We start from the raw sequence: 288358 nt of genomic DNA, 5'->3' as shown, positions 1-288358 counted from the left end.
AGAAAGCTGGACAGGATATAAGCGTCAGTGTGTGTCTTCTGATTGTTGAAAGGATGGTTGCATTGTCCGACGAAGAAAATATCACATCAGTGTGGAGATTGGATCGGGGAATTTTTATTGGTGAAGGGCAAGGAGGAAATCAAAGTAGGAGCAAGAAGCGTTCCCCATTGCCCCTGAAATTGCCTTATTATGAGGACAAGGATTGGTTTTATTTCTAAAACTTTAATCTGACTTTGCTGGTATTTGCCGTCTCCTGAAGTCCATGTTAAAAAACATTCTGAGGCTGTATTTGGAGTCACTGGGAAGGAGTGCATGAATAAAGAGCAACTTCCCAGACACAGAAATCCAAATCTTGCCCTAAGCCAACAGTGCATGTGAACCTGGTTTAACTGGTTTCAAGTGACCAAATGTTAAGAGCCAGAAAGAATCATCCTTGGTTTTTTCTGCCCTGAAAGTTTCCTGCTTCTTGGACAGACAGAGTGCAAGGACTTAAATTCTGCCTCCGGAGAACTGTGCTCTGGTGTTTCACATCCATGTAACCCACAGGTCATATCCTATTCCTTCACCAAATCATAGAAAATTCCTAGCCCCAATTCCTCATCCTTCCTTTGCTTCGAGACTTCAGATAGCCTCAATGCAAAATTAATCCCCACTAGCACTCCAAGATGCCCCGAGGCACCTCTAGCCCCTACCATAGTGAAGGCTGACCTTCTCTCCAAAGAGCATTCATAGTCGCTTGAACCCTGAAAGACAGAGAAAACTAGTTAAGGACACCTAAGTCATGGAAGATGGAGGCTGGCGTGAAAATAGAGTAGTGATACAAAGAATTTAATCTAGATCCTTTTTTGTTTTCTTGCATTTCCATGTGGGAATGAAAATGATGAACATTGAACTGATATAAAGAAATGCTTCATTAGACATGATTTTACAAATTGGGAACCTAGAAAAGGAAATTTTAAAGATTCTTTATTGCAGTCTCCATATATTATTCATTTTTCTGTGAACTTTAAGTGCCTACTAATCATCAGTCAATGCATTTGACATTGGTGATAAAATTATGAACAAGATGTCATCTCTGACTTCAGAGCAATTAAGGTCTTGCACCTAGTGGGCACACAAGGATTTCTGCTGTTTTTAAGTAAATTAAGGAAAATAATGAGTGTTTTATTTGACTATACATAAGGGGAAATTAATTGTGATCATTATGTAATTGTTTACATATGTTGTGCCTAAAACCTCCCTAGAACAGTAACTGTACTGATCACTAATGTGTCAAAACATCTTAGTCATAAGATGTACTTGATTAGAATATCTAATTAACTTTATTAGATTCCCTTCATAATTATTAGTCACAGTCCAGTATCCCCTATACTTGAAGAAAACAAAGAGAATATTGCTCACATCTTAGTTCTCAATCAATTAAAAGCCAGGCATACCTGCTTATTCCTACCCGCCTCACAACCTCTCCAACAAAAATACTCAATTTGGGAAGAAATGCTAATTTTGACCTGAATTAGGTCAAGGTTTGCCAAAAATATAGTGGCGAGACATTACCACACATTTAGCTGTTCTGTTTTCATATTATTTTTCTTCCTTAAATTGAGTCATTTATGATAGGTTGATGGAGAATTCAGAGGAAAATGGAAGAATTGGTTTGAATGATTCTGTTCAGCAGGAGAAAGACCGGAGGATGGCTAATCCTTAAGGTTTCATTCTCCACGATCAAATGACTTTGAAAAATTAAAGAGTTTGGAAAATGAGACAAGGAGTGTTTAAGCTAAAACAGGGACCTCTCAGAAGTTGGTTGAGCCAGACTAAAAAACAGAAAGAAATACAGGGCAATGTGAAATTCAAAGAAGACTTGCTCTTTGAATCTCGTGCTGTTACACAGGAGCTATGAGGCTTCTGGAGTCCAATAGAGCCTTTCATTTCTCTCTGAGGCAAAATGTTTATATGTAGGTACAAGAGCTCTGTAAATCAACCAAATCAGTGCATCAACTCTCTTTCTGTTGATATACACTAAGCATATGCTTCCTGTGACCACTTCAAAAGAAATATAACTTTCTTGAATATTATTTAAGTGCAGCTTGATGGCTATGAAAGAGAGAAAGTATAACTGACTTTGAATCTTTTACTACATGGGTGGAAAAAGAAGGAAGGAGTGATTGAAATGTTACACTGACCAGTCTAGGAAATGGGTAATAACTTGTGATTAAATGCAGATGTTAACCTGAAAAATTCAGTTAATCACAGATATTAAACATGCCTGGAAGCCGTAAAAAGGCAGAAGGTAAACCAATGAATAACCTTGCGTTGAAATCATGTAGTGACACACAATTCACATAGGAATAAAATAATGGACTAAATTTAAATTACTTCAACTTTTCCATCTTGTAGAAATATTTACGTACAAATGAACAGACCATTACATGGACTGGTAACCAGGGAACACTGGCAACTTGAACATATCAAAATCAAAGTGGAAAGATCCATGAACGACAGGTGTGTAAGTACTCTTGGAAAGGAACAAGCAGAAAAATATTCCATTTGAGTAAGGATAAACCACATTAGAAACAAACATTATAAATAGGCTTTAAAATCTCTAGAATACTTGTTACATCTAGAGATAGTGCACTAATATAAAAAGCAGATCATAATTTGCCATAAGTAGTGCTTGGAAATCACAACTAGGCATTTCATAGCTAATGCTCCACAGTCTAGTACTGGACTTGGGATATAATCGACACTCAATAAATGTTGGTTCTGATTTATTATTAGCAGTTCTCCTCAAAATAAAAAACCAGAATGTTCTATAAATAAGAGGACTTCAAAAACATTCAAATAAGCAAGTGTAATTGCTACTATAATACATATATTCATACATTTTGCCAGCAGTCACCACTCTTTGCCACCTCTAGTTACCAATCTAACATTGATGACAAGCACCTATATTTCACTTTGAGTTCCAATGAGTTTTGCATTCATCATTCTCAGCTGCTGATTTATCACTTTCAGCAGCTGGTTCTTCAAAGCCCACTGTAAATACAGGCAGTAGCTTGGTGATAGAATAGGATAACCACAAGTTGCCAAGTGGCTTTTTCAAACAGAAAATAAAACTATTTCCCACCATTTCTACTTTCCAAGCACCCTCCAAGATGCAGTCTAGCAAAATGTGGGAACCCTCCCTCCTGTATTTCAAAAAAGTTCAGTCTTAAAGGCCACAGTCTTGCTCAAATCACATTAGAGTAATTGAAAGAGGATTTCAAAATTATTAAGTAATGGACAATCAAAATAAAAGGGAGTTTAATGTTGAAGGAAACCAATGAGACTGAAAATTGTGAATTCCTAGTATTATTGATCCAATTCCTTAAGGAGTTGGGTTTTTTTGTTTGTTTGTTTGTTTTGGTAGATTAAAAGATTGAGGCAGTGTTGTTGGTCTATAGAGAGAGTTTTATTGAAAAACAAATGGAAAAGGTAATCAACAGAATCCAATCAGCAAATAGAGATTATAATAATAGTAATAATGAAAACAAAAACCCTAATTATACATGGAATTCTACATAGAATATAAAGGAAATGGGGTCATACAGAGGCTTGTAAGTTGAAATAAAATGACTGAGTGAAAGGATAAGAGCATTTAAAGAGTCAAAGAACAGTGGCCATGCTAGTTAGAGTGTGGCCACACAGATTCTTTCACCCATGAGACACATTGAGTGTGAAGAAGGAGCCTGCAGTCTTTTTGTGACAAGATGGAAGATGGAGAAAAGAAAAGTTGAAAGTCACCTCAAATCTCATACCTGCAGTCCTTTAATAGTAACCAAAGAGAGAAATTTAGTGAATGAGGCACATGGGACTCCATCAAATGTAATTTCTTGCCCATTCAAGCATACATACAGTTCTACATTTTTGGTGGGCCAATGATTGCAAAGTTAGTCATGTTATTACCAGGTTTCTACAAATCAGTCTTCATGATCACAGGAAAAAATGTTCTACAAAACAGAGGCTGAAAAAAAAACTGCAAAACAAATTCCAACTCATTTCCTGTGCTGAACTGGAAAGCTTGATGCCAAAGAACATTGGTCGTCATTGTCACAACTGGAGTCTTCTCTGTAACTTCGTAAGCTACAGTTTCTCATTCAGGATCTACACCTATCAACAAGGAAATATAAATACATTTGTTCAATTAGAGAGAAACTAATTCTTCTGACATTTTTCTTCCCTTTTATTCCCTGGTCACATTCCTGAAATAAAAATAGAATTATTCCCATCATCTTTTATTCAATTTAAGTTTAAACTATAATTGGGTATTTCCAGGGATAAAATAATGAGCATATTTAAGGATAGAAATAGAGTGTGTAACCTCTTAAGAATTTAGTAAAATTCTGTCCCTTGTCAGTTGTGGTTTACCCAGGCAGCTTTGCCAGAAGATCCCTACTCCATGTAGGATGAGGCGAGGCACCTTGTTTATCACAGACTTCTTTGCATGTAAGACTTGGTTCATTAATGCTGGCTCCATTACCAGAGATCTCCCTATATATCTATCACCTTTCTTTGATATATACATGTGATCTACTTAGATATCTTTTATTATTTTTAACACAATTTTATATCAAAGAAATTTCTGCCAGGGGTGAAGGGAGCCTTAAGGAAATGACAAAAATCAGATAATCTACTACTGGATGTGGGTATGAGAGTAAGCACAAAAGTCAAGTTCAGGTAGATTGTCTGCAATAGTATAAATAGAAGGAAATATGAATAGAATAAGATAAAACTTCCCTGGAGCTACACAGATAAATTAGGAGCTGGTAAGAGTCTTATGAAAGAATCATATAAACTGCAGAATATAAGAAAGGATAGGAATTGGAAAATCTGTTAATATGAAAAAGGCAGGACAGATAGATACAAAATCCAGATGTTGGTCAATATGGGGAAAATATCGAGGGAAAGATTTAGGGCAATTAAAGAAGGTGATAGATAATTAGAGAGATTGATTATAGGGATTTTTTTATTTCTTAAAAAAACAAAAAACAGGATACATATGCAAAACGTGAAGGTTTGTTTCATGGGTATACATGTGCAATGATGATTTGCTGAACCTATTGACCTGTCCTCTATGTTCCCTCCTCTCAACCCCCACCTGCCAACAGGTCCTGGTTTGTATTGTTCCCCTCTCTGTGTCCATCCATGTGTTCTCAATCTTCAACTCCCACTTATGAGTGAGAACATGCAGTGTTTGGTTTTCTGTTTGGTGTTTCTATGTTAGTTTGCTGAGGATGACGGTTTCTGGCTTCATCCATGTCCCTGCAAAGGACATAATCTCATTCCTTTTTATGGCTGCATAGTATTACATAGTGTATATGAACCACATTTTCTTTATCCAGTCTATCATTGATGGGCATTTGGGTTTGTTCCATATCTTTGCTATTGTGAACAGTGCTGCAATAAATATATGGGTGCATGTGCCTTTATAGTTGAATGATTTATATTCCTTTGTATATATACCCAGTAATGGGATTGCTGGGTCAAATGGTATTTCTGGTTCTAGATCCTTGAGGAATTGCCATATTGTCTTCCACAATGGTTGAACTAATTTACACTCCCACCAATAGTGGAAAAGCATTCGTCTTTCTCCACAGCCTTGCCAGCATCTCTTGTTTCTTGACTTTTTAATAATTGCTATTCCAAGTGGTATGAGATTATATCTCTTGTGGTTTTGATTTGCATTTCTCTGATGATCAGTGATGTTGAGCATTTTTTCATATGTTCGTTGGTTGTGTAAATGTTTTCTTTTGAGAGGTGTCTGTTCAGATCCTTTGTCCACTTTTTGATAGGGTCGTCTCGTTTTTTTCTTGTAAATTTATTTAAGTTCCTTGTAAATTCTGGATATTAGACCTTTGTCAGATGAGTAAATTGCAAAATTTTTCTCCCATTCTGTAGGTTGTCTGTTCACTCTGATGATAGTTACTTTTGCTGTGCAGAAGCTCTTTAGTTTAATTAGATCCCATTTGTCAGTTTTGGCTTTTGCTGCAGTTGCTTTTGACGTTTTGTCATGAAGTCTTTGCCCACAACTATGTTCTGAATGGTACTGCCTAGGTTTTCTTCTGGGGATTTTATAGTTTTTGGCTTTACAATTAAGTCTTTAATCCATCTTGAATTAATTTTCATATAAGGTATAAGAAAGGGGTCCAGTTTCAGTTTTCTGCCTATGGCTAGCCAGTTTTCCCAGCACCATTTACTGATAGGAGTTCCTCTCCCCATTGCTTGTTTTTTTCAGGTTTGTCGAAGATCAGATAGTTGTAGATGTGTGGTATTATTTCTGAGGTCTCCGTTTTGCTCCATTGGTCTTTATATCTGTTTTTGTACCAGTGCCATGCTGTTTTGATTACTGTGGCCTTGTAGTATAGTTTGAAGTCAGATAGCATGCTGCCTCCCGCTTTGTTCTTTTGTCTTGGCTATATGGGGATCTTCTTTGATTCCATATAAAATTTAAAGTAGCTTTTTTTCTAATTCTGCAAAGAAAGTCAATGGTAGTTTCATAGTAATAACATTGACTCTATTAATTACTTTAGGTAGTATGGCCATTTTCAAGATATTGATTCTTCCTCTCCATGAGCATGGAATGTTTTTCCATTTGTTTGTGTCCTCTCTTATTTCTTTGAGCAGTGGTTTGTAGTTCTCCTTGAAGAGGTTCTTCACATCCCTTGTTAGTTGTATTCCTAGGTATTTTATTCTCTGTAGAAATTGTGAATGGGAGTTCACTCCTAATTTGGCTGTTTGTCTATTACTGGTGTATAGGAATGCTTGCTATTTTTGCACACTGATTTTGTATCCTGAGACTTTGCTGAAGTTGCTTATCATCTTAAGGAGATTTGGGGCTGAGATGATGGTGTTTTCTAAATATAAAATCATGTCATCTGCAAACAGAGACAACTTGATTTCCTCTCTTCCTATTCGAATACTCTTTATTTCTTTCTCTTGCCTGATTGCCCTGGTCAGAACTTCCAATACTATGTTGAATAGGAGTGGCAAGAGGACATACTTTACTTGTACCAGTTTTCAAAGGGAATGCTTCCAGCTTTTGCCCATTCAGTATGATATTGGCTATGGTTTGTCATAAATAGCTCTTATTATTTTGAGATATGTTCCACCAATACTTAATTTAATGAGAGTTTTTAACATGAAGGGATGCTGAATTTTATCAAAGGCCTTTTCTGCATCTATTGAGATAATCATGTGCTTTTCATCTTTGCTTCTCTTTACGTGATGGATTACATTTATCTATTTGTGTACGTTTAACCAGTGCTGCACCCCAAGGATGAAGCTGACTTGATCACGGTTGATAAGATTTTGATGTAATGCTGGATTCTGTTTGCCAGTATTTTATTGAGGATTTTGGCATCTATGTTCATCAGGGATATTGGCCTGAAGTTTTTATTGTTATTGTTGTGTTTCTTCCCAGTTTTGGCATCAGGATGATGCTGGCTTCATAAAAGAGTTAGGGAGTACTCCCTCCTTTTCAATTGTTTGGGATATACTTTCAGAAAGAATGGTACCAGCTCCTCTTTGTATTTCTGATAGAATTCACCTGTGAATCTGTGTGGTCACAGGATTGATGGGCCATTAATTACTGCCTCAATTTCAGAGCTTGTTATTGGTCTATTCAGGGATTGGACTTCTTCCTGGTTTGGTCTTGGGAGGGTGTATGCGTCCAGGGATTCATCTATTTCTTCTAGATTTTCTAGTTTATTTGCATAGAGGTGTGTATAGGATTCTCTGATGGTAGCTTGTAGTTCTGTGGTATCAGTAGTGATATCCCCTTTACCATTTTTTATTTCATCTATTTGATTCTTCTCTCTCTTCTTCTTTATTAGTCTAGCTAGCAGTCTATTATTTTGTTAATTTTTTTTTTCAAGAAAACTGCTCCTGTATTCACTGATGTTTTGGAGGGTTTTCATGTCTCTGTCTCCTTCAATTATGCTCTGATCTTAGTTATTTCTTGTCTTCTGCTAGGTTTTGGATTATTTTGCTCTTGCCTCTCTAGTTCTTTTAATTGTGATGTTAGGGTGTTGAGCTGAGATCTATGTAGCTTTCTGACATGAGCATTTAGTGCTATAAATTTCTTTTCTAATACTGCTTTAGCCATGTCTCAGAGATTATGGTATGTTGTCTCTTTGTTCTCATTAGTTTCAAAAAACTTCTTGATTTCTGCCTTAATTTTATTATTTACCCATGAGTCATTCAGGAACAGGTTGTTCAATTTCCATGAAATTGTGTTTTGTTTTGTTTTGTTTTGTTTTGTTTTGTTTTGTTTTGTTTTGAGACGGAGTTTCGCTCTCGTTACCCAGGCTGGAGTGCAATGGCGCCATCTCAGCTCACCGCAAGGTCCGTCTCCTGGGTTCAGGCAATTCTCCTGCCCCAGCCTCCTGAGTAGCTGGGATTACAGGCACGTGCCACCATGCCCAGCTAATTTTTTGTATTTTTAGTAGAGACAGGGTTTCACCATGTTGACCAGGATGGTGTTGACCTGTTGACCTCGTGATCCACCCTCCTCAGCCTCCCAAAGTGCTGGGATTACAGGCTTGAGCCACCACGCCTGACCGAAATTGTGTGGTTTTGAGTGATTATCTTAACCCTGAGTTCTAATTTGATTGCACTGTGGCCTGAGAGACTCTTTGTCATGATTTCTGTTCTTTTGCATTTGCCAAGGAGTGTTTTGCTTCCAATTATGTTGTCAATTTTAGAATAAGTACCATGTGGCACTGAGAAGAAAGTATATTCTGTTGATTTGGGGTGAGTTCTGTAGATGTCTCCTAGGTCCACTTGATCCAGAGTTGAGTTCAAGTTTTGAATATTCTTGTTAATTTTCTGTCTTATTGATTAGTCTAATACTGACAGAGGGGTGCTGAAGTCTCCCACTATTATTGTGTGGGAATCTAAGTTTCTTTATAGGTCTCTGAGAACTTTTTTTATGAATCTGGGTGCTTCTAGTCAATTTTGATGAGACAACCTGGATATCGTTGTTGCCAGTGAAGGATTCACATACTTACTCTTTTTTTTTAACTTTTCATTTTTTAAGGTTATCATCTCCCTTGTCCCTATAGTCCTATTAGTTTCACACCATATTTATTTTTAAAGACCTAGTCAACAAAACTATTGAGCTTAATAAAATAATAAAGCGTAGCATTTTATAAACTAGACAAGATAGGAGTTACGTCTTTTTAAAGTTTCTTTCACACACACACACTCCCAGATACACACACATTCCACATACACAGACAAACTTGGAACTGATATCTACCCTTTCAAGTAGAAAAATAAACACAACAGGGCAACATTCTAAAATTATTGGTATCTTGTTAATGTTCTTCCTTTCTTTGTGCATATCTGAGAGGTAATAAGACAACTGTTATCGCCCATAAAAAGACTATAAGAACTGGAAAAGTGGTGTGTTTATAGAAAAATACTCTAAAATATAGTGATTTCCCATACTAAATTTGAATCCAAATAGTATTCTGCTTTCTAAATCTCAGCAAAAACAAACATTAAATCTTTTGATCTGTATTTGTATTCTTCACGAAACTGCAGTTTTATCTCTAAAGTTTTGCCTCTGCGGTTGATCACTTAAATTCAGAACCTAAAGCTGTATCATTCCCTAGAGTTTTTGCAATGTTCAGACATTCTGACTTCTAATCAATCTTGCTTACTTGCTATATAAGAATGTTTGGTAGCTTTTCCTGGGCAATCTACTGGCTCTCTGCTTACCCATCAGTTATCTTTTACAGTAACTGATATAAAGAAATTATTAAACATTTTGTTAATTTCTGCATTCTTTTTTCAACTAATATTCTTTTCCTGTTTTATAATAGCCTATCACTTCCCTACTTCTGATCCTCAACCATATTTATAATTAACTGTTCACATTTTTGAGGGATTAGACATACAAATTCTTGGGAAGCCAGTACACGGTGCTCTGTTTATATTCCTAACTGAGCTACAATTAAAAAAATTCTTATAAAAATAAGCTTTGTCCCTAGGTTTAGAAGAAACTAAGATAAAAATGACATTCAGAGTGGATCTACCAAAAACTAATATATTAAGTGTCATCTCGAAAACTTGGGCTTTCCAAATTCTATTTCCAATTCCAAACTGCACCTATATGTATATAACATTAACCTTTAAACAGATAAGTAAAAGAGATATAAGTTGACACTAAAATAAAATGTCACCCTGACAGTGTAGAAAAATGCATAGCAGGCCAAGCACAGTGGCTCACACCTGTAATCCCAGCACTTTGGGAGGCATAGGCGGGTGGATCATCTGAGGACAGGAAATCAAGACCAGCGTGGCCAACATAGCAAAACCCTGTCTCTACTAGAAATAAAAAAATTACCCGGACATGGTGGCACATACCTGTAATCCCAGCTACTCGGGAGGCTGAGACAGGAGACGAGATCATGCCACTGCACTCTAGCCTTGGTAACAAGAGCGAAACTCTGTCTCAAAATATATATATATATATATATTGATTTTTAAAAATACTGGACTCCTGATACAATTAACTCTCCCCTGGGGTTCAAGACAATTGGACATAGGTTTAAAATGGCTTACAGCAGAGTTATTTTAGTACCTTACACACCAAAGCAGTCTACTCAAGCATGGAAGAAGGTGACATGCTCTTACACACTCTTTCTCGTCTGTCGCAAACCCATGAAACAAAGTTTTCAAAAACTTTTAGAAAAAAATGCCACCTACTAGCCTTGCAAAGTAGTAAGAATGCTTACCAAAATTCACAGTAGTAAGAAAGAGAAAAGAATTTAATAAAATATATCAGGACCCCAATCCTATTCTCTGTGTGAATTTAAAATCTAATTCACACCAAGCAAAAACTTATTATAAAAACTATTCTAGAATAGAAACTCATGGAGATCTGCTGTAAGCAGATGGAATCCATCCTTCAGCCCTGAGTGCTGACACTCATGGGTCAATAGCAGCAGAAGTTATAGCTGATACCAAATGACTGGATACAGGGCAACTATGGGAGAGAACCAGTAGCCTCAAAAAGAGGCAAATTTTGTACACAAAGGACAGAAAGTATTCTTTTTAATCAGAGAGAAACTCTAAATAAGTAAATTTAGAATAATTCTAAGAAAGAAAGGAAATGAATAGAGAAATAATAAGGTGTCTCCACAGTTATCGGAAAATGTGAAAAAAGACTAGAAACTGATTAAAATTGAAGGTTTAGAAAAGAGAAATACATACGTGTGTCAGGGGTCCCCAAGACCACCCTCAGGCTTGGCGATTTACTTGAAGGATTTACGGGATTCAGAAAAGCCACTGTGCTTTTGGTTATAGTTTGATACAGCAAAAGAAGACAGATTCCAAGCAGTAAGGGGTAAAGGCACACTGGGTGAAGTCCAGGAGGTACCAGGCACACACTTCTATGTGTCTTTTTCCAGTGGAGCTACACAAACCTGTTTAATTATGCCAACAATAATGTGTAATGACACATGTGAGATGCTGTCAGTCAGGGAAGCTCACCTGAGTCTTGTGCCCAAGGTGTTTATTGGGGGTCAGTGATGTAGGCGCATAGTCACATAAGCACCTCAGCTACTCAGACTCTAGCCCTGCAAAGCAAAAACAGGTGCTGGACATAAACCACAGTGTTAGCATAAACTATCTGATCAAACTGGTCCTGTGTGTCAGTTGCCTCAGGCAAACAAAAACTATCAGGGCAGAATATTCCAAAGATTCAGAATTCATCTCCCAGGAGCTGTCCAAGAGCAGGTTCTGAAGAAAGTCCTTTTTGAAGGTGTAAGGCTTGAGCAGCTCACACCTGCAAAGTTAACCCTTTTCTGCACAGATTTTAAAAAAATTTAAAAAAAAATCCGTGAACAAACAAAATAATAAGACACAAAGAAAATATAAATGGATGGATTGAAAGAGGAATCCTAGGACACCTTCCAGAATTCAGTACAAATTGACAAAGGTAAATAAAGAAACATGAAGGATGGAATGGAAAGTTCCAGTGGCCCACAAGGAAGAGCTGTGAAAAGAGAAAACAGGCAGAATTAGAGAAAGGCTCTCAATGTTCAGAGAGATGTGAAGAGCAAGAATCTCAGTTTACAGAAGAGCACAAAGTCACCAGCAGAGTAAGAGAAACAAATTCAGACCTAGACCCATCTAAATACTCCTGAAGAGTATTACGGAATAATCTTTAAGCTTACCAGAAAGAAGAAACTCATTATCAAAGGGGGCAAGATCATTAGACATTGTATTTTACATCAGTAAATGTCAGCTAAGAATAGAATTTTAGAGGAGATTTTTACCCTTTGAATTATATTATTTCATTGTCTTTGGCATTCACTGTCGGTCACTTTTAAGAGTTTCCCTGTCTGAGAAATTTATTTATCAAATCTGCAACTCAGATCCCTCACTTATAAAATGGAAGTAATAGCTGCAGTCTTACGTATCCAAATCCTAAAATCCAGACATATTCAAACATACATAGACAAAGTGCTATGGTGGGGTAGGCCTTGATTAAAAGAAATACTAAAAAAGGTGTTTCAACAAAAATTGAAACTAAAAGAAAAGAGAAGAATGTTAGAAATAAACATATTTTGAAGCTTGTTGGTAAATATAAGTAAATATTCATTATAAAATATGCTACTAATGAAATGAGTAGGCCATGTTAAAATATGTTGGAATTAAAATATCAGACCATAGTAATATGAGATAAATCAGATTTAAATAGTTGTAAGATGTTTACATTACATGACTATCACATAGGAGACAAAGATTTGAATAACTTCGAACATCGTTCAGTCAAATATACAAGTTCAAATTTAAGATAAACCAGTGTTTAAAGTGTTTAGTGAAATTAGTAACCTCTAATCCAGTGGAAAACAGGAAAAAAGAGAGAGAATAAGAAAATGATGGCAATGAAAAAGAAGCAAGGAGAAGAATAAAATAAAAAGGGAGGAGGAAGAGAAGCATCATACAATTAGGCAATTCAACAAAATGTTTAAAAATGCAAACTTAGCTGCAATCAATCACTAAATATGTCAGTAACTACAAAGAATATTAATGTATTGTCTACCCTAAAAGATAGAATATCACATCTGATTACAAAAAATTCCAGTTATATGCTACTTAGGATGGTCACATTTCCCAGTAACCTGGATTTCTGGATTTCACCTATTGTCCTAGCATTATTATCTTCTTTTTACTCTCAAGAGTTCTGGTTTGGATGATAAATGACACACTAAAAGAAACACTATACAAGAAAGTTGAAAACAAACATATGCACAAATTGATTGACAAAATAGATATTTGCCAAAATAATGCTGGTATGGAAATATTAATAACAAATAAAATGGATTTAAGATTAAAATTTTTAATAAAGATAGAGAAACATTTTATTCAGCTAAAGGAACAAACCACGAGGAGATTAAGCAATCATTAGTTTGCAAGCCTTCTAAACTTAGCCCTAAAATACTGAACGCAGAAGCCAACAAAAGTCCTAATAAATAGGCAAACTCATAATAGGGGAGATTTAAATAGACCTCTCTGAGAAGGTAATGGATGCATTTTTTAAAATAGTAGAGATAAATATATTTGAACAACATGCTTACAAACTTAATTTTCATAGAAAATATCCACCATTGGTCAGGGGCGGTGACTTGCGCCTGTAATCCTAGCACTTTGCCTGAACTCAAGAGTTCGAGACCAGCCTGGGCAATATGGTGATATGGTCTATTATCATGAACGGCATAATTTTCTAAAATTATTAGCCTTTTCTGGTAAAGACCTCAACAAGGTATTGTACAATCATCCCTGAACTTGTACAGCATTAGCATTCTTGGGAAATTGGGTGTACACTCTAAATTTTTATTTCTCAGCATAAATCAGTGGTTCTCAAATGTTAGTGTGCAAGAAGGAGCTTGATAAAACACAGATTGCTTGGTGGGCCACACCCATGAGTTTTTGATTCGGCACATCTGGATTGGAGCCCAAAAATCTGCATGTAAAATACCTTATCAGATGATGCTGATGCCCTTGGTCTGAAGGCCACATTTAAGAACCCCCACATAGAAAATTTTAATGTATGATTTTCACACACATGAATGCTTTATGGTTCATTTGGAGGACATGAGAGCCATTCCCAGTTTTGCAGGACTTCCCCATTGTTGCAGGAAGTCTACCACCCCTGGCACCCTTCCATAAATGCCAGGTGGTTAGCTTTCTCACATCATAGTTCAGTATTCCAACCACAAATGTTCTAAGAGAGAGGACATGGAAGCTCTCAGTCTCCTGCATCCTAAGCCAGAACCTGTGGAGTCAAAGAGGCTGGCAAAGATCTTCAAGAGGAGAAGAAGTAGATCCCACCCCATGGAAATAGCAGAAAATAAACTGCACAGATCTTTAATCTACCACAATCTACCCTCTTACCACAAATTATTCATGTTTTTCCTATATGCAGCATGAATTAACTATGCCTTCTAAAATACCCACTCCTCAAATCTAAAATTTTCTCTCCCTCAGGTTTAGGTGCAGAGGAAGCTCCTTAGATAAGTTTCTCAAGTAAAGCTTTCTGAGTACTATTTCTCTCTATGTGAAATCTGCCTGTCACCCACATCCATCATATGATTGGTGGGACACAGGTAAGATAACATCAAGTTATTATCAATCCAAAAGGAGAGAATAGAAGGTACGCTGCAGCCACTGATTCATAGCAATTCTGAAATCCATTGAACATACATTGCCAATGTACTATGGACGGCAATTAGGATGTTGAAGCCCTGACCCCTAATGTTATATGTATTTGAAAATGTGTTTGGTAGACAATTAGGTCATGAGGGTAAATCCCTGATCATGGCACTAGTGCCTTTATAAGAAAAGACATGAGAGAGATCTTGTTCTCTCTCCCTCCTCCATCTCCACCATGTGAGGACATAGCCAAAAGAGGGCCATCTGCAATCCAGGAAAAGTGCACAGCTGAACTGGCCCATACCTTGAAGTTGTAAGTTAAGGCCTCAGTGCCTCAGTGCCTTAAAACCATTTCTTTTTTTTTTTTTTTTTTTTTGAGACGGAGTTTCGCTCTTGTTACCCAGGCTGGAGTGCAATGGCGCGATCTCGGCTCACCGCAACCTCCGCCCCCTGGGTTCAGGCAATTCTCCTGCCTCAGCCTCCTGAGTAGCTGGGATTACAGGCACGTGCCACCATGCCCAGCTAATTTTTTGTATTTTTAGTAGAGACGGGGTTTCACCATGTTGACCAGGATGATCTCGATCTCTTGACCTTGTGATCCACCCACCTCGGCCTCCCAAAGTGCTGGGATTACAGGCGTGAGCCACCGCGCCTGGCCCAAAACCATTTCTTACTTTGTTAATATTTAGTTAAAAGATAATAGGATGAGAAACATATTTTTTTATGATCACATCTTTTAAAATTATACTTTAAATTTGGGGATACATGTACAGAACGTGCAGGTTTGTTACATAGGTATATACATGCCATGGTGATGTGCTGTATCCATCAACTGGTCATCTACATTAGGTATTTCTCCGAATGCTATTCCTCCCTAGCTCCCCAGCCCCTGACAGACCTGTATGTGTGATGTTACCCTCCCTGTGTCCATGTGTTCTCATTGTTCAACTCACTGAGAAACACCTTTTTTATATATTCACTAAGTCCTGAATCATCTATATAGCTTTTAAAGTCCCCTCAAAATGTTAACAGTTCTATTTATTTCATATGTCTTTTTCCTATCTTATCATATGCAGCTAAAATAAACAGTAGGCACTTTTGACATCCCACTTCAACACTTTATGAGATCCACCAGTTTATCAGATACATATTTTATCTGCCACGACTGCAAGCAACAACTTTACTAAACTTTCTGCCACTCCCACCACAACAGGCATCTTCCTCCAGCTTCCAATAACATTTTCTCCACTGTCCTCGAATCCCCCACCAACAGCCTCTTAAAGTCCCTTCTATTTTGACAAATAGCCTTCTTGAGGCCTTTCCAGTCTCTACTTACTGCCTTGTCAAAAAAACATGTATTTTAGGTTTTTATTACAGTATCACCAGGTGTTGAGTACTAAAATTTGGGCACATTATCTTTTCTGTATAACAAACTACCCGCAAATGTTAGTGGCTCCCTCTCATGCCTGTAACCTTGGCAAGGACAGGCAGAAGCTGAATTCCTTCAGGCCTCTCTTCTCCATACATTCTCGGGGTCTTCCCACATGGTCTCATCAGACTCTGTGTATGTTGAATCAGGGTTCCCCAAGTGAGTGCCCCAAGCGAGAAGAAGGGAAAGTCACTAGTCTCATAAGGCCTGGCTCCAGAAACCAGCACAGCATCTGTTCTGTCACGCACTTATAAAGCTTAATTCTCTCTTAAGGGAGAGAATTTTTTTTTTTTTGGTGAGATGAGGTCGCACTCTTGTTGCCCAGGCTGGAGTGCCATGGCGTTGATTATGGCTCACTGCAGCCTCGACTTCCTGCTCGGACAATAGGCACATGCCACCAAGCTGGTCAATTTTTTGTTTTTTCAGTAGAAGCAAGCTTTCACCACGTCGCCCAGGCTGATCTCCAATTACTGGGCTCAAGTGATCCTCCCTCTTCCGCCTCCCAGAAGTGCTGGGATTACAGTCATGAACCTCTGCGCCAGGCTGGCCTCAACTTTCAATGGAAAAAGTAGCAAAAAATTTGTCTGTACCACACCTCCCATCACTAAGACAAAATGTCTGGGCTATTTCAAAACCCACTCCCAGGGGAAGAGGCACACCCATCAACCTGATTTAAGAATAATTAGCATTCACGAGGACCTGAGTCTTACATTTCCTTTTAGTGCAGGCGCTGTTATCTCTGGGGAGGTGACCACACCCACAATCAGTCCCAAGGTCCTGCTAGGGATGCTTCTACAGTCGAGAAAGGATTTTACAAGACTAACAATCGCTCTTTGCCTCAGGATTAACTTTTACTCTTCTTGAGGCATCTGAAAAGTCTGTAGCATCTGAAGAGTCATGTAGTCTTGAGGCATCTGTAGCATTGAAGGCAAGCGCTACAGTGCTTCTAGGTTGGCTGACAAATACATTCCTGGCTTATCTCAAGGGAATTCCCTAAGTGAGTTTCCTATTTATAAGCTGAATGTCTAATCCTATAAATCTTCTTATATTTCTCAGGGAAAAGGTAGGAGCAGGCTGCTCTGGGCTCTGGGTGGTCCACTATAAACTTCCTTATGGAGGTTATGCTTAAATGTCCTTCTTGTTCTGCTCAGCCCGAGTTAGTTCCCTGAACAATCCTAGGACAAGAGAAAAATTATGAAAAGATTGCAGGGATTTATACAAAAAGAAGGGTACTGGGGTCCTAGGCTTCTGAGGAGCCATATCTAATGCCACAGCCCAGGTCTGGAGATAATCGGCTATCCTCGCTTGTTGATGAAAAAAAAAAAAAACATACTGAAGAAGTATTCCTGTATGACATCTCCTTTAGCAGAAGTCTTTCAAAACTTCTGCTGAAATACAGACTTTTAACCTACACTTCAGTTGCGTTAACTTTTCCTGAAACTAAGTGTGACCACAGACATTCATGTATAACCAGAAACTTCAGAATTTGGGAGTCTCCCAAATTCAGTACCCTTTAGAAAATGCCTGTGACAACACACCTTTCTTTCCTGAGCTACGAGCTGGAAGAATTTCCTCGGTCTTCATGTAGGTGAGTAAGTGCTTTTCATTTTGTGGTTGCACCTCTTTGACTACTTAGAATTTCATTGTTGTGCCCAGTCAGCCATGATTAAATATTGAGGTCAGCTGCCCTCTGGGGACTGGGGTCACTAAGTTTAATCCTGGCCACTTGCTGGAAATGTGCATTTCCTCTCTAGTTACATATAGCTTCTGTTTGTGAGTAGTAAGCACTGAATAAATGTTTCTAAGCTGCTTACTAATCCTGAATTGTATGCTTTTCTGTAGATTTCTTTCTTCTTTTTCAGGCCTACTAATTCCACATTAGTGTCTCAAATCTAAGAGGCCCCTCAGCGATGCAGGGGACTAAGACTCAGGATAATCCAAGGTATTGATATTTTGTGTCACTCTGTGTCATGGCTTCTTTTTCACATTCAGAAGAACACAGCTGAATCATACATGTGATCTACAAAAACAAACAGAGGAAAGCAATTAGCGATTTTAAGTCAGTTAGAGGTGCAGAGAGAAGTTGTCCATTTGTCCCTTTAACAAAGGAAAACCTTTGTTTTCTTTTCTCTAAACTCTTCATCGTGCTCTAAGCTCTCCCAAGCACAAGGTTATCACTCGTGAACACAAACTACAATGGCTGATTTTTCTTAGACTTGATTGGTTCTTGTAAACTAGCCAAGAAACTAACTGCATGAAAAATGACATGTCAAATTATCTCTACTTTTTTGGAAAAAGAGCAGATTGATTTTTTTTTTTTTAAGCCAGGCACAGATGAGGCATTTTCCAGAAAGGCACAAGGTGTAATTATAAATTAATGCGGGGGAACTTTATCTGTGCCAATTTGAGCTTGGAAGAAAATTGTATAGAATTACTTGTCTCTTTGTGCAGGTCATGTTACAATGCTTCTCAAAGACTGATCCAATATTCAGTGTGTGTTGTACAGTAACATCTACAGATGGAAAGGGGAAATAAAAGCTGAGCTGGTCAAATGCAATGTCCTCTTTCATGAGGTCAGCCAATAGGAATTGTAACAGCTAATATTCTAGACAGTGGGAATGCAGTAGAAGGCTTTTTCCCTTCTTTCCCAGGAGAAAAAAATATCAAGGCAGTCATTTTGAAATCCAGAAAAATCACACTTGGAAGCCCAAAATAAACCATCCTCAGCCTTCAGATTCTATCATTTGATGTATTATCTCCTTGAGAGTCCAAATAAAGTGAGACATTAGCTTTACAGGGTTTCATTCTGATTTCTAACCTAGGACCTCAATTTGAGGTAACTTGCTGTTTAGATTAAGGTTTATTGCATAACTTTTAAAGTTCAATATCACTTCTAAATGATTTCTTTCCCCTTATATTATCTTTCAGTAACCTGGCTTTTATCATCCTTTATTCCTATTCAAATAAGCCTTTATGAAGTCAAACCTAGATGCGTTTCTGAATTATAGATTTCTCACCTGACATACTTTGTACATACCTGTCTGGTTTCCATTCTTCCTTCTTTAAAAGTCCAGCTCAGAAATGTAGGGATCTTCAAATTATTTCACTAACAACCAAATTTTTTTTTTTTTTTTATTGAGACAGGATCTTAGTCTGTCACCCAGGCTGGAGTGCAGTGGTGCAATCTTAGCTCACTGCAACCTCCGCCTCCTGGGTTCAAGAAATTCTTCTGCCTCAGCATCCTGAATAGCTGGGACTACATGCTCATACCACCACACCCAGGTGATTTGGGGATTTTTAGTAGAGATGGGGTTTCACCATATTAGCCAGGCCTCCTGATCCACCCGCCTCGGCCTCCCAAAGTGCTGGGATTACAGGCATGAGCCACCGTGCCCGGCCCACAATCAACCAACTTTTCTGCACAAGCTGTGGCCACTGCCCTTGTTGCCTATTCTGCTTGGAAGCAAGAGAACAACAGAAGACACAGGTGACCAAAGAATGAATAACATGCCCAGCCTTTTGTGTTACTCCTGTATCATAAGATATTGTTTATTTTACTCACATGGATCTTGGCCATATATTGAGTACAGTGAGGTTGGCTTCAATGTACAATAGACCAGGCAAAGAACAAATGGTGGCACCAAACCCAACCTTACTGCCCATCCCATGCCCCTTCTGAGCAGCACCAGAAAACCCTCGTTAGCATATTCCTGTACATTCTACCAGGTGGTCAACGCCTGCTAAAAATCTTTCTTTTCTAAATTACTGATGCTTATAGACAATATTATAAGTTCATTTTAATAAAACCACTCTCCCTATAATAGTGGTACCCAATTTTATGGCACTAACCAGGTACCAGGTTCTTCACATACACAAATTCATTTGAACCTCACCACATTGCTGTGAAGTAGGTATGATGACCCTCTCACGTTATGGTACAAATGAGGAAACTGAGGTACACAGGTATGCAATAAACAGAGCTTAGGTTTGAATTCAGGATGTCTTGATTTCAGGTTCATGCTCTTAACAACTATGCTGTGCTGCCTATCTGGCCACCAGAGGTCAGCTTCCTTGAAGGAATCCATATTCGGCTGAGGTGTGGTGCTTTCAGAAGGGAAGCAGAGAAGAGTCTGGGGGAAAATCTCAGTGTTTTTAGCATCAAGGTTATACACAAAAGGAGTACACTAGCAACAGATGAGAGAACACAAATATCCCTTGATTCAGAAAGTTATGGATGGATGCCCAGCTCTGCTGAGGCTTATTCGTACTAGAAAACCACGTAAAACTTTCCTGTGAATATCGAAGATTTAAAGGCACTAAGGGATACTCAGAGAACAAAAGACCAGAGCTCTCCATGTATGAGTCTTCTTCTGTTCATCGAGTTAATTCTCCAAACATTTATTAAGCATCTATTAAGTATAGCATTATTAAGCATCTGTTGTACATAAGACACTAACAGGGGGACGCAAAGCTGAATGCCATTTGTTTGGAGACCGGAGTGGATATGCCTCATTGTTAGATTCATCTTGTAGAGCCATGGTTCTTGAATTCACCATGTATTATAACCACCTGGGGAAGTTCCAATGAAAACTTCCAAAGGAAAACATTCCCAGATCAGTAAATTCAGACTCTCTAGGGTAGAACCAAGGCATAAGGATTCTTTTAAAGCTTCCCAGGGTTTCCAATGTGAAGCCAAGGTTGAAAATGCTGAGAACCACTGTTTAGAGTAACCCACTGTGTCAAAGCCTAAAGGCCCTCAAGTCCACTTTTGCCTTGGCATTTACTTTTTTCTTGAACAGATAGATTCTGGGCTGTAGCTTCCTTATTGCAATTTTTTTTTAACTCATTTAGTATGCCTTTTTCTGGAGCACATACTTGCTTCTAATTCAAAACTGGCAGCAGGGGAGTGGCGTGAGGGGAGGGTGTTCACTGCCAGTGGCTATACATGTCCCAAAGTGGAAGATTCCACTGGGAGGTAGGGTGGGAAGCAGAGGCCTGGGTTCTAAATAGAGATGTATCTCAGTTTTTCTGCTTGACATTATTACCCTGGACAAGTCACTTAACTCTTTGAGTCTTGGTTTCCCTCTTTGTCAAATGGGGTCAGTGATGCCCGTTTATGAGAAGTAAACCAAGTAACTTACGTGAAGTGCGTGGTTCAGAGCAAATGCTCTGTGGAGGTATCTTCTACTGTAATTATCCTGCTAATTCAAGTGAATCCTGCCCTTCTTGAAGACTTCTTTACCAGGTTCTTCTCATAACTGCCATGCTGCCTGGGGAATGAAGCCAAGGGACTACTCTCCCCAGCTCAGACAAAACTTCTTGAAACTCTCCATTTCCTTTAAGAGCAATTTCCCACACTGGACTGCTGAAGTCACATCTTGGCTTCATCCTAACAGTTTTCAATTCTTCAGATTCTTTTGTCTCTTTCATTTTTTTCCCCCATATCCCCAGACTTGCCCTTTAAAAGTGGTTTTTCTTCAAGATCTTTCCATACAGTTCCTTCCTGTGAGCTTCCTCCTCCCTTTCTTCTCTCGCCAGGCTCTCACAGATATAAAATGGACACTAAAACTCTTTTTATTCCAATTTTTTACTTAGGCTTTTACTTTTAAGATTAAAGCTATAAACCCAATGAATATTTCATGTGGAACACTTCTCAACCCTCATTCGCCAAGGTGGATGTAATAACTAGCAGAAAGCCTGTAATAAAATAAACTTGATAAAGCTAACCAGACAGAACATGTTAAAAGACACAAATTTATGACTGCTTGATGAGGCAAAATGTTCCCGAAAAAGATGTGTAGATTTCTTTTTCATTTCACCTTCCTTCATCTCCTTTCTCAGTGCTGTTTGGCATCATCCTCACTCCTCTAACCTCTACTAGCTTTCTTTTTTAAAAAAAATCATTAAGTCCTTATTCTAACTACTTTGCTTTCTCTTTGATTGGTTTTGGAATAGACTGAAAGCCATGATCCACTCTGTCCCTCTTGGATGTCTGCTAATATCACAACCCCGGCCGCATCTTAGGCGGCAGCTCTGCTTCTTTTCATTTCTCATTTTTCCCACAATTCTAGCCTGATGACGGCTGGAAAATCCCAGTAACAGGTAACACATGGCCCCCTTTTCATATATGCAGCAGAGTCTCCTGGAGGAAGTTTAACTTAATCCTGGTGCCCTCCTTTTTTTGCCAACCCACCCATTCACCAAGGAGATGTTAGGGATAAATTTGTGGGGTGCCAAAGTGACTGACATTTAGACAGCAATGAGCTCATATTCACCACTTTAAAGAAAGCGACATCATCAGCCTGCCTAATGCTATTTGGCCCATTAATTTTCTCATTTCTAATTTAGCTATCTTTTCCTGTTTTCTCAATTTCTTAATGTACTTGGTAACCTTTTGAGACTACTAATATCTGTGTCTTTGTCCACTATTGTTTCTGCAAAATTCAGTTTCCATCATAGCTTGTAAAGTCGCATCTTCAATTCTCTTTCTCATAAAGTCAATGAGAGGTTAACCTTTCAGATAACTGTTTTTAAATAATCTGTTTAAACCATTCTATTAATAATTCAAAGACCTTTTGAATTTTTCCCTTTTTGTTTTGGTCTTTGTCTCTTTCATTAGAGGACTGAGCATATATGCTTTTTATACAGCCTAAAAGCAGACAATCTTTTTTTTTGAGATGGAGTTTCGCTCTGTTGCCAGGCAGAGTGCAGAGTGTAGTGGCGCTATCTCAGCTCACTGCAGCCTCTGCCACCCAGGTTCAAGCAATTCTTCTGCCTCTCCTCCCGAGTAGCAGGGACTACAGCCGCACACCACCACACCCAGCTAATTTTTTGTATTTTTAGTAGAGACAGGATTTCGCCATGTTGGCCAGGATGTTTTCTATCTCTTGAACTCATGATCCTCCTGGCTCAGCCTCTCAAAATCCTGGGATTACAGGCATGAGCCACTGTGCCCAGCCAAAGGAGACTATCTTTATGGTAATACCTTTGGATAGCTGAGAGCCATTCAAATAGTTAGGTCCTAGTTCTGGCAATGTTCTCTAAATTCTTCAAGGTTATAAATCTTCACTGGTGTGCAATTTATTATTGGGAAATTCTGGATAATAGTTATAAAATGTAACCTCTAAGAACCAGAGATTAATTAATCTACCCAGGCTTACTTGTTGTCCCCAGAAGTTTTATAAAATGCATTGCTCCTAACACACATAACACTAAGTATATTCTGTACGTCTATGTTGCACCAGAATTGTGGACAGCAGAGAGGACCAGAAAAAGATCTCTGAACAGGAAATTCCAAGGTGTCAAGGAAAAAATTTCAGTTGGGAAATCATAACATCAGCATAATTGCATGTAGTGAAAATACCACCTATTTTATTTTTGTCTCACATACTAAGTAATCAAGCACAGAGCTGGACATACAATAGAATCTCTAAAGAGTATGTAATAACTTGTTTTAATTTGGACAATGATATTTCAGGTAGAATAAATACTGGTGAGAAGGTTGGCCTCTAATCAGTTAAACTGTGAACATAATATAATATCATAGAATTGCTTACAAATAAAAAAATACATTCAATGTCATCAAGTCCACTCAGTGAAAAACTTAAATAAACAAAACAAGAGAACCTTTTATGCTAAAGATAAAAACGGTGTCTCCAGGCTTGAAGAATGAGTGAAAGACAACAAACTCTCAGGCAATAAGCCTACGCCTATCCTCTCCATCCCCATGGAGACTCACTTGAAAATAACTGATCAAGTTCGATATGTTTACTTAGGAATGAGAGCACTAAGGCGTAAACCGTCTGTACACTTCACCCAAGGACACAGACCTTATTAATAGTATAACATAAAAAAGAACTGAAGGCTTTCCATTTCTGCTCCACAGGACTCTTATTACGTCACGTCTCCTCCTCAAAGAGGCCCATTTTGAAAACCAAACTTTTACTACAAAAGAGGCAGTAGTGGAACATCTCGAGATTGTGCTTAAAATTGAGAAGTATGCACTCCAAGAAAACATGTAGACAAGGCCCATCGCTGTGTCTGCATGCATCCTGTGCTGTTTGCACTCCAGCATTTATGTCTTCGATCGCATCATTAACAAATGGGTTGGAAGGCCACCTATAGCTAACTCCCTGGTTTTATATGTATGGGAACCTGTTACTGTGGCTATAATAACAATGATGGAATTATGTAAAGTTGTTATGGGACTATTCAGCTATGTTTAAGTTAGGCAAGCTTTAAAGCGTCTGAAAAAGAATTTTCAGATATATTCTATAACAATTACTGTCCTATAGCTATGACTTAGCCAGTGGTATGAGTCCAACAAATAAATAAACAAATTTCTATAAACTCTAACTTTCCTAAGTGTGAAACTTTATCCCAAAGCCTCAGGAAGACACTAACAGGACAAATCATGTTGAAAAAAAGACTGTGAAAATGTACATGTATCATTCATAATGATTAAAAGAATGACCCAATGAATCTGAACGCCACTGAATTAAAAACCTACAATACTTCTAATTAATAGGCATTGTCTTAGTCAGTTTGGGCTTCCATCATAAAATACCATAGACTGAGAGGTTTAAGCTATAAAAATTTATTTTCTTACAGTTTTGGAGGCTGCAAGTCCAAGATCTGAGTGCCAGAAGGCTTGGGTTCTGGTGAGAGCCCCTTCCTGGCTTACAGATGACTGCCTTCTTGGTGTGTGCTCACATGACAGAGAGAGAGAAGGCGCTCTCTGATGTCTTCTTCTAATCCTATCATATCAAATGGCCATCTTTATGACTTCATTAACCTTAATTGCATCTTTAAAGACTCTATATCAGACAGAATACAGACACATTGACAGTTAGGGCTTCAGCATATGAAGTTTGAGGGCACATATTAATGATTCCTATTGAATAGGAATATGTATTTGGTATACATTTATATTCCTGTTGAATATAAAACTTGGAATAGGCTGGGCACGGTGGCTCATGCCTGTAATCCCAGCACTCTGGGAGGCTGAAATGGGCAGACCTGAGGTCGGGAGTTTGACACCAGCCTGACCAACATGGAGAAACCCCATCTCTACTAAAAATATAAAAAATTAGCTGGGCATGATGGTGCATGCCTGTAATCCCAGCTACCTGGGTGGCTGAGGCAGGAGAATGGCTTGAACCTGGGAGTCAGAGGTTGCAGTGAGCTGAGATCACGCCATTGCACTCCAGCCTGGGCAATAAGAGTGAAACTCTGTCTCAAAAAAAAAAAAAAAAACCTGGAACAAATGCCATAACAAGCCTTTCATATTGACTACACTTATTATAAATTACTGTACGTGTTATATAATTATACTGAAACCCATATCACATCTATATTTACAATATGCATAATACAGGGGGCAAAAAGCCATTTTACAAACATCATGTGGAATAAACTGTTTAATACATGTGAATTTTTCAGGTAAGTAAAAAGTAGCATTATAAAAGTGAATCTTTAATATGATAGACATTTAATAAAATTATTCTAGCATGTTCACAGGTCTTATTTACAAGTTGTAGAGTACATTTTTTAAATTATTTCCTGATAATGCAAGGTCATCATTTGGAAAATCAAGTTTTATATTTTAACAGTAAAGAATGCAAAAAGGGTGTAAAACTGTTTCCCCCTATGGCAAAAGACCCCAGATTTAAGATCTCCACACTCAAAAATAAACCAGAAAAAAACAATTCCCATACCTCAAGATAACAGACCTTCTAATATGTCGTTCTGTACTATTATTTATTGAACAATCTATTGTATTAAGTTGTTATGTTTCCTTTAATATTTAATTACGTATCAGTAAAATGTGGCTAAGGACCTGAAGTTTCATCCCTGGGAAGGGAATATGAACTCTGTAACTTTTAAATTTGTTGCTACATTTAACTTATTTATTTTTACTTTTCAAAAATTTTGTCTCAGAAATTAAAATTACTAAAAGCCTAATTATATCTGAAGAGTCATTTTATTTAAAAGTTATCAAACTGTTTTAAATTTAAAATATTTTTAAATTCAGTCTTTTTACTAAATGTACTGTGTTCATCAGTTTCAGCTGGGTTTAACTTAGCATAAAAAATGAATGGGAAACATTATGTTAACATGATTATTATTGAAATATAATCATGTAAATAACTCTCAGTTCCATTGGGAGTAGACTAAGTACTATTTTTAATGTATGTACTTCCTTTTCTCAGAGGCTCTACATACTTATTCTAAATAAAAGCAAATGTTTTTTGTATAATCACAAGAATTTAACTTAGCTTTTTTATTACAACAATGCCATTGGATATTTTTTCAATCTTTATTTTATTTCTGCTGAGCTAACATGACTTTGTTAACAATTTTAAAGTTATTTTGATTGTTTTTATTATTATAAGCAAAGCTAAGCCTTAAATCGCATTTGGCATATATGATATTCAATAATTTAAATAACATTCAAGTATATAATAAATATATAATATGACTATGTATATTTTTGAATTTAAGAACATACTTTTTTTCCCTTTTGAAATTCAATATGTATAATTCTGAGGAAATATAAATTAAAATAAAAACGATTAGCTATCAATATTTAAGAAGAGATCAGTTTCCACTAAACAAGAATTTATTTTAAAAGAGGTTAGGCACTTATCTCTGTTGGGATTTGACTGAAACTTCTGATTTATTTTCTCTTAAGAATTCTACTAGTGCTTCACTAAAATGTCATTCTTGTTAAGTAAAATTTGGCCTTAATTTTCTCTCCACCAACCCTAACCTGGTGAATCGAAGCACTCATATTTCAATATAATCACAAAGTAAGCTGTCACGTAAACTTTATGGACAGTGATTCAATGAAAAGTTAATTTCTTTAAGATTATTTCACTGTCACATTGTTGGCGGAAGGAATACAGCATAGTAAAAAGGTTTAAACTTAAAAGTTAGAAATTTTGTTTCAACATCATTTGAAAATATGTATCAAGAGATAAAACAATTTATATTTTTGACAATATTTTTCTCTTGAGGCCATTTAAATATGAAAATATTAATATTAAAATTATACATAAGTCTTTTTACACAAAGAATTGGAACACTATGCTATCGATGTCTTCAAAAATTCAACTTATTGGCAGATTATATCTTCATAAAAATGTGGTGTAAAGCCTAAACTTAAGGTCTAATATTATGTCTACCTTAGTATCTGGTGGAATCAGGAAGGCTTCAAATGTCGTAACCGCAAGTCTTCCGCCCCACTCTGCCCCCAATGGTAAAGTTCCAGAGCCAAACCTCTTTATTAATCTGTTTATCAAACCCCTTTTCATGATGGGAGGAGACTGGGTGTCATTTCTGCCTAGCCCTGGGTAACTTTTCCATTTCCTGTCAGCTACAGAATTATTCAAACAAGCAAGTCAATGATATCCTCCTGTGAGAACTAGGGGACACCCTAGTTTGTAGTATCTTTGTAGTATCTCTTGATACTACAAAGGCCATCTCCCACAGTTTCGATTACTTATACTGTCCTTGACGGTAACCTTCATGTGGCCCTGCATGGCGCAGCGTCCTCCTGCTTTGGGCTGTGAGTTTAGGACACCAATAAACTGTCACCAATCTCAACCCTGCAGATTGGGTGCCATGTATTCAGCCATCCATAAGCCGGATTCATCCCCCTCAATGATGTAATTAGCAGGAGATTAAAAAAAACTTTGTACACACACAAAACAATTGTTGTTAAATGTAAAAAAGAAGTTATCATAATAGATCAAAATGCATGGCCTAAAATGTATACCAAATACATACAACTTTATTTTTAAAATATTTTTCAAAGAACTAGAAAGACGCAACTAATGTGTTAATAGTAGTTTCCTCTCCATAGTGGGATCTGTACTTTTCCTTTTATCCTACTTGACTTACTTAACAATAATCTAAAATTTAATATATAAGAACACTTAAAAATAAGAAGTCCATTTTTTTCCCTAGCTAATAACTTGGACTGTTAAACTTGTCCTATTCCTCATTGTATTCTCCAATATGGGGTGTGATAGCACCTTCCAGAATAATGGCTACCTTCACTTCAGGGTACTTTGAGACTATCTTGTGAATTCTAAAAGATAATATAAGTCATTTTTGTTGTTAATTATTACAGTAAAAACCGAGTTCTTCCATTACCACAGCTAAAATTGGCTAGTTGCTTGAAGATAGTTTCCTGTCTTTCTCTGCCAGCTCTACAAAAAACATACCATCGTTATAAGCTGACTTCAGTATTTCACTCCCTCTCAGAAATTCTAGTATTTCACTAGCTAAAATCAGCTGGTTGCGCAAAGATAGTTTCCTGTCTTTCCCTGCCAGCTTTACAAAAAAAATACCATAGTTATAAGCTGACTTCAATATTTCACTGCCCTCTCCCACCAACTCAGTGTCAACCTCTCGATGTTCAGGGCCCCCAGTTTTCTCTCAGACAACCCACAAAGAATCTCACTTCCTGATGCAGGTTTTCCCTTCTTCTTACTACTACTCATCTCTTAAAAAAATGTACTGAATTTTATTCAGGTCTCTCTGGTCCCTAATTTGTGCTTTCCGTGAAAACAATCAGAAAATCACCCAAACCATCTTTATAATACATTAAAATGTGTCAATGGCTTATCCAGCCTGGGCAAGATATGTGTGTTTTAGCAATGCCTTCTTTTAACCTTAACCCAAAGAAGTGACTCAAATGGAAGTAATTTATTTTGTTCTAAAATTATTGTTGTAACTTTTTCCTGATTACCTAATGACAGGGATTTGTGGCACCAAAACTAATCAATGTGACAAACAGTTAAAGGTAGAAGGAACCTTCTATTCCACCTTTGCCCAGTTTATGACCAAGTCCCTCAACGAGAAAGTCATGAAGGAACTGTGAAAGAAGGCGTTCCACAAACTGCCTGAGACAGACTGTGAGGTAAGGGGCTAAAGTGGCCAAACTTCTAAAATTGTTACATGTATTATATTTTCCAAATACATTAATAACACATATTGGGGAGGGGAGTTTAAAAAAATTTGAGTATGTAAATGTAGTCATATACAAAAATGTACAGTATTCTTAAAAGTAAATGTAATTTATATTCTCATGTTCATTTTTTCTTGTTATTTCTTTATTTTGATAAATGTCAGAAAGCTACACTTTCCAGGTAAGTTGCTATTGCTTCAGAACTGGAGCATACACTGTGATTCTACGCTACACAGTTAACAGCTAAAGCACTGAATGGCCATTTATAATGCTATCAGCAATAATCTTCTTCTTTGTGCTCAGAAATTCAGGTGCTTGTATTCTGCCACAGTTATTTCTTGACATTTGCAATGGGCTGAGGTTTGGGTCTTTTGTTTTTTTTTTTTTTTTCAACCACTGATCATCAAAAGACTACACCAATGATAATTTTGAACATCTGAGGAGGTCTGTTTCCATCTTAGTCATTTGATCTCACGTAATTATAGGTTAATACTCTGTGTAGAAAGGCTGTGGAAACTGTGGTTCAGCGCATTCACAGATATACCTGCCGCAACATACTGGACAATGTAGCTCTGGAAAAGCAAGGTTAACAATGATAAATAGTTACCAGAAGATAGTCAAGTGATAATAAGGTGCTGAATCAAAGTAAGTGAAGAAAAGTGGAGTTGAAAGACAAGAACAAAAAACGTATGGGACCTATTTCAAAGCAAGCTACCTACCACCAAATTGTTTCCTTCAATAAAATGAGAGAGATACAAAAAGAAAAAAGCATATCATAACTAAGCAAAATACATGCCATGTGATATGACACCTTCTTGCTTTTCTCTCCTTAATGGGTATTTGCTTTTGTATATAGCTTGCAAATTAATTTCTTTCTGTTAGGAATAAAGGGTAGAAAGAGTCTCTTTTTCCCACATAAATACCATTAATTATCACTTACATAGGCCAGTAGGCCAGTGGCTAGTTTTAATATTGTTTTTGCTGATTTTCTTTTTGTAAAATCTAAAAATTGACGGAATTAACTTGAGAAGGCATGCAAATATTTAGTTCTTTGACTTAAAAAGAGTTCCAAGGGACAAAGTCCATCTCATGAGATGGCCTCTGCCATCTGATTTATAGGGGCCAGGCCTACCTCCTGACTCTTCATTTGCTGCTTCACAGCACCAAATTCACCACTTCGCCTTTCATGAAAACACTTCATAGAATCCAGTGTTCCTGATATTTGGGGCATAAAGCCTTATCTGCAGATACTTTGGGCAGAATTATAGTAGGTGCCTTTAAATAGGACTTTTCACAGGATAGAAGCTCAGGAACAAGGAGCATATCTGGTAAGGGAAAGGATAGAGGCTTAAAAGGCAAAGGATTGATTGTATCAATTACCTTTCACATGTTTCTATAAATGCCTTTGAAACAAGCTCAGAAATAAATGTTAAAGTCACATACACACATTTCTTAGCACTAATTCCACAATTATTTTCTGATCACTAAGATCATATTGATTGGCTCACTTCAACCTCTAATAATAGATTTGCATTAGGAGTCAGCTCTAGGTGTGATATTCATTAAGGCACAAAGACTTGCTATTCTTTCCTAGGTTCAGGAACTGGGACTAATGTTAAAATGTTATCACAGCCGGAAATCAGTCAAACTTATGCTAGAAAAATCAGTGAATAAATCTGAACAATTATTTCCTTGCTATTTTTCTTAGACATGCAATAGCACTGGCATTTGGTATTGCTTTGTTAGGTATACGGAGGTACATCTAGTTGAATATTTTTTGGAACAACTACCAATAATATCCTTTTGCTAGATCAATACCATCCTTCTGTTACATCAATACTACTTTTTACATATTCTTTTAAAAGTTGCCATATATTTTCAAGATAGACAGGCTTTAGAGAAACTTTAAGTCTGTGTACACACATTAAAGGCTTCAATTACATGCTGTATATTTCCATCAATTAACATGACAGAGCAACTAGCAAGGCTAGAGGGGAAGTTCTCGGTGGAACCACAATTTGGGTCTTAATGACAAAGTTCAGAGTTACACAAATCCCAACTCATAATTCCAGTTCATGCTCGTTATGGAAATTCTACATTTTTCTCACACCTCTGCACTTCCAGTTGTCTTTACCACTGAACATGGAAGTGCTCAAATACCACAGGCATGATTCTTTCATGTTATTTATGGCCTGACCATGGCAGGAAGTACCAGAAACCTCATGAGGATTTCCTCCCTTGTTATTTTCAACTTCATGTCCATGCTGTGGAGGTCTAAAGAGTTCAAAAGCCTTTCTCAAAAGCAAATGAGCCTGAATTGTTTTTCAAGAGCAAATCATAGGGCTCTTTTTAGTTGTATTTTCTAAGTCCTGTAAGAAGCTAAGAAGATTGCATCCCAGAAAGTCAATCAAGATTTCCTGACCTATAAACTTAATTCAATAAAAAAGAGGTTTAAGCTTAGATTTTAAAAATCTGAGTCTTACTCAAAGTAAATCATGTAACTCACGTTATCTGTGACCCAGGTACCCAAGCTGATACAGAGTATATAGCTAAGTATACCTATCTTTATTCTTATTTGGCTAGTCAGAGATTTAATTCTATTGAAAATGCCACATCAAAAAGTTTCCACTGAAAGGAGGCAATGTAAGAGTGGAACCAGGTTTCACCATTAGCAATCATAAAGGTACAACAACAAAAACTTGGCAAAATGATAAGAAAGTGCAATAATTCTAACCAAGGCTACTGCTAGTGTTGAAGGGGTGAAATAGAACAGATACGTCCACTTGGAAAGACACGTTGGAGAAAGGATGTCCTTCCTCCAGGTAAAGGCATTGGCACTTGAGGGCATGTGACCTGTGGGGTGGCACGAGCTGCAGAATCTCACCCCCACCTATCCCCTGACTCTGTTTTTGTGCCCAACTACACAATCACAGCACAAGCTCTACATTTTATACACAGCCCAGACCCTTATTGTGCCAGACCCCTTTTAATTCAATAGGGATGGCACCAAGTTCAAGAGGCCAAAAAAGAGACTCAAAAACAGCAAAGGAAACACAGGGCCTGAAACTTACATACAGGAGCAGTCCAGTGGCAGGGCAGTGGAAAGGAGAACTGACTGCAACCGCTTGAAAAAAGCATGCAGTATATACAACACCTTCACTTAGCCCCTTCCCAACAACCTCCACCTGGCAACATTCATTTAACCCAAAACAAAGGGCCTCAATCCTTTGCATGGCTCTCATTTCATGGGAGGGGCTGGGGTGGCAGAGAGCTCAGATGTTTCTAATTGATAAGGAATGACTCTCTAAATTGACTACTCATAGATTCCTTAGCTTAGAACACTACACACGCATTCAGGCGCATCTGCCATACAGGGTCATCCTCAGTTTGCTTAAGTTAAGTTATTGCTGTCAGGTATATTGACCATACAAGGATGTACAGAGATATTTTTCCTCTTATAAATAAAAATTGCTATCCTTAACCTAATAAGCTGTCTCTTGACACAAATATGAATTGCTCAACAAACCCCTCTACACAAACATGCATCCTCTGTGGTTCTCAAATACAGACAAAGTCTGGAGATATTTCCATTTGTTACAGCTGGGTATGAAGGATGTGCTATAATTAGCAGAAGCGAGGAATATGCTCAACAACCTCTACCCACAAACATACATACATACCCATGCACCCCAAAAAATCATCCAGTCCGTATGTCGTCAATCCCAAGCTTGAGAAATCTGATCTAACTGAGGTCATGTAAAAAGTTAAATGTAAAAGAAAGTTTGTAGAAAAATAACCAGTCTGTCACACCTGGGCAATCATCTCAAAATGGACTCAAGGTGACTTAGATTAAATTTTAAATAACTATTCTTTCCCAGTGCTTGTCTTAAAGACACTCATATAACTATGATCAATTAATTCACTCACTAAAACCACTCTTTTTTTTTTTTTTTTTTGAAATGGAGTTCCACTCTTATCCAGGCTGGAGTGTAATGGCGTGATCTTGGCTCACTGCAACCTCTGCCTCCCAGATGCAAGCAATTCTGCCTCAGCCTCCCCAGTAGCTGGGATTACTGGCATGCACCACCACACCAGGCTAATTTTTGTATTTTTAGTAGAAATGGGGCTTCTCCATGTTGGTCAGGCTTGTCTTGAACTCAGTCCTCAGGTGATCCATCCACCTAAGTGCTGGCATTGCAGGCATGAGCCACCACACCCAGCCCTAAAACCCCTCTTTACTGAGTAACTACTATGTGTAAAGCACTGTGATAAACACAGAGGGTAAAACAGTGAGAAAAACAGACACAATTCCTGCACTTATGGAGCTTATAGTACAGCAGGAGACACTATTTATCAATTCAGTGAGTAGAGTTGTTTGCACTTCAAGTTTTTGTTCTTTGCTCTCTGTGTGTTTGCTTTGGCCTCACTGAATCCTAAATACTGGGCTAAATGTGGCTAAGTGAAGTGCAGACGATACACTCTCTACCTCCATAGAACTGATGGATAACTAACATGATATGATGACTGTTACAGGATGCTTTGGTGGTACAAGAAGTTAGCCCCAGGCGTGGGGAATTAGGGGAGGTTGTCCGGAGACTGTGACATCTCATTAAGTCCTGAAAAGTGCATGCAAATTGGCCAGGTGAAAAAGAGGGGGTAATCGGGCAGGTGGAAGAGTTTCAGAGAACTTGTCAGCACTTTGATGTCATTGAAGCATCAAGGGGCAAGCCTGACAGGTCAGCAGGGCCACATGGAAAAAAGGTTATATAATATATGGAGATAACTGACTTTTTCCCAAGGACAATTGGAACTATTGAACATAAATTTCTTTTTTTTTTTTTTTTGCCTTTTTCCATCTGAAACTTCATTTTACAGCAAATAAAATAAAATTACTTTTGTCTACTGTATTCCTACCTTAACCCTAATGCTAGAAATAGACACGGAAAAGAAATTTAGGATTGGTCAGAGTAGGTAAGAGTGACTATTTCTATAATGAAGTGGGAAAATGCCATAAACTAATTTTATTAGCCACAGCACTGAAAACATTAAGTATTTCAAAGGCAAAAGGAAATATGACTTTGTTTTAAAGCTTACTTCTCCCCAAACCATGTACATTTTTGTTGCAGACATAGATGAATTACTGCCAGTCTACTTAAAATGATAAATACACCCAGATAATTGTTGCCTGAGTATTTCAGTGTCATCCCTATGTCAGTAACATTCCTCTCCAGAATGTCAGACATAAATCGTCACTCAGTACTTGGGGGAAAAAAACATTACAGGAAGTTTCAGAGGAACCAGGGCAGACAAAACGGTGATCCACTGCTCTTTAATTTAATTTCCATTCTCATTTTCCCATTTTTAAAAGCAAAACATAAGTGAGCCTTCACGTTTTTCTTTCCAACATTTATTAACTTTTGCACATTAAGAAAAGAAAAACTGCAAAATGTGAGGGCAAATGGCTTACTAAGAAAGATGAACAGAATTATTTACTTATAAAAGCCCATCAAACATTTTGTGGTTTGGGTTTACAGGTGTTAACTTCCTCCCTAAACATAATTTTCTGCTAATATTCATGCATATTCTGTAAAGGAAAATTTTTTTCTCTGAAATAAAAATAAATGCTAAGAATCAAAACATTAATAGAGGTGAACTTTATTTCTTGCTATTTGGTTACTTATTTTTATTCTACTCTCAAGTTAAGTGAAAGATGATCTGGCGTATTAGATTTTCTTGCCTATTTTAAAACAAAAGTTGCAGTTGATGGACCTGTACTTTCTTGGGCTAAGGATGCATACTGTGCATATATGAGGGCACTTTCCATGGTATCCTTTTTATGTGACCATTATTTCTAAAAGAGCCACATAGAAGAATCACATTTATTCAACTTGTAACAGACATATATTGCACAACAGCAAGATGTAAGTAATGGTTATATAGCTTCTGAGTTAGATACAAATGTGAATAAGCCATAATTCCTACCCTCAAGAAGCTCAGATTTTACCAATTTAGGTGATAGGTCTTACTGTCCCATGGTTCCTGTATCTTTTGTTCAACAGATCAGGAATAAAAAGATATTTAAGGTGCAGAAATAAATTTTCTGGACTGAAGTCACATACACATAAAGAAAAAGAACAAAGAAGCACAGGCCCCTTCAAAGCTTTAGAGGTTTCCCACAAAACCCACATTGCTTGACCTAGCAGCAACAATGACTAACGGAGGTAGTTAGTAAAACACTAGACATCCTGTCAGATCTTCCTTGTGGGTAAACTTCACAACAAACTTCAGAGCAAGGCATGCTATTTGTTCAAGAGATCACTGGTGTTTTCCTGGAAGACACCAACGAGCTGGGCTGAAATGTTCATTTCCTCCTGCTGGACTGTCCAGAAGCAGATCACTCGTCCTTCCCACACACTGTTTAGCTGGAAAACAACCGGGAACCTTGGCCTCATGGACCCACACATAATTCCAGGACTGAGCATTGTACTTCTCATTTTTATTTTCTAGTTTTATATGATCCATAACTTTGGGAACCATTAAATATGTATCATAAGGTAAGGTAGCAATGTGCACTGCTCTTAAAGGTTTCTCCAAGATTTTCCAAGAGTGTTCATGCAGAGCAGATGGAAAATTCAAATTCATGGGTTCAAAGGACCTCCACCTCTCAAAGATCTTTCCATGGAATCCCTCCCACCATCCCTATTTAAAGCTGCTCTTCCAATATTTCCTCACCCCTTTTCCTGTTGCATTTCATTTTTCCTTCACTGTATTTGTTGCTTTCTAACAGACTATACAAAATGTCCTTCGTTTTCTTTATTGTATCTCCTGGCTAGAATATAAGCAGGACACAGATTTCTGTGTCAGTTTTGTTCATTGCTGAATCCCCAGCATCTAGATTAGTTCCTGGTCTCTAATAGCACTTAATAAATACTGTTTAATGACTCATAAATAATCTCATACTGAAAATTGTTGTGTCTGTATTCCATACGATCCATTAACCTGAGTAAGTGTATATAACACTGTGAATCTCTTTCATGAACAAATTTGTTTGAGGCAGTGGTATGGTATGATTATTAACTACATGGCCTATAAACTCAGATTGTTAAATTTAAGTTCTAGCTCCACTACTACTTGCTATGTTACCTTGTCAACACCTCTGTTTTCTTTTCTGTGAAATGACTCCCTTGTAGGGTTATTGTGAAGATTAAATGAACTATACATTTTGAGCATGACGTACTTCTGCTTATTTCCAGTCAACAGTGTCCAAGCTCTATTTACAATAGCATCTTTTATTCTGTAATGCAAGTATTTTACTATGTAATTTACTGAGAGTTGCAGTGAGTGACAGCCTTATCTTTAACCTCAACTGACATAAAATCTGGGATCAGTAACCAGGCAGGACATCTCTTTCCTGGTCCCCTTAACAGCTTCAGAAAAGACCATATTCTTTCTAGCAACTACCTTTCCCAAGTACCATGACCCCTTTTTCAAAAAAAAAAATCTAGAGTTATAGATTTTCATGGACAAAACAAATTTCTTTTAGATTTTATCTAGGCCGCTCACACCAACCACTACTCTGCTCACTCCCATCTATAAACTAGATCCCTTTTACAATTTCCCTGTATAAGGCAGCCATGGATACAACCTCTGCTTAGCTCTTGCAGTTGCTTTCCACCCCTTTACAAGGAAGTCTCCCATACATGCACAGTATGCATCATTAGAACATCCTTCCTCAGACTGAATTACATCTAGCCTCTGGCTTAGGTCTGACATGCAGGGCCCAGAGTAATATGGCTGCACTGTCTTTCTCATGTTTATGGGATATTTGAAGACAACTTACAGTTCTCTTCTTCTGATGAAACATTCCTGGTTCCTATGACCATTACTCATACAGCAAATTTTCCAGATCCTTTTTTATTTTGTCTTTCTCCTCCACATTTATTACTCTGAGTGACCTTCTGAATTATGATCCACAGGACATGACCCAAACTCAAACAGTATCATGACCTGGTCTGTGCCCTGGAATTCATCCATGCAGGATTTGAAATGTTAACCTCTTTAAAGACTGTGTGGCCTTGGATAGATATTTCTAGAGATTGCACCATGCTGCTGGCTCAGAGCAAGTGTGTAGACACATAAAATACCCAAATCTGTTTTGTGGAAGGTGCTATTAGGCTGGGTTTTCTAGCTTCTTGGTAAACTTGGGCCAATGCTCTATTTTCTCAGAAGATCAAGAGATGTACTGGATATTCACACATGATTTTCTTTTGACATACTATGCACTATGCTCCAGGAACAAGATTGTTGTATGAGAAGTCAGGCCAGGCGTGGTGGCTCATGCCTGTGATCCCAGCACTTTGGGAGGCCAAGGCGGGTGGATCATGAGGTCAAGAGATAGAGACCATCCTGGCCAACCTGGTGAAACCCCGTCTTTACTACAAATACAAAAATTAGCTGGACGTGGTGGTGTGCACCTGTAGTCCTACCTACTTGGGAGGCTGAGGCGGGATAATTGCTTGAACCTGGGAGGTGGAGGTGGCAGAGAGCCGAGATCAAGCCACTGCACTCCAACCTGGAAAAGAGCAAGACTCCATCTCAAAAAAAAAAAAGAAGAAGAAAAGAAGAAGAAGAAGAAGAAGGAGGAGGAGGAGGAGGAGGAGGAGGAGAAGAAGAGGAAGAAGGAGGAGGAGGAGGAGGAGGAGGAGGAGAAAGAGAAGGAGAAGGAGGAGGAGGAGGAGGAGGAGGAGGAGGAGGAGGAGGAGGAGGAGGAGGAGGAGGAGAAGGAGAAGGAGAAGAGAAGGAGAAGGAGAAGGAGAAGGAGAAGGAGAAGGAGAAGGAGAAGGAGAAGGAGAAGGAGAAGGAGAAGGAGAAAGAAGGAGAAGGAGAAGGAGAAGGAGAAGGAGAAGGAGAAGGAGAAGGAGAAGGAGAAGGAGAAGGAAGGAGAAGCCAGGCCAGAGGTTAAGAAGGAGGAAACAAACCTGAAATTATCAAAAGACACAAAAAGGAAAGGTCTGAGTTAACAAGCTTTTCATGGTTCTGAAATGATTTTGGAAACTCTGTCATATAGAAATACAAGGTTCAAAATTTTTTTCTGTACACTTATTCTTACCCTTAGATCCATATATACTTCAGGAAGTCTATAACCTTCCTCAAAGGCATGCAAAAGTTGTGTAAATATATATTCCTAATATTTTTTTCTGGAGAGAGAATTTATAGCTTTTATCAAACTCATGAGACGGCCAATAACCAAAAGAGAGATTAAGACCACTACCAACTTTCTTACTGAGTAAAGGGCATATTTGGGCTTTCTACATGTTAAGAAAAGTTCCCAGACACACAGCTGATAGGTAATAAAGTCTGAACTATAACCAAGGTTCTCTAAATCCCAGCCCAAGCTCCTTCCACTGCCACATGCAATGGTAGGAAAGCATTACCAAATACAAGAAAAATATATGCGTGTATGTAAATGGATATATATATATATGATATGCACATATCTAACATTGTAAAACTTAGATTAATCAATTTTAGATTTGCATATTCAAATTGTTAATTGAAAAGGCTATTAGGTACTACTAATGGAATACAGACATAGTCAAAAACATGGCAAGTGATACAGTATAGGAAAAAGTGTTTTCTCATCATTGTTATATAATAGCCTTCTTTGTGCTTTATAACTGATGACTTGAATATTGTAAACTTCAAAGTGAAACCTGTACTTCAAAGTTCAAAGGAAGTAATACCAAAAGAGTATTTAAAAACAATCAGCCTTGTTTTATTTGTGTACATGGTATGTAGTGCATAAAAATATAAAGAATCCATACCATGTTGTTTTAAGTAAAGGGTGGGTGCCCTTTCTACTGGGGAAAAGTAAATCATAGTCCTGTGATATTCGCAGTTTATGAATTTAACAAGTGCTATTTAACAAGTAGGAAATTTTATATTTTCTGGTTTATTCTCACACTAGTTTGAGTTTTTAAATAATATATTGTTTTATTGTAAACCTCATGTTTCTGTTACTCACTATGAAAAGCATGCATACTGATATATGTACTTAATGGTAAGTTATTGGACTTTAAAACTCTAAATTACTTAAGAAAATATCTTTGGCAGTAATAGTTCAGACATGCATCATAGATGCATACAATCTTTGATGTGGGAGAGACTGAAAAGATGTTTGACTGTGGCCTCTTGTTTCATAATGGGAAAACTAATACCTGAAGAAATAATGTGACCCATTTTAGCAAACTCACACTAAATGTTAATATCAATGATGAAGTGGAGAGTCAGACTTCAGTCTGGGTTACAATAATTCCAATGATAGTAAACTGTTTAGTCTTTCAAGGTACATTTGAAAAGATAAAACTAATAATGTCATTGGCATTTATCTTATCTTAGTCTCATTATTTTGATGAGGTCAGAAATTATACAAGTCCTCAAAATGGGCTTCATCGCCAAAGGAATATGCACCACAAATACTAAAAATTTCAGTTCTCCTAGATGTTGACCTATATATATATTCAGTTTCTGAAATATAAATAATCTTAGGATAATAGGCAATTATCAATGGAAAAAATGCTGTAGATTGATCATCCAAACCAAAGACTTCATTTTTTAGAGTGCGGCACCTAAAATGGCAGAGTTGCATAAATTCCTTGAAGTTACAGTAGAAGTTGCTCTGCCCACTATCACTCCCAGCAATTCTTTTGGGGAATGTGTGCTTTTTGTTCTCACAAATGTGGACTTCATAGGAAGAGTTCCATCAAATTTTAAGCTACAGCTTCCCATTGGTCACCTTGAACTCAAGGTTTTGAGAGACCAGCAGGCAAGGAAAGGAATAAGCCTCCTCTCAGGGGTATTGGATAGTAGATCATCAAGGGCTGCTCTTAAACAATGAGTGCGGGAAAGGTTTGTCACTGAGCTGACCCACCTGACAATCTCTTAGTACTCACGTGCAATTTTTCAAGACTTTATTTTTAGAGCAGTTTTATGTTCACAGCAAAACAGAGCAAAGTATGGAGATTCTCCATATACGTCCTTCCTCAATACATACATTGCATAATCTAGTATTAATATAACCCATCAGAATGATATATTTGTTGGAAATAATGAAACCATGTCAATATATGCAACCATATGTAAATGTAAACCATATCGAGTATGTGGTTTTAATACTCAAAAACCGTAGTTCACATCAGGGTTTAATATTGGTATCATACATTTTATGGGTTTAGACAAGCATGTAATGACATATATCCATTATTACAGTACAATTAGAGCAGTTTCAATGCCCTAAAAATCCTCTGTGATCTGCTGATTCATCCCGCCCTGCCTGCCAACCCTGACAGCCACTCTAGCAATCTTTTTATTGTCTATATATAGGTTTTGACTTTTCCACAATGCTGTATGGTTGGAATCACACAGTATGCTGCCTTTTAAGATTGGCTTATTTAACTTAGCAATATGCATTTCTGTTTTCCCCAGTACTGTTCATGGCTTGTTAGCTCATTTCTTGTTAGCACTGAATAATATATCATTGTCTAGGTATACCACAGTTTATCCATTCACCTATTGAAGGACATACCAAATCTCGATTCCAAGTTTTGGCAATTACGTATAAAGCTGTCACACGTGTTGGTCTTCTTTGTGTGGACCTAAGTCTTCAATTTGGAAAATACTAAGGAGGCCAATTGCTGGGTCATATGGTAAGAAAACACCCAAGTATCTTCCAAAGTAGTTGTATTCAAAGTAGTTTGAATTTACCAGAAATTAGTAAAACTCCTTGTTGCTCCATATCCTCCTCAGCATTTAGTACTGTCAGTGTTCTTTATCTCGGTCATTCTAATAGGTGTGAAGTGTTATCTCTTGTTGTTTTAATTTATATATCTCTGCTAAGATATGATGTGGAGCATCTTTTGATATGCTTATTTGCCATCCATATGTCTTCCTTGGTGAGATGTCTTTTAATTTTTTAATCAGGTAGTTTGTTTTCTTATTGTTGAGTTTTAAGTGTTCTTTGTATATTTTAGAAAACAGTCCTTCATACGACATGTCTTTTGCAAATATTTTCTTCCAGTCTGAAGCTTTTCTTTCATTCTCTTGACAGTCTTTCACAGAGCAGAAATTCTTTATTTTAATGAAGTCTAGTTTATCAATTCTTTCTTTCATAGATTGTGCCTTTAGTATCATATCTAATATGTCATCTCAATTTTTCTTCTATGTTATCTTCTATCTTCTAGAAGTTTCATAGTTTTGCATTTTATATCTAGTTATGTGATTAATTTTGAGCTAATTTTTATAAAGTGTATAAGATCTGTGTCTAGATTTACTTTTTTGCATTAATTGTAGAGTTTTTCTACATTTTCTTACCTTTGCCCTTTTGTCAAAGATCAGTTGACTATATGTATGTGGATCTATTTCTGTGTGCTATATTTCATTAATTTCTTTATCTATTCTTTTTCTAATACCACACTTCCTTAATTACTGTAACCTTATTGTAAGTCTTGAAATCAGGTAGAGCCAATTTTTCAACTTTGTTCTCTTTCAATATTATATTGTCCATATGGGTCTTTTGTCTCTCTGTATAAACTTTAAAATAAGATTGGCAATGGCCAGGCAAGGTTGCTCAAGCCTGTAATCCCAGCACTTTGGGATGCCAAGGCAGGCAGATCACCCGAGGTCAGGAGTTAGAGACTAGCCTGGCCAGTATGGTGAAACCTCTGTCTTTACTAAAAACACAGAAATTAGCCTGGTGCAGTAGCAGTTGCCTGTAATCCCAGCTACTCAGGAGGGTGAGGCAGGAGAATCACTTGAACCTGGGAGGCAGAGGCTGTAGTAAGCCAAGATCATTCCACTGCACTCTAGTCTGGATAATAGAGTGAGACTCTGTTGCCAAAAAAAAAGAAAAAAAAAAAAAGGTAACTTTGGCAATATCCACAAAGTAATTTGCCAGGATTTTTATTGGGATTGCACTGAATCTACAGATCAAGTTGGGAAGAACTGACATCTTAACAATATTAGATTCTTCTATATGGAATATCTCTCCATCTTTTATTTAGTATTTTCTTGATGTCTTACATCAGAGTTTTGTAGTTTTCCTTATATAGGTCTTGCCAATATTTTGTTAGCTTTATACCTAAGTAGTTTCTTTAGGGGCAGGGTACTAATGTAAGTGTTATTGTGTTTTTAATTTCAAATTCCAATTGTTCATTGCTGGTACCTTGCAACCTTACTATAATCACTTAGTAAATCCAGGAGCCTTTTTGATGATTCTTTAGGATTTTCTACATATATAATTATGTTATCTGAGAATTTATTTCTTTCTTCACAATCAGTATACCTTTTATTTTATTTTCTTGTCTTATTACCTTAGCTAGGGATTCTAGTTTGGTTTTGAAAAGGAGTGGTGAGAGGTGGCATCTTTGTCTTCTTCCAGATCTTAGTGGGAAAGTTTCTAGTTTCTCAGCATTATGAACACTGTTAACTATAGGCTTTTTGTAGATAAATTTTATGAAGTTGAGAAAGTTTACTTCTATTCCAAGTTTACTGAAAGTTTTTATCATGAATAGATGTTGAAATTTTTGCCTACATCTGTTGGTATATCATGTGAGTTTTTTTTTCTTGAGCCTGTTGATGTGATGGATAGCATTGTTTTTTTAATGTTGAACCAGTCATTTGTATCTAGGATATATTATACTTCATCAGGTAGATAATTATTTTTATTCATTGTTGGATTCCATTTGTCAATATTTCTTCAAAGATTTCTGTATCAATGTTTGTGAGAGGTACTGATCTGTATTTTTCTTTTATGTATAGTTTTGGTATTAGGGTAATGCTGGCCTCATAGAAGGTATTGGGAAGTATTCCCTATGCCTCAAACATTTGGAAGAGATTATAGAGAATTGGTACAATTTAAAAAAAAATTTTCTAAAATTAATCAGTGAGTTCATCTGGGCCTAATGCTTCTGGTTTGGAAGGTTTTAACTATTGATTCCATTTATTTCACAGTCATAGCACTCTTAAGATTGTCTATTCTTGTGTGAGTTTTGGCAGATTGTCTTTCATGGAATTGATCTACTTGATCTAGGTTATTAAATTTACGGGCATAGAGTTACTCCTAGTATTCCTTTATTTATTTATTTTTTTAATGTCCATGGGATCTGTGTGATGTCCCATTTTTCATTTTTTATATTAGTCATTTGTTTCCTCTTTCTTTTTTCCTTCACTTTGCTTGACTAGAGGATTTTTAATTTTATTATCTCCTCAAATAGCCAGCTTTTATTTTTATTGATACTGCTCATTTATTTTTGATTTCATTGATTTCTGCTATAATTTTTGCTATTTATTTTTCTTTTACTTTGGAGGTAATTTCTTTTTCTAATTTCTGAAGTTGAAAGCTTAGATTCTTTTTTTCTTTTTCTTTCTTTTTCTTTCTTTCTTTCTTTTCTTTCTTTCTCTCTCTTTCTTTCTTTCTTTCTGATGGATGGATGTTGAAATCTCAAACTTTCTTTTGTTCTTTCGTTCTTTCTTTTTTGAGACAGGGACTCATTTTGTCTCCCAGGCTGGAGTGCAGTGGCACTATCACAGCTCACTGCAGCCTCAAACTCCCAAGCTCAAGCAATCCTCCAACATCAGTCCCCAGAGTAGATGGGACTACAGGTGCATACAGATGCATATCACCATGCCTGGCTAATTTTTTTATTTTTATTGTTTTTGGTATTTTTGTAGAGACAGGGTTTAACCATGTTGCTAGGGTTGATCTCAAACTCCTGGGCTCAAGTGATCTGACTGCCTCAACCACCTAAAATGGTTATTTTGATAAGTTGTATTTTCATTTTTATTTCTTTCAAAATATGTTTTTTAAATTTCTCTTGAGATTTCCTATTTGATTCATAGGCTATTTATTTATTTATTTTGAGACGGAGTCTTGCTCTGTTGCCCAGGCTGGAATGCAGTGGCTTGATCTCAGCTCAGTGCAACTTCTGCCTCCTGAGTTCAAACGATTCCCCTGCCTCAGACTCCTGAGTAGCCGGGATTATAGACACCCACCACCACATCAGCTAATTCTTGTATTTTTAGTAGAGACAGAGTTTCACCGTGTTGGCCAGGCTGGTCTTGAACTTCTGACCTCAAGGTGATCTATCTGCCTTGGCTTTCCAAAGTGCTGGGATTACAGGTGTGAGCCACTGCATTTGGCCTGATTCATAGGGTATTTAGAAGTGTGTTATTTAATCCTCATATATTTAGGAATTTTCCAGCTATCATTCTATTGTTGAATTTTAGTTTAATTCCCTTGTGGTCTGAGATTAAATATTGTATAGAATTATTTTAAATTTGTTAAGGTGTATTCTATGGCCCAGACATAGTCTATCATGGTGAACCTTTATGTGACCTTGAAAAGAAGGTTTTCTGTTGTTGAACGAACTAGTCTATAGATGTCAATTACATCCAGTTAACTGATGGTGTTGAGTCCAACTGTCTCCTTGTTGATTTTCTTTCTGACAAATATGTCTGTTTCTGATAGATGGGTGTTGAAATCTCAAACTATAATGGTAGATTCATGTACTTCTTGCAGATGTGGTAAATATTGCCTCACATATTTTGACAGTCTGTTATATGCATTCACATTAATGATTTTTATGTGATCTCAGAGAATTGACCCCTTTATGATTATGCAATGCCCCTCTCTATCCCTGGTAACTTTCCTTGCTGTGAAGTCTGCTCTGATATTAGTACAGTACTCCTTTCTTTTAGTTAGTGTTAGCATGGTATATTGTTCTCTATCTATTCACTTTTTATCTATAGTCCTTACATTTAAAAGTAGTTTCCTGTAGCAAACATATATTGGATCTTGTTTTTCGATGTACTCTGACAATCTCTATCTTTTCATTGCATTTAGACTATTGATATTCAAAGTGATTATTGATATAGTTGGATTAACATTCACCATATTTATTAGTTTTCTGTTTTTTGCCCTGGTTCTTTGTTCCTATTTTTGTCTTCCTCTTTTTCTGCTTTTTGCAGTTTTAATTGAACATTTTGTATAATTCCATTTTTTTTTTCTTTTCTTAGCATGTCAGTTACTCTTTTTAAATTTTTTAATGGATGCCCTGGAATTGGTAAAATACCTTTATAACCAACCTAAGTCCGCTTTCAGAAAACACTATATTGCTTCACAGATAATGGGAATGCCCTAATAACAAAATAATCCTAATCCCCTCTCTCCTCTCCCTTGTATCATTGCTGTCATTTATTTTACATAAACATATGTAAGCACATATAATTAAAAATACCATCGCTATTATTATTTTGAACAAATGTTAGGTCAACTAAAAATAAGAAAATCACAAACTTTTACTTTACTTTCACTTATTCCTTCTCTGGTGCTCTTTCTTCTTTATGTAGGTCCACATTTCTGACCTATATCATTTTCTTTCTCTTTAAAGAACTTCTTTTAACATTTCTTGCAAGGTAGGTCTACTAGCAACACATTCCTTCAGTTGTTGTTTGTCTGAGAAAGTCTTTATTTCTCCTTCACTTCTGAAAAATAATTTCTCCAGAGACAGAATTCTAGGTTGGCAGGTTTCTGTTTTTCTCAATAATTTAAATATTTTACTCCGTTGTCTTTTTTACATAGTTTCTGGGGAGAAGTTGCATGGTTTCTAAGAAGAAGTTGAATCTTTTCATTTATATAGGTAAGTTGCTTTCCCCACTAGTTTCTTCCAATATTTTTTTCGCTTTGCTTTTCTGTAGTTTAAATATAATTTGCCTGGGTGTAAGTGGGGTTTTTGTTTGTTTGTTTGTTTGTTGTTTGGCATTTATTTTTTGAGGGGTTCTCTGAGATTCCTGAATCTGTTTTGATATCCAACGTTAATTTGAAAAAATTCTTAGTCATTACTGTTTAAACATTTCTTTTGCACTTCTTTTGTTCCTTTCTCACTTTCTTCTCCTTGTGGTATTTCTGTTACGTGTATGTTACACCTTTTGTAGTCAAAGTTTTTGGATACGTTTTACTGTTTTGTTTTTGTATTGTTTTCAATCTTTTTTCTCTTTTCACTTGAGTTTTGAAGGTTTCTACTGAGATATCCTCAAGCTTAAATACTCTTTCCTGAATTGCATTCAGTGTTCTAATGAGCCCATCAAAGACATTTTTTAAAAAATTTTGTCACAGCATTTTTATCTTTAGCATTTTTTTTTGGTTCTTTCCTGGACTTTCCATTTCTGTCCTCACCTTGCTCATCTGTTCTTGCATGCTTTTTGCTTTATATATTGGAACCCTTCATATTTTAATCACAGTTTTTTTTTAAATCTCTAGTCTGATAATTCTAACATCTCTGCCATATCTGAGTCTGGTTCTGATGTTCGATATCTCTTAAGTTGTGTTTTTTGCCTTTTGGTGTGCCTTTTTTTATGGATACCCAGATATTATGTATTGAGTAAAAGAAATTGCTGTGAATAGGCTTTGGGATTGTGGTAAGACATGATGGGAGAAGAAGTGTTCTGAGTCTTTCAGTAATCTTCACTAGTGCATCCCAGTTTTTCTCCTCGTTACTGGGACAGAATGGATAGAGTGAGCTGGAGTATTTCCTTTTACCCAAGTCAGTTAGGCTCTAATAAACCGCATCAGATTGGGCTCTGGTTAAATGGTTTCTCCTGAGAACAGGCCTTGTTAAGAAAAACAGAATGATCTAGTCCATTTCAAATTGGTCTCTTTTTCCCTCCTCCGATGGAAACCTTGAAGAGATTTTTTTCTCTAATATTCACTGTGAGATCCAGGTCAAGCTCCTGGTTATAAAACTCACAAAGGTATGACAGCCACATTATCAATGAGTCCCCCTGGAGTTTATAACTCTCAAAGTTGCCTACATTGAAGCCTTCAGCAATTCATTAATACAGTTGAAGTTTTCCTGCCCTCCCTGTGCATTATGCAATTCTGATGGTAAATGGGAAAAATGCATCAGCAATTTCCTAAAAAGAACATGGTAAACTGAGGCTTGCGCCTCTTAAGAACAAGAGTCTGAGTCACCCTACCAGTTAACCTGGACCAACGGAGTTGCAAGCCAAAGATGAAAAGAATGTAGAATGATGAGGAGAGGAAGGAATAGGTGAGTACCAGTTGAAGCTTCAAGCTCAGTTGCAATAGCAGAGGCATGAACAAGAGTCCCAAAGGAGGTATTCACAGAATTTATATGAACCAAGTCAATCTGAGCAGTTTAAGGGATAGACTACGATGAATCACCTAGGTTATTCTTCAGTACTGAAGAACTCATGTCCCCAGTTCCTGACACTGCAAACTGAGACCCTCTCCAAAGATTTCCCGTGACTGAAGAGACGTACCCTGCCTAATGTGCTTCCCTTTTCTCAAAGGCAGCACACATTCAACGAGTAGTTGATGCAGGGATATAAAGACATGGTCCCCTTTTCCCATGTCAGAACTAACTTGCAAGGCCATTTCATCTCCAGAGCACCCATGGGGATTGGCGGAAGCTTTTGTTGAGACCTCATTGTAATCCAGCTTCTTCCTCTGTCCTACCTCACTTTCTTTATATTACTATTCTGAGTATACTTTTTGAAAACATTACTGGGGAAACTGGCTTTTAACAGTCACCCATGTTTTGTTTTGGTGTGGGAAAAAGACTAAGCACAGGTCTCTTTATGTTCAGACAAGCCAATATAAGGCTGTTTCCATTTTATGATTTCTGTAAATTGAATCTGAAACCCGGAACTTTGTGATCATGCATGCAACAGGAGGATTCTCATAGTATAATTTCATCAGATGTCTGTGTAATCTGAGTACCTCAGACAGATGTTTGTTCAACTTACTGCTGACTGCTCCTGATGAAAAAGGAAAGGCTGGTTTCGAATTCTGGGCATTGCAGATGAAGGTGCCATTAGGAAAGAAGTAGTAAAAAGACTTAGACATCTGGAAGCAGCAAATGATTCTAACCAGACCTAATAACCAACTGCTTCTGAATGACAAAAATTTGATTGAAATCACTAAAGTTGGCCAGGGAGGGTGGCTCATGCCTGTAATTCCAGCACTTTGGGAGTCTGAGGCGGGTGGATCACCTGAGGTCAGGAGGTCGAGACCGGCCTGACCAACATGGCAAAACCCCATCTCTGCTAAAAATACAAAAATTAGCCAGACATGGTGGCTCATGCCTATAATCCCAGCTACTTGGGAGGCTGAGGCAGGAGAATGACTTGAACCCAGATGGTGCATATTGCAGTGATCCGAGATCGCACCATTGCACTCCAGCCTGGGGGACAAGAGCAAAACTTTGTTTCAAAAAAAAAAAAAAAAAAGAAATTACTACCAAAATTAAAGAATCTACTTTCAAATAAATTTATTTAAATATCTTTTGATAAAGTGCTAACTTTCCTAACAAATTCACAAATTCATTTATTCTTATGTTCAGTAAAAACACACACACACATGTATTTATAAATAACAAAATGTCTCAGGAATATCTTGGTAGTGGTATTTTCACTTATTCTGGACAACAAAATATGTCTAAATTTAATACAGAAATCAATGTATCTTCGATGTTAGAAATTCATTTATTTAATCATTTTATTTCATAAAGTTCTTCTAGCTAATACATTAAAGCATGTTACATTTGATGCTTGGCTAAGCAAGGATCTTCAAGAGTTTGGATAATAATAAAGTTATTACTTCGATTAAATAGCTGACCTTGTTTTATTTCTTTAAATGAGTTATAAATACAAGGTAGAATTTTTAAATAAAACAACTTCTATCCAAAATTAATTTTATTATTTATTAAAATATAATTTTAATAAATACAAAATTTATAATTTACTAAAAATCGTTCTTTGATTAAAAATAAAATAATAATTCTTCTTGATACTCAACTGCAACTCTTTCCTCCATCAAGGCCCTGGGTCCACCATACAATTAACAGATATTTCAGAACTTATTTGGAAATGAACAATATTATTTCCTCTTCTTTTTTTTTTCTTTTCGGATAGAGTCTTGCCCAATTACCCAGGCTAGAGTGTATTGGTGTGATCTCAGCTTACTGCAACCTCCCCCTCCCAGGTTCAAGCAATTCTCCTCATCCTCCCGCGTAACTGGGATTACAGGTGCTCACCACCACACCCAACTAATATTTGTATTTTTCATAGAGACAGTGCTTCACCATCGTTGGCCAGGCTGGTCTTGAACTCCTGACCTCAAGTGATATGCCCACCTCTGCCTCCCATAGTGCTGAGGTTACAGGTGTGAGCCAGCACCCCAGGCCCAATATTTCTTCTCCCACATTTTTTTCTTACAAAAAGACCCACTAAATATAGGCAGAAGAACTGGGTGGAATCCAGAGGTGAATATGTTTAAAAATTAAGCTCTTAGTCCTTTTTAACTTAAGATTCAAAAGTAAAACACAGAACTGAAACATGTTTTCTTTGATTCACAGAACAAGTTAGGACTCTGGGGCTCCCAGACACAACACACTGATAGAGACAAGATGTAGCTGACTGAAAAAGCCAAGCATTTCAATCCTATATAAATAACATCTTCGTATAGACATATTTTCATTCTCCTAGGTGAGAAGTCTCTTGCCCCTAACCAAACCACAAAAAACTGTGGGGTTAAACCAGGAGGAGAGATGCTGGTAATATGCGGGAAAGACAGGCAAAGAGATAGAATGAGAGTGGATTCTGTGTTAAAATATAAACATGCAGCTGAACTGTTTTTAAATTTTAATGAATTTTAATGTAAGTCAATGGACCTCATTATCAACCTACATAACATGAATGCCTGAAAGTAATATAACATAAGACTAAGCAGGAAGTTTTCTAACTTAGTGCTGCTTCAGATGGAAGGATAAACAAAGTATCTTTTTTATATATGTGTATGTTTAGGGTACAGGGGTGGTTTATCAGAAGAAATTAGAATAGAGAGGCTGAAGGAAAAAATACAAATGTGGGCAACAGAGCCATTTAAAGAACTGACTGAGGACAGGAAAAAAGGATAAAGAGATGACCCGAAATGGAGGGTCCAAAAGACAAGCGGTAGGGAACCTATCAGAATAAAGGCCAGTAAACTGGTGTTGGATGACAGGCACCCATCAAGCTGGGGAGCAGGCGTACCTGAGCTCACAGGTATATAACCCTACCAAAATCCACGTGGTCCAGGCCCAGAGAGATATTGTCTTTAAATATAGGCAAAATGGGAATTCCAATATTTGTTTGCACCGCTCAGAAATATTTAGAGGGATTCTAGTACATTATGCATTCACATCAGTTCTTAATAATATCTGATCCTCATCTTTCTTTCATCCCCAGCAACTCTCAGATGCTTTGTATTCTTCCTTCCCAGATGAATTCAGCCTATCTTGCTACCTGATTACCTCTCACCTACAAACAGCATCTTCCCCCATTAAATCATCCCCTTAGTTGCTCAACACTTAGAGGTTAATTTTCTTAAAAGAATCTGAACAGGTTGGGCGTGGTGGCTCAGGCCTATAATCCCAGCACTTTGGGAGGCTGAGGCGGGTGGAACACAAGGTCAGGAGATAGAGATCATCCCAGCCAACAAAGTGAAACCCCGTCTCTACTAAAAACACAAAAAAATTAGCTAGGTGTGGTGGCACCTTCCTGTAATCCCAGCTACTCGGGAGGCTGAAGCAAGAGAATCACTTGGAGTCAGAGGTTGCAGTGAGCTGAGAATGCACCACTGCACTCCAGCCTGGATGACAGAGCGAGACTCAATCTCAAAAAAAGAAAAAAAAAAAGAGTCTAAGAATCTGCACACACATAATTGTCCTTTGTCTCTTCAAGGCCAGTTGTCTGTGGTGGAGGAACACTGTTCCTTGTGAATCTCCTACTCATTAATTTTGTCTCCTCGTACTAGTTTTGAGCAAGGCTTTAGCTGGAGATTTTATTTGTTTTACAAGAACCTTATCACCTAGGATTGGCCCTAATAGCCTGAGGCACCGTTTTAAGCAATGAATTAACTTATCTCCTATGCATCTGGAGTGGCATCCACAATCTGCCATTCTTGGAAGAACTGAGAAATAGTCACTCAAACCCTGTCTGCACAGATTAATTCTCTTATGGAACTAGTTGAGAACTAGGGTAGCTATTGTGTACAATCTTCATCTGCTCTCTAAAACAGCCAGATGAAGGTTGTACACAATAGCTACCCTACAAGATCCGTATCTAGGAGTTATGATTATCAAGTTTCTCACAATCCTGAGTGCCTGACCCAGTGAACAGCATTCAATAAAGAACCGAGGCCAGGCACAGTGGCTCACGCCTGTTATCCCAGCACATTGGGAGGCCAAGGCAGGTGGATCACCTGAGGTTAGGAGTTCGAGACCAGCCTGGCCAACATGGTGAAACCCCATCTCTACTAAAAATGTAAAAATTTCCCAAGTTTGGTGGTCCCAGCTACTCGGGTAGCTGAGGCATGAGAATCACTTGAACCTGGGAGGCAGAGATTGCAGTGAGCTGAGATCACGCCACTGTATTCCAGCCTGGGCCACAGAGTGAGGCTCAGTCTCACATACACACAGAAAAAGACTTGAAAGAATAAATAAATGACCCAACACTGGGGATTTTATCTAGACAAACAAGCCATAAAAGTCAGAGTCCTAAAGTAAACGGATAATGAGAATACCTGAAAAAAATTCTCTTGTACTTCAAACTGTGCCAAGAAAGTTTTTAATGAACACCTTCCTTGTATTAAACCATAGCCACAGTGTACTCTATTGTTCCCGTTCTCTGCAGAAAGGTTTGGTTGTGCACCTGGACAGGCTGACTGTATGAGCTGGAACACAGTGTGTGCTATCAGACAAGGGACACGTTCCAGAGAAGAGAGCAGGAGACAACCCCAAACTGAAGTGTTTGCTTTTGAGAGATACTTGTTCTATTTTTACTCTGGAACCTGGCACATGAGGTTAGGGTGAGGTCAATGTCTGGTACCATGACATTTCTAAACTAGTCACTGCTTGCTGTTTCACCTCAGCTATCAACGACTTCCTGTTGTTTCATTTGTCAGATGCAGTCTGATAAGCCCAAGGTGAGCCATGTCCTGTTTGTCATCTCTGATATATAGGAATCCATCTTCATACAGGATGCTGTGGTGTATAAAACAAACCACAGTGAAACAGTTAAGGAGTTGCTGCAGTGTTTCAAGCTTCCGTATTTTGCTGCGTTCTCTCACCACAATTTGGAGTTAAGGCAATGGCTATTTCCTAACCTTCTCCTGCCTCTACTCCCCTATTAGCCTGTGAATTCTTAAACCTTCAGCACAACGGGGACCTGCAGGAGATGCCACACCTGGGCTCTTGATCAGATTCAACAACATCAGTAATTACAGAAGCAGAACGTTAAGTAAAAGGAAGGGCGATAAACAATGGGATCCTGGAAGGAGGCCAGTCCCCCGGCCTTGAGTCTGGGCTTACCACAGTATAACTCTAATAACTGAGCACAGGCGGGGCAAAAAAGGCCCAAGCTGCCCAACAGGGTCTCCAAGCAGCTGCTAGCCTGTAAGGTCAAGTAGGGCAATATGTTCAGACTTTCCGGAAAGTTTTACTTGTGTGTGGGAAAAAAAGTCCCACATACCACACTTTTCAAAAAGTGAAATAGGCTACAACTTAATAAATGAGTTCCAGCTGTTTAAAATTAGACTGCTAAAAGAAATTCCATGTAAGAATATTCTCTGGGACTATCACATTTTCATTAAATTAGAACCTGGATAATTCCTTCACTTAAAGTACTGACCTCTCCAAATTGAAGGTTGAGATAGTTCGATATAGGCATATTGTTATAAATCGATATGCTTATAGTTGATAGGCATATTGGTTGTAGTAATGCCATCCCCATTACTTAAATTGCTTTCATGACTTAGTTTTAAAGATGTATGTTTTTCAAAGTGAAATGCTTGCATTTCCACACAGAAGACAATGACTACACTAAAACCATTTGACTCATGGGAGGTCAACAGAGTGGAAACTGGAAGAATTTTGCACCAGCATTTAGGAATGGGTGATGATTCCCATTTTACTATTTGTCATTTTCATGCACTTGGAAAACTCTCTTCAGCTCCTCTGTTCAAGTATAATATTGAAATCACGTGTATGGAACATCACGGTTGCTCAAGTCCATCCTAGCTCTCAAATTGAGAATGCCGTAACTTTTTGGTATGAACCATATTTTCAATATATGTCTTAATAACAAACATCGACACGCATAACTTGGCCTCTTACACTGGGATAGGGGTTTTCTCTAGATATAGTTCATCTGATATATAGATATAGATATAGATGATATAGATATAGATGATATAGATATAGATATAGATATAGATATAGATATAGATATAGATATAGATTTAGATATAGATATAGATATAGATAGATATAGATATAGATATAGATATAGATATAGATATAGATATAGATATAGATGATATAGATATAGATATAGATATAGATATAGATATAGTTCATCCTTCTTCCAGGACTCTTTCATGTCTATTTAATGCAATAAAGTGACAAGATACTTTCTAGTTTCTATTTCCCTTGTCTTAGAATCTGATCTTATGGTGATATTGGTCTCTTCTAATTACAAAACCCACCACTCTTAAATTGATGCATTCTTTGACACATTGAGAAGTATCTATTCTTTTCCTTTGCCATTTAGGGATACTTCAGTGGGAAAGTTTGAGGGGAATAGATCTAAGAAAATCTGAGCATGTCTCTTCTTTGAAATACAAAATGGCTTACCTAATACAAAATATACATATCTATTTTGCTCAACAACATAGATAACTTGCATTATAAGCTTCTGCCTGAGTATGTATTTTTAAGTCCTTGGAGTTCTCTCTGCCATCAAGCTTTATTGCCTGCTCACTTGTGCTGTTCATCTCTTTGATATCTTCCCTGCTGCACCATCTCAGAGCCTTATAAGGCTATCCTGATCCTGGCAAGAGAGTAAATGTTTCTTTTGCAGTATTTTTCATCCTTGCCAAAGCAATTATCATTAGTTTAGGAAAAGTGTTACCCACATTTTTTCATATACTATCAGCAAGATCAATTAACAGTATTTATAAAGTGTATGATTTACTTCAGTTTAATTTTGTGAAAATACAACTAGCAAGGATTTCAAATCTTTAGCTATAATAATAAAAAAGAAAATGATGTATCTTTGTGCACACACAGTTTCATGCGCAATATAATTCTTAGAACAAACAAAAAAATTATCCTGAGATAAAGAGTTCCTGAAGGGAACAGAATAGGAAGATAAATATCTCCAGGAATTTGGCCTTTCCTTCACTGTCTAATTTCTGGCATACAATAACTTTATCTAAAAATGGCATGCAAGCTTTCTCAAAAAAAAAAAAGTTTCGTTTACAGAATGCCAGAATAGGTCTGGTTTCCCTTTCAATTGTTTCTCCTTCATATCAATGAAGCTTGGGTCACAGATTTCACGTGGCCTCTTCTTTGTTTGGAGAACAACGCTGGCACACTAGGTATGGAGACTAAAGGAGAGAGGAGACTAGAGAACAGAGCCAGCTTCCCTCTGAGTCAGACACTGAAGGGCTGTGGGAAAGGGAGCTGGCCTCCAGGGCCTTCCGATCTGACCACTTTTTCAAGCCACTCCTTTATCTTGCAGGAAGGAGGAGGCCGAGCCCTCTTGCCACCAGAGAAGATCAATCAGGATCCCTCTAAGGAAGGGACAGCCACATATCCTAGCCTGCCAATGACACAGGATGAATTTCAAAGGAACAGATATGGCAAGTCACCAACAAATAGATCCATATGTTGTTGTTGTTTTACAGTGAAAATGGCTTATTTTTTTAATTGAAAAACTACCACATGCTTATTATGCAAAATTCAGACAACACATAAAAAGGCAAGCAGTGGAGGCAAGATTTGAACCTAGGCAGCCAAGCTCCAGTGTTTGAGATCTTTACTCTGTAGTAGTTAGTTACTACTGCTTCTTGGATCTTCCCAGAATTAAACAAGAGCTCCAAGCTACTATTTGAATCACAGTTTGGTGAAACACAGGAAGTGAATTTTTTCGAACCTGGAGATCTGTCAACAAAGAACAGGCTTATAAACAGAGTTATAATAATAATGGCTCACATGCTTATCAGATGAAAGGCATTATACCAAATAATATGTATGTGTATATGCACATACACAGTGTGTGTGTAAGAAATCTCATTTAATCCTCACAATAATTTGTCAGTTACAGTTTACTCTCACCAATCTACAGACATGGCACCTGCAGCTCACAGGTTTTTTTTGTTTGTTTTTTGTTTTGTTTTTTTTTTTTTGAGACGGAGTTTCGCTGTTGTTACCCAGGCTGGAGTGCAATGGCACGATCTCGGCTGACCGCAACCTCCGCCTCCTGGGTTCAGGCAATTCTCCTGCCTCAGCCTCATGAGTAGCTGGGATTACAGGCACGCGCCACCGTGCCCAGCTAATTTTTTGTATTTTTAGTAGAGACGGGGTTTCACCATGTTGACCAGGATAGTCTCGATCTCTTGACCTCGTGATCCACCCCCCTCGGCCTCCCAAAGTGCTGGGATTACAGGCTTGAGCCACCGCGCCCGGCCCACCTCACAGTTTTAAACAATTATCTAGAATTACAAAGCTTACACTCTGTAATAACGAAGTTAGGACTGGGATCTGTCTGACCAGATTCCCAACACTTCATATGAATTTGTTCAGTGTCAAAGGTATGCAGGTATTATGAAAAAGAAAAAAAAATACAGAAAAGAAAAAAAAAATCACAGATCATCTCCCCTACAATGTGCAATAATGACTGAGCACCAGGACACCTGGGTTTCAATCCTAAGGTAGCCAATAATGGACCACATGATGATGGGCAGATAGCTCAGTTTCTGTACTTTGGTTTCCCCTTGAAATTAGCAGGGTGCAATAGGTTAGTGGTTCTTAATTGTTGGTGATCATAAACCATTTCCATGAATTCAATGAACTCTCCCTCCAGAAAAATGTATAAATGAGCACAAGATATACAACTGCATTCAATTCAGTAGTGACATCCTAGTATATATTTATTGTCAGGACTTCCCATTGAAATGCAATGTGATTGAGTACAAAGGACTCTGTTTTTCCTGTCTATATCCCCAGCTACTAGAGCACTACTTGGTACCTCATAGGCTCTGGAGAACTATCAATTGAATGAATATGTAGATGAGGGCTCCTGGTCTCCTTAAAGTTGACCCATCCTCAACCCAGTTAAAAAACCCATAGATGGAATTATTTATGAGATCCCTTTTGGTTCTGAAAGCGCTAAGCTTCAACCAAATGAAATAGCCAAATGACTTATTTTTGGCCAGTAATAACAAAAATTACATGTGTTTCAACCTAATATGTTAATTTGCAATTTTACCAACTTGTCTAATAGTGAGCATGCACATGTGCACTATCATACACAGCACTACTAGTGTTAGTCCTGCTTATCTGTGACAGCTGTTACTTACCTTGCATTTACCACATGATAAAATTCAGGCAAACAGATAAATGTGAAGTATTTCTGTCTTCTTGGAAACTTCCTGTGAATGCAAACAACGTCCCTTTCCGTTTAAGGTACAGTTCAGTTGTACTTTCTTCTTAAATTACATAATTTCAAATTTATCAGGATTTAATAATTTCAAATGTTTTCTTAATGAGTTAGCACCTAAACAGATTACAACTGAATTTAATATAAGGTCAGTGATATGGTTTGGCTCTGTGTCTCCACCCAGATCTCACCTTGAATTGTAATCCCCATAATCCCCACATGTTAGGGCAAAACCAGATAGGGGTGACCAGATCATGGGTCTCACAAGATATGATGATTTTATAAATGTCTGGCATTTCCCCTACTTGCACTCACTCTGTCCTACTGCCCTGTGAAAAAGATGCCTGCTTCTCCTTTGCCTTCCACCATAATTATAAGTTTCCTGAGCACTCTCCAGCAATGTGGAACCATGAGTCAAACACTTTCCTTTATAAATTACCCAACCTCAGGTATTTCTTCATAGCAGTATGAGAACTTACTGATACAGTAAATTGGTACTGGGAGTGGGGTGCCACTGTAAAGATACTTGAAAATGTGACAGCAACTTTGAAACTGAGTAACAGGCAAAGGTTGGAACAGTGTAAAGGGCTCAGAAGAAGACAGGAAAATGTGGGAAAGTTTGGAACTTCCTAGAGACTTGTTGAACAGTTTTGAACAAAATGCTGATAGTGATATAGACAATAAAGTCTAGGCTGAGGGGTTTCAGACGGAGATGAGGAACTTGTCAGGAACTGGAGTAAAGGTCACTCTTGCTATGCCTTAGCAAAGAAATTGGTAGCATTTTGCCTCTGCCCTAGAGATGTGTGGAACTTTGAACTTGAGAGAGATGATTGAGGGTAGCTGGTCGATGAAATTTCTAAGCAGCAAAGCCTTCAAGAGAAAGCAAAGCATAAAAGTTTGGAAAATTCACAGCTTGACAATGTAATAGAAAAGAAAACTCATTTTCTGGAGAGAAATTCAAGCCAGCTGCAAAAATTTGCTTAAGTAACAAGAAGCCAAATGATAATCATCAAGACAATAAGGAAAATATCTCTCCATGAAGGGCATGCTAGAGACCTTAATGGCAGCCCCTCCCATCACAGGCCTGGAGGACTAGAAGGGAAAAATGGTTTTGTGGGCCAGGCCCAGGACTCCCCTGCTCTGTGCAGCCTCAGGACATGGTATCCTGTGTCCCACCTGCTTCAGCTCTACCTAAGGCTAAAAGGGACCAGGATACAGCTTGGGCTGTGGCTTCAGAAGGTTCAGGCCCCAAGTCTTGGCAATATCCTTGTGGTATTGAGCCTGTGAGTGCACAGAAGTCAAGAATAGAAGTTTGGGAACATCTGCCTAGATATCAGAGGATGTATGGAAACACCTGGATGCTCCAAGGCAGAAGTTTACTGCAGGGGTGGAGTCCTCATGGAGAACTTCTGCTAAGGCAGTACAGAAAGGAAATGTGGGGTCTGAATGCCCACACAGAGTCCCCACTGGGGCATTGCCTAGTGGGTTGTGAGAAGGGAGCCACCATCCTCTAGACCCCAGAATGGTAGATCCACTGACAACTTGCACAGTGCATGTGGAAAAGCTGCAGGCACTCAACACCAGCCCATCAAAGCAGCTGAGAGGGGGCTGTACCCTACAAAGCCACAGGGGTGGAGGAGCCTGAGGCCATGGGAGTCCACCTCTGGCATCAGCGTGACCTGGATGTGAGACATGGATTCAAAAGAGGTCATTTTGTAACTTTAAATTTTAATGACTGCCCTATTGGATTTCGGATTTATATGGGGCCTGTAACCCCTTTGTTTTGGCCAGTTTCTCGCTTTGGACCAGGAGCATTTACCCAATGCCTGTACCTCCATTGTATCTAGGAAGTAACTAAGTTGCTTTTGATTTTATAGGCTCACAGGCAGAACGGATTAGCCTTGTCTCACATAAGTCTTTGGACTGTGGACTTTTGAGTTAATGCTGAAATGAGTCAAGACTTTGGGGAAGTGTTGGGAAGGCATGATTTGTTTTGAAATGTGAAAGGACATGAGATGTAGGAGGGGCCAAGAGTGTAATAATATGGTTTGGCTCTGTGTCTCCACTCAAACCTCACCTTGAATTGTAATCCCTGTTATCCCCACATGTCAAGAGTGGGACCAATAGGATTATGGAGGCATTTTATCCTATGCTGTTCTCATGATAGTGAGTGATCTGATGGTTTTATAAGCATCTGGCATTTCCCTGTTTGCACTCACTCCATCCTGCCACCCTGTGAAAAAGGTGTCTTCTTCTCCTTTGCCTTCTACCATGATTGTAAGTTTCCTGAGGCCTTGCCAGCAATGTCTAACTGTGAGTCAATTAAACCTCTTTCCTTTATAAATTACCCAGTCTTGAGTATTTCTTCATAGCTGTGTGAGAAAAGTCTAATACAATTAGACTTCCAAAATAATTGCTAAAATGAGAAAACAGTGTGGTAACCAGAAGCAAAGCTTTTTAAAACACATGCCGAGCATAAACTTTGGGTGAAAGTGTAGAATCACTATCCTATTGTGTGACTTCTGTGTTTGATCATAAACATCAGGTTCAGCATTTATTCAGCATTCCAGGTATTCTGTGACCTCCAGCTCCACTAGTCAAGCATTGCATATTATGATTTTTTTTTTAAACAGAATCTCTTTATGTTGTCCAGGCTGGCCTCAAACTCCTTGGCTCAAGTGATCCTCCTGCCTCAGCCTTCTGAGTATCTGTAACCACAGGTGATGACACCATGCCCAGCTCTTTACAAATTTTTAGAGGCATCAAAAGATATCTACTGTGGAAGATTCTTTGTATTAAAAATTAAAAATTTTTAAATTAAAATTACTGAAACAAATAGTATACACTCTGAGTTAACTTGATGTAGGATAACGATTGTGACAGTATTTCTAAAATATACTATGGAAGATGTTGCATAATTAAGTCTTACTTATTATTTACATACAGCAATGGCAATTTATTTAGATTTGTGAAAAAAATGACAGTATATGAAAGTTCTGACATGTGCTAAGACTACTCCTGCCCCTTCTTAACCATAAAAATTTAATGCATGGTGTTTCAGTGGGACTTCCACTAGCCTCCAGCTAAACTTTCTTCTCTTAAAACCTTATTTTAGAGAAGTGTCTATTAAGATGGGTTGAGGTAGAAGTAAGATTAAAATAGTAAACCAAAAAAACTGTATGCAGAAGCATGTCAATGTTTGCCAAATAAAAGAAGAACAGAAATGTGATATGAATAGTGTAGCCTTTAGCATGTATTCCCCTAAACCATTCCTACTGTCTGCTATATTCATTATCAAGTTCAAAGTGGGGGGAAAAAAGGAAAAGATTTTGTTGTCTTGCTCTATTAGCTGCGTTTTTGAAATAGTTGGCTTGTCCATTGCTACTTGGAAGTGTCCAAAATATGATAGAATTAGATGAAAGAAATGAATATTTGAATCCTAAAGCAATTCACATTCCTGAATGGTGTGTGTGTGTGTGCATGTGTGTGTGTGTGTGTGTGTCTGTGTAAGAGAGAGGGTGCTAAGACAAAAATTAAATATGTTTATTTAATTAATCTAGTAAATAATAAAATTATCAAAAAATACTGAATAAAATGGCACAGGAAAAACAAAGGATTATCTAACCCAGAATTACCAACCTTAGCTGTCTTTCTTTCATTCTTTATAGACGCTCCCCTGTCATTCAGTCATGGAGAGGTAAGTCTGAATTTATTTTCTAGGAAGCTAGATCTTATTAACATACCATGTAACTTTACTTCAAGATAGCTCTTTCTAAAAACAGTATTACTACCATGCAGCCTTAAGTACCCATACTCTGGAAACACTTAGAGGGAATGAGATGATTGGGAGAAAGAAGATGGAGATCAGATCTACTTGAAAGAAATACATCATGAGGAAACTTGAAACTATCGAATACAGAGAAGTTTGAGAATCTTTCTTAATCTTAATTATTTGTTCTATATTTATCTCCTTTTGTCACTGATAATGTGATTTTCTGTACCCAATAAAGGTAAATGTAAGTAATATGTTTAGAATTTAATTGTGTATTTCATCAAGGAAATGCCTTTCTTTCTTTCTTTTTTTTTTTTTTTTGAGACAGAGTCTCACTCTGTCACCCAGGCTAGAGTGCAGTGACACGATCTCGGCCCACTGCAAACTCCACTTCCCGGGTTCAAGCACTTCTCCTGCCTCAACCTCCTGAGTAGCTGGGACTACAGGTACATGCCACCATGCATGGCTAACTTTTGTATTTTTAGTAGAGATGAGGTTTTGTCACGTTGGCCAGGCTGGTCTTTAACTCTTGGCCTCATGTGATCTGCCTGCCTCTTCCTCCCAAAGTGCTAACATAGGCGAGAGCCACCTTGCCCAGCTGCGGTTTAGATTGTAAAATTATTAACTACTTTAATGGGATTTGTGTTACCAAGTGTCTTAAAAACCAGTGGTCTAGAATTCATTTTTAAACTATACTCCTACTTCTGTCTGTTCTTTTTAAGTCATTGAAAATTCTGAAGAAATACAATAAAGTGAATTATTTTTTGGAGTATACCAACGTTATGAAAATATTGAAAGGAGAAGAAAGAGGAAAAATAGAGGAGTAAAATATAGGAGATTTCCTCACCACCCCCACTCCCCACCTTTATTAAAGAGAGCCACAAAAACCATGAAGGTGTGTTTATGAGGTCATATGAGAGAAGGAAGAAAAAGTGTGAGAAAATTTAACATTTGCAAATTGGAAGCAGAAGCTGGAGGCCATCTGGAGCAGCAATGTGCCTCCTCATTACCTTATCTCCCAATACGAAAGGAAGCAGAAACAAAGGCCAGGGTTTCTCCCTGATCGGTAGCCAGACAACCAGCTATAAAGGAGAAAAGATATAACTACCCTGGAGGAACATATAAAAGATTTCTACTACATTGAGAGAGAAAGGTTACTGATCAGTGCACTGTGGTTTACATTTTTTTTAAATATCTCAAACATATCAAAGAAAGCAAGAGGAGAGTAAGGAATGCTAAAACAGAAGTATCGTAGACAAAATACTAAAACTTAAATATATTTGATCCTCATTTGACCTAATGAATAGTAAAATTATAAAGAGGTAATAAATAAAAGGGTAAATTTAAAAAAAAAAAAAAAAAGAAATAAAAGAGGAACGGAAAGCATCATTAAGTATTTTCCTCACCATCAGAAGGTAAAAACTATAAGGAGGAAAATAGAATCTCAGACAATGAAATGACAAAATAATCTTCAATTTGAAACTGCAAAACTCCATTGCAGAAAGCCTCTGATTACATTAGAAGAATGTCTTTGCTGGTTGCCTGCAGTGGTTCCAGGCTCAGATTGCTGTAAAGATTTATAGGAAAAGTTTGTTTCTCTTCCCCAGATCATGGCAGTCAAGATAATACAATGCCTTTGAGATTTTTATCAAAAGTGAACCACAGCAGCCACTAAACTCTCTAATTTAGAGATTAGAATCACCCAAGGAGCTACTAAGGATCTGATTCACATGATCCCTCCTTACCAGGGATGCTATTTCATTATCTGAGAAAGAGGCCCAGGGATTCACATTTTTACTAGTATCTAAGGTGATCCTAGAACAGGGGGCTCCTGAATCTCGCCTTGAGCTGGACTCAAAGTTGCTATAGTAATCTCTTGATTCTTATGCTGCCCTGGGTAGGTTGTGTTGGTGAACCTAAGGAATGTTAGTCTGTTCCCTCAAAAAAAGAGTGAGCACAAGTCTAGTATTTGCGTAAAGGAAAAAATTTAAGGTATTTCTCAGCAACCTGTGCAACTACTAGCAGACCTTCCACCTGCTAAAGCCAGATATTTTGCAAAATTCGCCAGACTACTATTTTCTGAGGTTCAAAGGAATAGTGTGCTTTGAAAGCCATTTTCAGATGACTTCTTAAGATGCTATGAAAACAATCTATGTAAATATATATATTTAAGTACATTGTTTTAAAGGCAAAATATATACTACTAGTTCAAGTCACCACATGAAGCTTTCAGTACCATATACTGGCTTGATTTGAATGAACATTTCTGGAAATATGATCTCAGATTACCTTCAAATAATTAAAATCACAAAGGAAAAAATGGACAGTCCTACCTCTGTTTCAAATTTACTTGTTTCTGATGACACTCGTCTTTCTACATTTCTTGCTGTTTTATGCCCCTGATTTTCTAGTAAGCGCTTCTAAAGCACAGTGGGCTGTCGCAGGCATTTAGGTTTGTGAGAGTATCGGTACATTATCAACTACAGATCAAAACCCCCAGATAGCAGTCTTGCTTTACTGACTTAAAAGGAACTTGTAATAAAAAGCCCCTTTTCAATAGGGGCCTCTGTGTGTTACTTTCTTCCCTTCAGCACTGTTAAGGTATATTATTTGGCCTCAGGTTAATCTACCTTTTTAGAGACCAAAAATGACTTTCTTTCCACTCTGCTGTGTTTTTTTCAATTATGGGATCTTACGGTGTTTGTGTTAGCCCTCCATGTTGTATTAAATGCTCAATGACAGATATTTTCTATAAAATAAAATAAAATATGAAATACCACTAGACTAATTAGGTCTTTGTTTTGCTGTGGCCATGATGGCCCATCCAGACTTTTCAGTCTTGGTTTAATATCAGATGTGTTAATGCATTTCTTATGTTGTTATTCAAACAGTGGATCACAGTCAACACTTTTGGGAGAATCTGAGGTTTATATTTATATGATAATTTTTCATGTTACTTAACATCACTCTTCACTTTTCTTATGTCCCATCCATAGTAACTGCAGCAAGTGTTTAGCCTAGATTTTCTGAGCTAGTCTTAATATTAAATATTTTTCTCCTATTTTCAGACTCTTTATTATAGTGTCAAGACAGCGATGGCAAATTTTTCTTTGGAAAATATAATTACAAAGTCCATACATACTTTAGAAATGACTGACCTAATTTGAGTATTTCTGGGGACAACCTTCTTCTTGCTCCTTCTCCCATTCTTGAGATCTGTTAGGATAGTGACTTGTGGAGATTGGCATTGACCTTAATGCTCAAGGCCTTGGGAAGCTCTTGCTCTGTAAATAACATCATCTGTTTCCTGCCTCTGCAAGAGGATATTTTCCGCTGAATAGACTGTGCTTTGGTTTCAAGGCTCTCTTATCTCTTGGACGTGTGTCTGCTGCTGCTCTCCTGGCAGTTTTTCTAACTGTGACCTGGAATTGACTTTTGTTTTTCTCCTATTCTCTTGCTCCTCTTACTCAGCCACAATCTCCTGGTTTAGATCATCAGGTTTTTTTTTTTTCATCTCCATTACTCTGGCCCTTCTGGTTCAAGCTTTTAGTCTTAAAAACCAGTAGCATCCTGACTTGTGACTCAGCCCAACCCCATCGTCTGCTTTCAAATTCTCCTCCATACTGACTCCCACCCATAGACTTTCTCATGCTCTCTCTAACTACACAAAACCCATTTCCTTCCTTACAGCTTCTGTTTCAATCTTTGGTTTTTCTCTTCTCTGCCACTGCCTGTATGTTTCCCTGATAAGTAACAGAAGCAGAGATCCACTAAGAAATAAGCATTGAAGAAGAAATACATGTAAACCTGAGAAAAATGTTGATATTAAAATTTGAGAATTCAGTTTCAAAGATGGGTGCCATACATTAATACATTTAGCTTTTTTAATACATAAACCAATTTAATTATTTTAATTCATTCATTAGTGAAAAGAAATACCAAGTTAGTAAAAAGACTTGTAAAGTCAACTGACTTGGAAGCTTTTCTAAAGCCAAATTTTGCAGGCAATTTGATCAGAATAGCAAACTTGTTTGAACATATGGCCCAGTCTCAAAAAAATGTATACGTATCATGGCCAAGAGCCTGATATGTTTTTTAAACAATTAAGTGTTAGACAAACTTATTAGCCATCAATAATAACCCAGGTACTTGCCAACTTTTCTAATTATGAATACATTCCTATGTGCATATACTGTTATTTTATAACTTTTTATTTCCCAACAATATCTAGCCTGTCCTATAGTTCATGCCAAAAACACTAATGCCAGCTCCCCTTATTTCACATACCAACATAGTTTTTCCATAGCTGTCTGCCAAAACACAAGGTGACTGTAGAAATAAAGATGCTGTTTCCAATAAGATAAACCACTCGTATCAATAAAGAAGCAAATTGCACTCAGAATTAAGAAAGAAAAAAAACCACCTGGCCTTTTACGTAGTCTGCAGAATACATTGGTTTTATTTGAAATACATGTTTTTGGACTAGGGCTTTCTCTGGAAGGCTAGAGCTCTAAGAAGCTACTAATATGGTAGTTGAAGTTATGGGGTAGATAATATTTCCAAGAGATACTCATTGTTTGGCATTAAAAGTCAGTGTTTAGTTGGGAGGAGATAAATTTAAAACAGGTAGGATCTTTTGCAGTTTCCTAAAATCACATTACTCAATTATCCTAATTGAGGTCAACTCTTGAAGTTGAAACGTCTATATGTAGAGACTTTGCACACATACAAGTGCACATGTATTTATGCACGTGTACATGTGTGCACAAATACACGCAAATTACATTAATCATTTGAATTACTTGTACACATAAAAAGGTATGGCATATATATAAGACTACAGAGCAGAGAGGCAAAGCCAAGCCATCATAAATATGGGTAGAGAAGGGTAAGCATTTGTTGAAATCCCTGTGGTAATCATGCTTGAAATGTTGGGGTAACAGAAGAACCAAAAATAAATAGCCCTAAATATTATGAATCTTTTTATTTGCTCTGTGGATACCAAACACATGTGCACACACACAGATCTACAACTGTGATCTTAGCTGAACATAGATATTTAATGCTATTAGCCCCTATTAAAATTGTAATATGGTTAAAATCTATCCCTGGCACTGCAGAAATATGGAGTTGAAAGTGCCTAGAAGTCATTTAACCTGAATATTAACTTTACAGATAAGAAAACTAACATTCAATAAGATGAAATGATATCTCAAATCTCACACAGGCCATTGCTTCCTCAATCAATGCGACATTTTCCTCCTCATGACAGGGAGCATCTGTCTTTCGGGATTGTCCCTAGGGTGAAAGCTGCATCTGATTTATTTTTGTTCCTCTACCCTAGAGTGTTGGCTAATTTTAAAGTCCAGACTTAGTTTTTGTAATAGAAAAATATCAACAGTTTACATTTTCCTCATGGGTATAGCAGTAGCTTCCACTTATTGAGCATTAAATTTGCCAGGGCTTGTGCTAGACACTTGACTCATCATGTCTCATTTCATCTTTACGACAATCTTGTATACTGGATATTGTATTGCCATTTTACAAATAAGGACAACGAAGCTGAGAAACTAAAAATTATACCTCAGATAGCATATTAGGAAGGTGATAAAATCAAGATTTAAACCCAAGTCCAGCTGATTACTAAGTGTTTTCCAGTGTTTTCCATGCCTTTTTCATCTCTGGATTCTATTACCAGGGTCCAGGGCTAAAAGAAGAGCAACAGAGGGCCCCCAAACAGAATCACATGTATACAGTACATGTGAAGAAGAAACAGAAGAAACACTACAGAAGCTCGCCTGACATAGCTGCATAGCCGGCCAGCTCTTATTTAGGAGAATGATAGCCTATGCTGTTCCAGCACTAACAAACACATACATGATCGGAAGGAGTGGGGAGACACTCCAACAAAGACTCTTCACGATATCACTGGGCTTGGTTTTACCAGAGCAAACTTCAGTGCCCTCCTTTGTCAAATTGACCAGTGGAACAAAATATCCCACTACAAAATTTCAATAATTCTGAAAAAGAATAGATACCAATTTGGAATATTGTATAATTGAAATTATTTACATATTTGAATTTGGGAACCAAATCTAATCCAGCACGGGTTTTTCTGTAATAAAGTCTCAAACTCCCAAAGATGAGGAAATGTTATCCACAAATTGTTGGGGACTACAGAAAAGTAAACATTTTGGGCTTGAGCAACTTCTTTGGCATGCCCTTTCAGGAGCCTAAGAAATAGATTACACCTTAATAAACACCAGCTGTAAATTTCACATGGAATCTGAAAAATAAAGAAGAGTAGGCAAGATCAGATCCAAGGAGTTCTTTGGTAGGAGTTATGAATTTCAGTTTGCCAATATGTAAAGTATACCTCAGAATGTGGCCAAGGAAAAAGATAATGTTTGCCCTCAACCTTTCCACTGAAGATCAAGAATCCAAATCTGTGAGAACATCATGCCAGCTGAAATGGTAAATTCTGTCACCCCTTGATTAAAACCCTTCAATAGTTACTCATGGTTCTTAGAATAAGATCTAAACTCTCCCTTACTGTCTCTCCTTTACTTTGAGCCACGCCATTTATTCTGCCTTCCAATCATAGTCAGCTTCTTTCCTCTCCAATTTCTGTCTCTTCTTCAAGCCTTGTCTTACGATATTCCTTCTTGCTGGGACATTCTCTGCTGCACTGCTCTCCTGCCCTCCATATTCCTTCCATTACCCATACAGCCACCTCTGGCTGGTAAGCCCCATTCATCGTCCAGTTCTCACTTGGACACCACTTTCTGCAATATTTCTTCCCTGACTCCCCAGGTCTGCGTTAAGTGCCTCCCCATGAGGCCCTCATCTCCCTCTGTAATTATCACAGTTCTATATAACTGCTTGTTTTATAGTTTATTTTGCTAGTTAGACTCTAAGTTCTGTAATAGCAAAACTTGTTGCCGGTTTGCAAATATTTGTCAAGTCCACTCTATACTAGACATTTGGGATCCTGTGGTACACTAAATATAAAGTGAGACCAACACTGGTTCTTAAAATGGGGCGTTTCCTCCCAAATGTGGCGCGTTTATGATAGAAGACATACCTAGGGGTATCATGGACCTTTTTCTTCCATGCATATACGTGGGACAGGGCAATTTCTAGATGATGGAATCATGCTCTCCTGGAAGGTGGAATCAGAGTGCCACTATTGGAAACATCCACTGCCTGGGCTAGATAAGGCATTGCCAAGGTGGAATACTTAGGTGGATTTTTGATGTGCTATGTGCCATGCCCTATTCTAGCAACAAGAAAGAGATTGTTCTTGAACTGAAGCCAACAGGTCTCAAAATACTCTGAGCAAGAATCTTAGTGGTCTTTATGGTGACACTGTTTGCTAGTACTAACCCATTATAAGATTACTTTCCTGTATATACTTTTCTGCTAATTTATTTGACAAAAATCCTGATATGTGATATACATGCCAAGCAATTAATGAAATTAGAAAGGAAGTAGTCCAGGTATATAAACTGCAGAAGGAAGCAATTTCCACCCCAGAAGTTTAAATTTTGCTGAAAAGTCACAGTTTAGACCCCATATCTCTGGTCTAATAACACCTGAACTAAAGTAGGCATTTCATTAATTATCCAAATACATTGGCATGTAAATTTGAGCTAGTAGTAAAAATGAAGTGAGATGATGAATTAATCCCTTAGCACTCTTGATTTTAAAAAGCTTTTCTCTTTTTAGTATAATTTGTGCTGCTTTATCATCTCAGAAAATGTTTCATTTGTCACAGGTGAACTGAGATAAGGGAAGTTATTGCCACCTGGGTGCCTCTCTAGTTTTCTAGTATAACAATTTGTATATGTTCACCCAATGAGCAGATTATACAATATTACATCTTTCTCTCAATGTAAGGGCCACTGGGAAAATGGAAAAAGTTGAGACAGAGGGAGAGACAGGCAGAGAGAAGGTATTAAAAAAAAAACAGTAGAATATTATCTTAGATGTTTGACATTAGCTTTAAGGAGTCTATCTCTGTGGTGGCTTGGTGAGAGATGTCTGTTAGCCTTGAGTTCACAAGAGAGAAATTCATGATTATTAAGAGGAGTTTTGGGCCTCTGAACATGCATGTTAACTTCCTTTTCTTTGTTAAATTTCTTTAAAATTATAATGTAGAAAAAGTGGTATTGATAATACAAAATAGATAGGACTGGTTAATGACTGAATAGAGCAAAGGAAGTGACTGCTGAAGTCTCCGCAGGGGAAAGACACCAAAGACAGTGAGTCATTTCCCTCTGCAGATGCCTTGAGGGTCTCAGGGTTTAGGGCCACTAGGGATCAGGATAAGCAAAGTCCTGGGAAGGCACTTAATTGAAAATAGAGTGATTATTCAAAGTCTGTATTGTAAACTGAGGTCTTTTCAAGAAGGCAATGATTAACTGTAGGAAAGACCAAAAGTTGTCTGAGAAATAAACTTGGAAAAGCAATGGATGCTATTTGTGTAATCATAACAATGCTAACATGGCTGTTTAAACAGAATGTGTGGTCTAGCTATACTGGGAGACCGAGGAGAGGGAAAGCCAGGGTGTGGTGATGGCAAGGGAATGCTGGGAAGGGCAACATTTTTCAATGGCTACCAAAGGAAGCTAGGAAATCATACCTAATTATGACATGTGATGACATATCAGGAACATTATCTATAAATATAAGGAAAACGGGTGAAAAATTGAAGAGTTGAAAATTGTTGCTCTGGGGGCTAAGGCTGGAGCATTGGTAGAGTAGATAGAAGGGACCACTGCTTTCTAACAGGGCACTTTTAGCTCTATCTGATTTCTTAAACTCTGTGAATGTCTAAAAACAAATTTTTTTTAATAATTAAAAAGAAGAGAAGTGGGTGGCTTAGGTTGCTGAAGTTGTAGAGATATTAGCCTAGAAGAAATTTTTGATTTCATACCTTTTCTTCATTATCTGTGTATACCCAGAATTTCAGTATCTTCTGTGTCTATAATTAGGTGATATATACTCAAGCCTGAATTGGTACATTACTAAAGTAAAGAAAGCACAAAAATTCAAGCCACAAAAAGTTGCAGTGTAATTTTTCTGTAAACCTCAGCTCAGTGTCAGAGGGCTGTTTCTTTCTTTCTCACAGCTGTATTTCCAGTGCTAGTGCAGTGGCTGGCTCACATGGTGCCTCAGAAGTAATTGATGAAAATGCACAGAGATTACAGAAATGTTAGTTAAGAAAAGATTGATGAATTAATTGGCACGGATTGGGAGGAAGGAAGTTCTAAGGAAGACTCAACTTGCAAAAGGCCAAATATAACTGGGAGTTAGGCCAAATTTTATCCCTTTTAAGGAATCAAAACCAAGGTTAAGCCAGGGTCAAACCATTAATAAAAGAATATGAGAACAAAATAAGTTCAAAGTGGTATATCTGTGAATTTAATTTGCTTGGTAAGCACATTGTGTATGAAGTGGGTGGAGTTTGTGAGCTTAGGATATTCCATATCTCATGTACAGTATTCTGATTGATATTTCAAAATATAGAAAATGATAAAGTTTTTATCATTCAACTTATTTGGATGGTCTTGAAAATATATGAGACTATGTGACATAGCCAATCTAGTTCAGAATGTAAATTGGAAAAGAGGGGTGGTCTTCTGTCTAAGTAGGAATACAAATTTTATGTTTAACGCATGCATTGTTTACTAGATCTGCCTTAAAAAGTATCATACACTGGTTGGCTTAAACAACAGAAATGTATTGCTCTGGAGGTTTAAAGTCTGTATTAGTCCAATTTCATACTGCTATGAAGAAATACCTGAGACTGGGTAATTTATCAAGAAAAATAGGTTTAATAGGCTCACTGTTCCACGTGGCTGGGGAGAAGCTTCACAATCATGGAGGAAGGTGAAAGAGGAGCAAAGGCATGTCTTATATGGTGACAGGCAAGAGAGTGTGTACAGGGGAACCACCCTTTGTAAAACCATCAGATCAGGGGGTGGAGTTTCAGAAAAAAAAACCATCAGATCTCCTGAGACTTACTATCACAAGAACAGCACAGGAAAAACCTGCCCCCATGATTCAATTACCTCCCACCAGGTCCCTTCCACTACACATGGGGATTATGGAGGCTACAATTCAAGATGAGATTTGGGCAAAGACACAGCCAAACCACATCAAAGTCCAGGATCAAGGTGCTGGCAGGTTTGGTTCCTCCTGAGGTCTCTGAGAAAGACTCTGTTCCATGCCTCTCCCCTAGCTTCTAGTGGTTTGATGGAAATCTTTGACATTTCTTGATTTCTAGATGTATCACCTCATCTCTGCCTTGATGTGCACATGGTATTCTCCATGTGTGTATTTATGTGTCTAAATTTCCCTTTTTATAAGGACAGTAGTCATATTGGTTTAGGGGCCAGCCCTAGTGTATTAGTCAAGGTTCTTTATAGGGACAGAACTGATAAGATAGATATATACATAATGGGGAGTTTATTAAGTATTAACTTACATGATCACAAGGTCCCACAATAGGCTGTCTGCAAGCTGAGGAGCAATGAGAGCCAGTCCAAGCCCCAAAACTGAAGAACTTTGAGTCCGATGTCCGATGGCAGGAAGCATTCAGCACAGAAGAAGGATGTAGGCTGGGAAGCTAGGCCAGTCTCGTCTTTTCACACTTTTCTCTCTGCTTTATATTCTAGCCACACTGGTAGCTGATTAGATGGTGCCCACCCAGGTTAAAGGCGGGTCTGCCTTTCCTAGCCCACTGACTCAAATGTTAATCTTTTTTGGCAACACCCTCACAGACACACCCAGGATCAATACTTTGCATCCTTCCATCCAATCAAGTTGACCTCAGTATTAACCATTACACCAAGTCTACTATGACCTCATCATAATGAATTGCATCTTCAGTAAAGTTATATCCAAATAAGGTCACATTCCAAGGTACTGGGGTTAGAACTTCAACCTATAAATTGGGGAAAGCACAATGCAACCTATAATGGAGAAATCATTTTCTCTAGTCTAGGTTTTCTAGGACAATAATCTTTCTTCTTCCTCTTTAGTATCTTAGAAATAGGCAGACTATACAAAAAGGTAGATGATTTGATAAATGGTCTGATTCTGATGGTTAGGCTGGGTCCAGCCCAGAAGATGCTGATGATATGTGTCCTTGGGAACAAAAACTAGTAGAGTAAGTGTCACTTATCTGGAAAAAGCGATAAAAGGGAAAAAATGTAAAAATTTGAATCAAATGAATTGGGAAAGGAAGAAGGTCCAATAGCAGAGGATCCAACTGCCGATCACAAAATCAATGAGGGCCTACAGCTGAGACACAGGACAAAATGAAAAAGCTAAGGGACTGAAGAGCCGGTGACATGAAAACAGAACACAGTGAACCGAGCACACAATTCAGAGAGCTATGGGGAAATACCTTAGGTCAAATGATAACTGCCATCATCCTTTACATGTCTGTGGCATGAGGTGTGAGCAGATTAGGTATATTTAAAAGTCCAGGACCAAGAGATATAATAATGATTTTTCTCTCCAACCATAAGATTCATTTTCATATCAATGTGATATTTGAAAAACTTAGTGTCAAACTGCATCTGAAGTTAATTTGCACCTTGAGTAATAAAAACAACTAAGAGAGAATCACCATTTGTATGCTTTGTGCCCCCAGAAAACCCCTGTGTGGCTACAAGTAGCAGGAAGCCAGACCTAACGCATTACGATCCTTATCTCCAACATCCCTCAAATTGCACCACAGTCTAAATTACGTCTAATTCTGACCTCACATGAACATCAAGCTACTACAGACTAATGATATATAACTGAAAACTCATACCCAAATGGATGTTGCACTTTAAAGTCACCCCCCAAAAAAGTTATTTTATTTCACAAATAGTTCGACATAGTTGCAGAGCTCCTAGTTTGGAATTTATATCAGAACCAGTGTTCCAGGAGTTAATCTCATTCTACAAAGTACTTAAGTAGGCCAGAAGTGTCACATTACTTTGTCTTCTTTAAATTTAATCAAATCTAACAGAACACTTACCAACACGGGGCCAGTGTGACAACCAATGTTGGTTATTACTGGAGGGCTCTCTCATGGTATTCTCTAATACTAATACCAACAACAAGCACATGTAGATCTTAGAAAGGTCATATAGGAAAAACAACTGCAAGCTTTCTCAGGTCTTAGGGAAGTCGTGGAAAGTATAAACATGGTCTTTCTCCAAGCCTTCAAGATCCCTTAATATTCAACATCTCCCTGTTTTCACTAGGCACAGGAATCTTCGCAAAGGCTGGCATTGTAAATACTCAAAACCCATTCTTCACACATATGCTGTGAAACTACCCCTCCTTCTGCTCTCAGGGAACCACTAAAAGCTCCCCAAAGACAAAAGAACAGAAAGAACATGGATACTCTTTAGAAACTGGAAAGGAAAAGATATCCTTAGAACTAAGCACAAATTAATATTTTAATACATGTTTACTATACCAACTCCCAACTCCCAATAAGAAAGTAACCTCAATAAATTATAGTTTACTTATTTTAATAAAATTGGAATGACCTTTAAAAGACACCACAAACATGAGAACATTCCTAAGACCATATCAGGATTTCTGAAGGCAATTCTAAAATAAGAAGTTTGAGAAATTGCTTGAGCAATGGCGATATCATTCATCATTGAATTTAAGTCTCAAGAGTGATTTCGTAAAAAAAGATGGTTGTTGATTAAAGAAAAAGTTTCTTTAAAGTATTGGATGTTGTCATGAATTACTTATGAATGACTTGAATCTTTTTGATTATAAACAAAATTCATTTTCCTGTCTCCTGACTTTTACCAGGAACTTCCTTTTCTTTTCATCATTTTTTCACTCAACCCTTAAATGCCTGCCCCTCTCCTACTACTTCTAGATCTTAGGACTGATGATAGCAACCATCCCCAGCACAGGCAGCAGCAAGTTCTGAAGTTGGACATGTGGACCATGGTAAAGAGAAAACAGCAAAAGAGAAACTACAAAACATTGTTAAAGCTTCTTAAAGAAGATCTATAACATAGAAATCATTTTTGGTTAATGGATTGGAAGACTTTCTATTGCTGTGATAGCAATATTCCCCAAATTGATCTACAAAACTCAATGCAATCCCAATCAAAATTGCAATGGCTTTCTGTTCAGAATGAACAAGTTGATCCTAAAATTCACATGGAAAGGCAGGAACTTCTAAATGGAAAAACCAATCTTGGAAGAGAAAAACACAACTGGAGAAATTTTGAGAAGTTTCCTGATTTCTAAACTTGCTACAAAGCTACAATGATTAAGACAATGAGTGTGGTCATGGCATAAGGACAAACATATAGACCAATGGGATAAAATTGAGTGTTCAGAAATAAACCCACACATTTGTGACCAGTTAATTTTCAACAAGCATTCCAAGACCTTCGCTGAGGGAATAAGTCTTCCTAACACATAGTGCGAGGAGAAGTAGATATCCACATTCAAAAGAATAAAGTTGAACCTTTACTTATACAAAAAGTAACTCAAAATGTCACAAACCTAAATGTAAGAGCTAAAACTATAAAGTTCTTAGAACAATACATAGCTGTAAATCTGCATGAACTTGGATAAGCAGTTTCTTAGATATGACACTAAAGCCCCGAATCCAAAGACAAATAGATAAACTAATCTTCCTCAAAATTGGAAACTTTCGCACTGCAATGAACACTAGCAACAAAATGAAAAGACAGTTCTCAGGATGGGAGAAAATATTTGCAAATCATATACCTGATAAGAATCTAACATCTCCAATATGTAAAGAATTATTATAAATCAACAACAAAAAGACAGCCCAATTAAAAATGAGCAAAGTATTTAAACAGACATTTCACCAAAGAAGATATACAAGTGACCAGTAAGTACATGAAAAGATACTCATCTTTATTAGTCATCAGGGAAATGCAAATGAAAACCACAATGAGATAATTCGTTCACACCTGCAAGGAGAGGATCAAAACAGAAAATAACAAGTATTGGTAAGATGTGGAGAAATTGGAGCCCTTATGCTTTGCTTGTAGGAATGCAAAGTTGTACAGACACTTTGGAAAACAGGCAGTTTTTTCAAATGTTAAACACAGATTTGCCATATAACCCAGGGTTTCACTCTTACATATGTTCTCCAGAAAATTAAAAATGTATTTTCACAGAAAAACATGTGCATAAATGTTCATAGCAGCATTGCTGACCACAGCCAAAAAGTAGAAACAACCCAAATGTCCATCAGCTGATGAATGGACAAACAAGATGTGGTATAACCAAACAATGTAGTATATTCATTCATACAAAGGAATAAAGCACTGTTTCATGCTACAGCCATGGATGAATCTTAAAAGCATTACACTAAACAAATGAAGTCAGACACAAAAAAACCATAGATTCTATATCACTTATATGAACATTCCAAAATAGAAAAATCCATAAAGAAAGAAAATAAGTTAGTGGTTGCCAAAATAGATGAGAGAAGGGGAAAATTAGGACTGGCTGCTGAAGGATAGGTGGTCTTTTTGGAGTATTATGGAAATTCGTGTTTGGAACTGAATAGAAAGATAGTAGTACAATATGGTGGACATACTAATAACTACTAGATTGTGTACTCTAAAATTGTGAACTTATTATGATATGAATTATATCTCAATTTTAAAAAAAAAGAAGTAACAGTTCATTTTGTGTTCCTGCATCATAGTTATTTGCCTACATTTTAAACAATAAAATAGACGTAATATTGTCCATAGGACCTCCATAAGAGTTACCGAAAACCCCAAATGTGGAGGAAAGAAGATATTATACTTACTTAGTATAAATAATATAGGAACACATATGGAATTCAGGCACTATGTGTGTCACTCATACCTGCCTTGAAATATGACAAAGGGTTGCTCTTTTGAGTTTCCCTGAGCTACTGGCTGTCACTTTGCCTGCACCCAGTGGTTTAGGGAGATGTGCTATATTAAAGAGCAACCAATTCAACTCAAGCAAAGAACAAAAGAGATTTTATTCTTTAACTTCAAAAATAACTTGAGAGCAATTCTAGGAATCTGTCTCTCTAGCAAACAGCACTAAGAGACAAATAAGAGAGAACACCATTACTGGCTTTTACCAACACAGTTATAGACAAACCGAGAGAGAGGTACAGAGAATTTTGAAAACAGAATTTAGGGAGTCATAGATTGCAAAGTGCTGTCCCTTTTCTCTATTTCCTTTTACCCTATTTTCTCATAAAATTTAACAATGGTTTGGGCCTTTCTTAGGGAAGGTTCCTCAGAAACAGACTTGGAGATGAAAATTTGCTGCAGGAAGTTTACTGGTAAATACCCATGGATTAATTTCTGTGGGTGCGAAGGAGGCAGGTAAGGATGAAGAGAGCAGCAGTACAGTGCAAGGCAGGCTTCAACCAGTCCCAGGGGAAATGGCTGGGGCTTTATAGGTCCACACCAACCTGCCATTACTCATGAGTGAGCAACCTTGGGGTGAAGGCAATTTTTGGAGAGCAACTCAGCTAAGGGCCATAAGCCACCTAAATTTCTAACAGCTGAAAGAATGAGCTCTGTCATACTGAGGAGAACCTGGATAATGAGCTACAGGATCCACCACAGAGGTGTTTATATACTGGAAAAATGGATACCTCATTCACAAGTTGAATTATGTTATAGAGAAGTATCTGCGGAACACTGCAAAGACATAATAGTGGTAGGATGTTGTTGTAATTTCCTTTCTCCATTTCTTGTGGACCAAACATTGGCATTGTGGTGAGACCAGGGTTTCTTAGAAGCTGAGAGAAAGTTGTAAGGTATAGCCCCCTTGGTGCGAGGGCAAAGGAATGGGGTGAGTCCATTCCCTACAGGAGCCTCAGCCAGCTAGCTACAGTGATACCTATCTGGGTACCCAAAGACCATCCAAAAGGCAACAGGACAGACCACTGTGAATTCCTAGGTTGCAAAGGCTGCAGCAACCAGACCCAGAAGAAAAGGAAATGAGGAAAACCCATATGAATCCCCATTCTCACTGACTGACATGCTCTTCAACCCCCTCAAGAAAGCACACTCCTCTCCTCTTTTGCTAAACTCATTGCAAGACAATGGTATATCTGAGGCTCTTCAGGAGTTTTAAGTCAGAATTTATTAGGTTGGTACCAAAGTAATTGTGGTTTTTGCCACTTTAAAATGACAAACCTAATACAAGAGAGGAAGGATCAGGAATTATTAACATGAACTAATAAAATGATAATAGCAGAATTTGACTTTACATTTACCTATGAGTAACTGACTGTAAACGGAGTGACTGAAAAAGTTATTGGAATGGCCAGTTTACATATTAGAATAAATTTAGTTTTCCTGCTGCCAAGTGGGGATAAGGGATTGCCCAATAAGAGCATGGTTACGTGTGTGTGTGTGTGTGTGTGTGTGTGTGTGTGTGTGTGTCCAGCTTTAGGTTTGTACATACCTGATGTATACTTGATATGTGTCTGGTCATTTATGTCTGTTGCATCCAATGTGGTCCTTACAAATTCCTTCTATGTAGAAAGAAAAATGAAGACATAAAAAATTTTCCTTTGTCAAAATGGCCAGTAAGTGACAGACCTATGATTCAAACCAATTCTGTCTAACTCAAAAGTCTTTCAACTATTCTAAGGTAACTTTTTGGGAGTTTATTGAGATCTTAAGCTGTCCAAGTGTCTTAGTCATTTGTGCTGCTATAACAAAATACCAAAGACTAGGTGATTTATAAATTAATAGAAATTTACTTTTACACTTTTGAAGGCTGAGAAGTCCAAGATCAAGGCCCCAAAAGGTTTAGTGTCTGGTGAGGGTTGCTCTCTGCTTCCGAGATGGTGCCTTGTTACTGCCTTCTCCAGAAGGGATGAATGCTGCGTCCTCATACAGCAGAAGGTGGAAGGGCAAACTTCTCAAAAGGGGGCAAACTCTCTCTGTCAAACCCTTTAATAAAAGAACCTAAATCCCATTCAATCACTTTGTAAAGGCTCACCTCTTCATACAATTGCACTGGGGATTAAGTTTCAACATGCAATTTGAAGGGAACAAAAACATTCAAACCATAGCCCAGGTAAAAATAAGACAGAATAAAAAAGTGTCAGAGGACCTCTGGGCCATCTCTAAATCTTACAGAGACCTCTCAGGACATCCTGAGCCCAGGGCTTTGTGTGAGACATGTAGAAATGGACCATGCACGCTATTAGCCTGCTTGTGTCTGCTACAGGTTCCAGCTCTGGGCTATGCATCTTGCTGAGGGAGCTGTCTAGAGAAGCGTTCAACAGAAGATCATTAAGAGGGAAGAATGAGTCAAAACCCAAAGCACAATTCCTATCTTTGGCCTAGTTTTAGAAGAGGGTAGGGTGGGAATGTATGGAAATAATTTTGGTTGGGTAAAGATTGTTTTTAATGTACTTAATTTCATGTAAAGAAATGAACTATGTATAATCCATACTCTGATCATTTTTATGTTGTAACATTTAAAAATATACAAAATCATAAAAGACTGATTTAACATTTCCATATAATTTTCTTCTTTGTTTCAGAAATGTTTGATCTAGTCGTTTGGCTATTTTTGCTCTCCTCATTACAGTATTCATTTCATCAAGCAGTTGTTCATCACTTTCCATTCTCTGAAAGGCATTAGTGTAGTTTGGGCTCTTGTGCTCTGACCTTTCAAATAATTCATAATTAAGCTAGTGAATGCTGTTCCCTATTTTCCAACCTCAAAGCTAGCAAGCAACTGCTAGAATAGTCTCTGACCTATAAGAAAGAATGTGAAAAAGCTTATAATTATTAGAGAATGGTATTCTTCTGCAAAGCAACTAGACACGGAACTTCTTGTTCTAGAGAAAGTAAATACTAGAATAAAATGTTCTCTGTAAAATTCTGTACAATCTATGATTAAAGTTATACTTTAACTCAATCAGAAAATATTTTCTCATTTATCATATGCCCACTATGTGCCAGATACTCTACTCAAGACAAAGATTCTGAATGAATAAGAACCACCTCACAGTTTAGGGGTAAAGACATATAAACAACTAAATTTAAATTCATTTTAATAATTATAAAAACAGAACCATGCACATAATACTGGATAAGGGGCTGCTTAATTCTGTAGAATATCAAGAATATCTCCACAAGATCACATTTTCTAATTACAGGATTGCATAGCACTCTGATTATCATGACAGCACCAGTCACAGGGGCCTCCCTCCATTTACCCATGGATCATCCAATTAATGTCCATCTCCTCCATTAGTAAGTAAGTTTCATTTGGGCATGAAGCATGTCTGTTGTTGCTCACTATTAAATGCTCAATGCCCAGGATAATGTGTACAGAATCTTTCAGTTAATATATCTTGAACATTGTTGACTATATGTAGGAAACATATCCCTAAAGGAGTACATACCTGACTTAGCTGTTGGAAGAAAATTAGGGGTTTCTCAAGAGAACAAGGCAAAAAGAGGAGGACATAACAGGCAAGGGGTAGAGGCAGTATGTGCAAAGAGGTGGAGGCATGTGGGCTTTGGGTTAAATGTAAGATGGGGTTTGAAGGTGAGTGTAATAGGGAGCAAAAGAAGAAGGAGTGTGCAGAATATGAGAAATCTCATGCTAAGCAGTTTCAGCTTTTATTGCACAGGTGTGTGATGGGGAGTCACTAAAGCACTGTATGCAAGTGAGAAGCATAACTAGACTTTCCTCGAAATGTTAGAAAGACTAGTTTTTTGCAGCACTGTGGTCATTAGGTTTTTAGGTTTGCAAGTAATCAGGGAGGTTACATAAATTACATAAATAAGGGAGGTTTATTATAAGAGTAAGCGTGAAAGTCAGGAGACTGGAAAGAGGAAATAGGGAGAAAAATTGGATGGCTTCTTTGACTTGGAAAGAGAAGTTACATTGATGGGAGCAGATCCCTAATGACAAGTAGAAGTCTTAGTTGGTGGGAAAGAAATGGAGATACTGCAAATAGACTACTTTTTCAAGAAACTTGAAAAAAGTGAAGGAGGGCTCTGGGCCAACAGGATGCTGAGAATGCATGTTTCAAAAAACCTTCTTCCTAACACAGCAACGAATGGTAAATGTTAAACACGCACTCGTGCACGCGCATGTGCACACACACACACACACACACCCCACAGCTGGGCTCAAATATAAGAAAGATATCTATGTGGGTGAGAAACACTTAGAAACAGAGTGGTGAATCAAAGTTTTCTGAGCTTTGTAGTTATGGCAAAGTACTAAGCAATGGTAGCTCCAAGGTCAATAAAACAGTCCTGTTATAACCGGGGAGACTTGAGCTTCACTTACGGCTTAAATAAGGTGAGCTTCCTCCCCTTTCCCCTTTCAAAAGGAAGTGGAAGAACGTGACATCTATTAACTTTCTGAATAGGGAATATCAAAATTGTAGGTCCAAGGAGGCACTGAGAAAAACGACCACAATTTCATTCTCTAAAACTGAGTCAAGCTGTCTTCAAGCTGCAGCCTAGATTTCTCATATTCCTGACCACTCAATAGGGGTGGTAACTGCAAACTGTGATGATAAAACCTAGTCCTATATTGGAGAGTAAAAGTGTACAAAGGCAACCACAGAATGCCTAGACCAGGAAGGGTGAGCAGCATGGAGATGGGGCAGAGGAGGGTGTGTGTGTGTGTGTGTGTGTGTGTGTGAGCAAGAGAGAGAGAGAATAAGAAGAGTTTGACAAAGACTTAAAAATGCTGAATATGTCAAAGAGACAACAGAAAATATAACTTCTATTTAAATAGAATACAAAATTTTTAAACAAAAGTGAACATGAACACAGCAAGATCAGAAATGATAGATAGATGATAGATAGATAGCTAGATAGACTAATTAGAAATCTTGGAAATAAAAAACTGTTATTAAATTTTAAAAAGCAATAGATGAGAAAATTTGTTGATAAAACAAAGTCCAAGAATAAATTAATGAGCTAGAACATAGAACTGAAGAATTCTAGCATGAAAAGACAAAGAGATTAATAGGAAAATATTGTTAAGAAGCTAGATTGAGAGTTTCTAACATTTATAAAAGAGGAGTTCTTGAAGAAAAAAAGTAATAGTGAAGATGTAACATTTAAGGAAATAAGGGAGGTTTATTAGAAGTTTTTAGAATCACAGAAGGACTGAATTCTCAGCTTTAGAGGGATGCAAAGAAACAGGCTATTAAATAAAAAAATAGATCCCTGTAGGAATACATTACAAAAATCAAGAAGATATGATTTCAAAAGTTACCAGAGGAAAAAGAGTGATTACTTATGTATAATTACAGTAAATTTAACAGTACATTATTTATCAGCATAATAGAGGCCAGAAGAAAATAGGTAAAACATTCAAGTAGGCAACGGAAAATAAATGCCAAACCATAATTTCACACTCACTTAAAAATCATTCAAGACTAAGTGCAAAATAAAAAATACCTTTAGATATTTTCACATATACGAAATGTGCATACACACATACACACACACACACTTTCACATAATCCACTCACAGTCACATTCATGTACACTCAAACATACAGATACACTTATGTTCACATTCATATACACACACACAGTACTTATTTAAGATGTGTTTTAGTTGGCAGACAAGTGAAACTGGAAGAAATAATAAAACATTGATAAAATATGTGAATTAGCTGTTGACTATGAAAAAGAATTTCTAAAGTTTAAAATAATGTTTAAACTTTGATAAAAACATAAAATTGAACTTCCAAACAGCAGTAATGAAGTGACAGGGGTGGAAGGCTGTTCACAGAGTAAGTAAACCCTAACAGCTCTTATCACAGTTGAGAGAGGAGAGAATTACTGCACTGCACAGCAATACTTTTTAGATGATTTTGTATTTTATTATGCATATCCAAGTGTAGATGGTAAAAGAAAAAACATCATGAAGCAGAAGAGATTTTGCTGAGATAAGCCATTATCTCCAGGTGGATACAAGTTTTCTTAAGGACAAAGTAGGGGTTGGGTTGATCTTAGAGCAATACTGGATCTTAGAGAATGCAGGCACGGTGACAGTGTTTCTGTTAAAAGACAACAAGCTTCAAGGGAGTGAATTTCTGTCTTCACCAGTGAAGATACCCTTTGAAGTTGGCTCTAGAGTGCTATGATTGACACTGAATGTTTTTGCAATGGTTGCTACCATAGGGTGCTGGAGTGGAATTTGTTACAGTTTCTTTAGGAAAGGGAATTTCCCAACTCAGGCACAGGGCTTTGAAGCCCTTCTTGTCCAGAGTTTGCAGCTTGAGGTGAGCTCTTGGGTTTTCCCTCAAAGCCATGCATCAGGGCATGGGTCTGTCCTCAGAATACTTGGTCAGATTGAATCAGTATCTCCCATCACACTAGGACAGAACTCTCTTGTTTCCTCCCATCTCTTGGAACCATTTTTTCAGTGGAGAGAATCAGGTCAAAATGGGTCTTTCTATGGCGCTCTGACTCCCAGCCTCTCACAGTAACTGTCACTTATTTCCCTTATTGGAGTCTACCCTCCATGGTGCTGGGGTAACATTCTGTTCCTGTCTATGCTGTGATTGGGGGTCATATAGAATGCTACAGAGGACAGAAAAAGCTCAGGCATACCTTGAGCCCTTCTTGATGGCACTGCTGACCGCAGCTGGTTCCGGGCACTGGAGGGGGATGTAGAACACTTTGAGGAAAGCATTTTAAAGTACATGCCTCTCGAGGCACAGGGTCCCTGCTTGCTCAGGCCCAAAGGCAGTACTATGCAATGAGGACAATGCTGCATAATGTTTAGGAATGAATTCGAACCCATTTCTCAATTCTGGCTGGGTTGAATGGCTGCAGGGCTTAGGGCTCAGGTTGGTCTGGGCAGTAATAGAACTGTTCCTCCTGGAGCCCCAGAAGATGAGGAGATGACATACAAGCCTGCAGGTTGGTTATGAAAAGAAAAATAGGACACCTCATCAAATGCATTGTTCTTATTTTGCATTATGACAGGATGTTCATTATTTCAATATTTGTGTTCAAGATTCTGTTGAATATAAAATCATTACTACCACTTCAATAGTTGCTATTTACTTACTTTGCCTTTCAATAAATTTACAGGAAGATTTAATTAAGTGAGAAGGCCTTGACAAGACAATATATTTCTGAGATATTGTAGCATGCTACAAATGGTGACATAAGGTCAAATGCTGATGATTTTATCCTCAAATGAACTATAATAACTTCCCTGAAATGCACTCCCTGGAATCTGCAATTGTTATGAAATGGAATTTATAATTAAAGGAAGAAGCTAATACCATGTGCTGGACTAGAATAAAAATCACAAAACCTCTACTTACTAATATTTTTAAGTGAAAAGGACTACAAAGAAAGAAATAGAAGATAACTAACATTTATTCAGAGCTTATTATAAATCAGAGTGTGCATTAAACAATTTGACTTTTAACACTTAAGTTAAAATTCTCAATAACTCAATTTAGCATGTTCATTAAAAAGGTAGGAAATATCAGATTTAAACACATACCAGCAATGTTCCCCAGTGAATGGATTTGTCAAAGGGGTGTGTGAGGGTAAAGAACAGCAAATACTTTCAACAGCCTGATGGCCAGACATCATTCAAGTTGAAGGACTGTAGTATCATTCAGGATACAGCTACACATGCAAATCTGGCCTCAGGGATGACTAAAACTCCACCAACTATCCTGTTTGCGTATCCAGTTTTGCTCACAGGCACCATTTGCTCCCCTGTTACGATGACTCAGGGAGACCTTGTCTCAGTTTCTACATCTCCTTCTAGAGTTTAAATAATATTTTCTATAGGTCTTAAAATATAAGGAGAAAAGTAAAGTATGATCTATTAAAAAGAAAGCAAACATGAGAGTCAAAAAATTCCATGTGACCCTGCTTGAGGGCATGACTCCAATACACTGAGCTTCAGTTTATTCAGTTCTAGAATGGGTGTATTACTATGTGCAGAGAAGAGTAATTATACCCATTAGATATAACTTTTAAGAAGTGATTGCATAATAATTTATGTAAGTTGAGTTCATAACATATAGTAGCAATTTTGTAATTTAGTTGTAAACTGGTGTTCCTTGTCAAACAAACACCATGCAGTCGAAGGAGCGAGCTCTACAAGCCTAGATACCTCACGGTGTATTCACCAATTTTAGGCCCACTGTAGACCCATCAAAGATAGCTGGAGTAATAGCGTTATGGGTTCCGCTATGCTAGGAATGACTGGCTGAGCAACTTCACAAAGCTCTGGATGTTGTCAGATGCTATCCTATAGTCCGATGGCACTCAGTCATAGCTCTGCTTGCTCACTGCATCATCGCCAAGGGCACAATTGCTTGTGGGCTTCCCCAGCTAAATTATTCCCTATTGAAGAGTCTCAGCAGTGTGTATAGTCCCTAGTTTGCAATTTACATGAGAATGATAATTAAAAATTGAACGTTTTTACTGTAAACTATTCAACACTATCCTTTCTCTTTTTAGAAGAATTTGTTAATGATCTAAGCTCCATAAGTAAAAGATTTCCTGCCAAGTTTGGCACCCACTCTAAACTGACAAATCGGAGCTTTGAAAGCAAAACAAAACATTTGGGATTCTGTGATACTTTAACAGTGACTAAACCTAACTTCCTCTTTTGGATAAGAAATTTAATATAAATCTTGATGTGAAAATCCCCAAAGATTTTCAGACACCGCAAGTCCTCTTCAAACCAAAAGCTGGAAGAACATGTATAAATATACTAAAATCATGTGGGATTTGTTTCCTTTAAAATGAGCATTAATTTTTTTAAGTTCAGGCAAAGGTCATTTGAATAATTCTATGAGTTGTATCAAGCCAAAGCCAAGAGTACCTCATGGCAGTGTGGTGAGAGGCTCTTGATTTCCCCGTGCACATATGCACACAATATTGCCGTCAAGAGATATTTTAAGAAGCAAAGGTAAAGGCCATGTTTGTACAAATATAATAATAATAATAGTAATAGTAATAACAAAGTAACAATAATAATAAAAGCCCTTGGAGATGTAGCATTTTGTCACTGGCATAAGAAATTCCCGAAGATTTCCACATAAGTAAGGAAGGACAACTCCTTTGGTGAAAACTTGTTCATATGAATGGCATGGTGACCCCCTAATTCTCACTTCTTTTCACCTGTAACTAGTAGCTGCACTCTCCCATAGAACTATCTGCAATGATGTAAATATTCCTCATTCTGCAGAGTCCAATACAGTAGCCACTAGCCATGTGTGGCTATGAAGTAATGAACATATGGCTGGGACTAAAGAATTGAATTGTTTAATCTCATTTAGTTTTAAATTAAATAGCTCCATGTGGCCAGTAGCTACTGTAATGAGCAGTATAGCTCTACAGAGCAGGAATAAACCCTTGATTAATCATTACTCTTTGAATATATCTCTATAATTACAACTACGATAATAAATAACATTTATTTAGCACTTGGGGCTTTACCTGCTTATTCCTCACAGAGCCAATTCCAACCATCATTCATGCCCCAGGTACTGGTAAACTTACTCTAAATAAAATCCTATCCTAACAACTGAAGTGAAGATCTCAGCCCTGGATCCAGGGAAACAGAGCATACAAGTTGGTATAAGGAGTGATGTGAATCAGCTCAGTGGTCCAGATGGACAATCACATGTAAGAGTAGCAAAAATCAGAGAGAAATGTACGGACCATATAGGATAGGAGGATGGTGAACTCGTAGGAGTAGATGGTCCCCTTGTAAGTCAACAGGTTGTAGGTGATCTTGATGTGAGTCCCAGTCCTGGCTCTGATCTTAATATCCTCTGAAACCAAGAGGGGACAATGGGCTACTGACAATGAACTCCAAGGAGTGTAATACAATCACATACTTTCACAAGATGTTGAGCTTTACATAGAAATATTTGCAAATAAGAAACAGTTTGCCTTTGGTGACTTTGGAGTCACACTCACCAACTCCCTTTATCTCACCCCCTACAACTGATCTCTTCAAGAAAATAATATTGACTTTATCTTTAAAATATATTCAGAATCTAGCAACTTCTCATCACATTCACCATGTTCTGACCACTATCATGCCATACCAGGATTACTGAAATTGTCTTCTCACTTCTCTTTTTGTGTCCGCCCTTGCCACAGCATAGTATTGTACATGTAGTATATATTTACACCAAGTAAGCAGGTAGAAATGGAAAACCCCAGCAATGGTCATTATTTAACAGCTGGATTTATCACTGATATGATTTGGCTGTGTCCCCACCCAAATCTCATCTTAAATTGTAGCTTCCATAATCCCCATGTATCAAGGAAGGGACCCAGTGGGAGATAATTGACTCATGGGGGTGGGTTTTTCCCTTGTTGTTCTTGTGATAGTGAATAAGTCTCACAAGATCTGATGGTTTTATAAAGGGGAGGTTTTTGCACACACTCTCTTGCATGCCGCTATGTAAGACATGACTTTGCTCCTTCTTTGCCTTCCACCATGATTGTGAGTGAGGCCTCCAGCAATGTGGACCTGTGAGACCATGAAACCTCTTTTGCTTTATAAATTACCCAGTCTTGGGTATTTCTTCATAGCAGTATGAAAATGGATTAATATAATCACACACATGATCAATAGTTGTAATTATATTTTACCTATATCTAATTATATTTTCTATTTATGCAATTTTCCCTACTTTGTCTGAAAAATCAAAAATAGTGATTACATAGCATTCCACTAAAACTGTACATTATCTGGAAAGAGTGCAAAGTGATGCTCTAAGAAATGTGTCAGGCACATTATTACATTATAGCTCACACCTGTAATCCCAACATTTTAAGAGGCTGAAGCAGGAGGATCACTTGAGTGCAGGAGTTTGAAACCAGCCTAGGCAACATAGCAAGGCCATGTCTGTACAAATATAATAATAATAATGATAAAAATCTCTTTAAAAATATATCAACTCATGCTACTTTTCTACCCCAAATCCTCTACTAGCTTAGTGGCCTTTAAGTCCCTATATAATCTGACCTCATCTTTCTTCCACTGTCTGCCTTAATCACTCCTTTCCAAACAGAGTGTTCTCCTGAATTTCCCAGGGATGCTCTTGCCTTAGGGACCTTCTGCTATAAGTTCCTTACCCTACATTCTAGCACGGATCTTCTTATAGACTGAATGCTTGTGTTTCCGTCAAAGTCTTATGTTGAAATCTTAACTTCCAATGTGATGGTATCTGGAGATTGGGCCTTTGGGAGGCAACAAGGTTAGATTAGGTCATGAGGGCAGGGTCCTCATAACATAATTAGTGCCCTTATTAAAAAAAAGAGGGGGGGCAGAGACACAGGATCTCTTTCTCTATGCTCTCTGTTATGTAAAGATTCAGCCAAAAGATAGCCATCTGCAAGCCAGGAAAGAAGGCCTTCACCAGAAATGAGATCTATTGGTACCTTCATCTTGAAAGTTTCAGCCTCCAGAACTATGAGAAATAAATGTTTGTTGTAGAGACACCCAGTTCATGGTAATTTGTTGTAATAGCTAGAACTAAGATAGATCTTCCTCTCACCTTTGTTCAAACACCATTTTTGCAATGAAACCTTTCCTGATTACCCTGTCTTAAATTTGACACGCACACACCTCACATATAATCTTTTCTCTAGTTCTGCTTTGTTTTTCTCCATTAAAGTATTTACTATATAAAATACTATTTTTAAATGTTTTATTGATTTTCTATTTCTCTCCACTAAAATATAAGCTTCATTAAGATGAGATTTTGTTTGTTTTGTTTAGTTCATTGCTTTATCCACAGCATATATGGAATTTCTTAATAGGTAGTAGACACTAAAACAAATAAATAAAATGAAGAATAAAGCTTTCTGAGTGGAGATTTGATTTAAAAGAAGTTTGATAAACCACTAAAAGTTTCTTGTTGGGACAAAGTTTGCATGCATTTAAACTATTCCACTTGTCCTCCAATGTTTCTTCAATTTCAACAACAGAAAGTAGCCCATGGCTATATTTTGTTTGTAAGAGAATTTCTTTCCAACTAAGAAGGCATGAATCTTGTTTGGCCACATTTAACAAATTTAGACACATGGAATGTTACAGCTGGAAGATGCCATAAGAAACACTACTCCAGTGGGCCTCAAAGTATGTTCCCACAATAGCTAGACCAAGGTTTCCCATCATAAAATAAAATAACACAACATTTTATCCAATTTTCAGAAAACATAAAGCTAATAGAAAAAGTTTTCTCAATTTTTTCTCATAAATTTCTCTTAAAATATTGGCACTGCAATCACTTAACTAATGATATGGTTTGGCTGTGTCCCTACCCAAATCTTACCTTGAATTGTAGCTCCATAATTCCCACTTGTTCTGGGAGGGACCAGGTGGGAGATAATTGAATCATGGAGGCAGTTTCCCCCATACTGTTCTCATGGTAGTGAATAAGTCTCATGAGACCTAATGGCTTCATAATGGGTTTTCCCTTTCACTTGGCTCTTAATTCTCTCACGCCTGCTACCATGTAAGACATACTTTTCACCTTCCTCCATGATTGTGAGGCCTAGTTGGCCACATGGAACTGTGAATCAATGAAACCTCTTTTTTTTTTATAAATTACCCAGTCTCAAGTTTGTCTTTATCAGCAGCGTGAAAATGGACTAATACAATTAACAAGCATTTTGAAATGTCAAAAATCAATAAACAAGAAGCAAGAAGATAGAAATAGAAAATGCTAGAAATGTTCATTGTAATAGCTGGACTTATCATAGACATTATCAAATAGTTGTAATTCTATTTTGCCTATATCTAATTACATTTTCTACTAGTTCAGTTTTCCCTCCTTTCTCTTAAAAAATTAAAAATAACGATTACATGACATTCCACTAAAACTGTATAATCTTTGGAAAACAGACTTCTAACTGTAGGTTCTCTAAGTTGAGACAAGTTTGAAAATATCTGATCTAGTCTAGTTCTTAATTTCACAGATGCAGCAACTTACACCCCACAGAGATGGCTGGGTCAAAGCCACATAGTGACAAAAACATATAACTTAACAAATCTTTTCTGCTTATCTCTTTTTTCCTGATTTCAAATCTCAAGAATTCAATCTGTTTTTTTTTTTTAAGATCTCATCATTTATTATATGAGGAATATCTGCTCAAAAATCTGTCTGTTAAATTCAATTTAATTTAACTGGAGTTAAAACTCCTTTTTAATCTCCCAGCAAGCCCATTTTTCTAATCACTATGTGAATTAGGGTTCTCAGAGAAACAGAATGAATAACTTTATGTAAGTATATAAAGGCAAGTCTTTTTCAATCTCCCAACAAACCCATTTTTCTAATCACTATGGGTATTAGGGTTCTCAGAGAAACAGAGTGAATAGCTTTATATAAGCATAAAGTTTGACTGTGTCCTCACCCAAATCTCATCTTGAAGTGTAGCTCCCATAATTCCTACTTGTTGTAGGAGGGACCAGGTGGGAGATAATTGAATCATGGAAGCAGTTTCCCTCATACTGTTCTCATGGTACTGAATAAGTTTCATGAGATCTGATGGTATTATAAGGGGTTTTTTAGATATATAAATATGTATATTTGTATATAAAATATATATAAATCTGTATGTATATGTATATTTATAATATATAAAAATCTCTGTCTCCATATATTTATATATGGAGACATATATATGGAGACAGAGAGATTATGAAAAATTGGTTTATGCAATTGTGAAGGAGGAAAAGTTCCAAGATCTGCAGTTAACAAGCTGGAGATCTAGGAGAGCTGATAATAAAGCTCCAGTCTGAAAACCAGTGGTCTCGAGACTCAAGAAGCATTATTGTTTCTGTTCAAGTCCAAAGGCAGGAGAAAAAACTGATGTTTCACCATGAAGGCAGTCAGGCAGGAGACGTTTCCTCTTATTTAGGCTTTTTGTTATAATCAGCCCTTCAGTGATTGGATGGGACCCACCCACATTAGGGAGGGCAATCTGCTTTACTCAGTCTACCAATTTATGTCATTCTCATTGACAAGTACCTTACAGGCAAGGGATAATGTTTGATCAAACATCCGGCACCCCATGGCCAGTCAAGTTGAACCATAAAATGCACCATCACACTGTGTAGGTAACAAAGTCTTATAAAAAGAGAGAAAGTTATATAACTACTAAAAATATTTTTTAAAAAGGGAGATCTTTAGATCTTCTCCCAGACATGGCTAAAAAGCTAGAAACTCGTGGACAGTTTTCAGCCCCTGAATAGGTTTTCCTTGAACATTTTTCCTGGAGGATTTCACAGGAAGAAAAAAAAACACATAAAAATTAGAAGACTTCTAACTTTAAAACATTTCAAATGTCTTTGTTTTTTAAAACACTGGAAGATCTTGCAATGCAAGCCCACTTTTTAAATGGCAACAATCAATTGGATCAAGTAGCAACTACTCCCTTTATACAGGCCTAGAGTTTCCTGTTCACCCCAGTTCTCGCTGTCTTTTTCACCAGAAAATGTTAGTTTCCAATCAATACTAATTTGATCAGCACTTTTATCTTAATAAAGTAGAATATTATGAGTCTTCATGTCACCATCAAAATTGGGGAAAACAAATAAACTAAGGTGGTAATGAATTTAAAGAATAAGGTGAGAAGAATCACATTTATTTTGTGGAAATTGATTATATTCGTATATTTTAATGTATGTACAATATGTTTCTGTGTAGAAACAACTAAAATCAGTTGTTTTTTTCATATATTAGCCCATGGCCTTACTTGAGTTTGTGATTCCTATGTTATAGTCATGATTATTAACTCATTTCATATATAGTAACCAAAAGCTGTGGGCTTCCTGTTTGCTTTTTCTTCTGAAGAATATTACTAATACTCCTAACTCATAGTAGACACGTGTCATGCCTAATGTCTCTGCAGCTTCCTTGCCCACCACCAACCCATCACACAAACATCCATAAACACCCACCAACTACATGTTCAATGAGACAGCTGTAAGTTGTTCCTTGCAGAGAGGTAATCCTTAATGGTGACATTGCCAGGCACTTGGCCCAAGGCCACTACAACTTGGACCCACTGAGCCAGGGAGTAACCTAGCTTTTCATTATAGCAGTCAGACTTGCTCCCATTTGCATTTTTGTTGTTATAAGATCTTAGTTTTTATATGTTTAAAATTTCAATTTTAATGTAATAAGATTTTCCAGATCATAGAATAGAGGAGACAGCCAGAAACAGAAAATAAGTTGAGACCATGTGGTACATAAAAAAAGCTGGCTGGGTACAGTGGCTCATGCCTGTAATCCCAGCACCTGGAGATTGAGGCAGGAGGATCACTTGAGCCCAGGTGTTCAAGGCTGCAGTGAGCTACGGTTGCACCACTTACTCCAACCTGGGCAACAAAGTGAAACCTCGTCTCTTAAAATGAAACAAAACAGGAATTACTAAGAAATTCATGTTTTTTAAAGCTTCCTCTGTGACCAAGTGATTATTCCCTTTCAGAATATAAATCTTAGCCTAAATTATTCGATTATATAACTAGGCTTTTAAAAAAGTTTACTTTTTTTTTTTTTAACATCTCAAGGAACTGCCTATGCTAAGTGACTCCTAATTGAGTTGGCCTTTTGTTCCAGGTAATTTTCAACAATGACCATGTCTATTAGCTAGTGTTCTCTAGGGGGACAAAACAAATAGGATATATGTATATACGAAATGAAGTTTATGAAGGAGAATTGACTCATACGATCAAGAGGTGAAGTCCCACAATAAGCTGTCTGCAAGTTGATGAGCAAGGGAGCCAGTGGTGGATCAGTCCCAGGCCCCAAACTCAAAAGTAAGGAAGCCAATAGTGCAGCCTTTCGTCTCTGGCTGAAGGCCTGAAAGCCCCTGGCAAACCACTGGTGTAAGTCTAAGAGTCCAAAAGCCAGAGAACGTGGGGTCTGATGTTCAGGGCAGGAAGCAACCAGCACAGGAGAAAGATGAAGACCAGAAGACTCAACAAATCAGACCCTTTCACCTTCTTCTACCTGCTTTTATTCTAGCTATGCTGGCAGCTGATTAGATGGTACCCTCCTAGATTGAGGGTGGATTTGCCTCTCCCAGACAACTGACTCAAATGTCAATCTCCTTTGGCAAGACACTCACAGAGACACACAGGAACAATACTTTGCATGCTTCAATTCAATCAAGTTGACATGACACCCTATATTAACTGTCACATCATGTAACCAGAAATCCACTAGTGTAGGTTGAATCTTCTTCCTAAAATTGGCAAAGAATATTTTCAGGACTCACTCCAATTCTGAATCCAATTTGGTTAACATCACCAAAAAAGACTTTCTGATTTACTTTGGTAAATTCTAGGTGTTTGGCCTTAAGCTGAGTATTTCAATAGTTTCGAAACTGATATACTCATCTCCCAAGTGTCAATAGTATGTCATCTTGTCAAGAAAAGTTCACTTACAGTTTTTCATGTTCGTTTTCTTTTGCTATAACTGAATATCACAAACTGGGCAATTTATGAAGAAAAGAAATGTATTTGTTACAGTTCTGGCAGCTGAGAAGTCCAAGAGCATGGTTCTGGCATCTTGTGAGGGCCCTCTTGCTGCCTTGTAATATGGTGCAGGGCATCATAAGAGGAGGGGCCAAAAGAATGCTAACTCAAGTCTTTCTTCCTCTTCTTACAAAGCTACCAGTCTCATCAGAAGGCCCCACTCTTACGACCTTACCTAATCCTAAATATCTCTGAAAGACCCTATCTCCAAATACCATCAACATAAGATTTGGGGAATTAAGTTTCCAATACATGAAATTTGGGGAATGCATTCAAACCACATAGCACAGTTTCATCAGTTCTTTGCATATTGCGGCTGATAGCCAGATATAAATGTGGTATATCCAGATATACCACATTTTTGTCATTATCTAAAAAAACTTGAGGTTTATTTCCAAATAAATGTCAAACTTTCTGCCGAAACTTAAAGCGTATTTCATATTTCTTGTAACTTGAGAACTTCCTCTATAACAGGACCTCTGTTTACACCAACATATCTAGCAGTCTAGGTATCTAGGCAATCTATATCCCTACTAAATCAGGGAAGGAAACAAATGTGCATTGAGTCAATCCACAAGTTCAGTTTGAAGCTGAATATTTCACTTCCTCAAAAAAAGCAGAGCTATTCTTGTCTAGCTTATATGTCCCTTAATTTTACGTTTAGTCTGTGGCAATTCTCTTCTCACATCAGTAAGAAACAAGAATCATACTGTGAATCCTGTGGGGTCTGACAAGTTGGTTCTTGCAGATTTTCTGAACTCCAAAAATTCCTTAGTATCAATGTGTAGTTTAAATTCTTTTCAACATGCTTTTACCTCCTATCACCTGATAGCACAAAAATTAGCAAATTTTTCAGACTTTGTTTGAAATTCCTGCATAAACTGGTAAGACATGGTCACAGGCAGGAAAAAGCATTTGCAATGTTGACCATTTTCTTTGTCATGTAATGAAATGAACCTAGCTTGGAAAACTCACAGCAAAACTTGTCTGAGGAATTTGGACACTAGGCACACTAACATTCTCTTGGAACATGAATAAACTGTTGAAAGCTTCTTTAGTCTCTTTCATCACAGCGCTCTATCTGAAAAAAGCAAAACTAATTTTTCAAAGTTTGAGCAAACTTCTCAGCTTACGTTTTGGCAGATACTTCATTATTTTGTTCTTTAAAATATTGCTAAAAATGTCAGACTGTCTGCACTGTAAGTCAGGTAGGCAGAGTTTACCTGCTATAGAATATTCTTTACAACCTCTAGCTCTTCTTATTTACCCTGAGCTTTTGTGCACCCATGTCCTGTATGCTGCAGTTTTTGTCTGCCACAATACAATGCCACCCACCTACCCCACCCAAAAGAGGCAACAGACAAAAGTATTGCCTCATATGCCAATAATTTTCTATGATCTAAACAAAACCCATTTATAAAATTCTAGACAACCTAAAATAAGCAAATACTAATACAGTTTTGCCCACATTCCTATTTGATTAATGACTGAACTGACTGTTGGCAGAAACATTGTTTTATTTTATTTTTATTATTATTATATTTTTTTGAGACAATGTCTTGCTCTGTCACCCAGGCTGGAGTGCAATGGCAGAATCTCGACTCACTGCAATCTCCACCTCTTGGGTTCAAGTGATTCTCCTGCCTCAGCCTCCCACCTCCCAGGTTCAAGTGATTCTCCTGCCTCAGCCTCCCAAGTAGCTGGGATTACAGTCATGCACCACCATGCCCAGATAATCTTTGTAATTTTAGTAGAGATGGGATTTTGCCATGTTGGCCAGGCTGGTCTTGAACTCCTGACCTCAGATGATCCACCCACCTCAGCCTCTCAAAGTGCTGGAATTACAGACATGAGCCACTGGGCCCAGCAAGAAATTTTATTTTAAAGCCAGCACTGTTGGTACATCACTATTTGTGATCTAGGAATCCTAATCCCTCACATTGTATTTTCTCTGGCTCATGTCATGATCCCTATTCAGCTGTGTTATAATATGGAAATTTATCTTTCATATGGGTCCTGGCTTAGCCTGTACTTTTTTTTCCTGTATTCAACTTAAGTCATGATGTTTGAGTCTCATCTTGCATGTTTCTTTACTATTTTCTCTTCTGGTCTTTGCAGTTCTTGGGTTTTTCTGGCTACTGGGCCAAGCTTAAGAAACATTAATCCATGATTCATGATCAATCCATGATCACCTTTTGAGGTTCTATAGAGAAGATGACGTTGGAAATGAATTGGTATGGTTAAGATTCTAATGAATATAGATGGGGAAAATGTTGGTTGACTTCCTGTTTTTAGGATCCTGCCGAATAGGCAGGGTTTCTGGGCTATGAGGAAGTGGCCAGATTTATTAACTGTACGGTTGAGCTTGTAAGCCACAAAACAGATATCTAACCAGTTTCTTGGTATGGCTTTGTAGTCCTTGATCTTGTATGTCTGCCTAAGCATAAGCTTTATTTGTTATTGGTGGACATTTTATATCTGACTAAAAGAGGCTGTCCTTAAATATGGCACTCCAAAAGTTTCAAATAATTTGATTGCATAATCAGTTCATTGAATATAGCCAGAAAAGCAGGATAACAAGTTTTATTGCTCCTATGCAAATAACTACATTGTTATCAATATGACAGAGAGGAAGAAAAAGAAAGAAAAGAGTAAAAGGTTGATTTTGGAATTCTGAGTGTCAGTGAGAACATGAAAACATTTAAATATTGTATAAATTAATGATTAAAGAAAGATTATGAATAAACAGAAAGGGGGTTTAGCTTAGGTTCAGAAAGGTGTACAACTTACTTTTCTTCATCATTTATAGATGGGCTTTTCAGATCTCAGCTTTGAGGACTCATCTTGGAGGTTTTGGCTTCTAAGAACCTTCTGCTCACTTCCTTATACTGGTTAAGTGTCCATCACATGTGCTTTAATTGCACTCTGTTTACCTGATTAGGTACATGATTATGTCGATTAAAATATTGTTTGTGATAAGAAAAATTGGAAATGACTTGTGGCCAACAGAAAATAACATAGTAAATCTATGTAATGAAATACTGCAATTAAAAATGATGCTGTCAGTGTATATTCAATGGCATAAAGACGTTCATAATTAAAAACAGATTACATAGTGATATTACATAATAAAATAGACAAGCACATAATATGGTTACATTTTTATAAGTGCACATATATGCACAGAATATTAGAAATTTTTTTTTAATTTTAGAGATAGACTCTCACTCTGTCACCCAGGCTGGAGTGCAGCAGCATGATCATAACTCACTGTAACCTCAAACTATTGTGCTCAAGTAGTCCTCCTGTCTCAGCCTCCCAGGTAACCAGGATTACAGGCATGAGCTGTCACAGTACCTGGCTTTTGCACAGAAAAAGTTCTAAAGCCTATAAATGTTACTAATAGAGGTTATCACTTAATGGCAAAACTGCATTATTTTCATTTTTATTTGCTGTCTAATTTTTGCACTTGTATTAAGTATTGATTTATTTTGTCTCAAAAGGAACAATAAAGGCTATTAAACTTAGCAAAATGTTGGTAATTTGAACAATGAAATGCCATTCATTCAATCTTCACAAAGAAGCTTTACTACTCCTTACTCCAGATGAAGTATAGTGTTTTAAAATGGCGTTTCTCAAGATCTGAGTTGTTTTCCACTTAAAAAAAGGAAATGCCTTTCTTTTCCCTTTTTCTTCTGGGGAAGGCTGGACTACAGGTAATCCTCATAGACATTTAAAATTAAATCCACAGGTTTTCAAAATACTAATGAATTACCCACTCCATTTCTCAAGGCCAGCATGGTTTTTCTGCTTGGACGCTTCGCATAAGTGTTCTGGATTGGCCTAGCCTAGTGCTGACTCTAAACAAGCTCCAAATTCACCTGTTTTTGTTGTTGTTGTTGTTGTTTCGTTTGTAATTTCAGTTCATGTAACACAAACTAGAATTAAAAAACAGGTAGTTCATAGATTTTCCTAGTTAAGTTTTAAGCATTCCAGTTAGTAACCAAATTTATTGCTGTGAGTTTTTTTCTCCAATTGTAAAGAGCTATTGAGAAGTGACTCCGAGTGTACCCTAACAAGCCTCAGCCCACTTGAGGCTCCACATTTAGACTTCTGTGAAAGATAGAGAAACCACAGTGTGAAAGAGAAACTGATATATTCATACCTGTTCACTCATCAAAAGGAAGAGAAGAGAAGACAAAAAGAAAAGAAACAAAAAAGAAAAGAAAAATAAATCTATTGCCATTGTGCAGGAAGAGAGTCAGGAAGCATACAATTGGATTGTTACTCACCTATTTTTGTTGATTAAAAAATGTTGAACTCTAAGACATACATACCCAATTTGATTCTTTAAAGTTACTTTTCACAAGATAGAATACAATTCCAGATTCTAAATGATAAATACAATGGTAACACTAACTGTGGGTGAAAGGGACCTGAATCTCCTAACAGTTTCTTTCTCTCCCTGCATAAATAGCACATGCTGTTTGTTCAAGCCTTGCATTTGCTCATACTTTGCATCTTCAGGTCTGGAGGAGAGAGTGGTGGGAAATAAAAGGGAATCATTGTTTTTCTCATGTTCTTCTTTCTACAACCGCCACATATTCATGCCATGATTCTTTTTTACTTTATACTTGCCTCTACAAATAATTCACCTTCAGGGCGACTTGCTCCTGGAGTTATTTTTTTAAATATCACTTTTACTCAAAATCTATACACATTCACTCGTCTTCTTGAACAAAGGTGCACACAGTTATTAAGGACTGATAAGGGGAAATTTGTGACATAAAACGATTTTGTTTAAATTTACTTTTGTTTTTGCTTTTCAGATTAACATAGAAAATCCTTATGTAATTTTCACAAGGCTAACTTCTTCCCATTCAAAAGACACGTTAAGTGTTATTTTTAGACATGGCTTCTCTGACTATTCAAATGAAAATGTCCACCACTCTATGGTAATTATTTTTGTAATATTACTTCTGTAGAACATGTTTTCTCATTTATTTATTTATTTATATCTTCTCCCAACAACAACAAAAAATTAACTTCATGAGGAGAGGGTCTTGTTTATCTTATTTAATATCTGAGAATGGCTTGGGATATAGCAGATGTTCAATAAATTCTGAAGACTAAATGAATAAGTATGTGTACAAATCCTCTTCTCCCAGAGCAGCAGTCACTTAACTAGCAGAATAGTGTCAAATAAATATAGCACATTAGATAAATCATCTTCATCTCTACCCAATCCTGCCATGCCCTTGTGGACTTAATCAATGCCAACAGGAGAACAAATGTGATTAATTAATCTCTCTTGTTAACTGACGGTCCAAAAACCAGAATTCAGTTATAACAGAGACTGCAGTAGATGTATCCATCAATAGCATGTAAAATCTTGGTTCCAAAACTAAAGCTCAATAATGACAATATAATGTGATTTGAGTAAGCTACTGGGTTAGAATACTCCCACTAAGTCATCAACACAGCAAAAAAAAGTTCTGTTAAGTGACACTTCATTCTGGTAGAAGTTATATCAGAAGGCATGGATTAAGGAAGGCAGGATCTTAGATGTTAATTCTGACTTATAGAAAATTTAGATATGAACCTAAACTATACATGTGGGATTTCCAGAACAAAGCTTTTCTTGGCATATATGAAACTTTAATCTCTATGCCTGAAAAGTTTCATAACAACCTTGTCGTTGTTGTTGTTTTTTAATTTGACATCAGAACATTCTATCTATTAAAGATCATTTGATTTCCTGTAAATGTAGCTCTTTTGAGTGATCCAAATAATAAGTAACACATTCAGTGATCCCCAGTCATTTAGTGTCGCTCTGCATTATAACAAAAGCCATTACATCCTGCGCGACAGGAAAATGGGTGGAGGACCTTGTATATCAAACTTCCAGAAATCCTTGTTTACAAGGCTGAGTTTTTAATGTCACAGTGTGGCAGTCCAGAACTTTTTCAGCAGGTCATGGCTTTTTTCTAGGAAAGTTATCTTTACAAAGCACATTGACAATTGTTTCCTTTTTGCATATGTAACAAAATATCTAGAACACACACATACCAGCATGAAAAACTCTTATTAAATTAAATGAAAAATTTATAATAAGTGATATTTGATGGCAGTTTTGTAATGCTTTGCATATAGTAGGTACTCTGTAAGTATTTATTAGATTAGTGAATAGTTAAAAAATTAAACGACAAGCTTCCCTGATTCTCTCCACTGTTTTAAAGACTCCATGCAGGTTCCTGAATAACAGAAGTGGTAGATCCCAGTGATAAGCAAATGTAAAGGTTTATTGATTATATGAATATATGTTTAGAAGTTTTAAATTACAATTTCAAACAGCATTTAAACAAACTTCTTCTACTCCAGACTCTCTCTGCACAAGGTTGCCTCCGTCCCACCGTCCTTCCCTGCTCTGTGTCCCTGTCCTGGTAGCTCAGCTTTTTATCAGCCTCTCTCAAGTGATATAAAAGCACTGCTTTATTTGTGTTCTCCTTGACCCCAGAGTTTTCACAATTGAAATAAAATTCCGGGTTCCAGAGTCCTGTTCCTGCATGGGAATATTTCATAATCCTCTTGTTCAGCTACTCAGAAAAAAATATTCTTTGTCCCTTCCTTTGTGCCCTCACAGCAGGTTGTGGTGCCTTTAGGTATCACTGGTCTCCAGCTACCTCCTTTGACTTGTCTAGTGAGGCAACCAGCCCTTCCTTAAGGTTTCCCGCCTTTCATCTCTATGCCCCACCCCTATCTCTGCCACAACAATTAAAAGAGGACCTCATTGTTTATCACTGGGTTGATAAACAAAAGACAAGATTTCAGCTGAGATTTTGCCATCTTTCCCTATATACATTTTAACAGACAAGATAATTTTGAGGACACTGAGCCATCAAGCAGTAAAATCTCAAGGGCTGCTCATTCATTCACTCTCAAGCAGAACATTCTAATGTCCTTATTTCCTCTATTTTTGAAGTTTTGAATGTTTTAAGCATTTTCTTATTGAGCTATTTTCTTCTTTAATTTTATCATCAAGCCTGGCCAACATGGCAAAACCCTGTCTCTACTAAAAATACAAAAATTAGCTGCGTGTGGTGGCGGGCTCCTGTAGTCCCAGCTGCTCAGGAGACTGAGCCAAGAGAATTACTTGAACCTGGGAGGTGGAGGTTGTAGTGAGTCAAGATCGCGCTACTGCACTCCAGCCTGGGTGACAGAGTGAGACTCTGTCTCAAAAAAAAAAAATAATCAGTATATTTTTGACTAAGAGAAAAACTACAGAAGGACATCCTGTAGTAGCAGCAATCACAGTACTGATCATAATTTTCTCCGTGTTTTGGAAGTATTTAATTCTGCTCGACAGTAGGACATCGGATCCATAGTGTCATTCGGTAGAAAGTAGCAGGTAATTTCCAGATGTTAGCTACAGTTTTTCCCTGACCTCTTAAAGAAGTGAATCCAATAACCTTCAAACATGGGCAAAATCAGATTTATTGACAATGTTTAATAATATTTAATTATCTTCATTTTAGCCTGTGTTTCCATGATGCCAAACAGATCACATTTTTAAGGACTCTTTCAGCATCTTGAAGCAAAACAGTTTCTTTCTTAAAAAGAGAAACAGAGCAATACACAAAAGTAATACAGTAAAGTTTATTTTATGTATATACATTGAAGAGTGTATAATCTCTAGTGTTAACCAAGATCGAATATTAAGTTTGATATAAGCATTTTTCATTTTATAGAAACATAGTATTTTGGAGTTTTGGACAAGAGCCTTTCTGGCCTGGTGAATTTTTGTCTAACTGGAATATATACACTGATGTTTTGAGCACAGTGTCCTTTAGCACCTCTGGGGAGTTTCTACCAGCTTCGAGGTATAAGCCAATATGATAAACAAAGTCCTTATCTAATCAAAGTTACTAGAGAGGACTGTGGCCTACCCGAGTTAAGGGGTCATTCTGGGAGAATAACTGGTCTCTGGCAAAGTGAATCAATACCTAGTTCTACAAAAGAAGCCCAGGATCTCTCCTTCAAGATGATTACTGCCCTGACTTTGACTCATTCTGGTCAATTAACTCTGGGAGATGGGGAGCCAAACTTCAGAGGGGCCTATTGGAAAACATCCCCTAGCACCAGTACCCATAATATGGGGTCTAGGGCTTGCAAGCCAGGACAGTGGGTGACCTTGCCTGCTTTTGTCTTGTAGCCGCAGGTAAACGAATGGTCACTTATGTAAGCACACAGTCAGAGCTGTGAGAGGTTAGTTTCCCTGGCCAGTAGGCAGACAAACTGAGAAAATGAAGCACTGGAGATGGGGGTTGTTTATTTTCCATTTGCTGCCACTGCTCCCTAGATCCATTTTGGCCCCTTTCCACCCAGCTCTGTGTTGCGGGAGGACTGATCCCTATGTGTGGGATCTCCTTGCCTCCTGGAAGCTTAGGCCAATGGGAGCCACTGGCTGGATATTGGAGGGGGAAAAAAAGATGTCAAATGTTTCTTATACTCTCCCTAGCTCCCCTAACCCTACATACAACCTTACCCTCCCCATCTCAAACCACTGGCTGCCCCATTACCATCATTCCAATGATAATGTTACATCTCATCAATTACTTGGGAGCAAGGGCAAATGTAGCAGCCAAATCTCCCCCCAGTTAGCAAGGCCATCAAGAGCTGGGATCTTCTCCTACATTTTCTGTTTTATCCTGACAGCCACCATGTGAAGTAGACATTGGCTCCATTATGCAATTGAGGAAACTGAGGCTTTAGAGAGGTTAAGAAAGTTGCTTTAAGTCACTGCCAAATAAGTTGCTGGCTCAGGATTTAAGCCAGTTTGTCACACGTTTGCTATCATGTGACAAACTAGATACAAATCCTTATATGTAAAGGTTAATATTTGATATGGATACTGACTGCCAAATATCATTCATTTTTATTTGTGCCATTCTATCACGGCCCCTGCTTGCAAATGAGAATATTGAAGTAAGCACAGGAGCTAGGATTCAAAGGCCAGTGCCCCAAGCCCTCAGTTCAAACTGCCTGCTAACCCCTTTCACAAGGACAGCTACTATTGGACACCCACTCCCTTTCAAGACAAATTCTCACTGGTAATGCTAGCTCCTTCCTTTGCACCTTGAAGTCTAGGGTTGCAAAAAGTTGGTGACTCAATATGCTTTGCTGGTTTCCTCTGATCTGTCTACACCTCAATAAACATCTCCTATATTTATTGTTACCCAAACTCTGGCTGTTGTAACTATTAATATCTGCTGGGGCATGGATGACACAGTGGGAGGTAAATGTATGTATACATGCATACATACATATGGCTATTTGTGTGACCAGAGAGACCTCATTCCTAATGAGGGACCTTTGATTTCTACAAAAAAGGGTCAAAAGCTGCAGAAAGTTTCCCCTGAAGGAGATGAGAAAGGGAAGGAAGAGAGAGGAAAGGAGAGAGAGATAATTTCTTCTTTGCCTCAGTATACTTTTTTTCAGTCCCTAATGTCTGATATGTGTTTAAATATTAATAGATTTCATTTCAAATAAGGTAACGTTAGGCATGTTTTCTCATCTAAAGAATGCTAATTTTCAAGTCCTTAAATTAGATCTTTTAAGGTGTTAAAAAAAACTAAATTAATTTAGATTTCCTAGTTTCTTAATTTAAGCTATCTTAATTTAGCTAGTTGAAATCAAAAGGCAAACTTCAACAAACTTTATTCTAAATCAAAAGTTGTTAACCTACTCATAATGTAAGATTATTTTAAAATGTGCGCCTATTTTTTTTTTTTTTTTTTTTTTTTTTTTTGAGACGGAGTTTCGCTCTTGTTACCCAGGCTGGAGTGCAATGGCGCAATCTCAGCTCACCGCAACCTCCGCCCGCTGGGTTCAGGCAATTCTCCTGCCTCAGCCTCCTGAGTAGCTGGGATTACAGGCACGCGCCACGGTGCCCAGCTAATTTTTTGTAATTTTTAGTAGAGACGGGGTTTCACCATGTTGACCAGGATGGTCTCGATCTGTTGACCTCGTGATCCACCCGCCTCAGCCTCCCAAAGTGCTGGGATTACAGGCTTGAGCCACAAATGTGCACCTATTTAGGAATATGTTCAGGTGCTTTAACCAACTATGTTACCTAAAAGAAAAAATACTGTACGTATATATGTTGCACACACATGGGTGTAAACTTTTGGCAGCATCTTAAAATTAACAAAAACAACCTGGGTAAGTATTTAATAAATGTTTAGCATTTTTAAAAAATTACTGAGTTATTTGTTGAAACTCTGATTTATTACTGGTAACCATATAATTTCAAGGTTTGCTTCCTAACTGAACATATTCAAGGTTTGCTTTATTTTATAAAAGCTTTTGAAATGAATAATCAGTTCCCACTGATTAGAGTGAGAGCTGAAAAACATCATCGCTGCTGCTATTGTCATTTCTTGAGGTTTTCAAATGTCACTTTTCATTCCAAAAGCTTATAACATGATGTGCACAATGAACAGGAAACAGATGTGTCCTAGAGATTTATTTTGATATTTTGTGTATATTTACTATAAACAGACAAGAATTAAAATACAGCTTAGTGTAAATTCTCTAAAAAATGATCTTTTAAATGTTCCCAGATTGTAGGCACACAGATTTTAAAATATATATATATATATACATATATATATATGCATATGCGTGTGTGTGTGTGTGTGTGTGTATATATATATATATATATATATATATATACACAAAAAAATTCCAGATTTGGGTTTCAGTCTTAGCAATTCTATTCATTATGTTACTCTGAATTTCTTAAAACTAGGCTATCTACCTAAGTTTCCTCATGAGAATGCTGAATTCAAATATAACTATAAATGGAACAAATTCAAATTTAATTATAAAATGTAATGCAGATAATACTTATTTTTTTCTGTGAGACTTTATGAAGTTCATAACTTCTTATGAATTTCATAATTTCTTAAATTTGGAACGAGGCTAAGTCTTTTCAAACAATGGTGAAAGATAGTATACTTAGAAGCCTATGAACCTGTAATATAAAGTCACCAAAGGAAGAAGAAGAGTGAAATATTGCAAAGATTCATGCTAAATAGGTGAGCATTTTTAAATAACCTCATCTTGTGTTTCTGCATAGACCATTGCCATATTGCGGGGATTATGTGCTGAAGTATGTGTGTGTGTGTGTGTGTGTGTGTGTGTGTGTGTGTACTACCAGTCATGTGTGTGTGTAAAACGTTAAGACACGACCAAACGGACTTAATTTGCTGACCTGATTGTGTTTTCTTTTAGCTTTGAAATTTAGAAACAAATTTTATTTAAGATCTGAAATACAATCTCTGAAATATTAACTTTTTCAGAAAACCATGGCTATACAATAATGAATTGCCTTTATCATGTTAGAATGTACATTAGTCTCAAATACAAAAACCACCATCCTTCAACAATTAGAGCAAAGATAGAATGCCTAAGGACCAACACAGGTGGACTTGCAGGGGATGGGCTGGTTTACTCAAGAACATTTTTTAAAAAATGAGCAGAAATCATGGGTTTGGGGGTATACTCATTAAGTTGAACCTTTGGCACTAGGAATCAGGGCACTTTGTCACATAGCATTAACGCACATTCGAAAATTGTGTAGTATCGAAGAGATAAAACCACCAGTTTCCAAGCACTGTTGTCAACTAGGCAATAAAATGTTATACTGAATGTTCTCTTCTTTGTTCTAATTACTGCATACGCTGCATAGCAACTTTCAAATGAGAAAAGGAGCTTACACTTCTTTCATTTTCTGTTTCAAACAGCACAGAAAACAAACTGTGTCCTGTTGCACATTAACAATTAGCCCTGTTATACATCAACAATTTTAAAGAACATCAATCTTACAAGAAAAAGGCTAAGAACAAAAAAAATGTTTCCAGATACCAGACAGATAAGAATGAGTGGTCTGTAGACCCTCACAGGGCTTTGCAGTGGTACTCAGCAAAAGCTGCTTTGTGATTACTGGCAGTAAACAGAGATACAGAATTATTTGCCAGATATTTTAGGAAATCATGCAAATAGCCCAACAATGCAAGGCTCTCCTCCTCAGGCCAACGTTCCTCTGATTCTTACAATAACCTCAGTAGGTATAGTGCTCTGTACACCTTCTTTGTTTCCAGGAGTCTTCTGTTTGTTCCTTCTGGTCTTCCTCACATATCCTGAAGAAGTGTTCTCTACAGAGGGATCCCCTCATCTTACTAGGAGAGCTGTCTCAAGATTTTACTGCTGTGGACTAGAGGAGCCCCCTCACATCACATCTTACTTCTCTACATGTTGCTTCTAGTTGGTTTTTTGAAGTCATCTTCTGCAGATTGTTGTCTACAAGTTTGAGAGCCCCGCTTTCCGGAATCCATTTAACCTTGCTTTTATTCCAACCAACAGTCTTCCTTCTTTTCCTTCCAAGATCTCCAAGTGATTTCCCAGATGGAATCTTACAGATCGTCTGGGATGGTCTGGAAAGATAAAGTAGGAGACGCAAACCAATAAAAACCAGTCAAGCATATTTTTGCACTTGTAAGAAAATCGTCAGACCCCTCCTGGAATACGAGGTCACTTCAAGTCTCTCTACTTCATGTTGTCAACTTTGAATTCCATTTAATTGCTTTATAAATAAGGGTTGCAATAATTCTTAAAACAGGAGTTAATTATTAATATGGTTTGGCTCTGTGTACTCACCCAAATCTCATCTCAAATTGTAACCCCCACATGTTGAGGGAGGGAAGTGGTGGGAGGTGATTGGATCATGGGGCGGTTTCCCCCATGCTGTGCTTTTGACAGTGAGGGAGTCCTTATGAGATCTGATGGTTTTAAAAGTGGCAGTTTCCTCTACACTCGCTCTCTCCTGCTATGTTGTGAAGAAGGTGCTTGCTTGTCCTTCACCTTCTGCCATGATTGTAAGTTTCTTGGGGCCTTCCCAATCATGCAGAACTGTGGGTCAATTAAACCTCTTTTATTTATAAATTACCCAGTCTCAGGTAGTATCTTTATAGCAGTGTGAAAAAGGACTAATACAATTACAGACCACTAGGAGTTGCATACTTCTTGGGATTTTACTTCCAGTACTTCTTTCTGTTTTCAGTTTGGGGGCATCTAATTCATTATGATAGCCGTTATTATCCTCCATTAGGATTTCCATTATTATCCTATCCATTAGGATATCCATTATTATCAGCATGGATTCAACCACAGAGCTGAAAGCAAATGGAAAGGGTACTTCTCTGCGTGGCCCACGTTGCCACGGTCTTATTCATATCTAGAACTCGTTCCCATTGAATACACTGTTACTTTCTGGTTTCTTGTCTACTTTAGACAATGCCTTGAAATTTTTGTGATCAATGGAGATATTCTAGCAAAGTTTTATATTCTCTAACACTTTGTTCTAAATAGTAGGTATTATTGAGCCAGTGCATCAACCAAATAGTAAATGAACTACTATCATTTAAATAACCAAAGGCTATTTATCTTGAAGAACTCTAGTAGTTTTTTGTGTTTTATAATCATTGTTAGTCTAGTACCACCTGTTGTCCTCTAGACTTTTTATACGTACCAAGTTGAAAATTGAAAAAGAATATGTTTTAATTCTTCTGCATTTATATGCATAGCAGCCAAATTAATGTAGAATATTTTAGACTATAATTTACAATCAGGCTCTTCTACTCTAAAATTTCTACACATTATTGAAAAGCATGATAGGTAGTGATTGTGAATCACAGATTATTTCTGATATGCCAGTGTAGACACATAAGCTAATCAATGTTACCAAAGGTTTAAAAAGGAATTATTCTTCATTAATTTTACTACTGTTCATGTAGACTAGACCTCTTGATCCTCACCCACCACCAATAGTCACCTACAGTTTATTTTCAGGGTATTTTTTAAATAAAAGATTTATTGGATAACATAAAACTAACCCTTTTAAAGTATATAATTCAGTGTTTTTTAGCATATTCAAAGAGTTGTACCACTATCACAACTATCTAATTTTACAACATTTTCCTAACCCGAAAAAATGTTCTTCACTTATGTAGTGAATTTATTATTTCAGCTACTGTGCTTTTTCTACTTCACAATTCCTAGTTTTTATAACATTTATATCTTTACTGATATTTATATTTGATGAGACATAATTCTCCTATATTTAATTATTTAGAGTATTTTTAGTTCTTTAAACATATTTGTAACAGCTGACAAAGTTTTTTCTAAGAAATCCAACATCTGGGATTTCTAACAAACAGTTTCTATTCCTGCTTTTCCTCCCCGTGTTTAGGTTATTCTTTCCTATTCTTTGTAGTATTTTTTGATTGAACTGGAAATTTAAAATATTATAATATGGAAACCCAAAATCAGATTCTTCACCCTAGAGTTTATTTTTATTTTTGTCTGCTGTCATTGCTGCTGCTGCTGCTGATGATAATGATGATTTGTGTTTCTATGTGACTTTCCTGGACTAATTTTATAAAGTCCTTTTGTGGCTACTGAAGTCTCTCCTTTATTAGCTTAATGATTATTTAACAATTAATAGAGATTTTATTTAATATCTTAAAGAAACTATAAGTCTTCTAGCCTTTGCTGAAGGGCTCTCTGTCTGTGTTGGAGGTACATCTTCAATGTGCCAGTGGGCATTTCACAACTCTACCTTAGCTATCGCTTCCTGATTGCACAAAGCCTTAAGATCAGCCAGAGGCGAGAGATTGGGATCTCAGGTCTTTCCAGGCCATATGCACAGACCCATATAAGTACATGTCCTTCTAGATTCCTGGAATATGTAGAATTTCTTTAAAGCTCCTTATGGACATCTTTCAGACTACTTGATCAGCAAAACCACGACTGGTATTGCTACCTCAGATTGCTGTGGTGTTAAACAATTGCCACAAAGCTATTTTTTTTTTTTGACGAATTTCCTTGAAATACAGCTGCTTTTACAGAGCTAGCTCTAAGTCCAAATAAAGGCAAATCTTGAGAATGGAGCTTTTCAAGATGTTACCTGACATACAGGTCAAATAGCAATAATTTTCCCAGGATGGGGTTTTACAGGAGCTCCAAAAGTGGCTTCTTTGTCACCTCCAGTGGCTGCTAGACAGACTACTATTCTATCACCTCCGATGGCTGCTAGACTGCTGATTTTCATGGTTACAATGCCATTCACCTTCAGAGCTACCACAGAGCTAGGGAGTGAGGGAAAATGGAAATACAACAAATTAAAATGTCACAGAGTTTTCTTTTTTTTCAATATTTGGCTGTATTACTAGATTTCTTCATTAATTTCTGCAAGTCTTTGGATAATTACAGATTTCTGAAAAAGTTAATTTTGATCATTTTTGTCAATATTCTCATTGGTTTTATGGAGGAAAAGACTTTTGAAGGTTCTTTCTCCATAATTCCAGAAATATTTCTATCCTCTTTGTTTGAATTTTGCACAAACATTCCTATTACTATGGTCTATACACGTTTTTCATTAAAATATCATTTCTAGCTGGACGCAGTGGCTCACACCTATAATCCCAGCACTTTGGGAGGCTGAGGTGGGCAGATCACCTGAGTTTGGGAGTTCGAGACCAGCCTGACCAACATGGAGAAACCCCATCTCTATAAAAATAAATAAATAAATAAAATAAAAATAAAAATATCATTTCTATTCATAAGACTTGACTTTGATTAACACAAAGTAGAAAATTTGACTTTATTTCCCTTAACTCCTGCTGATATAAACTGCAAAAGAATCTCAAAACTAAGTATTGTGGCTAAAATCTAAATATTGCTACTCTAGCTAGACTGAATTTATATTAAAATATTCTATACTATTTGGGGTTTTTGTTTTGCTTTTTTTGTTTTTTTTTTAGTGATGGGGACTTGCCCTGTCACCCAGGCTAGAGTGCAGTGGTGTGATCATAGCTTACTGTGACTTCCAACTCCTGGGTTCAAGCAATCCCCTGGTCTCAGCTTCCTGAGTAGCTAAGAATACAGGTGTATGCCACCACATCTGGCTAGTTAAAAAAAATTGTAGAGATGAGTTCCATGTTACCTAGGCTGGTATCACATTCCTGGCTAAAGTGATCCTCCAGACTCAACTTTTTAAAGTGCTTGGATTACAGGGTGAGCCACCATACCTGGACCTGGGTTTGTTTTTTTATGAGAGGTGTGGGCCATAGTAAAAATAAATTATAAAATCTTGTAAAACATTAATATAAACATTCACTTATGATGTAGTCAAATGCCAGATACACATTGTTTATAACTTTCCAAGTCTTTTTTCTAAGCACTTTAATGCCCAATTTTGCTAAGTGCTAATAATCATTCCTAGACTAATTAAATCAAATATATTTTTTATAAATGTATAATAGATGCTTTCACTCTGTCCAAGTCAAATGAAGACTGAGTCTGGTTCCAGTCAGTCTCCTTCAGACACAGGTAGGTTGGGATGCAGTAGTTACTTTCCTCTCTACATCACCACCACTTCTCCAGGTGTCTAGGGCCCTCTCGTACGGTGTTTTAAGTGCTGTATCCTGTTGAGAGTTATGTTATCATCATGGGTGATCATATACAGATTGACTCGGACAATAGCCAGGCCAACACAACAGCTGGCTATGGCTGGTGGTGGACTCTAGGTTACTGAATCTTAAAATAAATGACATATTTTCCTTTTCCTTTTTCAAATAGCAACCGACAGGCCCATGAGTAGCAAGAAGACACTGAATAGGTGTGTCTGAACAGCTGCCAGGAGCTGCCAAATGATGCTGCTGCTTTAAGTACGGATTGCACCACATTTGGATGCTCGTTCCGCCCTTTTGTGCAGTCACTCTAGGTCCAGAACCCCCATTCCAGGATCCACCAATTTCTCTTCATTCTCATCCTTTATGATACTCTTTTTCGGCCCAAAGTGTTCAGTAGCATTCGGTAGCTCCTGAAGACAGGAAAACTCACTCTTTGGCCACGTAATCCTCCATTTTTCTTTTCTTCTCAGCAGGAATTAATTTTGTTTTTAATCAACTCCATTAAAAGGAAAAGAGGAGAGGAGGGGGGAACACTGAATTATCTCTTAATATTAGGAACTTGAGAAAGAAATGTAGTCCTAAAAAATAGTTTCCTGTTTTATACCTCTTCTTTTTATGACCTCGAGATATTCCCTCCTGTATAATTATGTAATTGTTTTAGTAATATTATTCTCATTTTACTATTAGACTTGTGAATATTATAATTACCTATTATATTATTTTTATGCTTCAGATATATTTAGCCCTAATTTCATGGTAGATTCCTAAAACTTTTCCCTCGTTGCTCTGCGGCATATCTCGGCCCACACTGGAGGAAGAAAAAAAAAAAACAACTGAGCAAATCCTGATTTTTACAGCCTTAATTTTAAATTTTCAAAACTTCTGGTCCAAACTTTGCTCTACAGTGCTTCATCTTCAACTCGCACTTGACTCTTCATTCTTGCTTTACCCTGGTGTCTTTAGTGGTTTTTATTCCCAGTCTGCCCCATCCTCTTTGCTGCCTACACTTCCCTTTTCTGGGGAGCAATCAACTAGTCATGGATATTTTTCAGGAAGAGTCCCAGGCTCTCCTCTAACCACAAAGGGCCTTCAAAAGCAGTCCCTACCCCACAAAACAAGACTTGGATGATAATGATTTCATGGTCCCTCCATCCCAATAATTTACTTTGCCTTCTGCTAAAAAGCTTAAAATGGCCAACATTGGTGGCAAACATTTACTAATGTTTAAATACCTATTATATGTTGTTCAACTGAAGTGTCTAAAGTTTTTTTAAGCACCATTACAAGTTGCTTTATTTTTATCTTCTTCAAATTTTTAAAGAATCACCAAAGATGATTCTTCTAGGCTATGCTCTCTCATCAGAGACAAATGTCCAATTTTATAGCTTTATGCTGGTAATGCCTATAATTTTATTTATGGATAATAAATAATAATACATTTCTTTATAGAAGGCATTACATTAAAATTCATGGCATGAAAGTTTCACAGAATACTTCTTGCTTATGATATATTTCATCTCCTCTACTACAAAAATAAGATTAAATCAAGCCACTTCAGAAAACAAAGAGAGAAAAACAAAAGCACCAATTAAAAAAACTTGTTTGCATATGTCAGTCAGAACTGTGAAAATATTCTATGCTTATGAGAAGCCCAAATTCCCTGGTGTCTTTCGATCCTTTCCAATCTGGTCCCAGCTTTACTCACTTTTCTTGACTTCAAGATTTCAGTTTCTTCATCTATTGTCATGTTACTTCTGCATAGAATTCCCATTACCTTTTTCTCCACAAATAAAATCCCCTGCCCACTCCCTGCAGGGTTAAATTTCAGTGCCTTCAACTATTTGAAAGTCTTGACTTTATTTGTTCTCTATTATACGGATCAGATGCAATTAGATCATTCTATGTTTATGTCTCTAAGAAGCCTGTGAATATTCTTGAGGTTAGGGCCTAGCACTTGAGCATCTCTGATTCCACAGGACCTAAGAGACTTCCTCCTGCATAGAAGTCACTTCGTTTAAGTGTTTCAGTGCATTACATGAGTGCAGATGCTGTAGAGAACAAAAATTAGCAACTGACTATCACTGTATAGATTATTGTCGAGTAGAGAAAATAAAAAATGGGCACATTATTGTAAAACAAGCTATTTAAGTGTTATTATTTCAGAGTGAAATAATAGATTCCATTCCCTTGATGCACTTGTTTTGTATTAAAGATAAAGGGTATTTCCCCACACATGTGTTTAGGGAACCAGTCCTACCACAAGAAATGCCAGTCTTCTTGGTTTGAAATATGAATAAATAGGCCGGGCGCGGTGGCTCAAGCCTGTAATCCCAGCACTTTGGGAGGCCGAGGCGGGTGGATCACGAGGTCGAGAGATCGAGACCATCCTGGTCAACATGGTGAAACCCTGTCTCTACTAAAATACAAAAAATTAGCTGGGCATGGTGGCGCGTGCCTGTAATCCCAGTTACTCAGGAGGCTGAGGCAGGAGAATTGCCTGAACCCAGGAGGCGGAGGTTGCGGTGAGCCAAGATCGCGCCATTGCACTCCAGCCTGGGTAACAAGAGCGAAACTCCGTCTCAAAAAAAAAAAAAAAAAAAAAAAAAAAGAAATATGAATAAATAGATTTTGTTGTAATTCTGGGATTTTAGAGTCCACTTGCTTTAACTTTTTACAAATTGGTTAAAAGAAATAATTAAATCAACCTGTTCAAATGATCCTAGTATTGCATAACAGCTAAAAATATAATTAAGTCATATTTCAAATTAAGGGACCTAGCAACACAGCTAAAATGTTACTGCTCATCAGTGGTTGTTATTCTGAGTCACGGAATGCCACGAATTGAACATTCCTGCCAGGGCACCACCCGGTACACCCTCCCCTGCTGCAGCTCTGGTATGTCACTCATGTTGAAGTCTGCCAGTACGTCCCGAGAAGTTTCCTATAGTGTTGAGAACTGTTCCTCACCAGGATTCTGAAGTCAACTTATTATTTTTTTCTTAAGTACCAGCTGCCCAAATGTCTTTGGACAAGGTTTCTGGCACAGGCTTGTTCAGGAAATAGGGAGGGAGAAACACCTATTTTATATTTTAAGTGAAAAAACACACAGGAATATTACGTAATAACAAAAAACAAATGGTTGGCTCATGGTGAAGCTTAAGCTCCATATCACTGTGACTTTATTTTGGTCAGAGAGGAAGCAATCATGGGTCTTCAAGGTACATCAACAACAACTAATAGGATAATTTCACTAAACTGCTTAATTTAATAGGCTTGAAATATGCTAATGTTACAATTGAGGACAAAACTATTTTCTGTTCCTAGTTACAAGTGAAAGAAATTAATGGACAGCAGATTTGCAGTGGAATAACAACTGTTCTATCCATTTTTGCCTCTGCACAACATAGCCCGGGAGCCCAATACATACCAGAAAATTTTAAATTATTGAACTAGACTAAGTTGTCCATGTGAGTCAGCTTTGTGAGTTAGCCCCACTGTTTTGGGATATATTCCCCTGAGTACTTAGAAGGTAAAACTTAAAAATCCAAGTCTTCATAAAAGCTTTGTAAAACTAGACACTTCCACCTACCCTAACACCTGAGAGTGGAGGGGATGGGGTTGGGGTAACATTACACTTTAATGCTACCTTAAAATGTATTTTAAAATTTCATATTCGACTTTAAAGAAAAACCATGGTTTAAAAATCTTTCTAATGCAAATCTGTTATTTAAGCAAACAACAATTTTTAAATTATTTACTATTGAGTAAAATCAGCACCACCCCCCTAACCAGGTGGGAGTAGCTTATTTATCCAGTGGCTTTGAGAACCTATAATCTTACTGCTAGAGAACCCTGGCGTACATGTGACACAGAGTTCTAGAACCTCTTCTATTCCCAATCTTTTAGTGGAATTTTCTTCTCTTGTTAAAAACATTAAAAGAATTAAAAAAAAAAAACCCTTTGACGGCCAGCCAATTTGAAAGGCAAATTCGTGTGAATGTTATCATGGGTTCTGATGTCTTTATGCATACCCATTTTGTAGAAATATCTTCAAGATAATTCCCTAATCCAAGGTAAATATTTTTAAAGTGAGGATTCCAGAAACAATAATAGGAGTTTATGGAGCTATTTTTAGGCAGACATTAAAGTTCCTTTTCTGACGGCCATCAAAATACATCACTTATTACAAGGTCTACCACACACAGAGCCTGCCCTGTTTCCATGGTCTATATAATACCAATGTTTCTATTTACTGAGAATAATGATTCATACTAACTGAGCACTTATTTTAATCCAGGCATTGTGCTAAACGCTCAGAGGTCGAGTTCATTTAATCCCCACAGCAATGCTCAGAGGTAGTACAGTATTTTCATCCCCACTTTACATTTGAGGAAACTGAGGCTTAGTTAAACTTGATGACATTTCCCAAATCACACAGCTACTGTATGTGGTTCCAGGACTGGAGTCCAGGCAGTGCAACTTTAGAACCTTACTCACTCTAGTTACCTTATTCAGTATATTAGATTAACTCCAAGAAGAATACTTTGGTGTTAAGCATGTTTTTCTTTTTGAGATTATTGTTAATAATCTCAATTACTCTTGACTCATTTCATAGACATCCACTTTCCAAATTCTTAGTCTCTAATCTCCTAGTGCAGCCATCCTCAACCTTTTTGGCACCAGAGACTGGTTTCATGGAAGCCAATTTTTCCACAGATGGGGGGGTCGGAGGAATGGTTTCAGGATAATTCAAGCACATTACATCCATTGTGTGCTTTATTTCTATTATAATTACTTTATAATATATAATGAATATATATATTGAATAAAGTGCACAATGGATATGTGCTTGAATTTTATATGAATTTTTAATATATATAATAATATATATTAATTTATATATTTATTATATATAATATATATTCATTATGGTTCGTTATATTTATTATATATTATATACAGAATATATGGTTAGTTATATTCATTATATGTATATATAATATTCATTATATATACATGTATATCACATACACATGAATATTATATTTTCATTATATATATCATTATATATAATATATATGATGAACTTATATATTCATTATATATGTAATATATATGATGAATATAACTAACCATGATGTAGAATGTAGAATCAGTGGGAGCCCTGAGCTTGTTGTTTACCTGCAACTAGATGGTTTCATCTGAGGGTGATGGGAGATGGTGACAGATCATTAAACATTAGATTCTCATAAGAAGTGTGTGCAGTTCACAATAAGGTTCATGCTCCTACTCATGTTTCCAAACCCTAACACAGATCTGATCAAATCAAGCCTCATTTAAAGAGACATACATAGAAAAGTATGTAGCGTAAAGTCTAGAGGTTAAACGTTTGTCATCAAATGTATCAATAACTAGTTTCTGATTCTGGGCAGGTTTTTGTCTTCTCTAAATCCTTACTCAATGACCTGTCCTTACTCAATGACATGTCTTTCTGTGAGTCAGAATAAAATTGGTTAAGAAAATATCTGGCCTGACATTTATTTGTATTTGGGTTTATTGAAGTTCAGAAAATAAGTACTGATTCTGAAATTAATTATCCAACAATAGTTATCTCTCAGCCTCTATATTTGTATTGATTAAACATAAAAAGATACATAAATATTACCGTAATTTGTAACAAGTGAAAATTAATTGTAACGAAATCACTGTTAGTGATGGTTGCCACCAATAATTTGTAAGTCCTAGAAGAAATAAGAATATTAAAATTAAAATTATGTACTAGCCCCCCAAAAAAGGTAAATTTTTCAGTAATTGTAACCTTGAACATATTATATGTTAACCCTACTTTATTTCAATATTTTACAATTTCTTTTTGTTTTTCTAATAAAATATATTGCAATTTGCTAAAATGCCATATTTGTATTAGCGTATGTATATGCTGTACATACATGTACACATACATACACATAGGTTTGTGTATATGTAGACACACTATTATATATTTTTGAAAACTAAGCAATTTGGAGAAATATCATTGGGAAAGTACTTACTATGATTTTTAAATGTCTATGCATTAATCAATATCTATTGGTTACTATTCAAAGCACAGAGGGTCATACTTAGAGGCATAAGACATAACTGATATACCAACAGGGAAATGAGATGTACACAGGAAATGAATTCCTTGGCAAGATATAAGAGCATTGAATACAAACAAAGGAACTTAAGTAAAGTCCAATGGGATTGAACTGTGACCCGACACAATTTTTCTGGAGACTTATTTATGTAAATTTGAAGACAGAACTGAGAAAGGACATTATAAAAACTAAAAACAGGGAGAACAGGATTTTTATGTATCAGTTCAGATACATAATAGAAAAGGAATTTCTTGGCTAAGGGGTCAACACTGTGAGATCTAACGGCCTTCAACTGCCCACCCAATTTTTGACCCTCATTAAACTTTTTCAACTTTTGTCTTCTCTAGCTTTTAGTTGCTGCAATCCTCTATCAGGCAATGTATCCAGTTTTATCTGTGGGCTTCTTCCTTCCTGTCCATCGTGTTACCTGTGCTGGGCTACCTGTGTTGTGTTCTGCTCAAGGTATCCTCCTTTGGGTGGCACTCTTGTCCTGCCTAGCCCTAGTTCTGCCTGCTAGAGATGCTCAATTAGTTGTTGAGTTGAAGTGAAGTGAATTGAACTAGTTTCCTCAGATTTCTCTAAACACAAATCCACTCATCCTTTCTGTTCTTTGAAATTCTCAAAACCGGTAAGACACATCTATTTTAAAAACAGCAAGCATTGGTGGAAGTTAAGGTGAATATGGCTTTTGACTCCACAGGAAAGGGAAGCATTGCAAGTTCCTAAGCACTTCTGGACTCTTAATGCAGTTTTACTCGTAAAAGTTTCAAGTAAGAAAACAAATAGCAGTGCTCCGAGTTCTTTACTAGATTCAATTACCAGAGTACAAACATCTTAATTCAGTTAAGCAAAATAGCCCGCACACATTCCGTTTCCAAGGAGGCTGCTTTTCTTCCTCTCTTCCCTTCTCGCTCTCCCTCTTACTGTTTTTCCTCCGTCTTGTTTCTCCTTGTCTCCCCTTACCATAGTTATCTCAAAGAAAAGCTCATCTGCATCCACCCTTCAACCACGAATTACCATAAACGAAGCAACACCTCCCCCCCCCAACACAGCACCACCACATTAAGCGAGAGCAAAGCCCTCAGTAGAGCCTGTCGGGGTTGTGGGGACGCCCCCTTTCGTGCAAAACGACCTCACGGTGAAGTTCAAGGGTTCGCAGGAGAGGGAAGGAGGGGATTCCAGATCCTCGCGCTTTCACAGACGGCCTAATCCCTCTGCGCAATGGACCTAGGAAAGCTGCCTCCCCTTAAGGGAGCCAAGGCACTGTCAAAGTGCCCTCCCTGCCAGGACCCGGAGAAGTCAGGGGTGTGAAGGCGGAGCCACTGGGCTGGCGACACCCTCCCGAAGGTCCAGCCCTTACCCGCCTTCCTACCACCTAGGGGGTTTGGCCGGGAGAGCAGGATCATCCTCTCAATGAAAGGCAGATGTCCCTTTAAGGTTTGCTTCCACAGCCGGTGGACTTTAGCCTAAACACGGACCCGCGAAGCAGGCTTTATTTGTCCATGTCTCGGACAGAGCCTGGGAAGCTGCCAGCGGGATTTCAGAGACCAAGAGCGCGAAGGGGCGGGCGATGTGGCAATCCGTCTGGGATGTGAAAAGCGTGGAGCGCATTTAGAGGCAGTCGACGAAAACACAGGAAATCACTCCTCTCCCGCTCCTGGGCGCCGCTACCACTGGGACAGAGGACTGGGAACCGCAGCCGCGGGCGGAGTGGCCCAGCCAGAGCGCGCGGCTCCCGCGCCGGGTCCTGCCCTGAGAACCAGCTCGGTCCCCTGGCGCTGCGGCCGCTCCGGCCATGGCCCCCCGGTTCCGCGCCCGTCCAGGGGTCGCTGTCGCCTGCTGCTGGCTCCTCACTGGTGAGCGACTCGCTTTTCTCTGAGCATCTCCTGCTCGTGGGATCGGGGCTTGGAGCGGGGAGGGAGGTCCTCAGAGCCGTGGGCCAGAGAGGAGGAGGGAGCGCCCATCCACTTTCGGGCACTCCAGGTACTCGGGCCAGGCAACGGGGCTGGTAGGAGTTTCGTGTTCTGGTTTTGATGTGAATCAGTTTTGGTGTCTCTCCAAAGTCCTTCACCCTAGGAGGAGTGAGGCAGCGCTGAAAACTTTACAAGGTAGAATTGACTTTTAAAATTAAAGTTGTTTTTACAATACACCTTGTATTTTAGGACTTTGCTTAAAGTCCTCCCGCAACCCCCCTTTTTTATGGCATGGGATGGGAGGGTGGTGCTTATAGGACGCCTGATATATATGCAAAACTACCCTCGGGTTGTTCTAGAGTGGACGTTATTGCATTTTCTTGCTGTCTAATATTCAGGCTTTCTTCCCATGCAGAACAAGAAAAGACAGGGATGCAAGGCGAAACTGCTGCTTGTTACAAAATGATGTTTCTAAGTAGCACCCAAGAGAAGGGATATTTTGAAACGTAGAAAGGAATGGTGAACATTTTCTCTGTCAATATCACAGCGCAGTCTAATTTTAAGACGCAAAATATAGTATTGTTATTTGTATATAAACGTGTACTTTTCAAGAGGGTACTTAAAAACATAGTGGAAATGCAAAGTTGTATCCAATTTAGAAAAAGGTTGAAATACAGCATTTTCTAAGATTTTCCCAATAATTAACCCATGGTCAGATCTTTTTTATCAGTTACTGATAGGGGTTGAGGGTGGGAGTTGAAATGGAGAAAAAAATTGAAGAAGGCGGGAGGCGGGGGAGTGTGTTGATAGAAGTTTTGCGTGAAGGAAAATCACTTTTTTTTTGAGACGTTGGGACGTCGAGACGTTGTCTCACTGTCGCCCAGGCTGGAGTGCAGTGCTGCGATCACGGCTCACTGCAACCTCTGCCTCCTGGGTTCAAGCGATTCTCCTCCCTCGACCTCCCAAGTAGCTGGGGCGACAGGCGCATGCCACCACATCCGGCTATTTTTTTTTTTTGTATTTTTAATAGAAATGGGGTTTCACTTTGTTAGCCAGGATGGCCTCCATCTCCTGACCTTGTGATCCGCGCATTTCGGCCTCCTAAAGTATGGAGATTAAAGGCATGAGCCACAGAGCCCTGCTGAAAATCACTTTATTAATGGGTTAATTAATGGCTTTAACATATCATTGATATTCAATTGTTCAGTGTTTTTACTGCTGGCATGCTTATTAGTACTAGGTAATTTAGCATTTTTACGGTTAAAAATAGGATAGGGCCAGCCAGTTTAGACCTGTCTTAGATGGTCAGGCATTGTTAACTTTTATAAAGATCATTTAGAAGTTGATTATCAGCAAGCAGAGCTTTTCTCATAGTGAGGTGATGTAAAAAGAGTTAATAATGAGCTACTGGCTTTTCATCCAAACATTTCCCACTATTCAGGAAATGTCCAATAATCCAAACAGTGGTAAGTGCTGAACAGCGTTATGGCCAGTGAGTGGTTTAACTTACCAGCTACTGCCACTACTCTTTATACATATTTGACCTATGATTCCTCTCCAACTCAGTTTTTTGTTTGTTTGTATTTTGTTGTTTTTGTGCAAAATCTGAATACAGTAGTTTATTAACTATTCAAGTTGTACCTTTTTCATTTTACCAAATAAGCAGTCTCTAGAGCAGAAATGATGAAATGAGGTTTGCATAACCTCTAAAAAGACAAGAATGAAACTTGAAATAACAGAGAAGTTTCGCAAGTTACAATTTCCTATATATGTTGGTGAAATATACATTGCTGAATCCAGGAAGAGACTTTTAAAAAATGCATAGATATTTCTAAATTATAATATTTAGATCACATGTGTATGCTATATTTATGTCCATTTTGCAACACACAGGAGAGATCTGATATTGGACTGGTTTCCTTTGCTGATTCCTCATCAGTCATTATATTCTCTATGCTCTTCTTACCATTCTCTTTCAGATTTGGAAACGTCTCAATTCAGAGTCCATTTGTAACCTGGGGACTCATCACCATACTTATCCATTCAGCTACTGTAGAGCTTATCTTTCTGTATTCAATCTAAACCCAACTTCCTGTCTACCCTTTTAATATGTCATTTTCATTATTATCTGTTTTTAGTCAAATTCTTTGGTGGTTCTTTGTTGCCTTTAAGATAAAATCCAAAATTCTCAACTGACTGTCCTAATCCAACACCCTCTCTCTATTTCCTGCTACTCCTACGTCAGTTTCTTATTGATGGTGTGACAACTTGCCACAGATTACCAGCTTGAAACAACATAAATGTACTATTGTACAGTTCTGTAGGTCAGAAGTCTCATTGGGCTAGAATTAAGATGTCATCAGAGCTGCATTTCTTCTGGAGGTTGTAGGAAAAAATCAGCTTCCTTGTTTTCACATGCATTCTTGGCCTGTGGCCCCTTTCTCCATCTTCAACCCAACAGGGTAGAATCTTCAGATCTTCCCATAACTCTACTTTATCATCACATCTCTTTCTCTGACTCTGAACCTACTACCTTCCTAAGGATCCTTGTAATTACAATGTGCCTACCAGAATAATCTCCTCATCTCAACATCTTTAATTGCATCTTCCAAGTCTCGTTTACCATCTAGGATAACATATTCACAGGTTCCAGGCATTAGGTCATGGATACCTTTGGGAGACCATTATTCTGTCTACCACAATCTTTAAGCATAAACTGTCCATTATAGCCAATCACTTTTCTTTACTTTCTGTATAATCCTCATGTTCATTCTGCCACTGAAGAATGATCTTGTTTTATGCATCAGGAAAAGAACTCCACCTTTCCTTTCTACCTCCCTCTGACATCTAAACAAACTCTCTACAGCTTTCAAAGCTGAGTTTACATCAGAACAAGAAACCAGCAGCATCCCTATAAACTTCCCATTAGATTTAGAGTTTCTCATATTAGCTCTTTACAATATTTATTAACAATGATTCCTCAAAAAGATGTTCTTCCTATGTCTAAACAAAATATTATTTTATGTATGTTGAAGTCTCAGCATAAACTAATGGCACCTATAAAGGATTTAACTGAAGATAGTTTCATAAAGTGACAGTTTAGAGAGGCTTAAAGGAACAAGAAAAGAGGGTGGAGCATCTAGCAAAAGCCACAGTGGGGAAAAAAAGAACCTGAAGCAAGAGTGAGAAGAAAATCCATGACCATTCCTAGGCCTGAGATGGTGGCAGTGTTAGTTTGATTATGAACTCTAGCTGTGGAGGGTGGCCATTAGACTGGAGTTGCGGTCATAAAAAGAGGAATGCAGTCAGCTAGTGACAAAACTGAAGCCCAGCAGAGAAAGAGTAGGGAAAATAAATATACCCCCTTTCTTCCTACCCTCTGATGTCTTGCTCAGCCCTCCCATTGGCCATATCCAAATGTTTCTAAGATCCAACCTTCCAGAGGACAAAGGGCAAGACAGTCAATAACAGAGTAACTAGCACAACTTAACCCTGAAATGTATTATGTGCAAGATATTGTGCCAAGAGCTTTGCATGTATTATTTCATTTTAATCTAAAAATGAAATTTACTAATTGATCACAACCAGTCACAGATTTTGTTCTTTTTCTACCCCCCACTGCTCTACTTGATTAGCCTTGAAAAAAAGAAAAAAATTAAAAATGTATAACTATTATCCATTTTAGAGACGAAGAATAAAAATACAGTACTAAGAAGTTAATTTCACTTGTCCAAAGTTGAAGAACTAATGACAAATCTATTCCATTCATATCTCTGACCTCAAATTTAATGCTCTAAAATATGCTATATAGGCTGCCTAAAGATAAGTTCATTCACCCTTGCTCATCCCTCTAAATGTGAAATCCAAACATAATTGTTTAAAATACTTGGATAATGACCTCATTAATCATACAAGTCAATCTTTCAATTCCATGATTTTTAGTTGTACTAAAGTAAACTCAAATAAGACTCCTATCTCTGGTTATTAAGAATATAAATATAGAATTACCCCTAATTAAGCTATATGTCCCTTTCCTAGAAATATTTTGGTCAAGAAGCAAGGTCTTCTTTTATGACTTTTCTCACAGGCAAGATTTCCTATTCAAAATAAAGTCCAGTGAGGAGATGGTAGATGGCTGAATATGGGGAGGAAGTCAGCCACCTATTCAAAACAGAGAATGACTCCCAATGGCAGACAATGTATTGTCAGGAATTGCTGAAAATGGTGAAAACTGTCTTACTTACTGTGATGCTTGTAAAGGCAGCAATGAATTCATGGGATTTTTGTTTGTTTAGTAAACAGGCAATGAGAGTAACCACAAAACACATATATATGCTACACTATGTAGCATTTCTCTTCCTTCCTGTCATAACACTTATCCAGCTATTTTGAAGCATGAGCTCTTGGGCCACAGCTTATCACTGATATTCTGACTACAGTAGATGAATGCTCCTCTAACATGTTCCTCCACTTCCAACCCAATAAACTTCTCACTAGATTTAGAACTTGCTGAATTTCCACATCTCTTAACATATTTTAATAAAGTAGCTCATGTTTACAATATATTTAGAAAAGCTGGGGACCAAAATCCTATTCTTTACCTACACTACTCTTCTGTTGTATGAAATACAAAACAGTATACTTGAATTCATGTTAAGAAACTGAGATAAAAGATATTTTGAAACTGTTGCCACAGCGCTAGAGTCAGAATAGACTGCCTATTCAGAGCAGTCTGTGACTGAAGAATTGTATTCGCCTTCAAAGCAAGTACAGTAGAGTATCAAGAGATGCAAATGACTGCATATATTTCTGTCTTCAAGATTATTGAGCTCCTTTCAGCTCCTTAATTGTGCCAGCTACTCTAAAGTCTCCTTGGAGACTTTGCATAAGTAGTCACTACCACTGCTACTGGTCTCAATTCCTGACTAAATGTCATTTCCAAGAGACACCCTGAAGTAGATTGGACCCTCCTTCAGGGCATGTATATCCCAGCACCTTTGCTTCTATTATATAACACACCGTGGTATTATAATTCACTATCTAATTGTCTTTCCAGCTTACTGTATGCTCTGTGAGGGTAGGATCTTTGTTTATTAACCACTGGCACCTAGAAATAATAGGTGCTTTTTAATTGAATGAATCACAAAAGAAGTGACTATTGACCAACTCATAAAATAATTATGGGATCAGATTATCTCCTTTTATTATACCTATGCCTGAAATATTTCTGTCAACCCAAATTTATAAATAATAGAATGGATGGACAGATGCATCATGATTTTATGTACCACTAAGAAAGACAAGCCACTCCCAATCTAATTATAATTGCTAGATTGTTAGATGGTTTCTAGTTTCAGAGATGTTGAAATTGAGAAAATGTGCATCTGAAAATTACAATCAATAATATACAGTGTACCTACATGACAATTTTCTATTATATTTCTTTGGACATTTAAAAATTGTGTCATAAGGTTTCAAAGAGGCTAATATGTAAAACCTCACCTAGATATAAAGATATAACATTGCTCCTCTTAGTCCTCTTCAAGTGCCAAGTTTATATCTGATTTAGGGGATAATTACTCTTCTGGCACCAAAAGCCTCACCAGATCCCAAAAACAGAGTTCCCTCCAAATACTCGATCTTTAGAAGAAAGCTTCAGGGGAAAGGTGACAATAAAGTAATCAAATAATGTTCCAGTTGCACAGGACTAATGATTCTAGCTTCGGCAAACTCTTAACTTTTTGTCATGTTGCTGGTAAGCTCCAGGGCTATGTATATAGGAAGGATTAAAATTTTAATTTTAATCAAAACTTTCCTTTGATTTAAAAGAAAGATAAAAAAGTCAACTAAGTTTTAAAAGGAAATTAAAATGCATATGCTGGTTAGTGTTAAGAATGCACTTTATGTGTTAAAAAGATCAGTTTTATCCAAACAGGAGATCCCTATCAACAAGACAAGTGACAGATCTGAACTGAAAACTCATTGTAATTCAAATATGCAATGGAATGAATATACATACTCTTTTTATATGAATTATGTGAGATCTCCTAAAATAAATGCAAATTCTTACATTTAAGTATAGCACCTAAATCACTTTAAAACATCGATAGTTAAGATGGTTTATATATTTTGTAAATCACATATCCTTATTATACATTAAATGGACTTTCAAAATTACTTTATTAGACTTTTATTTTACCAAATACTAAAATCTAAAAATACATAGGTACTGGCCCATCCTTAAAATATCTGTTATACATTTTACTTGTAATATTTTTGGTGAAATGATCTTATGCTGTATAAGAATACATACAAATAGAACTACACACACACACACACACACACACACACTTCTGTTGATAGGATTTTGTTTATTTAGTAGAAGATTTTGTATTGTTTTGTGACAATTGCAAGTAAGTATTTTCCATCATGGGAAATTCAGATAGTGAGTACAAGTTCCTTAAAACAAAACAAAACAAAAACAAAAAAAACCCACTCACTTTCCCTTTTACCTTTTACCCTTTTGTCTATATTAGCTAACTAATCCTCCCAGTCATCCACTTAGCTTTGCTGGCAGAGGTCACATGGGAACCTTTCTTTGCACAATCTGAGGTTTGCACATTCTCTCTAAATAAATGATTGCATTTATCACTAGATATTCCTAATTGGAGCTCTGGCTTCCTATTTTGTAAAGTTCACTTTCCAAACCATGAATGATAAAACTAATTGCCATTACGTGTTATTTTAAAACAGTTTAAGAACTTTTCCTGCAGAAGATGTATTTTAAATTGCTCTCAAATATTGAAATAGGCTTATATAAACATACCTTAAGAGTAAACTTCTTTATAAATTTTTAGTAACATTATAAAACAAAATATGATTTCCTAATTTTAGGATGTCAGTTACAGGCAAGTTAAAAACTCTGAATTAAAGAAAAATTAATAACCACTAATTTTTGCATACTAAAAATATAAGTATGTGCCACTTGTTATGCTGTGTTCCAGGAACACAAAGACAGATAAAAGGTAGTCAGTCTCTGCCTTTACTGGTGGAATAGCATTTTAAACTACCCATTATTTAGTGAAATACAGTCAGTAACAATATAAGTGCTCTAAGAAGTATCTGGAAATGTCTGTAAAAATGTTAAAATAGCTGCCATACTTTACATTTGACTCACGTAGCTCACTGGTGGAAGAGGTAGTATTCATGGAAAGAAGCAATGGTAGGAGAGGTTCCTAAAGTGCTTTATACAGAGTAACGAAAAGATTAGGCTTGTGTGGCAAGAAAGTAAGCCTTTCAAAATGAAACGCAAGATTAAAACAAGAAAATTTATACAACCCCAACTGTTTAAGGGTCTCATGCTAAGCAGAGGGTATTAAAACAAGATTTCCACCTTTTAGGGGCCCATAATTCCATTTTATGTCATATAAACCATTTCATTCATATTATTGTAATAGGAAAGATAGTAATTCAACTCACCAATGAGGTGCATGAACCATTTCATTCAGTAGAGCTGACCTAAGGTTTCCCTGAAATGGGGGTGAGAAATAAATAAATGTATCCAAAAGACTATCTGTCAGTCAACTCTACCAAACCAGTTATTTTTCCAAGGCTAAATAATCATGATCATGTTAAAATGGCTCTTGTCCCTTGTTTTATCTAATACAGTTTTCTAGCGTCAAGCCAGGCATTTTCAGAGCTCCATCATTTATTAATATTAAGTATCATAATGCCATTAGAACCTCATAAAGATGGTCAAATGAAAGAGCAGAACAAATAATCTTATTTATAATTTAAAATGAAAAAAAATAACTTTATTGAGGTCTGGGACTTATTTCAAGTTGGTAGAATCCAACTAGGAAAGACCGTATCTCAGGTCCGCCAATTCTTGGTCTATAAGCACAAAACTTCAAATCAGTCTTTAGCCACTGAAATGAATCTTAGAATCAAATCTGAAAGATAGCATGCAAAATTGAAAACAAATATGTTAGGGTGAGATTACACATGTTGTTTAAACATTTAAAAAATATTACTGCAGCCTAATTTTTACAGTTGTAAGTTTAATTATTAAATTCAATTCCCTCAAATTTCAGTAAAATAAATTTGGTTTCAAAGAGACTGAGTACTGCCAAAAGTTACAGTAAAAACAATTGAAGAGTAAGAACTACAATCCAGGATGTTTGACTTCTAGCCCAGTTCTCTTTTTGAGACACTGGAAGTGTCTCAAGAGCAACAAATTAAAAACTTTTGGTGGTAGCTATACTTCTTTTTTACCCCTTTGGAGAGAGTAATATAAATAAGACATTGTAGGAAAAATAGATACTATTAAAGTTACTGATAGAAAGATTTAGGCTGATATAAAGTTACTGATAAAAATATTTCTATTTTAAACATCCAATAAATAAGTATAAAATTAGTATTTAAAGCAATAGAGCTAAAAGCCATGGTATTTTTCTCATGATTTTGCTTATCTGGAAAAAATGAAAACAAATATATAACTAAAGCAGTTTTTAAACTACCATTATTTAGTGAAATGCCGTCAATAACAATATAAGTGCTCTAAGAAGTATCTGGAAATGTCTGTAATAATGTTAAAATAGCTGCCATACTTTACATTTGACTCACATAGCTTATCATTAATATATCAGTGCCTACTATGTGCAAGCGACCTTTCAAGGGACAAAGAAGGGGTATAAAGACAATCCCTCCAGAGTTCAACAAAAAAGATATTTGTTTAAATTAACATGGTTTCAAGTTTGAGATAACATTTCATTTGCATGGTTTCAAGTTTGAGATAACATTTAAGCTGGCTTTTAAAAATAGGCAGCATTAACGGAAGCAGGGATGAAAGGAGAAGTTCCTATGAGTTAAGGCAGCAAACGAGAAAGTTCCTAGCATATGTAGGGAACAAAGATTACTTTCCAGGTGGAATATAGGGTGCCCTAAGAGGAAAAGTGGGAAGTAAATGGAGGCTTAAATGGCAGGGATTGTAGACTTTAATTCATAGGGAATGGGAATCCAAAATTAATCAAAATAAAAATATAATGATTGGTCTAGAAATACTAAGCCATAACACTAAATCTGGATGAAAACATCTAATATTCAACTATATGCTTAAATTACTAAAAAAAAAAAAGTTCCAAACTATTGCAGATGTTTCACATAAAACAGTAATTCTATGAAAGATTTTATAACTCATAACTTAAAAAAAATTTTTTTAACCATGGATTTAAGAGTTAATAGGGGGTTTTCACAGATTTCTAATGTGAAGAAAAATATATGTATATTTTTCTAAAGTAGAATATTAGATCTCTCTCTAAGAGTATAATAATGACCCAGGCTGGACAGAAGGGAAAAAAAACTATGTAGAAGAGAAGAGTGTAATAATTTTAAGAGGGGTAAAAGAGCAGGAAAGGGACAAGTGCCTTTCAAATCCTCTAGGTTGGTTCCCAAGCTGTGGGTTTTTGTTTAACTGATAAAGGTGACAGTTGAGAGAAAGAGACAGTGGATAACAGCCCATAATTTGCAGTGGCAGAGATGACTACAAGCATTCATAATATACAATGGTGGTAGTGGAAAGAGGGTATGGAGTTAAGCAGGTCTGAATTTCAATGCCAGTCATGTGATCTTGAAAACATTTCTTAACTTCTCATAGTCGATTTTCTTCTCCTGTAAAATTGGGATAATAAATATTTACCTTACAGAGAATTAAAAAGAGCATAGGAAAGAACTTGATTCAATAAGTGATAGCTCTTCAATACATACCTTTCATTAAGTTCCTACTGTGTGCTTACCACTGTGATTCTGTGGCTTTTAATCTTTGGCAGACTATGGAAGAGATGAATTGTACTTAGAAAGGTGATGAAGGAGCATTTCAAAGCCCCAGTTCAAAATTATCGCCTTCTCTCTCTCTCTCTCTCTCTCTCACACACACACACACACACACACACACACACACACGTACATGTTCACTCTACCAATTAGGAATTTTAAGTTAACAAGATACTTCAGTGTCCTTTGGAGAGGCAGATCACCTTCACACTTCAATGTGATCAGTTCTTTGCTTAGTGAAAAGTTGCTGGGTTCTCTTGGAATTGGAAGAAAGCAATGTGAATTAGGAACTTCTTGAGGGTACTCAGTATAATAGGAAGGTGGGAAGGAAGATGGAGGAAGGTAAGGGGAAACAGAACAAGAAACAAAGAGAAAAGAGGCCATAAATATTAATAAGTAGCGGTTCACATCTGGACTTTCCCCTAGGAGGGGGCGTTTCCGTTCTGTCCCCTGATAATCTCTTAGGGAGATAATTGACACTTAAGTTTAAATTGTCAGGCCTGTCAGTAGAGATAAATGTTGAGACAAGGCTCAATCATTTTAGGAGGTTGATTTGCCAAAATTAAGGACGTGTGTGGGGAAAACAGGTCTATGCCTTTCTGGGAAGAAGATTTTGAATGTTCCCAATTTAAAAGGGAAAGGATGGAATATTAAGAAATAGTTTTCATGTGAGAGGGTGGCAGGGGGAAAATAGTCATTCGTGCCTTTGTCTGGCTTAGTGAATCTGCATTTTTACATAAGAGAAAATAGACAAATGGGGCAGGGGAGCAATCAGATATGTATTTGTGTCAGGTGGGTAGAGGGATGACTGCACCTCTAACATAAGCTATCCATTTACCAATGTAAATGGTGAATTTTAATAGAAACATTTTAGGGTAAAGATCTTGGAGCTCACTGGGAATCTCCTTGCGGGCAAAATATGAGAGAGGTCTGTAGCTTTTCATCTGGTAGCCATCTCATTTAGGAACCAAAAGGTAAGGCAGTTTTGCATGACCCAGTTCCCAGCTTAACTTTTCCCTTTGGCTTAATGAGTTTGGGGTTCCGAGATTTATTTTCCTTTCACAAGCCTATGGCAAACTCATATTCCTTCCTTTCATCCCTGTTTCATCAGTTCAGGCTGGTTAGTTCCCCTTTCCAATCCACACAGAGTAAGACAGAAAAGACAGTGGGAAGCTACGAGTGCAGGACTCCTCTGCGCTCCGCTCCATCTAAACTCTCAAGAGAAACTCTTGGTTTTTGTGTGTGTGTGTGTATGTGTGTGTTTTTCTATTCACCGGTCTTTTAAAGAGGCGATCCCACTTCTCCACTTCCACTTCCTAATAAAGAATTCTAAGCTACTTAAGGATTTTCTTTAAATTATGTAGCTATTCAATCACAGTCAGTCATAGTTAATAGTTTTTCCCCACTTCTCATAGCCTCAGCTTTTAGCTTAGCTCTGGCAGTGATCTGGCTTAAGCTATTGTGACCCAACCCCCACCTTAAACACTTCACAGGCTACTGGCCTGCAGAAAGCTGAGGCTGCCAACTTTGGAGCCTAGGGTTCCCAGGACATCAGGTCAAGCAACTCAGAAGTCCACCCAAGGGCAAATTCCACACATAGTTTCTTCTCTCTTGGGACCAGCGCTTTAACATCTGGGTTAATCAGATCGTGCAAACAAGGTAACTAGGCGCAGAAAACAGCTGGACACGTTGCTGGGAGCCCAGACCGAATGTGACCAGTAGTTCTCAGAAACCGCTTCTAAATACCAACCCCAAAAGGCTTGTAGCGTCCGAGTGCGGATAAGTGCAAAAACGAGCAGAGTTTGAACCTTTGGGCCAAATCTGCATTTGTGAGAGCTCCTTTTACTGTTAGTTTTGAAATTGGATTTACCCAGAGGGAAGAGTTGCAGAGTGGCAACCGCACCCAAGTAAAACTAATATTTGCACTCACACATTCCCCGGATTCTTCACAAACAGGAATGGAAGAAGAAACTTAGGAAGTTCAAGTTTAGCATTAAAATAAAGGACTCAAAACCAAATACTCCGTGCACCTTCTTTACCGAGCTCATTCGCCCGGAGCGTCTTATAGCTTAGTGCGCCTGCGCCCGCAAGACCTACGGCCCCGCCTCTCCGTTGGGGACGTGAGACGTGCGACTAGGCGCGCGACGCGGACTGCGCATGCGCCTTCATTACATCAGCCCGCTGCTCCATGCTGCCAACGGGAGCAGTGGAGAAGACGCTGTTCGCCGCTGTGTCTCCCGCGCCTGTTAGGCGCAGCCCGCCCGGAAACCCAGAGACGAAAGGATAGCGGAAGTGCTCTCCTCGGCTGTATGAGTAGAAGCAAGAGTATCTTCTTCCCGCCAGGCAAGTACCCGTAGGAACCGGGCCCCGCCCCCTTCCCGCCCTACACTCTCATCCCCTCTCCCTGGGCGGAGGTGAGGACCTCCTTGGCTCCTCTAGTTCTGTCACTGAGCCCCTGCTAGGCCATGAAGCTCGTGAGGAAGAACATAGAGAAGGACAATGCGGGCCAGGTGACCCTGGTCCCCGAGGAGCCCGAGGACATGTGGCACACTTACAACCTCGTGCAGGTGGGTGACAGCCTGCGCGCCTCCACTATCCGCAAGGTACAGACCGAGTCCTCCACGGGCAGCGTGGGCAGCAACCGGGTCCGCACTACCCTCACTCTCTGTGTGGAGGCCATTGACTTCGACTCTCAAGCCTGCCAGCTGCGGGTTAAGGGGACCAACATCCAAGAGAATGAGTATGTCAAGATGGGAGCTTACCACACCATCGAGCTGGAGCCCAACCGCCAGTTCACCCTGGCCAAGAAACAGTGGGACAGCGTGGTTCTCGAGCGCATCGAGCAGGCCTGTGACCCAGCTTGGAGCGCTGATGTGGCAGCTGTGGTCATGCAGGAAGGCCTCGCCCATATCTGCTTAGTCACTCCCAGCATGACCCTCACTCGGGCCAAGGTGGAGGTGAACATCCCTAGGAAAAGGAAAGGCAATTGCTCTCAGCATGACCGGGCCTTGGAGCGGTTCTATGAACAGGTGGTCCAGGCTATCCAGCGTCACATACACTTTGATGTTGTCAAGTGCGTCCTGGTGGCCAGCCCAGGATTTGTGAGGGAGCAGTTCTGCGACTACATGTTTCAACAAGCTGTGAAGACCGACAACAAACTGCTCTTGGAAAACCGATCCAAATTTCTTCAGGTAAAACAATCTTACCCAGGGATAGTTAAGAACGGGCAGAGGGATTTGTATAAACTACTACTAAAGTTTTAGAACTAGGAAAAATGAGAAGAGAAAGTCTTTTACTTAGCTGAGATTATCATGAGATAATGAAGTAAAAAGAGAATGTTAAATGACTACGTAAACTTTGCTGAATTCCTTAAACATATAAAGCCTTGTTAGTGCTTTTGGCTTTAAGCCTTTGTGGGCTGATTAATGGGTGTTCTAAGAGATTATTTTGCCTAACTTTTGTAATTGTGATTTTAGGTACATGCCTCCTCCGGACACAAGTACTCCCTGAAAGAGGCCCTTTGTGACCCTACTGTAGCTAGCCGCCTTTCAGATACTAAAGCTGCTGGGGAAGTCAAAGCCTTGGATGACTTCTATAAAATGTTACAACATGAACCAGATCGAGCTTTCTATGGACTCAAGCAGGTAGAGAAGGCCAATGAAGCCATGGCAATTGACACATTGCTCATCAGCGATGAGCTCTTCAGGCATCAGGATGTAGCCACACGGAGCCGGTATGTGAGGCTGGTGGACAGTGTGAAAGAGAACGCAGGCACCGTTAGGATATTCTCTAGTCTTCACGTTTCTGGGGAACAGCTCAGCCAATTGACTGGAGTAGCTGCCATTCTCCGCTTCCCTGTTCCTGAACTCTCTGACCAAGAGGATGATTCCAGTTCTGAAGAGGATTAATGATTCAAACTTAAAATTGAGACTATCTTGTGTCTCACTCCTAAACTATTACAGTACATTTCTCAGCATCCTTGTGACAGAAAGCTGCAAGAGTGGCACTTTTTGATTCACACAGGGATTCTTATGTATTTGGTTACACTAGATATTTTGTGATTGGCAAGTCATGTATTTAAACAATAAACTAAAAAATAATCACCACGTACTACCATTTTTATTAATTAATTTTGTATAGGAATAATGAGTTATTTGTAGTACTTGGAAACAGAAAACGTGTATTTAATAACATTGCCTATGCAGTATGTTGTTTGGGATAGATCATGAAATTTCATACTGCATGCTTTGAAACAGTTTTCCTTAGAAAAAGTATTTGCTACCTTATCCTCAGTTTACATCATTTATTTTAATTCTGCATGGTATTCTTGCATTGCATTTAATGATCCCTCTTCTCCCCACCTCCACACACTGCATTTTTTTTTAATTTAAGGAGTTTTACTATTTTAAATGATTGCCATGCAATTAATAGACTCAAAGACAAGTTTTAAATATTTTTCTTAAAACATGTTAAACCAGTCACGTTGACAGGAAATGCTTGGTTTTGTTTTGTTGTCTTTAGAATTAGTCATATTTGATTTAGAGGGTCACTTAATTCGTTGTTTTTAGATTTTAGAGCTTTGATCTGCTAGGGATTGTCAAAATAATCTTTTTGAGGCATCTTTATTTTTTTAAATTAGACTAAATAATGTGATTTGCTATTATATGGCTGATTAATGGCAAAGCTGGAAGTCGTTCCCAATCTGGCCTTCAGTTCTTTGCACCAAAACATGCCATATTATTTATTTATTTGCTTGTCAGAGTTATACTTAATTCTGTATGTGGCATTAATCTGGGTTTGCACATTTTTATTGGACTATTTTAGGTGTGAAGAAGCCTGTTCGAAAGTTTAAGTCACATGTCTAGTATATGGAAGTTGACTGAAACCTCCAATACTCTTTACTGTAATTATAGAATTATGTAAATACCTCCAAGTTTAAAATATTCTCTTTTTAAGTATTTTTGATGCACATTTCTAAAAGTTGAGGAAGGATTCTCAGAAATGGAATTGTTTCTTGACCTTTTGCAAACCTCAATTTAGCAAAATAATTAGAAACGATCTAATAGTGATGATTCAGTTTGTAATTGCTGGATCAATGATGCAATTTTGCCCGTCTGTCCTGTGTCTGTGGGCCTTCTTCCTAGTGTAACAGACTTGGGGATTTCTTGTTAACTTCCTAACAAGTTTGAACCTTTTTATTGTTGGGAACTGACACTTCCTATACTTTAAAAATCACATATTTATATTTTTATAAATCTACCTCCTAATTTAAAAATAATTGAGATTGTCATTTCATTATAATTCCATGAGTATCTTTAAACTACTATTCAGATATGTTACTAAATAATAGGAATACAGAAATGAAGCCACATTCTTAAACTTGGAACCTGATAATTATTTTCAGTAAGGATTTGGAGATTTTTGAACATTTATTACTCTCATAATCTATGCAGTACTAAAATGAAACCTAATAAATACAGCCAATACATATTAGGCCATAGGTTCTCAAATTTAGCTACCTGTTCACCTCAACTTGAGAGCTCTTAAAACCCTAAGTGTCCAGGTTGCAGCCCAGACTAATTAAATAAGCTTTTGTGCCTAGAAATTTTTTTTTAAAGCTACACAGATGATTCCAATAGGCTTCAAAGCTGAGAGCCACTGATTCAGGTTCTCTTCAAAAGTGTGGTCCATAGACCAGCAGCATCCCTAAGAGCTTGTTAGAAACTAGAATTCAGGGCTCTTTTGTAAACATACTGAGACAGTCTACCTGTACCAACATCTCCAGGTGATTTCTGCACGTAATAAAATCTGATAAACAAAGGCAAGTAGGTTATTCTGTGCTGGTAAATCTCTGGGAGGAGTCACCAGTCAGAAAAACATTTGAGTATTGAGGTCTTTCAACAGAGCTAACTGGCCATACTCAACTATCTATAAAACCTCTATAAATGTCTTTTATGTCTATGAATTATTTAATTAAATAAAATTTAACTCATTTTTAAGAAATTACATTTTCTGTTATCAAGAATACAATTCTTACTAGATCATAGGTGAAAATATCAGCATAATGATAGGAGCGAATTAAAAATTCAAATAATTTGATTTTCTAGAAGACAAAATGAACAAGTCTTTGGAAAGCATATACAGTCGTCTAATTCCAAGTGCTACTCATTAAGTACTGGATCTGCGATAAACACCCTATCAATAATAACTCTGATGTACCTTCTCTAATGTTCTGTACATTTCCGTTTCCTATCATGTACTTACAAACAGATTTGCTATATGTGACCACTAAACTCAGTGAATAAGAAGCTTGCACATTATTTCATTTTGCTATAGATACAATACATATCAAATGACACTTAGCTACTCCTGGTCTTCCATTTATATGTTAAATGCTGTGTTAATTTTATGACAAGATTGTTGATCCTGGATATCATTTTCATTACCCTCTTAGAAACAAGTTGGATCTTTCTTCTCCCCAATGCCACTAGATTAGCTTTGTAAAACTCATTTTTCTTTATCTTTACATAGTTTCTAACTTTAGTTTCCTTTTTCAGTCCCCCTAATTCTTTTAACCTCAAATTATCTTTAACAGATATTATTAATTTTGTAATTCATATATTCTGGAACTGAAATTTTTGTTCCTAAACAACCAAGTTTACAGATGAAACGGTCTGTACATTTATTCCGCATAATAGCAGCTCTTATTTGGGAAAGGGTTATAGTACATTTAAATCATATGGTTTTTCAAGCAAATTAAGACTGGCTGTTTGTGTTTAGGATCAGAATATGTTAAATTAGAAGTTGAAGAGTTTCCAAAGTGATTTTAAGGGCTTAAGGAAAGATGAACCCTTTTGCTTAGAGCCAAAACTTAGATATGGGGTGTCCATATTCATATCACACTAATCATTAAGAGTAATATATTTAATTCTGTCCATTTTTTTAGTGCCTTATTTGAACCAGTCACTGGGCTGGGTTTGGGGAAGACAAGCATGTAAGCAAATCGTGGTTACAAGTAACTTTTACAAAGTGTGTAAAAAGTGCTGAAAGGGGTCAGTTTGAGGAGGAACTTTATAGAGCAAGGACCAGTAAGTTTGCCTAAAATGGGAAGAAGAAATATGGAGAAATTAAGTGATAAGTTGGGGAGAGGAAGTGTGCAAATCACCTAAGAACCTCCTTACCACAAGAAGGAGCTTGGGTTTGACCATTATAAGAAACAATTACCAAGCTTAAGCAGGAGCATAGCATGATAAACTGCATTTGACAAATAGCACTATTTGGCAGCATCAAGGATGGATTGGAGGAGGCAAGACTGAAAGCAGGAAGACTGGTTAAAAGAATGCATATTAGGAAGATAGGAGAGAGAAATGATAATGGCCTGATCAAAGGCAGCAACAATGTTTCTTGAAATAGGAATGGACAGAAGTCAATAGGAGATACCAAGAGATGGGATCAAAAGGACATGAGTGCAGCTTATTGTTAAGAGTTATGGAAAAAAGTAGAATCCAAAGGTAAATCTCAGATTTCTTGAGTGGTAGGAGAGATGATGACACAAAATGGAATTTTTTAAATGGTAATTAGAAAAAATGTTTTATGGGGTGATTAAATTTACTAAAAGATTTCTTTCAGGATTCCCATAGTGCAGTGATTAGCAAGCTATAGCTCATTCAGGCCAACCAGTTACTGCTACTGGACCCTGTAGCCTTGTGTTCCCTGTCCTAAGTATCTCTGATTTGCCTCAGCCAACATTTGCTTCACTCCTCTTTGATTTCCTGAAGAACCACAGAGTCTGAACTGTGGCATAAATTTTGCAGTTTGATTTATATCTTTATTAACTATTTGAAAATAATTTGTTTCAAAAATTGATTTTGACCAGCTCACAATTTTGCTGGTAGATCGTTTTTAAGTAAATTAATTCTTCAGCAGTGAAGAGCAACTGAAGTGAAGCATTGAAGAGCAACTTTAAAAAGAACTATTAATTCCAATAAAGTTGATAAAATGCTCAGTAAAATAATTTTCTTCCAATTAGTGTCAGCATATTTAAACTTTGTGGTGTGATTTAGTTTATATACTCTGAGATTTAGTATTTTAGAAAAGTGCTCTTCAAGATTTTCCTAATGTATTATATGTATCTCTCATGAATTGAATTAATTTAGAAATTTAACTTAAAAGTGTTACTACAAAGCCAACATGCTTTGTAAAGGTGTTAGGATGCAATTATAATATTTTTGTGAATCAATGATATCTTTTTAGGAAAAGATTCAGAAGTCAAAAATGCAGCTATAGAAAATAAAATCTATCATAATAGTCTTGGATTTAACAAGGAGAACTATCAGGAGTTACTAAACATGGCCATCAAGTAGTAGGTAAACTTCACTTAGAAATAAAACAACCAGGTTCAGTAGAGAGAAACTTATTTAGGTTAAAAATACCATTCAAAAACTTTGGGAGAAGGTATTTGTTAATGGAGACACCTTCTTCAGTGGAGATGATAAAATCTCATTCATTGTTTTTCTTTTTATAGTAAGAATTAATCATTTTAGGAAGTATGTGATATATATCACCATCTGTATTCTTATCCGTATTTTATAGTATTCTAAATTTCAATGAATAATCGGTAAAATAGCCCTTTATTTTGCAGTATTTAATATCTCTATTTTCAATAACATAATATTGTGTTGAGATAAGTAACACTGAGTAACACATTGGAATATTACGAATGTTTTAATTTACATGAGGAGAAATGAATGAGTTTCTGTAAAAACAAACACCTTTGTGTGTAGTATTGCAGTTGCATACAAATTTGAGGCTGCAGTGTTTGCTTTTTACAATGAATATTTTAACTCTATAATAATTGGCATTGATATGGGAAGGTCTTAAATTTTCAGATTACAGTTGCTAAGGACGGTAACATTTATGATAAATTGTGGGGACTTGGAGATTAGTCTTCTTTTAAATTTCCTTTCTTTATTTTCTAAAATTGCCTACATTAAAACTCCATTCTTTAGAATGTTAGTTCAACGGAAATACCAGTTTTCTATAATGTCAGAGATTTAAGGAATTTAAAGCTTATTTCTATTTGGGTGCCATATTTGTTTTCAAAACACACGATACTGAGGCAACAGCAATATTTGCCAAGTAGCAAATACAAGAGCAAAATGTTTTGGCAGTCATATTGCCTGGCCATGCCCAGGGTTGGTACTACTGTCCCCACTCCAGGAATGGACAACCTATTATAACAAAAATAACTGTGTGCTTATTAAGTGTCAGGTCTTATGGTAAGTAACTTAAAACACGTTAGTCTTTCAAGAACCCTGTTCAAAGGGTTTTGTTATTACTATTTTCTGATGCAAAAAAAAAAAAAATGAAATTAAGGTCAAATAATTTACCCCAAATCACATAGCTAGTAGATGTGATGAGGTGCTCCCTCAGCCAATTCCCTAAAAAAAAAACCTAAGAAGGTCAGTTCTTCTCAGATTTAAGTTTGGAGTAGGCAAACATGTATCTAAAAATAAAAATAAATTATTTGATGACACTAAATTTTACATAATCAGCCAAAGTTTATGCAACCAATTTTTTTATGTTTTTATTATTTAGTCATCTCTCATGAAAGGTCAGGAACTCAATTCTATGGTCTTCTAATTTACCTGGATCATAGTAGAGAATTAGAAAAAACAGAGAAAATGTGGCAAATCTAGGTATTAAAGCAATCCCTTCAAGCATTACCCAGCATCTGTTTATTGGTATTTCACACCTAGTTTTAGCAAGCTTTTTTTCTTTAATTTTAAACCTACAAATAAGTCATGCACTATTTTAACAAACTTGGTTTTTTTTTTTTTATTGAGGCAGAATCTTGCACTGTCACCCAAACTGGAGTGCAGTGGCACGATCTCGGCTCACTGCAACCACCACCTGCCGGGTTCAAGTGATTCTCCTGCCTTAGTCTCCCCAGTAGCTGAGATTACAGGCCCCTGCTACAACACCAGGCTAATTTTTTGTATTTTTAGTAGAGACAGGTTGCACTGTGTTGGTCAGGCTGGTCTTGAACTCCTGACCTCTTGATCCATCTGCCTCAGCCTCCCAAAGTGCTGGGATTACAGGTGTGAGCCACCACACCCGGCCAACAATCTTTTTTAAAACGAAGCCCCTTAAGTAGCTAGAACTATGCTACCCCTGAGTATGCACGGATGAATTAAGACCATTTTCCCAGCCTTTAATCAGGAAATTCGATAGCAGCAGAAGATGACCACAAGTGGCCAAGTTGACAGAATTGACAGCAGTCAAAAGTGACAGCTGATAGTGGGAATGGATCCTGAAACACCATCAAAAGAAAAAAGCCTAGGCCATTATAGGGTATTTCACTGGGGCTTGAGGATGTTACTGAGGACAATACCAGTACCTGATATTCACATTCAATGTATTCTGTTAAATAAGTCAAATAAATGTAATATCTTTCAAAATGATTTTCATTCAAAAATAGTGGTACTTAAAAAAATGTTTAGCTGTCATACCTAGAATGACAGTTCCAGATAACCAGAGTTTTACTATGCCTTAATAATCTCAGTAATAAATAATTGTTGAAGGATGAATTTTTGTTAAGGAAAAAAAATCCCAAAATATTTTAGTTGTACAATTTATTCAGAGGTAGAAGGTCCTTCTGAGTTCAAGTCTAAGTTCCAAAAGTTTTATGTCTGGAATTTTTCATCAAGTCCTAGTGTAAACATTGACTAGAACTTTTTGTTCGACACCATTGTGAAAAATTGCTCTGTGGATAGGAAACATTTTAATCTTGGGTTTCAGCTCATTCGATCTGATGACCATAATTTATAGTTTATTTTTCCTCCCCAAGTGTGTTGTTGACTAAGGTATAATTCTTTTTTCATTCTTTCTTTTCCCTTTTTTTTTTGATGAGTTTGAAGAGGAAGATTAAAATACATTTCAGTATATAGCTGTGAATCACTTAGAACCATAAGAGGTTAAAGCTGTAAGGAACTTTATGTTTCATCAGACCTAATTACTTCCCGATACAGATGTAAAGCAGCCCACAGAGCGTTGGTAACAGGAGTTTTTCATAGGTTCCACATTCCTGTTTGATACATCCAATTCCAGTGTCACCTATTTTTTGTCACATGCTCATATTGACTCATTTGGGGTAGAGGAACAATGCGACATTCAAAAATGCCTTAAATCCTCCTTATTTATCAAGCTATTTTGTGGCAAGGCAGTTTTTCTCTAACGGCATTGCTGAGACTCAAACCCAGTTTTGAAGCTTGTTCATTCCTTAGAGGAGTATATATATATTTCCCTAGAGAAAGACTCTTCCTGCCTTTCTTCTTCTGAGAGCCATTTCATTATTCTGAAAATCATGTACTGAGTACCTACTATGTGACAGGCACTCTAATTGCCCCCAGTGACTGGAGGTAAAGAAATACCACAATCCCTTCCTTGCAAAAAAAAAAACACAGTCTATAATGAGGAACAAATGGTAAAGCAGTAGTCACAGCAGTGCAAGCTGACACAGGAACAAGGGGGCTCAGAGAGCTTCTAACTCAGCCTGGCTTTAGTGAGGAGGTATTGTCAGGGTTTAAACTGGCAATTTCCAGAAGCCCACACTGATCTTCCATTACTTTCTAGAGAGATCAGGCAAAGGGACCTCTTCTTTTAAAGCCTCTCAACTTTCCTTTCCTGTTTTTGGTTTGGTTTTTTTTTTTTTTTTTTAGAAACAGAATCTTGCTCTATCCCCCAGGCTGGAGTGCAGAGGCGTGATCTCGGTTCACTGCAACCTCCACCTACTGGGTTCATGCTATTCTCGTGCCTCAGCCTCCCTAGTAGCTGGGATTACAGGTGCATGCCACCATGCCCTGCTAATTGTTGTATTTTTAGTAGACAGGGTTTCACCATGTTGGCTAGGTTGGTCTTGAATTCATGACCTCAAGTGATCCATCTGCCTTGGCTTCCCCAAGTACTGGTATTACAGGCATGAGCCACTGCACCTGGCCTCAACTTTATTTTGGCAACATTTTTCTTCTACATAGTGGTCTCTGTAATCCCTGATCTCTCTAAATGTTAAATATTTACTGTGGAGTCAACAAACCTGAGAGGAGACATCATGGAGAAGGAGATTCCATGACCTCCTACCCTCATAAGTAAATGAAAAAGGTATAAGTGGAATCAAATACCAACCAGGGACCATGACCAAAAGGACTCTGAAAGATTGTGGAATCTTTGTATAAAAGTATCCATGTTTTTGTTGTCTCCTCTGGTTTCTCACATGACTAAGCACTGACTGGTTAAACCAGAAAAGGAAGCTTAGCTTCTTAGGTTTTAGGACAGCAAAGAAGGGGATGGTGACAGGGGAGCTTGAGACATTCTGTCCCTTTCCACAGCCATTCATGGAAGAAAGAATGTCCAGGATTGACTGGATGGTGGCAGCCACCTCAGGGAAAGGGTAACTGACTCCTGGGGACTGAAGTAGGAACAAAGAAGTGACAGGGAGCTAGTTGGAGCCTGGCAAAGGCCCTGGGTCTGGACAGTAGAAAGACCCACTGGGGTCTTTTCTATTTTCTTACTCAACATTTAATCTTTGGTTGTAAACCTCAGGAAAACAACTTTAACAAACAGTAATAACTTCTCTCTTAAGTTGTTCATTTTACTAAATGGCCAACATGGATTGGGTGTGGTAGAAGGAAAGAACATTTTCTGCAGAAGGGAGGAAAAACCACAATCCATCTTATGAGGAGGAATGAACTCTGGGAATAGTGCTCTGACCCTTTGTGTGTCAGTCGTGTTCTCATCCTAAACTGAAAGGAAATGGGATAGCATGTGGAATGTGGGAAAGTGCGAAGAACTGAGGCAGAATTCACTATCTGCCTCATTAAATGCACTAGTATCTTTTCAAGAGAATGAGCCTGTTATCACCACACTGAATTTCTCACTCTGGGCCTAACTCTTTGTCTAAAACTTAATAGAGCTTAATAAGTGTTTGAATTTTTCCTGTCTTTCTGGGAATCATTTTCACCTTTATCTCTGATCCTGTACTTTCCCTAGGTCAGATTTAAAAATAATGGAAAATGGAGTATGTAGGTAGGAAATGTGAGAAGATCAAGGCCTTTTATAATGGTTCTTTGTAAATTTAAAGGTTCTTAGATTTGTATTTCATACAGATTCACATATGTTCTTCTAGATGAATGAGAAATTTTAATTGTGAGGCTCGATAAAGCAGTGCAACCAGCTTTCACATTCGTATGAAATTTAGGACTTTGGAAAGGATATTGCACACCAAAAATTACAAAATAATTCAAATATTATTTGCTACAGTTACCAAAGATAATACTATTAGCATTTGTGAATAACCAAGTGTGATACGAGGAAGAAATCTTCCATGTCATTCTCAGAGGACATTGTGTGAGAACTGGCCCGTGACTCATGAGACCAGGCCCTGCCACTACATTCTATGACTTGTGGAAATCATTTCATCCTTTTGAGAGTTGGTTTCTTCATCTGCAGAATGAGGAAAGAAAGATGATTCTGGGTTACATAATCTCTCTGATTCTACTTGGTGCAGTAACAATAATTGCTTGTTATTCTTGTGATCATGTCTTTCCAGTAAAATAAATCTTTAGTGACTCTCAGGTTTTAAAAGAATCTATGTTGCACCCTATTTTAAAAGCTGCCAGATTTGGGGTTTGGCTGACTGCTAAGGAGAGCAGCCTGCTAGAAGGAACAAATTCCAGAGCTGAGGATCATTTATTTGGAATGCTTTGTCTAACACTCCCGTATTTTTAAAGTTGTTGGGGGCCTTTAAACTTGAACATGGGGTGGGAGGACAATTGCTTAAACCACTGTGTCAATACATGCACGAAAATCTTGAGGTTTACAAATATTTTTTAATAGTTTGCCACATTCCAACGGCATGCCAAGTTGCAGAGTCCTGCTACTTTTCTTCTTGTTATTTTCCTCCCCTATCAACTTTGCTCACCCTCCCAAAGAAATAGGCAGTGAGAAAAAGCAGATCTTCATTTTCACTGGAATGCTCTTGCCATTTGACCAGTGGTTTCCAGACCAGGCAGCACCAATCACCTAGGGAGTTTTAAAATCAAAGTGATGCCTGAGATCTACCTCAACTAAGTCAGAATATTTGGGAAGGGAGCCCAGGCATCTGTACATTTTAAAACTCCCCAGGTGCTTCTTATCTGCAGCCAGGTTACACCAGCAATGTCATCACTGAGTAGGCCTATTGGCTTGAATGTGTTCTGTGACCACAATACCAATCCGATGTCTGGTTAAGAAAAGAGATGAAAAGGCAGGTGCGGTGGCTTATGCCTGTAATCCCAGCACTTCGGGAGGCCGAGGCAGGTGGACCACTTGAGGTCTGGAGTTCGACACCAGCCTGGCCAACATGGTGAAATCCCCATCTCTACAAAAAATACAAAAATGAGCTGGGCTTGGTGGCGGGTGCCTCAGGAGGCTGAAGCAAGATAATCTCTTGAACCCAGGAGGGGAGCAGCGCAGAGGTTGCTGTGAGCTGAGATCACGCTGAGCTGAGATCGTGCCATTGCACTCCAGCCTGGGCAACAAGAACAAAACTCTGTCTCAAAAACAAAACAAAACAAACAAAAATAGAAAAAACAAAAGAGATGGACATAGACATTCTGAAAAGACAACTTTAAAAAATGAGGAGAATGTATTTCTTTAGTTTTAATGCCTCACTGTGGGATTGTCTGTACATTTATGTATTTTTAAATTACTGTCATAAATTTACAATTAGTACCAACACTGATCAATTTGTGAATATGTATTGATGCTGTTTACATGCATATGTGCTGCTAGATACACTGGGAGGGGGACTACGGAAAGGTAGAGAACCCAGTTCCCACCTACTTCTCGAAGCTGATGATCATTTTAGGATGCAAGACTGTGTAAGACAAGACACAAAAGTCACACCTGTTACAGAGATTAAAAGCTAGTATCACTGAGAACAGGAAGACATTACAATCGACTAGAATCATCTCAGGAGATGGTACTTGGATCAGGGCATCCTTTGAATGTTTTTCACTTATCTGGTGTGAAAGGACATTAGCTCTGGACTAGAAAATCTTGGATCTCCCACAGGTGAGCTCTGTGACCTTGGGCAAGTCATGTTACCTTCATGATCCTGAAATTTAGCTTTGTGAGCTTCAATCTGTAAAACGAAAAAATGATAAAACTGTTCTCACAGAGTTGCAAGGAATAAGTGATATGATGTAAGCAAAATACCTGAAAATTCCTAAGAGCTCAAGTTCATTTTCTTCCTCCTTATTGCTTTTTTTTTTTTGCCACGTATACCACTTGGGCAACAGATCAGCCACAGAAATATGATGCTGAAGATCTGCCTCATGCTTGTTCCTAATGTAAATCTCTCTCTACCGAAGCTCTCTGTCAGCAATTGTGTTCAAACCAGAACAGTGGACCTACTCGGTCCGGAGTTACTGTCAGCATGAGACGGGCTACCCAGATGGTTCCCTGTCTTTATAATATTTTTATTTCTTTAAATATGGGTATATATGCATATCCCATGTAAAAGCACAGAGGATTTGAGGTGAAGGACCCACTTTGTGAGTTATACACACAAATGAACAGGAGTATAGAAGAGCACATTTGAGTTGTAATGTTCATGCCAGGAATAGTAACCTCTTGAGGGATGCCACTGAGTACACACCGAATACTAGGAGGTCCTGACTCTCCTTATGGGAACCTCAGAAACTTATCCCTGAGGCGAGTCCTATAGCAGCCATGACCCGCATTAAACTTCCAATCAAGTAAAATTAATATTATGTATAGGTTAGATGTTAGGTATTATCTTCCCCTCCATTAAGCATCTTAATTCCTATGGTACCCATTATTACGATTTGAATCTCCTTCCTTAACTTCTTAGCCTTCTATACCTGGGTGTTTCAGCCCTCTCTAAGTCATAAACAAACTACAATTATCTTGCTATTTCTAAGTTACTTGCAAACAACAGGAACCAAGTCTGGTAATACAAGAAATGAAGGCATTTTCTGGAAGAAGGTAAAGGGACTCAGATAGGAACAAAGAGAGGAAGTCACAGTCAGAACCCTGCTATAGAAATCACCTGTGTAAGGCAATGCAGCTGATGGAATAGCCACCCCCCAGATAACCATCACCAATACACTGGAGCTTCTGAGAGACTCAACCAGAGCTTCTGAGAATAATCTCTGAGTGTGAAATCAGATTTGCTATTGAAAGGTCACATGCCCACATTCTATGGACCAGGAGGCAGGATAAGGGACTATGCTACATGCCTACATCTCCTCCTATCATCCCCATCTCCTATGTATCTTCCCCAACCAGGAAAAGTTTGTGAATTCTGGATAACCAAAACAAAAGAAAATATTCACTAACCATTTTAAAGGAGTGGAAGTAAGAGAACTAACATTTACCAAATACCTTGCCAAAGTCAGCCCGTTCATTGTTATTAGGGGAACTGGTACACTGTGATGTTATTAGTATCTTATAGTCAGATTGGCATTGTTCAAATCCCAGCTCAACCACTTGCTAGAAGAAACAATGATCATGCTGAGCCTGGTGACCGGCAGAGCTCAAGAGCCTGATGACATATTATTTTATATAGCCCTGTAGGACTGATTTAGTCTCAGGCTTTAATTCACAATGAGTTGCTTTTGGTTTGTTTGTTTGTTTGTTTTTGTGATGGAGTCTGGCTCTGTTGCCCAGGTTGGAGTGCAGTGGCGCGATCCCGGCTCACTGCAACCTTAGCCTCCTGGGTTCAAGACATTCTTGTGCCTTAGCTTCCTGAGTGGCTGAGACTGTAGGCATGCAACACCTTGCCCAGCTAAGTTTTGTATTTTTAGTAGAGACGGGTTTTCTCCATGTTGGCCAGGCTGTTCTCACTCCTGACCTCAGGTGATCCGCTTGCCTAGGCGTCCCAAAGTGCTGGAATTACAGGCATGAGCACCGCGCCAGCCCACAATGAATTTTTAATTCTTAATGTTCCTTATCAGACATGCCAATTTGTAAGGAAAACAAATTATATCCCTTTCAGGCCTCATATCTGCTTAGAAAAAAAGGATAATCCTATTAATTACATAATTATATAAATGAGTTGAGTAATACAAAATTATTTTTCCTTTTCTCTGATTTTTTTCTGAATAAATTACCTTAAACTTGGCTTCAATTTGCTCTTGAGCACCTGATATTTGAACAGATGTCTGATTCCTGAACAGAAAAGAATGTGTCCTCTGCACATTCTGAGAGGTATTAAAAAAAAAGAAAAAGAAAAAAAGAATCAGTCCTATTAGTAGGTTTTAAATGGCTCATTTAAGTTCTAAAAGTTTGTCAGTCTCTAAATTTTCAGCCTGGGAAAATCTCAGCAAGGAATTTGCTATTAGTCCTGATGCATCTTGGAAGTACAGGAAACAGTCTCTACAGACTCAGGTCTCCCTTGGGTCACCTGAGCCCACTTACATCTCTTATCTCTGCTTTTCTCCAGCTGACATTTGGTTCTGAAATCAAATGGAAGTCAGGAAAGAGGAAGATGATGTTGTACTTCCCTGCTCCCAACACATACTTGTCTTTAGCCTAAACATTGTTTTCCAATCCAGCTGTCAAACTTCAACTATGGAAGAGAAGGAGAAAAATCAGCTAGCAAATATATCCAGATTTCCTGCTGGGCACCAAATGCTAAGCAGGGAAGCCCAAAAACATTTAATCAAAAAAACAAGATCCACCAGGATTTTTACTCTCCTAAAGTAAAATCTAAATTTGGAGGTAAGCCACAGTTAAAAATATAAAAATACAGCAAGCGTTTCTCTCCTAGTTTCCTAGGGTTGCCAGATTTTTGGAGCTGGAGATGGGGGAAAACAGTAAAGGACATACTTAGTATACAATGTTCAAAATAGTGAATGGGACATACTTGTTCTAAAAATTTACTTGCTGATGATCTGAAATTCAAATGTAAATAAGTATCTAGCAACCCTACATCCTGATATTCACTTTTTTCACTCCACTGGCCAGGACTGGCTCGGGCAGGAAAGATCTTTGCTTGAGTAGATGTTGGGAGGAGCCTTGGTGAATGTATTCCTGCCCAGGATTGGTCTTGGCTCTAGTTCTGGAGCCTTTGTTGGAAGAATGGAGAAGGTCTAATCTCCTTCCCTATGTTTGGAAAACACTGGTCTAAGCCTTTCAACAGTAGTCTTGAATGTAAATGACTGTCTACTTAGCAATCGTCTTTTCCAGATGATTCCTATATCTTAAAATAATGTTACTTCAATCGGTGTCTAATTATAAGACATCCTTACAATAATAGTAGTTGGGGTTATGATGTGATTTGATTACCAAAAAATAAAATTGGTAATACGTGACTACAACTGAGTCTATAATCTTAATAAATTCAGGAAGCTCAATTTAAAATGTATAACTAAACAGAATCTAAGTCACAAAAACTCTTTGATAACAGGAGTAACATATAACAGGGACACAGTATTAAGCAGTGGCTAAGGGTAAAGACTATGGAATTAAACCACTGTGTTCAATACCTCTAACACTGATTATGTTGGGGACTTACTGAAGTTTCCTCATCTGCAAACTGCGTTACAAACTATTGTTTTTTTTTTCTAACTAATTGAGATTATTAACACTTTTTATGATACCTAGTTCAGAGTAAATGTTTAAAACATTTTACCTATTTTATATGCTAAATTTAAACTTAATCTTTTTGGGACTTAATATATATCCATGCACATTGAGGATATTTTTAATTCAGAAAGTAAACCAATATGCCAGCAGAAACAAAACAGATATTCTTGTTTTCAAATAAAGATCATTTCTTTATGAGAAAGATGAAAAATAACAATGTCTTAGAGTTGAATGCTGGCCACTCAGCAGTCACAGGTTTAAACCACAAAGTTACTGTTTATTTTTATTAATCTAAAAAAATGTTCTCAGCCATGGCATGAAGTTTTTCGGTTGCTCCAACCCACATAAACACATTAGAAACTTTCATTCTTAGGGAGGGATAGGGAGGCTGGGGGCTACTGAATGGACATTTTGTTAGTTAAGAGCTCACTCACAGGCTGAGGAAGTGTTGAATAGGTCCACCATTAGCCACCCTGGCCATACCTCTCTTAGAGATTGGGGTTCTATTTACCAATAAAGGACCATGTGGCCATATCCAGAGTGGGGAGCAGATCTCAGGGCCCATTGCCTGGCACAACTCCTCCCAGAATCCCTGAGATATAACCTTCTCGGGGAGATAGCAAAACACTTTTCTAACACTCCACATTTCTGGAGCGTAGTGAGTATATTCCCCTCCAGGCCTTTTTACTTTTATTCAGAAACACAGGGAAAATAATAAAAGTCTGTGTGTAGTATGAGTGGCTACAGCAGGTGGGGGTTTTTTTTTTGCAGTAATGTTTTCAAGTAGTATCACCTAGCCGCTGGATTCCTTTGCCTTAACAGAATTGACACCCTAAAAGCAAAAGAGATGGAAGCACTGTGGGTGAGAAACTGTGTCAGTTTGGAATCAATTTAGAACAGTTTATAACATCTCAAACTTGTCACATTCAAAAGCTTCCAATGCTATCCACTAAGAAATCATTTGAGGAATTTTTTCCATTAAACATTTAGTCTGGCTTAAACTTAGTAAGATGTTAATCTTTTCAAAACTTGTTTTTCTTTCTTTCTTTTTGTAAAAGTCAGTCGAGTTTAATATAACATAAGGGCTGAATACAAGAGGTAGAGTAGAAAGTGTCCCGGGCTTGGTTTCAAGACAGCTAGGTCCTGGATTCTGCAACTAAGTGATTTTGTGACCTTGAGCATTACTAAACCATCAAGAGCCTCATCTATAAAGCAGGAATAAACATCAGATTATGAGTTGTTTATGTAAGTAATTGGCACACATAATATATATTCAATAAATGTTAACACTGTAGCCTTAGAAAGATATGATTACCTAGCTCCTTCTTTAAGGAAATGTAAAAATGAATTGGTACTTTTAAAGCTTTTCTGCTCAGACTATATAGATACTATCTTCCTTCCAAAGAAACTAAATCAATTGAGAAGACAAATATCATTCCAGGGAAAGCCTAGAAATTTGCGAAATTATACAGTTGTACTTCAGTGCAGCACCAAAGATTAAAAGTAATACAAAGTCAGAGTAACATTTATTTTATCTACCAGAATCTTACCCTATTTCTTGCCTTTGACTAAGAATAGGAAACTAAGATAGTACAGACTTATAGAGATATAACATAGTTATAAACATGTATCTTTGCATATGCAAATTATAATATGCATATTTTTAAAGTTTGCTTCAATGAAATTTAGAGCATGAGCAGACAATCTATTTTTGGTGAAGAGTCATAGATAGTAAAGTGTTTAGTCTTTGCAAGCCACACAAGCTCCGTAGTGACTACTTGACTCTGTCATTGGACAGCAAAAGCAGGACTCAGGACCACAGACAATAGTAAATAACAGGGTATGACTTTGTTCCCATAAAACTTTATTTACATAAACAGGTAGTGGGCAGAATTTGGCCTGTAGGATACAGTTTGTTGAACCCTGGCCTAGAGCATGATATAGAGTATGTTTACAAATTGGGCATAATTAAGATTAAAGGAAAAAGAATATAAGTTTAGATTAACTCAGCAATTAAATAAACACAACTGTTGTACATACACCTATTCTTTCAGCATCAAGGATTGCTGAGTTGAAAATAAAATAGTATGGCTATCTAACTATATTCTGTTGAGTTGCTGGTGTGTAAATCACATTGTAACTGGCCCACATTTCACTATTACTTTTTGAAGTTCTAATATAGAATCATGCTTATTTGCACATTAGGGTTTACTGTTTTTCTGTAATAGACAAATATTGAAATTTGATTCAGAGCCATTATAGAAATGGCTAAGACAGGATTTCCTTCTGCTGCACAAGAATATTTTGTGAATTTCCTGGGAAGTATATTCAAATATCACATACCTGACAGCATCTGAGCCACTGTACTATAAGGAATTTCCTGCAGGGATTGAATTAGTTAGGCTTAGCCCTCAGTGGTTTTATAACTATTTCCCAAATTCACCTTAAACAATGCCTTTTAGAAATGTTTCTTGGGTGATTCTTTTCTCCAGGAAGAGGTGACATATAATGAAACATCTAGACCATTAGAGAATTTAAATCAGTAGAGAATGCTAATTTCCTTTTTTGCTATAGTAACAGAGCAAGCCAACTTCATCCTCAGTGCCCTGACAAAGCATCCAGCACCAACACATACATTAGAAACGTATCTTAATTCCCGTCAATTTGAGATTCTAATTCTAATTTTATAAATTTTAATTCTATTTCATTTTGAGAGTATCTAGGAATCAGAACCTTTATGCAAGAGTAATAACAAGGTAAACACTATTGCCTTCCTTAAGGGACCCCAAAATGTCAGTGGCTTCATACCACAGTGGTTTATTTTGCTCATGTGTCTCGTTCCTTTGTGAGTTAGATGACCCCACTCCCTCCTGTACTATGCCCTTGGGAACACACACCTCTATGGTTACAGTCAAATGAGAGAGTCGTAGATAGAAAACAGCACACTTGGTCTTGACTCCCATGGCTGGAGGTGGAGGTAACACACTGTCAGTTCTGATCCTCATTTATTGACAAGAACAAGCCCACATGGCTTCCACCTACTGCCAGGGACTCTGGGACATACAGACAAGCACATGATTATTTGGTGATATTTGGTGAGCCCTAACTCCCACAGAAAAACATTTGAAGCATTTAGTTCTGTCCTGAGACCAGAAATCAATCAGGTAAAGATGAGTAAGACATTTATAGTATTATCTCTGTTTTGTTGTTGTTGTTGTTGTTGTTGTTGTTGTTGTTGTTGTTGGCTTTAACAAGAACATATGTTGGGAGGATATTTGTCATATTCTGCTAGTTTTCCCAATTTAAGGTTGTCTGTTTTGATTAAAACCCTTTGCCCCTTAACCCAGTGGACAGACAAAACTCTCGTCTATTTAGTCCCTAATATCTCTATCATTAAATGGATATGTTTCATATATTCTTAAGTATTAATAGCCTACTTTCTAAGTGTGTGTGTGTGTGTGTGAGTGTGTGTGTGTGTTTCTGCTGTTACAGTTATTGCAAAAAGCAATTAAAAAGCAGTTATGTATTCTGACAACAACCAGCACAGATTTATCTATTTAATAAATGTTGGTCGATTAATAGATAAATGCACGTTTATATACACCAGCAAATATGAAGACCTGGATTCAGGAAACTTTGATACCATTCAATAGCATGAAGACTGAGGATGACTGTGTAAATGCAAACTGCCTTTAGTTTGCATTTTTAGACTGCTTAATTTGGGTCAGTGTTTCTTAAAGTTGTATGTCCAATAGTCTGAACTATTAAATCTGTTTTGAAGTCCAGGAACTTATATTAGTCAAAAAATTAAGTTTCTAGACAGCTCTCCTCACCCCATTCTATGTGAAGATGGCCTTGCTGATAGTCATAAAAAGAAAAATACTCTCTCCCAGTGAATGTTGCTATAAGCAAATTTGCTTATATGGAATTGGTAAATGGAAAAATGATGTGACTATGATACATAAGTCACTATAATGCAGTTTTCCCCAGCACCTTAATGTTTATACTACCCATACCAGGACTAGAATGCCAAATACACTAAGAGCTGGACACAGTAAGCATATACTAATACCGTATTAGACGCAATTCCCATTCTCCTTGTGATTTTCCTCTTCGCCTAGTTTTGCTGTATGTGATTTGTTGGAAGGGCTAATTAAATTGGCCCCAACTTAGTTTATTTTGCCCTTGTCCCCATAACTATTCAGCCTCAACATTTTCTTACTTTACTCCATTGCGATCCTTTATTTAATACAGCATTTATTAAGAATCTAAATGCCTTTAAAATTATGCTAGTATTTTTATTTGAGTTGTTTTGACTTTGTGTTTTGGCTAAAAGGGTATATGGACTTTGAGTTGGCTGCCCCAACTCTGTTTTTATCGTAAGCCTTATTATTTTTATGTGTGATTTTGTAGAAAACACAAGATTGCTTATAGGAATGAAATGGCTGTTTTCTTGCAACTTAAATTGCATATATTTTATGAATAGAAGAATGTCAGCAACAAAATTGTCAATGGGCCTATTTGAGAATTTGCCATGTGGAGGCAGTTTCCTGACCTTTTATCCTTTATATGCTAGAGTGCTTTAGCGTTCCCAAATGGTGTTCATATGTAGAATTTAATGTCAATCCTTGAACAATACTACAAGTATCATTATTAGCATTTCTACTTGATAGACTTGGAAATCAAGGCTCAGAGGAGACAAATATTTTTCCTAAGGTAGATTGGTGACAAAATTCTGGCTATAATTACTCTATCCAAATAAACATATTTGAGCATCTATTTTACTTAGGGCATTGGGGATACAAAGGTAACTAAAAGGAAACTCAGTCCTCATCCAGCCAGTTCCCTCTCCTCTTCCTCCCATCGATGCAGGAACACTTCAGCTTGGACTGGGCAGGGCTAGACAATCTCAAACACATAGAGGCATCTGCATTGCTAGTTTTCTAGAAGAGCTGGAAGCTGAGTATCCTGACTGCTCTGCGTGGGGATATGGGACACTTAGGTGGCACCTGGCCAAGTGGCCCCAGCCTGTTGCTGACTGGAAGTCTGTCACTTGGCTCTGTTTCCTCGCCAGTTTGTATTGTAGCCTCTACCCCTGACATTGTCTTACCCAGTGGAAACACAGCTGCAAGAGCTGCAGAAGGCCTCTTGCTTCTAATCTTTCTGATTTGCATGATCTGTAATTATACCCCAGGGACACACAATGAAGGTGGTTCATCACTGCTTTTCATGTGCTTCATAGTATAAGATAGTGGACTGGGAACTAGAATCAGAGCCAGAAAATTATTTCCTACTCTGGGTTTGTTCACTTAAACTATCAACAGTATATTAGGCAAAATATTTTAACTGCTTGGGCATCCATATTCTCATAATTTGAGGACACTGTCTCATTAGATGGTCCAATAGGGACTTTTCCAGCTATAACCTTCTGAGATTTCTCAAGGACACATCACATTTGTATTGTTTGCTCAAAAGAGGGCTGCAAGGACCCAGGTCAAACAAGCTTTAAAGTAAGTGAGGTCTCCCGCTAGTGCCCCCACTTTACTGACATCCTTCTGAATTTTAGACAAGCCTCAGAGCTAGATACCTATGGAATGGTATCTAAACAAAATGGTAGCACCAGATTTGTTTGGGGTATGTAATCATTTTATTTTTTAGACAGAGTCTTGTTCAGGCTGGAGTGAGGTGGCGTGATCTTGGGCTGACTGCAACCTCTGCCTCCTGGGTTCAAGCAATTCTCCTGCCTCAGCCTCCCGAGTAGCTGAAAATACAGACATGCACCACTATGTCTGGCTACTTTTTGTATTTGTCAGTAGAGATGGGGTTTTGCTTTGTTGGCCAGGCTGGTCCCAAACTCCTGTCCTTAAATGATTCACCTCCCTCGGTCTCCCAAAGTGCTGGGATTACAGGTGTGAGTCATGGCGCCTGGCCAAATCATTTTAAATGGTGATGATTATGTCCAATAAGTCCATCTTATTCTTTCTGGCACCTCAACCTTTTTCTGTCTTGGGAAAATGGAGGTCCTCTAAGTACTAAGATCTCTTCCAGTTGTAGTTTTTGTCCCACGATCCTGCCGTAGGCAGAACCCACAACCAGTTAAATGTTTATTTACTTGGTCAATGGTTAGCCTGTGGTTGGCTTTTAAATATGCCAATAGAGACTGAGAAAGCAGTGCAGAGAGTGCTAAAATACAGTTAAAGGAAAACAAAGAATTGGAAATTAAGAGAAAACAAGGAAAAAAGAAGGGAAAAGTGCTTTCAGCATTTCTTTTTAACTTCTCTCCACATGCTTAGAAAGCAGAATTGGCTTTTGTACGTCTGCAGTAGCTTTACAAAGAAATTAAACATATTGTCAACACTTGTCAACTTATTTTACAAGTATATATAATATCATTAGCACACTCTGGTGATAGTATGTCAGATATTTAAAGAGCTCTAGCTTGAAAAAAATGGGCCTTACCTTACAAGTGCTATATTTGTTTTATGTTCTCATACTTTATGATCTGTGACCTAATTTTCTTCAGCCCTGATCATGCTTTGTTTAATGATCTGTTAAAATATATATAGTAATCAAAAATATAGATAGTAATCGTTAAATAAAATACTAACAAATTGCTTACCAAAAGAATTAAATATAGAAAATACATTTGAATATGTACATGAATCATCCACAATTCAATTCATATTTTAATATCTATCCTTATTTCTGTTTCCTTTTGTCTCTCATTAAAGATAAAATAGCTGAGAAGATTGTTGTCTTTTTTTTTGTTTTGAGACGGAATCTTGCTCTGGCTGGAGTGCAGTGGTGTGATCCCAGCCTACTGCGACCTCTGCCTCCTGGGTTCAAGCCATTCTCCTGCCTCAGCCTCCCAAGTAGCTAGGATTACAGATATGCACCACCACGCCCCGATAATTTTTGTGTTTTTAGTAGAGATGGGGTTTCACCATGTTGGTCAGGCTGGTCTTGAATTCCTGACCTCAAGTGCTCCACCTGCCTCAGCCTCCCAAAGTGCTGTGATTATAAGCATGAGCCACCATGCCTGGCCAGATTGTTCTCTCTTAATGGGCTGATAAGTAACCAAGTAAAATATATTATACTTTTATCGAGTGCTAGAGGCAGGAAGCCCAAGCTGCAGAATGCCCAATTACACATTCCTCCCTTAGCCACCAAAGAGAAGATACGTTTAAATTTGTATTGCATTTTTTAAATAGAAAAAGTAAAGACAGAAGATCCTTTAAAAAGCAAACTAGATAAATAGTACATGAGAATTCTATGTATTGTTACAACTGCATGTAAACCTGTAATTACCTCAAAATGAAAAGTTTAGTTTTTAAACAAAGCCTATTATTATATGATTAAGGTAGATAATTGAGCTGCTTCCTATTTTTATTATAGTGAAATATACATACAAGAAAACATATCACTTTAAAACTGTAATTCAGTGGCATTAAGTACACTCACAAGGTCGTACAATATTGTGCACCAGTGTCTAGTTTCAGAACTTTCGTTACTACATCAAATGGAAATTCTATATCTGTTAAGTAATCGCTCCCATTCCTCCCTCCCCTCTGCTCCTGGGAACCACAGATCTGCTTTCTGTTCCTATTATTATGCCACTTTTAATAATATTTCACATAAATGAAATCAGACAATAAAAGTGTTTTGCATCTGGCTTCTCAGTGTGGTTTTTCAAGATTCGTTCCTTGTGTAGTGTGCATCAGTACAGCACACCTTGTTTTATTGCACTTCACTTTATTGTGCTTCACAGATACTACATTTTTCACAAATTGAAGGTTTGTGGCAACTCTTCATTGAACAAGTCTATGAGGGCTGTTTTTCTAACAGCAAGTGGTCATTTCGTGTCTCTATGTCACATTTTGGCAATTCTCACAATTTCGCCATTTTTCCTTATTAGTATAGCTGTTATGGTGACTTGTGGTCAGTGGTCTTTGATTATAATTACTATTGTGATTGATTTGGGGATGCCAGGAACTGTACCTATATAAGATGGCAAACTTGATAAGTGTGTGTGTTCTGACAGCTCCACTGACCAGCCATTTTGTTCTTTCTCTCTCTCTCTCCCTTTTCTTGGCCCTCCCTATTGCCTGAGACACAAAAGTATTGAAATGGTCTAAAATAACCTTACAATAGCCTCTAAGTGTTCAAGTGAAAGGAAGTCATACATCTCTCATTTTAAATCAAAAGCTAGAAATGACTGCACTTAGTGAGGAAAGCATATTGAAAGTGAAGATAGGCCAAATCTAGGCCTCTTGCTCCAGTTAGCTAAGTTGTGAATTAAAGAAAAAGTGCTTGAAGAAAATTATGTGCTACTCCAGTGAGATCTCGCATGAATGATCAGAAAGCAAAGCAGCCTTACTGATGAAATGTAGAAAGTTGAATAGTTTGGGGAAATCAAACCAGTCACAACAGTCCCTTAAGCCAAAGCCTAATCCAAAGCAAGATCCTAACTCCGTTTAATTCTGTGAGGGTTGAGAGAGGGCTAGAAGCTGAAGAAGAAAAGTTGGAAACCAGCAGAGGTTGGTTTATGAGGTTTAAAGAACTAAACTATCTCCATAACATAAAAGTGTAACGTGAAGCAGTAAGTGCTGATGTAGAAGCTACAGCAAGTTATTCAGAAGATCTAGCCAAGATAATTGGGGAAAATGGCTACATTAAACTACAGATTTTTAGTGTAAACGAAACAGCCTTCTAGTGGAAGAAGATACCATCTAGGACTTTCACAGCTAGAGAGAAATCAATCTGGATTCAAAGCTTCAAAGGACAGGCTAACTCTCTTGCTAGGGGCTAATGCACCTGGTAACTTTAAGTTAAAGCCAGTGCTTATTCCAAAGATCCTAGGGCCCCTAAGCCCTATGCTAAATCTACTCTACCTATGCTCTGTAAATGGAACAAAACCTGGATGATAGCACATCTGTTTACAGCATGGTTAACTGCATATTCTAAGCCCATTGTTGAGATTTACTGCTCAGAAAAAAAAAGATTCCTTTCAAAATATCTGTTCATTGGTGATATGCCCATCACCCAAGAGTTCCATTGGAGATGTACAGAGAGATAAATGTTGTTTCAATGACTTCTGATACAACATTCATTCTGCACCCATGTATCAAAAAGTAATTTTGACTTTCGTGTCTTATTATTTAAGAAATAACATTTCATAAGACTATAGTTGTCATAGATAGTGACTCCTCTGATAGATCTAGGCAAAGTAAATTGAAAATTTTCTGGAAAGGATTTATCATTATAGTTGCCATTAAGAACATTTTTTTGGGTTATGGGAGGAGGTCAAAATATCAACATTAACAGGAGTTTAGAAGAAATTGATTTCCAACCCTCATGGATGACTTAAAGGAGTTCAAGACTTCAGTGGAGACAGTAACTGCAGATATAGTGGGAATAGCAAGAGAACTGGAATTAGAAATAGAGCCTGAAAATGTGACTGAATTGCTGAGATCTCATGATAAAACTTTAGTGGCTAAGTTGCTTCTCATGGGTGAGCAGAGAACGTGGTTTCTTAAGATGAAATCAACTCCTGGTGAAGATGCTGTCAACATTGTTAGAATGACAACAGAGAATTTAGAATATGCCATAAACCTAGTTAATAAAGCAATGGCAGGATTTGAGGATTCACTCTAATTTTGAAAGAAGTTTTACTGTGGGTAAAACGTGATTAAAAAGATGCTTGACAACATTAATCATTAGGGACTTGACCGTTGGTAAAATTGCATACTACAGAGAAATCTTTGGTAAAATGAAGAGTCAATTGATGTGGCAAACTTCATAGTTATTTTATTCTAAGAAATTGCCAGAGCCACCCCAACCTCCAGCAACCACCACCCTGAGCAGTCAGCAACCATTACCATCAAGGCAAACCTTCTACCCACAATAATTTGATTCACTGAAGGCTCAGATTATTGTTAGCACTTTTAATCAATAAATTATTTTAAAACTAAGGTATGCATATTGTTTTAGTACAAATAATGCTTTGTGCACTTAATAGATTACATTATAATTTAAACATAACTTTTATATGCTCTGGAAAACCAACAAAATTGCATCACTTGCTTTATTGCTGTGGTCTGGAACCAAACCCACAGTATCTCTGTGGTGTGCCTGTGCTTCATTCTTTTTTATAGCTGAATAATATTCTATTGTATGGATATACCACATTTCATTTATCCATTTAGCAGTTGATGGACAATTGGGTTGTTTTCACCTTTTTGGCTATTGTGAATAATACTATGAACAATTGTGAACAAGTTTTCTGTGAACAATTGTGAACAAGTTTTCTGTGAACATATGTTTTTGATTGTTTAGGGGTAATATACTTACAAGTAGAATTGTTGACTTACAGGGTAACTCTATGTATAACTTTTTGAGGAACTGCCAAACTGTTTTCAATAGCAACACTACATTCCCACCAACAATGTATGAGAATTCCATTGACTACACAACCTTGTCATACTTATTTTCTGTTTGTATTTTTTTTTATTATAGCCATTCTACTGGCTATGAAGTGGTATCCCACTGGGGTTTTAATTTATCTTTTGCTAATAATTAATATGGTTTAGCATCTTTTTATGTACTTATTGGCCATTTGTGTAACTTACTTGGAGAAATGTCTATTAGAATCCTTTACTCTTTTTTATATTGGGTTGCTTGCCTTTCTGTTGTTGAGTTTCTTCTTATTTTAAAAGAAATCAGACCCAAGAGGACCTTAGTTGCATGGGAAATATTCTATGTGTGGGTGATAGTTACACAGATATGTTCACTTTGTGATAATTTGTGCCCTTATATATTTGTCAAAAATGAGCATGTGTTTTCTTTTCTGAATGTATGAGTTTCCTAGAGCTGCTCTACCAAATTATTACAAATGTAGTGACTTAAAACAATATAAATTTATTCTCTTACAATTCCAACATGGCCAGAAGTCCAAAACCAACATGTTGACAGAGACGTACTCCCTCTGCAAGCTCTCCCTCTATGGGAGAATCATTCTCTGCCTTTTTCAGTTTCTGGTGGTTCCTGGCAGTCCTTGGCATTTCATGGCTTCTTGACACTTGACACTAATCTCTACTTTGTCTTTTCACATGGTCGTCTTTCTCCTTCGTGTTTTTTATTTCTGTATCTAGGTGCCTTAAATCTCCCTCTCCTTTCTGTTATAAGATTACCAGTCATTGAATTTTGGGCCCACCCGAAAAATCAGGATGATCTCATTTAGAGATCGATCCTTAACTTAAATACTTTTGCAAATAACGTATTTCCAAATAAGGTCACATTTACAGATACTGGGGATTAGGACTTAGACATCTTTTGTGTGGGGGAACATAATTCAGCCCACTATATTGAACATATGTTAACCTTTAGTTTTTAAAAAATGGCTTTAAAAAACAAAATGGAAAACAGTTTCATTGGTCTTGCATGGTGGCTCATGCCTGTAATCCTAGCATTTTGAGAGGCCAAGGTGGGTAGATAGGTTCAGGCCAAGAGTTTAAGATCAGTTTGGCCAACATGGTAAAACCCATCTTACCAAAAAAAAAAAAAAGTATTTTAGAAAAATGTGGTAATCTGAGGTTCGAAGTCAAAATATTTGTAGGTTGGGGAGTAAAAAAAAAAATTCAAAGGATGCTCACCATCATAAAAGTTAGAAATTCTTGATTTTTGAAAAATGATCTCACGATTTTAAAAGCACAGTTAGATGGGAAATGAACTTTTATGAAAAGGCTTTCAAAGGATATTTATCTGTTGTGGGGTTTTTTTTTTTTTTCATTTTTTGTGAGGAAGCTAATGAAAACAGTTCAATACTCATGTATATAGAGAATATCTTTCAAGACATTAAGGAACGTATTTTTTAGTATTGCCAAATACAGAAAGCTCTATTAAAATTTCCAGAAGGCATTTTTTTTTGGTATGTTCACACTGTTATCCATGGTACATTCCTGTTTTTTTGTGTTTGCTTCTGTCCTTAAGTGTTCGATAATGTTGGCATTTGGTCTTTCGAACATTGTGATCCTTACCTTTGGACTTGTTAAGAACTGGCTGAGGATTCAGGTCATAAAACGAATATTATACTTAATATTGAGCCTCAGCACCTTTATTTTTTAATATGATGTGTGGCTGATGATCAACCTTGTTGGGTCTCATTTCATATATCAGTTAAATAAATTTATGAATGAAGTGATATTTTCCTACCAAAAGTGATATTTGATTCAATGTACTAAAAGTTATTTGAGGCCGGGTACAGTGACTCACGCCTGTAATCTCAGCACTTTGAGAGGCAGAGGCAGGCAGATCACAAGGTCAGGAGATCAAGACCATCCTGGCCAACATGGTAAAACTCCATCTCTGCTAAATATTCAAAAATTAGCTAGGTATGGTGGCATGCACCTGTAGTCCCATTTACTGGGGAGACAAAGCAGGAGAATTGCTTGAACCCAGGAGGCGGAGGTTGCAGTGAGCTGAGATCGTGCCATTGCACTCCAGCCTGGATGACAGAGTGAGACTCCGTCTCAAAAAAAAAAAAAAAAAAAGTCATTTGAGTCCCTAAACACAAAAAAGGCAGTAGGGTATAGTAGCTCTGTGAAAGCAGTTTCAGTATCGGAACACACATATTAAAACTCTGGACAACGGCCTTATTCAGAAGACTGAAAGCCTAGAAGCCTACTCTCTACACCACAGGGCTGCTCTGGAAGCATGCCCTGTTTTTTTTTTTCTCTTGTTTTTTTTTTTCTCTTGTTTTTTTTTTTTCTTTTTTGGATAATATTATCTGTTAAGAAATAGATGACAAGACTTTAATTCAGTACATTCTGAAATTATTCCCATTACAAAACTTGTTTCAAAGATAAAATTTGGAAATTTTCATATGTAGGATTGTAAGAATGTTTTGAATAAATCCTAATTATTTCACCAGAGAGTATACCCTAAAACAATTTTTTTTGCCTTTGACAGGTGTGTTTTAAAAAAATAACTTAGTCATTTTTAAGTTGATTGTAGTTCATCCAGAAAGTCACTCCATGTTGGTAAAAGGTTAAAAATTAAGAGGGTCCAATTTTTGAAAATTTTCACAAAGCTTTTTTATACTTTTAAAATAGTCAAAGGCCAAGTATTTCATAAAGTGTTGATGTAAATTGTGTCACTGATCTTTGATCATAATGTGGAATAGCAGTTGCACTTAAGATATGAAGGAAAAATACGTTACAGGGTTTGGCTTTGAAATAACTGACATATAGCAGAAGCACTCACCCTAACATATTTTCCATCTAAACACCAGGCAGGGCTGTCAGTTTGTGGAAAGGCAAACTGGTGCCTCCTTCAGCTCTACGCTCCTAATAAGACCATCCTGACACAAAGTGGTAATTATTCTTTGATGACATCACCACCATCTTGCCCTTATTTTTATGTGCATAATGGAAGATTTCAACTTTAAATCTGAACTAGCCGTGAAAGTCATTGTGAGCTCTGTGTAATGTTTTCATCCTGTTATATTTTTACTTTCTGTTAGTGAAACTTTTTTTTTTCCTTGAGACAGTGTCTTGCTCTGTCTCCCAAGCTGGAGTGCAGTGGCATGATCTTGGCTCACTGCAACCTCTGCCTCCCGATTTCAAGCAATTCTCCTGCCTCTACCACCCAGGAAGCTGGGATTACAGATGTGCACCACCACACCCGGCTAATTTTTGTATTTTTAGTAGAGATGGGGTTTCGCCATGTTGGCCAGGCTGGTCTCAAACTCCTGACCTCAAGTGATCCGCCCACCTCAGCCTCCAAAAGTGCTGGGATTATGGGCTGAACCACCTCATCCAGCCAGAAGATCACACTTTTAAATGATACACAGAGGGTTCCCCAAACTAAGTCTCAAGATACCTGTTTCTTATGACTTATAGATAGCATAGACCTCTTCAGTGATTAAATAGGAAAGAAAAAAGAAAAAGTTCTAGAATTTTTAGGATTCATAAAATTGGCATCACAATAACAGTAATCACAACTTCTAAGAATGTTTTTCTTTTCTTAACCTTATAGATTAGTTAATTTAATTATACTTTAAATACATCTCACAAGTGACTACAAATTCTTTGAGCACAGGGACTATATATATATACATTTATATATTTACCTTTTAATCCCTCAGAGATCTTCTATCTTTCCTTTCACATGGTGGACTTTCATTAATGTCTGCCAAATGAATATAACATATTCATAATATAGGCACATCTATACATTGATTTACATATTTGTTATCGACATACAGAGTAGGCTCAGTCTTTCTCTTTTACTCTCTGTCCTTTTAAACATTTTAAGAGGATTTTGGGGAAAATAAAGTAAGAAGAAAACAATGAGTTGTGTCTTTGTAGCCATCTATTTTCTTAGCTATGTTGCCTCATTCTTCCTCCTCATTCTTCTCCCAGCCATGGTGGAAAAGTGAAGTTGTCTGGGGACTCATTACTGGACTAAATCCCAGTTCCCTTCTGTACTTTAGGACTCTCTCCTTTTCTCATCTTGATTTCACTAGGTCACACTGTAACCCTGCTTCCTGGAGAGAATCAGACCCATGTGAGCTCTTGAGCCTCCTGTTCCATGGGTCTCTCCACCAAGGCAAGCACCTACTCCAGGCTGCCAGTACAGAGCAGAGAGTTCAGTACTCTGATTGGTCCCCATAGAATTAATCAACTGTGGCCAAGAGTGTAGGAAACTAGATGGCTCATTCAGATATGATGCTCATTCCTGGACTTGTCAGCTGTCGCCTGGGTAGCAGAGTCATTTAAAAACATTGCAGCATCTTCAGAAATCTTTGGTTGAGGTAGAATAGATGCCAGTAAAGGTAGTTGTTGGCTTCTGATGAAATGGAAGTGTCAAATTAAATAATAGCTGAGGTGTCTCAGCCCTTCCAACCATAAGATTCTATTATTTATTGCTAAAACAATCATATTAGGAGGTCATAAATAATTCTATGCAAGTTCTTCTAATCTCAATATTTTCTTATACCTGTGTCAAATACATCTCTCTTGCAAGAATTATATAGGCAAATACATCTCTCTTGCAAGAATTATATAGGCAAATATTACATATACTATGTTAGAATTAAGAATGAACATGATCACCAGCAACTTGGGAGAAGATTAAAATACTGAAAAATATCCTAGGTATTAAAAAGATCCTTTTCATTCTGGCAGAAATATCTAAATCCGTGTGTGTATGCGGGGGGTGTATGTATGTTTTTTGGTGGTATTCTCAAAAGAGTTTAGTGGGTTTTCTTCTTGGTAGGGATTTTTGGTAATCTTTCTTGTTTCATTTTGATAAACCATCAAAAGCTTTGAAATTGGGCCAAGCACAGTGTTTCATGCCTATAATCCTAGCACTTTGGGAGGTCAAAGTACATGGATTATTTGAGGTCAGGAGTTCAAGACCAGCATGGCCAACATGGTGAAACCCCATCTCTACTAAAAATACAAAAATTATCTGGGCGTGGTAGTGCACACTTGTAATCCCAGCTACTTGAGAGGCTGACATGGAAGGATCACTTGAACTAGGGAGGTGGTGGCTGCAGTGAGCCAAGATAGTGAGACTGTACTCCAGCCTGGGTGACGGACTGAGACTCCAACTCAAAAAGAAAAACACCTTTGAAATTGGCCTTTACCTGTGTGTAGTATACATTAAAAGGCCATCTTTGAAAAGACAGTAAAATAGACTTTTACAATGAAAAGCTATCTAGAACCCTCAGTATATTGACTATTGCCTCATAAAGAGTACATCCAAGCCTAATGCAACTTAATTGTTCACACAGTTTTGTAAGATGCACTTTTTCTATAACTCTGCAGGTCTTAAAATAACTCCTTACAATATTATATGATTGTATTATGTATTCCATAAAACATTATGGCAATATATTTTCTGGAAGAATGTTTCCTAGTGAACATGCGTAACCCAGAAATTTTACTTTTCTCTTAAATTATTCCATCTGATTTTACTACCTTGCTTTTGCTAGAGTTAAGAGTTTCCTGAAAGCTTATTCAGTGTCAACTAATATTACTTTTCATGGGCCATTTTTGTTAGTATTGAGTTTTTTCTTTATGCAGTCATAAAGTTATAATTTAGAGCAAGTTTATTTTGTTGTAAGAGTCTAGGAGTAATATTTTTAAAGCAAGTTGAAGTTGTTCTGAGGAATGTTTATCTAAATTAAAATGTAGCTTAACTACAATGTGGCCATTTAAAGGAAGGCATGTTAACTTTGTAAAAAGAAAAGCAATGGCTGGATAAGGTAGTATAGAATTGCATACTTACATGAGATTATAATTAGACTCAATAAGACACCTTATAGAAAAAGAATATTCATATGTATATTCATTCATTCAACAAACTTTATTAAACACATCATCTACCAATGAATCTATGAAGATTAGGTTCTTTAGCAATATAGAACAATGTACAATAACATGTCACATGAGAGAGTCCACGTGAAGGCAGTGCATTGCTGGTGTGGTAGCTCTATTGTCAACATAACCCTGTGCTACTTTTGTCTTTCTGCTCCAGCACCCAGCACATCACTTCCATTCAAGTTCACTTCATAGACCAATATGGCAATTAAAGCCTGTCTTAGTCAGTTACCATAGCAGAATACCACAGATTGGGTGGCTTTAAACAACAGAAATGTATTCTCCCACTGCTCTGGAAGCTATAAGGCAAACACCAAGGTGCTTTCAGGTTGGTTTTTGATGAGGCTTCTCTTCCTGTCTTGCAGATGGCCATCTTCTTGCTGTATCTTCACATGGCCTCTTCTCTGTGTATGTGATGGAGACAGAGAGATAGAGAGAGGGAAAGAAAGGAAAGAAAGAAAGAAGAAAGAAAGAAAGAAAGAAAGAAAGAAAGAAAGAAAGAAAGAAAGAAAGAAAGAAAGAAAGAAGAAAGAAAGGAAGGAAGAAAGAAAGGAAAAGAAAGAAGGAAGGAAGGAAGGAAGGAAGGAAGGAAGGAAGGAAGGAAGGAAGGAAGGAAGGGAGGGAGGGAGGGAGGGAGGGAGGGAGGGAGGGAGGGAGGGAGGGAGGGAGGGAAAGGAGGAAGGGAGGGAGGGAGAGAGGAAGGGAAGGACAGAAGGAAAGGAGGAAGAAAGGAAGGAAGGAAAAAAGGAAGAGGAAGGGAGGAAGGAAGGAGGGAAGGAAGAAAGGAAGGAAGGAGTTAGGGAGGGAGGGGGGAAGGAGGGAAGGAAGGAGATCTGGTATCTCTTTCTTTTATTATAAGGACCACAGTTCTATCAGGTTACACAGTTCTATCGGGTTAGGGCCCCACTGGTTATGATTTCATTTAGCTGTAATTACCTCCCTAAAGGCTCTATTTCCAAATGCTGTCTCTTTAGGGGTTAGGGCTTCAACATATGAATGTCAGGGGACACAATTCACTCTACTGAGTGAACTCTAACTATAATTGAGAGAAAGACAAAGAAGAAAGGTAGAAGAAGGATAAAATAGAAAGAAGAAGGACATAAAAGGCATTCTTAGTTGAATCAGTTCTGCATAGGGGATTTTGGGGATATCCCATACAATACTTCCTTTTGTTTTTGGCTAGTATTTAGTCATACAGCTATGTGTATCTACAAGTTGTCTTCTAGCTATGTGTAGTGTTGCCCCAAATAAAGATTTTATTACTAATGAAAAAATGAATATTAGGTGTTAACAAGCCTTCTTAAGTATATCTAGAAATTGTGCTAGGCATTGAGGGTGAGAATATAAGTTCTTATCTTGAAGTACTTTAAGGACTTCCCAGTCTAGCAGGACACTAGTGCATGTAAACCAGTTACCTTTAGTATAAAGTGATGCATCCTATGGGACAAGTGTGTAAAAGCTTTGCAGACACAGAGGAAGAATGATTATCAGTGTGGGGAGTTGGGGAGAGTGACCTTGAAGTAGCCTTTGACAAATGGATGAGAGTTTAGCACGAAAGAATTGAAGAAAGGTATTTCCAGAAGCAGGGAAAACTTAAGCAGAATTTCAGTTGAGAATACAAGATGTTTCAGGGAATTGCACATATTAAAAGGTGGCCATAACTTGACATTCTGAACCAGAGTAGTAATGAGATTGGAAAGGTCAAATGAGCCTTTTTTTAATGGGTCTAAAATGCATTTAAAAAGTAGAACAGCATTTATTGGGTGATGAGTTTATAGACGTGTGTGTGTGTGTGTGTGTGTGTGTGTGTGTGTGTATTTTGATACAAGAACCCCTTCTGAAGAAATAGATCATTAGATTCTATTGATGTCTCAAGGTGTTGTTTTTGTTGTTGTTATTGGTTTGGTTGTTCTAATTTCTGCCCTTTTAAAGATTCAAATAATAATTTAAAAGCAAAAAGTTGCAAGAATACATGGAATGGTGAGAAATGATTGATATTAGAAAGCTTTATAAAATTGCAGTATGTAAGGAAAATTTTCCAGTGCACATTCTCATTTATCTGTATTTATCTTTCTATATCCTGTTGACCTTTGTTGGTAAGTGTAGAAATTCCTTGGCATTTCTTTCTTCCATCTTTATATTTTCTTGATATTGTTAGAAATAGATGTTCAGTCCACCTCTTGCATGCTGACCAATCCTAAATTATGTGATGACTTATTTATTTTGCATCTTCCCTGAGTGCTTAATGTTCATGAACTAGAAATGGCCAGTAGAAAGTCAGTAAGTGTCACTTAATTTACTTTAATATTTACTAAATTTCTCCCAGAGTAAGGAATTATGAGTTCCTGGAGCAGCACACGTGTCTCTTTCTTAAAATAAATTTCAGTTCCATAGTGAGGATTATTTACACATCTCTGAAGAGGCAATGGTCATCCAGACTAAATAGCACCAAGCTAATGCATGAAATAAGAAAGTGGACTGTGGACGAGTCCTGAAAAATTATGAAAAGAGGAAGGAACTAGTGAAAATTCTAGCAAGTCAGTATCTTTTCTGGTCAGTACATTTGTGTAAGCAAATTGAACTTTAATCAGAGTGCCAATTTGATTTCCAAAATCTTTCTTTTCTTTTCTTTTTTTTCCCCCTTGGGAGTTGAGTCTCAGTGATATACACCAGAATATGAATGTGAGATGACAGCTCCCTTAACAAATCACCCTTGGCCAGATTTCTGCTGTATGCTTGTGCATCTTACCTACCTCTGGAGTTAGCACATCTCCACCTTTTCCTACTTGTGCCATTTCAGATCTGCTGCTGCTAGCCCATTCCTTGTTCTCAATGTGGCTGAAAGTGTTAAGATTTTAGAGAATAGGAAATGGATAAAGATAATAAAGATCACTCAATCAAGCTCTTCTATTTTGTGCCTTTTTTCTTCTCTAGGAAGCAAGAATGGCATTGTGATTTCATTGTTGAAATAATAGGGGAAATTTTTAATAAAAGGTCTTAGAGAAGTATCCTGTTAATACATCTTCAAACGTATAATAATAATTATTAGGGGAAAATTTAAAAGCATTTTTTTTATCATGAAATACTTCAAGCAAACAAAATTATGAGGAATAATATATCAAATACCAATGTGCCCTCTACCCAGCTTTGCAAAATCTAAACATTTTTCTACAATTGTTTGTTTTTCATAAGAAATAAAACTTTATTAGGATTTTTGGGAAAGTCCAATAAAGAACAAACCTCTTCCACAATTGAGGTCAGAACCAATTGGGAAATGACAAAGAATCAGACCAATGAATCAGCATGGCTGATGAATGAAATTCACACTACTGAATCCCAGACGAGGCTGTCTACACTCCAGTACCGGCTGAGAGCCTAACACTGGACAAACAAAGCAAAGCATTTTCTTTCCATAGGCAGGCTCACTTCTAAAAGAAAATGAGAGAGAGGACAGGGCTCACCATACAGTGTCTCCTTCCAGACTTGCCAATCAGTTAAGTGTGAAAAAAGAGCGGGTTGAGAAACAGCCTAGAAGTATTACAGCTGGTGAAGCACTCACCATATGGAAGGAAACGTCAGAAGTGGAAAGTCAGCATTTCCCTCCAAAAATATATAAAGTTAAAGCTATATTTTTATTTCCTTTTAGACCCTATTTTCCCTCCTTCCCTTATGCAGACGTAGACTTTATTTACCCTGAATTTTAAGATCCTTATATATAACAAGTACTTAGTCACAAGTGTTGTGAGGCTAAGTATCAGAATGCTTCCATTTAAGGGAAATATTGACTGCCAGTTCTTGGGGATATTGATGATAACATCTGTATTTACTTCAGTTTCAAGATACTCTTGTAGCCTAATGGAAAGAATGTAAAAGATGATGCTACTAGATAGGAATAGAGTTTGGATCCAAGGATGTTACTGCCCAACTAAAGTTCTAAGTGCTGAAAGATCATCCTGGTCCTAGCAACAGCAATTATAACTAAGAAAACAAAGTTTAGAGTTATCTCAAAACAGAAAAGAAAGCATCAAAAAGTTATCTCTTTTCTCTGAAACAAAAACAAGCATTCTAGTGACCCTCGCCTTCTGAAATATTTCAACATTCCAGGCTACTGAGGCTTTTCTTCATTTCTTATAAACAAACTTTAATGTCCTTTAAAATGCTTTCTGATTTATTTTCTAAGCATTTTCAGGTGAATAACAAGTTACATTCATTTGGCTTATTTTCTCTTCATAAACTGGGTAAGTTTTTAGTTGAGCAGAGGAACCAAAAACCTTCTGAATGAAGGAAATGTTTGGTAGTGAATGATAAAATGGGAAATAGCTATAATAAGTAGCTAGGAAGGGAGAGAAATTATACAGAATCATTTTAGTTTAAGGGGCAGTATATGATTAGGGGCAGTACTCAGACATTAAGAAAAATAGCCTTTACATACCATAGGAAAATCAATAATGGCATCTCTGGAATACGGAATTGCTAGTTAAAGCTACTAGGTGACTCTAGAATGGACAATTTTTTTAATAGATTTTTGGATTCAGTTGAGATACACTGTCAGAGTGTGCATAGCATTTCACTTTATTAGCTTCATGGAGGCCTTAGTTTATTAATGTTAATGATTGACCACTTGTGTGTTAAACCAGAAAGTATTTAGATAGTCGAATTCCATCAAAAAAGAAATGTTATGAATCTGTATACTTTGCCTCCTATTTCTGAGAAATATGGCATATTTTTTAAAAAAAAAAAAAGGTCAAGGAAAACTAAATCTAACCCCTTTTTAAGGCCCATAGCAAAATAAAACTTAGGTAGACTTCATTTTATGTTTTGATTATGTCCTGCAAACCGTGTATAAAAGTTTAAACATTTGTAGAAGTCTAGGCATGCTCCATTTTTGAAAGAATGTGGTAGATGACCTAAAATACTAGTAATTATTTTCCAGTCTAAATAATCACAACATTGAGTCAGGGTGTAGTGACTCATGCCTGTAATCCTAGCACTTTGGGAGGCCAGGGCAGGCAGATCTCTTGAGCCCAGGAGTTCAAAACCAGTCTGGGCAATGTGATGAGCACTTTTGTATTTTTCTGTATTAAAAAAATACAAAAATTAGCCAGGCATGGTGGCATGTGCCTGTGGTCTTAGCTACTTGGGAGGCTGAGGTAAAAGAATGCACCTGAGCCAGGGAGGTCAAGGCTGCTGTGAGCCATGATCGCAATGAGGCCCTGTCTCAGAAAAAAAAAAAAAAAAAAAAGTCACAACATAATTTAATAGAGTTTTTCATATGTTGGAATTTCACTAAGTGAGGAATACCTGTTATATGTTATAGGTGATACCATAATGCATATGAATGATCATATTTCTAAAAAACTTTATGCTTTGACTCCTAAATTTCAATCATCTAAATAAATGCTTTGAGGTATATTTGAAAATGCTATTTTTTTCATTCATTTCTATTTTGTTTTTATTTACATCTAAGGGTTTTCACTAAACAATTTTCGCTTCAAACTCCAAATTGTACTATTAGGGAGAGGGAGAAAAGCTTTTGGCTCTTCTTGTACTCTTTGGACATTAGGTAACTGGGTACTGTTTTTTGCACATTTTTAGGATGTCATTGGTTCAATCCCAGGGTCAAGTCTTACCCACCTATCCTTGTACTCTGTCCATTGACGTCTTAAAAGAAAGAATCTGAATAAAAAGTTGCACCTTTATTAGCAGGTTCTTTTAAATGAATTTTATTAATTTACATACAATTTCTTCTCAGTAAGATATATGAGCTGGCAACACATTGCCAGTCCTAAGGTTATTTTTATTAGTATATACAACAGGTAGTTTCATGGGTCAGGAAAACAGAAACAGTATACAAGGTTAAAGACATGATTTCCAATTCTCTAATTTCCACTGGCATTTTTAACCATATAAATGAACGAAAACGAAATAGGATAACTCCCTGTCCCAAGGTGAAGCAAAGAAAGTAAGTGAAGTAGTAACTGTGTCTCCTGCTTAACCCTCACACTTGGAATGTGTACGCCTTCAAAAGCTCATATCCAAGTAATCCAGAAAAATTCACCTGTCACATAGTATAGAAGACTCCACAGTGGAATCTCTTAGTGCCTGAAATGTGCAGTTGCCAGTTAAGTCTAGCAGGTAGTTTAAAAATCATTTATTTTACAGTATATACTGCCTCTTTGCTTTACTGACCCTCAGAAATACCTGCTGTGTATACTAACAAAAATCTCTTTATAACTGGCCATGTCTTACAGAGAAAAATTATATGTAAATTATTAAAATTTATTGGAAAGTTTTCACTAATAAAGGTACCACTTTTATACAGATTCTTATACATGTGAATGCTTCCAATATCATATTTCTGTGTAAATACTTGAATAGGATGCCACCCCGCCTTGTTTTGAAGTGTAATACGCCTTTCTGTATGCAGCACTCCACACTGTGCAGTCATGGAAATTAGTGAGTTCAGCGCTCAGGATGCCAGGGCAGCTGGAGAACAGAGTTCTGTGCTCAAATGGCTTATACAAACACACAAGTTGTGTTTCCCACAGTGGGATCCAGGGACCCCTGAGGTTCTGCAGCTTTTTTATTTGGTAAAACATAGATCCGAAAGATGATGCTGACGTGGTGAAGGGGGTTGGGTTCTGAGACTGTTTATGAGTTTTAGAGAACAAGAGTAGGCCTGAGAGGAGCTGGCAAAGCAGGCAATTATTTGTGGTGGGAGGATATGGGGAAAGAGCAGATGTCTGTAGATACTGCAAAAGGAAAATAAACACCATGAAAGAACAAACTTACATAGAAAAATTTTAAAGGGAATTTTTTTTTAACAAAGGATATTTGGGAAACACTCTAGGAGTTTAGTATTCTGGGTAGCACTTATAAAATGGGACACATTCTTACAGCCAGAATGACCTTTATACTAAAAGTATTTTTTTTTCTATTTATTCCATTCCATCCCATTTAACAAACTTGTATTAAACAGCTACTTTGTGCCAAGAACCATACTTCCTTGCCTCCTTTCCACCAGACAGACACAGATACACACATATATGCACACTCACTTTGAAGTTCAAATACCATTTGTAATAACTGGAAGGCCACAGGACTTTAGCACTAAAAGTCAAAACAATTCACTCACTATGGCAAGCTGAAGTTAAAAAGCAGCTTCCCAGGATGAAACTTGGAAAATGCTTGAATACTGAGGTGTTTATTTGAATTGGCTTTTCTAAACTTGTTGATGGAGGTAGCTATCTTGCTGACATATTACGTCATTTCTGATGAAAGAACGCTGGTGAGATTCATTGAGCCAGATTTTCTTCTTACATTAATTGGCTTGGGAAGTTGCAATTGTTTGAAGGAGACACTGAGTTGCATATATTATTTTTTTGCATTTTCTGTATTAGCAATTATGATGTCATTTCCAAATGCTTGTGTTGATTCTGTACTCATTGGTCAAGGCCCTATAGTTGTTTGCCATATTTTAATTCTCTTTGTTTCCCATATCTTTGCCACTAGAGGTTTTTGGCTCCTTCCTCTCAAGATTATAATGCTATAAAGATGCTAATTTCAAATTTCAAACCAACTGGAATGATGTAGTACTATAGAGTTTTTGGATAGAGTTTTTGGATTCGATTATACTTCAAGTCAAATTTTATCTTTTACAGCAACCATATACATCAAAACTGAGATCAAACTCACTTAGCCTATTAAGAGTAATAAAACTGATTAAAATTTCTGACCCATAAGATGAATATTATAATGTTGTTATACATTAAGGAAAATGGGGTCCCAACTTTCACAAACTCTTATTATTAAAATGCTTTCCTTCCAACCCTCTGTATTGCCTCAAAGTGGAACATATTTCATCTGAATTTAAGGAGATAAAAGTAAATTTGGAATTATAGAAAATACTTAATATGTCACCTTTTAGTTATAGTGAGAATTTATGACTTTAGGAGTTTATTCCATATGAACAAGGGCGAATTAACTCTTCCCACCAGGAAGCTTTGGCACAAGAGGTAAGAGCTACCAAGAATGTACCAGGGCTCAGGCTTGGGAAATGGAGAGGCCTCTTTAGCTCTTCAGTATACAGCTCGCACTGTCTAGATATGCTTTCTGATTCTCAGGTGGTTCAGGTTTGTGAATTCATTAGTAGGACATTAACACACTAGAAAGAGTCACTGCTGGGCCACCATGTCCTTGTAATAGACTTGCAACAATTAAAGAAGGTTAGAGGGGAGTAAATTTTCACTAGAGTGAAAGGAGGCCCAACTTGTTATTGGCTCAGATCGTAAGTGGTATTTCAGGTATGCCCTCGTTTTGAGGAACTCAGATGAGAATCCAAGGGCTCTAACTGAGTGAACTGGTGTCATCTGCACTCCTCCTCCCTGGCTAGCTCTTCCACTCGGAAGGCCTGACACCCTCATCTTAGATTTTCTTTATGTGTGTCATTGCAGCCAAGTTTAGAACCAGGAAATTTTCTATAAAAATGAGTCAATGAATCTGCTGTCTCATCCCCACTGATGCAACATCTGCATCGTGTTTCAAGATAGAGTCATCAAAATGAGGAAAAAGTTCTCTTTTGAAAGAAAAATCAACTCTTTGGATTTTACCTGTGAAATCAGTTAGCTCATTTCTTGATCATTCTCTTTTGCTAAATGCATAATCTGTATTTCTCACAGCAATTAATACCTGAAAGTTATTTGTAAGCTCATTTTAAATATGATAAACTGAGGTTCATAGAGGTAAAATCACTTGCCTTTTTTTTTTCAGGAGCATAATTTTTTCCCACCCTCCCTTCCTTCCTTCCTTTTTTCCTTCCTTCCTTTTTTTTTTCAGATGGAGTCTGACTCTGTTGCCCAGGCTGGAGTATAGTGGCATGATCTCAGCTCACTGCAACTTCTGCCTCCCAGATTCTCCTGCCTCAGCCTCCTGAGTAGCTGGGACTACAGGTGTGCACCACTGTGCCCAGCTAATTTTTTTGTATTTTTAGTAGAAATGGGGTTTCACCATGTTGACCAGGCTGGTCTCGAACTCCTGACCTCAGGTGATCTGCCCGCTTTGGCCTCCCAAAGTGCTGGAGTTACAGGCATGAGCCCCCTTGCCTGGCCTAGCATCATCTTTCTATGACTGCATTTCCACGGCCAACCATATATTCAACCCAGAGTAAAGACTGGGTTATATTTGTGGAGTAGTGGAATATATGAATGAATAAATAAATAATATAGATGAAAGGATTAGTTCACATATCTCTAGGGATCACTATCTTTCTATACCACCAAGAAATTTGCCCTAAAAACCATTAATTCACTGTAAAAACATAATTACTATGTTTTATCTTAATCTTATGTCATTATTTCATTCTTTATATTGAAAATAATAAAAATAATACTACTTGTATGATTTCTCCTGTTTCTTCTTACATTAATTGAATTGGGAAGTTCCAATTGTTTGAAGGAGACACTGAGTTGGATATATTATTTTTACGTCAAATATAAATTGGATAAACGTATGTAAGAAGTTAATGAAATAAAGCAATAGCATTTTAATACATCTCTCTTTTTGCCATTTGATACCCTCTTGCCTTGGCTTGGAATTTGTAATATTCAGAATTGCATTAGTTGTCAAATATTCCCATCTGGATATTCCTAGATTGGGATTTCTGGGCTGCCTAGGTCCAAAGACCGACTTTCTTTATTAAGAAGCAAGCAACTAAACAGGCTACAGTAACACTTCTTGGAACTCAGGGATGTGCATAGGAGGGTGGCTTCCTTCAGTCTGTCAACAGCCTCTGTCACCTCCATTTATCCTTTTTCTGCCAAGTTCTTTTCTCAAATCCTCCAGAGCTATAATACGATTGAGAGCTATCCTGGCCATTTGAGGATGGTTGTGAGCTGGGTTGTTATTTTTATTTTTATTAATCAGACTAACTCAATAGCACCCTAGTTACAGAAATCCTATGATTTGGCCTCATAAGATCAATGTTGAAATCTTGCTTCTGTCATTAACGCAGGCTGGCTTTTGGCAAATCACTCAACCTCTCTGGGCTTCAGTTTCCTAATATACAAAAAGAGGGGAATGTCTGCTGTTCTGCCTAACCTCTACAGATTATTGAATAGCTGACTATCATTACTGTTATTAATATTATAGTTTAAAATGTTTGTAAGCAGAAAGCACTGCAGAACTGTAGGTTTCTTCTCCCTCTCTCTCATTTAGTTTTCCGACATATCAAATTCCATCCTGGGGTAAAGAAATTACTCAAAATTTCTTTTTATAAGAGATACCCTTCAACACCAGCAATTTCATCTTTCTATTTTGCTTTTAACCCTTACATATATGAATGGGAGCAAGTCTTCATTTTGCTCTACCTAAACCTATAAGTTCTAGCTGAAGTCCTTCAAGAAGCTAGATCTGGAGCCCTGTGGCCAGGACTTCTCTCTTTACCCAGGCTTTCCACTCGTTCCCCGAATCCTCTCCAGCCCATTGCTAGTGTAGAAAAGTCTCCTTCCCAGATTTACCTCTCACGAGATGTAGTTATGCGGACTAAGATGTGGCTGTCCTCTAAGCTCATCCTCATATCACTTTTTACTAGCCCTTTCTAGTTTTGGGCCTAGGATGTAAAAATCGAATTAATATGAATAGTGGTCACTTCTTTGGACTTAGAATCCGTGGAAATGTGGGCACGTTTCTCTGCCTTCCAGAACTTTCTTCTCCTCATTTTCAGAATGACGATGATAAATGGTGTTTAATTATGGAGTTGCTGGCAAATTAAATGAGAGTAACACATGGTCAGTACACAGTATAGTTGTTATTATTTCTAAGGGGAAAAATGACTGGTTTTCAATTGCTGGTACATGTGAAATCCGAATTTACTTTTGACTTCTGACTATGTTTATTTCCCATTGTTTTTAGTATTATTTTCTATATCGTCTCTGTAGCCACCTCAGTGTTTTGCTTTTTTTGAGGGTGTGGAGGGGGAGGCTTGGTTGTGAATAAGTACAATTTTACTTACTTCTGGTACATACTGTTCTGAAACGACTTAGGTATAACAAAATGCACATTGAACTAAAAGTTATGAAAAGCTGCTTATATTGTTTACTCACTCCTTTAAATCAAAAGAACTAGATGTAATCTATTTTTTTATGTCATCTCCTGTTCTTCAGGCTCTTTGATGCCTCAGAAAACATAAAAGAGCCTGAATTACAATCACTTTGGGCAAATTGCCTGTAGAATTCCAAGGACAGGAAATGAAAAAAGAAGTACACACCCCCGGACATTCCACACGACATGTAGAATAAATAAGCAGGCCCCAAAAGGAAACCAAAACTGCCTGGTCTTATGTTGAGAAGAGGGAACCACAAATGGCTTTTGTTGAAAATGTACTAAAGATGATGACATGCTAAAAAAAATCCTTCAAAGGGTGTAAAATTGACCCTGATTAAAGAGTATCCCTTTCCCCATTTCTCTACAGCATAGTATTTTTAATTTAGATAACTTCCACCACCTGTATTGACATCATGAAAAAGAAGTACCACGTAACAGAGCTGCGATTCTCAAACCTTAGTAAGAATGGCTGCCCTGGGGATCTTGTGGAAGTGTAGGTACTGATTCAGGGAATCTGGATAGGACCAGAGGTTCTGCATTATTCACAAGCTCCCAGGCAACACAGATGCTGCTGGTTTCTGAGCCATGGCTGGTTTTCAGTCACCTTGTTCAACAAAATAATTGGTGGTGGTGTTCTGGTCTTTATCTGTGGAAGAGTGGTTTTCAACTGGGGACAGTTTTGGACTCATGGGAATTTGGCTGTGTCTGGAGATTTCTGATTGATTGTGACAATTCATGAAGTGCTATTGGCTTCATGTGGGTAGGGGCCAAGGATGCTGCTAAACACCCTACAGTATACAGGATAGCGCCTCATCACAAAGAATTTTCTGACTCAAATGTGAATAGTACCAAAGTTGAGAAACTCCGCTGCAGAGGTATTATTTTATACATTTCTTATATCAAAAATACTTTGTTGAAATTTTTCAAAAAATAAATACACAAAATCTATGAGCAAAGAATAGGAGCATGTACTACAGTCATGCTTCTATTAGCAATAGGGATATGTCCTGGGAACTGTGTCCTTAGGTAATTTCATCATTGTGCAAACATCATAGAGTGTATTTACACAAATCTAGATGGTAGAGCTGAGTACACATCTAGGCTATATGATATCACCTATGGCTTCTAGGCTACAGACCTCTACAGAATGTTACTATACTATATACTGTAGGCCACTGAAACACAATGGCAGCTAGGTGCAGTGGCTCACACCTGTAATCTCAGCACTTTGGGAGGCCAAGGCAGGTAGATCACTTGGTAGGCCAGGAGTTTGAGTCCAGCCTGGCCAACATGGCAAAACTCTGTCTCTACTAAAAATACAAAAAATTAGCCAGGTGTGGTGGCAGGCACCTATAATGCCAACTACTTGTGAAGCTGAGGCATGAGAAGGTATATTCAGAGATGGCTAAATTCAGTTTCCTTTGTTAAAACCACCATATAGCCACAGAGATCCTGAAAAATTCTCTTTCCTAGTCTTATGAACTGTGAGTGGATTAAATTACTCTAATGTTTTAACCCTTGCTCACTATGAATTTTTTCATAAATATACTTTAAATCCACACTTCTCTAATTTATAATCTCTAAGTTTTGGCAACAATAGTAACTGCTTTTTCCTTGAAGAATAAATTTATCAGAGAAACAAAAAAGGATACATCTGTATGTCTATTTGTAAAGTCTTTCTTGACCTCCCCCACCTAGAAGTAATCTTTAAACTTCTAAAACCTCCTTTCTTATTTTTTAAGAAATCTCTCATGGAGATAATTATTAAATACAATATTGTTATCTGTGTGATATTTTTTCCACCCAGATTGAAAAATTCCTAAAAGCCATAATTCTCTTACTAACCTTTTTTAATCCTTTATCAAAATCTAGCACAACTTCTTGTACACAGATGGGCAATAACATATTTGCAGACTGACAGATAACACATTGAAGGAAGAGGTATACCAGCTATAGTTAAAGATGAACTGGCAACTATTTCATCTTAGTTAAGGAAGATTTTATGGAGATATAAATTTTCAACTAAGATTTTTAAGGGGAGAAAGAGATGAGATTTGGCAGTGAAAAGAAAATGTGTACCTAGGATTTGGGAGGGTATCTGCAAGTATTAAGACACAGGTTGGGACGAATATGGTTGCAAGATCATGAAGAGATTTGTCTAGCTGGCATGAAGGAAGCAGAAAAAGAATGGATGAATTACACAAGTCCTTTTATATACATTTCCTGTTCATTCTTCAAGGGTGATAGAGAACAGCTGGTTAACATCTTCTGCATAATAGTCTTTCATACATTTGAAGACTTTTAAATGCTGCTTACTCTTTAAACTAAATACAGTCATGCACCGCATAACAACGTTCCGGCTAATGGCAAACTGCATACACAATGGTGGTGTCATAAGATTATAATACAATAGCTTGAGTGTACCTTTTCTGTGTTTAGATGTGTTTAGACACACTAATACTTGACTTTTTTTTTTCTTTTTTAAGGCAGAGTCTTGCCCAGGCTGGAGTGCAGTGATGCAATCTCTGTTCACTGCAACCTCTGTCTCCCAGCTTCAAGCTATTCTCATGTATATGAGAGTATATATTTAAAGTATATATAGAAAAAGTTCATAGTGAGCAAGGGTTCAAATATTAGAGTAATTTTTGAGACAGTCTTTTTCTGTCGCCCAGGCTGGAGTGCAGTGGCACGATTTTGGCTCACTGCAACTTCTACCTCCCAGGTTCAAGCGATGCTCCTGCCTCAGCCTCCCGAGTAGCTGGGACTACAGGTGCCCGCCACCACACCTGGTTAATTTTTGTATTTTTATTAGAGATGGGGTTTCATCGTGTTGGCCAGGCTAGTCTCAAACTCCTGATCCTGGGTGATCCACCCACCTCTCAAAGTGCTGGGATTACTGGCATGAGCCACCGTGTCTAGCCCCCTGGAAAGAATTCTTAGTTACATCTAGGAGAAGAATATTTTGGAACTTCACAAATATACTTTAAAAACCAGTACCAAAGCAGGAATTTGGCACCATCCAATTTGAGGCGGTGATTCCAGAACTTCTTTAGGAGACAGTCTCATTTCCTAAGAGTTTCCACTACCTGTACTATGAGAAAATTAAAAAGAATCAGCCCTCATCAAATATGTAGTATGTGCCAGGCATTGGGTAAACCCTTTAAATATATCATGTGAGTTAGTCTGGATAAAAAGCCATGAGTTTATCAACACCAAAATTATAAGGAGGCTTCAGAGAATTAGTATAAGTTTCCATCCAAAATTTGATTAAGGAAGGGAAACAGAGCAAATCTCAGGCCTGCATAGGAAGACGTCTCTGGGTGGAGACCACCAGCTTGCCTTTTCCTTTCAAACTTCTTTTTTTTTTTTTTTTGAGACGGAGTTTCGCTCTTGTTACCCAGGCTGGAGTGCAATGGCGCGATCTCGGCTCACCGCAACCTCCGCCTCCTGAGTTCAGGCAATTCTCCTGCCTCAGCCTCCCGAGTAGCTGGGATTACAGGCACGCGCTACCATGCCCAGCTAATTTTTTGTATCTTCAGTAGAGACGGGGTTTTAGCATTTTGACCAGGATGGTCTCCATCTCTTGACCTCGTGATCCACCCGCCTCTGCTTCCCAAAGTGCTGGGATTACAGGCTTGAGCCACCAAGCCCGGCCAATATTTGTGTTCTTTAAAGTTATTATGTTGATTTACAGTTAGTAATACAGATAAGAATGGAGACCTTCCTTGGGTTTTCAAACTTTGAGCTTTATTGTTTTTTGTTCTTGTTTTTTTTTTTAAATAGGAACACAGCTTTTGATGGTAACCTTAAAAATGCCTTCTATAATTCAAAACATGATGGAATCTTAGTTAACCTTATGTAACTGGATTTCGTTTTTCTCCTAAAGTTTTTCTAGGCTTCTGTGTATCCTTCAATGTTGATGTGAAAAATTCAATGACTTTCAGCGGCCCAGTGGAAGACATGTTTGGATATACTGTTCAACAGTATGAAAATGAAGAAGGAAAATGGTAAGCCAGTGGGTTTTGTTGTTGTTATTTACTTATTTTACAAGGTAATGGGAAATATTATTTGACTACAGTTTGTTTTATGAATGAAACTTTAACAGAATGAATTATTTATGGTAGAAAGTGCAGTCCAGTCATCTGGCAATGGAAACTAACTTAAAGTAAAAAAAGAAACATTCCTTGGCAATGTTAGAGGAAACCATTAGTGATTTCTGTTGATGCCTGGGTTAACCTCAAGGAAGGTCTGTATCCAAAAAGCTATTGTTTCATAATTACGTTCTTTTGGTGAGAATTCTTTAATTGTTCTCGTTTCAGAGTAGCTTAAATGCACCTGTCTGAAATTCATTAGGAAGGATTCGGAGGCAAAAATGAGATGGTGCTTTGAAAGTGTTAATATCACTTCCATGATTTGCGCCTTTCCTGACCTACTGAGTTTGGGCTAATGTTTATGATGAACTATCGGGTTTCTTGCATCTACCTTCAAACCCTTTAATATTGGCTAAGTTCCTTATAGATATGATTTTTAAAGTATATTTAACTTGTTGAAAATTATATAAACTGAATATTAGAGCTTTTTGCTTAATATTTAATAGAATTTTTAGTAAATGCAATTTTTGTTTAATTGAACATTATAGAAAAAAAGGAGCAGGAGTTAAACATTAGTTTAATAACTTAAACTAAACAAGCCTATTTTTCTAGTAGCTATAATAATAAGCAAAAAGAGATCTATATCTACTTAAATAACAAGGATCTATGAATCACTATAATTATTTCACTAATAAAAATGTGGATTTTCTGCATTTCGTTTTATTTTTTAGACTTGGTTAATATGATAATGTCCTAAAGATTATAAAAAGTAATGAATTTTCACTTTTTTAAGTACATGATTGTGTGCTATTATAAACTAGAATTTGTTGAGATACTTTACTCTTTTATTCTCCTTACAAATATCTCAGGTGACAAACCGAATGCTGGATGCTAAATGTTAATGTTCCCTTTCCCTCCCTCCTATACTCTCCACCCATCCCATCACCCAGTTTTTAAGGTTAAATGGGTTAAGCCCTCCCTCTAGACACCAACTTTATTCTTTTAGAAATTATACCTGCATTTCAGGTACCTCTGGGAGAATAATGGTGAGTAGACCAACTGGTCAGATTGTGTGCATAAACTATAATAAACAGAAATGCAGTACATGTTATTCTTAGAAAGCTTAACTTCACATAAACACATATAAAAGTTAATTTTCACTAATTACTAACAGTTATATATATTTTAAAGAGTAACATACTGAAGAGCAAGCTTTAAGACTTAAACTACCTACTTAAAATTAAGTGTCCCTTTAAAGGATAGTTAAATATTGTTAAAATTTTTATAAAATTCTCATTTTCAATTTCTGATATGAGAAAAACCTGTAAGCTTTCTTTCTCATCCAGTCCTGTCTCTCTGAGTTTAGAAAAGTTTGATGTCAGAAGTCCTTAATTATATAAAGGAACCTTAGTAGAATGAAAAGGGGTCTGTATTCCTCTTTAGAAGCTTTAGTGCCCCTATTTGATCTCTTCAGTCTGTTTCTCATTGTAAGAGCCTATCCTATTGTGAGATTTCCACCTTTAAATTCTACAGTCCCCCCTTTCAAGGCACCAGAAGTCAAAGCAGTGGAAAATTGAGAAATCAGGCCCAAATGAAGCTATGATGTCATGAGGAATGTCCTTCCTAAGGTGATTCTGTCTTGATAGAAGGTTAAGGTATGGATGAGGAAAAAGAAAGACAGCTAACATTGGGAAAGGAATAAAAGAGCGCATAGATTGGATAGTAAGAGTAAGCTTGCAAGAAGAATGTTGCCAGTGGTCTGTCTCAATGAATCTACACTGGACTAGACTTTAGGCAGACCATTCAGAATTCGACATACATCTGTAAGGTAATGTTAATAAGATGTTACCATTTTTGAGATCAGGGACTATGCCTTATATCTTGGTTTACCAATGAAATGGAGCTGAATTATCTCTAAAAATGTTTGTTGATGGGTTAGACTTCTTTTATTTAGCCATAGCATAAGCATGAGTCAGTCATCAACAAGTATTTATGTAATACATTTTACATATCTGGCATTATGCTAAATTCCATGGGAAATGTTTACATATAAAACAAATGCAAAAGCTTTAACCTAGTCAAGGAGATACATGAAATGCTTAGGAATAGAGAATAATGCCAACAACCAGTGCAGAAGAGATTATAAATTCAATGGGAATTCAATTTATAGTCATCTACACAGAATATGACTCTTGGTTCTTGACCTAAGTCTTGAAAGATGACTTAACTTTCAATATGAGAAGAAAAAATGTCACTCCAAGCTTGGGAAACCACAAGAGCAAGGGCACAGACATGAGAATAAGTGAGCATGTTGGTAAGTAAACAGCTCTCACACTGGGATGAAAGAAGAGGAAAGGATGATGGCAGATCTTGAAAGACAAACACAGGAGCTTGGAGGACGTTGAGAAGCCATTGTAAATTGTAATTTTATGAATCTTCATTTCAGAAGTTACATATAAATTGGATTGGAAAATGCAGTGCCTGAAAACTAGGAAATATATAGACAATGAAGAACTATAATCTAGTGCTTAAGGGATGAGTCTTCAGGCTGTTTTAGGGGCAACTGGAAGAAAAAAGAAAGGTGTATTCAAAACAAATCAACATGAATCAGTAAGTCTTGGTGGAAGTTTGGAAATGGTAAATAAAGGTGTAGGAGAGGTCAGACAGACTCCAAAATTTCTGTACTGGCTCATTGAGAAATGGGTAGTCACTGACAGAGATAGGGAAATCCATTTATCAGGAAGTGGATGAGTCTGTAGTTGGAAATTTCCAGGTAGTTGGAAATCTCAAAATGGAATGCAGCTAAGAGGGAGAATTCAATGGGGTAGTGGAAATGCCTAGAATGCAAGGACTGGTTTTGCAGCCCACTTACAATCTTGGGCACTACCCCACGTCTAGCATGAGGCCTTATATACAATATGCACTCAATGATTACTTGTTGACTGAACTACTAAATCTAGCTTAACACCCTGTTACTGTCAATTAAAAAAAAACAGCTGCATAAAACAAAGTTAAAAGTCACTCTCCTAGGGAAATGCAAGACTTAGGACCTGAGCTGAAATGGATTTCATCTCTACACTCAGCCTGGTGCCTTTTTCTTTATTAGAACTATATTTAAAAGTAAATGTTGTTAAAAACTCTTTGTGGTAGGTACCAGATTTTACATATTAATATGTTTGTGAGTTTTCAAGCATTTGAATGTAGATGATATCAGAAACCTAAATCTCACATTGATATTTAATATTTACAAAGATTTTATGGAAAAGTTCTGAAAAAACCAGAGCAACCCGAAAGATGTGGGCAATTGAATTTAAAAGTAGGCAAATTACAAATACTTACATTTTCAAACTTTTAAGGATAACATGGTAGCAGCATATTGTTCTAAAGAGATCCGGGATCTGGTAATGCAAAATAAACTGTAGAAACACGTTTAGATGTTCTGTAATTGTCTACAAAATCAGATAGCTTGCAGACTTACTTCAAGAAATGCACTACAGAATAATTGACATATTTTGGGGAACATGTATTTTGTTATTTAATTATCTCTAAAGGTAGGCACCTTTATAAGTCATGTTTACTGCTCATGTTTTGGAATTTCATAATCTCAGATTTAAAAAAAAAATTATCCTGAGCTGTCTTACATCATGTCTATAGTATGCCTATTGCAGGAGCACACGTTGGCCCATGACAAGTACAGTCTGTGTATTTGAAAGGCATAGCTTTAATTCTTTAGAAAGAAGTACAAGTTAACAGAGAAGGTAGGCTTATGTCCTCTTTACTGTTCAGAAGTTTGCTGTGAAGTATAATTTACATCTGGCTCAGAAACCACATGGTTTTCTCAGTAGCAGAACACATCATACATCTGATTAAGATCAGCCATTGTTCATTATGTTTAGCATGAGCTGAAGCATCCAAGTAATTGCAATGTGGTTTGGAAGAATTCAGAAAGAACATAATTGCCTTCATAATTTCGCTTTGAGGAAAAGAAATTCAGACATGCTCAGCACAGCACAACCCTTTCAGATTTCCAGATTTAGTGGTAAACATCAGCATAGCCAGGTCTCAGCTGAATGGGAAAATGTGAGAAGTCAGTTTGGGGCTTTCCACTCGAATCTGTTGCTGCTTTGCTTCATTCCTTCCAGCATGTGTGCCTACCGTTTTTTGTTTTTAGTTTTTTGGAGACGGAGTCTTGCTCTGTCATCTAGGCTGGAGTGCGGTGGGACGATCATGGCTCACTGCAATCTTCGCCTTCTGAGCTCAAGCAATTCTCCTGCCTCAGACTCCTGAGTAGCTGGGATTACAGGCGTGTGCCACCAAGCCTGGCTAATTTTTGTATTTTTAATAGAGATGGGGTTTCACCTTGTTGGTCAGGCTGGTCCTGAACTCCTAACCTCGTGATCCGCCCACGCTAGCCTCCCAAAATGCTGAGATTACAAGTGTCAGCCACCATGCCTGGCTGTGCCTACCCTTTTAATTTGCTCTTCAAGCAACCTTTCTTGGGGACTTCAGTGATTTCAGTGTGCCTGTCTGATCTCAAAGCAGATTTTTAAGATCCACCCTTGCCAACCTTCAACTCAATTTTTATCAATTATCAAAGACCTCATGCCTTTTCCTTAGAAGACCCTGCTTTAGTCCAGATTTAGGGTGCCAATGGCTCATGTAATTGATGCCCTATTTCCAATGTCTGTGCTGTAAAAGAAAAAAATTCCCTGCTCTCTTCCCTGGGGAGGAGAGACATTTTAAAGGTTCACACAATTTTCTGTTATGGATTTTGATATGCTTATTTTACATTGCTTATAATGCCTTTCAAAGTTGACATTTCCTCTTTGCCAAACTTGTCATTTCTTTGGCTCCCTTCTTTTCCACCCCTCCACCTTTTATGAGCAAATCACTGTGGCTGATGGGGTCACCGTGTAAGTTTCATTCTCTAAGATGAACAAATGCTTATTCCATTTATTTTAAAAGAAATTGGCGAGCAGTGTTCCCTTGGCACTCTGAGAGTGACTTTGGCTTGATCTATGTATTAGACATCAAGGCAGAGTTGGGTGAAAATGATGTTAATAAAATAATGTAAATATGAGACACTCTTCTCCAGGAAGCTATATTTTACAGGGGGGAAAAGAAACATAAAACAGAGACATCAGACACCAGCTACTCTTCAAATAAATATAACTATAACAACAATGATAACAACAAGAATGATTATCGTGAATAGCAAATATTTCTTCTTACTAAATATTATCATAATTTTACCTTATTCACGGAGAAAAGATGTTTCTCTCACTTTAATGATCCTTGAGTTTATCAAATGTTTCTCCAGAAATCAGTAATGACGTCCAGAACATGTTCTGACCCTCTTAGTCTGCATACAAGTCATTGCAAAAATACCATATAAAAAGTAAGAACTAATAGAAATAAAATGTAATAAGTTAAAACCAACTTGCACTAATACTAATAGTTTATAAAACAATGTGCCTGGGTCTTCCCATTGACCCTGTGGGTTTGGGTAGATATCATTGTTATCATCTGTATTTTCTAAACAGGAAAGTGAGACAGAGAATGAATGTCCAAAGGGTTGATATAGCAAGTATGTCACAGTGTCAGGACATGGAACATTCAGCCAGTTCTCTCCCTCTAGCAACAAGGATTCTCTAGCTCTTTGACCTAGAGAAATACCCCTGGTGTCATTCAAAGGCACGTATAGCATTCTGCTTAAGCAGAATTTCTATCCTCTAAACTGGAAAAAAAGATTTTACAATCCAGACCTCTTGGCTGGTCACATAAGTGTAAATTAACAGGTCTGCCTTACTCATCTTCTTAAGTACTTGACACAGTAGTTAATTAATTAATTGATTAGATATTTATTGAATGCCTACTTTGTGCTTGGCACTAGTAGGGGCACTAAGGATGTATTCATGGACAAAATAGAAAAACAAATTCCTACTATTGTATAGTTTATATTCTACTGGGGAATAGAGAAAAAATATTAAATAATGAACTTGATAAACAGGTGGGTTATATTGTAAGTCAGAATAGGATCAGTGTTGTGAGCAAAAAACTGAGAATACTGGAGATTCCTGAAATTCTGTAAACCCTATACTGATACTTTTCTAGGATCTTGTTATTTTGATGCAGCTTGAGAAAAGTGAGGCTTACTTAGGATTAAAGCGGTAAGATACATGTACTTTCAAACTTGTTTTAAAAGTTTCATGTTTGTTTTCATAGAAAACGGATGCCAGGCAAATACAGAAAATTAGCAGTCCTGTGATCTGCTAACCTAGTCTCAATCCAGGGCTCCTACCTTCTACCACTTTCTGAGATCTCATTCCACAGACTTTACTTAGAATATGCAATAGGCCTTGGCTGAGATTGCTGTATCAGATCAGCTTCCAATTACCACCATTCTCTAAGTGCCCTCCATTGCCCTAGAGATCAAACGTAAACTCCAGACCTTTTCCTTCAAAACCAACTGCTTGCCAGATCTCAAGCTCCCTGTTCCTGTGTATAAGGAAGCTTTATGCTGAGTTCTAGCCACTCATACTTTCCCATTATCTTCCATTTTCAATCTTCATTCTCCTGTCTCCACACTTTTCCCTGGGCTATCCATATCTGCCTTTCCTTCCACCTTACAATTCACAATAGCCCTCCTATTAGCATGCTGTACAAGACTCACTTTTCATCAACTATCCTAGATTTTCCCCCACTTGATATTACCTATTTTCCTACTAGTGAGTCAGTTCTTGTCTACAGACTTATATTTGTTCCATTCAGGTTATGGAATCTTAGAATTGGAAAGGACTTTGAAGGCCTAACTCCCATCCACTATAAAAACACCTTCCAAAACGTCCCTGGCCAGCTGCAATCCACCTCTTCTTGACCAGAGGAGCTGCCTATCAGGCCCTATGTATGTCTTATCAGTTTAAATCTTCATCACTCTCCACAAGCCCACCACCCCTCTACCTCTTCCCTAAATCTCACTAGATGACTGCAGCTACTATTTTCCAAAGAAGAAAAAGAGAGAGAGAGAAGCTACTAGGTCAAAATTTAATCCTCACTTGCTGTTTCAGTTAACTATTGCTGCACAATAAATCATTCCAATACTTAATGGCTTAAAGCAACAATAGTTTATAATTTCTCAAGATTTTGTGGATTGAGTGGGTATTCTCCTATTGCCTGGGCTCACCATCTGGTCCCTCAACTGGAGCTGGAGTGTCTGCGCTGGCTTTACTTACATGTCTGGAAATGCATGCTGTCAGCTAAAGCACCAGTTATTCTCTTCCATGTGGTCTCTTATCCTCCATTAGCCACACTGGGCTTCTTCACATCATGATGTTCTCAGATTTCAAAAATAGGTAAAATGGATTCTGTAAAGACCTTTTTAAGGCCTAGCTTAGAAGTCATAGTATCATTTGTGCTGCATTCTATTTATCAGAACAAATCCTAGATTCAATTGGTGGAAAAACAGGTTCTACCTCGTGAAACAATAAAAGTCAAAGTTGTGTTGCAAAACTGTACACCATTCCAAACCATTGGCCACACTTGCAAACTACTCAATACTGGGACGTCCAGAGTGCTGCCTAGGAATGGTCACTCTTACTCATTTGTAAGACAAACCTCTCCTTCTGGATCCACCCTGTCTACCTACTCAGAGATTCTACTCTCGCTCCTGTGAAATCAGGGTTTCTCTTGTTACCGGTTCTTTCTTGCCATCATTTAGCCATATGCATCTTGCCTCCATGACAAATTTAGACACACCTCAAACCGTTAATGGTTTGTCATTACCGTGGAAGAGAAAAGTCCACATTTATTAACACAGCCCCATCTCCCTCATTTTTAGCCAAGTTACTTGAAATCTGCCACAAACATATAGCTCTCATTCTTGCCTCCTATTCTTTATATTACTTCCTTCTCTGGTTTCTGTGACACCACTGTTTGCTGATTCTCTCTCCCTTTCTGATCACTCTTACCTAGTTTTCTTCCTTTGTTTTTCGAAATCTTAAGTGTTATTTCACCCTCAGATATCAGCATTTAGTGCTCTTCTCAGAATACTTCAAGGTGGTAACATTCCCTTTTAGGGGCTCATCCATGCCCATATCATGCTCATCCACGTTCCATGTGGTTTCTGAGAAGTTCCCCAGCAAGACTGAGCCCACTCGCCTATAGAAGTAACTCATTATCAGTGCATCCTTTCTTGGTCTTTCTTCCTTCCCCGTTTTTTCCCCCATCTCCACACTTCTGCATACTTGGAATTGCCTCCAAAAAAACTTACCTGTACCAAAGTTTTTGTCTTGGATCTGCTTTTGGGGAAATCTAAACAAAGACAGCTTATATCCTAAACGTTTATAGAGTGAGTCCTTCCATCCTCTCTACTTCCTTAATTCAAATCCTCATCTGGATTACTTTAGGAATTCATATCTTGTCCTTTGACTCTAATTTTGTTCCTCTTCAATTTACTCATGAAACTTCAAGCAAATAAAGTTTGTAAATCAAAAAGATCATGTTATACCACTGTTTAAAAGCTTCAGTGGTTTGCAGCTTCCCTCCACATATAATAAATCCAAAGTTCTTAAAGTTAACTATGAGAACATCCATGATCTAGATTCTTTTTACCTCTCTGACCTCAACTTCTACTGCAGTTACACTGATTTACTTGGTGTTTATCAAAGGAGTGGAGTTCTTACTTTTAAGAATTTGCTGAAGTTGTGTCAAGTTCAAACTTATTCAGTATTGCAATAGTACATGTATAGTTGTGTTTCTCTCTCTAATAAGCAAAATAAAAATTGTGTTTTATTCACTTTTATATCATTTTATATCCTCAGGACCTGGCTTAAATGCCCAGCGTGTAAAATGTTGTTAATAAACATTAATTACTCTAACTAGCTTTAAATTAAATACTTTCAATAATTGTAGGCTCATTTTTTTCTAAACTGTTTTTAACTATAAAACTAATTTATTCCATTACATTTTTTAAAACTTTGAAAGTATTAGGAAAAAATAATCATAACCTCATCTATATAATTTTTTATTTTCTTGATGTATTCCCTATTAATCTTTTAACGTAGATGTTAGTTGTTTAATCATCTGAAATAAGTATCTGATAACAATAAGAAGAACTAACATTAGATAGCACATACTATAAGCCAATTACTGTTGTAAGCATTTTATATACATTAACTTATTTAATTTTTTGATGATCATCTGAAATGGATACTTCTGTTATCTCCATTTTATAGATGAAGAAACTAAATCACAGACAGGACAATTGACTTGTCCTAAACCATATAGCTAAGCAAATGGAAAAGCCATAATTAGAACTCATATAGGCTGGCACCAAAGTTCATGCTATGTTTCATTTCATAAATTATTTAATACAAGGGAAGTACTTAGAACACGGCCTAGCACACAGTATAAATTCAATAAATCCTATCTGTTATTATCATTGGTAGTATAATGAACATAGTAATTTGGTATTTTTCACTTTAAATTAGGTCACAGGTTTTCACCAAATTAGATAAATTTTCACTTTGAGTTCAATCATAAGTAATTTTTTATCCTACCATATAATCTTATGAACTACTTTGTAAATAAATGTACAATATGTTATAGAATGATCCTGTAATAGTTTTTATTTACCATATTTCTCTTACTCTTTCATGACTATATATAACACTATGACATTATCTTTGTGCATTGCACTTTTATTTTTGGTCATTTTATTTAGGATAGATTCCCAGAAGTAAAAATTATGCATTAAAGGGTTTGAACATTTTTATAATTCTTTATACATATCAGAAATTGCTTTCCAAAGGCATTATATTAAAACTATGTTTTGGAGTCTATTCAGTAGCTTAGTATCTATGATTGCTATAAAATTTATTTTCATTAATACTAGTATGCCTGAAGGGCTTACACAAAATAAATACCATTCCTTTTCAATATGACAGACTTATAAATATTTAAATTTTCAAAATGTATAACTAATCCATTTGTACCTCAGTGCAACTTCCCATTTCTCCTGCAGGCATTCTTTTTCCATGCCAACATCCCCAACTTTCCCAGCATCTTCTGACAAAATTACCAGACTCCTAACCATCTGAGTCATAGTCTCCTAAATACATTCCATTGTGCCTATGTCCCTCTTAATTTAGAGATTTCAGACATGGCCTGACCAGCACAGAACACAGGGGAGCTATCACTGCTTGACCAGGGCATCTATTTCCAGCAATGCAGACTAAAGTCACATTAGCATTTTTGGCACTAAAATATGCTGTTGCTCATGTTTATGTGCTGTCAACTAAATACCCCATGCCTTTTTCACACAAACTCCTATTAAGTGAGGACTCCTACATCCTGCACTGATATAAATAGTAGTATGCAGTTGAGTTATTTACGTAGGTTCTAAGTAAACTTTATGTTTATTATTTCAGAAAGTTGAGATTCATCTGAATTTCCAAATATGTATGTTGATATACTTACTAAGTATTTTTATTGCCTTGTGGTGCTGATTGATAAGTATTTTTATACTTTCTATATCTTCACTAAAGTATTTAATAAAGTTATAATCTAACACAATCCAAGTACAAAATCTCAGCACATGATTAGAGTCCTGTGGTTGCTAGCAATCAGAGTTTTTGGGCATGGCTACTCAGCCGGCAATAAATAAGCAGCTGTGGATCCACCCAGGTATCTTATTGTTTAACCACTTTCATTCATCCTATTCCTGAAGATATCATGGGAGACTTAAGTGACTTGCTGGAACTAAAATTAGTTGTGATTACATATTTTTTCCATTAATTTCTATTAGAATGGTTTTATAATTCTGTCTAAAAGGAAAGTAAGTGATTTTTAACCCGGATTTCGTAACTATTCTTATTTCCTAAGTGCTTACCAACCTGCACATGCTACTAGTAAATCTTATGATGATCCAATGTTTGTATTTCCTGACTTCTCGATAAAATTATCTATTTATCATGGGAAAAGTCACTTATACTTCCACGTGTGTTTTCTAAGTTAATTTAGTAGCTGACTTAGCCAATAATTATTATTTCAATACCCAAATAAAATGATAACATGATACATAAAATAATAAAGCAAAATCTCTGAGATCTCTCTCCTACATATATGCACACATATATACACGTGTATATGTGTATGTATATACACATATATATGTATATATATGTGTTTACATATATATACATATGTCTATACTTTTAAATCCACATCAGTATGTAAGTAGGCTCTCTGCTTAGTTTAGATAACATTAAATTGCTAACAGCCTATTATCTGATTATGTCTATGAATGTTATTGTCAATTATCTTAGAATTAGTCATAAAGCAACTCATATAAACTGCTTCTCAATGTTCAGAAATGTTTATTGATTTATTTAACTTTCAGGGTGCTTATTGGTTCTCCTTTAGTTGGCCAACCCAAAAACAGAACTGGAGATGTCTATAAGTGTCCAGTTGGGAGAGGTAAATCATTACCTTGCGTAAAGTTGGATCTACCAGGTATGTAAAATCAAAAAATCTGGTCTTAGGCCAAGTGCAGTGGGTCATGCCTGTAATCCCGACTATTTAGAAGGTCAAGGCAGGAGTATTGTTTGAGCCCAGGAGTTTGAGACCAGCCTGGGCAACATGACGAGACCTCATCTGTACAAAAAATACAAAAAATTAGCTGGATGTGATGGTGCACAACTGTAGTCCCAGCTACTCAAGAGGATGAAGTGTGAGAATTGCTTAAGCCCAGGAGTTTGAGACTGCAGTGAACAGTGATTGTGCCACTGTACTCCAGCATGGGTGACAGAGTGTGACTCTCTCTCAAAAGAAAAAAAATCTAGTCTTAAATCATGCCCAGTGTTCTCACTGAAAACAGATTTTAATCAACTCAAGAAAATATCAGAAGTAATCTGTAATCATTTTTCAGTTATCTTTCAAATTCACATAGAATGCCATTTTGATTTCATGTCTTTAATTTGCTTTAGAAAGTCATCAAGGTGAAAGTTAGAATATCTTACTAATTTTATAACTTTTAACTACTTGCATTTTTTAGGATTCTTTCTAATCCAGTGGTAACGTGAAAGAACTTCTCCAAATAAACCTGCCCATCACATTCCCTCCACAAAATTTAACTTAGTGCCTGGTTTTCAAGAGGAAATAGAATTTTAAAAATTGTAATAGATAAATTTAATTTTAAAAGTCAGATAGCACAAGATAAATTTATATTGAAATAGATATATTTCACAGAAATAGTTGAAACATGACTAAAAAATTTCTATTAAAATTATCTAGAAATTAGAACCCTGTCAGTGTTCTATACAATATTACATACCATGGAAATGATTTATTGCCCCACAAGTTTATTTCAGATATTGCATTTTTCAGTTTTCCTTTTTTCAATTTTCTATTTGTTTGTTATTATGAACACTTTTTCTCTTTACGTGCATAAGCATACTTATAATAGCTGCTTTAATATCCTTGACTGATAATTCCAACATCTGGAATACCTCAACATCACTTTCCATTTATTACCTTTTTTTGAGGTTGTGTCACATTTTCCTGTCTGGTCTTATGGGTAGTAATTTTGGATCATAACCTGGATTATATTTTTGAATTACAGGTGTGGAGAATCTAGGTTATATGTGAACAGCCTTAACTTTTTTTTTTATTAGCAGGAAATTTACTTGGCTCAACTCAATTTCTAAGCCTTGACTTTCTTCCAATTAGTAGTTAAAATCTCTATTCAGTTTTTATTTCAGCTGGGCTCTTTGAAATCTACTCTGCATACTTACTATTCAAGTCATCTGGATATTTGGATAAAATATATATCCATATTTTAGAACTGTTCTTTTGTGGCTCTTTTTTCTAAGATATATTACTCTCCTTCTCACTTTGCAGCTGCTGCCGTTGTCCCTAATTACTGTCCTTTTTTTATTCAGTGCAGTAAGACTAGGAGTTCTATTTGAGTTTTAGCCACTGAGTAGGATCTTTCCTCGGTGGGGGGTGAGTTAGAGGTGGGGGACAAAAACAAAACAAAGCACAAAAACAGGAAACCCATCCAGCGCCAATATCTTCCTCTAAGTATGGATTCCCCTCCAGTTTCTGCCGCCTTTCCAGTGCCTTCAGGTGATTGTTTCATGTATATTTTTTACTTTTCCTAGAAATTATAGTTGTGATTTGCAGAGACGTTGTTTTAAAGGAGTTACTCCTACATCACTGGAAATTGGAATAGTTTTAAAATTAGCCTAGAGATTTTAGCCACATCAAGTACAGTAGGGACGTTCTCGCTTTAGTCCCTAATTGTCCCAGGAATGCTTTTCCTGGGTCAGGCTTTGTATGTAAAACTCTAATCCAGATTATTCAAGATCAACGCATATGATTTCCCAGCTCTAGGTGCTCTCAAGGAAAACCAGACTAAACTCTTGGACAAAAGCCATTGCTCAGATCAGGAAGGCCAGCTGACCATTCCAGAATCTCTGCTTCCATTCCCCACTTTAAATCCACATACAGTCTTAACGTGAAAACAACTTCTGGAACAAAGAGTGAGACAAATTTTTCTCAACCTGAATTTTTGCTACTTTCTAGTATTCCACTCTACTAAGCGGAATTTAGAAGTTCTTGTTTTTCCTGTCCAGTCTGATTTTCTTTTTCTTTTCAACGTGAATAGGTGGAACTTCTTGTCAATATTGTCAGGCTGGCATGCTTCTTGCTTCAGGACCCAACATTCCCTTCAGAATGTCAAACGTACTCTCTTCATTGTGCTTCCTTTATCAAAACTTCCTGGACACTGCTCTAATATTCCTCCAGTTTCCTTTGTAAACCTCAGGATGTCCCTGTGATTTTGGAAGTAATAAATAAAAATCTGGTGTTTGAGTTTTCTGATCTTCTAACATTTCCCCTTTTCTTACCAAAAATTGTTTCGTCATTGGTCATTTATGACAAAGTGTACAAGATTACATTATATCTACAGTATTATGAGATTTAAAACTTTGTTTTAATTAGCAAGAACATGCAAAAAGCAATCCCACATTCTCACTGCCCTGCTAGTTCTGCATTCTTTCACAGTTCAGCAAAACTATCTGAAATAGTTTCTGGGACATGAGCCAACTCTTCAGACTTTAGCTTGTTCATTATATCCCTTAAGAATACTTGGAAGACTATTTAGTTGAACCGATAGAAGAATGTGCTATGATATGAGCAAAACAAATAGAATGTCTTAATGAGATGATGCTTAATTTCACTTTGTGAAACTTTTTCACCCTCATAAGATTTTGTTCTATTTTTAGTTAATACATCAATTCCCGATGTCACAGAAGTAAAGGAGAACATGACATTTGGATCAACTTTAGTCACCAACCCAAACGGAGGATTTCTGGTAAGAGCGAAAAGAGTGATGATATTTATTGACAACAGGAGGGCTATCATTTTCAATCTTTGTAAGATCTATTATATTTCAGTCTAATGATTTCTAATTTTAAAACAATTTTTTAAAGGCATGTGGGCCCTTATATGCCTATAGATGTGGACATCTGCATTACACAACTGGAATCTGTTCTGACGTCAGCCCCACATTTCAAGTCGTGAACTCCATTGCCCCTGTACGAGGTACAGATTTTATGCAATGTTCCTGCATGTTTGAAAAGCATAAGCGATGAATAAGACCTATGTATACAAAGGAGCATACCAAAAAGCTTGAAGTATTTTCTTAGCTACCAGTATTACCAAGTTAGGTAAATGTTTGCTTTGCCAGTATATAACAAAACCTGACTTCTATTTTTGGAATTGATATTAATGTAAATAACTTTACAGAGTCATTTTTAAACTTCATAGATAAAGCTATCATGCTGCATATATTTGAAGAGTGAGTCACTTTGAGGAAAGAACTTCCCTTGAGATATGCACAAAAACTGTTTTATAAAAACTGTTACACAAAATTCATATTGAGAAAATTTGCAAAAATAACTCTCATATAATATTAATTAAAATTCAGTAAGTATGAATTTTACTTGATATAGGCCCCACTCCAATTGTTATTGAATGCAATGGATATTTGTATCACCTTTACTTTTTCTAAAACTATTTTTTTATTGCTGAAGCAATGTATCTACTTTGTAGAACATCTGTTCATCTTTTAAAATAAACTTTTAGCCATGAAAGCATTTCATATGCCTCTGGAAAAAAACAGATTCAAAATTTGTGCAATTGACTGCTTTTATTACAGAATGCAGCACTCAACTGGACATAGTCATAGTGCTGGATGGTTCCAACAGCATTTACCCATGGGACAGTGTTACAGCTTTTTTAAATGACCTTCTTGAAAGAATGGACATTGGTCCTAAACAGACACAGGTATGTGATTCTGCGTTTTGATTTCTGTTGTTCAAGACATTAAAATACACAACGTTTTAATAAAATTAAATATTCTGAAAGCAAATTAATCAACAAAACTGAAGTTGAGAATGAATTTTATATCTATTTCCCTGTTCTTATTTCAGATAAAAAGGACATTACTTTAGGCTGTGTTATTTTTTTATTTATTTTTATTTTTTTGAGACAGGGTCTTACTCTGTTGCCCAGGCTGGAGTGCAGTGGTGCAGTCTTGGCTCACTACAACCTTCGCCTCCCAGGCTCAAGCAATTCATATTCCTCAACCTCTCAAGCTGGAATTACAGACAGTCGCCACCACACCTGGCTAATTTTTTTAAAAGTTGTAACAGAGATGGGGTTTAGTCACATTGGCCAGGCTGGTCTCAAACTCCTAGCCTCTAGTTGATCCACCTGCCTCTGCCTCTCCAAGTGTTGGTATTGTAGGTGTGAGTCACTCTGCCCAACCTAGGCTGTGTTATTTTCTAAACAGAAAATATTATACAAGCTGACATTATTATTGCACCTGGAAAATAACTCCTATAGATTTCTATAAACTCATAATTTAATTCTTACTTAAAACTTGTATAGCCATTTTGGGTAATATCAGAGCAGGGTGTCAGAGTTTGTAGAAACCAATCTGACAGCCCAAAGAACCCATCACCTTATAATCTCTCATCTCATATTATGTAAATAAGTTAGTAATTGACCAGCGCATACTACTTAAGTCTGATGTCCTCTCTGTTAATCATTTCTTTTCCCTAAGTTAAAAGCAAATGCCCTTGACTCTCTCTGTATTAAGTCAACTTGTAGTTTGACTATAATATCTATTCAATATATATTTCTAAATAGATATTAATACCTATTAATACCTATTAATCTAAATTAATAGATATTAATTATCTATTAATTAATATCTATTTCTAAACACATCTCCTTTATTGCCACTAAATGAAGTGGAACTTCTCACACAGCGTTCCCATTTTAGATTCTGAGTGTAATTTCATTAAATTTAATTAAATACTTGTGATTGATTTAATGTTCACTAAATTTATATGGGCATATATCTTAAAATACAGAGTAGACATAATGGATCACAGACAAATAAAATGTCTTGAGGTCAGGAATTAGCCCTAGAATCAGAGCCTAAAAGGTGGTTATATGGTTTAGAGGTCGTGGAAAGCATAGGAGACTTTAAAATTGTAGTACTGCAATCTGTATAGTGATCTTCTTTTTTTCTTTCCTGAGGGCTTTACTTTGGTAGAAATTTCTGAGGCACTGAAAAAGCAGTCTGACTGCATTAATGTTTGCCGCATTCACATTAAATTTGGAACATAATACGTGCACACATATATACATACATGTGTCTGCAGTCTGGATGGGTCTGTTTATATTTATGTCTCTCTTCATAAGATGGTGGTTGAAAATTTCAAATTTGAACTCAAACCTCAAAGTGAAATGCATTGCATTCCAAGGCTGAATAGGTCTCTGTAGAAAGTGAGTGGAAGGGTAAGAGTGGGTGTATCCTATTGGACAATAGAGAACTTCTTAAAGTCAGTGTAAAATTATTAAAAATGAATGGGCTTTTACGTGTCACAAAAACGTAAATTTCTCTGGAAATGACTTATTTGCAACTGACCTTCTCAAGTGAAATTACTAGTGGATGGTAGGAGACCTTTCATCTCTTCTTGCTACAGGGTACAGGGCAGCCTGCATCTTAACAGACCTGCTCCAGGATAAGACTTGCTCTTCCTCCCGGCACATGTTCCACATGGACCTCTTTTTTCCCCTTCTGAGGACCACTCTCCCTTCCTTCTTTCCTTTCTTCCCCTATCCCTTCTCTCACCAATAAGATAGCACAGAGCCATACAATTAAGCTGAAAAGAATCTTACAGGTCATTTGGCCCCAAACCTCAGTTTATGAAGGAGACATGAGAGGGTGACTTGTTTAAGGTCTTCCTGCTTGCTGATGGCAGATCAGAACACACAGCTCTTTTATTGTAGTCCAGTTTGTTGTTTTTCTTTCTGAGAGCTCTACTTCTAGAGAAGCTTCAGAGCAGGTTCCGTCTAATGCCCCTAAATTGTAGATTTCAATTCCTTTCCATCTCATGAGGATGACTGTCCTCATCCTTCCTCAGGCAGCCTCTTGGCTGAAACCATGCTATGCTTGGCGATGCTTCTTTCCCTGCAGTAACACACCTGACATGAAATGGCTTGTGTTCCTGTCTTCTCTACTCTTGCCCATAATGTGCTTTCTTTCCTTCTGGTTTTGTCTTTCCCATTCTGCCTTCTTATCCATTTTTTCCTTCCAAAACTAGTAATATTCTTGAAATATTTTTAAAATTTTATTATACAGCCATCTAAACATTTTATTTTACCTTTACATTCACTTATGTATATTACTCTAAAAAATTAATTTATTTGTAGCTATTTGTAAAAATCAGTGCAGCTGTGACGTGTCTGAAGTTGGTCCAGAACTTCAGAAAGAAAATCCACAAGGCTATTTTAGAATATTACAGTTTCTGTGAAGATCTATGCCAGTGACTCCATTTTGTAAATAAATAACAGTCAGTTGCTTATATGTTCAACCTATTCTTCTGCAATTTTGATGTTTTCCAGTTAGAACTATAATTAATTTACATTTCTATGGTGAGAGTCCTAAAAGAGGAGCTTTTCTGCCTCTCCACCAGAGGAATTCTCATATGCCAGGGTGGGCAACATGAAATTATATGTCTTTCCTGGAGGAACAATGACTCTATTCAGACAAATACAGGAGGGCCCTTGGGGTCCAAATGCTACCAGTGAATGGGAGAAAAATGAACTTACCCTGAGGCAGAAGAGTTCAGTTACATTTACTCAGATCTAGGACCTCATTCCACGGAGAAGAATATTTCTGAATGAAACACTGTGCACAGTGTCGCTTATCGTGTCTTCTGACTTCATCCAAGGGAACCTGCTTTTTAAAGAAAGGAGCTGATTATATTTCTGAATTTTATGTCACATCTTGCTTGCATCATTGATGGTGGAGCTTTACCATATGCATTTATTCATTTATCCAGATATGTGTACTGAGGGCTTGCTACATTCCAGACTCTATCCTATAGTTTGGGTAATAGTGGGGAAGAAGTCAGACAAGGCTGCTGCCTTAATGGCGTGCTTCTGTCTAATGCAGTGTTTCTCCAAATGTGGCTCCTGGAATTTCTGCTTCCAAATCACTGGGAAGCTTGAATTATACTCCAGATTTCAAAATCAGAATCTCTGAGAGTAATTCTATAGAGTCTGAATTATATATAAGCAACTTATTTTTATTTTTATTTTTTGAGACAGAGTTCCCTCTCTCGCCCAGGTTGTAGTGTAATAGCATAATCTTGACTCACTGCAACCTCTGCCTCCCAGGTTCAAGCAGTCCTCTGCCTCAGCTGGGATTACCAGCATGTACCACCATGCCCAGCTAATTTATTTGTTTATTTTTTTTGAGACAGAGTCTTGCTCTATCACCCAGGCTGGAATGCAGTGGCGCCATCTCAGTTCACTGCAACCTCTGCCTCTTGGGTTCAAGCAGTCCTCTGCCTCAGCCTCCCAAGTAGCTGAGATTACAGGCACCTACCAGCACGCCTAGCTGATTTTTTATTTATTTTTTATTTATTTATTTATTTTAGTAGAGATGAGGTTTCACCATATTGGCCAGGCTGGTCTTGAAATCCTGACCTCGTGATCCTTCCACCTCGGCCTCCCCAAGTGCTAGAATTACAGGCATGAGCCACTGCACCTGGCCCCATATGATTCTTAAACAGATTAAAGTTTGAGAAACACTGGACTAAGACATAATTATTATATTGGTGTGAGTGTGTGTGTGTGTTTGTGTGTATCTGTATGTATGTGTGCATGTGTGTGTGTGTATCTGTCTGTCTATCTGTATTTGCTGCATACTGTAGTTAATAGGCACTTCAAGAGCAAAGGCTGTCTCATCTTCTTACCCTCGTCAATGGCCAGCCCAATGCTTTACTGTAGCATAGTAAGCCTTCAGTGAGCACTTGTTGAGGAAATGTTAGTAACATAAGGAGTCCAGTTCTGTATTTTTCTCTGATTATTGGACACTTAATGGGTCTTTTTTTCTATAACTGGTATTTAAAAAATTATTTTAACCATATTACTTTATACTTTATTCCCCAGTGTTCAATCTTTTCTAATCTTTTTTTTTTCTATTTTGGCTTATGTTACATCAGTGACTAATTTCATAAATAATTCTCTTAATAAAAGAGATTAAAAGGACATATTTACCAAGCCATTGCTTTTGCTAAACCACATTTAATAGAGTTTTAAGTACAATGCATGTAAACTATTTTTAAAGTTTGATAATCTTTCAGTGGATTCAGAAAAGAAATCCTGTCATAAAAAATTTGGAAAGATATTTCCTCTTCAAAGAAAATATGTACTGAAAAGCATGCTTGTCTTTCATGTAGTCTTACAGTAATTCTGTTCAAAAAACAGTTTGACAACCAATTCTTTTCCTTGATTGGTTGCTAATGTAATTTAAATCCATTTGATTTTTTTGTTTGTTTTTATTTTTGTTTCTTTTAATGAAAGCATTCAATTCCACCCTATGATTGGCAGAATTAGCTTGTGGAATTTATTCTCCCCTTTACATATTCTCTCTATGTCCATTTCTGAAAGAAACAGATATAAAAATGATCTGCGACAAGGATTACCCAGAGGAAGGTACAAAACATAGAAAGCAAAGAGCTGGACAGAGAATTTTTAGACTCTACATTCATACCAAATTTCTAAAAGACTCTGAATGTAGTTGATAATATTTGTTAAGAGGACTTCTCTGTAGGAAGAGCCTACTCAGAAAGTCTTCGGTGGGGTCACACAACAATCTTGGTATGTGTATACTAGAATTGAGACATACAGTTGATTGACTAATGCCTAACTCCTGCCTGAATTATCAGGGTATGACGGCAGCTGTTATGTCTAACTGCTGACAGACAAGTCAGAGCAGAGGTCACTGCACTGGAGTGAGCCTGCATCTCCAGAGATTGTTAGAATGGGTATTCAAAAGCAAGAGCCAGCATGAGGTCATGTCAGGACCTGTTGGTCATGATTACCGGAAATGAGTGGCTGCCTCTGCAGAGAAAGCAGAAGATCTCTAATTCTTAGGGACTGAGGCAGTGGGATGCATTCACTCAGCGCAAGGATGTAGGTAAGACGTCTCAGTGAAGGGAGTTCTCCAAAGAACCATTGAAAAAGTTGTAAGTGCCTATTAGGACCTGATTTATCTTACGATAATACCAATGCAGTAATAATTTCTCTGTCCTTATTCATCTTCCCTACCTTTGTCCCTGGAGAAGTCAGAAATCATAGTTAGCAATCTAAGTGAAAACAAGTAGGAAAACAACCAGCGATGTATCTTCCTCAGCCACAGGCCTCTTAGCGTTTGTAAGCCCTTAGTAGAAGTAGTAGTGAAGATTTAACTACAAATGCACTTTGGTGTTTCACCTTGTTGGTTTCCTTCAGAGAGAACCAAATAAAACTATTACTATTTTGATCTTCTTTTCTTTCTAGCCTACAAATACAGCAAATTCATGTGGTACAGCCTAAATTAAAATATATAACTTTTTAAATTAATAGACATTTAAAACTAAGAATTAAAAAAATTCCTAAGATCTTTCAATTTAGGGGTGGCAAAATACTTCATTTTGAATAAGCTTTAAAGGGATGGTGAGCCACAAATAAAGACTGTATTCTAACTACACCTCCTGTGTTTTTGTTTGCTATATTGATTATTACACACGGTACAATAGATTGAATATGATTCCTATTTTCTGCAGTCATAGCTTTGTCATTTAGTAATTATAAGCAATAAAAGGCAGAGTCCAAGATATGAAACATTTCTCAAAGTAATTGTCACCTCCAAAACACAAAAATAAAAAAAAAGAAAAGAAGGAAAGAAAGAGAGAAAGAAAAAAGGAAGAGAAGAAAGAAAGAGAGAAAGAAAGAAACTTACATTAAGTTTCACGTTAACAATTTAGTGTAGGTTAGGGAAATACAACACAATGATGGAAACATTTACTCTAAATAGTTACTCAAAATCCATTCTGTGCAGGCCAATTAAGACTTTTGCAAGCATAGTCAAGGAATTTTGTCAACCAATTTTTTACCCAAGACAGAGTAAAGGCTATAAAATTGCCTTTTAAAAAACACCTATAAAAACAAACCTGAAACACTCTGAGCTTGCCATAAAAAATATGATGGTATAAACATTATGGAGGTCTTATTGATACTCAATACCTAAACATAACTTTGCTTTTAATAATAAATGAAAAGAATATAAATATGTCAAATATGAGTGCATTACCCTAAATAAAGCCAGTAAATTGTGAGGCTTGATATAAAAGTGAAATATACTAATGGAACAATGTCTAGATCGTTCACATCAAAAGTGTAGCATAGCATTAAACCAGGCAAAATGAAAGAGAGAAATTAATTAAATTTTAAGAATATTATTTATCTTTCTTTTTACTGCTGATTTTATAGCCATTTCCCTAGAAGTCTTAAATCTGGGGACTGATTCATTGTTTTTAGGTCTGAAAGGAAACCTGACAGAGCCATACAGCCATACCCTTGTCAGTCTGGCTACAGTTTCCAAATGTGGTGTAGGGAATGAGGTGAATCTGCTCTCTCTAACTAGCCTCTGGTCTCCATGCTCCTACCCCTCCAGGCATCAGGCTCTAGAATAATCATTCCAAAGTAAGTTCAGAGCATTTCCCTGAATAAAAAAAAAAAAACAACAAACAAACAAACAACTCCTCTTGTTGCCTGCTAAATAACATCTAAGCTCTCTAGTGAACTAACTGACATCTCACCACCTGGCCCAGTCACTCCTCATGCATCCTGCTTCCCCTTATGCCCACCTCAGTCCTTGTTTTTGAGACACAGTTTCACTCTTGTTGCAAGCTGGAGTTCAGTGTCACGATCTCGGTTCACTGCAACCTCCACCTCCTGGGTTCAAGCAATTCTCCTGCCTCAGCCTCCCGAGTAGCTTGCCCTTCATCCATTCCTGGGCTCTTGCTTTCCTTGTTCACAAAGGGCTGTGCTCGTGTTATTTGCTTTTCCTGGGATGCCCTGCTCCATCTCCAGTCCTATATGCTAGGAGAACTTCAAATGTCACTTTCTCTGTAATTTTCTATGATTATCCTACCCACTCTTCTTGAGAAAAATGCCTTTCCTGCCTGTGTTCCCATAGCATCTGTACTGTGAGAGCGTAGTTCCTTTCTGCTCTTATCACTCAGAAGCATTGCTGTTTGTTTTATGGGTCTGTCTCTCCTAGTAAATTGTGAATCCCATGATGACAGAATTGTGCCTTAATCCTTTCATTTATGGAAGATAGCAGAGTTTTATGTGTTCCTAGCATGTGACATTAGCCATTTATGTTGGAAAAATGGGAGTTTTTGAATTTTTACCTTCTTGTGTATAAAAAAACTTTGTTTTAGTGACCTCTTTCCCTTACTCTGCTTCACGAAGTCAGAATGGTCCACTGCGCTGGAAGGTACTTGCTTAAGAGGGATTCCCCTGGACAATCCTTTACATTTTATTTCAGTCTTTTCTTTGCAGGTGTTTACTCATCTAGCCCATTCCCCTCAGCCCTAGTTTCTTCTATAGCTCTCTCCCTTCTCCACAAACACAGTGAATTAACTTTGTTTTAACCTCTCCTATCCTTGCATTTTTGAGCCTAGGTCACTTTCATTGTAGCGCCTTCCATAAAGCAAGAGGCCAGATAAATACACCCTTTTTCCTTGTTGACCATTGCACTCCAGTCTGGGCAACAACAGCGAAACTCAGTCTCAAAAAAAAAAACAAACCCTTTTTCTAGAAGCTGTATCTATTATCTATCAACTGTATTATGTTTCTAAACACTTGTTTCCTTAGGAAATGACCATCTACCTTTGAATCAGTCCCATTTATCTCCCTCTTTATAGTGACAAAATGTTAAACCTAGCCTCTGCTAACATAACTTCAGAATGGTTTGTGTTTACAGCTAACTGGGATTGTAGCCTGTATTCTCACTACATTCATATCCTGACTTAGTCACACTGGAAGTACGTTGTAGGGTAGGGCTTTGTAGCATAGTTTGATAAAAGGAAATATACATGGGGCAGACATAAAGCCTGAGCTCTTTTCATATTAAGCAATTGTGCATCTTACAGAAACACATGAAAAAAGCCTAATTGTTTTACCTTGTCATTACTTCTCTAAGAAACCACTGACTTGGTAATATTAGTTGTTGAATGAAAACCCAAAAACTTAGCTCATCCTGGCATTCAAATTTGGGTGCTGGTATAACCCTGACTTAACAATAGAAGATAATATAATTATTAATGATTCATAACTCCATTCCTTCATAGCTCTTTCACTAAATATACTTACTCTAGTTTACTTTTTGTTGCTATAACAAAATACCCAAGATTGAATAATTTGAAAAAAAAAAAAAGGTGGGTTATTTAGCCCATGATTCTGGAGGCTGGAAGGGCCCAGATAGGGTGGATGCAGCTGGTCGGCTTCTGGTGAGGGTCTTGGGCTTGTGTCATAACATGGTGGAGAAACAGGAAGGGAAGCAACCATGTACAAAAAGACTAAACACAAGAGGCAGCCTTGCTTTATAACAATCTGCTCTCTCGCAGTAACTAATCCAGTCCCACAAGAATTAGAACCCACTCCTGTGATAAAGTCCCTCTTTATCACAACCTAATTGCCTCTTGAAGGCACCACCTCCTAACACCACTCCACTGGAGACCAAGCCTCAACATTTGGTGTTTTGGTTGGAACAAACCATATTCAAACCTTGGAACAAACCATATTCAAACCATAGCAGAACTTCATAGCTGCTTTAGACACTTCTTTTTCTTAAACTCTCTTAAGTCTTAAACATGACTTTCAGTTTCACAAAAGACTAATCCAAAAGGCCCCTTTTTCAGTGTTTTCTGATAGTGTCCTTCCTTTCATGTTCTCACGTTCACTTTTCTCCCTCTTTCTTCTCTACCCCCTAAAGAAATGAAGTCACTGGATAATTAATTTGTTTTCATTGAGCAGATATTTATAAAGTGTCTGGTTGATCAAGTATTGTTAGGTGTCAAAATCAATAAAGAAAAATCACTGAAATGTTGTTTCTGATCTGAAAATCTTCCAACTTAAAAATGAGGTCAAATCATATATTGGGACAGTTACAATGCACGATGGTATGTCATAAATATAATGAAGGTGAATTTAACACACAGAACAATTAGTTGATCTTGACAAGTAAGTGACTCTTACTGTGGTAGAACAATGTTTACCAGTCTATGTTGAATATGATCCTCACAAAAATATTACTTTAAATAGGAATAAAATATACCTGGTCTTCCAATTAGTAATCCACAATACATGTTTTTAAATTAAAGACCCTGAGAATACTTTCAAAAGAGTTTGCTTATAAGTCTAAGTAGAACAAGTGGAGATAGGAGTAAGAGAAAACCTTACTCTTTTGCACCATTTGCAATTTGTGACAGTTTCCATAGTGATAAGAGAAAGGTAGAGATGGGGAGGAGTCTGCTTTAAAAATATATATAACTTTATTTTACTCATTGTTTTCCAAAATTATTTCACCATAGAATTCAGTTTTAAAATCACACTTAGTAACATACAAATGGGTGCTAGTATTCCCTGGGGAAAAAAAAAGTGTGTGGATATTTGGTCTGGGGCTTGCCCGAAAAAATAATTTTAAAGCTCATATTTAAGTGGAATGTTCTAATAAGTGTTACAAAACTCTTGTTCATGTAACAAAATTGATAGCTAATTGTGTACCTGATTTATGCCACACCCTGAATCAGCTTTCAGGTATCTCTGGCCTTAGATTGTAATTATCTGCCCATCTATTTATTTTGTTCTATTTAATCAAGAGGTTTAAATCACATCTCCCAGGAGGTAAATGTATCCTTTTCAGTTGCCTTTGAAAAGGTATTTTCCTTCTGCATGTGACTCCTCATCCCCCTTGGTATTACAAGAGACTGCTGTTCCTGTATTCATCTACTCTTTTGCTGATACCATAAACTGTTTTCTTTACAATCTCTGGGAAAGAATGTCCGCATTTAACCCAGTTGCACCTCTTAGCTGTCATCAGTGCATACCCATTTCCAGTCATCAAAATGCCTAGAATATTTCCATCTCCATTATTTGTTGTCACCTGCTCTCTACCCAACTTTCACCCTCTGACTTTTGTATAATTCCAGTGCAATTGACTACTTCAAGTCAAATATTATGATTACTGGGGTTTTTTTTCCCCCTTTCTCCTCTCTATTTCTAGGATGACTTAACTCCTTTAATTATCATCTTGACATATTTTCCAGTCTCAAGACCACTTTGTTTCCTTCCATGGTAGTTTTATAATCTCCTGGGTGTTTTTGACCTGGCTTTCAGATTCAGGAAGCTGAATTCCCCATCCTCCTTGAGGATTTTCAGTGTGAGAGAATAAATATGCTTGTGATCTTTCTCTCCTCTTGCTTCCTCACAAGATTTATCACTTGGCTCACTTTTTAACTTGCTATTTAATTCTCATATTTATTTGATTCTGATACACACATATACATTATGCTTGCTTTATTAGCCTTAAATTATAAGCTAAGGTGAGATGGAAACTATCTCTACTGAAATGAATCTCACCAATATTCAGCACAGTATTACATTTGTTTGTGATTTGACCCTTTTCCTGTAACAAAAATTAGTATTTGTTTAGTGCCAAAGTAATTGTGGTTTTTACCATTACTTTTAATAAATGGTACCCTTTTCTGGAGAAGACTCACAGTACACCTTACTCTGTCTGATTCCTAGGAAAACAAGCACCTCAGTATCAGCCAGGGGTACACTGAATTTCCCTGAGACTTGAGTTTTCCCACTGCTCACTCTTCTCATTTCCCACACTTGGTTGTATCTCTCTTTTTCTGCTTATCATTATGTCCCTGCTATCTCAGTTTTCCGCTTATGCGAAATGTTACAGTCATCTAGCAAGAATGTCTTAGGGTCAGCTGTGAGTGAAGCAAAACAGTAGTAAAGGATAAGAGAATATCAAAAGCCATGACATAGTCCATGTTCTTTAACCCACCTGTCCCTATAAAATTATGATGGACTTGGGAATATAAAGTGTGCCCTCAAAACAGTTGAGAAGAATGCAATACTCTCAGGAGTTTGTTTCATATTCCAAGAAGGGAAAGATCAATATGGGCTACTTTGGCAACTAGGTAAGAGAAGTTTTGCAGAGAGAGTGGAGCTTGAATTAAATCTGACAGGATGGGTTGACTTCAGCTTAGTAGGAGGGACAAGGGAGAGCATTTGGGAGGAGTGGAGTTCATCCTGGGGAGTCCTGAAGATGAGTATGAATGAAGAATTTAGCTTTGGACTATTGAGGGACTGAAGATCAAGGGAAGAAAACTGGACTTTAATATATGGCCCTAGAATTTCAAGGAGTAGCTTGAAGTTTATTTTTTAAAAATTAAAATAAAAATGTATCTTTTAAAGTATATTTCAATGTCATTGATACAGGCAATGAAGAGCTGTTGGAGGTGTTTGAATAAGTAAGTGATGATAGGGTGAAAGCAGAGTTTCAGGACAGTTAGTCTGCCAGGAATGTGCAGAAGGATTTGAGGAGAGTGGTAATGAAGGGAGGGAGATCAGCAGCAAAGATATTGACCATTGCTATGGTCCAAGTTTAAGGCAATGATGTCTGGCCTGAGCTAAGGTAATGAGGTAGGAGGTGAGTCTTGACTCTGGAGTCGGACTCTGACACCAGACCAAATTTAGGACTAGCTAAAACAGGGAGGAGGCAGAAGATGCTTTCCAGAAACAAGCCCACCATGTTAGTTTACCATTGCCATGGCAACAACCAAGGATCACTAATCAAAAGCTTTAGGGTCACTGAAGAAAAGAATTTTAAATTTATGCAGAGGGTAATAAAAGTGTTCATCACATTTCATTACAAATTAAGAAAATATCCTGAATTGGAGTCATGGATGTGTCTTTATCCACTTTGTTATTTTTGTATAATTAGTTAGCGGTTGTTCCCAAAGGGTCTTCTGGTCATCTTTATTCCAAATGTAATGGCTCTCTCAGAATAGAGTGTAAAGGATATTGGGTGAAAGATAAATTCACAGAACAAGGCTAACCTGGACATGAATTGAGCAGAGTGCATGTTCCATCAGCTGATGATGTGACCTCATCTTACAATTACATATGTTCTCTCGCAATTTCTTATTTATCTTATTATCTAACTAAGCAACTTTAAGAGAAGATTCATATGTTCTATTTTTTTTACTGTATTTATGTATTTGTGTGTTTGTTTCATCGTATACTATAACATATCTCAATTAACTAGCTAGTTCATCAAATTCATTGAATAGCCATGAAATGGCAGTGGTGTTCCGCAGAAGCTAGCAGGGTAAGGTGACTAAAGAATGGAGGATTTTAGAGAGATGCCTTTTTACTGAGAGGAAATTGGGAGATTGAAAGAGCCCTGGGATAAGGGATATACAGCTCAGACTAGACCCCCTTCTACCACTTCACTATGGGGATTGAGTGCTTCCAACTCAGTTTCTTGACTTATGAAACATGATCATATTTTTGTTATTATAATTTAAATAATTAGAGAAGAAAGTTTTAAAAAGAGCATTAAATATATAGCATAGTATTCTTATTAAAGCATAAGGGTGTAATTGCTCCAGGATATCCATTGTACTCTAGAAGGTAACTCAAAGATGATAAAAATTGTTTTAAATTTGGGCTTCTCTAATTTGTTTCTAGAAACACCAGAATATGCCTTTAGTTTCCAAAAATACCTAGTGTGAAAATGTATGTATAAATCAGACATGAAATTAAGCCTAAAGCTTTCTGACATCAGTGATATCAGCAGAGGAGGCTGGAAATCAGTTACTGAGCCTTCATGCTACTTAAGAATAAGGTTAGACTCAGAATTAGGATTTTCTTTAAAGCCAGTAATAGAGGAAACTTCACCAACAGGCAAAGTAGGCAAGCCTTAGAAAAAAGGCAGGCTTGTTGCAAATAACCTCCCCTACCCAAGTAATGAGCACCTGGAATTCCGGAATTAAAGAGACATTCCTTCTGGTGAAGAATTGTCTGAGTCTGGAATTTTGAGATAGGATGATTAAGGAAAAAGTCATCTTCAGTCACAATTTTTAATACAGATTAGTTTATCGGTTCATATCAACCTTTAAAAGCGGCTGTGGAGAAAAGGTAGGGGAAATAGCCATTTCTGGGGCCAGGAGGCAGGTGGGAAGAGGAAGTATATGAAGCAAGGGAAATCGAATCTGGGGGCACTTTTCCTTCTGTATCATTTCACTTCATGGGCATTCTGCAGTTACCTGCCTGCATGATCCAATCGGTGGACTAAAGGGAATGAAAGGAAGAAGCCAGTAGGAAAAGGAAGACAGAACAAGAAAAGAAGGTGGCGCTGGGAACGGCTGATTTGGGAGAAATGAAGCTGCCTCTAGGCTAAACACAGCACATCGCTCAAGTGTGTAACCCTGCCAGCTGCATCCCCTGCTCATTCCTCCACCGGCATGGTGGCCAGTTCTCTCCTCACAGCCCTGGCCATGGCTCACTGCCTTTCTTTCCGTTCTTAGGGTAGATCTATCCCTTTCCCAACCCAGGCTTCTTCACATACAGTTTTCTCTGTATAGAAGCTCTGCCCTCCTAGCACCTATTCTTGCAGTCTCAGCTTCTGAGAGGCCTTCCCTGAGCCCCCATTTTCAATCTGGCCTCTAGATTATATTTGCTGATTAAGGATTTTCCCATACAGTCCTTTCCACAGTTCGTAATTGTTCATATTTGAATGATCATGTGTTTAATATTTCTGTCCCTTTAGCTAAGAGGAACTCCATGAAGTCAGAGACCATATCAGCTTCATATTCTACCCACCAAGGCCTACCAGAGTCATTCTGTAAAATCTGTTGAATTAGATAAACCAATCATTTGAGAAGTTTAGTAACAGCACTTTTACTTTGTTCTTTAGACTATGAATAGTCACAGAATGGCTATGCCTGTTGCTGTCAAAATAGAAGGATTTGTGTACTGATAGGTTTGCAAACTCATCTGAAACACTAAAATGTATTATATCTGGCCGGGCGCGGTGGCTCAAGCCTGTAATCCCAGCACTTTGGGAGGCCGAGGTGGGTGGATCACGAGGTCAAGTTATCGAGACCATCCTGGTCAACATGGTGAAACCCCGTCTCTACTAAAGATACAAAAAATTAGCTGGGCATGGTGGCGCGTGCCTGTAATCCCAGCTACTCAGGAGGCTGGGGCAGGAGAATTGCCTGAACCCAGGAGGCGAAGGTTGCGGTGAGCCGAGATCGCGCCATTGCACTCCAGCCTGGGTAACAAGAGCGAAACTCCGTCTCAAAAAAAAAAAGTATTATATCTGATTCACATGCTGAAACTGAAGAAATCTGAACAGGAAATTTGGATTGATGTACAACTCACAGTGGCTTGGTATTTCAGGTTGGAATTGTGCAGTATGGAGAAAACGTGACCCATGAGTTCAATCTCAATAAGTATTCTTCAACGGAGGAGGTACTTGTTGCCGCAAAGAAAATAGTCCAGAGAGGTGGCCGCCAGACTATGACAGCTCTTGGAATAGACACAGCAAGGTATATGGATAAAAAAATAAACTAAAGTAAAAGGCTGCAAAAATAACTCCATGATTTAGCCCTTTGGGGTATCAACTGAAAGTTAGTGTGACAATATTTAAAGCCATCTTGTTTAAAATGAGATTCAGAAGATTGGATAATGGTTACAAGATCGCTGTTTCTATAATACAATCTGACAATCCTTCTTATCTTTCCTTTATTACAAGGGTTTAATTGATAGATGATCCATTTTAAAATATCACTGTGTCGATAACATCATGTTCTTGGGTAGTAAGACTTAATATTAGTTAATATTTGTTTCATTTATTTTTTATTTTCGGCCTCTAAGAGACTCAATCTAAAATGATGGATTACAAATTAGTTCTGTCTCTACCCAATATGCATTTATATTCTAGAATGTCCATGTATTTTCAGTACTTGATTTACAGTAATTCAAACTACCAGATAAGAGATTTTTAAGGGGCCAAATTAAATATTGTCTATTTGAAATAACTTTTAGTGCAAAGATTGAAAGAAATTGAAAGGATCTTATCATATGTTTTGCTCTGTTTCTCCTTTTTTACTTTCTTAAGATTCCCTCCAATTTATAATTCCTCCTTTCTTCCATCTGCAGTTTTCTTTATGGAGAACACAGAACTCAGTCTGTGGTTGAATTTCATTTTATAAGAACCCCACGTTATTTCCTGTATGTTTGCTTATCTTATTTTTTAAACTAGCAAACTTCTGAACAAATACAAAACAATACCAAAATCACAGGAAATGTAGTAAGTAGTTTGACTAATGTTAAGAATTCTTCTGTTAAATGTCTTCAACTACTAAACTCTGGTCTGATGTGGAAAGCTAATCATCCATGCTCTCACTTTATCTGCCTGCTAAGATGCGTGTTTTAAGGAGGTTAAAAGAGTTAATGATGATCCTGCAAAGAATGGGTTGGATAGTCAAAATTTTTTAATTTCATGTGTAGCTTTTGCCTCATGAATGTTAGAAAATCAAGCAGCTCTAGTTATATGGGGCCCAAGAGAAAATAATCACAAATAGATGGAGGTAATTTGACATTTACCTACCCAAAGGATCACCAATTTTCATGCACAAAGAGTGCACATGTTTAGGTGTACTGAATGTACCCTCCTCGATAATTAGCTAAATGTGACTGTATGTTCAAAGTAAGCGAGTTCTTTGAAATCTCTGATCCTGTAGGGAACTGTGCATTTTCCAAAGGCAACTACTTAAGAATGAATATTTATCTTTGAAGACTAAATGAAGAAATATTCTGATTGCTTTAAATACCATGTCTCTATATGTTTTCTGCCTCTGCATTTCACAAAGGGTATAGCTGTGGGACACAGAGAGTTTATTGAATTTTGATTATATATTAAAAGTCCATAGTGATAGTACAAGTATTTTCCCCCTACATTAATTAGTTTTTCATGTTTAAGCACATTTTAATTGTTTTTTATTCCTTTCAGGCAGAGCCAGTTGCAAACAATATTTTTAAATTTTTTAGAATTCTTTACCTTCATTTTCAGTAACTCCCAGTTCAAATTATTATTTTGTGTTCCCTTCTCCTTATCCCAAATTTTTACTTTTATCAATAAACTTAAAGTATTTAATCATAAGGCCTGGATTCTCCTGTCTCAAAGAAAGGGACACTCTTGGTATATTTAAATTTTTTAAAGCATGCAGGAAAGTCAAGGCTTAGTTCCAAGAAAGGGCATTGGATACTGGTACTTTAAGGACAAGGACAATTTGTAACCAAATGTAGTTGAAACAGAAAAGCAGTTCTGCCAATACTCTTCCATTACATAAAGCCAGCTCTGATTTCAGAACAGCCACATTTGATTTATGAAAGGTCTTTTAATCCTCTCCTTCAGCTGATATTCATTCAGTTCAGTTGTAATTTTGATATTTAAGATAATTAGGAAGTTTTAGTGATCTAAGGGATTTGAATTTCAAAAATGATTGAATTTCATGTGATATTCATATACAAAGATCTGCTAAAGACTAACCTGTAACATCTGTTTTCATCTTTGTTTGTATACATTAAAAAGTCAGAAAATCTACTTGTATAATATGTTAAAAAGTTATTCATGGTATTTGTTAAAGATTGTAAGGAAGACATCACTGAAGAGGAACCTTTACATTGAAGGTATTGCAGTAGAGAAGAGAGATTAGACTCAGCACTGACTACAACAAGGATGAGTGGGGATTTATAGTCAAGGAACAGGGCAGGGATCAGAGAAAACATCAAGGCTAGAGGGATTCTTGCTAGACTGACTCAACAGGATTCTTGCTGAAGGTAGATAAGTAGTAGGAAAAATGAAACTGTTTTTCTCTTTCTATACTCTGAACACTTGACACATCATGTCTGATGCCAGATGTGTGGGATTTTTCCCACATTTACCACTTATTTGACTCCAGCTGGGTATTATATAATTCACTTCAATTCCAACACCAACTAGAGTTTGTTCAGACCTCTCCCAAGTTAAGGGCCTAGTCCTTCAAAAATTCCCTCCAGTTTAGAGCCAGTAGGTTTCCAAGTTACCCACAATATGTCCAACGTGGCTACAGACTAGATCCCCTACTTGGGTTTGATTATATGCTACAGTGGATCACAGAACTCAGTAAAGCATCTTACTTACTATTATTAATTTATTATAAAAAGAATACAACTCAAGAACAGCAAGAGATACATAGTGCAAACTATGAGGAAAAGGGGTCAGAGTGATCATTGCCTCTCATGGTGTACCTCCTTCCACATGTTCAGCAACCTGGAAACTCTGAACCCCATAGTTTAGAAATTTGTATAGAAGCTTGATCACAGGCATGATTGATTATTAACTGAGTCTCTAGCCCCTCACCCCTTCCTGGAGAATGAGAGCTGGGGGTGAACGCTTCAGGCTTCTGATCATGGCTTGGTCCCTCTGGTGACCAGCTCCCACTTAGGAGCCCACCAAGAGTTACTTCATTACTACAAAAGATACTCGTATCATCCTGGAAATTGCAACAGATTAGGACTTCTATGGCAGAAACACAGGTTAAAGACCATATATTAGAACAAAAGATGCACCTAGCACCACTATGGCTTGGGAAATTACAAGAGTATTAGGAGTTCTGCACCAGAAACTGGAGGCAGAGACCAAATGTATATTTATTATTTGTTAAAAGAAAAATTTTAGACAAATTAAATTTAACAGAGTTTATTTGAGCAAAGAATGATTAATGAATCAGGCAGCACTCAGAATCAGAAGAGGTTCAGAAAGATCCACTTTAGCAGGGTGAGCAATGGGCTCTTATGGGCTGAAAACAAAATCAAAGTAAAGAAATAACTTGATTGGCTATAACTAGGCATTTGCCTTATTTGGGTATGATCTGGTGGAAAGTCTGAAGTTAGAGGTTACTTGGAAGTTTCTGATTGGTAGAGTCTCTAGATACAAGTTGGTTGGCAGCTTCTAAATGGTAATGTTTAAGTTTGTTTTACTGTTTACATTGAATCAGATTTTGGTTTGCTTACATAGGAACATAAGGCCCTGGAGCTGTCTCAGCCTAATGGCCTATAAATTAAATTCTTTTAAAAGATAATATCACAGACCAGGATAATAAGATTTAGAGGGTGGGAAATGAGGAATCTGAGCAGATACCAAAGACGGGGGATTTCCACTAGATTTACTAAGCCAGATTCTTGCTAAAACTAGACTGCATGGGTGAAGAACATAGGCCAAGGCCAGAGCCAAGTCTAGAAGAAGACATAAAGGAGCCTGACTCAGTTTTGGTCAAGGAGAGTCTTTGTCAAGCGTAGAGGGCAGAGAGACATAGTTACTCAAATTTTTTTTTAAAAAAGGCATTTTTCTTTCTTTTGAGAAATGTAAGAAAAATAGAAAGTAAAAAATTAGTACTACTAAATTATGTGTATCTACCACACAGGACTGACAGTTGTCAACATCTTGTCATATTTGCTTTAAGTCCTTTGAAAGAAAAAATAATCATATAGAATTCTTTTGCCCACATCACCAGATTCCTCTCTTCCTGCTTTAAGATATCAATTATTGTATATTTACTGTGTATCTATTGTGCAAACCCTTCGGAATGTTAGCTTAAGGCAGGTGTTTCATTGGCATATCTGTCCCAAATGGCAGCTGTTTGTCTGTATAACCAATTATCTAAACGGACCATCCAGTATAATGATTACTGTACTTTGTACCAAAATCCTAGAAATATATAAAGTCCTTTCATTACTTTAGTCCTGAACAAAATATACTCATGTCTTTTAAGACTCCAGAAAGAAAAGATTTGAGTAAAAAAAAAATGAAGGGGGAGGGGTAAGTCGGTGTATATGTTTATATAGAATACATAAAAAACAAAAATTTTCCATTTCCTTGTCTTCTGTTTCTTTCCATAAATGCTGTTTAATTAAATTAAAATTCCTTTTTTTTTTTTTTTTTTTTTTTTTGCTGTTGGGTTATAGCATCTTCCCTTTTTATCCACGCCATCTTCTCCCACCCTACTCTCAGCACTCTGTGTCCTAACACATAGTTCAGACCCAATGTTTTGTAACTCCTCCAACCACTTCTGTCACCTAAAACCCAACTGACTACTCCATGGACTCAGAACTATCTACCATCTTTTACTCCCATGTAAAAGACGGCAGATGTCCCTAACCCCAGAACACTCCCAAGCACTCACAGCCCCACTAAATCTCTGTTCTCTCTCATCTCTCCTCAAATTAGAGGATTTCCAAGCCACTCTACAAATGTCAGGGTAGTGGTGGGGGAAACAAAGTCTCGAGCAAAAGTTTCTGCTAGAAGCAAAAGAAAAGAGGCCTGTCAAATAAGAGAAGGGAGATGTTTATAGAGAAAGGAGCAGCTGGCAGAGTGTTTATAGATCTGGCCTTCTCTGAATCTAATGTATGCCTCAGTCACACCCTCCCTTTGAAGTTTCCAAAGAATAAAATACTACAGCCTTTTTATATATGGAATGTGTGGTGATTAGCAAAATGGTGTCCTCTCCATCATCTGAAATAAATCTAGAGCTATTAAAAATAAGGCTCATCATGCCTCCCAGCTTGAATGATGGGCATTGATGCTAATTTTAAAGGGAAGCACCAGGCTACCTAGGGCAGTCAGTGTTTTTGTTTCATTTCTTACTTTGTCTACCGTAAAGTGGTGTCTCATCAACATTTCTTTTGTTTGTGATGACTTCAGAAAGGAGGCATTTACTGAAGCCCGGGGTGCCCGAAGAGGGGTTAAAAAAGTCATGGTCATTGTGACGGATGGAGAGTCCCATGACAATCATCGACTGAAAAAGGTCATCCAAGACTGTGAAGATGAAAACATTCAACGATTTTCCATAGCTGTAAGTACATTGCTAGAAATGTTTTCAAACCCTTGGGTGTAGAGAAGAGCTCTGTGTATATTGGGGTAATTTTATGAAAGTCATGGTCAGGCGTGGTGGGTCACGCCTGTAATCCCAACATTTTGGGAGGCCAAGGCTGGTGGATCATGAGGTCAAGAGGTCAAGACCATCCTGGCCAACATGGTGAAACCCTATCTCTACTAAAAATACAAAAATTAGCCGGGCGTGGTTGTGCACACCTGTAACCTCAGATACTTGGGAGGCTGAGGCAGGAGAATCAGTTGAACCAAGGAAGTGGAGGTTGCAGTGAGCCAGGATCTGCCATTGTACTCCAGCCTGGGACAGAGTAAGTAAGACTCCCTCTCAACAAGAAAGAAAAGGAAAGAAGGAAGGAAGGGAGAGTGGGAGAGAAGGAAAGAAAAAAGAAAGAGAAAGAAAGAAAGAAAAAAAGAAAGTAACACAAACTAGGTTGGCAAAGAGAAAGGTCTCCATTTGAAGATAAGTCCTGTGAGGACAGACTTGGACTATGCCCCTCTATGTCCTTAGTACCCAGCACAATGCCAGGGCAAACAGACACTCAACAAATAATCATTGAAACAAAGGAAGGAAGAAAATAAGGAAAGATGAAAAGAGGAAGAAGGAAGCAAAACATGAGGAAGGAAGGGTGAGAAAAAGAGAACTGAAAAAAAAGAGAAAATGAGGAGGAGGAAAGGAAGGGAAGAGGATGGGAAGGGGAAAAGAATTCTTTTGCCTTTTTAAATAACAGAGAGGATTTGTTTGATATAACAACAGCAGTGGCCATTGGGCTTCTCTTCTTCATCTGAGCAATTTTTGACTATCTTTTCCATTAATTCTCCTCCCTCATCACTTAGCTAAAGTGGGAAAAAGTGCCAGTTGTCTCTGGTTAAATATTAACAACTTCTGATGTTTGACACTTGCTTTTCAGCGAAGTAGACAGAAATTGAATTTATGTTTTCTGATGCAATTTCTAAGCTCCTGGTATAGACCTTTCTATTACCTAACTTTAGAACTTGTTCTAGCAGAGAACAAGTTCTAAAAATCAAAAAGTTACCCAAATGGTATGCCAATTACTTCAGAGCCAGCTCTAGTTTTCTTTAGCAGTGTGCTTCTTCAAAGCAGCTTGAAGTTCTTCCCAGACATTAGTGTATTACTCCTGTAACCTTGTTACTCCTGTAACTTCATGGAACAGCAGATGAGGGAGCTGAGAAAGAGGCAAGGGCACCTGGTGACTTGGGGGGGGGCGGGGGTCTCAGATCGCAGGGGCAGAGTTGGCTTAAAGTCCTCTGATGAGACATGTGGTACTTCCTCTGGGATAGGCACTGATATTCCCCAGGGAAACGGATGAGGGCCTTACTCAAGCAAAAGGAAAGAATGGAGAATAAATCCACCCCTGCCTTCTCTCTAGTAAGGAGCATTCAAAAGCCATTGCACTGCCTGCAAGACTCACTTTCTCACATTGACATTGAGTGTACATTTTAGTATTTCAGTTGTTGTTCTAAAACACTATCTATCTTTTTCCTTTTCTTTATTTTTTTAGAAACAGAGACTAGCTCTGTCACCCAGCCTGGAGTAAGTAGTGCCATCTTGGCTCACTGCAATCTCTACCTCCTGGGATCAAGCAATTCTCCTGCCTCAGCCTCCAGAGTAGTTGGGACTACAGGTGCATGCCACTATGCTTGGCTAACTTTTTACATTTTTAGTAGAATTGGGTTTTCACCATATTGGTCAGGCTTGTCTTGAACTCCGACCTCAGGTGATCTACCCGCCTTGACCTCCCAAAGTGCTGGGATTACAAGTGTCAGCGACCACACCCAGACCGCTATCCATTTAATAATACAAATAAACAAGTCTTTTGTAGATCATAAACAGCAGTGCTTTAAACAGTAATTTTAGTTCTTTTCTAACTTTCTATAAGTGAGAAATCTGTATCCTTCTTAATCAAAATATCAGTTTTTTAATCTACCATTCTAAATCTAACTTTAAAAAAATACATGTAAATGTGCAGTGGGGCTACTTGAGTGGGTAGGGGGAGCTTCAGATCCGGAGGAGACAGGCGTAGGCAGCCCTCAGGCCCATTGCCCTTGGTCCATTATACTCCCAGGCCACATCACAGTACTGTGGTCAGAAGGGTATTAGAGGTCTGTTTTGTAACAGGACTTTGAAGGCACCACCACGGAACTCTCCATTTTTAATGATGCCAGACAAGGCTATTATTGGAAAAAGAAATGTGAAACTAGAAAATTCTTGTACCTTCATGGTTACTGGAGGCCAGGACTCTCCTCCTTCTCAGAGGATTTGGATATTCTTAAAAAAAAAAGAAAAAGAAAATCAAGCAATAGCAAAGGGCTCAGTGTCTTTCCTTCATTTTTTGGACTCCAGAAGCATAGGCTTGAATTAATTAATCATGATCCTTGCTTAGGTCAGGCCACGTTGTAATCGTTTGTTGAAGTGTGACCCACTTTATTTGTTTCTTTATTTGGAACTATATCTTTGTATTTATTTCAATAATATTATAAGCATCCATGGACCTACCACCCAAATCGAGAGCTAGTTCTCTTTTTAGATAAATACATCTGCACCCATTTACCACCAGCTTTCCTCCACCTGGGTAGCCATCAGCCCACATTCTACATTCCTCAATCCTTGCTCTGCTTTTCGAAATAATATTTAGGCACTCATACATATCTGAAAAAAATAATTTTAAGACTATTTAATTGTTTCTTAATGTTAATAAAGGGTGTAATGCTGTATGTAATATTCTGGAACTTTTAAAACTTAATACCATGTTAAGATTCATCCATATTGTTGCATATCTATATAGTTCATTCTGTTTTTAAAAACTAAGATGATATTTGCAATACAGTGAAATTCAAGGTTTCAGTGTGAAAAATGTGCACAAAGTGAACGATTTGGTGAGTTTTGACAATTGTGTGGACCCACGAGACTTCCATCACTCCCAAAAAGTTTCCTAGGCTTATTGTTTTCAATTTATTTTTACTTTTTATGGATACATGATAGCTGTACATATTTAGCTGGTACATGTGATATTTTGATACAGGCATCAATGGGTAATAATCAAATCCGGGCAATTGGAATATCCATCACATCAGACACTTACCATCTCTTTGTGTTTGGAATATTCCAAATCTTCTTCTCTGGCTATTTTGAAATATACAATATTGTTTACTATAGTTGCCCTATAGTGCTACTGAACACTAGTTCTTATTCCTTCTATCTAATTGTAGTTTTATACCCATTAACTAACACCTCTTCATCCCTGCTCCTCCCCACTACTCTTTCCAGCCTTTGGTAACCACCATTCTCTTCACTACCTCCATGAGATCTATGTTTTCAGCTCCCACATTTGAGTGAGAACGTAGTGATATTTGCCTTTTAGTGCTTGGCTTATTTCACTTAATATAACATTCTTCAGTCTCATCCATGATGCTGCTTCAAATGACAAAATTTCATTTTTTTCTATGGATAAATAATATTCTGTTCTGAATATATAACATGTTTTTTTAAATCCATTCATCCATTGATGCATACTTAAGGTTAATTCTATATCTTGTCTATTGTAAACAGTGCTACAATAGATATGGGAGTACAGATATTTCTTCAATATACTGATTTTCTTTCTTTGGGATATATAACCAGCAATGGGTTTTTTTTTTCACTTTTAATACATATCTCCTATAGCAACCACTATAACCACCACCATATGCTACCACAGCTCACTTAGATTGCCAGCTCTTGAATTCCAAATAAATAAAATTGTATAGATGTACTGTGTGTTTAGCTTTTCACTCAACATAATTATTGTTTGTGATATTTTGTGTACTGAGGGTTCAATTTTTGTTATTATCTATTTTGTAGACCACAATTTGTACTCTACATTTTGCTTCTGTCCAGTTTGAGTTATTGTTATAAAGGTATCATGAACACTAAAAAAAAAATAGTAAAAACCAAAGTGATTATCTTCAGGTAACGCTTGTAACTACAAGGGTAGAAATATGGAAACACCTGTGTCCTAATATACAGAAATAAAAATAAATTATGGTACACATTATTACATTATTTCACATTTTTTCATGCCCATGTAGTTATATGATTTAAAAAATGGAATTAGTTCATATCTACATATTGGGGATTTTTTAACTTTTTTGCATTTTAAATTTTGCATTTAAAATTTTACGTATTGTTTTTTAAATGCTTTTATTGTCTTGAACAGTTTTATATTAAAAAGTAAGTTTTAGGGTCATAAGAAATTTTTATGTTAAAAACTAACTTTTTAGGCAGAAAAAATATAAACCTTAAAAAAAGCTAATTAGTTGGACTTCATCAAAAATTAAAACTTCTACTCCTCAGATGACACTGTTGAGAATATGAAAATGCAGCCCCCAAGCAGGAAAAAAACATCTGCAAAACACATAAAGGACTTGTATCCAGAATATATACAGAACTCTTACAACACAATGAGGGGAAAATAAACATCTCATTTTCTTGTAATGGGCAAAAGATTTGAACAGACACTAACTACACCAAAGAAGAAATACTATAGCAAATAAGTGTATGAAAGAGTCTTAACATCATTAGTCATTAGAGAAATGCAAATTAAATAAGACACTACTATACACCAACACAATTGCTAAAACTAACAAGTGAACAAAGAAAAAAACTGACAATAAGAAGTATTGACAAGCATGCAAAGCAGTTGGATCTCTTATATATTTCTGATGGGAATAGTAAAATGGTAAAATGAGACAATTACTGTGGAAAGCAGCTTGGCAGTTTCTTATAACGTTAATCATTCGCTTATTACATGACCCAGCACTTTCACTCCTAGTTGTTTACTCAAGAGAAAAGAAAATATATGTTTATTACAAAGACCTATGTGTAAATATTTATAGCAGCTTTATTCATAATATCTTGAAACTGAAAATAACCCAAATGTTCTCCATCAATAAATTGTGGTGGATTCATACAATGGAATCCCACTCTGCAGTAGAAAGTACCCAACTACTGCTACATGCAGCAACATGGAAGACTCTCGAAAGCATTGTGCAAAGTCACAGAAGCCAGACGCAAATGGCTACATACCATATGATTCCTTAAATCTGACGTTCTGGAAAAATCAAAGCTATCGGGACAGAAAATTGACCGGTGGTTGCCAGGGGTGGAGGAAGGGAGGAAGGGATTGTCTATAAAAGGCAGGAGAGAACTTTTTGGGGTGATAGAAATATTCTACACCTTGACGTGGCAGTAACACAACAATATTGGTTTGTCAAACTCATAGAATTGTATGTCTAAAAAGGGTAAATTTTACTGTATATAATGTATCTCAGTAAACCTTACCTAAAAAAAAATAAACTAAATGTTTGAGAAAATCTGCTTGGACATCTAAACAATTATAGTTAACTATCTTATATAACTCTTGCCTCTCTCTCCTCTCCATAAAAAAGAATGCCCCTGTCTGCAGCATTTGGTTTCAAACAAGAATATCTCAATTGTTTATTTTCTAGATTGCCAACTTAGATTACTACTTAGTCTGGTATGTGTTTAAAATATATATGTGCTGGACTGTGCCTTGGTAAGAGTTTCAGGAAGAATTACTCATTCAAAAGCAGGCAACTCACTTGCTGGTTGCCTTTGCCAGCAGATAATGACATCACTAGCTGGAATAATATCAAAGACATTCAGAAACTATGAATATAACATTACTTTTGAACTGTCAGATTTTAAAACTACAGCTGTTAGTAACAGAGACACAGAGTACAAGAGAAGAAATTTTCGCACACATACAAAATTACCCTTTATATTTTTCTACACCAATTGCAGTGTTTATGTAACAGCTAATATTAGGGAGTCTACAAATTTTGAAAATCACTCTTCCATAAATGTGAAAATACATAAAAATTCCATTATGCTAAGGTACTCTACACTGTTGTTTACTGACAAAATGCTTGAGATCCTTTATTTAACACACAGAATTTAAAATATATTCTTGCTGTTTCTGTTGTGTCTTAGATTCTTGGCAGCTATAACCGAGGAAATTTAAGCACTGAAAAATTTGTGGAGGAAATAAAATCAATTGCAAGTGAACCCACTGAAAAGCACTTCTTCAACGTCTCTGATGAATTGGCTCTAGTCACCATTGTTAAAACTCTGGGAGAAAGAATATTTGCTCTGGAAGGTATGTCTATTTATCTTATTGTTGCATGTTCTCCTTGCGATTCAAAATTGGTGTAATGGGATTTTTGTATTTATTCCTAACACGTCAGCAATACATGTTTTACTGTGTACAATGGTCAGCATGGAACAATGCTCTTTTATATAAATCTGTCATTGAGATGGCTGTTTCTCACACCACTGGGTCTGCTAGAGGCTCTCTTTGTAAGGGCATCATAGGGCAGTGCTGATGGGACAGCTGATGAAGACAATGGTTAATATAGATATGCCAGGAAAAAAAAATGTTTCCATGTACTTTATTCCTTTTCTGTAACATAGATTTAGAAAATAGGGGTACTACTACCTTAGGTTTGGGTTTTTTTAAAAAAAATGTGTTTCTTCATTTCATATTAAGCTACTACAAGAGTGTTCTTATGCAATAACTTCTTTGTTTGTTTATTTTCTCTGTATTTTGCTCCTTGCCCACTTTAAATGTCTTCCTGGAACTCTGCCTTAAAATCCATGGCAGTGAAACACTGGTTCACTGTCTTTGTCTAAATCATGTTACTTCTTTGCAGATTTTTCCTTGATTTTTCAATGGTGACTGGCTGTTGAGGATAATGAGTTATGACATTCCCCATTCTGCCTTAGGTAGAGGATGTCAAGTAACTAATTACTTTGGAACTAGATCTTTCCTGAAAAAGTCTTCAGAATTGTTATGCCAGGCAAACTGGCAAAGCTTCTTTCTTCATATTCTTTGATGATCTTTAGTCTCAGAGACATGTGCCTTTTCTCCACCTAGGTAGAGAAACCACCAGAGAATTCTTTTGCCCGCACAGGCTACATCCAAATCCAGTTGACTCTGTCCTTGGGAGGACACACTAAAAGACTGTTGTTTCTGCATCTTAAAAATAGATTAAAAACACCTTCTTAGTCTCCCTGATATGACTGATAATAGAAAACAGAGAGATAAATGGGAATGAGACATAACTGAAAAAAAGGGGATCATTTTGATTGAGCATCAAGGGGCTGGGGAAATGCAGAAAAATGAGACTATGAAAATGTGTAGAAAGGAAAGAAAATTGGGACTCCATGTTTGGGTCCCCTTCTAGGAACACTCCCTTCGTGGAAGCTGTTTTTCTCTCTCCTGGATCTCCCCTCTGGAGTCCCCTTCCACACTCTCCTGGAAGCCTGTCTTCCCCTCCTAAACTCCATCTCTCTCTCTATTCCCGTCCACTCAGTGTGGAAGCTGCTTTCCTCTCCTGGATTCCATCTTTCTGGATTCTCTCACTCAGTGTGAGAGTTAGCTGCTTCTTTCTCTCCTCCTGTTTCTCTCTCTGTTTAAATAAATCACTTTCTACAAACAAAAAAAAAGAAAGAAAATTATTTAGAGTTATGGCTTTCAAAGTTTTTTTGAGTGACTCACGATAATAACTATATTTTGCTTTTTGACCCAATGTGCATAAATATATACGTATAAAAATAAATCAAAGCTTTTTTGAGATAGAGTCTTGCTCTGTTGCCCAGGCTGGAGTGCAGTGGCACGATTTCAGCTCACTGCAACCTCCACCTTCTGGGTTCAAGCGATTCTCCTGCCTCAGTATCCCAGGTAGCTGGTACTACAGGCACCTGCCACCACATCTGGCTAATTTTTGTATTTTTAGTAGAGACAGGGTTTCACTATGTTGGCCAGGCTGGTCTCGAACTCCTGACCTTGTGATCTGCCCATCTCTGCCCTCCAAATTGCTGGGATTATAGGCATGAGCCAGATAATTCTTATTATATGTCATGCACTGTGATGTCTTCTCATTTCTTCCATTCTACCTTAATCTCTTTCAATGAAAAAAAAAATGCTGGCCATATTCATTCTGTTGATTTCATGACTGGGTCACAATCCATATTTAGATCATTTGATTTAGAGGTGATAGTAATCTACAGCCCAGCTAGACTGAATTTCTCTGCCTCCCTTTTCCCCTGGCCTCTTTTCCCCTGTGCCTGTGGAAACAGAACACTCTAATTGTTTATGGGTCTGGAGTCGCAGCTGCTTCTGAAGACCTCAGCTGTCTTGTGCTCTGTGTACAAGTCATTTTTAAGTAGCTTTGGTCTCTCAAGAGCTATCCCCATGTCATTTACCAATAACCCAGATTATGAGTTTGGCTGGCCTCAAGGAAAATACATATGGTCTTCCAACTCATTGTGTACTTTTAATTTTTAATACCATGGGCTAAGAAATGATAGAAACAATCTGTAAAAATAATTTAAAAGAAAAGTTACATAGTTACATTTGATATTTCTACAGAATACAGTATCATTTCTAAATCTCCTCTTAAGTAAACAAGTAACCTAAGATGGGCAGAAATGAAGCCCACATCAGCTGGGAGAGGGTGAGATCAATTGCCTGAAATGACATTTTTAGATTGTTTCTAACCTAACTACACTATGGGTTAAATGTGACACTTTGAAGAGCCTCAAGTCTCTATATTCAAATATGGCATCATTTTATAAGGAACTTTACAGATCAAAAATGTTTTATGTATTATCTTTGTTGCTACACTTTCAGAGCCAACCAAAAGCTGTGTTTTGTCTAGATTATTTCTTATATTTTTATGAGATTTTTAAAAAGGCTTTATATCCTTATTGCTTGGGAAATCTCCATTTCCTGGGCAACATTTATCTTAAGGTGGCAAATAGCTGTGATTATGAAATTTCTGCTTGCCAAGGACAGTGCCACCTATTGAGGCAAGTATGCCAAGGACTTGCCTAGTACATCAGAAAATGTTCTAATGTCACCATTTCCCATAGAGCATTGGGAGAAATACCGGCATTTCTAACCAGAGGCTGCACAGTGGTTAGGGTGGTTGGCTCAAGCACTCATGAACAGTCCAGGGAGGATTTTGCAGCAAGCAGCCCAGGAGAATATAGTGGCCTATTACCATTATGCCACTGCAGCAGGAAGAATGTCACATAGCTTCCTTGTGTTTGTTCTCAGCTGAAGGCAGAATAGCATCAGGGCAGGTGCTGGAAATAATGCTGGTTTCTGTTGCTACATTCCTATTGATCTTGCAGATAAGCGAGAAAACACCTTAAAGCATTGTGGACTGAAAATATATGTTTAAATTAAAGTTAAAATGCATCTCAGTCTTAAATTACAGGGCAATTTGTACAATAAGGGATTACAATGATGTATTTGAATTCCTGATTGATTCCCCCATTTAATCTTGTCCTAAAAACGTAATTACTGATGTATTTGTTCACAATTTTATGCAAATAAATAACTAGTGAATACATTTAGTTTCTCAAGTTTGATTATTCCCACGCCTCAATGAAAGAGCAGACTGACTTTCTTAAGTGTTATTTTTAACTTGTCTGCAAGGCCAAATAAATCAGTAACCCCCTAGTGCAAGTAAATAAATCAGCATTCCATCAATTCCCTCAGGAAATTGTGGCTTTGGGTTTGTGAATATTTTGAGAATAATTTGAGAGTAGCAGACTTCCGTAGAAAGAGCTTCAATATGGATATAGGATCTTTTAAAGATATATGATTGAATAGCATGTGCATAGCCCTGTCACAAAGACCCCCTCCTGATCTGTGAGTTATACTTGCCACCAGTAATCAGAGCAAATAAGTGCAAATTAAAATATCTAAACCCTTGCAATGGAATTCTGATGGTATCTATGGCTTGAATATGGGTGGGACTGATGGAGTTGAGAAACCTTTTTAAACATGTGAATAAAATTTTTTTCAGTCCCCTAACATATTAAGAAAGTTCAGCCTGAGAGTTGGGCAGGGTTCCAAAAGCATGAGTAGAGACAGGAATTCCCTCCTGTAGTACATTCATCTTGAGCCATGTGAACCCAAAGCACCACAGGATCCACAACAGCTACAGTATTAGATTGGATATTTCTTGGCTGGACATGGTGGCTCATGCATGTAATCCCAGCACCTTGGGAGGTTGAGGTAGTTGGATCACTAGATCAAGAGATCGAGACCATCCTGGCCAACATGGTGAAACCCTGTTTCTACTAAAATACAAAAATTAGCTGGGCCTGGTGGCGCTTGCCTGTAGTCCCAGCTGCTCAGGAGGCTGAGGCAGGAGAATTGCTTGAACTGGGGAGGCAGGGGTTGCAGTGAGCCGAGATCGTGCCACTGCACTCCAGCCTGGTGACCGAGTGAGACTCCATCTCAAAAAAAAAAGAGAGAGAGAGAGAGATTTCTCAACCCCTCCAGCAAGGACAGGGCAGCAAGAATTTAAGATATAAGCCCTTTGACCATTTTTCTCTGTCTTCTACCCAGGCCTACCTAGAAATTTTGGGTTGAGAAATGTATGGCTGAAAATGCCCTAAGATGTTTGAAATTCTGGTTGGTAAGACCACAAGCTCTACAAGGTCTGTGTTACTCTGCAAGTCAGCAGTGCATGAAAAGGCATTGTTACTTATTTATGGTGATACTTTTCTATGTTATAGCTACAGCTGACCAGTCAGCGGCTTCATTTGAAATGGAAATGTCTCAGACTGGCTTCAGTGCTCATTATTCACAGGTATGTTGACCAGTTGGTAGAAAATGAAATATGTGTTTGCAAGGCTTCCTTTCCCAAATACAACATCTAGTACTGTAAGTGCAATGTGCACTTTTGAACAATTATGCAAGCTATGTTGATGTTTGCTAATTCAAACAGAAAAATGTCATTTCACAAGCTTCTTATTAGAAAAACATGTTCTCTTACTAATTCACTGCATTGTACTAACAGATGTGAATCAGTGTGAGTTGTACCTTATTGTAATTATGTACCTATCTAAATGAAATAATTTAGCATATTTGCTAAAGATGTAAAATATGTTTCCACAGTATCAAAAAATTCAAGGGTCTTATTAGAAATTCATGTTCAAGACCTAGGATTCTTGGCACCAAGAATAAAGTAGAAAGGCAAGATTAGAAGATATACCATTTGTAGGTAACGAAAGAAAAGGCATAATGGTCCTTGCAAAAGAATATTGACATTTCCATGTGCAATTTTACTGTATCACTTGGGCAAGTTACTTGTGCCTCAGTTTCCTTTTCTGTAAAACAGGTATGGTAACAATAGCATCTAGCCCCTAGAGTTATTATGAGAATTATATGAGTTAGTAAATGTAAAGCACTTTGAACACTGCCCATACACATTGTTAATGGTGTTTAAGTGTTTGCTGTTATTATTTTTATTAAATATTATTTCTTCTCTATTTGCATGTAAGGACTGGGTCATGCTTGGAGCAGTAGGAGCCTATGATTGGAATGGAACAGTTGTCATGCAGAAGGCTGATAAAATCATAATCCCTCAAAACACAACTTTTAATGTTGAGTCTACCAAAATGAATGAACCTCTTGCTTCTTATTTAGGTAAGGTTTGGGTATAATTAGAAAAGAGTATTTTTTAATTTTCAATTTTTTACCTTTAGCATTATTTGCTTGTATTTCTATAGTCTTACAATCATGTAGCAAGATTATTTCAAAGAGTTGGATATTTTCCATAACCTGTTCAAAGTTTCAGGCCTTTGAGCAGCTTTAGTTAGTCAAAATGACAGAATATGGAAGTCATTTTTTGTTAGTAGGGCTATCTAATGCAGGGAATGGTTTAGGATGAGATGTGTACTTTCTGATATGTTCAGTTTCCCTGTGCCTGGTATCAACTTTAACTTCAAGAAGAGCTTTGAACCTGGTAGACAGGAAATGAGGGTAGAAAAGGAAACCTTGACTTCTCCTATATCCTGAAAACCAAACTCTCATATTGTCTTAAACGTCTTCTATCATTAATTTATTTCTATGGGTCCTAATTTTGGAAAAGAAAAATGTGTTTTGTCATGTAACTTCTTCCTTAATAGTGCTACTCACAATCAGACAAATATTGAACTTAAGCCCAGTGATGTAACATCGTCTTGTTTCCCAGCGTCTTGCCGGAAATGGGGAGGTATGTGTCCGGCACCACTTTATTTCGGATCTATACCAAGCTGAGTGATGCCTAGGGAATGCCAGGGAAATCTCCCATCACCGAAAAAAGATCTCTGGGGACAGTTGAAAGGACTTAGAATGGGAAGTACCATCAGGATATGGCTTCCCACCTCTTACTCACTCTACAAATATTTGGGGGCTCCTTTTTTGCCCCAGGCATTGATCTCAGTGCGGGGATGCAGTGATGAAGGAGACAAATACCTTGTCCTGGAAGCATTCACAGTTTCAGGGGTTAGTATTCCTCTCTGGGATCTTTCTGCCCCACAGGCAAGTCTTTTTCTCTCTGTCCCAGTTGCTTTCTATTTTACCCTGAAGGTGGCAGGTCTTTACTGCTGTACTGTGTTTATACATCTCCTTATTCAAGGACACCTATTAAAGCTATAGGGTCAGCAGGACTTAAGAAGAATGAAAGGACAAGAGTTTTAGATGACTAAAAATATAACAGTAAACAGCAGCTACACTGTGACTGCTAAAATCTCTTAAGACATGTAGAACTGTATGAATGAAAATCTAGTCTATTTCTCATAAAAATCCTACTGCATTCTACTCTGGTCAGGCAACAGCTAGAGAATTTCATTGTTCTAAGTATCACATATTCTCTATGTAATCTTTGACTGGAGAAATGACACACTAAGATGTTCCAGTAAAAGATTACGTAGAGAAGGCAGCTCCAGAAGCAATTCCCTGCTACAAGTCTCATTCTCTCCAAAATTTAAAGAAATTGAAGGTTAGAAAACAAAGTGTGCATTGCATATCTTTTAAATATTTGGAGGATTGTGATATGATAGGTGTTAGGCTTAAAATTCATTTCAAATTTTAGCATTAAAAGAGATCCTATGGAGCTTGTAGTCTTAATTTCCAATTGAGAAACTGAGAGATAGAACAATTCTGTCCCAGCTGCCTATGGCAGGTGTGAAACCACAATTGAGGGCTCTTGATTCTTACATCAGTGTTCATATCACCATACTGAAAAAACTGATTCTGGGTTGATCAGGAAAGCACTCCACAAATATTGATACCAGCAATGTGCCAAACACTGAGTTTATAAATAGAGAATAAAAAGACAGATGAGGCAGATCAGTTCCTACATTGATAAACCTTACTTTTTTGACTGAGAGACAATAATGAAACAAGTGATAACTATCAATATGATACGTGTTATGACACAGAATCCCTAAAAAAGATAGAAGTGACTTAGATTAGATATCTTCTAAAAGTTATTTACATCCTAAGGTTCTGTGAGACTGTTTTATGGGAAATACCTTGGAAACGAGAACCAGCTTAACCTGAGGCTTCTTTTTATTCTATGTAGAATAAATGTAGAACAACTATTTATATGTAATGGATGACATATAAATTAGTAAAACTCTTTATGAAAGGCGTTTGACAATGTGTTTACAGAGCTGTAAAAGTGTTCATACCACATTTATACAGAAATTTCACTTCTGTGGATCTAACCTCAGGGAAAAAAAATCTGATATTTAAGAATGCTAGCTGGGCGCAGTGACTCACACCTATAATCCCAGCACTTTGGGAGGTCGAGGCAGGGGGATCACCTGAGGTCAGGAGTTCGATACCAGCCTGACCAGCATGGAGAAACCCTATCTCTACTAAAAATACAAAATTAGCCAGGCATGGTGGTGCGTGCCTGTAATTCCAGATACTCGGAGGCCGAGTCAGGATAATCGCTTGCACCCAGAAGGCAGAGGTTACAGTGAGCCAAGATTGTACCATTGTACTCCAGCCTGGGCAACAAGAGTGAAACTTCATCTAAAAAAAAAAGGAAAGAAAAAAAAGAATGCCAAGTGAACAATGATTTCCATTGTATTATTATGTATGGTGTTGGGGGAAAGGCTATTATCCTAAATGCCCAAAAATATGCAGATAGTTAAGTAAATAGTAAATCCACTTATGCACCCATGAATATAAAAATATAAAAATATTATGCACCCATGAATATAAAAACTAGAAAGCTGCTAATTCTGTGATACTAAGGACTTGAAGTGGTTATGGCACAAGGCGTACACTTAGTGCTAGAGATAAGGTCACAGAGACTTGAGTTTGTTTTCCGATTCTGCCCCTGGCTATGGCTTTAGGCAAATTACTTTCCCTGTCAAAGCCTCAATTTTCCTATTTCTAAAATGGAAATAATTACATTGCATATATCATTTAAGTTGTTAGGAAAATTAAGTAATGACCATAAGATATTTAGTAGTGTCCCTACACACAGTTAGCCCTCAATGGGTGTTGTCTATTATTTTATTATGTAAATGTTATTTTGTATTTTTTATTATATAATGTTATATAATCAATGATCCTCTTATTAGTATTGTGGTAGTCAGAATAATGATCCCCAAAGATGTGCATGTCCTAATCCCAGTACCCATGAATATGTTACCTTGTATGGCAAAAGGGACTTTCCAGTTATGATTAAATTAAGGATTCTGAGATGGGAAGATTATCCTCAGATATCTGGCTGGGCCTGATATAATCACACATTCCAAAAATCAGGGAACTTCCCCTGGATGTGGCCAGAGGGAGATGGAAAAATGGTCAGAGAGATGCAATGGTTTTGGCTTTAAAGATGAAGGGAGGCCATAAGCCAAAAACTGTGGATGGCTCTAGAGCTACAAAGGGCAGGAAAATGGATTCTCCTTGATAGGCTCCAGAAAGGAACACTGCCCTGCCAACATCCTGCCATTTAGTCCAGGAAGCTCTTATGCTGACTTCTAATATACAGAATTGTAAGATAATAAGTTTGTGCTGCTTTAAGCCACCAAGTTTGTGGTAGTTCACTACAGCAGCAATAGAAAACTCATACATAATATATAATAATAATAGTAGCTGACATTAGTACTATGACTAATAAGTATTGAGTATTTGCAAAGTTAAAGACACTGTGTGAAGTCCGCAAAGATGTGTGTGATATTGTTGCCACTCTTAGGAAGTTCACACATTTTAGCTGATAACTTTCGGTAATCTTTAACTGTAACTTTTGGTAATCTTTGATTACATGAGGTTAAATTTCTTTAAAACAAATTCTTAAGAATCCTGAATCTGTCATTCCCAAAAAGCTTGGGTTAAAGGTTGCTTAAAGCAGACCTGGAGACTTCAACTTAAAAATATCACTGCAAATAAGAAAATATTGAAAGAATCTTTATTTCTGACCACAGGATTTAAATATGACTTCTCTCTGTCCAGGAAAGGAAATTTTTGGATATGTTTTCTATAATGTGTTGAGATTTTCTTTTCTGTTTCAGAAATTATTTTATTATCTTAGAAGTGAGAGTATATGACATTTTTCCAACATAATGTCTAATACAGGTAAGATTTCTTTCAAAGTAGAAAAACACCCAGAAAAGGCAGGGCAGAATAGCTTGGTTCTTTTTTTCCACCCAAAATATTATTCTAAATCTGAAATGAAGTTTTCAAACATGTTTCTTTGTGAGGTTCACAAATTAGGAAGAGATAGAATGTATTTTTCCTAAATCTGTATGGATTGCAAGTTATAAGACTATGAAAAATCTTATGAAGGAAGTAAAGTAAGAGGCAGAGGCTCTATTAGAAAAATCCCATACTTATCAATAATGATCAGGAAGCTGTAAGAACTAAAGCTGTCGAACAACTGTCTCAGGACATAGTCATACAACTATCTTTCTATTACCTAAACTGCCTTATGCCAGCACAGGCATAGCAAGGTGAGAATACTGTTGGGACGGCGTTCTCCCGCCTCCTCCCCCAACAGTTTGCTCAATTCTATTCCTGCCATACAGCTGCCAGAGGAGAGGGAAAGATGTGAGGCAATGTCATGACATCAAGACAGATCATGCCTGTTATACTTGTACCTCACTAGATCCCTGCAGTTTTCCCAAGAAGTGAATTATGAGAGCTAACAGAATTCATTGTTTATAAATCCATGGAAAGGGCTATGGCCATCCATTTTTGCCTTTTGTTCCTTTTATATATATATATATATATATATATATATATTTGAGATATTGTTTCCTCTTATTGTCCAGGATGGAGTACAGTGGCAGGATCCCTGCTCACTGCAACCTCTTCCTCCTGGGTTCAAGCGACTCTGCTGCTTCAGCCTCCCAAGTAGCTGGGATTACAGGTGCCAACCACCACGTCTGGCTAATTTTTTGTATTTTTGGTAGATACAGGGTTTCATTATGTTGGCCAGACTGGTCTCGAACTCCTGACCTCAGATGATCCACCCACCTTGGTCTTCCAAAGTGCTGGGATTATAGGCATGAGCCACTGTGCCTGGCCCTTCTCTTCCATCTTATGCTTTTCTTTTTCAGGAAACGCTATTACTCTTAAATATTTATAATTATCTTCCTTCTATTAAAATTAGGCTTTACTTGTCTCTGGCTCTCTTTTTATTTTCCTCTTTCTTGTCTTTAGACACCCAAGCCTCAATTAGTAACTCTGCTAACTGCTAGTTACTGTCCCTGAGATGATTTCATTTTTAATTATCAAGTATAAGTCATCAAAGATGGTTAACTAAACAATCTCACAATTCCTACCCTCAAACATAATTCTCAATTCATTTTTAAAAAGGGGCTTTTATCAAGTTATACTCACAGCTCTGCAAATTACACACACACACACACACACACACACACAAATAGGAACTAATACTCTCATCCTACTCCCTTCTTTAAACTTCTTAGTAGAGTGGCATGAAATAAAACAGCCTTCATTTTGCACATTCTTCTTTTCCATTTTATGTGTGTATAAACACAGCCTGAAAGTTTCATTTTAAAACAATATTGCGGTTAGCAATATAAACACATAACACATTACATGTTTGAAAAAATATTTCACATTCTATTACTTATAATAATAAAAAAACCTTCAAAAAAAGACAAAGAAATGAGAATGTGAAGAATATTCATAAAGTATAATACGTCTGACAAATTGTGTTCCTTTAGCGCTTTTAAGAATAAATGTATTGTACAAAAACTTTTGTTCCTTTTTAACATTTTTAGAGGAAAGTGAAGCTTACTTTGTATTAAATACTTGGTGAGTTAGGAAAATGATCTTTTTCTCAATGAGAAGTGCTGTTCTGTGGCATTTTGAAAAATAATCTTACTTCTGCTCCACTGAAGAAATCTGGTTATTAGAAGAGTTATTCCTTTTATAAAATCAAAATCTGCATGTGATAATTTTTGTTCATTGATCTGGCTCTGTTCTCAAACCACAAAGAATAAATTTAATTTTTAACTCAAAAATTAGTCTTAAAAACACAATTTATGTTCTTTCTGTAAGCAGCCTGAGATCATCTTTTAAAATGGTTCACTATTTGCTTGACCTAAAAAAAAAAAACCATAAAATCATGCAAATCAAAAGATTCAAATCTTTGTGTTCTTTTTAAGAACATTCATAGAACTACCCAGGCAATCCTTAGGTATGTATATCTGAAAAGCCACCAAGTATCTTAAAGCTGTGACTTCAGAGAAACACTGTGTGTGTGCCGTTCCATCGTTGCAATGGTGCAGTTGGTAGATGTGTCCAAAGTCAAACAATGGAGCTGGACAGAGGGTTTATGGCTCCCAAAGACTGCTGAAAGTTTGTTGCACATGCTTAAAAATATAAAAAGCAGTGCTAAACTTACTTAAACGTTTTTATGTAGATTCTCTTGGTCATTATGTACATCTAGGTGGGCAAAGTACCCAAGATACACTGGCTTTATTTACAGGGCTCGTGGTCAGACTAACCTACACATGACCCCCACACCCATCACCCCACCCACCACAGTGAGATGATTCTTACTGAAGTAGAACAAATTTTTCCAAACCAGAGGAGGAAGTTGCACAGAAGAAAAAGGTATCCAAGAAGAAACTGAAGAAACAGAAATAATGACCCAGGAATAACTTCAATATAAAATATACGCAAAAAAAAACCAGAAGCAGAAAAAAAAGACAATTCAAAATTGTAAAAAGCATGAAAGCTCAAGTAAAAAGAGGAAAGATCAGATATGTGAAAAATGATTCAAGCTCTCTATTGAATAAAATCACATTAAAATCACAGCGAGGTAGTGTTAGACAATGCTTAACACCTATTAAAACATACATAAATTTAAATAATAGTAATGATACACAAAGCCTGGAACAGTTTCATGAAATTGACTTTCACATGGCTGTTCATAGAACAATGTAGTACAAATTTTCTGGAAATAATTTTCTAGACACTATAAGAATTATTTTAAAATTTGATCCAGTAATCTATTTCTTAAAATTTATTGTCAAAAAATCCAGAAGGGGGACAAATTTAAATTCTTTTTGAAGTCTTACATATAATACCAAAAATATTAAAACCACCTAAATTCTAGTGTTTCATAAGGGGATGGTCATGTAATATAAATGCAATGTCTTTGCACTTTAACCAAGAGAAACAGTCTTTAGTTATTTAAAATTACAATTTAAAAAGCTAATAGCAGCACGGAAAACATTTACATTTTCTATGATTCCAGTTATATAAAAAGTGTTAATTTCTGTAGTGCAGACACATATATCCAAATGAAGTACTGACTTGATTTATTACAAATTGGGGTGGGGGTGTGCAATTTTTTCTTTTCATGTTATCATTGTTCCATCATTTGTGATTATAAACAATGAAAAACTGAGATTGGGGGAAAATCGCTTCTCAGGAGAAAGCAGTTGTGGTAGAGAACATATTAAAAGCTTCCACCAGGCCGGGCGCAGTGGCTCACACCTGTAATCCCGGCACTTTGGGAGGCTCAGGCAGGCAGATCACTAAATGAAGAGATCGAGACCATCCTGGCCATGGTGAAACCTCGTCTGTACTAAAAATACAAAAATTAGCCAGGCGTAGTGGCAAGAGCCTGTCGTCCCGGCTACTCGGGAGGCTGAGGCGGAAGAATTGCTTGAACCCAGGAGGAGGAGGTTGCAGTGAACCGAGACTGTGCCACTGCACCCCAGCCTGGCAACAGAGCAAGACTCCGTCTCAAAAAAAAAAAAAAAAAAGCTTCCACCAAAACAAATGCTTTCATGTTATTTTCAAAAAATGTTCATATAAAAATGGTTCTCTCAGCCATTTAAAAAGAGTCTTAATTTATTACATGAAGACTAAGATTCTGGAATCTTTCTTTTATTAGGTTACACAGTAAACTCTGCCACTGCTGCTGCTGGGGATGTGCTGTATATTGCCGGACAGCCTCGATACAATCATACAGGCCAGGTCATTATCTACAGGATGGAAGATGGAAACATCAAAATTCTCCAGACACTCAGTGGAGAACAGGTAAACTAGAAAAATACTGTTTTATTTAAATTAATCTATTCATGCTCTATGTATGTTTACTCTCTGTCATCCAAAACTTTAAAAAATGCAATACCTACATATTCATTAACGACTGGGAACAGGGCCCCATGTTAGGTTTTTTGGAAGGATGTTAGTGTCTGTATCTTTAACTTCATGTTTGATGGGGGTGGAGATAAGATGTATAATAGATGTAGATACAGACGTACAAATACATACACAAGGAAAGAGATCCAAAACGTTAGGAGGCATGAAAGTACCAGTGACCCAGACACTACAGTCAGAATATGATGAGATTGCTTTAAGCCAGATCGGTGCAGAAAGGCTTATTAAGAGATGAAATTTGGGCTGAATCTAGAAGGGATGATAGAATGTAGATAGGTACAAAGAGCAGTGAAAGGAAAAGTTAAAACGATAACATGGACCCATATTATTTGATGTTTTGAATGGCAGGTTAAGAGCCTGGATTCTATCTTGGAGGTAATGGGAAATTGTCAGTATGTAAAATTGGAAAATTCTTATTAGATAGTATTGAATATTAAAAGAAGTTTGGGAAATTATACATGAAAAACATTTATATATATAAACTGAAAGAAACAGCAGAAATATGCAAACGTGAGAATTACACACACACACAACTGAAAGAAACATCTAACCATGCTTTTTTTAATTGTTATTTTTGAATTGTGATAGCTTGGGTAACTTTTGTCTCTAAAAAGTTTTCTCTCTTTTTCAACAGTTCTACAAGGAGAATTTATTAACTTTATTCTACAGTCCTTTCACAGAGGGTGGGAGAGCGGTTCTTCTCAGCCTTCACTAAATACTCCAACCCTCTAGACTAGAGAGCTGCATCAGCCCTCCTGCTCTGCAGGAGTTGGAGCCACAGCCCAGCACAGTAGCAAAGCTCAGGTGCAGGGATACTCACATTAGGCAGGTCCAAGAACTCACTGGCTTTAAAGCCCCATGCCCCGCAGGAGCCGTATCTTTGATGACAACACCACAGACGTAGCTTCCAGGGTCTCTACAAAGGGCATGCCGGCTACAAGAGTAATTGCACACTGAGAAGTCAAAAATATATCTTCATCAGATACTTACAATTCATTTATAGTTCCACACAGCCTGAATACAATATTCCAATAAGAGGTTATTTGGATTAGCCTTAGCGGTACAGTTGAAATCCCAGCCTCAGCAGATTCCCAGGGAAAGAGTCAGAGTAACTAAAGGTCAGATCCTCATATACCAGGTGAAAGTGTTTTACTAACTCTTTGCCCACATTTATACTTGGAAAATGCACAACAATTAGAATAAGATTATTGTTATAGCTCAAAGTGGAGATAAGAAGAACATAAAAAAGATGTCAGCAATAAAAATGGAAAAGGAAGGGGCACGACAGATATCAATAAGAAGAAACTGACAATAGTAAAATGAAACATTTTAGATGACATCTTAGATCCATTATCGCTCCGTTAATTGTCTACAAGATAGGAAGTATCAAATTTTATGAAAATTTGCATGTGAAAGTTGAGGAGAGTGTCATGAATGATTTAAATTATGAATGATTTCATTTTCAAGCCTGGGAATCTGAAAGAAAGGTGGCTTCATGGTGAGAACGTCAACACTTCCAGCAATTTAGGAATTTTTTTTTTTTTTTTTTTTTTTTTTTGAGACGGAGTTTCGCTCTTGTTACCCAGGCTGGAGTGCAATGGTGCGATCTCAGCTCACCGCAACCTCTGCCTCCTGGGTTCAGGCAATTCTCCTGCCTCCGCCTCCTGAGTAGCTGGGATTACAGGCACGCGCCACCATGCCCAGCTATTTTTTTTGTGTGTGTGTTTTTAGTAGAGACAGGGTTTCACCATGTTGACCAGGATGGTCTCGATCTCTTGACCTCGTGATCCACCCGCCTCGGCCTCCCAAAGTGCTGGGATTAGAGGCGTGAGCCACCGCGCCCGGCTAATTTAGGAATTTTTAACAATGATATTTGGCTTTTAGACATGTTCCCTGTAACAGTAAGCACAAATTCAGGTATTTGCAGGTGCCGGTAAAGTAAAATCAAAATAGGTGAAGTCAGTGAGTAAAGCTGCTGGGCAAAACCCACAGGAAGTGATGGGAACCATGGACCTGGGCAACTAGTGAGCTTCCATTCAGCTCCAGTTGACTGTTGCCATGTAAGAAGGAAAGCCCAGTGTTGCAAGATCTTGTATTTTACTTATGTTTATAATTAATTCAACTTTTAAAAAATCCTCTTAAGCCCCACAAAAACCTGTGAGAAAAAGTCGGTGTCTTTTGCCCACATGTCCTAGAACTGTAGAACTGAAGACTTGAGCAAGAAGACAGAAAAATATTTGCAATTGCCTTAGTAGACACATTTAAGGATTGCTCCTCTAGGGTAAGAGAATGGAAAATAGCTACAGGTCTGAGCTCTAAAAGAGGCCGAAATTTAGAAAATGGGAAGAGGGAAAAGCCAGTAAATATGAAAAGAGTGGTCTATGCCACAAGTGCAGAAGCAAGAAAGTAAGAGTAAAATCACAGAGCAAGAGAGTAAGAGTAAAATCACAGAAGCCAGTACAGTGAGATTCAATAAGATAATTGTTAAGAGCAATTTAATATTAAATTGTTAATATTAAAATAGAATAATATTTGAAAAGGTTATTTAAGCACTTAGATAATGAGGTATAAGTTCTTTGCTTTTCTCTAACATATTCCTATCTTTAAATGAGAAAACATACTTCTGTAAGGGATGATCCCCTTGCAATCCTTCTATATTTTTCTGTCTCCTATAGCTGCTGGGATAAGACTTAACCATTTCATTGAGAAGACAGTCTTCCAAGACTACATGAGGTGAAATATGCCATACCAGTATTCTAGGATAACTCAGTTATTTATAATGTATTTAAACATATATGCAACAATTCCAGAATGCATACTACTGCATTTTTATTATTATGCATTCTACTGCATTATTATAATTTTATTTCCTTAAAAAAATCACTATAGTATTACTGACCTTTTCTGATTTGTGGAGAAGAAAGAGAGATTAGAGTGAAATCTAAAGAAATTCATTTTGTTACTGTCAGGTGATGAAATCTGTAACAGCTGTTCATCCTCAAAGATAGAACTGACTAATATTCTTTTTTCTCATGAAAAAGCCAATAAATAACTTTCAGGGAGCATCCATTTTTATCTTTCATTTCCTTCGCCAACTAGCTCCTACTCTCGATTAACCAAATGCAGCTTTAAGCTTCCTTGAGAGTTGCTGATGTTCATTGGGCTGTTTTCTTTCATTTTGTGTCCTAGATTGGTTCCTACTTTGGCAGTATTTTAACAACAATTGACATTGATAAGGATTCTAATACTGACATTCTTCTAGTTGGAGCCCCTATGTACATGGGAACGGAGAAAGAGGAGCAAGGAAAAGTGTATGTGTATGCTCTCAATCAGGTAATGGTATCCGAGTTTGGTAGAAATCCAGGAAAACCTCTTCCTTCTCTGTATTTTTGAATAATAACTTTCACTCACTTTGAAAACACAGAGCAAAGTAGCTATTGGAATTCATTCACTCCACCAACCCCCCAGTTTTGAAATGATCATTTATAAGTCTAATAAAGTAGCTCCAACCCTTAGATATTTTCTCTTTGGAAACTTGAATTATGTTTAACAATATATAGGATAAAGGAGGTAATTGTAAATCTCACTAAACTGCTAAATAAATCCACAAGGCTTTTTTAGCAGTGGCTTGGAGGCTTATCAGCTCTGGCTTGAAGGTGGATAAATAACCTCAGCGGTTAACTCGTATTGGGTGGAAGGGGAGAAGTTATGAATTTTAAGGCAGTGACACCGCAGGCTTCTAGGAACTACTTCATTGGGCCGGAGTGAGATTTTGTGTTACATTCCTGACTTTATACATCATTTTTAAAGTGAAATAATTTTTAATTTCTTCATTAGAAGAGTGTTTGGCTCTTTACAACAAAGCCAGTGTTTATCTATTTAGCTTTTCCAAATATGTACATTCTCTCCTAAACTGATTATTTTAAACAATGAATCATATATCTTTCTTCCTACCATTTGCTGGCTTCCTCCTGTCAACTTTTTTTGTCCTGGGCTGTTTTGTCCTTTTTCCAGGAAAGGGTATTCTTGTTCACCTTTGCTAGTATTTTCCGTCTGGGATTTTGTTTTGTTTTTTTTTTCCTCCACTCCAGGCAGCTTTAGAGAAAGTTTCCTTTTTGAGCAGAATAAATTTTTGCTTTGCACAATATTGGGTGAAGAAGGGATAGTGACACAAATTGAGGATTTAAATATTATTTGGCCTGAGAAGTTGCTGTGAATTATATACTCCTTCAATTGCATTACAAAGAGACTCCGTTAAAGTATGTGTCCCACATTTCTACAGTCTGCTTTTTGGAATCCCTAACTTTGCTCTCAGATAAGCACACTTTTTAAGAAATTTTACCAGCTTTACCACTAATGTACAAATGGTTGTTAATAGCACTGATTTAGTATACTTTAAAAATTCTACTCTGCTGTAGTAATGACGGAAATCCATAAGTATCCTGTTTATCTTTCTTTCAGACAAGGTTTGAATATCAAATGAGCCTGGAACCTATTAAGCAGACATGCTGTTCATCTCAGCAGCGCAATTCATGCAAAAAACAAAACAAAAATGAGCCATGTGGGGCTCGTTTTGGAACTGCTATTGCTGCCGTAAAAGACCTCAATCTTGATGGATTTAATGACATCGTGATAGGAGCACCACTGGAAGATGATCACGGGGGAGCTGTGTACATTTATCATGGAAGTGGCAAGACTATAAGAAAAGAGTATGCACAAGTAAGAATTGAGACCTACAGGCACCCACCCTTCAGTGATATCAATGCCAGGCATTACCTACCTGTCTAACTTCATGAGTTACTTAATTTCTTCCTTCTGACCTTAATGGGAAACTAGATTTAATTCTCTTCTAAGTGTTCTTTATAGAGGAATTACTTTGTATTTTATGAATTTATCTAGTTTCCTTCCTGTTGTTATTTTCCATGTCTCCAAGATTTGCCCTTTTTTTTGAGACAGTTTCGCTCTTGTTGCCCAGCCTGGAGTGCACTGGCATGATCTCCACTCACTGCAACCTCTGCCTTCTGGGTTCAAGCAATTCTCCTGCCTCAGCCTCCTGAGTAGCTGATATTATAGGCATACACCACCACGACCAGCTGATTTTGTATTTTTTCATAGTAGAGATGGGGTTTCTCCATGTGGATTTGACTTTTTGAAACAGTAAAAAGCAAAAGAATACTTTGTGACAATGCTGTTTCACATCTGCAGTGTGTCCCCTTGTAAATAGAGGGCACTGCTTTCTAAATAAGACAAAAATAATTAATTGTATGACTCAGCCAATAAAGGAAATTAGATTTTTGGTTTTATATTTAATGTCCATGCTGTTATAATAAAATTGCATTGAATTTATATTTATGCATTAAGTTGATATATTTTCCTCAAATTAATTAGGATTTCTAAAGGTTTATAATTTTCTCACAAGTAATCCTTAGAAAAAAATAAATCTGAATATTAAGTTTAAACTGCAGGAGACTTCTGTTATTACTGCTTTTAATTTGCTATCAGATAACAGCTCTCATCCATGAGTTATTTTTCCTGCATTAGAAAAATAACAAGTTACCAAAGTGCTTAATGCACTATAAAAACAGGAGAATGTAAAGGAGTTAGAAAGTAATTGCCTGTTTTTGAGTAATCATAGTCGGTTAGACATTGAACAACCACTTACAAATGAAACAAAATTCACTATCTTCTACTTTATATAATATGAAAAGAAATCAGAATATTTCTTTTCCTATTTGAGTATTCTCTTCGGCTCTGTAGTCAACAGAGTTCTCAAAATCTATTCATGTAATGCAAAGCTGCATGATTTTTTCATAAAACCATAATGACAATCTGAACAAAATAAAGGGCTTATTTTAGTAACAGCACTTGTATCCATTTGATAAGTGATTTGTTTCTGTTGCAAATCTTTACGGCATTATTTACTTAACGAGAGACAGGCAATATTAATGACTGGGGCATGATGGAATTAGGAAATGCGGGAAGAGGGTACTTTCTTATATTCTACCACTTTATTCCTTCAGTGTCAATCCTGCAGATTTAATGGGGTAGCATTTGAGGTAGAAAAGGTAAGATAAATCATTGTTAGATGGAATAGATGGTCATAAACAACTTATTTTATAAATGATGGTAAATCAAGATGCAACTTTAAACAAAAACAAAAAACATTAGAGTTGGATTTGTTTAATTACTGGCCAATGTTTTTCCAGGGAATAAGTGAAGATGTGCTTACTCATTTCCATGAGAGCCAGAGATGCTGCTTACGTATGGGATAATCCAGAATCAAACAGTCAAGCCCATAGAACCAATAAGGCAGATACCTCCTGAATTATTTGCTTAAAAAAATGAGGAAATACTTTCCAATAAGCCTCACCTGTTTAAGCATGAAAAATGTTTCCATTTGGTTTGCTTTAGCGGACTTCCTATTTTATGTTATTTATGTGGAAAACAAGAGGCTGGGAAGACTTGAAATTTAGGGAGGGTTCCTAAGTACTGTCTCCTTCCATTAAAAGCATTCGCTTCAGCTTGAACCAACACTAAGTCAGGAAGTACAGATATCAAACATACTATGTCTAGTAATGTGCACAGATCATCTTTAAGAGCTCCATATTCATTTGTGCCATCCTAATGTTGTGAATACATGTGAGTGGAATTGAGTCTCTGTGCTCTCAACTTTTAGGACAATTTTTGAAAGACAGTAGAGATTACATATTGGAAAATGTATTTGATGGGATGTGTTATTTTATACCCAGCCACAAAGTTCAGTCAACTCCAAATTGACCCCCAGGAAAATTTTCTACTCCCCTCCCCGCTTTGCTGATATGATATGTTTTCAAGATTTTCAGTACCTTTAAATATGTCTGTGTGACAGGATTGGATAGGAAGTAGAAAGTACAGAACCAATTACTCACACTGTTTCCTTTGAGGATTAGACAAAATTACATTACATAATTTCCCCCTCTCTCTCTGGTGTCAGTGACCTTGAAATGATTTTGTCTGCACTATATAAAGAGCAATATCCTCTGGGAACATCTGAGTATTTCCTCTAATCTCCACACGAAGGACCTCTTGGGTGGATTCCCAAAAGATTTTTAATTTTTTGTTGTTGTTGTTAAATTCTCAGATCTATTTGAAGCTGTTTTGAACAGACTCTTATCACATGAAACTTTTTTATTATTATTATTCTCACAGCGTATTCCATCAGGTGGGGATGGTAAGACACTGAAATTTTTTGGTCAGTCTATCCACGGAGAAATGGATTTAAATGGTGATGGTCTGACAGATGTGACTATTGGGGGCCTTGGCGGTGCTGCCCTCTTCTGGTATGTATTTTAATAACATCCCGTTACTCTGAGACTGGGTCACCCGTAACTTGCAGAGCTCCCAGTGCTATTGGAGCTCATGTCATACCAAGTATCTATTTCCTTTTGTGTTCACTATGCAGATAGAAGTTACTCAGTTGAGTGAGCTGGAAGGGTCAATACATCTTAAGAACAAAGAAGCTATATAAAAGGAACAAGTGGGGTCGGGCGCGGTGGCTCAAGCCTGTAATCCCAGCACTTTGGGAGGCCGAGGCGGGTGGATCAGGAGGTCAACAGATCGAGATCATCCTGGTCAACATGGTGAAACCCCGTCTCTACTAAAAATTACAAAAAATTAGCTGGGCACGGTGGCGCGTGCCTGTAATCCCAGCTACTCAGGAGGTTTAGGCAGGAGAACTACCTGAACCCAGGAGGCGGAGGTTGCGGTGAGCCGAGATCGCGCCATTGCACTCCAGCCTGGGTAACAAGAGCGAAACTCCGTCTCAAAAAAAAAAAAAAAAAAAAAGGAACAAGTAGAATGAACTCTTAATTTGGTGTGTCTATTACGTGGTTTACACCAAAATAGGCATTCATTTTAGGAGAGGTACAGGAGAAAAGAAGATCTTATAGAGGATGTACTATAAACAAGAAAATATCATTAATATTGTGTTCCTTATAAGGTTTCAGAGATAACAGATTTTTTATTCATTTACCTAATACATAGAAATAGATCATTGTAGCCGGGCGCGGTGGCTCACGCCTGTAATCCCAGCACTTTGGGAGGCCGAGGCGGGCGGATCTCCTGAGGTTGGGAGTTCAAGACCAGCCTGACCCACATGGAGAAACCCCATCTCTACTAAAAATACAAAATTAGCCGGGCGTGTTGGTGCATGCCTGAAATCCCAGCTACTTGGAAGGCTGAGGCAGGAGAATCACTTGAACCCAGGAGGCGGAGGTTGAGGTGAGCCGAGATCACACCATTGCACTCCAACCTGGGCAACAAGAGTGCAACTCCATCTCAAAAAAAAAGAAGCAGATAATTGTGCAGCACTGTCTGACTGTGTTTATATTGTTAGTAATGCCTAGAGGCATCTTAAGTAATATCTTTGCTTAGCTTTTAAAATGCCCACATCCCAAAACTACCCCACTCTTTTCAGTTAATTGTAAAAATTCAAGCCAATGGTCAGATACATACATTAATAATGCCTTATTTATTGATTATGAATAAAGTAATAATTTAGTAAGCAATAGCATTAATAACCATAGTTTTAACCAGCTAAAATATCCTTTTTCAAAAACTGTTCTACCTGAAAAAAAAAATTAAGAAATCAAGAGGCAACTTAATGAGAAACTCACATGATAATTTTGAAAAATATAATAAATTCCATTAAGAAATATAAAGGAAGGGTTTCATAAATAAAATCTCTATTTATTCCATGTGACCTACTGGGAAGTCTGCATGTTCATTTTCCTAAATTAATGCATTGGTTTACCGTAATTCAGGTGGAAACCATACCTCAATGATCTTTTTTCCCCAAAATTTATCTAGAAGAGTAGTAAAGTGTGAAAGAAAGGTGAAAATAGATGACTTTGCCATAATTTAAGATGATGCTTAAGAACTAATGGTCAAATAAAAATTGTATACTAAATTGTGCACATACAATAACCATTATGCTAAAAAAGAAAAAAAAACTTTACAGTAAAGGGGAAAGAAGACTGAAAGGTGATACCTAAGAAAAGTGGATCAGAGTGGCTACGACTTTGGGGAGGACTCACCAGAAACCAAGGCTCAAAACCAGAAGCCAGCAGTGTCAGGGACAAAGGATACATTTTGATTTTGTTTGAATTGTTAATCCTGAATTAACAATCCCTTTAGCTCACAAATATTTATTGTATTAATTCTCATACTAAAAATATGTTTTCAGGACTTTTGTGCTCCAGTTTTGTTTCAAGGCCTTCTTGCAAAGCTTTGAAAACTCATTCATGGCCTCTCCTGCCCCAAATCAAGCCACTGATGGGCCAAAATAGTAGTCATTTCCCTCTCATAGTTCAGACTCCATTGACAGCAGAATGGATCAAACCCGTATACCCGGACACTGAGACTCAGATTCACAATACCTAACAAGAAGTGAGAGTGGATACAAATGACAGGTGATAGGAAAAACATTTGGAAGCAAATGGTGAGAGCCTTGTCATGTGGCCTGGACTGAGCTATAGCCCCAAGGAAGATCAGGCTGGGGCAGAGAGGATGTGCGGGGTGGATAATGGTCAAGGCAGCTTTATGCCTGGAGAATCCGTATTACTAAGCAGGAAATTAGGCATGATCATTCATTGCTGATGAGAGGGTAAACTGGTTAAAACTCATTAGAAGGTCATTATCGATAAGTATTTAAAAGCCTTCCAATGTTCCTACTTTTTACCAAGGATTTAACTTCCTAAAAATTTAAAGATAATCTAGAAATAGGATTAAAGATGTCATCACACTACTGTATGTAATACTATCTTTTAATAACATTAAATTTACCACCATACTCACAAACCATTTTTAAAAAATAAGCTAAATATCCATGAGATGGGATTGAATGCATAGATTATGGTATGTGCATATGCTGGCATAGTCTACTGCCATTAAAAATGATGTTCTCAGAAAAACGTAAATATTGGAAAGCTGCTATTTATTGTATTATAATGTTTTAAAAATATGTATGCATACATATGAAGACATGCTTGTGTATATATCTATGCATGTGTGTGTATGTACATATATATATCTGCATGTATATGTGTTCTTCATAAACAAAACACTGAGTTACTAAATATTAGTGGTGATTATTGCTGAGCATAGAATTACAAGTTATTTGTGTTTTCTTTACGCATTTCTATGATTTTTATATTTTCTGAGTACATTGTTTTAAAAGAAAAAAGACAACCATCTTTTTTTAATGCAAAAGCATAAGCAGTGACTTCATTATTCACAAGATACAAAGTTATAAGGGGCTAGTTTTGGCCACAAGGCAGAAACCAGGTAAAAACGTGCAATAATTGTTCTGGCTTGGATCTGAGACAATGTCCTCAGAATCCATATATCCTCCATGTCTAAGATCTTACTCTGATCTCATTTTGGATTAGTAGACAACACTGGGCTTCAGAGTTAAAACGACTGGGTTTAAAATCCCAGGTTTCCCCTCTTAATAGCTTTTGACCTGGCATAAAATATTTAACCTTCCAATGCTGCAGTTATCAAACATAAAACAAAAATGACGTTTCTTATAATTAATCTTAAGAATTAAATGAAATAACATCCATGGTCTAGCACAGCACCTCAAATATTATTTTTCTTTTTCTTCCTAAAAATAGAGGAGGAGCTGAACTCAAAAGGACAGACAATATTACAGTCCAGATGAGAGATAGCAGGGGCCTACGAGCTGTTCAGGGACCTGTAGACCTCTTCCAAACTGGCCACAAATTCATAAATCTTCAAAATATAGTTGATTCTGAGGTTTCACCTGGGCACTTGGTTCCATCTCTTTTCCATCACAGGCAAAACGAGATCTTTGGCTTTTGAACAAAAAGGCCCAAATAGTTTCCGAACATAATCTGCATGTCCTTAGAACATCAGATACAATCTCGTCTGTACCAATGATCAATTAAAGAAAGGGAGTCCTGAGTGCTATATTATACATGAAGCAGAATCCTCTTCCCTGCACTTACTTCCCACTCCCAAGCTGACGACATTCATTAAATGTAAAAATGAGTGAGTAATACCATTGTTTATGTTTGTAGGTCCCGAGATGTGGCTGTAGTTAAAGTGGCCATGAATTTTGAGCCAAATAAAGTGAATATTCAAAAGAAAAACTGCCGTATGGAAGGAAAGGAAACAGTATGCATAAATGCTACAGTGTGTTTTGATGTGAAATTAAAATCTAAAGAAGATACTATTTACGAAGCTGGTAAGCAAAATAACTATAGCAAGTACTTTTGGGTAGAGGACAATACATTTGCTCCAGCATGATGAAATCCAGTAGGATATTGTATTTTCCCCACCATGGCGAACTATGCATCACATTTGCCCCAGTGGACATGTCGAACCTTGAAAAAAAAATTCTGCTGCAAAAGAAATAGATTAGAGAACCCAGTCAATTCTGGAGAAGAAATTGCGTGTTTGCATGTAGTGGCCTCCACAATCCATCGTTTCTCTCTGGCTCTCCTACTTAGTATGAACAATCAGATGCTTAAGAAAAAATACCGATTCAGAGGCAGAGTTTAGAAACTGGGCTGCAGATGAGCCCAGCTTTTCTTCCTGTGGGTTTCCTTTCAACAATCTTCTCTCCCTTCTCCTGCCCCCTCCTGGGAAAGACTGGTATTGCAGAGAACCCGAATACTTTCCCACGCCCACATTTCTGAGATCCTTTGTGCTCCACTGAGGTGACCCTAATTTCTGAGAGTCAGTCTTGTTCTGTGTGTGTTGTCAGGTGCATCAGGTCAGCCTGTGCATCCTCTTCCTTCCTCTGCTCTCCACTTTCTAAGGCAGGTTTTTAATGATGTTGAAATATGCTCAACTCAAAGCTATAAAGAGAAACTTACTCTGTAACCAAATATAAGCAGAATGAGAAAAACATTAATTCTTAAAATCTGTTTTTCTTGATTAGTTCCATATGTGTATGTATATGCTCTGAAATAGCCTCCTGACTAGAAGATCAATGAGGTGTAGGAATATAAAGTAATGATTTTGGTTTTTATACGTAAATTCATTTCCGTCTTATTTAATTTTTTGTAAAGTGACTAAGTGATCAAAGAAGGAATATTGTAGCCTTCATATGAAGTGTAAGACTTCACTTTTTTTCTTATTGTGGAATGCTCATTTTATGGAACTTAATGGTGGTTTGAACATAAGCTGAAATAATGTCCTTTTATATATAAATAGATTAATGTATTTATTTATAAACAGATAATGTATATTTTTGTCTCTATTGAAATGTAACATAATCAATATTCTAAGCAGGGTTCCAACATTTCTAAACTTAAAAGAATATTTTAAGTGAAAATCTAACAGATACAGTGGTAGTCTGGAAATTAGGTGATAGGCAGGTGTGCATGTGTGTATAAGAATTATAGACAATGAATATAATTAAACACTGAAAGCACAGTGAACTCAGAGAGCCGTTCTATAGAGTTCTTCAAGGTTATCTTCATGACTGCTAATATTGTTATAATAGTGTGGATATGCTGAACAATAGAATATTTTTGATTGATTGCTGAAGAGATTTTTCTATAATGCCAATTTAATAATCTGTACAACTTGAGAATCACTTCAAATAAACATTTTCATCAATTATTTTTTAAAATTTGTATAGATTTGCAGTACCGTGTCATCCTAGATTCACTAAGACAAATATCACGAAGTTTTTTCTCTGGAACTCAAGAGAGAAAGGTTCAAAGGAACATCACAGTTCGAAAATCAGAATGCACTAAGCACTCCTTCTACATGTTGGCAAGTAAATCATATATCATAGCTGCCTTATTCCAAATCAAGAATATAGTAGAGATGTCTTATTTCAAGTCAGTCAAATTCTTGTTTTATTTCAAAATGTATTTATGATGTCATAAAGGAAACTTTATCTTGTTTGGTCATTTTTTTTTTATAAAATTACTGGTCTAATTTTCTCATTTCCAAATATTTGTAAAATTATCTCTCATCTTCCCTGTCTGTGTAATCAGAAATCTATATATTATGGAATGACAGTAAAAGACACAGTGTACAAGTTGACGAGAAACCTTATTCATGTATTTCTTTCTTTCTTTTCTTTTATTCCTTCAACTTGAAAATATTTAACTTATGTAGAACTTGTCTGGCAATTGTGGTTGATAAGTGTTTAACTGCTCTGAGGGCATACTGCTGGGCTGTATGCTTTCTGGGGTTCATGTAACTATATATCTTGCTGTTTGACTTTAGAGCGAAGGAGAAAATAATCTGATATTTTCTATCATCTGTTGGCTTTGTGCTACTTCATTTTTTTTTTTTTATTTTAGTGGATAAGGGAGGCTTGGAAAGCAAACTATTAATCTTTAGAGATGGCTGGTAAGCCAGTGTGAATAATTTAAAATGTGTTTTGTTGGGGCACTGTGTATGTGGATAGTGTTCCCAGCAGAGGGCAGGAGTTTCCTAAACATCTTAAAATGTACATGAGCGTCATAAAAATAAAGAGCAGCATGAAGGTAATGAGAAAACACTGATTTTAGTAGCTAACATGAAAACTTAGAGACTGGATGGTAAATTTGGAGTTTTAAAGGAAACAGGCCACTGCTGACTTATTTTGTATTATTTATATATTCATAGTCTATATTTTGAAAATTGTAGTTTGGGCAGGAAGTGACAGAAAATGTTCATCTTTCTGTGCCACATTTGTTCTTTCTCAGTGATATTCATGTTGATATGCTTCAAGACACTTACCAAAATAAGCATATTCTATCAACAGCAAGATCAATCTATAATCTGATAAAATAACACTGGAGTTGTCCCTCCTGTTTAGTTCATCAGAACTGAACACTTAGGAATTAGAATGTGGATAAAATTTGAATGGGTATGAAACCAGATAGAGCATTGTGGCCAACCTGCAAAAAATCATCTGTCTATGTTTGTCCACAAATTCACCATCTAAGCTATATCTAGGTACTTGTGTTAAAAGGATGGAAATATTTTCAAATTTTCCGAAATGGTTTTTGATTTTGAAATTTGTTCTGGAGTCAGCCAGTGTGGAATTTGTATCCCAGATATTCCACATTCTGAGTGACTTTGTTTGGTAAAGTTGTTTGGTCTCTTAGTCTGTCTTTCATCTGTAAAGTAAGGATCATAATAGTTACTCATCTTAGAGGACCGTTGAAATAATTTGCAATAATGTATATAGCGCTCCTAATTTTGAATATTATAAATGATCATTGATATTGGTGGCATGTTAACAATATTAATCACATTCACATCCTTTCCAAATAATTTTACATTATAAAATTCTTGGCCAGGCACGGTGGCTCACTCCTGTAATCTCAGCACTTTGGGAGGCTAAGATGGGCAGACCACCTTAGATCAGGGACCAGCCTGGCCAAAATGGCAAAACGCCATCTCTACTATAAACACAAAAATTAGCCAGGCATGGTGGCACATGCCTGTAATCTCAGCTACTTAGGAGGCTGAGACAGGAGAATCACTTGAACCCAGGAAGTGGAGGTTGCAGTGAGCCGAGATCACGTCACTGTTTTCCAGCCTAGATGACAGAGCGAAACTCTGTCTCAAAAAAAAAAAAAAAACTCTTATGGCTCTAGGCATATATATTATATTAATGAAATATAACTCATTTTATAGAAAGTTTGCCTTTCTGAAGTTGGGAAATGTTCCCATAAGTATTACATAGTGATATTTAGCTTGAGGTCTCAAGAGAAACTGTACTGTGATGCAAGTGGCTCAGGGGGGCATACGTTGACACAGCAAGGTACGATGCTGCCATCACTCCAGCAGAGTCCCCTGAGGAGCTGAACGTGAGTCAACAGGTCATACTCTAAAGCCTCCACATTCCCCTATGCCCCTTGTTAGAATGTCAAAAGCCTGATGAGGTCATATGTCTGATTAGACGCAGAAGAATGTTCCAGTAAGCTTGACCCTTAGGGACAGAAGAAGGAGACATAACAAGGTCAAAACACGTAGTAAATATGATACCAATGATATATTTTATGTTTCACCCTCTAGGACAAGCATGACTTTCAGGACTCTGTAAGAATAACGTTGGATTTTAATCTCACTGATCCAGAAAATGGGCCTGTTCTTGATGATTCTCTACCAAACTCAGTACATGAATATGTAAGTCAGATTTCTTTAAAATGCAAAATACCAACTTGTGAATATTTTAGTGTCACCACTAAACCAAGTTCTTTCCCTACTCTGCATTGGTCACTAAGAAAGAACAACCAACTGGAAGAAAGGAAAAAAAAGGCGGGCAAGTTTTATTTCTGGCCAGGAATGAAGAAGGAGTGAGCTCTTGCTCTAAAGACCTCCTTTTCCTCAAGCTGTGAGAATCTGGGGAATTTTAAGGAGTTAGATGTGGGGCAGGGAGGTATGTGTAAGCATATGCAAAGAGGACCTGCAGATGTACAGGTGCAGATCATAAACATGCTTCTTTATACAATATACATGTTCAAGAAATGGTGGCCATTTTCTTCTATGGCAGGGACTTTAGCATAATAATGACATGTTAATGATGTAAAGGTAACAAGGCGTTGCTGGTTCTGATTCGCTCCGTTTTCTAAATGGCTTGATCTTCCTCTGACCTTCGGCAAAGGGTCCTTAAGCTCCCAGGCCATCTGGACTTGTTTTTCAGCAAGCTTACCTACAGATAAAGAGGCTAGAAAAAAAAAAAAACTTTCTCAGCTGTCTACTCTTTAACAAAATAATGAACTTTTTCAGTTATCTACTGTTTAAGAAAATAATGAACTTTCTCGGCCATATCTTCAGGTCTGCCCTAGTAACATTAGGAAAAAGCTTGAAATCCATGCACCCATGTAACCCTAAGTCAATTTAAAATGTTTTTTAAAAAAATTAGACTCTTCTAGACTTCTCCCAATCCTCCTAATTTCCTATGATTGGAGTTTAAGAAAACTAATAAATGACACTCATTTTTACCTCACTTGAATCCAGGACCAATGGAAAGAAATATCCCCTTTTTTCTAATAAGCACTGGATGGCAGGGTATGATTTAGGTATAAAGGATGTCCTCACACTGAAGCGTGGACTTAGACTCCCATCACCAACTCGGTCATCTCCAGTGCTGGCCCATCTCTGTCCTTCTTCACGGAGCCCACCTTGTAAAACTTGTAAAATGGAGAAGTAGAGCCGACTGTGTGCTTCCTATGGGCACACAGCTGCTCCAAGAATAGAAAAGAGAGAAAGGGACCGAGTTGCATTCACTTAGTTCCTGTTCCCAAAGTTAGAATCCATGTGCCACCCCCGAGAGTGAGTGAGGAGAGAGAAGAGGGAGGGTGTCGCTAGTGTGGCTGCACTGGAGGAGACACTGGGGACGGGAAATTCATTCTCCCCACACATCTATCTCCCACTCTCCCTTCCTTCCTACCAACAGATTGTTTTATACATACCAGGCGTTGCAGCTTTCAGTCTAACACAGGAAACAGGTATTAAATAGTAATTAGAGCGTATGCCACAGAGAATTTCAGAGCTCTATAGGAATTCCCAACTAGGCTGGGAAGTCAGGAGAGCCCTCCTGAAGTTGTGCCATTTCAGTGGAGCCCTGAAGGATAGGGCAATTTCCACCCTATTTAGAGGAGTTTGGGGAGCAGAGGAGACGGTCAATGTGAAGGCCCTGAGCATAAAGGAAACTGAATGACATTCGCTAGTGTGGCTGATGTTGAAGAGCAAGAAAGGAGGTGATGTGAGGTGAGGCCGGAAGTAAAGGTGGGGGGGCCAGGTCATTCGGGCCTTGGTGCCACTGCACAAATTCTAAACCTTTGCAAGAGCAGTGCAGTGCTTTTGAAGATTTCTATTTGGTTCAGTCATGGGACAGGATGCTGCTGAGTGAAGAGTGGTTGGAGAGAAACACAGGTGAATGTGGGGGACCAATGAGAAGCTATTACTTTAGTTCAGGGAGGAAATGAGAATGCTTGGGTAAGAGGTGGTGGTGGGAATGGAGAAGCAAGAAGGATTGGAGAGATACTTAGAAAAGGAGTAGAATGGGCAGTGCTTGGCGAATTACATATGGTGGTGGCAGAGAGGCGGTCAGTAAAGAAGAATCCAGCGAAGCTCCTAGATTTGTGGCTTGACCATTTTCCACCGTCTCAGCTGAGCTTTATAACATTCCTAAGTGTTTGATTAATTTTAAGAGAAAAATCTCATAATTCTAGTTGAGTAGATTTAGGTTCTTACAGTACTTAACTTCGTATATGGAAATGGTTCTTCCCTGGCAGACAAAAGCCAGTGCAAAACATCCATGAAAATTGTGCATTCTTAAAAGGACTAGTACAATTTACATTTGCAAGTAAATGTTTATTCTTCTCCCCTGTAAACTACAGGGATAAATATAAAATCTCTCAAGGTTTTTGCAGCAAAATTGATTCTGTTTATGAGTTGCTTAACTTACTTTGGCTGTATGCCATTTCTGTTACACGAATTGATGGGTGATTTTCAATAGTGCGAAGCTAAATTTTGAAAAATGCTTTCCTGTCACCATTTCAGATTCCCTTTGCCAAAGATTGTGGAAACAAGGGAAAATGTATCTCGGACCTCAGCCTTAATGTCACCACCACAGAAAAGGACCTGCTGATTGTCCGGTCCCAGAATGATAAGTTCAACATTAGCATCACAGTGAAAAATACAAAGGACAGTGCCTATAACACCAGGACAATAGTGCATTATTCTCCAAATCTGGTGTTTTCAGGAATTGAGGTAAACTTTTAGTTTTTCATTTATTTATTCCCTTAACAGTCATTTACTGAGTCTATTTTTCATACTACTGAGATAATTGCTTTTATTAGATTGATTTTGAAAGAACAGAAGGAATTTTCTACAACACTAGTACTCACCAATGGTGAAAGTATTAAGCTTTTAAAAGTTTCGTTTTATTTATTCAAATATGTATGTCTTTTCTTCAATTCTGTATGAGGAAAGAATAGCTCATGTATAAAAATTGTATGTTTCACAAAATACTTAAAACACTGAAATTGAGAAGGAGTCAAGGAAAACAATAACAATCATAGCCAAAACAGTTTAACAGAGGTACAGAGAGATTTATATTAAATAACTGTCTTATTGATTCATAAGTTTCTTTTATGTTGGCAATAAAATATATTAATCTGCATAAGATGCTATATCAGAGGTAATCAGCATTTCCAAGTTTGAACTTTGCTTTTAATTCTGATCTCCAAATGAATCCCACTGAGTTAAAATTTTGTGTATATTTATATTAATTAATACTAAATACAATTTATATCAAAAGCAATGCACTTAATATTATACATAGTATTAAAACACTATTGTCTAGTTTCTGTAAACTCAGACTTCGTGGCCATTTCTCTTTATCTGTTAGGGTATCATTTAGAGGCATGATGACTCAGACAAACCTGAAAATAATGTCATATATTATAATATTTTTAATTCAATTAAGAATATTAATTATGAATACAAATGTGCAAAGTAATGTTGGGGAAAATATTATCACTAAATATTTCTCTGGAAAGGATACTTAAAAAGTATTGCCTATCTTTTCCTCAGCTGACTTGATGGCCTTGGCAGAGAGGCACAGCTAAAAATCTAACAGTGTATCTCCTCTGTGTATATTAACAATGACAACAGTAATAATGATGGCAGCCTTTTCTTGAGTTATGTTAAATACCAGGCACTGTTCTAATGATTTAACTTATTTAATTTTCATTAATTCTTTCATAAGTAGGTATGACTGTACTGCAGAGATGTGAAGATAAAACTGTTTTATTGTTTTAACAATCTCGTAGTTGCATTTTACAATTGACAACATGTTAATTACCTGGCAGCATAATTTTTCCTTCTTATAGTTATGTAAAAATAATGGCTTATCTCACGTTCAATGGCACTTTAAGTTGGACAGAATAGAGTATACGACTAACCCACTTGATAGAAAATCAATCCCAGAGAGGTGAGGAATCTTAACAAGGATAAAGTTAATAGTGGTACTGTCAGGGTTTAAATTCTGGTGGTCACAGGTCAGAACCTGTGCTCTTATCCACTGCACTAAACTCCAGTGACTAACATTCACTGAAAGCTGCTCTGTGCCGGTCCAGGATGTGCGGATTATTTTATCCAGCCACGGCAATCACCCTGTGAGGGAGCTGCTTCCATTTTACAACTTCCATTTTACAACTGAAGATTCAAGCAGGATCGTGAGATATGCTTTGTCTTTCAGGCATCCTCAAGTGATTTTTTTAGATTTCCATGAGCTGGGGAACAGGTGGTCCCAGAATTCTGTGCCTCTGCCAGCTAAATCAAGACAAAAATATTGGCAAGGCAGTCACCAAGTCACAGCTGGGAAAATTCTGAAAGAACACGTTTCAGTATTTCACCTGCTTGTCCAATCTGATTCTATTTACTTTCTCTTCCTAGGCTATCCAAAAAGACAGTTGTGAATCCAATCATAATATCACATGTAAAGTTGGATATCCCTTCCTCAGAAGAGGAGAGATGGTGAGCAGATTATACAAAACACATGTGGAAATTGAATATGAAAAGTAATATGCACAAAGACAAACATATAAATCCTTCCCACAGTAGTTTAGGTTAATACATATGAAAAATGTTGAGTTCAAAATTGTGACAGATTAGAATATGCTATGGTGAGAATGGTTGTGCCCCATCAAAATTCGTACATTAATACTTAATCCCCAATGTGATAGTAGTAAAAGATGAGGCCACTGGGAGGTCGTTAGGTCCAGAGGGTAGAGCCCTCATGAGGGATTAGCACCCTCATAAGAGAGGCGTGAGGGAGACCGTTCATCCCGTTTACCATGTGAGAACACATAGCAGTTTCCATCTGTGAGAACTGGGTGTTTCCAGATGCTGAATCTGTTGGTGCCTTGATCATGGACTTCCCAACCGTCAGAACTGTGAGCCAAGTATTTCTGTTATTTATAAATTGCCTGGTATAAGGTATTTTGTTATAACAGCCAAAATAGACTAACACAGAGTCAGAAAACAATTCTTACACAGGCAAACTCAACAGCAAGACAAGATTTAAAATTTATACTATGTAACATATCTAATTTATGCTAGATAACATATCTGATAAAATGGAGCTGGGACATTCTGTTATTGGAGTCTCCTAGGTAGTAGGCATCTCTGGCCTTCAAGAAAAAGAATGCTTCAAATAGATTGGCTTAGAACTTAATTCAGAAATTCTCCTTCCATCTCTCTTTTTAAAAAACAATTGCCTTATTGAGCCATAATTCACATACATAGAGTTCACTCATTTAAAGTGTGCATTTCAATGGGTTTTAGTACATTCACCAAATTATAAACTGTACAGTCATTACAACTGATTTTAGAACATTTGCACACACCACAAAGAAACCACATAGCATCGGCAGTCACTCTGTTTTTCCTCAACAGCCTTTTTCCCAGCCCCAGGCAACCACTAATCTACTTTCTTTTTCCATGGATTTGCCTGTTCCAGACACTTCATATGAGTGGAAGCATACGTACAGTCATCCCTCGGTATCTGTGGGCGATTGCTTCCAAGACCCTCTTTGGATAATAAAATGCTCAGATGTTCAAGTCCCTTTGATAAAATAGCATTTAACCTATGCACATCCTCCCATATATGTTGCATCAGTTCTAGATTACATATAATAATACAATGTAAACACTATGTAAATAGTAGTTATACCATATTGGGTTTTTATTTAAATTTTTATTGTTGCATTGTTACTTTTTTTTAACATTATCAACTCACAGTTGGTTAAAGCTAGAATGCATGGATTCAGAGGGCTGATTGTATGGAATTTGGGTACAAGCTTCTTTCACCAAGCATAATTTTTTCCAGGTTTATCTATGATGTAGCATGTATGAATACTTCGATTCCTTTTTATTACCAAGTAATATTCCAGTATGAAGATATATTACATTTTATTTATCCATGCATTAGTTGATGGGTATTTAGATTGTCTCTACTTTTTGGATACTATAAAAAAATACTACTATAAATATCTGTGTACAAATTTTGGTGTAGACACATGTTTTCCGAACTTTTGTCTACTATAGTTCAAGCCCACCCAGTCGAGCTTCTACTAGAATGGTAATTATCATTTCAAAGCAAAAGAAACCTGCAGAGGCTACAGATTTTTAGAACTATTTTTTTCTTTGCAATTATAAATCAAAATATGTATGGATAAAGAAAACTCTAAACATAATATAATGCAAATCTCTTAAACTTTGAATTCTTGTCATCCTTTCTGTGAATAACACCTAAATCAATAAAAGAGTGTTCAGTATCAGACCTTCTTCTGTTTAGCACTTAATCACAAAAAATAAAATTTTAGGTAGTTTCTGTTAATTGTGCATTTTATATTATAATTTTGCTGTCCCAAATTCCAAAATACCTTGGCACAAAATGAGATTAGTTTTGAGAAGGAGAAACATAATACTTAACAAACATTATTATAAGACTACTTGCAGTAGTACTGTGGGTGAGATATGTCTTTGAACAAATAATGTAGTTTTCAGTCTGCCTGCTGATGTTTACACAGAGTCGTGGATTACATAGTTCATATGCTTAGGCATGGTGTTTCAAAGGCAGTGTCAGTATAACAAAATACATACCAGTTTTTCTTAAGTATTACTTTCAGTATGAAGACCTATATAAACATAATTTTCTGCATTTTCTTCCTAAGAATTTACTCTAAATAGCCAAGCCTTTCAGTTTCTTTTATTTTCTTGTTATTGTGCCTTTAAGGTCCAAAACTTTTTTATACTATCATATTAATGGAACCAAGTATGTTTTCCTGTAATTCTGTAATGAATATGAATAGATGATTGCCTGTCTTGAAGTTTTTACATTTAAGAAGATTTAATTATGATCATTTCCCAATTATATTGTTTATTATTGTACTCTGGTAAACCATGGTAATAAAGTAAATAAGAGTGCCTTTATGGTGGAGGTTTATAGTTAGTATAAATAATTTTTGTTGATATAATTTGAATAAAATATTAAAATTTAAAATATCTGCCAAGAAATTACAACAAATTTAGTTTCCAGATATTAATTGACTTTTATTTGCAGTTCTAGAATCAGGCAACACCTTATTCTGTAAAATAAAATGAGTGATGGATAAGCTGAGCAGAGAAGTTGGCTTTATAGAGAGAAAAGTGCTGAAGAAAGGAGAAATGGAGAACAAAAGTGGATTGTTCATTTCAAAGTTATTTTCCTTGTAAAGGTTGAAGCAGAGGGAATTTTCTTATGCTGTCTAAAACTGGCTTGACTGGGATTTGGTGATTATTTATCACTCTCTTCATCTCTCAAAAACTCAGATACATGACTTAATTTCAGCTTTGTAGTGTGGAACTTAAGCATGATTCAGTCTGTTGGGCCTAGATCAGGAGCTCAGTCCAAACCAGTGACCTCTTATACATTTTATTTTACATGTGTCTTAGTCTATTCTGGCTGCTATGAGTCAATACCATAAACAGAGAAGCTTATAAATTTATTTCTCACAGTCCGGAAGCTGGGAAGTCCAAGAGCAATGCACTGCTAGATTCAGCGTCTGGTGAGAGCCCGTTTCATGCTTCATCAAAGTCATCTTTTCAATGCATCCTCAGATAGCAAAATCATGGAGGCAGCGTTCTGAGGCCCCTGTTACAGGATACTAATCCCACTCATGAGGGCTCTGCCCTTTTGAGCTCATCACCTGCCCAAATGGCCCCATCTCCTAATATCATCACATTGTGTTTACGTTTCAACATAATGAATTTTGAGGGAAACATTCAGATCATAGCAATATGTAAAACATGGTACATATTCACACTGAAAAGTATGTATATATTATATATTATTCCAACTATTTTTGAGATACAATAAGGTTTTATTTTGTAATATAATGTTTTTCAACTTCATAATTTGAGTTTTGTTGATGTCATTTATGGAAATAGAATATTTTAATCGAAGTAAAAAATTACTTATCTGTTACTAAAGACGTATTTTTTATTTTATAGGTAACTTTCAAAATATTGTTTCAGTTTAACACATCCTTTCTCATGGAAAATGTGACCATTCATTTAAGTGCAACAAGGTTGGTTTATATGTGTATAAACGTATGTATATAAATGTATATCACTTCTTCTGTGTATTTTGAATGTTTTGCTCTATAAACTCACAGTTCCTTCCAGGTTGTATGAGATCAGTAGAAGTGGAAAGCAACTAACCACTTTGCTTCACAAAAACACTCCTATGAATAATTAGCTACATAAATTTTTATTTAATAGAAATAATTCACCTAAGCTAAATCAATGGTTCTATGAGTTATAGAAGTTACCACAATCACACGTCATTTATAGCTGCCAAATTGCATTTAAATTCATAAAAATGTTACTGGCTCTGCTAATTTACAAACTTTCACTGGCTGCCCATCAAGGTCAAATGAATCATTAGATGGACTTAAAATTTGATGATATCCTTTTATAGTTTAGTATACTTTATTCAAATCAGTCAGGGCTTCTGAAAGGTATCATAGAACACACAAACTAATAACACCAAAGGACCTGTAAGGAAGTGAAATAGTGGTCTGACTTTCTTCTAATTGTAATTATCCACTGATCTGTCTCCAGGGAGATGGTCTCTTTTACTGCTTTATTCACAGTGACTAGCACTGTGTCTGCCATATTATAATCACTAAATAGATATAGAGCAAATAAATAAATTAGGGAAATGAACTAATGGATTAATTTAAGCCAATTCAACGAATACTTATTTGACATCTATTATGGGCAAAATAGTTAATTAGTCACTGTAAGAAATATTAAAATTACTAAGGGCACGAAACTCCTCATAGGGTAAGTATTACAGTAGGGGGTTGAGAATAGTATAAGATTATTATAACCTGGGATAGAATAAAAACAATCTATTATAGAGATATAAAGCTGTGTCAGAAAATTAATAGAAGCTGAAATGATATATACTTGGCAATGGGAACCCCAGAAAGCTTTATCAAGGAAATTATAAGCTGAAATATAAAGAATACATAAAGTAGCAATGAAAATGAACAGGGAGTGTGCATTCTAGCATATTATGCTAGGTACTGAATGCCAGTCAAGTTATTATTTCTTAACTGAACAGATCATGAGGGTACAGTAAAGTTTTTGAGAGATAAAATCATCTTTACAGAGCTGCTGCTTAGGAAGATTAACTTAGGAAGGCGGCAGTGTGGAATGAATGAGATAAAAGGGGAGCATTCGTGCTAAGAGCTGAGTCACACAAATACCCAATGGTCTCTCTGTCCTTCTGCTTATGAGCCACTTTCTACATTTGGAAATAAGCAGGACCATTAAAAAGTACTCTTATGACCATTCTGTGAGACAGTTTGCTAGGTGCTTGGTCAGTTGGTGGAGGCGTGTGTGTGATAGCAATGAACGCTAACACCTACTGAATATTTCCTATGTCCTAGGCACAATCTTAAGCACTTTATACTTATTACTCAATTAATAATTATTTGTTATCCACATTTTATAGATGAAGAAACGAAGGGAAAGACAGATAAGTAGTTTTACCAAAGTGTATCAGTGTCCAAGAACAATCCCATTCTTTGGACCCAGATCCAGTGTTCATTACTCATTATATCATTTGTACATGCTTTCTAATACAAGGAAGTAGGAGATGTATGTGTATATGTGTGTATACACATATATACATGTGTTTGCATAATATATAATTAAAATGATAACCAAAATCAAGAGAGTAAGTAAATGCTTAACAAATAATATGATCAAGTACTTAGTATGGAAAGATTCTTAAAGAAGAAAACAAGATTTTAGATTTACTCTCAGCTGTGTGACCCTGATCACTTATCTTTGCTAAGTCCTCATCTGTGATAAATGAGAACACCTGGGTAGATATGTGTTAAAAACGCAAATTTCTGGGTCCCAACTTGGAACCTCTAAATCCACATTTCTAAGGGAAGCTCAGTAATCTTTGTATTTTAACAATTAAACCCAGGGATTCTTATCATTATTGGCATAGAATTTTGAGAAATATAAATCAGTGTGATTTTCAACTCTAGTTGCACATCAGAATCAACTTGGGAACTTCTAACCATACCCATCATCTCTGATCTCCTTCTTCATTCCAATTTAAAAAATAATAAGAAATTCTTCTCTTATGTGCTTTTATTTAGTTGCCAGAATAAGATACTTTTTCAAACACGTAGAAATGTCTCTAAATAGTCAATATTTTAATGGTTTGTCTGAATGTGCTGTGCATTTTCTAGTGACAGTGAAGAACCTCCTGAAACCCTTTCTGATAATGTAGTAAACATTTCTATCCCGGTAAAATATGAAGTTGGACTACAGTTTTACAGGTAGGCGAAAACTGCATTTTTATGTTGATGCCTTTCTATTAACCCAGTGGTTCTCAAAGTGTGTTTGAGAACTAAATAACCCAAAATGTTAGGTGTTAGTGATACTGGATTGCATTCACTTTCCTTTCTTAAACTCCTGAATGCAAGTTGAAGACCCAGAAGTCCTTCACAAAACACAATATTTTCTTAGAGGCCACCAACATATTTCTTGGTCACCACTCTCAACCTGTGGAATTCAATCAGTCATCTCAATCTGGACACACAAGATTAAAACATTTCTCATTGATAAGAGCTTTTTATTTCTTCCACCATTCATAAACCATTTTTATCTTAAGAACCTCTTATCTATCCAAACACAAATCATGTTGACAAACTTTCTCTCTATAATTTCTTTTGCTTAAGTAGAACTCCAAGCTTTTGTTAAATAAACATGTGTAATGTATATAAAAAATATAAGAATCTGTGGCAAGTTGGTTTATTCTGAAAGTCTTATCAATTTAGTAATGTTTTAATAATAGTGACTAACATTTATTGAACCTTTGTGTTCTGTCTTATCTGATCCTTATGATAACTCTATTGTTCAAATACAACTATCTCCATTTTCCAATTGAAGAAATTGAGGTTCAAAGAGGCTAATTTACAGGTAGGAGGTTACATGTTACAGGTTATATGTTCAGGAAGTGTTAATTTAAATCATTTCACATGTTCTCTTTTTCTTTTAATTTAAAAAACGTTTTAAATTGACACAAAATAATTGTACGTATTTATGAAGTGCTTGGAGATGTGATGCATATAATATGTAGCAATTAAACAGGGTAATTAGCATATCTGTCATCTCAAACATTTATCTTTTCTTTGTATTGGGAACATACAATATCTTCCTTCTGGCTTACTAATTTATTCTTTATGGCACTTTCTCTTTACTAATGACAGACTACAAAAATGGCATGATTATAGGTATGAATGAAGATTTTGCTAATATTTCTTAGCCTTTAAATTCTGTCAGTTATTTTCTATTTTTCTGCATCCACTTCTATTGGTGCACTGACATTTCCCCCAAGAGTTTTCCATTTATTTAAAGTCAAATTTTGGCAAACGTTTATCAATATTTTTTGTCTTCCCTTGACTGAAGTGCTACTTAAAAACAGGCTATTTTACTCTACCAAGTTCATTCAAAGAACATGACGAAGCTGTATAGAGAAGTTTGAACTTTTAAGTTTAGCAACAAATATGAGACCTTAAATTGTGAAATAGGAAAAATTTTAAATCTCTGTAGAATTCAGCACTGCTAAAAATTACATTTTAGCTTTATTATTCACTAGATATAAATGGTATTAGTGAATTTATGGAAAATTTTCACTTGTTAACAATGAAATTTTAACTTTTGAAATTCATATTTTAGCATCTTGGGGTCAAATAAGCATCAGTGACTATTGAACTAAATTATGTAATCCTTCTCATTCTTCTCAAAGATTTAATTTTAGGTTTGAAAGTAAATGAACACCTCTTTGATTTGAAGTCCCTACAAGTGTTTTTGTGGAATTACATGAATGGAGAAAGAAAAGAATGAGGCCAAATAAAAGCTAAACTTTGTCGTGTTTTATTTTTCTTCTAATTAATTCTTTTAAGCTCTGCCAGTGAATACCACATTTCAATTGCTGCCAATGAGACAGTCCCTGAAGTTATTAATTCTACTGAGGACATTGGAAATGAAATTAATATCTTCTACTTGGTAAGAGATCACCTCTAAAATAGTATTCTAAAGGAGCTATTTGTAAATTTATAAATTAAATAATTAACAGATGCATAAAAATATGTTGCTTCAGTGTTTAATCTCTTAATTCCAGCATCTTTTTCTTTATGTTTCATAAACATAAATAAAATTATAAATTTGTAATATTTATAAATATAATTTTCAATTTATATTTTTATTTATAATTTTACTAAAGATTTAAATGGGTGATAGTTATATTTTTAAATCAATTTAGAGATCTAAGTCTCTAATTTTCTCAAAATAAGATACCATTAGAATGACTTACTAGAAAAAATATAAACTTTGAAACCAGATAGATGCTACATATAAACCTGTAGGCTTTACTTACATTATTTTTTCAGTAAATAATAATAATAATAATAATTCAGTAAATAATAATGACTGAGAAAAGCACCTTTTCATTAATTATGACTATTTAGGAAATTTGTTATCACATTGTCTTGATAATTTTTTTATTAAACAAATATATATCACATTCCCCTCATTGTTACCCTTCACAGCATTGGACTGTAAATTACTCATGTTGGTACTACCACCTCCTTAGTGATGTTTCCCATTACATTTATTTTTCCTTTTAAAGCCTTCATAACAAACTCTTTCTAACCACTATAGCAAACAAGCATGGAATTTCATTTTAGGTAATGTCTAGTTACAGACACAGCCTCAACTTAAGTTAAAATTACTCAAGGAAAAAAAAGAACACAATTCAAATAATAGATTTAAATATGTATTCAAAAGTATGAAATAATGCAACATAATTATAAATGAAGATAATCTCAATCCCTTTGGAAATTGCCAACAACAAACAAGTTCTCTCCCAAAGTATAAATAAATGTATACTCCCAAGTGATTCCATTTTTTTTTAAATTTGTACTCTTTGCTAGAATTTCTATGACAAGCTATACCCTGGAAATTAGCATAAATGCCAATCACTCTACTGGATTCTAGAACAGATTTTGGAATTCAGGTTATCAGATTTCTCCAGCCCCATTCACTTTCCCTGAACTAGAAAATTAAGCAAAATAAATAAATAAATAAAATAAAGAGAGAGAGAGACTTTGAATGTTGTAGATATTTAGATATTATAACTTATTAGGGTCCAGCTTTGAAATAGGTACTCTCTCTTATACAAGTGTTGATATAAATTTTATTGCTAAGAATATTCCTGAGCGTAAATCTTTGTGTGTATCTCTGATTATTTTGCTGAAGTAAATTCTAGAATTGGAATAATGGAATTTTTTAAATCACCTGCTAGGTATTTTCCTTAGGAAATTTTTGGTGGTATAAACAAAGATTTCAGGAATGTTCTTAACAATATTATTTATAATAAACTAAAATCCGGGCACAATCTAAACACTTAACACAATAAAATTACTTAAATGAATTATTATATGACTTTGTGTAATATCTTAGAAGGAACATTTTGGAGTAAGAAACCATACTACCGCTATTTACTAGCTCTGTAATCTTGGAAGTTCTTAATTCTTATTCTAACCTTCTTACCTCATATATAAGACAAAGATAATAGGAGGATCTAGCACCTAGAGTTGTTTACAGGGCTAAAGGCAATCATGCATATAAGAAGATTAGCACAGTGTGTGGCACATAGTCAACAATATTGATATTGTGGTTGTTGTTTAGCTATGAACTGTCATATTCTCAATAACTCTATACATTTATGGGAAAATGCCATAGAATAATACATTTTACAGACAGGATACAAAACTTTGTATTTTATTGTGATACAAATTTTATAAATGTGCATTTATGCAAATAGTAAGGACAGGTAACATATACTAAAATGTTAACAAGTATAGGAAACTTTTATTTTCTGTTTATTTTCAGTATTTTCCAATGTTTCTACAAGGAACATTTTCCAATCAGAAAAAAAAAAATAATTACAGCACACAGGATTTTTGACTGAATATCAGAAAACAGAATTTGTCTGGAAATCAAGAAGATAAGAGTTAAGAGCATGTTTAAGGGTCCAGACACGGCTGGTTAGGAACCTTCAGAATTCCTTTAATCCTCGAATTCTGGATGTATTTCATTTTTAGCAACCCAGGAAATTGCTTCAGATGTGAGGAGCTCTCAGTCTGGAAGGTTCAGTTGGGTAATCACTGGCTTTCCTTGCATCTATCTATGTAGATCAAGGAGTTCCCTACCCAGCTAAAGATGCTGCACAGGGTTCTCATAGGCTTCAGACCTGCAGATCATGCTTCAGCGGTGGGAAGGGGACCACTGCACCTGGTTGCCCCAGTTCAGTTGCACCTTCTAAGGCAAGGACCTCTGCATAGTGAGTTCAGTTTCCTGTTGAACTTTATCCTGCCCACCCTTGCCTCTGAGCTACACTCACAACTGGTAACAGAACATGATACTAAGTGGAAATTTTGGGATAGTGGATGAAAACAAATGGAGACTGAGATGAAAGTTAATCTGACTCTCATCAGACCAGATTATCAACAGTCAGTGGCATAAGAGCCCCAACTGGGGGTAGAATTATGAAGGGAAGCGGATGAGAGTCTGGTTTGCCTGGATAGTGGCAGCAGATCCCATCTAGCCAGGATTAGAGATGATTTATGGGTTTAGGGAATTATTGCAAAGTGGGTTAAGGCAACCAAAAATCTACTAACTGTTCCACGGTCTCCCTTCTTTCCAGTTTCAAACAGACTGGTATGTTTTTTAAAAATGAGCATGGCAAGAACATAATAACAGACAAAAACTTCCAATTCTGTTTTCTATTAATCCTAGTTCTATTAGGAGAATGAGGAATGGAGGAACAATGTGATTATAGCTGATACATACATCTACCAACTATTAAGTATCCTTATTTTCTTGCTGGCATTATTCAGAGAATTATGCCAATTCTCCGTACAGTGCCATAAAGGATCTACACTCGTTTGGGGATTCAAAATATTACACAACTTATTTCATCAGCTAGAAAACGAAGTGTTACATAAGGCAGAAATAATTCTTTTAAAAGAAGAAGAAAGGATTACCTTTCAATTTTTTTCTCATAGATAAGAAAAAGTGGATATTTTCCAATGCCAGAACTTAAGCTGTCAATTTCATTCCCCAATATGACATCAAATGGTTATCCTGTGCTGTACCCAACTGGAGTGTCATCTTCTGATGTAAGTAATGTATGCCTTGGAATTCTGTCATTACTGTTGTCTTCTCCACTTTATGTTCAAGCCTTTTGTTCTGCATGGCACTTGCAATGGTTTTACCAAAGTAACATGCAGAGATATTTAGATTAATTAAAAGCAAAAAATAATAATAGATGTATTATTCCCTAGGGCCGCTGTAACAAATTACCACAAATGGAGTGACTTAAAAAAACAGAAATTTATTCTTTCACAGTTCTGGAGTCCAGAAGTCCAAAGTCAAAGTGTTGACAGTGTTAATTCCCTCTGGAGGCTCCGAGAGAGACTCTTTTTCATGCTGTTTTCCTAGCCTCCGGTGACAGCCGGCAAGCCTTGGTGTTCCTTGGCTTGTGGCAGCATAACTTCTATTTCTGTCTCTGTCTTCACCTGGCCTTCTCTGTGTTTCTGTGTGTTCACCTTCTCTCTTTGTGTTTCTGCACACTCACCATTAGATTTAGGGTCCACCCTAAATCCAGAGTGATCTCATCTGGAGATGCTTAATGTAACTACATCTGCAAAGGCCCTATTTCCAAGTAAAGTTACATTCACTAGTTCTAGGAGAATTTAGGCAGATCTTTGGGGGTCAATCCACTAGAGTAGATTTTAGATAGTTCATTGTTGATTTATGCCTGAAATGTTTGTTTCACTTTTCCTTGGTTTTTAGTAATCAAACAACTTTATGAAGTGTCATCTTATTTGTGCCTAAACATACACAGCTGCACACAAAATAGTATAATTGCATTTACTCAAGTCCCAAATAATAGCAGTTTGGCACCCCCTTGCTATTTGTAGCACTGAATGAGACTATATGATAGTTCATTATGGTTTAGTGTCTAAAACAAAAAATCACCATAAGTATTGAATTAATGTGTGCATGATTTCAGAATTTGAAAATCTGTTCATGCATTTTTAAAACTCTTCTCAGAAATCAAGAAATAGCAACAGTGCTAGTTGGCTTGTGATCACTTAAATGTTTTCCTAAGGGCAAGGAAAAAATAAGCCTCTGGAATTTCCCTCTCATTCAAAAAAGCAGGTCTGTGAAAATCCAGAAGAGAAAAAAATTGTACTTTTCATACTACTTAGAAAATTTTAATCTTATTATCTTTTATCAAGAATATACAGAGTACTGGGGAAGCAAAAGGTTTACTAGGTTAAGTCTAGAACGAACTATCTTATAAACATAGCATTTTAAAATAATATGTTAACATCCATAGGGCTGCCTGCTTACATCGTCCTCCCATGTAGACTGAGTGTCTTATCCTTGGTGTGTAGTGAATCAAAAATATTATTGGATGAATACATAAATACAAATGAAGGTCCCTCTCTTTTCAGTTGTTTCATGAGCTGTAATACTGAACAAGTATTTTTATTGTTTTTGTTTCCTTTTTTTTTGAGATCGAGTCTCTCTCTGTTGCTCAGGCTGGAGTGCAGTGGCACAATCTTGGTTCACTGCAACCTCCACCTCCCATGTTCAAGTGATTCTTCTGCCTCAGCCTCCCTAATAGCTGGGACTACAGGCGCCCACCACTACGCCTGGCTAACTTTTGTATTTTTAGTAGAGATGGGGTTTCACCATGTTAGCCAGGCTGGTCTCGAACTCCTGACCTCAAGTGTTCCACCCACCTCAGCCTCCCAAAGTGCTGGGATTACAGGCGTGAGCCACCATGGCTGGCTGTTGTTTTTGTCTTTATCAGTGGAGTTTTAAATGTTCTCCTCTTCTGTCATGTGGAATTTAAAAGTTTATCTTTGATTAAAGTAATAAATTAATGAATATATTAATCATGCAATAGTAAGTTCTATTAGCATTCATTCTTTTCCATAACAACTTCACTAGTATCCATTACAATCATGGTAACAATCCATCTTGGGGTGGATATATATGTACGTATGGCTGGAACGTAACAGCCTTTTCCACCCAGCACACTTACAAAGATGGATCTTTAATATATGGGAATGGCTGTCATTCACAGATTCTTCACACTACTGCGCCTAGTCATCTTTTCCGCTGCTATCTGGCATTGTCTAATAAATGTAATTGTTTCATTTCTAGAATGCAAAGTGCAGACCCCATATCTCTGAGGATTCTTTCAGTATCAACTCTGGAAAGAAACTGATTACATCAACTGACCATCTTAAACAAGGAACAATTCTGGTAAATTAAGACAAGTGCTGTTTTTACCTTTTGCTTTCCAAATGAATAGATTTGATATCAATCCAGAAATAACTATCCGAAGTATTTGAATATAGTATATTTAATACAATGGCGAAAATACTGATATGTATCTCTGGGCATTTAAACAGGACTGCAGTACATGTAAATTTGCTACCATCACGTGTAATCTCATTCCTTCTGACATGAGCCAAGTGAATGTTTCGCTTATCTTGTGGAAACCAACTTTTATAAAAGTAAGTAATCACATTGTTCTATGCACTGATTGAATAACATCAATAAATATTTGTTTACCGCTTAGAATATGCAAGGCACAGTGCTGCTGTTGGAAAGAATGTGAGACTAGAAGTCTAAGAGAATGTGACGAAGCCCCAGCTCTACTTAACCAGCTGTGTGTGTCTCATCTTCCCTGTGTGTTAAGAACTAAGTTATTACCAAGGTCCCTTCCGGAGAGATATACTTTTTTCAACCTCTCTTATCCTTTTTCTTTGTACCTTAAGAGATAAATACCTTTATGGTACCAAGGCTTACTTTAATAATTTGGAACTCAGTTAATGTACAGAGAATTATAAAGTGGCAACCTTTGACCCCACCCACAAAGGAAACAGCTAACATATACCACAGACTTACTGAGTTTTATCAGACTTGTATTATATATATATAAAGACATTTTTAACCCCTTATTAAGCCAAATCTGTCTGACAATAAGCTACTTTAAAACTTTTTAATGTATTTCGTATTATTTGTTTCTCACTTAGGAAGTATTTAGTTGACCATTTAACATTGCCATTTTTGAATTTGATCATAGTAAGTTGCTATTTTTATGTCATTAACTGTTAATATTGGCAATTTCATTTTTAAAATTTCAACTTTTGTTTTAGATGCACAGGTGTGTAACAGGGGTCTATTTGCATGATATTGAGGTTTTGGGAACAGATTCCTATTGCTCAGGTAGTGGGCATGATACCCAACAGGCAGTTTGTCAATTCCCCTAAGAAGTCCACAGTGCCCGTTTTTCCCGTGTTCATATCCATGAGTACCCAATGCTTAAATCCCACTTATAAGTAAGAACATGTGGTATTTGGTTTTCTGTTTGTCTGGCATTCACTTAGGATTATGGCCTCCATCTGCATTTATATTGCTGCAAAGGACATGATTTTGTTCTTTTTTATGGCTGTGCAGTGTTCCATGGTGTATATGTACCGTATTTTCTTTATCTAGCCCACTGTTGATGGGCAACTATGTTGATTCCATGTCTTTGCTGTTGTGAATAGCACTGCAATGAAGATATGATGACATGTGTCTTTTTGGTAAACAGTTATATATATGTACTCAGTAATGGGATTGCTGGTTGAATGCTTGTTCTGTTTTAAGTTGTTTGAGAGATCTCCAGATTGCTTCCCACTGACTAAACTAATTTACATCCCCACCAGTAGTGTATCAGCTTTTCCTTTTCTCCACCGCCGCACCATCATCTGCCATTTTTTGACTTCTTAATAACCATTCTGATGGAGTAAAATGGTACCTCATTTTGGTTTTGCTTCGCATTTCTCTAATGATTAGTGATAATGAGCGTTCTTTCATATGTTCGTTGGCCACCTGTATGTCTTCTTTTGAGGAGTGTATATTCATGACCTTGGCTCATTATTTAATGTGTTTATTTGTTGTTTGCTTGCTGATTTCCTCAAGTTCCTTATTCTACATATTAGACCTTTGTCAGATGCATGGTTTGCAAATCTTTCTTTCATTCTGTAGGTTATCTGTTTACTCTATTGATAGTATCTTTTGCTGAGCAGAAGCTCTTTAGTTTAATTAGATCCCATTTGTCAATTTTTGTTTTTGTCTCAATTGCTTTTAGAGACTTAGCCAAAAATTATTTGCGAAGACCAATGTCAGGTAGGACATTTCCTAGGTTTTCTTACAGCATTTTTATACTTTATGATCTTGCATTTAAATCTTTACTGTATGTTGAGTTAGTTTTTGTATGTGGTAAAAGTTAGGGGTTCAGTTTCATTCTTCTGCATATGGCTAGCCAGTCATCTCAACACCATTTACTGACTAGAGATTCCTTCCATGGCTTGTTTTTGTTGACTTTCTCAAAGATCAGATGGTTGTAGGTGTGTGGCTTTATTTATAAATTCTCTATTCTGTTCCACTGGTCCATGTGGCTCTTCTGTACTAGTACCATACTGGTTTGGTTACTGTAGCCTTATGGTAGAATTCAAAGTCAGGTAGTATGATGGGTCTGGCTTGTTCTTTTTACCTGGGCTCTTTTTTTTTTTTTTTTTTTGGATCCATATGAATTTTAGAATAGTTTTTTCTAATTCTGTGAAAAATGATGTTGGCACTTTGATAGCAATAGTGTTGAATCTATAAATTGCTTTAGGCAGAAAGGCCTAATGATATTAAAGTAAGGGTTTTCCTTTTATTTGTCTAATCTCTGATTTCTTGCAGCAGTTTTTGCAGGTCTTCTTTTGGAGATCTGCCACCTCCTTGATTAGCTGTATTCCTGGTATTTCAGTGTTTTTTGTAGCTTTTGTAAATTGTGTTCTTTGACTCTCAGCTTGAACATTATTGGTGTATAGAAATGCTACTAAGTTTTGTACATCTGTTTTATATTCTGAAACTTTACTAAAGTCATTTATGAATTCTAGGAGTTATTTTGGCAGAGTCTTAAGCATTTTCTAGATATAGGATCATATTACCAGTGGAAAAAGATAGCTTGACTTCTTCTATTTCTATTTGGATGTCTTTATTTCTTTACCTTGCCTTACTGCTCTGGCTAGAACTTATAGTACTAGGTTGAATAGGAGTGGTAAGAGTGGGCATCCTTTTCTTATTCCAGTTCCCAAGGGGAATGGTTCCAGCTTTTGCCCATTCAGTATGATATTGACTTAGATTTGTTATGAATGACTCACTATTTGGAGGTATGTTCCTTTAATGCCTAGTCAGTTGAAGGTTTTTATCATGAAGGGGTGTTGGATTTTATTAGAAGCTTTTTCTCCATCTATTGAGATGATCACATGGTTTGTGCATTTAATCCTGTTTATGGGGTGTATCACATTTATTGATTTTCATGCGCTGAACCAGCCTTACATCCCAGGAATAAAAACTGCTTGATCATGATGTGTTAACTTTTTTGATGTGCTGCTGAACTCAGTTTGCCAGTATTTTTTAAAAAGGTATCTCTGTTCATCAGGGATATTGGCCTGATGTTTTATTGTGTATCTGCTAGATTTTGGTATCAAGAAAATGCTGGCTTCATAGAATTAGTTTGGGAGGAACCCCTCCTCTTCAATTTTTTGAAATAGTTTTATTTGGTACCAGCTTTTCTTTGTACATCTGTTAGAATTCGGCTGTGACTCTATCTGGTTCAGGGCTGTTTTTTTTTTTTTTTTTTTTACTTTTTTTGGTTGATATGTTTTTTTAATTACCGATTCAATTTCAGAACTTGTTACTGATCTGTTCAGATTTTCATGTTCTTCTGGTTTAATCTTCCTGTTTCCAGGAATTTATCTATTTTCGTTTTCCGTTTGCATGTAGATTGTTCTCCATCCCTTTACTTTGACCCTGTGGGTGTTGTTAAATGTGAGATGAGTTGAAGACAGCATACAGTTGGGCCTTGTCTTTTTACCCATCTTGCCACTCTTTGTATTTTAAGGGAGTGTTTAGCCCTTTTACATTCAGGGTTAGTATTGACATATGTATGAGATTTTGATCCTGTCATTGTGTTGTCAACTAGATGTTATATAGATTTGATTGTGTAGTTGCTTTTTGGTGTCTGTGGGCTATGTGCTTAAGTGTGTTTTTGTGATAATAGATGTCATTCTTTTGGGTCCATATTTAACACTCCTTTGAAGACCTCTCGTAAAGCTTGTCTAGTTGTAATAAATTCCCTCACCAATTGCTTGTCTGAGAAGGGTTTTATTTCTTCTTTGCTTGTGAAACTTAGTTTGGTGGGTTATAAAATTCTAGGTGGAATTTCTTTCCTTTAAGGATACTGAATATAAGTCCTAAACCTTTTCTGACTTGTAAGGTTTCTACTGAGAGGTCTGCCACTAGCTTGATGGGGTTCCCTTTGTACATGACCCAACCCTTCTTTCTAGCTGCCTTAAGTTTGTTTTTTGTTATTTGTTTGTTTGTTTTCTGAATCAACGTTTGTGAATCTGATGACTCTGTGCCTTGGGGATGGCCATCTTGTATAGTATCTAGCTAGGGTTCTCCATATTTCTTGAATTTGCATGTCAACCTCTCTAGCAATATTAGAAAAATTTTTGTGGACTATATCCTCAAATATATTTTCCAAGTTGCTTTCTTTCTTTTCTTCTCTCACAGGAATGCCAATGAGTTGTAAGTTTGCTCTTTGTAAACTATGTAAATAATATCATGTTTCTTGGCACTTTTGCTCACTTTTTAAAAATTACTTTTTAAATTTTTGTCTGACTAATTTTAAAAAGCTGTTTTCAAGATTTGAGATTCTTTCCTTAGCTTGATCTGTTCTACTGTTAATATTTCCAGTTGTATGATGAAATTCTGTAGTAAATTTTTATCCCAGAAATTTAGTTTTATTCTTCCTTTTTGGGGCAAGGGGTTCTTTTCTTCTCAATGTTTTTGTAGAGACGAGGTCTCTAGGTTGCCCTGGCTGATCTTGAACTCCTGAACTACCATGCCTCGCATTTTCTTTCTTAAAATGGCTAGTTCATCTTTCAGCTCTTGGATTGTCTTACCAGATTCCTTGCATTGGGTTTCAACTTTCTCCTGAATTTTAGTGAGCTTCCTTGCCATCTCGATTCTGAATTCTATATCTGTCACTTTAGTCATTTCAGTCTGGTTCAGAACCATGGCTGGGGAACTAGTGGGCTCATTTGGAAGTAAAGGACAGTCTGGCTTTTTGAATTGCTAGAGTTATTGTGCTGATTCTTCTCTTCTTGGGAACTGATGTTCTTTAACTGTGTTGTAAGTTGAGTGTAGTCAGTTGGGTTTGTTTCCGGATGATTTCAGAGGGCCAAGGCTCTGTACTGGATCTTTATTTGTGGGTGAATTCTCACGGGAATGGTTATTAGCAAAATAATTTTTGGGTTGTAGTTTGAGCTGTCATCCAGTAGAGGGTACTTAAGAGCAATGGCCAGTAGAGAGGCTCTTAGTCTAGCCACTCTGGTATTTGCTCATCTTTGCAGGTGTGCTCTGCAGCGGGTGGGAAGAGGCCTCCTCCGATCACTGGCACTGTATCCATGTTTCTTTTTTTAGGTTTTCTGAGCCACAGGCTTCCTCAGGCAGAGGCTAAGGCAGAGAGATAGGTGACATCTTTTCCGAACCAAGCCTGTGGAGGGAAGCATGCCCTGCTCCCACCCTGGCCAGGGGCTGGCCCAGGAGTCCATGTGTTACCCGTCTCGGTGCTCTGAGATGGGGGTTCCTCCCCTGCTTGAGTGTCAGCCGCATATCTCAGCTTGGTACTCCTGGGCTGGATGTGGCATCTCTGAGTCTCCAGGACACCCCACAGCTCACAGTCAGGCTCTGGTTGCTTTGGAGGATCCAAAGGGCTCCCAGGTCACATTGAAAGTACTCAGGTGGGGCGCAGCACCCAGGCTGGGCAGCAGAGACTGTGCTGTGCACATGCTCCTGTGGGGCAGCTAGGCAGGGGCCCTAGTAGGGGCCAGCAGGCAGGAGAGGCTGCAGAACAGACATGCCCCAGTCCCATGGGGAAAGCCTGCTCTCTCCTGGCTTGTGGTCACCTAGGGCTAGAGCCTCTCTGAAGGGATGGGCACCTAAGTCCGTGCTTTGCTCACAAAAGCTCCTGGGCTCCATGCTAGCTGAAGCCCTGTCTACCTACTCTGTAGCTTAGGTCCCAGAGATCTGCAGAGAGAATGAGCTGTCCTTCAGTCCACTCCTTCTCCCCTTATCCAGGAGCCTTTTGGGGCCAGGAAGTAGCCCAAGCATTCAGGTACTCTATGCAGGGTTCCCAGCTTCGCCCTCTTCAGCCTTCTGTGTTGCCCCTCCACACACTCTTGGTGTTTTCTCCCTGGAGATCAGATCTGCCCAAATTATGTTGGTCTACTTGATAATTTGGGCTCTCTCAATGGGAGTAGTGCTTCTTGGCTACATCTGGTTTGCCGTCTTGTCCTCCTAGACCATCAATTTCATTTTTAATCCTAAATAAGTACCTGGATAAACTTCATCACCAGAGTGTAGCTGTTTCATGTATTGTTACATTAAAGGTAGGCAGAATTTGATGTTTGTTTCTAATAATAAATCAATAGAAAATATTTAAAAAATTTTGTTCCATTCCATAACCAGGATCTAAGTAAGGATTTTCAGTGACAAAGGATGGAGGATGAGTGCACAGTTATTATTTGATACTGACAGTTTCATTTAAAATCTAACAAAACCAGAATTTTTAATCTTTCAGAAAAATCTTAGCTTTTATAATTGTCCTACTCAAACAGGACTAGCTCTCATTTTGATTAGCATAATGTGTTAAAAACAAATCCTGTTTGCTTTTCAGTCATATTTTTCCAGCCTAAATCTTACTATAACAGGAGAACTTCAGAGTGAAAATACATCACTGGTTTTAAGTAGCAGCAATCAAAAAAGAGAGGTAAGTGCAACAGTGAGTTTTGAAAACATTATGCATTTCACTCTGAATTTTGTGACATAATGTTTTATAATTGTTGATAGTCCCTTAAGCCATGACTGGTATTGCTCCCGGTAACTGACAGACACTATTTGCTTCAAATTATACTTCATTAGCTTCAAGTGTGATTTTAGTCTTATGCTTCCTTCTAAGAAACTGGGAAAATCATGATATTTACAATTCACATGCCATGTTTGACTTTATCACTTTTAACTATCACAGTAAATGGATGTTTTCACTTTCACTTTGATAACAAATGATGCGGTTGTAACTTTCCTCCTTAAAAGCTGACATTACAAAGTGCAGCTGACATCGAGGAGCAGCCTCAAAAAACAACTTCCTTACAAAAAGTGCCTTTATAATGTACAGGAATACATGTACTTTTTAAAAGTTTTCTTTCAAATTTCATGGAGGAATTTGAAACAAAAATGAGATGGTATTTACTAATACAAATTCGGGCTTCAGTCCTTGGTAAAAATACAAAGGTTTGAGTTTTTCAGTCTTGTCCTTTTTATAAATTAATAAGCCAAGGTGACAGAATAAGACCCCATCTCTAAAAAATAAAATAAAATAAGTACTTGTTACACATGCAGGCACTTCAGCATGATCTTCCCTCTTCTCATGGGAGACTTTAAATATCCTATGCTGATTAACAGCACCACATGAATCACAAAATTCAATTTGGAAGCTCCCTAACTTTCAGACATTCTTTTTAAATTGCTTATTTCAAATTATTCCAATGACTTCTGATAAGTATACACCTTTCAAAAAAAGTAAGATATCAATGACTTTTGATAAGTATACATCTTTCAAGAAAAAGGAAAATACATGCATATAATGTTTACTTATGTCATAAAGAGCACCTAGCATAAGCATGCAAAATTCAAAGTTGTTCCTTACACAGAATAGCCAACACTTCACTAACACCTAAAAAATTTGAGTATGGTTTATATTGGAAAAGTGCATTTGATTCCTAAATATATGTGTTAAAATTTTATAATTAGCTTTATTCCCCTAAAGATTAGTTTTAAAATCCCCTGAAAATATTTATTCTACATTTATCCTAAAGGAAAATTATACCCATATTGATAAAATTACTAAAAGTGACAATTTTGTAATTGTGTGATCTGAGGAAAGTCACTGATCTTATCTAGATTCCAGTTTCCAGATCTGTAAATTCAGGGAATTGTTTTACATGTGTTTAAAATCTGCCTTGCTGGGCATAGTGGCTCATGTCTGTCATCCCAGCTACTCGGGAGACTGAGGTGGAAGGATCACCTTAGCCCAGGAGTTTCAGATCAGCCTGGGCAAAATGGTGAAACCCCATCTGTTTTGTTTTGTCTTGTTTTATGAAATTGTCATAATGGTCTGATGCTGTGTATGTCTACATTCTTGCCAGCTCTGTGACCTACCTGGAATGATTTGAGAGGTTTTGATTAGTATCATGTATATACAAATCTCTCCCCTGTTAGCTTCTTTTTCTACCCTAATCTTCCTTCTAGGTAAAGAAATTGAGAAATTATTACTGTTAAGGGCAAATGCAGGGCTTGAACTATTATTAGACATTAATATCTACCCTGAATTAAATTTTTTCAGATACCCCAGGGATGGGACACGGAGAAGATAGGTTTCATTGAGGTTTGACTGCCACCCTGGGAGAGGTCAAGTAGTTGGAACACTAAAAGTGGTCCATTTTACAGGTTTGCTATAAATCACTTAATGCCTGATTTATAGATGTGGACCAGTGATACGTCAAATAGAAGAGACATTGTGATATAATGAAGAGCACATTGGGAGTGAATATATATGCAAACATTCACTTATCCGTAGGCTTGAGATTTATGCATTTATTGTACGATAATTACACTTTCAATTTATAAACAAAAAAATGAAGCACACTAGAAATAAAATAAGAGGACCTCCGCAGGTTTTTATGACAACGAACTGCAACATTCCAGCCTAAACTAATGCTGTTATGATAATATGGTAGTCTACTAATTAATCTTTAACACACATAATATTTTGGTTCTCCCTGAGTTAAACAGAAATTCACTCCTACCCTTCAGCATTGTGATTCATTGACATTTAACTCTTTATGTGTAAATTTCTGAAGGATAAGATTATAAATACCTTTTGGTAGTAATAAATTTGACACAGAGATTTAAACTAGATAAAGGGCATTTTCTAATATAAACTTAATGTTTTCTCTGTATATAGTAACGAGATGAATGCACTGGTATAGAACTGTAGCCTACAAGAACTCAGTTCCAGGAGTCCTAATAGGTGTTTATTATGTTAACAATCTTGTTTAATGATTTTTAGCTTGCTATTCAAATTTCCAAAGATGGGCTACCAGGCAGAGTGCCATTATGGGTCATCCTGCTGAGTGCTTTTGCTGGATTATTGCTGTTAATGCTGCTCATTTTAGCACTGTGGAAGGTAAGCACCAACATTCGTTTGACTTTCTACTTCAATCATCAACAGCAAACTGGAGAAATAAACTATAATATATTCAGACTATGTAATATAGTATTACTGCAGCAATGAAACAAATGTTGAAATGATGACTAAGAAAAAGAAAAATTCATATTTCAAACACCACACACAACTTGACCCAATTTTTATAAAGAAAAAAAAACTTATTTTGGGTTAGGCATATTCCAAAATCACAAAAGCATATTTCTAGAGTTTAGGATGATAGGGGAGTTTCATATGTCTGTAACAATTAAAATTTTACAATATGTATGTATTTCTTTTATAAACAGAGAACAATGAAAACTGTCTTTCATAGAAAAAGAAAAGAATGAATTCCTATGTCAATTTAAGGATATAAGCAGTAGATTCATGGTTAAAATTAGCCTTGTTTTAATCACACATCTCTATGTGTCTTAAATATAATAAAATTCTTTAATGTCTAAACAGACATGGCATATTTTATATAATAAATTGTGTGCCTGAGTGGAGGATAAGGGATCAGCTGATCTAGGGGAGATCTTGAAGTTTCACAGACTCCTATTTCAAATTCTATGGTAAAAGTGAGTAACCACCATTTTGTGTTAAGTAACTCTGGATATTTATGTAGATGTTTTGCTTAGGCTGAAATGGGATGATTTTAAAAACTCTTAGCAGCTGTATAATTTTCACATTAAGCAGAACTGAGATAACAGCTTTTAGGATAAGCTGAATAGAGAATACCATCTCATACAAAGTTAAATTGAATGTTTTTTCGATTGAATATCAAATAGGCATTTATTCTAACATAATATCCCTCTATCTCTTATCTATTATTTTGTTAAATAGTTAAACTATGTCAAAAATATACATTGTGGCTACATATTAAGTGTTCTATTACCTGAGCAACATAATTATTTAATCAGATAGTTTAAATAGCAAGTTTCTCTCCCACTGAAATACCAACTGTTCCTATCCTTTCTTACTCTCCTGTGGCTCATTTCTTCTTTTGAGGGGCTTACTCTCAGAGGAGACAGCGAACAAAGTCAGATGTAGGTCAGTGGCATTCAATTCAGTAAATAGAATCCATGGCATTTCTTCAGCAAAGTTCCCAACACAAAATTCTCCATTATATCCATTGTCCAGCTCTTCCTTCTACTTTATAAGGAATGTGTTCTCTCTGTAATTCCCAGCTTTGCCACACTGTGGTACCCAAGGCCTGGCTTACTGGTGTCAACATTGTACTTGAAATATAGGAAGCGATTGCTTCATTTATATGCACCTCTAATGGAGAGTGTTACTGTTGATTTTTTTTCAGCATAGTCCTCTATTCTGAGCACTGCACTTACCCATATGGTTCTAGGACATCACGGACAAGAGAAGAGGAAAGCCAGAGCTGATATTTGGATAGGTTCTTTCTAGCCTTGTTTCTCTGTTTCAGACATAGAGATTTCAATCAACTATTTTTCAGTCACTAGTCTAAAAAAGCATAAATATAAAAATAAACGCATTGTTTCTTCCAGATAATGATGTGTTGATACATTTGGACAGCTTCTTAGGTTATTATTACTGTAGGCCCCAAAGCAGGTCATTTGACAAAAACTTTGGGCTGTCTTACCCGGTAGAAATAGTTCTGCCACTTCATTGGGAGGCCCAGCAATCAGAACTGTGATTCCAACGTAGAAGAAAAGAAACTAGCTCTTATTGAATGCTTACTATGTGCCGGGAACTGTTTTCAACACTTCTGCTTTAAGCATTCCCACTTAATACCCATATCAACCTTACGAGGTCTTATTAAACTCCTCTTGTAAATGAGGAACATAAAATTAAGTAAATTTCCCAAAGACACATAGGAAGATTCAGAGTAAGGATCTGAACTGTGCCAAAACCACTATTATCACTATGTGTTCTCTCTTGCTTCCATTCACTCTGGTGTCCTCGCGACAATCTTTTTGACCAAGCATTTTATCTACATTTTACACCTGAGGACATTAAAGCGAAGGGAGGTAAAGTAACTCTCCCACGATTACTAGCTAGTAAATGACTAGATTCAAGCAGTGATCTACAGAGCTCATTCTTTTTCCAGTATATACCACTGCTGCAGGCTGTAGGGCTGGGCTCTTTACTCTGAAGCACCAGGAGTTGGATTTTGTTCAAGAGGGTCATGAACTCTCTGAAACACAAAATACTGTCTTTGGTTTTAGAATGAGGGTCCCTGGTTGGATTCAGACTTTCAGTAGTTCAATTATATTAAGAAAGCTAATCCCACTTGCCCCTACTTTAAAGTTCCGTTGGAAGCTCCCTGAAGCATGAGTTCAGTTGCAGTGGGCTCAGAAGGGCTACTCTTATTCCCAGACATTTTTTATATACTAACTAGATCTGAATGAGACACCTCAGGACTATCCCTTCTTCCTTCCGCTCCTGAATCCCACCACTTTGGAGGTTCATTGGAACTCCCAAGTCTGAGTCTTTGTGTAAGAGGCAGACCAAAAATTTCTCTTAGAGCAGAGATTCAATTTCAAAAGACATGGTCTTTATATCTTTGTCTTCATCATACACATGGCAAAAATTAAAGCTTGACAAAGTGTTAGTACCTGCTCAATACACTTCATGATTGATGGGAGGAGTCTTGTAGGAGACATAGGTGTAAATGGGTAAAGAAACTTGTCCTGAAATATGGTACTACATGCTGGGTGAGATGCCCAGCCAGGCCAGCATATCCAATAGAGTGGAATGACATCAGCCCACGTGGAGCCAGGAGAGACTCAGAACATTCCTCTCTCCTAACTTGATGTCATAGTGATGCCTGAAGTTCCTCAACTGATGATTTATATATTAATCCTAAAGCTTAAGCTGAATGGTTTGTGACTCTGAGACGTTTACAGTTGGCTCACATAAAACAAGCCTGAGACATGTAGGAGAGCTGGCATTTGGGGAAGACAAACTTATTATTGTTTTCATGTGTATTTGTTCTGTTACCACCGTTCACTTGTCTACCACCAACTAGATGATGGCAAGAAAGAAGACATAAACCCTGAATAAAAAGTTTCTAACCTAAAAGTGCACATTTTTGAGGGTTTATCCCCTCTAAGTCCTCAACTGTTTAATAATTATTTTATAAATATATAGTTTCTTGGGATAATTGGCCATAATTTCATTATTAAAAAGATATAGAGATACCACACTTTCAAAGAATTAACTCATTGCCTTTGCTTGATCTATTATGGCCCTCTCTCAAATTTAAAAATATATACAAATTTGAAAAATCACTCATCTATGACCCTTAATTTTCTTTTTTTTAAAATAAGCATTTTAGGTTACATAATTGTAAAGATCCCTTCTGTTCCCCATACTTAGTTTTGGTATTCTATAGAACAGGAAATGATTGCAGCACTTACAACTTTTTATGATGTCCTAAATTGCAAAGCATAATGAAATACCACTCACCATTCACCACAATGTGAAATTTTTCTTATGGTCAATGACTTTAGTTTTTATTTCCAAATGATATAGTGTGTTTTCAAGAGGCTTTTCATATCAAATCTATATAAGCAGACGTCCTGATGCATTTTAAATTAATACAGACAACTCAGAAATCTCCCTAATGCCCTAGCCATGATATATACCTGTCAGATTCCCTGCCATCTCTAATGACCTCAACTTAAAGTCATCGATCATTTGATGGAAATTTCTCTGCCACATCCCTGAAAAAAAAAAGATGATGACAAAGTAGAGACAATGCTAGCTAATAGCAGTTTGTTTGTCTCCCAAAATATGTTCCCAGAAACTTTTAATTCAATGTGTATACTATATTTTACTAGAGATCATGATATATTTAACCAATGAAAATGTTATAAATGAAACAGCGGCCGGGCACGGTGGCTCACATCTGTAATCTCAGTACTTTGGGAGGCTGAGGTGGGCAGATCATAAGGTCAAGACCATTCGGGCCAACATGGTGAAACCCTACCTCTACTAAAAATACAAAAATTAGTTGGTCATGGTGGTACATGCCTGTAGGCCCAGGTACTTGGGAAGCTGAGGCAAAAGAATTACTTGAACCAGGGAGGCAGAGGTTGCAGTGAGCTGAGATTGTGCCACTGCACTTCAGCCTGGCAACAGAGCAAGATTCCATCTAAAAAAAAAAAAAAAAAAAAAAAAACAGAAATTTAATAAATGTCATATTTTGACTTGAATATTAATAGGTCAATGAGAAAATATTTCTTAATTAGTTTCATGCCCAGCATTGTCAATATATTATTAAATTTAATTCTATCCAAAAGGATTAATATTCATTACCTAAATTAAAACAGGTAATGTGTTATTTTTTCTATTTTCTCAACAGATTGGATTCTTCAAAAGACCACTGAAAAAGAAAATGGAGAAATGAAATACTTTTCAAAAGAAAATAATAAGAATTATTTGACGATCTATCCTCAGGTTTGCCTCAAATATGTGACAAGAAATATATAATTCATGACATAGTTGCATAACTATGTAATCCATCAGGGAGTAATTACTTGGAAAATGACAAGTCATGCATTATCCAAAAACAATACCAAAAAGACATATTTTATAACATGATAAAAATATTTTAAATAATTACTCATTTTTGTTGAGTAAGTAAAATTACAAAGTGCTTTTTAAAAAACCTGTACAAATATGTTTGTTTATGTATTAAATCACCATCCAAAGTATTTAAAAAATACATAAAAAGATTTTTATAATTATAAAGCATTTACTTTCAAAACAATATAAATGAAGCTTTTCCCCTTGATTCCTGGTGGATATTCATGTTCAGCATGTCAGTCAGTGCTTGTAAATGCCAAGAAAGGAATTAGCTGAAAAAGATAATTTCCCCTAGTTCAAATGAGAAAATTTTCCTTTGGTAGAATCCATATGCAATATGGACTGAAAATTAAGTCACAAAGAATACAGATAGCATCTTTGTATTGGGTTTTATACCTGAAGAGTCTTTTTTTCCCCTCAAGGTGATTGGAAAGCACTGTATTGAGCTGAAATTTTATCTAGGATAGAAAATCAGGATAGACTAATTTAAAAACAAGTATGCTGAATGGGTTAAATTAAGCTTTTACAAAACATGCTTAATTTTGATATTGAGCTTTAAATGCAAATCTCTTTTATACTGAAAAAACACTTAAAGCAGTTTTGTGTGGCATCACAGTGACTTGTCATGAAAAGCCATGAAAAGTATGGGGGATATGCTAAAATAGCTTCTGAATGAAACATGGCAGCAGAGAAAGATGCCACTGAAATGCTGAAATTATCTTTGCTGAGAAGCGTTGGAATGCTAAGGGTTTCAGTATGTGACCCAAAGAAGGAGTTGTCTCAACTCCTTGGTACAGGGTTCATTCAAACCCCCAAGCTGTGAGAGTGTGTTTATTTTTAATTTTGTAAAGGGTATTTAATTTCCAATCACATTTCTTATTTTTATGAAAAGACAGCATTCCATTTCAGTATTACATTTTACCAAGAAGTCACTGCTTTTTAAATATGGTGCATCAATATTTAATTAGAATCCCAGAAATGTATTTTAAAGAATTTCAGATTTGAAAGCTCAAACCAACAGAAAGATATCACACCTTTGTATGTACTTCTTTGTTCTTGAAGTAGTCATTATGGTTCATTGGAATCTACTGTAGCACAAGCTCCTAGGTTGCTCTGTTTCTTAGGAAAACAGCAATGAATGAATGTATAGTAGCTGCATGTGTGAACTACTGCTGTAAGGTTTGCTCACATTTCTGCAACAACTCCATTTCTCCACCTGATTTACCAGCACCTGTAACGAGAACAGAACCTGTATTTATCCAGAAACTCCCGGGCTCTGCGTTGCTCACAAAGGAACAAATCCACATAGAAATTAAATGACATAATTTAATTTTTTTTTCAAACTAATTTTCAAAGAATTAGCTGAAGACTCAGAGTCAGCCTACCTCTGGACTCTCCACATCTGCATCTAAGATCACGAAGGCCAAAGGGATGTGACTGTGGGATGCCAAAGCCATCAGTAGCTGGAAGAAAGAATCTATCTTTCTAGAGATTTGGTATCCTCTTGCTGGCCTGTCATTATTCAGAAATATGTGCTTTGGAATTTCCTTCATTTTTGCTATCTCCAGGTTCAGAAATCATACTTTCCACTTCTTCTTTCTTTGCCCAATAAAACTCAGGGCTTCTCTTATTCAGAGTTACCATGTTGCACACCTCCAGTGCTCAGCCTGCCTAGAAGCCCTGCTCTGATCTCAGCAAGATCTTAGAAGTAAAGCTAACAGATCCATTGAAATTCATACTCTGCGTCTGCGACTGCTAGACAAAGCCCATTTGCTGAACCATGAGTGTGTACTTTTAAACCAAATACATTGTTAACTGAAAGGGAAAAAATAAAAAGCAGGGCATTTTGAAATTTTTAGAAAAGAGAGGAAGTGTTGTTGGCCAGATCAAATAGGCACTTATAAGCCTGGCACAATTTTTAACATAAGTCATTCCTAGTTATTAAGTAAAATATTTCATAAACTAGAAATCCCATTTCTCTAATATTATAACTAGTTGAGGTTTGTGTGTGTGTGTGTGTATGCATATGCAGACACATGTACACACATAAATTGAATACAAAGTACCTCTATAACCCAAATAACAGAGTTAACAGAAAATAAACACAAAAGCTATATATGCAAGACAAGTTTGATTAATTCACTTTTCATATCATTTCATTTCTGCTAATATTTAGGTTTAACTTATAGTTCTGCAGTTATCTAAAAAACAAAGCATTTGATTAAAAAAATAAGTCAACAGATGTTTCAAAATAGCTTTGTACAAATGGTATGTTTGAAATGGCATATTTCAAAATAGCTTTGTACAAATCTTAATGATTAAGAAATATACTAGACTCTATCATTACCTTTTAAAACATTTAATTAGAAAAACAGGTGACATTTAAGACTATTTACAAACTTATTGGCTAAATTGCCAAAAACTTTCTTTTTCTCTAACTGATGTTCTAAATAAATGATTATTGCTTCCATTGCAAACTGAACCATGTACTCAGTCTCTTTTCTGACCAAACTACGATGGTATGTTGGTAAATTATTTACAAGTTGGTAAATTATCACACTCTCCAGGAGGGAAAAACAAAAAACAGTCTCTGATTTGTATTATTTGCCAGTTTCTATGGTCTAAATATTCTCTCTCCATTTTCAAACTACCAAAGTGACCCTAATTAGCTTGCAGAATTTCTGGAAATGTATCTGTCAGCTCTTAGCAACCAGTATGAGCTGACTTCAGCGCACCACTTAGATTACATGATAGATGATAGATAAATTGATAGATAGATTGATGATAGAAAAAAATCGATAGAGAACATGTTGTGTCTATATACTTATCCAATGACACGCAGTATAATCATATTTTAAATTACGCCAAAAGTGCTGATTATATCAAGCCCAGTAGACATAATGCTACACAGCACCCATTCTTTAATTTTGATTTCCAAAATTATAACCTTTCTTTGATATTAATAAAATGTTATGAACTTGCAAGAGAAGGAAGGAGTTGAAAGCAGGAAAATATAAAGGGTGATCCACAGTGAAAATCAGACCTACATAGCAGCCACAAAAAAATTGTCTCATATTCCCAAGGAATCTATAGTCCTGCGAGACACATTACAAAAGGTGATACTTTGTAAATATTTTTAACTTCTATGATTCAGTTTCAACTTCATTGATCTAATGTGTCAAACTATTTTTCTCTAAGCACTAGATTCATGGGCAAATTAGTCTCTGAATGTTTTCTGTTGTAAGTGTGCTTGAAAAGCGGCTTGTAGTAGAGTTTTTACAAAGTTTGATGCTTCTGCAACCATAATAATTTATGTATAATGCATATATACATATATATATATACACACACACATACACTCACATGCAGATATTTACATCTATAGATATTCTCTTTTCCTTTTATAAAATCAAAATCTAGGCTCAATTGGAAAATGGAAATATTTGCACCAAAAGAAAAAGTGGCGGTGTCGGTGATCAGTGGAGTAAAGCTGGGGTACAGTAGAGGCTCCGGAAGCCCTGCCCATGTTCTCTCCAAGGCTACAGCTGGCACACTATGAGTGGTGGCCCCACTGGCTCCATGGAGTGTGCCTTCCCACGGTGGAATGTCTTTGTCCAACACGCTGTCATCTACTCCATGTGAATTGACTGTCTTGCACATTATTGAGAAACAGGCCCAGAGCCTGTCTCGGGTGCCAGGTGCAGTCATCGTATTGTTCAAATAAAGTGGCTTCTGACAAATCAGTTTTTGAAATAGCATCCGATGTACTCTTCATTTTTTCCAACATCTCTCAGGCCCCCTTTGCCAGTTTTCTCCCCCAGGGGAGACTTTCAAGACTACTGGAGAAAAATCTGTTAAAGCATTTGCTCAGAGTACCAGCCTCAGTAACTCAATCATTTCTACAGGATTTCAGCGTTTGCTTCTGCAGCGGTGCGATACAGGGTTCACATAGTATAATGGAGGAGGGACAGAGCAGACCATACTTCCAAGCTGGAGCATCTTTAAGACATTTACAAACTGTTACGGGACACTGTCAGCAACTGTGCCTGGGAAGCTAGCAGGATTTAGTGCTTCAATGGCCCTCCAAACACCCTGTGATCGCCAACCTCACCCATGGAAATCATCTCAAAAATGAAAAGTAGGGCCTTAAAAGTCCTCAAGTGGGTGCTGTATTTTATAACCAGTATGTACAGTTTAATTATAAACAGCAGGCTTTTAAATGCAAACAGCTTTAAGGTGGGTCCTCCGGGCTTCCAATCAGACTGCTAATTCTCAACCACTCTCACCCAGAAATTCTGAAACCACCACCAGGTGTTAATTCTGTTAACTGCAGTGAAAGGAAACCCAAGGCACATTACAAAAGGCTAGATACTGCTGTTTCTAAACGGAAGCACTGTTGTACAACAATCTTAGGTAGAATAAGAAAAATAGGGTTAAACTGTAACATTGTAATCTGATAAACAAATCAGCACCTTTGATCCTCACGTTAAAATCTAATCTTAAATTTAGAAATTCAAGTAACAGCCTTTAATCATTAACCTTAAGGAAAATGTGAAGTAGCATCTGGAGTCTCTTAAGCCCCAGCCCTGTTGTCCCCTACAACATCTGGCACCTGGGAAGTCCAGTTCCTAATTAATGGGAATGGATTCTTTTCCCATTATAAAGGGCCTAAGCTTAAACCTTGAATCCACTACTGTTCTTATGCCCTAAGATCCACACCTTACATCAGGCACCCAGGAATGCTTCTTGTTGAACTTTTACCATACCAATATATATGCAAGGACGACTCATGACTCCTAACTTTGGACTCCTTGCTTTGAGATCAGTTTTTTCCTTTCTCTACTTTACTTATAGCAAAAGCTTTCCCCAGTAGCTACTGAATTTAAAACTTTATACAAGACTTCCTAGCATTTTCCTCCTCCCACAGGCTGCAGAATTTCAGTGCCATAAGACTTGGCAGTAGGAGCTAGAGACATTTTGCAGGATCTCTCTTCCTTCTGCCTTCCGGTTGGTTTCTCTTCTCAGCTGCACACTGGGGACGTTTTGTTTTGATCTGGGGCTTCCTCAGCAAGGCCATTCTCTGCCTTGTGCCCATAGCAGGGCCTCAGGTGGTGGCATGTTGTCTTTGTTGGGGAGCAGACACTCAGAGATCCTTTAATTATCTGACACACCATGGAAATCTTGGCAATAAACTAGGGACAAGAGACATTCATAACTACGATTACATTTGGCTTTTACATATTTCAGGTCATATCTTTATGAAAAAAGACAAAGCATGGAATTGTAGGAACTCTTTTGCAATCGACTGAGATCCAATGTTTAATGGTTTTATTTCAGTTTGATCTATGCCTTTAGATTGGGGACAAATTTTTGGTGAAAATAAATCTTCCAAATGACACCACAGTGAAAGCCAGTTGTGCTCTTGAAAAATCCCTCCATTGCATTATTTGTCCTCACTGTTGTTTTTTAAGAGGTGGAGAGAGATTAGTGGGAAGCAGTGAGCCAACATAATTGTCCCTTTCCTCCACAGAGTAGCTGAGCAGAAGGAGGCCACAACACTTAGGTCTCATGCCAAGTGACAATCTTTCTGTCATGCTGCTGCAGCGTTTTGCACTTTGAGAGACAGGGAAAAACTAGGGATGAGGGAGTGGGAGATAATGAATCTATTTCTCTTTTATGACTACATCCTTAATCCTCACATCATTTTGAGTGCACTCAGACCCAGTATACCCTGCCCACAATACTAACAAATGTATTTTGAATAAGTAAATTATTGATTAAATAAGAGCAAAAGTACATTCTTATCTGTAGATTAATGAAGGCTAATTTCCTGGAATTTAACACACTTTGGGTCCAATCACTTAATGCACCTCCATCTCAGACCTTCTTCACTCTAGAGCCATTTTACATAGGAGAACTCAACATTCACTGTTTTATTTCTGATACCACCTGCTGTTACTCAAGATGCAAGAGATGCTCTGCATTCCTTATTAGGAAACATTGGCCTGTAAGGAGAATGGTAAACTGTGTATTACTACTGTGAGACTGTAAAATTGTTAATGGACAGTGTAAAGAATTGTATTCATTTTGTTAGCAAGAAAAATACTTCATACAAGAACTACTGCCCTGAAACACCCATCACTCCAATAAACTGTTCTGCCTGATCTAACATAAAGTTACATTTCAATGCTCATTTGTTATTTGCCTTGGAATAAACTCACTAAAATGAATAACTTAAGGGAATGTGCATTTCTACAAGACTTTTATTGGATAAACTCATTAGAAGAAAATATTTTGATTGCATTCAAGAACAAAGAAGTATAACCTTTGTTGACTTTAGTAATTTATTATATGCTTTCTTTAAACCCATTTTTTAAAGAAATCAGGTAACAGTCATTTAATCTGATATAATTAGAAATAGCTGAGTGAGTAAAAAATCGCATTGAATGTCCTATGTATGGCATATCCTGTACACTGATTTAAGGTCATAGCGTTGGTATTTTTGTATAATTCTATCTTATCTGGTGCATCAGCTGTGTATTTTACGTCAAGGTAAATGAGCATCCTGTCTTATATGTTAAATTAAAAAATGACTTTTTCAAAGAAGAATGTGACTGCTGTGATTTTTAAGTGCATACCTTTTTTCCAAAATTAATATGACTTCTTCTGAAGCTACAAACTTTTATTTTAGCTCTTTGTTAGGTTTTCACTTTAATGCTCTAAAAGAAAAAAAACAAAAAGCAAATTAAGTCTGTCTGTGGTGCTTCCTGTACAAGATTTCACAATGTGATTACTTTTTTGCAAACCTGAGACAAAAACCACGGATCTATAACGCCATATATCTTCTTCTAATGAGATGTTTTAATAATAAATAATCTGCAGTATAATCATAGATTGTACACATAGGTGAGACCAAAAAAAAATCAAGAAATTTAAAAAGTTATCTTCTTTATTTAATTTATAGTTTAAAGAAATAAAATTATTTAATATATTAGGGCTAGAAGAAAATACAGGAAGAAGTTTTAGTGGAAATAACTCATGGCTTCCTTATTTAAAATTTCATCTTCGAACTAGGCTGCCTGCTGAGTGAGGGGATATTTTTACAGAAGAAACAGACTGAATTATGCAGAGATTATCTGTTAAGTCATCTACCTAAGATTTAGCAGAGCATGTTTTCACTGCCCTGTCTTTTCTCTCTTACTATAAAGTAGTTATTCTCTCTCTTCACCCCTTTCCAGGAACAGAATATGGTGGAGTCACTAAGGAAGAATCTGGATATATTCACTGGAAAATAAATGATATACATCAAGATTTATTACTTGTACATCCAGAGAATAGCACAACATTTGCTTCCTTACCTTTGTTTACTTTAATTATAAAAATGTGATTCTCATTGGCAGATGTCAAGTGTAATATTCACCAAACAGAAGTGATCATCAATTAAGAAGACTGAAGATGATGTCTATTTATTCTTCATAAAAGCAATATTATTTTTATTGCTTAAAAATAGGTGAATATTAATTTTTAAATCAGGAAAACATTTATAGTAAAAGGGGGCTATATACACATGTAGGTAATTTGAAAACCACAAGAAATAATTTTAAAATAGCCATCACACCAGTACCAGAAATTACATGTTTAAAATCATAAAGAATATAGTACCCTGTACTTTTAAAAAGTATATTATATTTTTAAATTTTTATCTAGTAAAGAAAGGGTCATGGTCATCAAATACATTCCCTTGCTTTGAAGTTGACAGTAAGGAAGAAAATTACCCACTCGCCTCCTTCTCCTGTCCGAGTAACTGTTGAGAAACATTAAGTTTACCCTGCCCCTGTGGCTCCTTGTGGAGAATACCTTTTAGTTTGTAATTAGTGGTAGGTGGCTAACAGCTGCCTACTTGGTGTATTTTTGAGTTGAGTAAATACAGAACACCTGTTTATTAGTAAGACTCACCTGTTAAGAGAAAATAAATAGCTGAATGAGAATCTCCTTGGGGCTTTCAGCCTAGAATACGGTCAGCCCCTGCAGCTCTCCCACTATTGGCTTCCCAGATAGATCCACTCTGTTGTTCATCTGGGTGTCTGCCTCTCGTTATCTTCAGCATGGCCTGGGTGGAGGTCTCCCAACCAAGCTGGTACTCAGTAAGTAACCACTATACACATACACATATGCCATACTACAATTCTTCATAGTCTGCATGCAGATAATTACTTCTTTACCTACTTCTTCAAGCATAAGTTGGGTGGGGCAAAAAGTGGAAGGGGAAAGATGGGTAAGATAATCTCACTAAGAAATAGCATATTTGATCATGTTTACTATGCAAACCAACTGGATTATTTTATTAATAATCCCAGAAAATGAAATAATTTTTGGCCAGAAACAAAAGACCTGGCCTCATTACAAGCATTAGCAAAAAGAAGACAGTAATTAAGAAACAGAGGAGCACATGAGACAAGAGCCATATAGAAAACAAACGGCAATATGGCAAATATAACTCTGGCCATATCAATAATTGCATTAAAGGTAAATGATCTAAACACTTAAATCAAAAAGAAGAGATTTTCAGACTAATGAAAGAATAAAGTTGATCTATATGCCCTCCAAAAGAGAGTGACTTTAGGTTGAAAGATGCAAGTGGGTTGAAAGAAAAATGATGTAATAAAATTACACAATGCAAATAGTAACCATAAGAGAGCTGGAGTGGCCATATTATATCAGACAAAATGAACTTCAAGATGTGTCTAGTTCCAGGCAGAGGAAGCCTGTAATCTTGTGAGGGAGATGGAGAGCCCTGGAAATCTGCTAAGCATGTAGAAATTCTAGATTTTTGCTTGGATTGACTTCGAAATCCATAGATTTTCAAGGACATCAGCATCTGAAGTAAAACTTGGATTAAGGAAGAATCCATGGAGTCACCCCACTTTGAAATTTGTCTTCTGTTCATGTGTAGGGGGATCCCTAACCTACACAGATTCTGGTTGCAATGGTCTAATTCCTACCTATTGGAGGAATAGCAGAGCAGCCACCATAGTCCGTAGGCACCGAGGCTTCCAAGCACTTCACAGATGTATGCACTTTGGTCCTGTGCCAGGTCTCTAGTTAGTACTTCACCGGCAAGTGCTGGCTTGAATTAATAAAAGCAGCATTGAAATATCTGTGGGTTTGTCTTTAGCTTCCACTTCACTCAGCTATTATTTTGTTTTTGTAGTATCTTTCAACTGAATGTGTGGCATGATTTCATTTAGATACCACAACTCAGAATGGCATTCCAAAGGCAAGAGTGGAAATGTCTCAACTTGGTAAATAAAATTAGCAACCAGATTCAGCCATCAGATGGTAATTAGTGAAGCTGGAAGCGAGCCATGTCAAGGACTAACTATCCTTGATAAAAAGCCCAGGGCTCTTTAGCTTTGCATGCTGAGTCTCTCCTTTTCTGTTTTCTTCCTTCCTTTACTCAGATTTTTCTATTCTATTTCACTCAAGTTCCATCTGTTATTCTTTTTCACACACTTTTCAGACCCTTCTTTTATTCCTACCCATTCTGCATAACTCATCATTAAAAGGCGAGTAATCCTGCAAAGATTCCAATTAGTGTATCGTTTGATGGCTGATCAGGTTTTCCACCTTTTAAGATGAACCACTGAATAAATGGTGTAAAGAATGTAGTCTTGTGTTGCCAACATCTTGTCAAAATTTTTTTTGAAGTTTGAGTTTGCAATTGTAAACCTGAGTTGCCATTAAGCAGAATATATATCTCCATGTGAATATGTCTGAGCCCATATGTGAGCAAACACATGAATGAAGATTGTATGTTTAAACGGAGAGTCATTTGAATTCTAAAAGTGGCAGGACGTGTAAGGCAGTAATACAGGGAAAGTAGGCAGTTTTGAATGAAACTGATGGTGACTGGTGAAGTCTCCCAATTTTCTATTTTTTCTATGGCAGGGGAAGAAAGGTAAGAGACTAGCATTTGTTGTCTGCCTCCCACATGCCAGGCATTAAGCTAGGCAATTTTCCAGCATCGTGCCTTTTAATCCTATTGGCAACACTAAATGGTAGAGTTATTATTATTTCTATTATACAGATCATATAATTGAGACCCAAAGGACCTAAGGAGCTAATTCAAAGTTATAGAAGTAGTGATGTAGAAATAAAAACCAAAATATATCTGAGTCCAAAGCTATTTTCCCCAGTGGCAGAAACTTGAGAGGAAGTCACTGGAAGAGAAATGAAAACACAGATGTACAGGAGAACACACATATATCTTGGTAATACCTGGCACATAGTAACATTCAATAAATATTCCTTTATTGCTGAATGAATGCAAGAATTGATCATTGAATATTAGAGATCTCCAGAGACATTGAGCTAGTAGGAGAGATATATACAAGAGAGATATATAGGAGATATATATACACACAGATATATACATATGTAATTATCTCCTATATGCATATATAGGAGAAATATCTATATCTTCTACACACACATATCTATCTATCCATCTGGAGGGAGAGAGATTATAGGAACTGGTTCACATGACTGGAGGCTGAGAAGTCGCATGGACTATGGTCTGTAAACTAGAGACCCAGGAA

General features: G+C 37.0%; 2 protein-coding genes and 1 long non-coding RNA gene across 5 annotated transcripts; 2 read left to right on the top strand and 1 right to left on the bottom strand.

Moving 5' to 3' along the window:
• Positions 1-116268: 116268 nt before the first annotated feature.
• PELO (pelota mRNA surveillance and ribosome rescue factor) lies at positions 116269-130545 on the top strand. The gene is made up of 3 exons (XM_002744989.7): positions 116269-116547; positions 128392-129626; positions 129912-130545. The coding sequence occupies exons 2-3, from the start codon at positions 128901-128903 to the stop codon at positions 130341-130343; spliced, it is 1158 nt and encodes a 385-aa protein (XP_002745035.1). The 5' UTR covers positions 116269-116547; positions 128392-128900; the 3' UTR covers positions 130344-130545.
• On the top strand, positions 116269-284363 carry ITGA1 (integrin subunit alpha 1). 3 transcript variants are annotated; one of them, XR_004739932.3, is made up of 30 exons: positions 116269-116547; positions 176458-176578; positions 188061-188173; positions 190948-191036; positions 191155-191266; positions 191883-192010; positions 206567-206715; positions 211914-212064; positions 218113-218278; positions 222718-222791; positions 223486-223630; positions 231366-231511; positions 234824-234967; positions 236096-236353; positions 238823-238953; positions 242716-242882; positions 244287-244423; positions 246671-246781; positions 249164-249373; positions 251063-251143; positions 254663-254739; positions 256930-257019; positions 258649-258751; positions 261814-261927; positions 263990-264091; positions 264241-264345; positions 270612-270704; positions 273063-273179; positions 277537-277631; positions 281181-284363. XR_004739932.3 is itself a non-coding variant. In XM_035291595.3 (29 exons), the coding sequence occupies exons 1-29, from the start codon at positions 116487-116489 to the stop codon at positions 277579-277581; spliced, it is 3540 nt and encodes a 1179-aa protein (XP_035147486.2). In that variant the 5' UTR covers positions 116269-116486; the 3' UTR covers positions 277582-284363. The 3 variants fall into 3 exon arrangements, 1 of the variants encoding a protein (XP_035147486.2); XR_013532315.1 differs by having other exon boundaries at positions 278989-281516; XM_035291595.3 differs by having other exon boundaries at positions 277537-284363.
• Positions 122959-128506, bottom strand: LOC103791601 (uncharacterized). The gene is made up of 3 exons (XR_001910289.4): positions 128366-128506; positions 126370-126432; positions 122959-126273 (listed from the first exon to the last, which is right to left on the bottom strand). It is a non-coding gene; the product is annotated as an uncharacterized LOC103791601 (long non-coding RNA).
• Positions 284364-288358: the final 3995 nt, after the last annotated feature.

This window comes from Callithrix jacchus, chromosome 2 (genome assembly GCF_049354715.1).
Source record: "Callithrix jacchus isolate 240 chromosome 2, calJac240_pri, whole genome shotgun sequence".
Lineage (NCBI taxonomy): Eukaryota > Metazoa > Chordata > Mammalia > Primates > Cebidae > Callithrix > Callithrix jacchus.
The sequence above is the reverse complement of the archived record's forward strand: the minus strand, read 5'-3'. Positions and strand labels throughout refer to the sequence as shown.

Bases quoted from the DNA above. Each gene is read 5' to 3' on its own strand.
- ITGA1 (XM_035291595.3), top strand. From the start codon at position 116,487: ATGGCCCCCCGGTTCCGCGCCCGTCCAGGGGTCGCTGTCGCCTGCTGC. The intron at 188,174-190,947 runs GTATGTAAAATC...TTCTATTTTTAG, and splicing joins CGTAAAGTTGGATCTACCAG to TTAATACATCAATTCCCGAT. The intron at 223,631-231,365 runs GTAAGGTTTGGG...TTCTTTTATTAG, and splicing joins ACCTCTTGCTTCTTATTTAG to GTTACACAGTAAACTCTGCC.
- PELO (XM_002744989.7), top strand. From the start codon at position 128,901: ATGAAGCTCGTGAGGAAGAACATAGAGAAGGACAATGCGGGCCAGGTG. The intron at 129,627-129,911 runs GTAAAACAATCT...TTGTGATTTTAG, and splicing joins ACCGATCCAAATTTCTTCAG to GTACATGCCTCCTCCGGACA.